This window comes from Corythoichthys intestinalis, chromosome 8, assembly GCF_030265065.1.
Source record: "Corythoichthys intestinalis isolate RoL2023-P3 chromosome 8, ASM3026506v1, whole genome shotgun sequence".
Lineage (NCBI taxonomy): Eukaryota > Metazoa > Chordata > Actinopteri > Syngnathiformes > Syngnathidae > Corythoichthys > Corythoichthys intestinalis.
This window is the reverse complement of record NC_080402.1, coordinates 23136852-23425209: the sequence shown is the minus strand read 5'-3', so window position 1 is coordinate 23425209 and position 288358 is coordinate 23136852. Positions and strand designations below refer to the sequence as shown.

Sequence of the window (288358 nt, the reverse complement as noted above, 5' to 3'; positions counted from 1 at the left end):
TACAGCATCCCACATACAGTTGGGAGTTGCAATGTTTACCTTCACTGTAGATTTCCTGCTTAACAAGGGCTCAAAGATTCTCGAAGTTCAAGCACATAATGTTGTTTTCCATCTTGAAGGCATTTACTTTCATCTTCAAGGCCTTTACTGGCTAGCCATGTAGTGGAGTACTTTAATGAATTTGATGGAGTGTTGGACAGTCAGGAGTGAGGATGGAGGATGAATCCTTGGAAACATATTTGTGCTAAATGGAGACTATGGCGTCAGATATTGCTTTAACAATGGCCTAATGTGCACTCCAGACCACTATGATGGATAACATACTTAACCGACAAATAACAAACAGAGTGAGCATGTGTGTGGGTGTAAAATTTTAAACTGACGGTGCTGGATTTTCCGCGGACGCTGACGAGGCTACTCCGTCACCTACTCCTCCAGCAGCAGTCTATTATAAAAATAATCTAAGAAAAAAATATTCTTTTTAAATCGGCAAAGGAAAAGATTAGATAGACCTTTTATTCACACAGGCTAAAGCCAAAATTAAAAGCTCAGCTTAAAAATGATTGGGTTTTTTTGCACCATGCTCAATTGTATGAATAACATCACAACTTATTTGTGTTTAAAGAGAAATCATTTGTCAGTCACAATTGTGACTAACTATGATACTGCAACAGGAAATACTGGTCCTGCAAAGTTCATCATAATTTTTTTAAGTGAAAATAAACATGATAGCAGATATCTCCTTTTTAATTAATAGCCACTGCAGCTTTAACTCTTGTCTGGCTGCATCATTTTCTCAAATTTCTTTTTTTAACGTTCACAAATTTTATTGCTCAAGATATCCTATCATCTTTATTCGCAACTATTGGCGTCAACAAGGAGTCCATTCTGAATTGTGACTTGGCTGCTGTTGGGCTATTTTCCTCACAGTCAACAGACTGACCAAGAGAACAGGTGGGCCAGATGATGTTAGTGAAATAAGACCACTTAAATGCTGTGAAGGGATGATTATCACAAAGATGAGCCAAGTCCATTGCGCTGCACTTCTTATTGATTGGAAATGAGAGGTAAGGTCGAAGATGTTCACGTTACTGAGGGTCTAACCAATGCTGCGCAACATCCAGCAGAGACTATTGCTCTTACACAACCAAAGGGAAAACTGGTAGAGCATGTGGATAAAATGAAATGCCATAATGCCACGGTAGGAGGTCCTAGACACTTTTAGTGACAGTTTTTACTGCAGTGGCCATCTATTCAAAAGTTATCATTAGTATGAAGTAACTCTTATTGTGGTAGTTAATAAAAGAAGGAATTTTGTATTGAAAACACTTATTGGCGGAAATAACCGTGCAATCCTTTTCAACTTGGAGGGGCTGGAAGCAATCGATTCCAGCATTTGATTCTGCTCTACAGAGCAGGCTTATAGTGATAACAAAGAAAACTTTTCATTTTAACAGCTTTTCAGCAGATTTTGAAGTTTAAGATTAGAAATAGGAATACCACTGTCATGCCTTGAGTTAAGTTAGGATTTTGCCCTAGTGGTTCTTGTCCATGTGATTACCTATTGATTTCACCTGTTGTGATCTGCTCCTTGTGTCTTGACCAATCCGCTGCCTCTTGTATCAACCACCTGTGTCTCATTGCTTCATTACCTCATGTCTGTATTTAAGTTCCCCATGTGCTGTCTGTCCTTGTTCGTTCATTCTGTCAGGGTGCGTGGACGAGGTGGACCCATATGCAGGGAAACAAAAGGCGGCAATAACGCAAAGGCAAGGCAGGGCGGTGAAAAACTCAAAAATACTGAAAAATAAGAAAACCACAAAGTACAAACAAAAGGGCGGGGTTCAAAAAGGCAAGGTTCAAACAGAAATCAGGAGTACTCACGAAAATTGTCGATCAAAACTTACCCAATCAAATCAAAGCAAAGGACCAGGTACGTGAGGGCTTGGACAGGATAGCGGCATAGGATAAACACTTGAATAGACACTTGGATTGACAACGACCGAACAAGAAAAGACCGCACATAAGGAACTTAAATACAGACATGGGGTAACGAGACAATGAGACACAGGTGGTTGATACAAGAGACAGCGGATTGGTCAAGACACAAGGAGCAGGCTACAACAGGTGAAATCAATGAGTAATCATATGGACAAGTAACATTACGGCAAAATTCTAACAAAACTCAACACATGACAGCCACACCCGATGGATTTTTTCGATTGCGGATTGTTGCCAGCCCCTCCCAGTTGAACAGTATTACCATCAATAGCAAGTAGGCTTTTTTTTTTTCAGCAAGCAGGTTAAAGTGCCTGTGACACAAAAAAGCATGTTCATCTCATAATACATGCGGTATTTTATGCTCCTGAACGAAACGGGCCTCTTGGATGTGTGTGGAATCGATCGCTATTTTTGTTTTTTGAATCCAGCGCCATGAAAATGAGTGACTTCCGGCAATAGTCTCGAGTTGAAAAAGAGGGCGCTGTGACATGTATGGAGGAAGGAGTCCTCTTCACTATACAGCTGTACTGTTTTATGAGAAGGACTAAGGATTCAGCTGATTTTGCGGATTAATACGTTTATTTTTCGCATCACGCCAGCCAAACGGCTGTAGAAAAATCTTGCTGTCTGAGATAGAGGCGAGTGCGCGTTTTTGGGGTTTCAAAAGGTTCCCATTCACCTGTGGATATTGGCCAAAACAAGCCCTACTACTGTGGGACCACTGGACTTACCAGGAAGTGAGTAAACATCGTGTTTTGTATTATGTCAAATACTGGGATAATTTTAATATGTAGGTGGCTTGCATTTTGTGGCTGACATGCTCCTTGCTCCCTCGGCTGATGACCGGCGGCTTGTCGCACATCCCCCCTGCCGGGAGAGCACTATACTCGGCTTTTTCCCCTCTTCATGTGCCTGGCGTTCTGTCAAATTTTCCGACCGATCAGAAAATGCAACTTTGAGTTAAAAATAGCCGCGAATACAGCGATTACAAAGTAAACATTACAAAATTTCTTTAAATAAAGACTACTTACGTCTGATCATGGATGGGCAAAAAGCTCTCCTCATACACATTAGCTGCACATGTTAGCTGCACAACAACTGCAGGCACTCGCCTATGACTCTCTCTAGCTGTTTACGACTTCGCAGTGTAGTAAAGCATTATTTTGCCATATTTGTGTTGACCATTTGACAGCTACACGCTCCTCCGACGTCGTCCGGTTTGTTCAGCGGTCATTGTCAAGCTGCTTCCCCGGCGAGCTCTCCTGTCCGTAGTAGCAGGAGAACGAGCTATAAATTGCTCTCCGCCGGGTGGTTTGCCGATCGGCGAAGACAATTGACAACCCAGTCGTCATGTGAAATTATATGGGCTAATTATGTGGGATTTTCCGCTTCGAAAACTTTGAAACATCACTCGGTTCGGGTTAGCATGTCGGCTAGCTGTCACGCCTCTTGGTTTGTTTACGTTCTCTGAAGCCGGGGAAGGGAAATGACATAAGCGGATTTAGGTGGTATAAAATATCGTTCGGGAGGTGCGACAGTAAAGGTGAAGTCGACAGTTTGGACCATTATGGAATAATTTTGCCATGTCGTCTTGAATAAATGCATTTTTATTATTTCGTATTCCATTTAGCACAAGACTGTTGTCATGACCTTGCCGTTTATTTAGCTATTGGGAAAAATGCTAGGATAAAAATAATATCCTGTAAAAATATTGGAGTAGAGAGACTGAAACAATGACATTTTGCAGCTCTCTTTGTCACGTTTTCCTCATTCTGAATAATTCCCCCTCAACGGGCTGACTGGTCCTTCTCAAACCATTTATTTAGCTATTGGGGAAAAATACTTGAATAAAATGAATATCCTGTAAAAATATTGGCGTAAAGAGACTGAAACAATGAAATTTTGCGGCTCTCTTCGTTGCGTTTTCCTGGTTGTGAATAATTTCCCCTCAATGGGCTGCATACTAAATCAGATGAAATCGTGACTCCGCTGACGTCATCCACCTGTTGGGGACGCTAGAGTCCTATAATGGCAGGCGTGGCTAACTGGCAAATTAAAAGACTAATTTGTCATCATCTGCGCTTTGCTAAATTGTTGTATATAGTCAAATCGTCTCAAAATATGATTCTAATTCACATAATGATCCATTTTAAGACTTTTTTTCTCCTGTCGTACGCACTTTAAGCTGTGATAAATAACAAAATATTTATTAAAACTAAGCAAAAACAAATAAAATTCCCAGAGCAACACTTATTCCCCTCCCCTAAAGCCCCTCCCAACGTCATTTGATTGACAGACCGTTTCTCTGCGCATTTGCCATTTACATTCCCAAAGAGGAAAGGCGATCGACAAATGACAATGACAATGTGAAAGCCAAACAGAAAAGGCAAAGGCAAAAAATACAATTGTCATTGTTTTTTCCGTTTGTGGTGTTCAATGACAGAAAGTAAAAGTCAATGAAAAATATTGTCATTGTTTTTTTCCGTTTGTGGTTGTTAATGACCAAAAGTAAATGTCAATGACAAAGTATACCGTTATATTTTTATTTATTTATATATTTATTTCTCTTTATATTTATTTATTCGTTTATTTATTTACGTATTCATTTATTTATTTATATATTTATTTCTCTTTATATTTATTTATTCATTCATTTATTTATTTATTTATTTATTTTTAATTTTGGCACTCCTGTGTCTCCATAGACAGATAGTGTCTCCTGCAGTTGAGAACACAAGTTCACTAGGTGTCTATGAAGCTTGAACGCATAAATAAGGGAAAGCGAGAAAAAGTTGCAAATATTACGTAGGGGTAAGGTAGCTGTGAGCCGCTACGCACTTTACATACATGAACCTTAGCTGGGAGCTACGGCGAAGCATTAGTATAAATCCTTCCATTGATTATGATTTGATATAGATGAGGCAAAATAATAAGGATTTCCTTATTTGTAAAACTCATTCTAAAACAAAAGATTTTTTTAATATTGTTGATTTTAATGGATGCGGCAACACGCTACGTAAAGTACGTAGCTGCTTAAATAGCTACATTAGGCCGATGTAATAATACGACTTATTGTCATACTATTCCATCGACCCATCCATCATCTACCGCTTAATACGGGGTCGGGTCCCTGGGGCAGCAGAAGACGGACGTAATTTATTGTTTTAGTTACCTGGATCTGACTGGTTAGAGGGCCGGCGCAGCGTGTCAAATACGCGGCACTCAGCTATGGACCACTCAGCACTTGTATTCCATGAAGCCGAAGGTGTTTAATCATATTGGTCGTGTAAAAAAATGGATAATTCTGGCATCAAAGGGTTAATTAAAACAACAACACACATTTGTGGATATCTGAGAATTTATGAAAATTACATCTTCCAACCGCATAGCACTCTTGTACATCACATACTTAAACAAAGTTAATTCCATCCACTCCCTTTCTATAGCTTTTTTTCTCACAAGCCAATCACAGCAGGGGAAGCGAATATTCAGACTCACATACCCACCTGTGGACATTCTCTAGTCCTTAACACACTGGTTGCTATTGACCGCGATCGACCTCTAATACATTCTGACTGGATGGGGTGGCAGTGAATGTGTTTTCTTCTCCATGATAATAAATGTTGGACATTATTCAAATGATTTGATCCATCTTTACAAGAGAAATGCACAATAAAAAAAACATTACTGCATTCATGAAGAGCTATAAAGTCGCGAGACTCACCTTTTGTGACAAAATAGAAAGCATCTGTGTATTATGATATCGAGGCTGTGGTCCTGCCGTGATCAAAGGTAATATCTGCGAGCGTGTATTACATTTTCTTAATGTGCTTCAGAGACATCAAACTTATGAATACTAATACCTTAATTTTTGAGATTCAGTACATCTCAGTGTTTTTGGACTTAAAAATCACAAGCATATTTGATTAAATTCTGAAAAACATAAACAGAAACAGATTTGTTAATTAATCCAAAGGAAATGTTTTACTTTTAAAATGGAGTGTGAGAAATTATATGTAAAATGTCAGCACAGTGGTGCATAAGGCAAGAGTTTAGGAAGAAAAGGTATATTTAGGAGAAACACAGTACAAGATTTCGTGCCACTTAAATGTCTGCAGAATTGACTTTCCCAGCCGGTTGCCAAGACGCTTTAGGCAATGTTAATTATTCTGTTTTTGCTGTTTTCTAAAGGTTGGCTGGTCCTGTGACTCATCATCAGGTATGAATTGTATACAGTGAGGAGCAGAAGTATTTTCACCCCTTGTGATTTTGCAAGTTCACCCACTTAGAAAATAGGTAGAGGTCTGAAATTTCAATCACACATGCATTTCCACTCATAGAGACATATTCTACAAAAAATCCAGATATCATATTGTATGATTTGTAAAAAAATATATATATTTTTTTGTAATTTACTAGGTTCATAAGTATTTGTACCCCTGAGAATCAGCAATAATTGTGACACGGAAAGAGCTGTCAGTCTATCTAAAAAAAAGTCCACCTTTACTCCATGAGTAACCACCCACCTACCACCCGTTTGAGCTCAATTTTGTCACCTGTGTACCCCACAGTCATTCATAATCCAACTGCTACCATAGGCAGGACATGGGTAGGAAAAAAATCGTTGAGCTCCACAAAGCTGGAAAAGGCTACGGGACAATTGGAAAGCAGCTTGGTGAGAATAAATCAACAGTTGCAGCAATTGTTTGAAAATGGAAAAGGCTAAACATGACTGATAATCTTCTTCGGACTGGGGCTCCATGTAAAATCTCTCCTCGTGGGGCATCACTCATGATGTGAAAAGTGAGGGCTCAGCCAAGAACTACACGGCAGGAGCTGGTCAATCACCTGAACAGAGCTGGATGCACAGTTTCAAAGGCTACTGTCAATAGAACACTATGGTGCAATGGTTTAAAATCATGCATTGCTCAGAAGGGTCTATTGAAGCCAGTACTAGTGAAGGCCCGTCTGAAGTTTACCAGGGACCGTATGAATGATGCAGAGGAGTCATGGGAGAAAGTCATGTCGTCAGATGAGACCAAAGTGGAACTTTTTGGTGCAAACTTTTCTCGTCGTGTGTGGAGGAAAAAGAAGGATGAGTACAAGATAAGAATGATTCATAATTTAAAAAATGAATCATTATAATTGAGACCTCTTACGTGACTTACGTTTACGTGACCCAAAATGTGATAGCCATGTGGGGGCCAGATCTTGATGGGGCAAAGTTTGTTGTCTACATCACCAAAAACAGAATTCAAAAAAAAAAAAAAAATCTTATTTTTTTTATTCATATTTTTTAACCAAAAATAGCTCCTCCACGAGTCGTCACATTATCATGGTGGAGGGGGTTTGTGTTTCCCAATGATCCTGAGAGCAATGTTGTCAGGGGCTCTGTGCCCCAGGGAGGGTCACCCAAGGCAAACAGGTTCTAGATGAGGGACAAGACCAAGCACTGTCTTTACGAATGAGGGAAGAATGGAGTCGGTGATCGATTGCGACTCTATGGGGTGTCTGCAGTGATGCGATCTCTGCGGTCTGTTGTGGTAAAGAAGGAGCTGAGTCAAAAGGTGAAGCTCTTTATTTCGGTCCATCTATACTCTAACCTATGGTCATGAGCTGTGGGCCGTGAGTCGTGACCGAAAGAACAAGATCCCGGATACAAGCGAACAAAATCAGTTAGGAATGCGCATAGGGAATGCCTCTGGATTCGCCTGAAAGAGCTGGATATAATGGCTTAGGAGAGGGAAGTCTGGGCTTCCTTGCTAAAGCTGCTGCCTCCGCAACTCGACCTTGAATAAGCAGGAGAAGGTGGATGGAATTACAAAATATTGTCACTTACTCTATATAGGGTTAACGTAGTGTGAAGTGTTATCTTTACCAATGATGGGATAATTATTAAGATGTTTATTATATATTTAATCAATTGCTGCTCGCATTGAATAGATGTTTTGCTTATTATTGCTCACAATGAAGAAATGTTTTGCCTTGTAACTTTGCCTGCTCGAGACAAAGACAGCAGGTCGAAGATGGCCTTGCTTTGCTGGAATGTGCTGACACTCATGTATTAATACCACCTACGTGCATACATTTAGCCAAACAAAGTCATTGAATTGTCACCAACTGGGCTCCCAATCCTTTTAAGGTTGAGACTCTCTTGTTGCTCGGGCCATCCCAAATAAAAAGAATGGGAAAGGAGGGCTTAGGTTCAGAACGATTGTGAGAGCTGTATTTTGTAGTCTACTATTGCATTGTATAGTTTCCCTCCTTCTCCTTGCGTGTTTTTCAACTAAATGAAGTGCCTTTTCTCATTATTTTTATAATGTTTATAAATGTCCCCCTGAGGGTTTGTATTTGAACTTGACAACTATGTTGCATTAAGTCCCCAGGTTACGAACGAATTCCGTTCCTATGCTGGTGACGTATCTGGAATTTCTGCGTAAATCGGAATTAACCCTAAAAAAAAAAATAAAAATAAAAAATAAAAAAGATCAAAAGTATGTATTTTACGTCATATTGATAAAGTAAAGTAAAAAAAAAAATATATATATATATATATATATACAGTTGGGCAAATAATATTTAGTCAACCACTAATTGTGCAAGTTCTCCCACTTGAAAAAATATTAGCGAGGCCTGTAATTGTCAACATGGGTAAACCTCAACCATGAGAGACAGAATGTGGGGGAATAAAAACAGAAAATCACATTGTTTGATTTTTGAAGAATTTATTTGCAAATCATGGTGGAAAATAAGTATTTGGTCAATACCAAAAGTTCATCTCAATACTTTGTTATGTACCCTTTGTTGGCAATAACGGAGGCCAAACGTTTTCTGTAAGTCTTCACAAGCTTTTCACACACTGTTGCTGGTATTTTGGCCCATTCCTCCATGCAGATCTCTTCTGGAGCAGTGATGTTTTGAGGCTGTCGTTGGGCAACACGGACTACAGGCCTCTCTAATATTTTCAAGTGGGAGAACTTGCACAATTAGTGGTTGACTAAATACTTATTTGCCCCACTCTCTCTCTCTCTCTCTCTCTCTCTCTCTCTCTCTCTCTCTCTCTCTCTCTCTCTCTCTCTCTATATATATATATATATATATATATATATATATATATGACGGAAAACACTCAGGTGACTTGAAGTTCCGCTCTGAGACCCTCGATTTGGCCAACTTTCAAAATTGTCTGAAATGCATGTGTGATACATTATTGGGAAGCTTAAAATCTCAATTTTCTGGGGGAACAAAAATGTTGAACAAGAAGGCATTTAAAAAATTTTTTTTTTTTAATTTTTAAACAGCAAAACCCTAATTGGAGGCAAGAACACGCGAGAGCAGAATTAAAGACGCCACGATTTTAACCAGATATTATCGTGTACTTGTTTCGCTCCAAAAACTCCATGTAGCATGTATCACCGAGTGTCAAGACACAGCAGTGAATGGCCACAGCTGGATTTTTTAAATTTTATTTTATGGGTGAAACATGGTGATATGACAAGGGTCGCGATGCAGAAATCGTAGACAACAAGGAGTGGTTGAGATTTTCTTTTTCATATAGTTACCCTTTTAAACGTTATTTTTCAAGTCTTTTTTTGTTTGGATCTATTATTTATCATCTAACATATCGGGGGAAATGCGACAGTAAAAAAAAAAAAATACAATTAAGCAATAGTTATGAGGTAGATATCCGTGACTTTTTTACACGACGCCAAATTTTTCATTGTGACGTAATTCGTTTAAAAGTTTAAAATATACGAGTGAATAATTTTTTAAAGTTGTTTTTTTTTTTTTAACTAAAATTTAGTCATCAATTAATGATTCTAAGGTAAAAATGGCAGATATTTTGAATAAAGAATGTAATTACTTACCTTCTTTTTATGGCTAGGTTGAAACAAAAGCGTTAGCGCGACGTCTGTAAACGGGGGGGTTTCAGAGTAAAACGGACAAAGTAAGTTTTTACTCAATAGGCTTTATTCTTACTAAAACAATCAAACAATAAAAACGCAAAAAAAAAAAAAAAAGAATGAAATAATGAAATAATGACCAAAAAAAAAATATCATGCAGACCCGTGGAAATATAGTACAGTCAATACAGACACACAGTAGGCCTTTGTGCCATATAAACATTTTTATAAATTACTATCACGACAATTGTCGTTGAGAAATTGTTATTCCCACTCAATTTTTGTTCTCATTCAATGTTCTAGATTGCACACCAACAATAACCAAAATAAACTGACAAACTATTCAACTAGCATGTTTCCAAACGCAGCAGTTCAAAACTATGTTTCCCATAATGCCTAGCGCGGCTTAGCTCACTGATAGCTACCCTATTGGCGAGTACCGTGAGACGAAGCAAAATCAAACTTTGCTATAAAAGTTTATAATCATCGGCAGCGCAACGATGTGACACCAAATGGGATTTTACAGATCACGCCAGTATAAAGCTCCGACAGATGTCAACAGTTGCCATTGTATACGTTTTTATCGTAAAACAAACTCAGGCGCTCCTACTTAGAATACAATACTAACATTCAACCAAATACATGAACGCAGAACAATTAATACAAGACTAATACAACACACTGCGTCTCTTTGTACACGTATAACCCAACATAAAACAGAAGACACATGAGCGACATTAACAGGAGATAAACTTACAGAAAGGTATACGGAGCACTATAAACGTCTCTTAGAACTACTCCTCATTGTAGTCTGTAACTGCCTGTTCTCTTGCCAAACCATCAACGAGACAGGGGTTAACTGTACTCTTCTCCCGCACCTACTAGTAGGAGCCACGTCAACGCAGGCAAGCGCTGCCCCCCAGCGGCCGGAGATATTCTCTTCAAATTGGTCCCGTGAAAAATCATAAAAACCGGACATTTTCATGAATTTATAAAACCCGGCCGGATGATGAGGACACGACGTGAAAGGTGGACATGTCCGGGCAAAAGAGGACGTTTGGTCACCCTACCTTAGTAAGACAACAGCTCCCCTTATTGGCGTAACAAATATTTACAGGGGAACTCGACAGCGGTTAACTGAGGAAAATACGGAGCTTAAACACACATTGTACATTGTTACGCGACTAAAAAAACAAAAAACAACTGGAGACAAAATGGCAGTCGCGACTCCGGTGTCTTAAAGTCAAAATGACGTAAGTCAGGTTTGTTGTAACCCAGTAACTACTTGTATTTCAAGATGCCTGTTTGTTCTTGGTCTCAGGCTTTTTCTACATCAGGCCATATCATGTGGTTTGGTAGGATTTTCGTCAGATAATCTGTGTATGCGCAAATCTATCAAACCACAAAGGTGGATATTTCTTTGTTTATCTGATGTGTGCCGTGGCAATGATATAGAGGAACTACAATATAGATTAAATGAATGCCTGAGAGAATTGTCACATAACTTGCCTGAGGTGGCAGTAAATTGACAGTGTGATATATACAGAACACAAACGCAGTATGAAAGGATGTACTGTCGGGGTCCCCAAACCAGTCCTCAAGGGCCGCTGTGGGTCCTGGTTTTTGTTCATACCGATCGAGCACACTAATGAGGTTTCTGCTGAAACAAGCAGCACCTGACTGCAATCAACTGATTACACTTGGAAGACACATGACTTTTTTTTCCCGTATTGTTCAGCTGCATGACATGGAGAAAGGGAGTCTGATTGTCTGATTGGTCTTAATAGTTTTTATGTAACACATACTCCCATTGTGATCATTCAACGTGCCTCGTATATTAGGAGAAAGCAGCGAACTGGAAGGGGGTTATGGGGGGGACAGAAAAAGGAGAATAGGAGAGGAAGACAGAAGAATCACAAGCAACAACAAGAAATGTATTGAACACCTACACTAACTATGAATATGTTGGTGTACAGTGCTGCTCAAAAGTTTGTGAACCCCCTCAACATTTTGGAATTTTCTATTATTTCAACCTGATTTCCTAATCAATCAATTCAGTAGTTTTTTTTTTGTTTTTTTAACAGTTGTGTTGTCGAGACTAAATTAAAAAGAGTATTCATCAACTGATGTAGGTGCAAAATTGAACTGTTTGGTCACAACCAAAACCGCCATGTCTGGCGAAAAGTCAACACTGCATACCACCAAAAGAACCTTCTCCCAACAGTGAAGCATGGAGGTGGGAATGTCAAGATCTGGGCTTGCTTTTCATCCTCAGGACCTGGACAACTCCACATAGTCCAGGGAATCATGAATTCTGAGGAATATTGTCAAATCCTAGAACATAACCTGACGCCATCTGTTTTGAAGTTAAAGCTTGGCAGAAGGTGGATCATGCAACATGATAATGATCCAAAGCATTCCAGCAATACAACCAAGGAATGGCTGAAAAAGAAGATTCGTGTTCTGGACTGGCCCAGTCAAAGTCCTGACCTAAATCCCATTGAAATGCTGTGGCGGGACCTGAAGCGAGCAGTTCATGCCAGACGCCCATCAAACCTCTCTCAACTGACTGCGTTCTGCAAGGAAGAATGGGCAAAAATCCCCCAAAGTAGATGTGAGAGGCTGATTAGTCACTACAGAAACCGTTTGGTTGAGGTAATCTCTGCAAAAGGAGGCGCAATATCCTATTAACTGAAGGGGTTCACATACTTTTGCACACATGATATCTGAGTTTTTCTTAAATCAACCACTTTTGTTAAATAAAGAATGACAATATAACTATTTCTTTTGTTTCAGTCCATTATTTGGAATGTCAGTATTGTGGATTTGGGTATAACTTAACATTTAATAAGGTTATTTTAGTTTTTTTTACAAAAAATCTGACCATCGCTGTGGGGTTCACAAACTTTCGAGCAGCACTGTATATTGTGTGCTAGTTGTATTTCCGTTTGACACCACGTGAGGGGCCTTATGACCAAGGAGAAAAAGGGGGAGTCAGAAAGATAAGTGATTGGGAGGGGTGAAGTGTACACAAATCAGCCATGTGAGGTGTAGAACCCAGTATTTGTGTGAATCCCTTTGGAGTACGGATATGTTGACATCCTATTCTATGCTGCCTGATTACCAATCCTGACACCGAGTTTCTTGACTTGAGAGTCTAATTGCACCTCGTCATGCGTGAATCCCATCAGACGTGATAGTCCTGCAGACGAGTGGAAATGCCGCGCGGGAGCCACCCCAGGGCCATCGCCCTTCCCTCGCCAATCGGGGCAGGCGAGCGAGCAAGACTCCTTGCTCCTCCCACAGCGCCAGCAAACCATCATCTTCCAGGGATCCAGGGTGGTCCCCTGAACCATCCACGCCCCCATCACCTGGCATTCAAGGATGGGATGGTGGATGCGGCACCGCCCCCAACGCCCATAAGCCGCCTGCCCACACGGCCCACGAGCCACCGCCACAGCCCCCCAATCGGCACAGCAGACCGACGGACCCCTACAGCCCGCTAAGCCCAGGGCAGCAAGTGAAATCCTGCACCCACTGTGGCCTTACAGTGCTGGCCAAAAGTATTGGCACCCTTGCAATTCTGTCAGATAATGCTCAATTTCTCCCAGAAAATGACTGCAATTACAAATGCTTTGGTTGTAATATCTTCATTTATTTTGCTTGCAATGAAAAAAAAACACAAAAGAGAATGGATGAAAATTAAATCATTATCATTATACACAAAACTCCAAAAACGGGCTGGAAAAAAGTATTGGCACCCTTTGAAAAATCATGTGATGCTTCTCTAATTTGTGTAATTAACAGCACCTGTTACTTACCTGTGGCACATAACAGGGGGTGGGAATAACTAAATCACACTTGCAACCAGTTAAAATGGATTAAAGTTGACTCCACCTCTGTCCTGTGTCCTTGTTTGTACCATATTGAGCATGGAGAAAAGAAATAAGACCAAAGAACTGTCTGAAGATTTGAGAAGCAAAATTGTGAGGTAGCATGGGCAATCTCAAGGCTACAAGTCCATCTCCAAAGACCTGAATGTTCCTGTGTCTACCATGCTCAGTGTCATCAATAAGGCAAGGCAAATTTACTTATATAGCACAATTCAACACAAGGCAATTCAAAGTGCTTTACATCACATGAAGATCATAAAAATCACATTTAAATCAATACAACGTAAAAACCAAGACAAAAGATCACATTTAATCACAAATAGAATAAAAATAAATAAATAAAAATAAAACAGAAATAAAAATAAAACAAAAACTACTACTAATAATAATAATTGAAATCAGCAATGGAGATAAGCACAAGAGGAATAGAAAGTAGGTAGATTGAAATATATAGCCAAATATGGATATGCAGTGCTAAACAAAAGCATTTTTAGCCCTGATTTAAAAGAGCTAACAGTTTGAGCATACTTCAGACGTTCAGGTAACTTGTTCCAGAGGTCAGGAGCATAATAACTAAATGCTGCCTCACCCTGCTTTGTTCTTGTTCTTGGAACATGCAGAAGACCGGTTCCAGACGACCTTAGGGGTCTAGATGTCTCATAGGAATCTAACAAGTCAAGCATGTATTTTGGTCCAAGGCCATTAAGTGTTTTGTAGACGAGCAGTAGAATTTTATAGTCTATCGTTTGACTCACTGGAAGCCAGTGTAGCGATTTCATAACCGGTGTAATGTGGTCCAGCTTCCTTGTATTTGTGAGGACTCTGGCTGCAGCATTCTGTACTAGCTGCAGCTTCCTGACTGATTTTTTTTATCAAGACCTGTAAATATACCGTTGCAATAGTCCAATCTGCTGAAAATGAATGCATGCATAAGTTTTTCCATGTCTTGTTGAGTCAGAAGCCCCTTAATTCTGGTTATATTTTTTAGGTGGTAATAAGCGGATTTAGTGACGGACTTTAGATGGCTATCAAATTTTAGGTCTGAATCAATAATTACGCCAAGGTTTCTGACTTGATTTGTAGCTGTAAGTGACATTGTGCTAAGTTGCCTGCTTATCTTTGACCTTTCCTTTTTTGGCCCAAAAATGATCACCTCTGTCTTCTCCACATTTAACTGGAGAAAATTCTGGCACATCCATTCATTGATTTGATGAATGCATTTACTCAGGGAGACTAAGGGACTATAATCATGTGGGGACACAGAAATGTACAGTTGTGTGTCATCTGCATAGGCGTGATAGGAGATGTCATACTGTTCCATTATCTGAGCTAACGGACGCATATAGATGTTAAATAAGAGTGGTCCAAGAATTGACCCTTGAGGGACTCCACACGTGAATTTGGTTCGTTCTGACTGATAGTTTCCGATTGACACAAAAAAATCCCTATCATGTGAACCACTGAAGAATAGTGTCAGTAAGCCCTACCCACTGTTCCAATCTGCTGAGTAGTATGTTGTGATCAACCGTGTCGAATGCGGCGCTGAGATCCAATAGTAACAGAACAGATGATTTGCCTGCATCGGTATTCCGACGAATATCATTTAGGACTTTGATAAGCACGGTCTCGGTGCTGTGTTGTGGCCGAAATCCAGACTGAAATGAGTTAAAAAGATTGTTTTGCATCATAAAAGTCTGCATCTGTTCGAACACAACCCTTTTGATAATTTTCCCCAGGAATGTCAGATTTGATATTGGCCTGTAATTGCTAATGGTTGAGGCATCCAGATTAGGTTTTTTTAGGAGAGGTTTTAAGTATATAAGTGTACAGCTCATGGCACTGTGGCTAACCTCCCTAGATGTGGACGGAAAAGACAAATTGACGAGAGATTTCAACGAAAGATTGTGGGGATGGCGGATAAAGAACCTTGACTAACGTTCAAACAAGTTCAAGCTGTCCTGCAGTCCGAGAGTACAACAGTGTCAACCCGTACTATCCGTCAGCGTCTGAATGAAAAAGGACTCTATGGTAAGATACCCAGGAAGACCCCAGTTCTGACCCAGAGACATAAAAGCCAGGCTGGAGGTTGCCAAAACCTACCTGAGAAAGCCAAAAACATTTTGGAAGAATGTTCTCTGGTCAGATGAAACAAAAGTATATCTTTTTGGGAAAAGGCATCAACAAAGAGTTTACAGGGAAAAAAACTAGGTCTTCAAAGAAAAGAACACGGTCCCCCAGTCAAACATGGTGGAGGTTCTCTGATGTTTTGGGGTTGCTTTGCTACCTCTGGCACGGGACTGCTTGACCGTGTGGATGGCATTATGAAGTCTGAAGACTACCAACAAATTTTGCAGCAAAATGTAGGGCCCACTGTGAGAAAGCTGGGTCTCCCTCAGAGGTCATTGGACTTCCAGCAGGACAATGACCCAAAACACACCTCAAAAAGCACTAGAAAATGGTTTGAGAGAAAGCACTGGAGACTTTTAATGTGGCCAGCAATGAGTCCAGACCTAAATTCCATAGAACACCCGTGGAGAGATCTGAAAGTGGCAGTTTGGAGAAGGCACCCTTTAAATCTCAAAGACCTGGAGCAGTTGGCCAAAGAAGAATGGCCTAAAATTCCAGCAGAGCATTGTGAGAAACGTATTGATGGATTCCTGAAACGATTGTTCGCACTTATTTTGTCTAAAGGTTGTACTACGAAGTATTAGGCTGAGGGTGCCGATATTTCTGTCCGGCCCATTTTTAGCGTTTTGTGTAAAATGATAATGATTCTTTTTTCATTCTCTTTTGCGTTTTTTTCATTACAAGCAAAATAGATGAAGATATTGCTATAAAAGCATTATTAATTGCAATCGTTTTCTGGGAGAAATTAAGCATTTTCTGACAGAATTGCACGGATGCCAATACTTTTGGCCAGCACTGTATGTGGAATAATTTGGAGACCACTGATTTACTATACTGAAGTAAAGTGCAATACATCTTACATGCCTATGTGTTCAGCAAATATGAATGGGCATATGACAAGATAAAATAAAACAATCCTTTACTTATTCGTCAAACCTTTTCTTTTATCCCAGGCAATAGTAGGTGGTTTTATTTACCTGACATGTTACCTGACAGGTAAATAAAACCACCTACCATTGAAGAAAAGGTTTTATTTACCTGACATGTTACCTGACAGGTAAATAAAACCACCTACTATTGGCTGGGATAAAAGAAAAGGTTTGACGAATTTATAAGTGTAGGCAAAATGAACTCTATACAACAATCCTTTATTTATCCCCCATTTGGGAAATCTAAGTATTGCAGCAGCATCAAAACAGCATACTGTCAAAAGTACAAAATATAAAAAACTAGAAAAGCTTACAAGTGGAATCTAAAGTGACTGAGGAGATATGGCGCTATGACAAAATAACAATGGAGTTCCACCATTGTGTCTGTGCAAGGGAGGGAAAAAGGTTTGTGAGAGAGTTACTGTCATTGTCCTTATGTTTCATAGATAATTGAATGTGAGTACAGTCCTCTGCTGCTGTTATGTCTGATGCCAGTGGGCACAAAGACATGCAAGCCTGTATGACTACCCTTAATTAATTTTTCAATCATTGGCGTAGCTAGGCCTATTTTAGGGAGGCTTCAGCGCGTCGTTATACAATCCATTCCACTTGTTCATATAGAGAACGCCCACATCACTGATAATCCAGTCCGCAGTTTCCCTGTGACCTTGCTTTGAGTCGGTACCAGCAGTGTGTGTGTGTGTACTTCTGACGTACACAGAGCAGAGCGTGAAAAGAGGGATGAAGGTTGGACAAAAGAAGGTTTTTCAAGAAAGTAAGTAATTATCACTGCTGGTAATAACAGTTAGTTAGCTCCAGCCCCAGCTAACAGCAGAAAGTCCTGTATAACCAATAAACCAAATGCTCTGTGTTTGACAAATAAATCCTGGCTTGCACACTGCAGACAATATCTGCACGTCTTATGGAGGTAGATTTGTGTCTTTATTATTCAATTTAAAAAAAACAACAACAAAAAAAGTCACTTCAATCAAAAAACAAAAATTCAATCAGAGAAAAAAAGTGTTCGAATGCAAAAATAAGCTTAAGACTTTAAAAATTGCAGTTTTTTTTTTTTTTAAATTAAAGTGAAAAAAAAGTGAAAAAAGTTTTGAACCTTTTTTTTTTGTTTTTTTGTTAAATTGAATCATTTTGACATCAAGCTGCGCTTCGCTATTGGTCAGGCATGTTTGACTGACAAGTCACTGACACCTAAGGCGTATTTCTGAAAAGGCCCAGAAAGGTGAAGCTGAAGCCCACAAGATAGTTTTGGTACGCAGAAGTGAGCATTGGTTTGAAATGCACAACTGGTTGGAATATTAGCTGTTTGTGAAGGGATGCCAATACTTTTGGCCAGGCAATAGTAGGTGGTTTTATTTACCTGACATGTTACCTGAAAGGTAAATAAAACCACCTCCCATTGCCTGGGATAAAAGAAAAGGTTTGACGAATTTATAAGTGCAGGCAAAATGAACTCTATACAACAATCCTTTATTTATCCCCCATTTGGGCAGTTTTGTGCTTGTACGCTTCGTTCACTTACATTAAGTGTATCTCTCGGGGGCTAAGCACATAAGCGGATTTTAAGGGGGGGCCAGGGGGCTAGCCCCCCCCTCCCCGGTGGCCGATAAGTGTCATTGCATGAAATTGACTTTCCTATATACACTATAAAAAAATGGCCGTAGAATTAACAGGGAAATACTGTGAATTCATGACATTAGAACAACGTAAATGGGAAAAATGTTTTTCATTGTCAAACTTACAGTTATATTCCGCAAAATACAGAACCAAGCACAACTGTTAATTCAAGGGTATTTATAGACCCCAATCACCAACGTCACACAATCACGTGATCACTGTATTGTGCCGCCATATTGTCCGTCATTGGGTGTCCGTATTGTCAATGATCGTAGCTTCTAAAGGTGGATTCACTTGCAAATTATGGAAGCCCCGGTGCTTTCAGACGCTGTAAACTCATTGGATAAGTTGCATAATAGCCGTTATTTGGAAAAGCTTCGGTCGATCCAGTCGCCAGATCCATATTTGATGCCCAAACCGATATTTCCTCCCGTCCGGTCACATCCCGTGCGCCAGAGCTCGTCCTGAGACCACAAAATTTCCAATCATACTCCAGTTTATGTCACGATGAGGAGTCGGGTACCCAAAATCGGCACCGGCCCGAATATAAACCGACATTTGGTCAGCTGAGCGTCACCGTTGTCACGATTGTAAAATGAAACTTGATCAGCGCTTATTTATAACGCTTTATTGAAGTGAAAACATCAAATGTTTTCATGGACGCATTACAGTAATGGATTTACGACTGTAAGATAAGTTTTAAATAATTAAATTACACAAAATATTAGTACTGTATTTTGGTAACAAATCGTGGACTGGGCCACTATACCATCTTTGAACAGAAATGTATTAGTTTACAGCACAGGTGTCAAACCGATTCCACAAAGGGCCTAGTGGGTGCAGATTTGCTTTCCAACCAATGAAGAGGACACCTTTTCCAATTAGATCTTTTACATGTGTAATCAGTTCAACTTTGTCAGGTGTTGCTTGTTTCAGCAGGAAGTTCATTGGTTAAACTCTCTGCGCGTTATCGGTTGGAACAAAATCCAGCACCCACTAGGCCCTTTCTGGAATCGGTTTGACACCTGTGGTCTACAGGTTTTCACGACCATATCCCAATGACAGTCACACAGGTATGACATTTATTAGTTCAAGCAGAGTAAAATATCACATATTCACGGTACAAGAAAGTCGTTTCCGTGTGGGCGCTCCCGTCAGGGGGGACATTTCACGCAGGGCGGCTATTTTTCGGCACAACACCTGTTGTTGCGCTCAACTTCTTGCTGCGCGACCGTGGCGACGAGCTTCGTAGTCTCCGTCTGATGACGTCTGCGATCGTGTTGGCATCATGTTGTTTTCGGCGCTGTCTGACGGCTGTCGACACAAACGCATCATGGACCGAGATAAACAAACTGTGCTGCTTTAGAGATTTGCCCTTTTAACAATGGGCACACAGCAACTACTAAAATGACCGTTTATCTTCTCTGTTACTGCAGCCAACCGCCACACATGCCTTCACCGTTTTGATTAATCAATGTTAACGATTGTCAGTAAGGTTTTTGGGTTCGTTTACTAGTCGGTGATTCCTTAGACAAGCAGAAAAACCCGCAGTAATAGGAGGAATGTACGTAGCGGTTTTATGTAAACACGATGAGCTGACGGACAATATGGCGGCACCAGTGAGGGGGGCGGAGTTGTGACGTCACGTGATTGGGGTCTTTGTATGTAAAAATAACTATACTTGTTTGTATAATGTACAGTGTACTGTAAATGAAAAGCAAAAAATAAACATAATAAAATAATCAATCCAATACAGTAAAATTTACAATGTAAAGGTGCTGAAAATGTTTTTTTTGGCATAGATATTTCCAATAGGCTTTCCAAAAGAAAAAAAAACCAAATCAATGTATTAGATTTAATAAATTCATATGTTGCAATTTACAGATGTGAATATACAGTGGGGCAAATAAGTATTTAGTCAACCACTAAAAGTTCTCCCACTTGAAAATATTGGAGAGGCCTGTAATTGTCAACATGGGTAAACCTCAACCATGAGAGACAGAATGTGGAAAAAAAACAGAAAATCACATTGTTTGATTTTTAAATAATTTATTTGCAAATCATGGTGGAAAATAAGTATTTGGCCAATACCAAAAGTTCATCTCAATACTTTGTTATGTACCCTTTGTTGGTAATAATGGACGCCAAACATTTTCTGTAACTCTTCACAAGCTTTTCACACACTGTTGCTGGTATTTTGGCCCATTCCTCCATGTAGATCTCCTCTAGAGTAGTGATGTTTTGGGGCTGTCGTTGGGCAACACGGACTGTGGTTTCGTCTGCTCTCGCGTAGTTATGACACGCCCTTCAGGATCGTATAATGACAGAAATGCATGATGGGAAGTTGAGGCAACCACGACTGTGAGTGGTGGCTGTGCATGTTATATGATGTGTGCCGTCTCAGTCAAGTGCGGCAATCCTTGGGCGCAAGCGCAGCAAGAATGAAGTAAAGGCAAATTGTGTGATATTCTTCCACACATCGTTTGATACATAAACTTAGCAAAGCAATGATGTTTCCAAACCCAGCAAGAATCATTTTGTTTTTTAAAGTTTTATAATGCTGGATTTACAGTCAATCACAATTTTTCAGTGAAATTAAATTAGATTTGATGTAAAATAAACATAAAATATATTTTATTTAGCTATTTTGTTTTAAAAGCAGCACGTTTATGCTGATTTAGCAGCAAAAAGCTGTTGGATTTATTGGTTAATTAAAAAAATTTTTTTTTTTTTTACAGATTTTAACTGTAAAATATACAGATTTTTCAGTAATTGTATTTACAGTGCAACTGTATTTTTTATTTTTTCCGTAAAATTTACGGGATTTTTTTGTTTTTTACAGTGTATATAAAAGTAAAGCAATAAAACTGCAACAAACATGAATGAAATGAACAAAAAAAAACATTTTTATAATGGCGTCAAAATTATTATTTTTTTAACAGATCATGTGATTAACACCTTAGACGGTCATTTACTTTGCATATAAAAAAAAAAAAAATAGGGAGGGCAATTTTATTTTTCAAATAATTTTTTTCTTTGATTGAAAATATATTTTTTTTGATTGAAGCAACTTTTTTGGGGATTGAATGATTTAGACACAAAAAGGATTGCTTCAAGCAAATAAAACTTTTTCAATGAAAAATTAAGTGTTCAAATGCAAATTTTTCAATCACAAATATTTTTTCGCATTCAAAAATGTTTTCTATGATTGAAATTTTTCTTTTTTTGATCGTAGTGATTTTTCTTTTTGAAAATATATATTTTTTAAAACAACTTATTTTTTGATTGAATAAGACAAAAACATCCTAGCCAAAATGTGGCCCAAACACAAATCAACAGTAATTCAATAAAAAAGTTACTTCAATACAAAAAAAAATTAAATCAAAGAAAAATAGCTTTCACATGCATTTTTTTTTTTAGTTTCAAATTTATTTTTGCATTCAAACAGTTTTTTGTTTTATGGAAGCGACTTTTTTTAATTGAAAATATATATTTTGATTGAAGCAACTTTTTTTTATTGAATAATAAAGACACAAATCTACCTCCATATGGCTCCGCCCAGGGGATACAATTTTTGACTGGGGTAACTACATTGGGACAACACCGGCGGGCGTACCATATTCAATGGTTGACGATCTTGGAAAAAAGTATTGCCTCAGCAGCCTGATTTAGAATTCCCCTCAAGAACAGAGGCGTAGCAGGGGTCCCCAGGGGCCCCAGGCAACAAGCAACATGGGGCCCTTCAAGTGTGTGAAAGTAAGAGGGACAGTTGGACTTGGCGCAATAGAAGAAAGAGTAGCAACACAAAAATACCACCATCGGATGCAGAGGTATATACTTTTGTGTGAAATCAGTAGTCAGACTGGCCCTACAACCCACCAAATTCAAATTATTCCGTAAAAACCACTGATTGGTGGACTACCGACCGAAATGAGTATTAAATTTGCAAATAAAATTGTTTAGGATTATTTTAGATGCATATATGTTATATTTTTCTTATTGAGTATTAGGCGAGGAATAAGATAGACCCATTACTAGACTTTTTGGGAAAAATCATTATTTTTTTAAGTAGTCACATGAGTAAGGAGGTGGCCTGTGAAACTCAACCTAATACAACTCGGCAAGGACTTTCCAGAGAGTACTTGGTGAGTCACTCTTTAAGTATTAACAGAAGATTGGACTTTCTTAAACATGTATAATCTACGTGACATGGTTAGTGCTGATTGGGATTGATAGCAGAATCAGTAGAGAATCTGCCAAATGATTCTATGGTACTGAAACACTCCCTACACTTGTCGCTGCAACAGTGCAGTAAAGCTGTGTGTGCTAAATCTGTTGGCCCTCTGGGGGCCCCTTCTGGCTGGGGGCCCTAGGCAATTGCTTGGTTTGTCTAATGGGATGCGACGCCTCTGCTCAAGAATGATGGGAAACAAAAAAAAACGCTCATTGTCAATTTATTATTATAAATATTGTTGTAAGTTCATTTTATTGCTGACACTGCGTTTCGAGGTCATCAATATGTTGTACCCCCCCCCCCCCCCCCCCAAAAAGTCAAACTCCGCCTATGCCCACCTGTTCTTAAAACCTAGTGACGCCCCTGATGACTATTAATAAAAAGTGGTTACTGCGCAAAGTCTTATAGTTTAATCCAATATGGGAAAAACTAACGAGATTGAATGCAATACACATGTGATGTACTGTATATAATATACACATTTATGCCCTATGTTGTGGCTAGAGCGAACGTGCGCATGCGGGGCGGGCGGGTATGCGCTACAGTAATGAAAAGCAGTGCAACTTGTTGCGTCGTCTTCACTAGAGAGAAGGGCTGCGCACAAATTTTTCCTCGCTTTGAGGAGTCAAAAACAAAGGGCTAGAAGTTGTTTGGTCACGATGAGGTTTTGGTGCATATGCTTAACCGCGATTGTGTCCTGCGTGGACGCAAACCCTACTGCAGCAGCGGGACTCAACAAAGTCAACGGAAGCTCCGCGGAGGAGAGCGGGATGCTTTCTTACTTGGAACTTGCTGCAAACACTTCGGGGAAGTTGGGGAACAGGACTTCGCCGTATTTGCTGCTGGACTTTAACGAAGCCGTGCTGGAGGACTGGCGCTCCCTGGCCAATGGCTACGTGAAGCGCAGCGGGGAGTCGAGCGTCAAGGTGCTGCTGGTGGCTGCCTACTCCGTCATCATTGTTATCTCCCTGTTCGGAAATACCATGGTGTGCCACGTGATTCTCAAAAACAAGCGCTCCCAGTCGGCCACCAGCGTGTTCATCATGAACCTGGCCGTGGCCGATGTTTTCATCACTGTACTGAATACGCCTTTTACGCTGGTAGGCGCGCACTCGATACATCTGCATTTACCCAAAATGTGACACTTTTACGTTTGTTTCGTTCTGTTCCTAACCTTATTGAGCCATGATATGAATTTCACATCATGAAAAAAAAACACCACCCCAAAAAAATGTCAAGAAAATGTAAAAGTGCTTACGTGTTAAATTTGCTGTGTGACGAAACTCGTAATTCAAATTCTAATTGAAATGATCATTTACATTTTCCCATGAAAATGAATTGAAATGATACTAATCCACCCCACACACAGAAAAACACAATTTTTTGCATCACAAAACTGCACTGTATTTGCATTTTTTTTATGTCAAAAGTGTAGAGACTGGTCTCAAAAAGTGCAATTACGCTAAATGACACAACAAGCACACACACTCCCTCCCACACATGCACACAACTGAATGACTTCACATGTAATTACTCTGGAATTTAGATCTCTTCCGAAATGTCAAATCTTCCAACCTTCATAACACCTTTCCTTAAAATGTGGAAAATGTCATTAGTATGCTATAGCATATTAAAAGTGCCTGTGAAAGTGTATAAAAAAATCTTGAATAGCAAAGTATTGTCACCCCTGCAATTCTGTCGGATAATGCTCAATTTCTCCCAGAAAATGATATCAATTACAAATGCTTTGGTAGTAATATCTTCATTTATTTTGCTTGCAATGAAAAAACACAAAAGAGAATGGGGGAAAAAATTAAATCATTATCATTTTACACAAAAGCCCAAAAATGGGCCGGACAAAAGTATTGCCACTCTTTGAAAAATCAAGTGATCCTTCTCTAATTTGTGTAATTAACAGCACTGGTGGCAGTAACTAACTGGCACTTGGAGCCAGTAAAAGTGGATTAAAGTTGACTCAACCTCGGTCCTGTGTCCTTGTGTGTACCACATTGAGCATGGAGAAAAGAAAAAAACCAAAGAACTGTCTGGGAAGCAAAATTGTGATGAAGCATGGGCAATCTCAAGGCTACAGGTCCATCTCCAAAGACCTGAATGCTCCTGTGTCTACCATGTTCAGTGTCATCGATAAGTGTAAAGCCCATAGCACTGTGGCTAACCTCCCTAGATGTGGACGGAAAAGAAAAGTTGACGAGAGATTTCAAAGATTGTGCTGATGGTGGATAAAGAACCTCGACTAACATCCAAACAAGTTCATGCTGTCCTGCAGTCCGAGGGTTCAACAGTGTCAACCCGTACTATACGTCGGCGTCTGAATGAAAAGGGACTCTATGGTAGAATACCCAGGAAGACCCCACTTCTGACCCAAAAACATAAAAAAGCCAGGCTGGAGTTTGCCAAAACTTACCTGAGAAAGCCCAAAACGTTTTGGAACAATGTTCTCTGGTCAGATGAGACAAAACTAGATCTTTTGGGGGAAAGGCAAGAACATAAAGTTTATAGGAAAAAAAAACGAGGCCTTCAAAGAAAAGAACAGGGTCCCCACAGTCAAACATGGTGGAGGTTCCCTGATGTTTTGGGGTTGCTTTGCTGCCTCTGGCACAGGACTGCTAGGCAATGTGCGTGGCTTTATGGATTTAGAAGACTACCAACAAATTTTGCAGCATAATGTAGGGCCTAGTGTGAGAAAACTGGGTCTCCCTCAGAGGTCATGGGTCTTCCAGCAGGACAATGTCCCAAAACACACTTCAAAAAGCACTAGAAAATGGTTTGAGAGAAAGCACTGGAGACTTCTAAGACTGGCCAGCAATGAGTCCAGACCTGAATCCCATAGAACACCTGTGGAGAGATCTGAAAATGGCAGTTTGGAGAAGCATTGGAGAGCATTGTAAGAAACTGATTGATTAATACCGGAAGCGATTGGCAAAATAAATGAAGATATTACGACCAAAGCATTTGTAATTGCAACAATTTTCTTGGAGAAATTGAGCATTATAAAACAGAATTGCAGGGCTGCCAGTACTTTTGGCCAGCACTGTATTTTAAGACGATTCGACTATATACGACAATTTGGCAAAGCGCAGCTGACGAGAAATTAGTCTTTTAATCTGCCGTTTAGACCCGCCTGTCACTATAGCGCTCTAGCGTCCCGAGCTGGATGATGACGTTGGCAGGGTCACGATTTAAACTGATTTAGAATTCAGCCCATTGAGGGGGAAGATTCATAAAATACGACATAGAGCAGCAAAATGTCATAATTGTTTCAATCTCTCTACTCCAATGTGTTTACAGGATATTATTTGTATCTAAATATGTCTCCCCAATTGCTAAATAAATGGTATGGTCATGACAAATAACAGTCTTGTGCTAAATGGAATATGAAATATTAAAAATGCATTTATTTAGTATGACAGGGCAATATTACAGCATAATGGTCAAAACTGCCGACTTCTTCCTCCCCCGAACGGTATTTTATGCCACCGGAGTTAGTCTGGCTTTTGTCATTTCCCTGCCCCAGCTTCTGAGACAAAGGAAAGACCGTAACCTGCCCCAGCTTCTGAGACGAAGGAAAGACCATAAAGAAAACAGGAGGCGTGACAGCTAGCCGACATGCTAACCCGAACCGAGCACCTTTTCCAAGTCTTATTCTCGCCTTTCAAAAACGAAAAATCACACAAAACTACCCCGACTCGTGTCGCACAGGCGGCAGGGTTGATTGTTTTCACCGATCGGACACCCCCCGGCGGCGAGCAAGTTACGTCTCATCGTTCTGCTGCGGCCACGGCGGGCTGGCAGTGCTCATTGACGGGAATTAACGCTGAAAATAACCCATTCTTGGTGGACAAAGCTGCCGACATTCGAGCGGGGGGCTGCTCGTGGAAATCGCATTCTCGGCGGGCACGCAAATAGGAACGAGGGAGTGGAAGTGACCATGATGTGTGACAAGCTGCCGGTTGTTGGCTGAATGGCCTTCTCGGTGGACAGGGAGCATTGTCACCCACAAAATGCAAGCCACCTCCTTATTGAAACATGTGCCATGATACCAGTATTTGACACCATATAAAAACACGTAGCTTACTCACTTCCTCATTGGTCCCACAGTTGTCGGACTTGTTTTGGCCATTAGCCTGCGTGAAAAGGAACTTTTTGAAACCCAAAAAGGCTCACACGCCTCTCCCTGGTGCAGCAACAAAAGCCTGCAGCACATTGGGCTGGCATGATGCAAAAAATAAGCAAAATAATCCGCAAAATCAGCTGAGTCCGCAGTCGTTCTGCATACTGTAGCATTGGCTGTATACTAGGGGTGTGCCATCTTAGGTACCCCACGATTCGATTCGATTACGATTCAGGGTGCTAGGATTCGAATACTGAATGGTGATTACAGTATTGACGATGATCACGATTATAGCCAAAAAAATGTATGTCCATTATTTATTTAAAATATCCTAATGATTCAATAGGAACTACGGAAAAATGCCCATGGAACAAAAATTTGTACAAGAAAGTGCAAAAACACTAACCATTTTAAAAGCAGTACTTATTTCTCAAAATGTCTACACAACACACAGGTGACCTTGAAATGCTCTTTCTCATAAGATGCAAAAATTAGGGCTGTCAAAATTATCGCGTTAACGCGCGGTAAGTAATTTTTTAAATTAATCACGTTAAAATATTTGACGCAATTAACGCACATGTCCCGCTCAGACAGTATTCTACCTTTTGGTAAGTTTTACAGCAAGGTTTTTTGTGCTGTCTAACAGCGAACTCTTGTGGTCGCTTTGCGACATGGTTTATTGCTTTCTTGCCAGTTCAATATGGCTGCACGACGTCTCGGGCTGATGCCTACGTTGTAATGTTGTGCTTATATGATCCTTGGACAAGATTTGTCCGTAAGTATGGTTGTTGTAAAGAATGTACATATTATGTTAGTAAGCGAAATGTTCTATTTTTTGTATGAGACGCTTTTTGTTTATGTTTAGTGAACCTGTATAGCGTGCTAAGGTAACGTTGTTGCTAATGCAATGCTTGTGTACTTTTTTTTTGTAGTTTCACTACGGTCTAAAGAGGACAGTGGTTTGAGGCCATTTTATTAATAAATCAGATGAAAAAGAAAGAAGTCTGATTATTAAGGCGTCGTTCACTAGCTGTCTAGCTTTGGAAAAAGTAGACGCTTCGGAGTGAGGACAGCATAGACAGATTTAAATGACAGTAGAGTGAAATGCCCAGTACAGTCCTTATGTACCGTATGTTGAATGTATATATCCATCTTGTGTCTTATCTTTCCATTCCAACAAATTATTTTACAGAATATATATATAATTTACAGAAAAATATGGCATATTTTATAGATGGTTTGAATTGCGATTAATTGCGATTAATTACGATTAATTAATTTTTAAGCTGTAATTAACTCGATTAAAAATTTGAATCGTTTGACAGCCCTAGCAAAAACATTAAATGTTTCAAACAGCAGATTGCTCTCAACAATACAACTAAATTACTTTATATATTTATAATAATATAACAAAATTATAAATTGGTGGAATGAATTCTGCATTTTCTCAAAACAAAGAAAGTGTCTTTTTAAATAAGACTTCTTTTAACCAATACAGTGGGGCAAATAAGTATTTAGTCAACCAACACTTGTGCAAGTTCTCCTACTTGAAAAGATTAGTGAGGCCTGTGATTGTCAACATGGATAAACCTCAACCACGAGAGACAGAATGTGGGGAGAAAAAAAACAGAAAATCAAATTGATTTTTAAAGAATTTATTTCCAAATTAGAGTGGAAAATAAGTATTTGGTCACCTACAAACAAGCAAGATTTCTGGCTTTCAAAGCGGTCTAACTTCTTCTAACGAGGTCTAACGAGGCTCCACTCGTTACCTGTATTAATGGCACCTGTTTTAACTCATTATCGGTATAAAAGACACCTGTCCACAATCTCAGTCAGTCACACTCCAAACTCCACTGTGGCCAAGACCAAAGAACCGTCGAAGGACACCAGAGACAAAATTGTAGACCTGCACCAGGCTGGGAAGACTGAATCTGAAATAGGTAAAACGCTTGGTGTAAAGAAATCAACTGTGGGAGCAATTATTAGAAAATGGAAGACATACAAGACCCCTGATAATCTCCCTCGATCTGGGGCTCCATGCAAGATCTCACCCCGTGGCGTCAAAATGATAACAAGAACGGTGAGCAAAAATCCCAGAACCACATGGGGGACCTAGTGAATGACCTACAGAGAGCTGGGACCACAGTAACAAAGGCTACTATCAGTAACACAATGCGCCGTCAGGGACTCAAATCCTGCACTGCTAGACGTGTCCCCCTGCTGAGGCAGTACACGTCCAGGCCCATCTGTGGTTCGCCAGAGAGCATTTGGATGATTCAGAAGAGGACTGGGAAAATCTGTTATGGTAAGATGAAACCAAAATAGAACTTTTTGATAGAAACATAGGTTGTCGTGTTTAGTGGAGAAAGAATACTGAATTCCATCCTAAGAACACCATATCCACTGTGAAGCATGGGGGTGGAAACATCATGCTTTGGGCTGTTTTCCTCCAAAGGGACCAGGACGACTGCTCTGTGTAAAGAAAAGAATGAATGGAGCCATATATCGAGAGATTTTGAGTGAAAATCTCCTTCCATCAGCAAGGGCAATACAAGATGAGACGTGGCTGGGTCTTTCAGCATGACAATGATCCCAAACACACAGCCAGGGCAACAAAGGAGTGGCTTCGTAAGAAGCATTTCAAGGTCCTGGAGTGGCCTAGCCAGTCTCCAGATCTCAACCCCATAGAAAATCTGTGGAGGGAGTTGAAAGTCCCAGCCCCAAAACATCACTGCTCTAGAGGAGATCTGCATGGAGAAATGGGCCAAAATACCAGCAACAGTGTGTGAAAAGCTTGTGAAGAGTTACAGAAAACGTTTGGCCTCCGTTATTGCCAACAAAGGGTACATAACAAAGTATTGAGATGAACTTTTGGTATCGACCAAATACTTATTTTCCACCATAATTTGCAAATAAATTCTTTAAAAATCAAACAATGAGATTTTCTGTTTTTTTTTTTCCACATTCTGTCTCTCATGGTTGAGGTTTACCCATGTTGACAATTACAGGCCTCTCTAATATTTTCAAGTGGGAGAACTTGCACAATTAATGGTTGACTAAATACTTATTTTCCCCACTGTATAATTTGTTTTGACAGATATCTGTAATATTTCACATGTTTGTAGTTTTACCGTTGTACTTCATCCTGGTTTTAAACGTTCTACTTTTGTACACCATCGAACAACGCACAACTTGACATGGAAATACATGTTAGCGAAGTCACTAATTAGCATAGTGCTCGGCGCTAAGTAGTAACATCTAAAAACAACAACAATAAAGGCTAAACAGTAAAAGAGAGTTCATGTACTCACCTCTGATAGACGCACATGGGACTTAGCAACACACTAGGGACATTTTCCAATTAACACGACTTGAACCCACTGCTGGACAACTCAAAGGCAAGGAGCAACGAACAATCTCCCTTCCCTTTTCGCTCTAAAAAATAATTTGTGCACAGAAGTGTGACCACCGGATCGCCTGTCTCGTACACAAATTTATTTTCTAGTCTTTTAAAAAAGGAGTAAATCTCTCGCTCAGTAACCAGCTGCATCTATCATAACGTTGTGCATGCGTGCGTGCATCCGTTAGAGGTGTGTCTTGAGATGTCTTTTGAATTTGGTTCCGCTACGAGCGGCTGCCATAAAGTTATTAGGGGAAATCATCGTTTTTTTAAACATTTATGAATCATAATCGAATCGTCACATGCCGAATCGCGATGCATCTAATAATTGGCACACCCTTACAGTATACTGAAGATGATTGGCCCACTGACGTCACATTCGCATTCTTTGTCAATCCAGGAAGTCACTCATTTTCATGGTGCGAGATTAAAAAAATTTAATAAATATATCGATCGCTTCCACACACATCCAAGCGGTCCATTTCATTCAGGAGCATAAAATATCGCGTGAAATATAAAATAAACATGCTTTTTGCTGTCATAGGCACTTTAAAGTAATTTTTCGAATTTGAACAAACCTCTCTTCATCCACATCATCTCACTCAACTGCAAAGTTCATAGCAGTGGTTCTCAACCTTTTTTGCACCACGGACCAGTGTGATGTGGGCATTTTTTTCACGGACCGGCAATGTGTGGCAGAAAATTACATTAAATATAAAATAACTAGGGCTGTCAAAATCATCGCGTTAACGAGCGGTAATTAATTTTTTAAATTAATCCCGTTAAAATATATGACGCAATTAACGCACAAATGCTCCGCTCAAACAGATTAAAATGACAGCACAGTGAAAGGTGTACTGGTTGTGTTTTTTGGAGTTTTGTCGCATTTTGCTAGCGCTTGGGTGCGACTGATTTTATAGGATTCAGCACCCATGAGCATTGTGAAAGTAATTATTGACATCAACAATGGCGGGCTACTAGTTTATTTTTTGATTGAAAATTTTACTAATTTTATTAAAACGAAAACATGAAGAGGGGTTTTGATATAAAATTTCTATAACTTGTACTAACATTTATCTTTTAAGAACTACAAGGCTTTCTATCCATGGATCCCTTTAACAGAATGTTAATAATGGTAATGCCATCTTGTTGATTTATTGTTATAATAAAGAAATACTAGTACTTATGTACCGTATGTTGAATGTATATATCCATTTTGTGTCTTATCTTTCCATTCCAACAATAATATACAGAAAAATATGGCATGTTTTATAGATGGTTTGAATTGCGATTAATTGCGATTAATTAATTTTTAAGCTGTAATTCACTCGATTAAAAATTTTAATCGTTTGACACCCCTAAAAATAACACAACTGGGCTAAAAATGAACATTGAATGCAGGGAAAATGTCACCCACCATACGCTGAATCAACCTTTTTTAACTTTAACTTTTTTCAAACTTGCCAAATATCCTTGGTCACGATTGTCACGAGATATCCTTGGTCATGATTTTTTCTCCAATCGTGAAATGTTTCTTGGATTTAGCAATACGATTCGCCATGAGGTATGATGCTCTGAGTGCATTCGCTTTCGTTGCCTCGTTTGCTAGCTTTTAGCCACATTTATGCAGAATGGACTTGGTTGTCGTCTCCTCTTCTGGTTCAGCTGGTGGCCTATTCCCTGAAATAAAAAACTAGCAGTCCAAAGACGTCGCCGACAGCAGCTCGCATCCAATAGCAGCTAACGTTACTGTTTACACTGACCGACGCTGGGATGCAAGAAGTGTGCAAACACCCCAGTAATAGCGGTCAAACACTAGAGGGTGACATACACAAATTTTTACTCGGATTAGTCAGGAAGCACTGGCCAGATTGCGCTCGTTTACAAATAATTGATAATTTCTTTGTGGTTGAGGATCACTGGTTAATAGGCTAAAACTATAGACACTGATAAGGCCCCGCTTATGTCAACTGTACTGCTACTTTGTTTGTATTTTACAGTGCATTGCTTGGTAAGTAAAGCTTCATGCTTATGCACTGAAATATATGTGCCACCAGAAATTTAATTTGAATCATTTAATTTTCAATCTCAATTGCAAAACAGCTGAAACAAAAATTAAATTTGAAATACACAATCTGAAATTGTTTTTTTTTTTTTGAACAAATAATAACATGAATAATATCATTTGAAACTGAAATTATTATTGTATTTTTCTGACTATAGGTCAGTTGTTGTTTTTTTTTCGTAGTTTGGCAGGGGATGTGATTTATGCTCAGGAGCGACCTATTCATTAATTCATTCATCTTCCATGTGCGAAATTATTAACACATCATTATATAATTTCTAGAGCTGTCAAACGGTTAAAATTTTTAATCGAGTTAATCACAGCTTCAAAATTAATTAATCGTAATTAATCGCAATTCAAACCATCTATAAAATATGCCATATTTTTCTGTAAATTAATGTTGGAATGGAAAGATGACACAAGACGGATATATACATTCAACATACTGTACATAAGAACTGTATTTGTTTATTATAACAATAAATCAACAAGATGGCATTAACATTAACATTCTGTTAAAGCGATCCATGGATAGAAAGACTTTTAGTTCTTAAAAGACAAATGTTAGTACAAGTTATAGAAATTTTATATTAAAACCCCTCTTAATGTTTTCGTTTTAATAAAATCTGTAAAATTTTCAATCAAAAAATAAACTAGTAGCTCGCCATTGTTGATGTCAATAATTACAAAATGCTTATGGTGCTTAAACCCATAAAATCGGTCGCCATCAAGCACCAGCAGAGGGCGACAAAACACCAAAAAACACAAGTAACAAGTGGCCATGGCACTGTGCTGTCATCTTAATCTGTTTGAGCAGGGCATGTGCGTTAATTGCGTCAAATATTTTAACGTGATTAATTTAAAAAATTTAATTTCCGCCCTTTAACGCGATAATTTTCTTATCTTATTTTCACACGAAACCTCAAGGGGGCGCTCAAGGCCTGTGTTTCAACATTGGCAGTGACTTATAACAACAAATAAAAACAGCTGAGAAGGGCCGAACAAAATGGCACCAAAGGAATAAAAATCATATTGTACAGATGACGAGCTGCAAGTAGTGAAATATGCAGCCGAAAACAGTAATCGAGCAGCAGAAAGAAACTTATTTATGTTACGTTAACCAGGCACGTTCTCAGTTCGTTTTTTATGCACCGTATAATGTTAGCATACTGTACAGTTATTCAGCCTGATGTTCTCTAGTCTATTTTTATTTCAAATTGAATTTCAAAATGTGACTTATACTCCGGTGCGACCCATAATTTTCACACTATAAAGCGCACCTCACTATAAGCCGCCACCCACCAAATTTAACACGAAAACGACATTTTCTTCATAAATAAGCCGCACTGGACTATAAGCCGCAGCTGTCCTCACTGTATTATGGGATATTTACACCAAAAGATATTAACCGCTAACACTTTATTTGACAGCGGCATCATAGGACTGTCATAAGACCAAATGAACCACCATGAAGCTTTGAACCAATTAGCTGCAAAGCTTAATTGCTTCAAGAAGCTTCATTTGGCCATCACTGCTCCCATGGGAGAGACAGTGAACCTCTGCTGCCACCTCCTGTCAGCACTCTTGTTGTCCAACATGCCTGCTAGCATGCATTGCAACGCTGCAGATGTAAATAACAATCCAAATTAATGTTCTGTGCTAATTATTTCTTCAGTTACTGTTCCAGTTGTTTAATTAATCGCTAGTTACCGTATTTGGTAACATTTTATTTGACAGTGGTGCCATAAGACTGCCATTAGACAATCATAATTATGAAATGACTGTCATGAGCATTAATGAATGCTTATAACAGATATAATTTAGTATAGCTCACTTTTGAATGGATGTTAAAGTTCCCTGCTGGACATAAACGGAGTTAGTGACATAATTTGCCGAATGACACCTAATGATATCCATCATAAGCCTTTAGTAATGCCCAAAAAAGTGTCATGTCACAATTATGACGGTCTTATGATGCCGCTGTCAAATAAAGTGTTACCTATTAACCCAAAATAAATCAACAAATAAGCCGCATTGGACTATAAGCCACAGGATTCAAAGTGAAGGAAAAAAGTAGCGGCTTATAGTCCGAAAATTACGGTATGTTTTTTAACTCTTCATTGCGCATTTTTTGGCTGGTGCAATTTATTGAAACCATATAAAATTATTGTTCACTTCTGTACTATATTCTCAGTGTTTAGGATTACCTTTTTTTGTCAAACTTTTGTTGTTGTCTCCTCTTTCTCCCCGAGATTTTCATGATTTACATGCTCTTCTGTTTATTACTATCTCAAGTAAGCTATGAGGTATAAATTCAGCAAGTTGTCTTATTACAGTGTTTGTTTACATGCACTTTGCAAATGCATTCATAATCGCAAAAATCAAACCCAGAAAAAATGTGCACAGGTAAAATTGTGAAAAAAGGTAAACAAGTGTAGACAACTTGACAACGTGGCGGCCATTTTGGCAGGAGGTTTGTTCCTATCATAGGCAATAGATTTTAGAAATAAAAAAAGGTAACATATTTATTTGAATTTAGTCAGTTAATTTTAAAATGGATTGGATGTCTGCTACTGTCAACAGTAGTGAATTACTTAATTGTGTATATTAATGCATGTATATTAATTGTGTATATTCTTGTTAAAAGCTTTATATGCACAGTAGATCAACCTGATATGCAAACACAGGGAGGTTAAAATACCCTGCCCTTGGAGGAATTCACCCAAGCACCATGCAGTTGACAACACATCTAGCTATTGTTGAAAGGCTTCCTAATTGCCACTTATAAGAAAAACAATGGCCCAAATCCCACGCCGCATTTTGGACAAACATGGCATGAATAGTTTAAACCTAGCTTAATGTACTTCACATCCACATGATCGAATGAAAATTTACTAGTGAATCAATGTGTGTGGGGGTGATTGGGCGTGCGTACGGTTGTGTGCGTGTGTTGTTGTGTCTATGTCTCCCTCTTTCACAGGTACGCTTTGTGAACAGTACATGGGTGTTTGGAAGAGCAATGTGTCACATCAGTCGATTTGTACAGTATTGCTCTCTGCACGTGTCCACTCTCACCCTCACGGCAATTGCAATGGACCGACGACAGGTTGGTGCGCACAGGCTGATCTCGTAGGCTTTAGCCAAGGGGCCTCAAACCAATTCCACAAAGGGAGGACAAACAAGAAGACACCATTTCACCAATTCAAAATTCAAATCTTTACTTGTCATTACATCATCTTTACTTGTCATTAAATCAAGTGCAACGAAATTCCATTACAGGTTCAGCCCGACCAAAACAATTACAAGACCACATTGTACATAGCACACATATGTATAGAGCTCCGGGAGATGTGAAATAGAGCAGTGTGTGTGGGTAAGGGTCGTATAAGTGCAATCAGTTGAATGCAGTCAGGTGCTGCTTGTTCAGTCGAAACCTCATTGGTTAAACTTGTTGAGTCTGTTGGGATGAAAACACGTACCCACTGTGACCCTTTGTGGAATCAGTTTGAGACCTTTAGCCAGTACAATGTTACATCAAAGTATTGTCATGTATCCAACATAATGCAAATTATGCGTAATACTTTACCTTAAAGGGAGCCACAGACAGAAAGACTTGCAGTTGTTAAAAGATAAATGTTATAATAATTTGATATTCAAACCCCTCTTAATGTTTTTATTTTTATAAAATTTGAAAAATTTGTTTAACTAATTGGTGGCCATTTTTGTTGACGACGCAATGCACTCTGGCCGGCCTGGGCGGTGTTTGACTTTTGGAGTAGTGGGGGGCACAACATGTTGATGACCCCGAAACATAGTGTCTGGAATAAAATTAACTTACAAGAATATTTATAATAATAAGTTGACAATGAGCGTATTTTGTTTCACATCATTCTTGAGGGGAATTCTAAATCAGGCTGCTTTGGCAATACTTTTCGCCAAAATCGTCATCCATTGAATTTGGTACGCCCGCTGGTGTCGTGCCAATGTAGTTACCCCAGTCAAAATTAATATCCCCTGGGCGGAGCCATATGGAGGTAGATTTGTGTCTTTATTATTCAATTAAAAAAAAAGTTGCTTCAATTAAAAAAAAAAAAAAAAAAAAGTTGCTTCAATCAAAATATATATTTTCAACCCAAAAAAAGTCGCTTCATTAAAAAAGAATGCTTGAATGCAAAAATACATTTGAAACTCAAAAAACTAAAAAAAAAAAAAAAAATACATGTGAAAGCTATTTTTCTTTAATATTTATTTATTTTTTTTTTTTTTGATTGAAGCAACTTTTTGATTGAAGTAATGTTGATTTGTGTTTGGGCCACATTTTGGTCAGGACATTTTTCTCTTTAATATTCAATCAAAAAATAAGTTGCTTCAAAATAACAGATTTTCAAAAAGAAAAATCACTTCAATCAAAAAAAGAAACATTTCAGTCGTAGAAAAAAGTTTCTGAATGTGAAAAAATTTGCATTTGAACACTTAATTTTTCATTGAAAAAGTTTTCTTTGATTGAAGCAATGTGTTTGGGTCATATTATGATTAGGACATTTGTGTCTACATCATTCAATCCCCCAAAAAACTTCAATCAAAAAAAAAAAAAAAAAAAAAATTTCAATCAAAGAAAATTTTTTTTATGTTAAATATTTCTATAAAATATTTTTTTTTCTAATATAATTCAATTCAATTTTATTTGTATAGCCCTGGATCACAACAACGTTGTCTTAAAGGGCTTTAATATATCTATATTAAATTATATGCAAAACAAATGACTGTCTAAGGTGATCGAAAAATAATTTCGACCCATTATAAAATGGTTTTTTTGGTCATTTAATTCATTTTTGTTGCTTTACAACTTATATATATATATACATATATACATATATATATATATATGTCAATTACATGCAATGACACTTTTCGGCCACCGGGCAGGGCTGGCCCACCTTAAAATCCGCTTATGCTAGGCGGTGATATCGCTGGGCAGCGCTGCCGTACTTCCACAGTGTCACTCGTTAGCTACATAAACATGTTGTCGGTTCTGCCCTTCCATTTTGAACCCGAGCAGAAAAGTGATGAGCAGGACAACACTGTCGATATTTCACAAAATGAGCAGCAAAAGCAATTAAATGAAGGTCTCAAGCAGGATTCAAACCTGTGTTTTCCGTACGACAGACGAGATCATAAACCACAGGACTATACTTCCACGTGACGTTGGACTCATAATTTTCCTTATAAAGCAATAGTGACCACCGAATTAGGAAACGCGGCTCACTTCAGACAGCAACCTGACAATAACAACATAGGGATTGCATAAAAGGGTTCATTGACCACTCAAAAAAAAAAACGCAATCGCGAAAAGGGAGACACAAAAAGTGTCCGTGACAGTAGGTCGGGATCAATTTTAGAAAAAACAACTGAGGGAAAACCGCGGCTAAAGGGAGACAAACGAAAAAAACTAAGCAAAGATGCAACCAGCAATGAAGGGATATACAAACCGCCAAAAAGTAGCGAAATCAATATCTCGGCAAGCCGCCTTGGATCGCTTTAAAGACACTGCTGATGAGCTGGAATTGGATGCAGGTACGACGTTGGGAATGCATCCCCCAGCTCTGTAACAAAACAATCTGACCAGCAGCAGAATGTGACAAACTCATGCCAGTTGTCATTCTAGCTTCACTTGCTAGCTAGCACAGCTATTCTCCCAGTCCAGTTAAACCGCGTCATCACCCCCAGCCTGCATTGCACATGTAAAACCTGGCATCTCCGTAGGTGAAAACATGTATTAAATATTATAGATTTTAAATCAATGGCAATAATATATGTGTTTCTAATAACATATTTTTGTAAAAGAGAACAATTGTGGCTTTTCAGAGCCTACAAGTATTTAAGTCCGAGGTTCCCTTTAAGATTTTAATTAAGATTGATGATTGTTCATCAAAGACTAAGCAGCCTTAGGTCCGTTAATGCTGCTACCTTTAAAGTACTTTGTAATATAATTATTTTCAGAAAAATCTCTTTCTCAATGATTTTTTTTAAAAACTTTTTTTTTAATGGTCTTTTTCATCTTTTGGAATCTGAAAAAGTACCTTCAGAACACACTTAGATTTAGTGCTAATAATATTTCTACTGTTCATCAAATAAGTCTAAGGCATTAGATATAATTTAAAGTGTTTAATTGTGTGTAAAATTGTATTTTTAATTGCAACTAGCCAGGATGCCTCCAAAATGTAGCAAACCTATACACCATGGAAAATATCCATGCCAGACTATATCGTTTTTGTTGGCAATGCACCTGCATTCCTGCATAAAAAGGTTTGATTTTCATGTCATGTCACGAATCTCTGCACCTGTTTGGCAGACCATGCAAACAAATTGGTTAAGCCTCCTCTGAGCGGCTCTAAATTTCAGCGCAAGGTGGACGGCCGTTCTAATGCTGTACGTCTTTGGTTTTGGTTGCTTTTCTATATCTGAAGTGAATTCTGGACCAGAACTTAATCACATGTAGAATCTGATGAGAGCCATCTAACCCTTGACTGTTAAAAGGAAGTCAGCAGGAGAAAGTCGTGATATGCCACTGCAGAATGTATATTTAATCAATTTAGGATTCATATATGAGAAAATCAGCATAAGATGCATTTAATGACTTGATCTGTCTGCCTGTGAATCCCGTCAGTTGATCTTACATCCTTTAAGACCCCGCATGTCGCCGACTCAGGGCAGTGTCTGGGTGGCTGTCATCTGGATAATGGCCAGCTGCTTCTCCCTTCCACATGCCATCTACCAGAAACTGTTGACTTTCAGGTTCAGGTAAAAACATACCCTGGCAAAGACACATAGACCTAAGTGTGGTTACACTTTACCATTTTTTTACTTGGCTACAATACAGCATGGATCTGACATTTTGGTCACCATGACAAAAAACTGATTGTCCAGAATATGTAAAAGTCGGTATTTTTTTGCCCACTTCTTCTAAGAGAGCACATCCCATGACCTATATAAAGATTAACTCAAGATTTAATTTTCTTATTAACAGATAGTACAAATGAGATATGATTGACTGACTGCAATTCAGGGATATGGCTAGACTTGAATGTAGCGCCACTTCACTTTAATTGCTTGATTGACACCTTACTCGGTCATGCCTTCTGTCTCTGCAGTCTCAAGAGCCTTTTATGTGGTGACGCTGCGACACCAAAACGCAATGATTGTGTTACGGAACGGCCTCACCTTTACATGGAAACGTCGAAAGTGGAAGGCGAAGCCTAAAACTCTTGATTACGGCCTCCAAAGCGGAATGATTTGATTGCAGGGATTTCTCTAGTGTCGATGACATCAGCACTCGCTTACGTTACTTTGGGCATGCGCAGTTGCTGCGACGAAGCATTCAAGACAGCAAACATGGTGGAATGTCGGCTTTAATTACTGTTATATATGGCGGAAAAGTCTCTTTTCCGCCATATATAACAGTAATTAACGGCTTTTTCAGCCTTGTCTGACAAGGCGTTTCTGCTCTTGCACCCCTCTTTAAAATAAACTGCTGTATTTTAAGCCAAAAGAGCTGTTGTGTTTGATAGAACAATATGCCTAAATGCAGCCATAGCATATTCATGGTGCATTAAGCCCCCGAACTATTTTTAATTTGTCTGTTTTACCCTGGAGAACCCCATTTACAGACACCACACAACCGGTTTTGTTTAAACCCATCCATAAAAAGAATGTAGGTAATTGTATTTATTATTAGAAATGTCTACCTTTTTTTCAGCTTAGAATCATTAATTGTTGTTTAATATCTAGTTTTGTAAATGGCTTTATAAATTATTCACTCGCATATTTTACACTTTTAATTACATCACAATGAAAAAAATAGTGTCTGTAAATAGGTCACGGACATCTACCTCATAACTATCGCTTAATTGTATTTTTTTGTTACTGTTGCATTTTCCCCGATATTTTAGATGATAAATAATTGATCCAAACAAATAAAAATTTGGAAAAAAAAAACGTATCAAATGGTAAATATTTGAAAAAGAAAATCTCGACCACTCCAATGATGTACCACACATGCGTATAGGACAATTTTTAAATGTGGCCAAAGTGGGGGTCTCAGTTCGGAACTTCAAGTCACTTTGAGTGTTTTCTGCCATATAAATTTAAATCAATATTTTATGTTTGCATTTCTGTGCCTTTTGAAGCAAAAGAAAAAACGCTTGGACGTCATTGTTTCGAGTGGGTGGGTTTGTTGTCTTCCAGGCTGAGGGGTTGTTTTCAAGGAAGTGCATCATTGGCTGTCACCTTGTAAAACTGCACTGCCCCTAGGGTCTGGCATGAATACTACATCATTTTCACGCGGAATTGCGACATTGTTCGAATGGAGACGGAACCAAGACAGACCAATGTAAATGCAAACATGATATGTCTCCTATTCTTATTCACTGGTTGGTTTCACCATACCGCATTTTCTGGACTATAAGTCACTTTTTTAAATAATTGGCTGGTCCTGTGACTAAGGGGCCGTTTACATGGTGACTCTCTGAGAAGACGAAAAATTTCACGTTTGCATCTATATGGGACCGTCTCCATTCGACCAGTGTCACAATTCCGCAACAAAATGATGTAGTATTCATGCCAGGCCCTAGGGGGCAGTGCAGATTTAAGGGTGACAGTGAATGATGCACTTTGACCCCAACAACCTCGTCAGCCCGGATGACAATATGCCACCCCACTCCAAGCAATGGCATTTTTCTTTTGCTCCAAAAGGCACAAAAATTGAAACATTCAACATATTTAAATTCAAATTATTATTAAAACAGTAAATTAAAGCCGACGTTCCGCCATTTGCTGTTTTTAATGTTTAGTGGCACCGCTACGCACGCCCAATGTGACGTGTGCGAGTGCTGACGTTATCGCTATTCACCAACCCCTCCCCCCCTCCCCCCAAGCCCAAACAATCGAATCCTTCCACTTTGGAGGCAGGATTCCAAGTTTTGCGTCTTTGCCTTCTGTCTTTGCCGACACAATATGAACGCGATGCCACTCCCTAACACAGTCATTGCGTCTTGGTGTCACAGAGTCGCTATTGTAACCTGCCTCTTATACCCAGGTGTGATTCATTTCTGTGTTTTTTTTTTTTCCATTCCTGACAGCAAAAGGGTGCTCTAGGTGTGCTCTCTATTTCCAGAGTTTACAGAGTTGTTCAGAAGTGATACTTAAGATGAAGACTTCAATGGATTTGGTAGTGATTTGGAGTGAGATCAAGAGTTTGGTGAACAAGTTAGAGCAGGGGTGCCCAAACTATTCCACATTGGGCCGCAGTGGGTGCAGGATTTTTGCCCAACAAAACAGGACGACACCTTTGTACCAACCTGGTGTCTTACAAGTGTAATCAGTTGATTGTAGTCAGGTGCTGCTTGTTTTAGCAGAAACCTCCTTAGAGCCGGGTGGTTTACCGAAAATGTACCGTTACAGAAATGTTTCATGATGACCGGCGTAATTTTGACCATGTCGGTAAATTTGGTGTTTCAATGAAACGATAAAATTACGTTTTTTTCAGCCCGCTTTAACTTATGTGTCGTTTGGCTAAGTACAGCCAGTGTCCTTACGTGTGACCTCACGTGACTATCAAACAAACAAGCCCGTTGCTATCATCTGGTACGCTAACGCTACAAGTGAACGTGAATTACAGAACGTGATTGAGTCGGATAATAGTAAAACAGCTACCGGTAGCCAGGCCACAGGCATTTCGGGTATAGCATTAGTCGATTCACATAGTGTGGTGTTGGTGCCAAAAAAGAAATTAAAGTCAGTTATATTTTGTATTCGAGAAGGGCGACAAACCATGGAGCCCAACATGAGTTTGATGGTAATTTCATAGACAACAAGTGGGAGCTGCGCACCCCGGGTGCTGGATACAGCCTATATTTCTCGGACAACCACACGGGTGAAATGACCGCTCAGGCCCTGAAACAAATGCTCTCGACGTTGGACTAGAAGTCACCACCACCAACAGCGGCGCTAACCTTGTCAAAGTGGCTGAACTTTAACTTAATGAGTGGATTGGGCACGGACTGCATCTAGCAATCAGTATGTCGCATTATTTTGTATTTCTGTTCAGCATTAAGTATAATACAACAATGTAGCCTCTAATATGACCGTTTATTGGCCAGAGCTATTTTTGTGTATGTGCTTGCTTTATTCTGTGTCATTACTGCCATCATAATACCTTAAATGTTTCATTGGCATTAGAGCAGTATAGTATAGCTCAATGTGTATGAGGGGTGGGGAGGGGGGTTTGTGGTGTGTGCATGTGCGCGTACGTGTATTTCAGTAAATGCTCTGAGAAAAAAAACTTGAAACCTTGAAGTAAACACTTCTCTTGAGTAATCTGAAGTTCAAGACCCTCTTGATGTAAATCATTTGTGTTAAAACAAAACTTTTGGACAGTGGCCATAGCAATATTTACAATGTTGCACAATGTTCAAGTCATACAAGCTGCTATAAATCTTCATACTTTAATGCTTGTTTCCAAGATATTTTTATATACTTAATGTGTACAATGCATGTCCAATTGTTAAATATGTGAAATTGACAGCTGGTAAATAAAACAACGAGAAACTGTTCGTTAGCATTTCATGCATTGATTCAGATTTTCAAACTATATAACAGTCCACTTAGGCGAATTTATCGTCATTTATCTTTATCGAGGTAAATCTGCTCAATTTTCCATGACAAGTACTTAAGGCCATATCGCCCAGCCCTAAACCTCATTGGTTAAACAGTCTGTGCCCGATCGGTAGGAACAAAAACCAGGACCAACAGCGGCCCTTGAGGACCAGTTTGGACACCCCTGAGTTATAGTGTCTTGTTTAGACCAGGGATCTCCAACCTATTCCACAAAGTCCCATTGTGGGTGCAGAATTTCATTCCAACCAAACAAGATGATACATTTTCAACAATCTAGTCTGCTTGTTTTAGTAGAAACCTCATTGGCTCAACTTTCTGTGCTGGATCAGTTGGAACAAAAACCAGGACCTATAGCGGGCCTTGAGGACAGGTTTGAAGACCCCTGGTTTAGGCTATTGTTGTCTGCATAACTGTTAATGTGTTACGTTGACTAATTTAGCTTGCTGTTATCTATCTTATACAGGTAGTCCTCGTGTTACGGCGCACCCAACTTACGTATTTCGACTTTATGCCGGAGTCTCGTCCGCCATTTTGCCTCCAGTCGTTTTTTTGTTTTGTTTTGTTTCGGGAAAAGATTACAGCTTAGCTCGCTATCTAGCTAGGACTTAGCTCCAACGTCTTGGGGAGGACAGCACACTGAGCTATAATACATGTTTTTGGATAGTTATTTTAAAATTTAGAGGTAATTTAGGTGTACTTAAAGGGTTAATTCCAGCTTAACACGGAAATTTGGATTACATCGCGAACGTAGGAACGGAACTCGTTCGTAACTCGGGGACTACCTGTATTATTAGAATGTTTTTCTTGGTATCTGACAAAATATTCATAATAATAATAAAAAAAAAAAAAATTTGACTTATATCCCGGTGCAACATAGGTTTTTTTTCTCTCTTACTCTCTCTCTCATTGTGCTACTTTGGGCTAGTGTAATTTATATTCAGGTGCGATTTATATTCCAACAAATTAGGTAAAAATCCAAATAAATTAAGGGGCATAAAACAGGGATTAGATGGCTGATTTTCCCCAAACATCATTGTAATAATGTTCCACTGTCAGGTCGTATACTGTAAATTTCTCACTATTAGGCGCAGCTGACTATAAACCGCCACCCACCAAATTCAACACGAAAACGACATTTGTTTATTGATAAACCGCACTGGACTAAACCGTAGCTGTCCTCACCGTATTATGGGATATTTACACCAAAATATATTAACCAGTCACACTTTATTTGACAGCGGCATCATACGACAATCATAAGACCAAATGAACCACCATGAAGCTTTGAACCAATCGACTGCAAAGCTCCACTGCTCCCTTGGGGGAGACAGTCAACCTCTGCTGCCACCTGCTGTCAACACTGTTGTTGTCCAACATGCCTTCTAGCATGTATTGCAGCACTACAGATGTAAATAACAATCAAAATTCATGTTCTGTGCTAATTATTTCTTCAGTTACTGTTCCAGTTGTTTCATTAATTGCTACTTATGGTATTTGGTAACACTTTGACAGTGGCGCCATAAGACTGTCATTAGACAATCATAATTATGAAACTGTCATGAGCATTAATAAATGCTTATAACAGATGTCATTTAGTGTTATCCTGCAATGAATGACACTTAAAGACATCTGTCATAAGCATTCAGTAATGCCCATGATAGTGTCATGTCATAATTCTGACGATCTTCTGACGACGCTTTCAAATAAAGTTTTCCCTATTAACCCAAATAAATCAACAAATAAACCGCAGGATTAAAAGAAATGAAGTAAAAATAGTAGTGGCTTAGAGTCCGAAAATTACGGTAGACAGGGTTAACATTGATGATAAAAAGCGATTTTTGGGTGGTCTTTTTCTAAGGCCTGAATGGCTCACATTGGCTCACAACTGGCTTCATGTCTGGAATAACAATAAACTATCTGTAAATAATAATCTGTTGTAGCCCCGGCACAGAGCTGCCGTGTATTAAGAAGCACCTTCAAAAGCTTTACAATCTATGATGTCCTGCGGAGTTACATTTTATCGGAGATATTTTTTAGTTTTGAGAGAATAATTGAGGATTTTATTTTAGCAGAAGACTGACTTTTGCAAGTGATATATGACATGTTGCTATTTGTACTAACTGTTTTGAGACATGCATTCACTGTTTTGAAAATGTTGATGATTCAAGAATTGTACTAAAGCTCAATACAAAACAGTTTTTAATTTCAAGCTTTTTGTCTTTTCTCCTCACAAGTCAGGAAAAGGAGCGCAGCCTGTGTGTCCCAAACTTCCCTGAGCCATCGGACGTCTACTGGAAGTACACTGACCTCCTTACCTTCTTCCTCCTTTATATGCTGCCCCTTGTCATCATCACAGCATCTTACACCACTGTGGCCCACCGATTGTGGCACCACAAGGCCATTGGCGACGCCACAACAGTTCAGCATGCCAACCAGAGGAAGAAGCGACGCCGCACTCTGGCCATGTTGCTGATCGTGGTGGCCGTTTTTGCTATCTGCTGGTTCCCACTCAATTGTTATGTGGTGCTTCTGTCTAGTGAGGCCATCCACTCGTCAAATGTTCTTTACTTCTGCTTTCACTGGCTGGCCATGAGCTCCACCTGCTATAATCCTTTTATTTACTGTTGTCTCAACCCCATCTTCCGCCAAGAGTTACGCCATCTTCTGAGAATGTGCAGAAGGAGACGGAGCGTGGCGGTGGAGCTAGAGCTGGAGGATCAACCCGCCGCCGTGTGCCCTCCGTGTCGCAGGACAGCCTGGCCCGACAATGACGAGTCGCCAAGGCAGGGGCAGGCTTTGCCGCAGCCCAGCCAACCCCCATCACAGAAGTGCCACACTGTATCCGAGAACTCGCGACATTTTAAGGATGCGCATGCCCTCTGCCCTGCCAGACAGGTTCTCACAGGGCGAAGTGATATCCTTTCAGTTGAGCCCATTGTGCCTGTGAGTTGAATAATTGCATATAAGAAAGTGCAAATGGAGCCCCATCAATCACTTCTTCACTTAAAGGATGACAAGAACCCACGTGGCAGTCATTTGGAGGGGAAAAAAGCAGCAGCATATCAGCTGACCTTTTTCATAAAAGACTTAAATGAAGAGAATGAAACATTCTGACAAATTATGGAGCCTGGAACACCACGCCAAGCCTCTTAGGAGAATAGTGTTATTTCGCAACATACACCAAACAACAATAGTCAGACCTTTTCTCTCATCTATTTATATAAATACACCTGAATAAATACCGGCCTTCATAGATTTTGACTGACACTGTGAGAGAAGAATACTGTACATACAGTATTATGGTCAGTCCGGTGGTAGGATGTTCTTCATCTCTGTGCTCTAAATGAGGGGTCGGGAACCTTTTTGGCTAAGAGAGAGTCATGAACACCACATATTTTTAAATGTAATTCCGTGAGAGCCATGCAATATGTTTAAAACTAAAAATACAAGTAATGTGTGCATTATATGTAATTTCAACACTTTTAAAGTACAATAAGTCTCTGAATTCTTATAACATATAATCAGAGGGGAAAGTGGGCCAGAACGGTCAGGAACGCAGTTCCGGTATAAGATTCAGAGCGGGAATGCTGTTCCGGTACACGGTGCTTTGATTCCGAAAATATGACAGCAACTGTCAAAACACTATGTAAAAAAAAAAAAAAAATGCTAAGATACCACACATGCATTTCATCTCCAAGAAGAGAACAATCTACCAACATCAGATTTACATATGCAGGTTTTAACAACAAGCATAATAAAGTGCTTGTGTAGCGTAATCCGTTTCCACCAATATTTATTATTAATTTTATTCCACGGACGGCATGGAGGTTTCCCCAGCTGCTGCAGTTATCTGAGTCTGACAATGATGAGTCACGTCAATGTGCGAATGCAAGCAAAACGCCTGGGCTCATTTATCCGTTCAATTGGCTGACATACTGACATGTGCTCAGCAGAGATAGTTAGCTCTGATTGGTTCAAATGTGCATGTTTTCTGAAACAGCAAAAAAAATAGAAGGTTGTTGAACTGATGTGACAAAAAATGGCAATGCAACATAAAATGGATCAAATCTTTAAGAGCAACGAAAGGGTTGAGGAGGCTTATTTATCATAATTAGTTTTATTTGCTCTGATGGGGAGGTTCAGAACATCTTATCTATCAAATGTGCACTTTGGACTTATATTTGTTCATTTATGTTAGGCTACTTATTCATTTCCTTATGATTTAAAAAAGTCAATGTTTGCGCAATCTTCAAAATATATTCCATTTCACTCTGCATGATATAATTCATTTGTACTTATTTTTCTGAATGTATGTTACTTATATATTTATTAAAAGGGGAAAAAAAAGTAAATGTTTACATCAATTTACATTACTTCAATTTTAATATACATCCTATGTTCTTAAGTAGTTAAAATTGAGATTTGGCATTTAGTATGTGAGGAAATGAGGGAAAATAAAAATTAGGAGATGGAGGTTGGGGTTATTGCTGTTTTTGTTTACTTTTATTTTGCAAATCACTGAAAACATACAATTTTGAATGAAAATCAGTTTTTGTGTGTGTTATTGAAATAACTGTGCTAAAACAGTTTTCTTTGCATCTCAGTAGGTTAAGAGGTTTGACCCGACCCCCCAAAAATGAAAATAAATAAATAAATAAATAAATAGATAAAATAATGAAATAAAATTTCTGGCTCTGTGGCCACCTTCACGTCGGGGAGTTCCAGCAAGGAATTCTAGCCACTTTCACCCCTGCATATAACAGTAACAGTGTTATGCTGTTGCTAATCAATGATGAGTATTTCTTACCATTAAAACGACTTCTGGTGCTGCAAGGTTTTACTGATGGGTTTGTAGTCTGGTAGATACTTGGTGGGGTTAAGCTTCATGCAGGCGTTGAGAAACTTTGGATGTGTCTCTTTTCATGTCAACGAGGGGCTACGAATCCGCTCACCGAAACAAGTTTATCCATCGATAGTAGGGGTGTAACAGTACACAAAAATCTCGGTTCAGTACGTACCTCGGTTTTGAGGTCACGGTTCGGTTCATTTTCGGTACAGTAAGAAAACAAAATGCAAAATATAAATGTGCTAGTTGTTTATTACACACATTTGTGCTTTCAACAATAGGAACATTAGCCTATACAAAGCTAGAATTCTGCTCAAAGAGAAGCGGGTATTTAAAGATAATAATAATAAATACAAACAATTTGCCTTTCAGACCCCGCGTATTGGTCAGCTTTCTTTCTGAAAGAAAGAAAAGAAAAAAGAAGTCCTGTGCTAAAGAGAAAAGCAATCCAAATGACAAAGATTTTAACATGTACAGTATTTTACAAATGAAATGCCTCAATGAATCATTTTTTTTTCTTATGAACGGTTTTCAAAAGCTTTATTGGTGGATTTTCTCAAGTTAAAGCGCCACACAGAAATTAATAAATTTAATTGTGTAAGCAGGATCTGTGTATTATTCTTATAATTTAATTACAGGTGTTTTAGCTCATTCAATTTATTTTATTTAAATGGGCCATCATTTATTTTATTATGTGTTTATATTTCACAAATGTGATGTAGTATTCATTTATATTGTATATTTTATGTTGTATAACTTTAGTTCCTATGTGAATGTTAGTTCCTACTTGTTTTGTTGTGGTAAGAGGGTTTTGTATTGAACACGGGGCTGTGTTGGTTATTATTATAGCTGAGAAGACAGCAGTAAATCAATAAAGACAAGTCAACTGTGGCCCGATCTACCACTCAAGAGATCTGATGGACTCAAAAAGTGGGTTACGATTGCATATTAGTTTGAAAATCGACCGGATCCACCGTATTTTTACACGAGTGACTTCCTGTCTGCCCGATCCTAGCTACCGGTAGTAGTATTGACGCAGGAGGGTCGCGTCTCGCGTCAAATAATAAACTCTGCCGTTCTTTCCACGTGCGTCGCGTTGAGCCGCTTCTGGGACTACACGCGGCCGCACTGCGACTGGTGTGCATTGGCTGATTGACTTTAACGCGCGCGTTTCACTGCGTTTTCGCGGCAGCCACGTTGTCACGCCATTGACGTTTCTGGGTTATATACTGTCCTACCGTGTTGGTCCTCATTATAGTAGAGAAGACGGAGTAAATATAATCTACACAAAGAAACTGTAACACGATCGACTCACAGCCTCGAAAAGTAAGGGTTACGTTACGTCAGAAACTCGTTCGGTACGCCACTGTTCCGAACTGAGCACCACGTACCGAAACGCTTCAATACAAATACATGTACCTTTACACCCTTAATCGATAGATTTAGTTGTTTAGCGAACTCAGTGAAGGATCTGCATAAACCCTCCCCTCTTGTTGTTACTTTAATAGTCAAAACCTTGCAACCACGCTAAACTGAGATAAATTCCCGTCTGTTGACTCATCTAAAGCTAGAGAAAAAACGGTGCCGCATTTACGTCCTTCACTTGCATTGCCTCAATTAGATTATACATCATGATGGTACGATTGTGAACAGTCTTTTAACTGTTTAATTATCTTGTCTTTATCCGAAAGTCGTCAAGAACTCTTCACGAAGGCAAATTCCTCTGTCCAGTCCTGCTGAAAAATATGATACGCCTCGTCATTTTTTCTTTTATTGCCATCTTCTCTAAAGGGTTTCCAAAATTAGCTGACAAACGTGGAAAACAAAACTAAAAACGAGGGAAGTTTGCTTCACGCACATGCGCACATCGGCCGCTAGTTTTGACAGCAAAATACAACGACATCACTTGAACAGTGTCTCTGCCTCATCTGCGTTGCCAATGCAATTAATAGAAAAATAGATAGATAGACACAACAACAGGTATGTTTGCCACTTTCCCACTAAAATTACTGTGGACCGGCTTTCTTCTAGCCGGTTGTAGTATAAGGACTATGTGTCCCATGATCACCCTGAGCTCACGCAGACAATGGGATGGGACTTGGGGTATCTAACGTAGCACATCTAGGTTGTTATTTTATAATATCTAGTGCAAAGTGCACAAGCGTTGTTGGAGCATTTAAAAAGTTAACATACGCCGCCAAAGTCACGTCTGCTCATTACTGCACAACACCAGCATATGACCGGTGAGCGTTGCCGTTTCAAGCAATGCGCAAAGATGTATAACGAAACTTTTTTAATAATTCAAGATTTGGTTGCGAGCCAATCAAAAGAGCCAGATCTGGTCATAGGTTCCCGACCCCTGCTCTAAATAAACTATTTGATGTAACTAAATTACGACAAACATCTCACGTTTTCTTTGGCGATTGTGCTTGGGTGAGCCTTTGGGTAAGAGGCCCAGTTCAACCTGCCCAATTACGACATACAGACCAGCAAAGCAAGGGGTTCACAGGGTAGAAACAGAAAAACTGTGACAAAAAGAGGATACACTAGAAAGTCTACATTTCAGACGTGGATTCTCTCCGGTATTTAACCCAAAGGAGAGCCCAAGGGCCAGTAGGCTTTTGGATACTATCCTACAAACTGGATTCCAGAAAAATGTTATACGCTATTCATATTGTGAATAAAAACTGAATACAATGTCGTGCAGCTGCCAAATTTCTTTTGGCAAAGTTTTATTCACAATATAACATAAATGTCAGATCAAAAGTTGGAACTGAGAAAATATGTTGATTTTAAATTTTATTGTGATAATAAATCTAAAAACAATTGGGTCAGGTAGCAATACAAAGCTGGAAAAGTCAATTGCATCTTTCGGCAACATGATTGTGTATATAAAAGAGTGGGCTTAGCAGTACTTCCAGAAGCCGTTGTCGGTGAACACAATCCACCAGCCATGCAAAGAAGAAGCGATTGCGGAACAGGGCACAGAAACGTAGGCGGTTTTCTCTGGGTCACTGGTCATTTCAAATGGAGTATGGAAAAATGGAAAATGGTTCTGTGGTCAGACGAATCACTATTCAAAGTTCTTTATGGAAAACGTGGACAAGGACAAACCAATTATCAGCGCTCAGTCAAAAGACTGCGTCTGTGATGGTATGGGGTTGCATGAGTGCGTGTAGCATTGTCAGCTTGCACATCTGGAAAGGCACCGTCAATGCAAAAAGGAATAATAAGGTTCTAAAACAAAATATCTTTCCATCCAGACATCGTCTCTTTAAGAGATGATCTTGCTTTTTTCAATATGATCATGCCAGTCCGCATGCAGCGTTAATTACAACATCATGGCTGCTTCGTGAAAGGAACCAAGTATCTATCTGGTGTGTGTGTATACGTGTTGAAGCATTCCTCAGAGAGTTTGGTCCATATTGACATGATGGCATCACACAGTTGGTGCAGATTTGTCGGCTGCACATCCATGATGCGAATCTCCCGTTCCACCACATCCCAAAGATGCTCTACTGGATTGAGATCTGGTGACTGTGGAGGCCATTTGAGTACAGTGAACTCATTGTCATGTTCAAGAAACCAGTCTGAGATGAGTCCAGCTTTATGACATGGCGCATTATCCTGCTGAAAGTAGCCATCAGAAGTTGGGTACATTGTGGTCATAAAGGGATGGACATGGTCAGCAACAATACTTAGGTAGGCTGTGGCGTTCCAGCGATGCTCAATTGGTACCAAAGAGTGCCAAGAAAATATTCCCCACAACATTAACCCACCACCACCAGCCTGAACCGTTGATACAAGGCAGGATGGATCCATGGTTTCATGTTGTTGACGCCAAATTCTGACCCTAGCATCCGAATGTCGCAGCAAAAATCGAGACTCATCAGACCAGGCAACATTTTTCCAATCTTCTATTGTCCAATTTCGATGAGCTTGTGCAAATTGTAGCCTCAGTTTCCTGTTCTTAGCTGAAAGGAGTGGCACCCAGCGTGGTCTTCTGCTGCTGTAGCCCATCTGCCTCAAAGTTCGATGTACTGTGCTTTCAGAGATGCTCTTCTGCCTACCTTGGTTGTAACGGGTGGTTATTTGAGTCACTCTTGCCTTTCTATCAGCTCGAACCAGTCTGGCCATTCTCCTCTGACCTCTGGCATCAACAAGGCATTTCCGCCCACAGAACTGCCGCTCACTGGATATTTTTTCTTTTTCGGACCATTCTCTGTAAACCCTAGAGATGGTTGTGCGTGAAAATCCCAGTAGATCAGCAGTTTCTCAGACCAGCCCTTCTGGCACCAACAACCAGGCCACGTTCAAAGTCACTCAAATCACCTTTCTTCCCCCTACTGATTCTTGGTTTGAACTGCAGGAGATTGTCTTAAACCATGTCTACATGCCTAAATGCACTGAGTTGCCGCCATGTGATTGGCTGATTAGAAATTAAGTGTTAATGAGCATTTGGACAGGTGTACCTAATAAAGTGGCCGGTGAGTGTAAATTTCCACTTATTCACGCAAATACATATCTGCTCATTTCACATGGTTGTACATGATACTTTTGAAGCTGTATGTTTTATCTACAGTACAAGGACTGAATTCTTTTTGTTTTTTCTAGCTATGGGCGGCACTAGACAGCAATATAAATGGTATGCGCGCCGCGATTAGGACTCATCTTGTGTTTCCTGGCCGGTTTCTCTCTTGTCTTGTCTCTGTCTAAGTTTAAACTCTTGTTCTTTTTGTTCCTGAATTGTGTGTCTTCATCTCCTGTTAATTAAGAGGATTAAAGAACCTGTAAAGAGGAAAAATTGACTTTCTTTTCCTTCACTGGCTACCCTGCAGTCCAGATCTTTCACCTATAGAGAACGTGAGGCGTATCATAAAGAGGACGATGTGACAAAGAAAGCCAAGGACAGTTGAACAGTAAAGCTCGTATTCGACAAGAATGGGACAGCATTCCTATTTCTAAACGTGAGAAACTATTCTTCTCATTCCCCAGACATTAGAATACAGATGAAAGAAGAAAGGCGGATGCTTCATAGTTGTGCAAACGGCCTTGTCACAGCTTTTGAAATTTGTTGACACAATTGAATTTAAATATCAACATAATTTGGCCTTAAGATGTTACATTTTCTCAGTTTAAACTTTTTACCTGCCATCTATGCTCTATTCTGATTGAATATTGAAATGTGGCATTCCTCGTCATTGCTTTCAGATTGCATTCAGATTGCATTCACTGTGTGTTTAGTGTCCCAACCTTTTTGGAATCCGTTTTGCAGTATTTTATTTCAAGGTATTTGTCCTATTCTTTGATTAATATTGGTTGTTAACTGCGTTACTGTGGTGAAGCGATTAGGAGTTGAACGTTAAATGAAAGATAAAACAGTTCAATTGTTTTCCTCACCTGGGACGGTGGCAAACACTAATTGTGCATCGATCCAACATCACAAATCGGTGTTCAAATTTGAGCATTTTTAGGGTTGTTTGACTTTCAAAGGGGATGATGTCATTGATGTTAGTCTTTAACCGTTTCACAACAGGACACCAGGTCATGGACTCCTTTTGAGCAATGTTGTGCATTAGATGGTGGTGGGGAAGAAAAGATTTCTGAAGTAGACCGTTGAGCATGAAAAGGTCAGCAACCCACACAAGTTGCCATCCATTCGTCTTTCTTTTACACTCCTTCTGTTCAAGGTTGTGTTGATTTGGGAGAACTTTTACATCCATATCACTGAGCAAGAAATGAACATAGTGCATATCTGTCTTTCTCTTTGTGAGTTCATCTAAAATCTATTCGTGTAACAACTATCCATCCATCATATACGGTCCCTGACAAAAGTCTTGTCGCTTATCCATTTTGTAGAAACAATTGCTAATAACCTGAGGTTTAATTATTCAATTGGTTTCAGAAATGGCTCATGTGAAAGCTAAGACCCTCCCAAATGATGAATGTACAAAAATATATTTGTTTCACTGAAATTTTTTTTATCATTTAACCCTTGAGAGTCGAAGGACGCGCCGGCGCGTCCTCAGCGCACGTCGTCTTTGAAGCGCCCTCACGTTTTAATTACGTCACCCACATGCCGTTGGTTGGTCTCGTTTTAAAGTGCGGAAGTTGCGGTTAGGGTCAATCGACCAACTAGAACGTGAGATATTGTCATTTAAGTTTTATAGTTTTATTGTCCTCTCAAAAAAACATTAAAACGCTGCATGGATCATTTGTTTATGTCTATATTTCCATCATTTCTAGTCCTTTTTCAAAACGGAAGCTCCATGAAAAAAACACAAATCAAACGAACCCTTTCGAAGTCACAGTGGAAGCACAAAATGCGTTTTTTTTTTTTTTTTTTTATAAATATAACTGCGGTGCGAGGTTCAACCGAACGAGAGGGAGGAGTTCTGAAGCAGCGAGGTGGCGAGCGACGGCCAGTTGGATACTGCTGGATCGAGCAGCGACTTTGTGTGACTTTGACAATGAACGGAAAACTAAATTTAGCGCAAGCAATTGTGCTTCTGATCAACTTGAGGAAGAGGATGGTCCAAATTCGTCATCATCGTCTTCTTCGGAAGAGTCCTCGAGTGAAGATAGTGATGGATTTGAACACGTGGGTGACGCCATCGACGAGCAGAGGTAAACCAACTCACTCTTTTTTTTTCATGCTGAAAACGTTTCTTTTGAAAGTTTCTTTTGATATTGCAAGACAAAGTTAATTTTGATGCAATATAAGTGTGTGTTTGTGTATATAATAATAAAATGTGCATATCAGATCAAAGTCGTACGTGCACTGTGGGTATCCCAGGCAGGAATTTATAATTTGTGGTGTTCTTCTTTCTATATGAAGATTAGGGATGTAGCACATATTCAGCTATGGTATCCTTTCTATTGTCATACATATAGATTTCCATTATTATTTATTGCTGTATATATTTTTATTTTATACTTTATTATTTTCATAAACACTGACTTATTTTCATGTACATTTATAGTGACAATGAAAGTAAAGTGAAATGAAAATGGAAGGGTGGAAAGAGGACCGACACCCCATGGAAGTGTGAGCTGTGTGATGTAGCCGTGTCTAATTCCAGGACGAAACTGCTTTTCGGAGTGGCATGACTGAAAAAAATTTAACTTGTTTATTGTAAATATTTTTTAAAATGCTTTTTTTCCCCCAATGTTATATATATATTTTTTTTTCCCACATCAATCTTCTCAATTTGTGTATATAAATGTGTGTTCAAGAAGCTTGATTGTGTGTACATAGTTTTCATCAGGCGATGGGCCGCAATACCTAAACTCATAAAGAGATGGCCTCTAAACACTTTTTGTGTTAGATGGTATATATTTTTTCACTGTTCTTCACTGTTAGGTCTGCTGTATATAACCTGTTTTGACTGGAGCATGTATAAAGGCAAAAAACGCCTATGGCTATACCTGTTGTTTATGTTGAATTGTCAAATATAAGACTATTTATTCTAAATTTTTTTGGTTGAATGTTCATCCTAACATGTTGAATAAATATTACAAAGTTTCAAAACGGTTCGTTACGCATGTTTGGTTGTCAATTGGACATCAATATTAAAAATTTTGACAAAACGATTTTGGAATTTTTGGTCTTTTTGGGCCCAAAATGATGATTTATAATTGATCAGTGAAGGAAACAACAATTTGGACATGAAGTTCAAGGTGTCACAAAAAAAGGGACCAAACCAGGCCATCGTAAACAATTCTTTCTTTGAAATATAAAGGCAACTTCAAAGGCATGCAAAATCAGACAAAATAGGCCCAGACCTTAAAGGGTTAATGAAGACATAAAGGTCAAACTTTGGCAAGACAAAAGTTTTGTTGCCTACAGAAAGTAGTGTGAAAATTGAAGGCAAGGCAAGGCAAATTTATTTATATAGCACAATTCAACACAAGGCAATTCAAAGTGCTTTACATCACATGAAGATCATAAAAATCACATTTAAATCAACACAACGTAAAAACCAAGACAAAAGATCGCATTTAATCACAGAATAAAAATAAATAAATAAATTAAAAAAACAAAAACTACTACTAATAATAATAATTGAAATCAGCAATGGAGATAAGCACAAGAGGAATAGAAAGCAGGTAGATTGAAATATATAGACAGTTATGGATATGCAGTGCTAAACAAACGTTTTTAGCCCTGATTTAAAAGAGCTAACAGTTCTTGGAACATGCAGAAGCCCGGTTCCAGACGACCTTAAGGGTCTAGATGTCTCATAGGAATCTAACAAGTCAAGCATGTATTTTGGTCCAAGGCCATTAAGTGTTTTGTAGACGAGCAGTAGTATTTTATAGTCTATGCTTTGACTCACTGGAAGCCAGTGTAGCAATTTCAAAACCGGTGTAATGTGGTCCAGCTTCCTTGTATTTGTGAGGACTCTGGCTGCAGCATTCTGTACTAATTGCAGCTTCCTGACTGATTTTTTATCAAGACCTGTAAATATACCGTTGCAATAGTCCAATCTGCTGAAAATGAATGCATGCATAAGTTTTTGCATGTCTTGTTGAGTCAGAAAGCCCCTTAATTCTGTTTATATTTTTTAGGTGGTAATAAGCGGATTTAGTGACGGACTTTAGATGGCTATCAAATTTTAGGTCTGAGTCAATATTTACGCCAAGGTTTCTGATTTGATTTGTAGCTGTAAGTGACATTGTGCGAAGTTGGCTGCTTATCTTTGACCTTTCCTTTTTTGGCCCAAAAATGATCACCTCTGTCTTCTCCACATTTAACTGGAGAAAATTCTGGCACATCCATTCATTGATTTGATGAATGCATTTACTCAGGGAGACTAAGGGACTATAATCATGTCAGGACACAGAAATGTACAGTTGTGTGTCATCTGCATAGGCGTGATAGGAGATGTCATACTGTTCCATTATCTGAGCTAACGGAAGCATATAGATGTTAAATAAGAGTGGTCCAAGAATTGACCCTTGAGGGACTCCACACGTTGCCCTGTGACAATTTGGTTCGTTCTGACTGATAGTTTCCGATTGACACAAAGAAATCCCTATCATGTAAATAGGATATGAACCACTGAAGAATAGTGTCAGTAAGCCCTACCCACTGTTCCAATCTGCTGAGTAGTATGTCGTGATCAACCGTGTCAAATGCGGCGCTGAGATCCAATAGTAGCAGAACAGATGATTTGCCTGCATCGGTATTCCGACGAATATCATTTAGGACTTTAATAAGCACGGTCTCGGTGCTGTGTTGTGGCCGAAATCCAGATTGAAATGAGTTAAAAAGATTGTTTTGCATCATAAAAGTCTGGATCTGTTCGAACACAACCCTTTCGATAATTTTCCCCAGGAATGTCAGATTTGACATTGGCCTGTAATTACTAATGGTTGAGGCATCCAGATTAGGGTTTTTAGGAGAGATTTTATTACTGCAGGTTTTAAAGTCTGTGGAAACTCTCCTGTTTGGAGAGAAGTATTTATAATCTGAAGTATGTCTGGGGCTACGCAATGAAAAACAGTTTTGAAAAAGTTCGAAGGAAGAATGTCAAGGCAGCATGTTGTGGGCTTTAATTTTGACACAATTTCTGTTAAAGTGGCATAGTCCAAGAGGCTAAACTGTCTAAGATTGACGTGGGGGACATTTTGGGAGGCATTTAGTGTAACATTTGTTAATCTGGAGTTGCACACAGTCTGTCTAATCTTTAGTACTTTGTGTGTAAAGAATGCTGCGAAATGAACAAAAAGTGTACTTCAAATACAAAATATGTTACATAACATAAGTGAATTAAGTAGTGGTGCTGTGAGATCCAAATTTAATATTTTTTATGACTTCCATGGGCTTCGGCAAGGATTCATACAATTTTTTGATGAAGTCATCAGGAACATCAAAGAAAGCAGTCTTGCATGCCTCCCAGGGTTCATCAACATTCTTGGGTTTCGTCTTCCATGCTTCCCCTTTCTTCCTACCCATGTCTGGTAACTGGGCTGGCCAGTCCTGGAGGATCTTGATCTTGTTTGCTTTGAGGAACTTTGAGGAAGAGATTGACGTATGCGATGGAGCACCATCCTGCTGCAGAATTTGTCCCTTTTTATTGTTAGGAATGTAAGAGGCAGCTAAGATTTGTTGATATTTCAGACTATTAATGTTGCCTTCCACCCTGCAGATCTCTCGCACACCCCCATACTGGATGTAACCCCAGACCATGATTTTGTCACCACCAAACTTCCCTGTTTTCTGAGTGAATCTCGGATCCATGCGGGCTCCAGTAGGTCTCCTGCAATATTTGCGGTGATTGTGGTGTAATTCAATGGAAGATTCATCTGAAAAATCCACCTTTTGCCACTTTTCCAGCATCCATCCTTTTGACAGGCTGTGGGCTTTGGCAAATGCCACATGGTTTTAATTGTCTTTTGTTTAATGCTGGTTTCTGGGCACTCATTCGACCATGGAGGCCATTTCTAGACAGAATTTAACAGAGGGTTCTGGTTGACACAGGGACTTCTGGTGACCAGGTCTCGTGGAGCTCTGCTACAGTGGAAAAAGATCAAGATCCTCCAGGACTGGCCAGCCAAATCACCAGACATGAACATCATTGAGCATTTCTGGGGTAGGATGAAGAGAAAGCATGGAAGATGAAACCCAAGAATGTTGGTGAACCCTGGGAGGCATGCAAGACTGCTTTCTTTGATGTTTCTGATGACTTCATCAATAAATTGTATGAATCCTTGCCGAAGCCCATGGAAGTCATACAAAATATTACATTTGGATCTCACAGCATCACTACTTAATTCGCTTATGTTATGTAACATATTTTTGTAATTGTTTCTACAAAATGGATTAGCGACAATACTTTTGTCAGGGACTGTATAAGTGGATATCTTGTGCCATACGTTTTCTAACATAATAATGTTGCTGTATACACAATATTGTTATGTACATGCCACAACAGAGTTGTGAGAATTTTCAGTTGAAAGTCAATGTAATATGATCAGTTGTTTGTTTGTTCTAAAAATTGACAATGCAGGTTAATCCAAACAATACAGAGGCGGGCTCAAATGGCCGTCAATTACCGTAATTTTCTAACTATAAGCTACTACTTTTTCTCCTTTGTGGTAAACCCTGCAACTTATTGCCCATTGTAGCGTCTACAGAATATAAAGAAGTAGTTTTCTTGTGAAATTTGGTGGTTCCCATGCGCTGTTCATCTGTTTTCGCCCAGTTTGAGCAAGTTTCTTCTTCTTTTGTCGAAAACATTGTTAGTAATATAAAGCCCTCCGGTTCCCCCTCCGATGTAATTCCCCCTCGCTTATTTAAAGAGGTTTTTGACATCATTGCTCCACACGTCTTAAAAATTATTAACTGTAGTCTCCTTACTGGCACATTGCCATGTGACTTTAAGCATGCAGTAGTAGAACCTTTGTTGAAGAAGAGAGGCCTAGACTCCACCCTCTGTTCAAATTTTAGGCCCATTTCTCATCTTCCATACATCTCTAAAATACTAGAAAAGGTTATCTATAGTCAGCTGCTACCATTCCTTGAAGAAAACCAGATTTCGGAACCATTTCAGTCTGGTTTTAAATCCCTCCACAGCACTGAGTCGGCACTTTTAAGAGTATCAAATGATATACTTCTGGCAACAGACTCTGGCAAGTTTGTTGTTTTAGTTCTTTTGGATTTATCTGCAGCATTTGATACCGTAGACCATCAGATTTTAATTTCTCGTCTTGAACACAGTGTGGGTATTCAAGGTGTCGCTCTTGAATGGTTTAAGTCTTACCTAAATGAACGGAGTTTTTGTGTGAAAATGGGCAATTTCATGTCCAAAAAGGCATCGCTTCCACATGGGGTTCCCCAGGGATCTGTTCTCGGCCCTCTTTTATTTTCACTTTATTTATTGCCTCTTGGTTCTGTTTTTAGAAAACATGGTGTTTCATTTCATTTGTATGCTGATGACTGTCAGATCTATTTTCCATTGGCGCAGAATGGCACTTTCTGTCAACTTATTGAATGCCTCAACGATATAAAGTCGTGGCTCTCATGTAATTTTTTAAGTTTGAATGACAGTAAGTCTGAAGTCATGGTGTTCAAACCGAGTAGCCAGGCCTCCCTGAATGTTGACCTCGGTTCATTGTCTCCGTTTCTTAAGAATTATGTCAAAAATCTAGGGGTCCAATTTGATGCTGATTTTAAATTGGAGAAGCAGATTTCTTGTGTTGTTCGGGACTGTTTTTATCAGCTTCGCCAGATTGCTAAGGTGAAATCTATTGTTTCACGCTCTGATATGGAAAAATTGATTCATGCTTTTGTCACAACTCGGCTGGATTACGGTAATTCTTTGTATGCAGGTGTCGGTCAGGCGGCACTGGCCCGTCTGCAACTTGTACAAAACTCTGCTGCTCGACTCCTAACTAGAACCCGCAGGCGTGAACATATCACCCCAATTTTAGCATCTCTTCACTGGCTCCCGGTACATTACCGAATACATTTTAAGATATTATTATTTGTTTTTAAATGTTTGAATAATCTTGCGCCGCCATATTTGTCAGAACTGCTTCAGCCTTACAGTCCAACCAGAACCCTCAGATCAGCTGACCACCTGCTTCTAGTAGTCCCAAGATCAAGGCTGAAGCTTAGGGGTGACCGTGCATTTGCGGTGATGGCGCCCAGGCTGTGGAACCAATTACCACTTACTATTAGACAGGCCCCCTCACTTACGGATTTTAAATCACGTCTTAAAACATTTTATTTTTCGTCAGCTTTTAATGTGCAATGACAGTTTATGACCTCGTCTTTTATTTATTTTATTTTATGTGTTTGTTTTATCTTTCAAAGTTGACTTATTTTGCTGTGTTTTGCTATGTAAAGCACTTTGGTCTCCTTGGCGGATTTTTAAATGTGCTATACAAATAAAGTTGATTGATTGATTGATTGATTGCAGCTTCATTCATGCATTCATTCATCTTCTGTGCCACTTATCCTCACCAGAGCCATGGGGGTGCTGGAGCCTATCCCCGCTAACTATGGACAGGACGTAGGGTATACCCCGAACTGGTTGCCAGCCAATTATGGGGCGCATTGAAACAAACAACCACTCACGTTTACACGCATTCCTAGGGACAGTTTTGGGGCGTTCAGTCAGCCCACTATACGTTATTGGGATGTTAGAGAAAACCGGAGTACCTAGAGAAAACCCACGCAGGAAATAGGAGAACATGCTAACTCTACACAGGATAGCCGGTGCCCGGGATTGAGCCCGTGGTCTCAGAACTGAGCAACGGATGGCCTAACCACTCAGTGGGTGCAGTTTATATTCCGAAAATTACACAGTAACCACAGAACACCTGCCACCTACTGACAAACAACCATTCACACTTACTATTACACTTGACTAGAGCAAGGGTGCACAATACATCGATCGCGATTGACCAGTCGATCTCAACGCTAGTGTGTGTAGCTCACGGCATCAAAATTAACTACAGGTAGTCCCCAGGTTACGACATATGTGATTTCGACTCTACGACGCCTGTCTTGTCGTCTTTTTAAATTTTTTTTTTTTTTTATGCTGACTTTTGTTTTGTGATGCATGCATTTATTTTGGCGCAGGAAGCGTAGAACAGGTTTTACTTCTGCACGCGACAGCATTTACACATCGCCCATCCCACACACGCACAAAGGAGGAAGAGCGCAGCCGAGTGAAGAGGTGACAGCCTGCGCGCACATTTGTTGCTTGTGAAGCATCCAGAGACGACAACTATATATAACTCCTTTGGTACTGTTTATTGTGCGTTTTCAGTTGTGGTTGAATACTTGGGTCGAGTTGATGTGATTGTTCTTGATGATGCGCGGAAGCTAACTGATACATGCTAATCGTTTTTTATGGCTGTATTAGCTGCTACTTATAAACACACATTTGAATTGCTTTTACTGAAGATGAGACTGATTTAATTTTATTATATTTTAGTTTCATTCTGCAAGTGTTGATGTCATGAGCAGCTGAATAATGTAAAAAAAAAAAAACACGGATGTCTAACATCGTCATTTCAGAGCTTAGTTCGCTGTCTAGCTAGGACTTAGCACAAATGTCTTGGCGAGGACAGTACAAAGACGTATAATACATGTTTTTGGATATATATTTTTTTTTTATTCAGACGGTGTTTAGAGGTATTTAAAGGGTTAATTCCAGCGGAATTCCGGGTTACATCGCCAACGCTGGAATGGAGCTCGTTCGTAAACCGGGTACTACCTGTATGTACAGTTATGGTAAATGGACAGTACTTATATAGCACATTTAGGCACTTTACATTAGCACACATTTACCCGTTCATGCACACATTCAGACACCAATGGGGCTGCTGCCATGCAAGGCGCTGTCAACCCATTGGAGTCAAATCAGGGTTCAGTGCCTTGCCCAAGGGCACTTTGACAGTGGGCAGTCGTAGCCGGGAATCGAACCACTGACCCTTCGGTCCAAGGACAACTCCAGCTACCAACTGCGCCACGGCCGCCCAGTTCTGTACATAACCTCATATGTTGCTCACACAACGTACAGTAACTCACTATGGACGTTGTTGAAATTCGACTCCCCAGACAAGCGCTCAGAAACAGCGACAGCTGAACAAAGTGCCGCCCTGCCGATGCTGCCTCCGCGCGCGCCAACCAGGAAGGCGGAATCTCGCGCGTTCACCTCTGTTCCAAAAGTTTGAAAAAGACTCGCCGAAAGCAGGTTGACAATTTATTCGTCGACAATGGTCAAAAACAAGGCAAAAACAGATGACGGAGGAACAATTCTGGATCCAAAACAAGGCTACATGTTTCCGAGCAGCAAAATCTGTCTTATCTCAGTGTCCAGTGTTTTTTATGTCCGTGGGCCGGCCGAAGGTGTGTCCAGGCGTTGCTTTGGGATCATCCCTCTCTGGCCGGTTTCGGGCTGTTTAGGTTTGTGCGTGGATGGGATGTGGTTGCCACAGCGACCGGCGCTGGTCTTGACGTTACAAGCGCCTGCTATCAACTTTGTTATCCGGGCTGGCACTATTTATTTTAGGACAAATCGCGCTGGTCTTTGTCCTTGTTCGTTTGTCGGGAGGACTGATTGCCAGAGTTTGGTGCGTCAATCTTGCTCGTGGCGCACACGTTTTGGGCTTCTGTGATAAGATGGCGTTGTGTATCTATTCTGTTTCTTTAAACTACATTAGGTGTGTTAGAGTAGTGCAGTCCTACAGTGAATATGAGAAATGATACTATTCCCTGATTGATTATATTACGTGTGTTCGAGTAATGCAAACAGTTAGACGGTACCTACGGTACCATTTTTCCTTTTCCCCCTCATGAGCGCCGATAAGGCAAAAAACATTGTTTTTTGTTGGAGACTTCCATCTCCGCTGTTAAGATTGATTGTGGGAGGTTGTCTCCTTGAAAAGTAGATCTTGGAGCAAAAAAGAATTAGCACCCCTGCACTAGAGCCTTCAACCAATCTAGCATTCATCAGGCCTCAAAGATAATCACCTCCCACAACCACATTGGTGAAGTGGCTTAAGGTTGCTCAAATTAATAGTCTTGCCCATGTTAAACTGAGCACACCCATTCTCCCAAATGGTTTAGTTTAGTCAAGCATGGCTTCAGCCCTAGACTTCATGAAATATTATACTGTATAATATAAATATGAAGTCTATGCTTCAGCATGTATACCTACTAAAAAATGAGACTGTTTAGCATTTTAAAAGTCTCATGCAAGGGTATATCATATGGGATGCAATTAAACATTCCCTGACAGTCAATCAAGATGGCGTATTAACATTTTTTACATTTGTATGCTGTTGTTATTCCAGGGCACATGTCATGTCATGAGATTATCACCAAGTCAAATTTAAATTTATCTTACTGAATTTGCTTCACATTTTTAATTGATGGTGTTAGGTTCCACCTGAACCTTTTCTGGTTCTTTTATCTAAAATGCTTCTGCACTGAAAAAAAAATAACTGGTGGATTAACTTGATAAAATCAATGTAACAATTTGCACTTACTTTTATTAAATAAATTGAACTGCTTGTAATATTAAGTTCAGTTCACAAGCAGTAAAAATGCACTGAAAAAATAACTGGTGGATTTACTTCATAAAATCAAAGTAGCAATTTGCACTTACTTTTATTAAGTAAATTTAACTGCTTGTAATATTAAGTTCAGTTCACAAGCAGTCAGTGTTTAACAGATTTAATACCGAAAGATTGGTACACAAACCTCTGGAGAGTGCTCTCCCGCCTGTGGTCAAGAGGCAACCTAATTTTTCAAAATGGCTACTTTACTATAGACCCCAATCACCAAAGTCACACAATCACGTGATTGCTGTATTGTGCCGCCATATTGTCCGTCATTGTGTGTCCGTATTGTCAATGCTCGTAGTTTCTAAAGGGGGGATTCACTTGCAAATTATGGAAGCCCCGGTGCTTTCAGACGCTGTAAACCCATTGGATGAGTTGCATAAAAGCCGTTATTTGGAAAAGCTTCGCTCGATCGAGTCACCAGATCCATATTTGATGCCCAAACCGATATTTCCTCCAGTCCCGTGCGCCAGAGCTCGTCCTGAGACCACAAAATTTCCAATCATACTCCAGTTTATGTCACGATGAGGAGTCGGGTACCCAAAATCGACATCGGCCCGAATATAAACCAACATTTGGTCAGCTGAGCGTCACCGTTGTAACGATTGTAAAATGAAACTTAGTTGACATCAGGCCGGTGTGTGCCGAAAAATAGCTGCCCCGCTTGAAATGTCCCCCCTGACGGGAGTGCTTATTTATAACGTTTTATTGACGTCAAAAATCAAATGTTTTCATGGACGCATTACAGTAATGGATTTATGACTGTAAGATCATTTTTAAATAATTATATTACACAAATCATTACTACTGTATTTTAGTGACAAATCGTGGACTGGGCCACATAACCATCTTTGAACAGAAATGTATTAGTCTACAGGTTTTCACGACCATATCCCAATGACAATCACACAGGTATGACATTTATTAGTTCAAGCAGAGTAAAATAATACATATTCACGGTACAAGAAAGTCGTTTCCGTGTGGGCGCTCCCGTCAGGGGGGACATTTCACGCAGGGTGGCTATTTTTCGGCACAGCACCTGTTGTTGCGCTCACCTTCTTGCTGCGCGACCGTGGCGATGAGCTTCGTAGTCTCCGTCTGATGATGTCTACGATCGTGTTGGCATCATGTTGATGTTTTCGCCACTGTCTGACGGCTGTCGACACAAACGCATCATGGATCGAGATAAACAAACCGTGCCGCTTTAGAGATTTGCGCTTTTAACAATGGGCACACAGCAACTACTAAAATGACCGCTTATCTTCTCTGTTACTGCAACCAACCGCCACACATGCCTTCACCATTTTGATTAATCAATGTTAACGATTGTCAGTAAGGTTTTTGGGTTCGTTTACGAGGCGGTGATTCCTTAGACAAGCAGAAAAACATGCAGTAATAGGAGGAATGTACGTAGCGGTAATATGTAAACACGATGAGCTGACGGACAATATGGCGGCACCAGTCAGGGGGGCGGAGTTGTGACGGCACGTGATTGGGGTCTGTATGCCCTTTCTACCCAACACAGTGGGTGTGACCATAACTACTTATTGTGTTGCTGTGTTTTGACCAGTTGGTCCTTTAGTGATCTCTCATTGGGGTTCAGTAGATACAAGAATGCGAGACAGGAAACAATGTCCTTCTTTGTTTACATTGTAGAAAAAGAAGGACGTTGTTAAAAAGTTCTATTCTAACAATGGCATACCTGAAGAGACCCTTTTAGTTGCATAGGCGATAGGGACACTATAAGTCTCTAAATACCTTTAATACTGTATAGTTAAGGAATTATAGTAAAATGAAGCTGAAGCTGATTTGTAATATATTTAGTTCACAATAAGTTTGAGACACAAATAGTTTTTTGTTTTACATTAACAATAGATTCTATGCGATAGCAGTTGAAGTTATTTCTTCATCACATACACACACACACCATAAGACCATACCAGTAAATGCACTTCGCATCCCTCAATGATTTCCAGACAATTTACTTGAGACTTGCTTATTTAATTGTCTTCACGTATCTATTTAAAGCTTGATCAAGTTTTGTTTATATTTATGGTTAATTCCTCGTCTTAACTTCCGGAAATTTATTGGAAAATGTTCAAGAAATTGATTGGAAATTTTCCATCCTTTTTGCATTATACGTCCATGATCTTCAAAATTACATCGCTAATATTGTACAATGTCACAGGATGCTGGAAATTATCCGAGGCGGCATTCGGCAAACTGCAGACTACTCTCTAAACTGGTTGCCAGTCACTGGGAGAAAATCCACTTGCACTCACATTCACATTGTCACTAAGTGAGATCTGAATTCACTGTGCCTGCATCAAAGTGAGACCAATATACCACTGCACCATAAGGGACACTTGAGCAACATTATTTTTGTAAATAACACAAAACAATGTATAGAATGTTTTGCTCTCATTGTATAGAATCTTTTCACGACTTGCCTCGTTCCTATTGTCAAATGAAAATGTGCTTTGTTGAATTCAAATGTACTATATGTTGTTCTAATCTTCACTGTGTTCTGTGTACATTTATACAGTATGTGTGTGTGTTTCTAATACTGATACACAAGAATATGACAAAGAGAGTCAAATTTCAAATGAGTTATAAAATTGTGGCGAGCACAACTTTGATTTTAAGGGCAATGTGAGAAAAATACTTATTTTTAAATAGTTTTCAATTCAAGACAAATAAAGTGGTACCTCTACATACAAAGATCATTCGTTCCAGGGACGTGAGTCGAAATGGTCGTATGTTGAGCAGAATTTTCTCATAAGAATACATCATCATTCCATTAATTCGTTCCACAGCCCGAAAACCTACACTAAATCTTTAATAAATACTGCTGGTACAATTGCAAATAGCAATTACCGTAATTTTCGGACTATAAGGCGCACCTGACTATAAGCCGCTACCCACCAAATTTGGCACGAAAATGGCATTTGTTCATAGATAAGCCGCACGGGACTATAAACCGCAGCTGTTCTCAATGTATTATGAGATATTTACACCATAAGATATTAAGCGGTAACACTTTTTTTGACAGCGGAATCATACGACTGTATAAGACCAAATTAACAACCATTTTCGAACCAATTTGCCGCAAAGCCTCATTGCTTCAAGAAGCTTCATTAGGCCATCACCAATCATAATTATGACATGACACCAGGGGTCGCGTTAACCGAATATTTTCCGTCGTTGACCGGTTTTTTAAAACGGTGACGGAAAAAACTGAAGTCCATCCGTCATTTTGACAGGTTGCAATTCACACCCCAGACCACAGGGTGGCGAGTGAGCATATTAATTAGCTATTGTCTCTCTTGATGCATGACGTCGTTGGCCTTGCTCGGAAAAATGTCAAGGCAACTGAGTGTTTGCCTGGCACGGCCAGACTGTTCTCCCTGTATTTTTCAAACACTGAGAGAAAAGTCTGGGACACAGCCTCTCGAGTAGGTACAAAATCAATCGACAAATCAGATTTGTTTATTTGCGTGACGTGTTCTTCACGAGCAACGTCACTCTTGTGCGCCGAAAGTTGTCTCTACAACAACACGGATGGCTAACGGGACAGCCGAGAATATGTTCCAATCCGCGGTAAATTCAGTTTTAAATGAGCTAAAACACATTGACACGAGACATTGACAACAGTCTGTCTCGCGCTAGCCATGTTGAATAAACTCCGTTCTCCTCGTATGTTTACTTCCGCGCGCAAGTCCCTCGTCCTGCCCTCGTCGCTTTGCTAACGGCACGTCTGCCCGTCACTGACTGGTGCACTCCGCTGTCTGTTTGCCTCTTGTTAAGCTTGTTCGGACAGAATATTAATTAAAAATGAATGAAAACGAAATACTATTGAATATGTCTTTGTTATCATTTTAAAAATGTAAGTGATGGGTAAAAATAGATTATGACCTGATTTTTATGACACTGTCAGTCAAAATGACAGACAACGAAAAAGTCTAGCGCAACCTCTGCATGACACTGTCATGAGCATTTATGAATGCTTATAATAGATGTCATTAAGTGTTATCTGGCAAATTATAACACTTTTGAATAGACGTAAAAGAGCCAAGCTGGACATAAATTGAATTAGTGACATAATTTGCCGGATGACACTTAATGACATCTGTCATAAGCATTCAGTAATGCCCATGATAGTGTCATGTCATAATTATGACAGTCTTATGACAGTGTTATGACGCCGCTGTCAAATAAAGTGTTACTTATTAACACAAATATATCAACAAATAAGCCGCACTGGACTATTAGCCGCAGAATTCAAAATTAAGGAAAAAAGTTGCGGCTTATAGTCCAAAAATTACGGTACACAGAGTAAAACAAATCAATTATAAGTAAAAATCAAAATAATGATATGTTACAGTGGTACCTCTACATACGAAGCTAATTCGTTCCAGGACCTTGTTTGTAAGTCGAAATGGTCATATGTCGAGCAGGATTTTCCCATATGAATAGAATCGGAGTAATAATATAATAATAGTATTAATAATATTACCTGTAATAATGTAATGAATCGGGTTCTAATGTGGCGGATGTGTTTTGTGTTGTGTACCTGAACGCACCGCGTGGCTGACATGACAGAGGCGCATTAACGTTTTTATTTTCACTTTTCATGTTCTTTTGTTTGTGTCAGCTGCAGCGGACAGGAGGTGTGTCGTGTTGCACAAGTTCTAAAATAAATGATTAAAAACCTAACAAAGCTGGCTATTTCTTTGGCGATGTTACAATAAGTGAACAGAGGTCAGAGGAGGATCGTCGAGATCGTAGACACGCTAATTGTCGAGCCAGTTCACGGACGCCAGACCACACTCATATTTTTCTATCATTTACATCTTCATTTCAATTGTCAGCGTCACATTTTTTCACCGCCTGCACTAACATTCTTGGAACACATATTATTTACTCTCACAAGAAAAATCCGCCGTGCGTTCGTCTTGCGGAAAAACAAAGTAACTGTGGCTTTGTCATTAATCGTATTTCGAGCATGTCGTCAGATGTAGAAACAAATGGCGAGTCAAATTTTAGGTCGAATGTCGAAAAAAGCAATCGTATGTCGAGGTACCACTTTACACCATTAACAGATTTTTTTGTTTTGGCACTACTTTAAATTAGTCTTTTTGATTTTCAGAAATAATGTATTTTCATGGAAATTGATGCTATGGGGGACACCAACTAGGCTTGTAAAAAGCACTAAGGGTATGGAGCTTTAATCGTTCATTCTATGGGCCTGATGACCTTGATAATGGATGTCATGTCATTTGACACCAAGCATAACATCTGTTTATGAGGATGGAATTACATGTTTTTTGGCATGAAAGTGGTGAATGTTTTCGGGACAAATTATCTATGTCAAATTTTTGGTGTCTAAACTAGCGCACAAACAATTGAAATAGATCTGGATTTTTCTTATGTGTGTCTGGTATTAATATACATCCTCAGGAAAAAAATATTTTAAATATTTCTAAATATTTTGAGTGCAGTAAATGAAAAAAAATAAAAGAATAATAATTGTCTTTGCTTGTGTGAGGTCTGCAAACAAGTATTTTGGTATCATATCTACACTTCTTTAATGTGATTCAACACAACCTGAATTTAATCTCATCCATCTGTTAAAGTGTCTGCGTACTAACTCTGTCCTGCTCTCCCATCTTTGGTCCTGTCAGTTAGTTGCTGCATCTGTTCAATGTGTCCTTTTTATCCACAAATAATGGTTAGATGCAAACTGTGTTTTGTTGCGCTGTACCGGTATCTGTGCAACAACAATAAAGTTGAATCTGAAATGAAAATAAGACTCTATTGAAACATAACTTGTTATCAAATTGCATGTACTGTCTATTCAAATATGCGACTGGTCTACATTACGTTACTTCTGCATTACAAGTCATTCAGATCAAACCATTCTGCATAAAAAAGAAACAAGAGGAGGGCTGTTGAATTCCATCTTCTTTTACAACCAAGTTGTGTGAAGCTATTATAGATTAAAAAAAAGGAGAGGTGTGACCAGATAAGGTACCAAATGCATAGCCTGCCACTGTACTGCACGCACATTATATGAAAGTAATTTATCCCTTTATCATGTCATGAAGTCCTGTGGACATGTCTTGCATTAATAGGAAAAGAAGACCATACCTGCAATTGACTCACAGTCACTTCAGGGTCTTCCTTTCATATAGCCCAAAAATCAGCTGTTTTAAGCTCCAGCACAACTTCAACACTAATGAGGCAGAGAATGGAGATACTGGGCCCGATTTTTTTGTCAGCAATCTATATCTAACATGGCACGAACTGCGGCAAGGTGTATTTTAGACCAGATGGTTTGATAATAATTAGCAGTTGTCTTTCCTTTTCATCTAATTACAGCAGATTTGTTGGTGTGGCTCAACAAAATATCTACTTGCACCAGGTGTGTCTCTGGAGATGCAACCATGCTGTGCCACTGTACCAATATTGGCGCAACCTTGCCTCCCAAATTCCAAAACTAGCGCATTGTGGGCACCGCTGGCACGAAAATATTGGTTAACGTTTCACACCTGAGCACATGAGCGCAGTCTACGAAAGGGCCTGATATTTATGACATTTTCAATTCTGTTCCACACAAAATAGGAACAGGTTGCAGATAAGACTGCAACTACTTTAAATGCAAGACATTCTTCCTCTAGCAACATCCCAGGTGATGTCATATTGACTGTTACAGGGAATATATAAGATGGTATATCTATATGGTAGGTTGGTTCTCAAGTACACTAAAGGGGAATAGGGTTAATGCCGCAAACGAACTCCATACAGACGCTTTTCTATGTAAAGCAGTTAGTATCAAATTAATTATGAAATGAAAGAGGCTTTTAATTAACGGGAGAGAATGGAGGGCTGATAAGAATACTGTATACAAGGTTTCAATTCATATGCATAATACTTTGCATGTTATTGTACGTGATGAAAAATGCATTGCTGAATGATTGTACGTGATGATAAATGCGTTGCTGCATAAAGAAAGTTGTGTGCATTTGCATTTCTTGTAAAAGAAAATGATTAGACTTACTGTGTTTGTTTTAGAATTGGTAAAAAAAAAAAAACAAGACGCACACGTTCTGTAACTAAAAAGAATATGACTTTATCTATCCATCGATTTTCAACACCGTTTATCCTAGTCAGGGTCATGGAGGCTATACAAGCTGATTTCGAGCAAAAGGCGGACTACACAACTAGAAAATCTTTTTTACTTGAAGATTTATTTTTGTCAATATGTAATATACATACTCTGTGTTTTTAAGTCAATTTGGGGCTCTGATCGCAATACTAATGCAGACTACATCAGCTTGCTTGCTAATTTAATGGAATGAAGAAAGCCATTCATTATTTGGCGCACTATAATATGCCAACATTCCTTCCATCCATTATCTACCACTTAATGCAGGATCGGGTCACGGGGGCAGCAGTTTTAGCAGGGAAGCCCAGACTTCCCTCTCCCCAGCCACTTCAACCAGCTCTTCCAGTGGGATCCCAAGGGATTTCCAGGCCAGCCAAAAGACATAGTCTCTCCAGCGTGTCCTGGGTCGTCCCCGGGCCTCCCGTCGGTGGGACATGACCGGAACACCTCTCCAGGGAGGCGTCCAGGACGCATTCGAACCAAACACCCAAGCCACCTCAGCTGGCTCCTCTGACATGGAGGAGTAGCGGTGATGTGGGAAAATATTACATTATGCTTTTGTGATGTATGATTGCTTCTGTGACATAGATTGTAACAACTTCTATTGTCTCTCACCTTGTTCCCATAGTTAGGAGACGCGCTTGAGAATCTCACGAGATAACTTGTTTTGTACCATAGTATTGTTTTACTACACGCCTGGGTCTCATAGTTACACGCCTGGGTCCCATAGAGATAACTTGTTTTGCACCCATAATATTTACCATTTGTTGGCATCTGTTGCAGCACAGCTCATTTGTCCCATGTGAAAAGCCCTTTTTCAAGGGGGCTGAACCAAAAAGTAGCTTAAATGTTTGTGACTGGACGGGGCCGCACCGCTCGGGGGCGGAAGTTGGCCTCTCCGCCTCCGAGGGGTGCGTCCCTACAAAAACCGAACATTTCCGGGCGACCAGTGAGGTCCACCAGCGGGTCACGTACGGATCGCCTGGCTTTTGTCTTTTTGACGCTTTACTGGAGTGTTGTTGGCTTTCCGCTCGTTTGTCACGGTAAGCGATTTTCATTTCTAAGGGACAACTAGTTGTGCTGTAACGTAACGCGGGGATTCTGAGATTGACAAACTCAAATCTAGCATCACGTTACCATTTGTTTGCTTGTTTTTGATATCTGTTTGCTTGCTTTTGTGGGATTGTAATCAATAAATCTGATGTATTCTGCGTTTTCTCATCAATAAACATCGTCTATTGAGCAAAAGTGTGCCTGTTACTGGTTCACCGCGAACCTGGAAATTTCGGAAAACAAGCGGCTCGACCCTAAGTCCCTCCCGGATGACCGAGCTTCTCACCCTGTCTCTAAGAGAGAGCCCGGACACCCTGTGGAGGAAACTTATTTTGGGCCGCTTGTATCCGGGATCTTGTTCATTAGGTCACGACCCAGGACTGGTACAGAGTCTGCATCACTGCAGACACTGGACCAATCCGCTTGTCGATCTCCCTCTTCTTCCTGCCCTCACTCATGACCCAACAAGACCCCAAGATACTTGAACTTCTCCACTTGGGGCAGGATCTATCTCCAACCCGGAGAGGGCACGCCACACTTTTCCGACTGAGGACCATGGTCTCGGATTTGGAAGAGCTGATCTTCATCCCAACCGCTTCACGCAGCTGCAAACCGCTCCAGTGAGAATTGGAGATCATGGCTTGATGAAGCCAACAGCACCCCATTATCTGCAAAAAAGCATAGATGCAATGCTGAACCCACCAAACTGGACCCCATAAACCAGACATGTCCAAAGTCCGGCCCGTGGTCAAATTTCATCTGGCCCCCAGCCTCTGTCATAAAATCAATAACGTCTGGCCCGCACAGACTTGATAAATTGGTCAGCAGTACTGCTACCAGCATATGAAGTAGCTTACACACTAAATGCTGCTCCTCATTAACCCACTAAAAGGCAGCAGCACTCTGAGCAACATCACCCCGTGTGACCCTTCACTTCTAATTTTCTAAAATGGCGACAATCAACAAAAAAAAAGAAAGTTGACTGCGATGGCTGACGCTACATGGATTGGTGGAAATTGGACTATTTCTTCACTAAAATACTCATCAACTGTGTCTGCCTCATTTGCAAAAAAGGCAGTCGCTGTTTTTAAAGAGTTCAATGTGAGGCGATATTACCAAACAAGACACGCTGGCATGTACGACAAGATTACAGGGACGATACGCAACGAGATATTGAAGCAACTTAAAGCTAGTTTAACTTCCCAACAGCAGTATTTTGCAAGAGCCCGAGAGTCGAAAGAGAACACCACAAAGGCTAGTAGCGAGATTGTTGAAATTATTAATTTAAAAAATAAAAAATAAAGCAAATTTAGCACCCAGAATGGCTTGCTAAAATTTGCTTAAATATATTGTTCTACGTAAAGGACGTCAGCCAAGGTCGGCCCCCCCACATTTTTCCCCACACCAAATCTGGCCCCCTTTGCAAAACGTTTGGACACCCCTGCCATAAATGGCTGTGCCTAGAAATTCTGTCCATAAAAGTTATGAACAGAATCGGTGACAAAGGGCAACATTGGCAGAGTCCAACCCTCACTAGGAATGAATTTGACTTACTGCCGGCAATGCGGACCAAACTCCGCCACCGGTCATACAGGGACCGAACAGCCCTTACCAGGGGACTCGGTACCCCGTACTCCCGAAACACACCCCAACGGACACGGTCGAACGCCTCCTCCAAATCCACAAACATATGTAGATTGGTTGGGTGAACTCCCATGCACCTTCAAGGACCCTGCCGAGGGTGTAGAGCTGGTCCGCTGTTCCAGGACGAAAACCACACTGCTCCTCCTGAATGTGAGTTTCAACTTCCCGAAGTGCCCTCCTCTCTAGCAACCCTGAAGAAATGTTTTCAGGGAGGTTGAGGTATGTGATCCTTCTATAGTTGGAACCCACCAGAGGCACTGTCCCAGATGACCACGCGATGATATAGAGGCGTGTCAGCCAAGAAAGCCCCACGACATACAGAGCCTTAAGGAACTCTGGGCGGATCTCATCCACCCCCAGGGCCCTGCCACCGAGGAGCTTTTCCAACCACCTCAGTGACTTCAATCCCAGAAATGCAACATTTTATGAGAAAACATACACTATTGAAGAGTTACTGGTGACCACTATTTTTATTGAGCCTCCTGTTTGTAGATAGTACAGACCTAATCAGAAATGCCCACACCTCTCAATGCAGTGGCTCCGCTCAACTGTGACAGCACAAACAGGTTGTCACATAGCTGTATGATTCCAACAGGTAATCATTTGGCAAGTGCAGCTCTTCAATGGTATTTTGCTCATCTGGTGGCTGAGCAGGAAAAATCTTTGCGTGCAAGGAAAAAAACTAGGGCTGTCAAAATTATAGCGTTAACGCGCGGTAATTAATTTTTTTAATTAATCACGTTAAAATATTTGACGCAATTAACGCACATGTCCCGCTCAGACAGTATTCTGCCTTTTAGTAAGTTTTACAGCAAGGCTTTTTGTGCTGTCCAACAGCGAACTCTTGTGGTCGCTTTGCGACATGGTTTATTGTTTTTCTTGTCAGTTCAATATGGCTGCACTACGTCTCGGGCTGACGCCTACGTTGTAATGTTGTGCTTATATGATCCTTGGACAAGATTTGTCCGTAAGTATGGTTGTTGTAAAGAATGTACATTTTATGTTAGTAAGCGAAATGTTATATTTTTTGTATGAGACGCTTTTTGTTTATGTTTAGTGAACCTGTATAGCGTGCTAAGCTAACGTTGTTGCTAATGCAATGCTTGTGTACTTTTTTTTTTTGTAGTTTTACGACGGTCTAAAGAGGACAATGGTTTGAGGCCATTTTATTAATAAATCAGATGAAAAAGGAAGAAGTCTGATTATTAAGGCGTCGTTCACTAGCTGTCTAGCTTTGGAAAAAGTAGACGCTTCGGAGTGAGGACAGCATAGACAGATTTAAATAACAGTAGAGTGAAATGCCCACTACAAGTCCTTATGTACCGTATGTTGAATGTATATATCCATCTTGTGTCTTATCTTTCCATTCCAACAATTTATTTTACAGAATATATACAGTACTGTGCAAAAGTTTTAGGGAGGACACCTGCCTAAAATTTTGCACAGTACTGTAGATTTTTTTTTTAATTATTACATTTGTTAGGATCATGGAAGCTTCCACTTGGGGAAAATATATGCATACAGTATATCCTGTATATACATAATATAATAAAAATATACAGTACTGTGCAAAAGTTTTAGGCAGGTGTCCTGCCTAAAACCTTTGCACAGTACTGTATATAATTTACAGAAAAATATGGCATATTTTTTAGATGGTTTGAATTGCGATTAATTGCGATTAATTACGATTAATTAATTTTAAAGCTGTAATTAACTCGATTAAAAATTTTAATCGTTTGACAGCCCTAAAAAAAATTGCCATACTGACTTTAGCTTAAATTGCCATGAAAATCTAACTCAACACAATTTTATTTTCAAATTGTGCCACAGTGAATTATTGATCTACATGTCATGTGTCGATCAAAGGTTTGAGTTGATATTTTGGTGGGCATTTCAAAGTTGGACTTGGCACTTAAGTACTGGAATAACTAGCTTAATCATCATCAGAAACTGATGAAAAAAAACTTTTTAAAACACATTTTTTGCCCCAGTTTAAAAAAAAAATTAAAATCAAAATTAATATTTAAAGTATGCATTCGAAGATTCCTGTCAAAACAAGCGTGCTTGCACATGAACTGCATCCTAAAATGCTTGTTTACAAATTGCGGCGACTCAATATTTGATTGACACTGCCAACGAAAATGTTTAATCGTGAACCATTGGGCTGCCTGCAGTATGAGCCTTTGGATGCAAAGCTTAATTTTAGTTTTATATTCATGCACAGTAATACTTGAGTTTTCAAGGTTGGATGGAATACTAAACAACTCTAATTCAAATGAAGTTGGGACGTTGTGTAAGACATAAATAAAAACAGAATCCAATGATTTGCAAACCATGTTCAACCTATATTTAATTCAATAAACTAAAAGACAAGATAATTAATGTTCAAATTGATAAACTTGTTGTTTTTTAATTGGAGTTGCATGTACAATAAAGTCATTATTTCATGACTGAAATGAAATAAGGTTCCACAGTGTATCCTTAATATTTGTTTGCCAGATTTGGTGGTTGTCCAGCCTATTTAACATGCTTGTTGCTGAGAACAAGTGAAGGGTTGTAAATATTTTCTGGGTCTGTTTTCTCCTAATTGTTGAAACCCAAGATGCACAGACCACCCAACATCATATCATAATTTCTCACCCCAATCAGAGCTAAATGGTTAATATGTCATTGGAACCCCAAGACTGTTCTCATTTGGATTATGTCAAATCCATAATTGAAACATAACATTAGATGGTGATAGTACAGTGGTATGAAAAAGTATCTGAATCTTTTGGAATTACTCACATTTCTGCAAAAAATCACCATCAAATATGATCAGATCGTTGTCAAAATCACACAGATGAAAGAACAGCGTCTGCTTTAACTAAAAGCACCCAAACATTTATAGGTTTTCATATTTTAATGTGGATAGTGTGCAAATAATGACAGAAGGAGGAAAAATAAGTAAGTGAACCATCACATTTAATATTTGTGCCCAACGCAGCGATAACTTCAACCAGACACTTACTGTAGCTGCAGATCAGTCTGGCACATCAATCGGGACTAATCTTGGCCCATTCTTCTCTACAAAACTGCTGTAGTTCAGTCAGATTCCTGGGATGTCTGGCATGAATCACTGTCTTTAGGTCATGCCACAGCATCTCAATAGGGTTCAAGTCTGGACTTTGACTTGGCCACTCCAGAATGTATATTATTTTCTTCTGAAACCAGTCTGAAGTGGATTTACTTCTATGTTTTGGATCATTGTATTGTTGCAGCATCCATCCTCTTTTTAGCTTCAACTGTCTGACAGACGGCCTCAGGTTTTCCTGCAAAACATCTTCATAAACTTTTGAATTCATTCTTCCATTAAGGATTGCAAGTTGTCCAGGCCCTGAGGCAGAAAAACAGCCCCAAATCTTGATGCTCCCTCCATCATGCTTCACGGTGGGGATGAGGTGTTGATGTTGGTGAGCTGTTCCATTTTCCGGCCACACATGACAAAGTATGTTACTCCCAACTAATTCAACTTTGGTTTCATCAGTCCACAAAATAATTTGCCAAAACCTCCGTGGAGTGTCCAAGTGCCTTTTTGCGAACATTAAATGAGCAACAATGTTTTTTATACAGCAGTGGCTTCCTCTTTGAAGAACACCATTCTTGGCCATAGTTTTACATATAGTTGATGTCTGCACAGAGATAATGGACTGTACCAGTGATTTCTGTAAGTCTTTAGCAGACACGAAGGTTCTTTTTTATTTACCTCTCTTAGTATTCTGTGCTTGACTCTTGGCGTCATCTTTGGTGGACGGCCACTCCATGGGAGAGGAGCAACAGTGCAAAACTCTCTCCATTTGTAGAAAACTTCTCTGACTGTTGATTTATGAACATTGCGACTTTTAGAAATGGTTTTGTATCCTTTACCAGCTTTACACAAATCAGCAATCCTTGATCGTAGGTCTTCAGACAGCTCTTTTGACCAAGTCATGATGCAAATCAGACAATGCTTCTCATCAAGACATTTCTTACCAGGTGTGTGTTTTATAGTGGGCAGGGCAGCTTTAAACCACTCATCAGTGATTGGGCACACACCTGACTTAAAATGTTTGGTAAAAATGGGTTTCAGCTGCTTTTTAAATCTCCTTTGGCAGAGGGTTCACTTATTTATTTTCCCCCCTTTTGTAACTGTTTGCATGCTATCATTAAAATATGAAAACCCATATATGTTTGGGTGATTTTAGTTAAAGTAGACCCTGTATTTTCATCTGTGTGATTTTGAGAAAGATTCGATCACATTTGATGGTGATTTTATGCAGAACTATGAGAGATTCCAAAAGGTTCAGATACTTTTTCATACCACTGTATGTGGTTTGAGATACATTTTAGTGCAAGATTCTTGTTCAGAGATTTGCCTCTCTCACAATTAACGTCTCAATGACTGAAATGTGATAAACTGTTTTAGTTGGCTCTGTGACTGACGGGCAACTAGTTCAGGGTGTGCCCCGCCTCTTGCCCATAGTTTGCAGGGCTATGCTCCAGAACCCCCGTAACCTTCGAGAATAAGTAGTAGTACAGAGGATGAATGAATAATCTGATTTGGCTCTAAAAAAAAAAATGTTTAGCAGACAAACCGCAGGTGCCATTTGGGTCATTTGCAACTTCATTCAATAGTAGACTTTTTTTAGAGCCTCTCTATTGGTGAATTTATTGGCCAATAATGTGACTTGAAAATTAAATTTGAAAAAAAAAAAAAAAAAAACCAACAACAATAACAAAAAACACTTACGCCTGCACAATGCGCATGCGCACTCCATCCTTTACTCACAGGAAGGAAGAGCCCTCGCCTCCCACAGAGGATATTAAATCTACTTTAAAAGGTACTTAACGAACATAACGTTAGAACTATTGAGCAGTTTTCAGTTGGCATGTATGTAGTTAGCAACTCTGTGTTCACCCGAAGTTTCTCTATTTGTCAAGCAGGTTCATCGCCGCTTTTTAAATTTCTTGTCACATTGTTGTGCTAACCGGCGAAAGCGAGCTACATTAGCATTGGATCTCCCTGTTAAGCTAAAGCTAGCTTTTGTTTCATTCAGACGCCTCTAGACACAAATCCAGTTTGCTTACAGGCTTGTCACCTTCACCACGCAAATACGCTGTAGTTGATTCAAAAGAAAAATCAACCTAATAAAACCGCTCAGACGTTGGGTTTCTAACCGCTTCTGAATGAGATGAGTCGTTCCGTTGTTCAAGTCAAACATACTGAGAGGCCATTTCATTAGGTACACTGGCATAATCTGATAACAACAAAGGATCTTTTATCATGATGTTAGGATCAAATTGTATTTTCGAGGGTTACATGATAGGCACCAAACATCTCACCAAACATCAGCCATGTTAACACATACTAGTACGATTTTGGTTTTAAATAGGGATGATCTGATCACTTGATTGGAAATCGGGCCAATTGCGCCATTTGTCAGAGGATCTGAATTCTGAATGGAGTGAAAAGGATCAGGTTTTTAATTTTAAAAAATGTTTTTCTGCTTCATGCTCATCCAGCCTTTCACTCTCCCTCCTGCTGCTTTTCTTGCTCAGCAGTGCCCTGAGTTTGCTATTTAAAGTTAACAATGATTGACAGGGGTGTAGCTTTGAGCTTTCCAGAGAAGCTAAGGCGCACATGTGTCAATCATCATTTAGCTTGTTAAACACGAGCGGTAGTGTGCTGTGGCAACTCATTGTGTAAGTGAGAGGCTGTTCTCAGCAGCGTGAGCGGATTTGAGTGGACTAACTCAATGAAGCGTTTAATAAAGACAAGCACTTTTCTACATTATTCTTTTAAAAAAATCACATTATGAAGGTGTCACGGTGGGACAATAACATTTTTAAAACTTTTTTTTAACAATACTTTTTTTGGTATTGGATTGGGGCTCTGTATCAGCAGTAGAGGTTAGATTTTGTGCCCAAACCCGAACCCGACCCGACATTCTCGGGTCGGGTCCACAATTTAAGCATTCACGTTCGGGTCAGGTCGGGTCGGGCCGCCATGCCGGACTAATAAATTATTTTAAAAAAAAAAAAAAAAAAAAAAAATGGAGAGCATGCTCTCTGTATTGCGCTTTTGCTTGTGCGTGTGCACGAACGCCGTGGCACCGGCCGCTTTTTCTTCTTGTCCTCCCGCTGCACGGCCGAGGCGCCGCCCTCTCCTGTTCCCTCTCCTTGTCAAAGAGGCGCGTCCATGTGAGAACAATATCCCACACACTCAGAAATATGTTTAACAAACTTTCCCAGCGTTATTTCGTTGTGTGAATGCTTTGATAATTCTCAAAAAAATATGTAGATTATTTAAACATTAAGAAAACTTGCGTTTTTTTCTGCCAACTCGAAGAAATGAAAATAAATTGCTGCTGCTGCGTTTTTTCCGCGTCACTCAAAAAAATAAATAAATAAATAAATTTAAAAAATGGAGAGCAGGCTCTCTGTATTGCGCTTTTGCTTGTGCGTGTGCACGAACGCCGTGGCGCCGGCCGCTTTTTCTTCTTGTCCTCCCGCTGCACGGCCGAGGCGCCGCCCTCTCCTGTTCCCTCTCCGTGTCAGAGAGGCGCGTCCATGTGAGAACAATGTCCCACACACTCAGAAATATGTTTAACAAACTTTCCCAGCGTTATTTCGTTGTGTGAATGCTTTGATAATTCTCAAAAAAATATGTAGATTATTTAAACATTAAGAAAACTTGCGTTTTTTTCTGCCAACTCGAAGAAATGAAAATAAATTGCTGCTGCTGCGTTTTTTCCGCGTCACTCAAAAAAAAAAAAAAAAAAAAAAAAAAAAGGGGTTTTCGGGCTCGGGCCTGCAAATCTAGTTAAGTGATCGAGCTCGGGCCGGGTCGGGCCTCAATACCAGCGGGCCGTGTCGGGTCGGGCTGGATTTTTTAGGCCCGAACTAGGCTCTAATCAGCAGATTAACAAAATCAGGTGACTCAGACTTGGGTGAAAAAATATGCGATCGGGATATCCCTATTTCTAATTGATCTGTTGGAAATGTCATTTCTTGACGAATTATGAATTACATTTGATTTATAAGGTGGGCCTTGCTAAACACAGACTTGTAGGTGAAAGTGGGTTTAGTAAAATTTGTTAATGATAAAGCACAGTACACATATGCTAGCCTGGCAAACCAGACTGACTTTCACCATGTGCAAGATACACGTATGGCAAGTAGGCATGTGCTGGTATGAGATTCTGACGGTATGATAGCCTCAAGCCAAAATTTCCTGGTATCACGGTATTGCAATTGCAACTCTAAAATGTGTTTTTATTTGAGATATCTGGGTTAAAAAAAAAAAAAAACTTGTTTCCATTGAACAGGATTTTTATTTTTCAAAAAATATTAGCAAATTGGAACATAAGTGTAATGTTAAGTTCAAATAAATTAAAAAGATAACAAAATAATAACAGAAAATATTCTAAATAAAATTAAAATAAATGCAGTCCTTTAGGTGAACCTAAACCCAGAGCCACAGCTCAACATTATTACCATCAGAACAAAAATATTTTCCATAAAAAGCACGTGTGTGTAACTTGTATCATGTTTACATTCTACACGTTACCAGAATTTCTGGGTTCGCGGTGAGTCAGTAACAGGCACACTTTTGCTCAATAGACAATGTTTGATTATGACAATTGAAGAATTAATTATGTTTATTGATTACAATCCCACATAAAAGCAAGCAATGCAGACATCAAAACAAGCATAACAAGTGGTAACGGTAACGCTAGATCTAGATTGTCACTTCTAATATCCCTGCGCTACCGTCTAAGCACAAATATTCCTCTAAGAATAAAAACTCTTACCGTGACAAAAGGGCGGAGAGCCAACGCCCCGATCAGAGTCAGAAGAGGAATAAAGCCAAGCGATTCATACGTCATCCGTTGGCGGACTCTGACGGGGTGGAGAATGCTCCTGGCTTTATAACAGTACATCTCATGAGCATGAAGGTGGCCGGCCTCTAAGCTCAGAAGATGAACCATTTTGCCCATATTCCCTTCCCGCTATTGTATGAGATTCCCTCCCAGTTGAGGTTTGTTGTGTTACAGGGGCGCCAGTATGTCGTGAGTGCAAAACACGTTATCTCGTGAGATTCCCTCCCAACTGTGGAACCCAAGCGCCCGAATGGCGTGAAAAACAATAACAGAAGTTGTTACAATCAAGGTCACAGAGGCAATCATACATCACAAAGGCATAATGTGCTAATGTTAAGGCATAATGTGCTAATTCACTTCGGGTCACATAATATTTTCCCCCATCAACACACTATTTCTCAACACAGACAGTTGCCATAGAGGAAAAAAAACTGCATGTTTTACCACCGCTAAACACACTAAACACGCTGGATTTAACTCTCATAGCTAGTGGGAAACATTCATGACAGTGTTTACTAACCTTTAATTTTGTATAAATGCGAAATCATATTGGAGGTATTGCCTCCTCGAAAGCCACCCTCCGCTTACATATTTTACATGACGGTTGGCCCTCCTCTAAGCGGCGGCCGTCTGTACCTTTTCTGTACACCGAATTTCGTTTTCTTTGATTGGGAAAAAAGTTCAGGAGTTTCACCTCCTGCAGCCATCATGTAGCACAGCTGACTCACTGACACTGGGCAACAACCGGTGGGTGAAGGTTGAGCCTTGTAGCTGTAAGCAAGGGATTTCTCCCTGCATTTTTCGGGACATAAAAAATGGCCAATACTGTAGGGACGGTATGGCAGAAAATTTTTGCTGTTTTGAAACCGTGATGTTTTCATACCACCTTGAAACCGGTATTCGGCACATGACTAATGGCAAGTGATCTTCATTTGGTTGGGCTGGATTTCAAAATCGATGTTAGAAGCTCTAACATCCAGATCCATCCAAATAAAGCTTCACGAAGCCATTAATATGGCTCTTTCATAGAAGACAGAAGTTGCTGACAGTCTGAATCAGCTGTTGGCTTGCAATTTTGGTCGTGCTGCAAATGCATGTCAGTAGACTGGACTGGTTTGACCATACTTCTCTGATTTTAATGAACATGAAAACTGCATTTTAAGAGGATTTCGTTAATGACGATAGCTCTGGTGATCTTTAAAGTAACGCTAGCGATGGTGTAATCAATGAGAAATACAAACACGGCTAAGGTTTGCACATTATTCAAGCAATCAATAAATGTCCTTGTTTTTTTTTGATGAGGTTCAATGATAATGTTTCATAATGAATTTTATAAGTTAAATTATTAAATCCATTCAAGTTTAAGTATTATTTCATAGATGAAATGTACAATATACTGATCCTCAGTATGTCCTTTCTTTTTGATTATACCAAAACGTTTGTTTTGAAAAATGGGTCACTATGACTGATTTTACTGCCGCATAAGATTTTACTCTGGCTGATTAAATCAATAGGGAGGGTTACACATGGTCTTATGATTGCATAGGTTCCTACTTGATGCTGATCTAATAGGAAGCCTAGGTACTGTACTTGACTACTGGATGAAAGCAAACAAGTAAAGGCAAACAATTTAATGTTTTTCTTGTGTTCAGCTCTTAGGAGCTCACCTCCAAGAGTAAAACTGTATAAGCACCGGAACGAAGGAAGTGGCGCGACGTACGGGGAGCTTCCAGTGGACATCGTCATGAGTTACAAACCCATTGCTCCAGCGCCGTCAGGCTCTAACCACACGCCACCTGGTTAGTTTGAATACAATTCCCTTAATATTGTCCTGGTAACTTTTTAAAAGATGACTTGGTGTAGATTTTTTTTCTTTACCTCTGACATTGTTTGTTTTCAGGCTCCTCTGTGCCCTCTCCCTCTCTCCCGTCATCATCCAATTTTCGGCCCGCTTTCAGTGACTTTGGCCCACCCTCCATGGGCTTTGTTCAGGTATGCTAAAAGCACTCCTGTGTTTTTGTGGTGATACGCACAGGTGAAAGGGAAGCCCGCTGAGTTTATTTGTAGTCGGAGATGTTACAAAATTTTGTGTGAAAGGCGTATTTCAACAAATATTTGACATTTGTGGATTGCCACATGGTGGCTGACCATTTACACGAACAGTGGTGTCTTGATATTCCAAGTGCAACCAAACTGGGGACGTTATTGACTTACAGGCTGTCATATGTTCCATTTCTTTTTCGTTGTTTTGTAAGCCAAATTTTGTTTTACTGACCCTTTCCAAAAACCTGAGAAGTCCTTAAAGTTATTTACAACAAAGCAAAATATAGTACATAATTAAAAAAAAGGTAGGAAGTTAAAAGACAAGACAATTGAGGGTGGGAAAATGCATGCATGTATGATTCAAGGAAATAAATGAAATGGTCACAGTTGTCATCTGTTTATTAGGCAGTGCAGACAGTAAAACATGCAATTTTAAGAACACTGAAGGCCAAATTATACCGGACACGTGTGCAGTACAGATCCGCCAAACTCCGTGTTGACTGCGTGCTCCGCAGTACATCAAAAATAGGACAAAACATGCGCACAACTGCGGTCCGTAATGTGGCATTAAAAACCACGACAAACACTCGGAGTCTTTACGCAACAGAGAAGCAGAGAGAGACGTAGACTTGATTTGACTGAACATTTTTTCCCGAATTTTTTTTTTTTTTGCTTTTACCATGGATTTGTGACACCCCGACCACGTCAACAACCCGTTCTCTAATATTTAATTACTGTTTTAAATTACATACCGTAACTTGCATAATTCACCGTCCGTCCCTCATAGCTTCTTCGATGGCGTTCCATGCAGATTCCTTTTTGAAGTTGTCCTTATAAAAATGTTCTGCTTTGTTGTAAATCACTTTGTGACTTTCCACCACCATAATGAATCGTTCATCGTCCACGTTCGCTGGTGTTTAAACCGTGAAAAAGCACCTGGCCTGCTGACTCCAGGCCTGGCTCCACCCATTTTAATGGATGCATCTCTGGCAAAATAGAAAATAGCCCAAACCACCCGGCGGGCTCTGGCACTTCCACAGTCATTCAAATAATGAATACCTTAGTCCCAGTGTTGTTTTTGGCAGCTCATTTCAAAATGTCTTCGTCTAGTTTCAGTCGACGAAATCTCATACAAATTTCATGTAGTTCTAGTCGACAGTAACTCAAAATAAATTTCGTCTGTAAATTTCAAAAGTTTTAGTCCAAAAATAAAGGTTTCCATCAATTTGGTATAGACAGAGGAGCACATACTGTAGTGTCTACACGGACAATGATAATACACACTTAGCAGGAAAAGCAGTACGCTATTTTCAAATCAGCTTACCTAGAAGGCTAAACTGCACTATCAGTTGACGGGAAAAAGGGCCGCTCTGTAAGGGGCCTATTTTCAAAAACTTTAAATTCTAATATTTTCAAAACCAAAGCCGCTGGCGACCTAAAACCAAAACAAGCACCTCCCATAGGCATATATGAGTCTACATGAGCAGCAGCATTGAAAAATTCAAAGTGGTTCCCCAATAAAATCCGGATTTTTTTTTTCTTATATAAGTATAACAAAACTTCAAAATGGCTATAAAATTCTCAGATTTTACGCTAGATGCACAAAAATCACAAATTGCAGAGATCATCACCTATATTTTCAGGATCAATAGCAATATTTAACATTTCAAATAAATTTTTGCCCAAAATAGCGACTTAATTCATGTTTATTTAGTGCAATGTTGACATGTTTTCAACAGCTAATAAATCACTTAATTTTCACATCAGAAATGTAATACTTGAGGAAAGCATTCAGACTCGTCTTAATTTTACTCAACCAGAGCAAATTATGCATTTTTCTATATACAATCACAACTTCTTTAGGTTGAATTCCGATGTCACCATTGCCTCAGCACGTCTTGCCGACTATCTGGCCCCCGTTGTTTTTAAATTGAAGTGTTACATAAAATAAAACACGTAAAAGCCCATTTTTTGTATGAACACAGAAATGTCTTTAGGTTGAATTCCGATGTCACCATTGCCTCAGCACGTCTTGCCGACTATCTGGCCCCCGTTGTTTTTAAATTGAAGTGTTACATAAAATAAAACACGTAAAAGCCCATTTTTTGTATGAACACAGAAATGTCTAAATTATTAGTTTTTTTGCCAAAAAATGGTTACCTGATTATTTGAATGTAAAGTTACGCTATTGTGTATGGATACAAAATCTAACATGGTGGCCATCACAAAACAAAGAGCTTTTTAAGTTGAAAATTCTTTTCACTAAATACGTAAATCCCAGAACTTCTATTGATGTGAACGTAAAGAAGTCTAGATTCTTGGTTAAAAGCAAAAAAAACGGGCAGTTATCATTCATTTTACGTAAATATTTCAAGCTAAAGTTAGGCTAATTTTTTCCATTTTCATTCACAACGTGGTGCTATTTTATAGAATAATTACTTGGAATCCTCGATCAAATCACTCAGGACACTCCTGCCTGCTTGTATGCACAAAAACCTTCGTCCCGTTTCCACTTAAATCCGGCGTTAGAAGTGGATTGAGTTTATCGCAGTGAAAGCTTCCACAGCATTCTGCCTGGCCAGGCCCCCTAGGGGAAGCCGTGGCGCAATGTCTCTAGGAGCTGTCCCATCAGCTAATAATGAAATCTATGCCTAACTGTATGTAAAAAAAAAAAAAATTGTCCAAGCGTTTATCAGGCTGCTCGTCACGCTAAACGGAATGCTAACGCAAATGCTATGCTAACACAATGAGTTACATTTAGTATGTGATGCTTTCTCATCACAGTCCTTTAAAGCAACAATGCATATTTTCTCTTGCCAAGATAAGAAAACAAATCTTACCATGTTTCCAAATGTGAAGCCTAGCATGAAACACATCCTAAACTTTGGTTAGGAGAGTGAGGGAGAGGCGCAGCACATCTCACATGAGTGACGCGACTCAAACACTGCTACGATGCAACCTGACGTAAATCTACGTACAATATGAAAATGTCACGCGTTGTGAATTTATGACAGACTAGGAGTGGGAACCTCTTGGTACCTCACGATAAGATACGATTTACGATACAAAGCTCACGATAACGATGTTCTGGCCATACAACGATTATCGATACATTGGTCAGGAAATCATTCTAGGATATTCTACAAACAATTAAAAAACAGAAAAACAAGCCTCTGCTGTGAAATGGAATGAGTTTATCATTAGTAGACGTTCAATCCGTTTAAAGTTGGAGAGATGGCAGCGAATGAACGAATGTTCATTCTTCACCCTTCAGTTCTGCTACCAAATCTTACACCATAATAGTGTCTCAGTTAACTCTAAGGCTGCCATTGACGGTGCTTGACGCCCAATCTATTTAGACTGGGAACGTTCGTTCATTCAAAACCAGAGCATTCACAGCCATTCGGTCCCATTTTCTGGCCATTTACAGGTCACTTGCTGTTCATTTTAGGGCATTTACAGGTAATTTCCTTTTGAGTTTGAGTCACTGCCTATTCATTTGGGTGATTCCCAGGTCATTTCCTGTTCTGTAACTCAAAATAAACAGGAAGAGACCTATAAAATACCCCAAAATCAACAGGAAGTAACTGAAAATGAACATGTAAATGACCCAAAATGACCTCATTGCCTGGCATTGGCTGCCACTGACGGCCATAGATGTTCAATCCGTTTGAAGTGGGAGGGATGGCAGCAAATGAACGAATGTTCATTCGCTGCCACCCTCCCAGTTCAGACGGATTGGACGTCTACTAGTAATAAACTCATTCCAATTCACAGCAGAAACTTGTTTTTCTGTTTATTATTTGTTTGTAGAATGATTTCCTGACCAGTGTATCGATAATCGTTGTATCGCCATATCGTCAGATCATCGTTATCGTGAGCTTTGTATCGCAAACCGTATCGTATCGTGAGGTACCAAGAGGTTCCCACTCCTCCTCCCAAGACATGTTTTTAGCTTGTCATCGTCAGGTCCGTCGACAAAATCTTTTCGTTATCGTTAGAGGCGTGCAAAATTTCCGATTCTTAGATTATTCGCGATTCGCCCGTGGAAGATTCGAGAACGATTCACAAATATCCTAATTCCGATTATTGAATTATACCAGGTAAAGCGGAAGTACAACACAGTCAGCGCGGTCTTTGGGACGCAATGAGGAACGGACCGAGAGTAAATATCATGTTCAACTCATGCCGCTAGATAAAAAAAAAAACAATCATACCTGACTGCGGCTGACAGCCGCTACAAACAACGCCCAGTTGCTAGTTGCTACAAACATACGGCTACAGTAGATATCATATATATGTAGAACTTAATGCAAAATTACAGATGACGTCAGTGTTAGAACATGTATTATTGAACAGAGATGCGAAATGACAGACTTTCCGGTGTAAGTAAACAGCCGCCATCTTAAAGCAGTAGACCTCTCTAGAAGGCTCTGTTGTAGCGAACCTAATTAACTTTTTATCTAAAATACTAAATCGGCAGAATTTGTCTTGAATCTATCTTTAAATGATGAAATAGTTTTAAAACTTTGACAAATGTAGACAGAAGGGAAATTATGGAATAACGGGAGCAATTTTTACAACTGTAACAGTTGATTCACAACATTAAATTAATTGAATGTAGTTTAAAGCTGCTGATACAGAATGGGGACTGGAGTTTTTTATTTACTGTTATTTTTGTATATTTGTTTACTGTTTGTTTAATTTTAACTTGATACTGAAATAGTAGTTTGGTTTAGCCTGAGTGGATTTTTGAACAATTTTGGAACTAATGTACAAAACATTTAAAAAAAAAAAAAGGAGGGGGGTGCATCAATAATCATTTTATAATCGAATCAGAGCCCCTGAATCGTGATTGTAATCGAATCGTTAGGTGCCCAAAGATTCCCAGCTCTAGTTATCGTCATCGTTGACAAAAACCACACTGCTCAATAAAGACTATTCTTTCATGAAGTTCTACAATGTGGATTTAGCATTATTGGCTTTGTCGGGGAGGTCGACAATAAATTCATGGCGTTTTAATTCAATGAGTGAGCTTGGTTACAAAGTCTTTCAAGCTACTGCCACTTATGTCAGCCAAAGATTTTAAGTCACCCAAGGATAACTGTATGTTTTTGTTTTTTTTTACCCCCCTCGCTTGCTGTAAATCTTGACCAGCCCGTCAAAGTCACTCAAGGATCTACCTACAGTGAACTTCTGTCGGTCATTGAGGAAATGAGCCGTGAAATCCGGCCCACATACGCTGGAAGCAAAAGTGCTATGGAGAGGCTAAAGAGAGGTACTGTTGCCAATTTGACAAGAAAGCAAAACAGTCCATTATTCACCACTTTATGCAGATGACTTTCAATTTGTGATGGTGAGGACACCAAGATGAAGACTTGATTGTCTGAGTGAAATTTAAGTCACGCCTTTTCTATTAGCTTTATCCATCTGCATGTTTTCGGATAATAGATGTCTTTAACAGCTAGCTGTTTGCATTTCACATGAGGGCAGACTTAGCCGGCATACAAATCAGATTACTAAAAAGTTAAGACGCTATACAAATTGTGTATAAAAACTGAATGCAGATGTTGAAGTGACAGATTTCAATATTTTATTCAAAAATACAACATAGATGATAGGTGAAATTTTAAAACTGAGAAAATGTATCATTTGCAGTGAAAACTATGTTGATTTGAAAGTTCATGGTGTCAACAAATCTAAAAAAAAAAAAAAAAATTGGCCAGGTAGCAATAAGAGGCTGGAAAAGTTTCATATACATATACATTTCACATACAACGAAAAGCTGAAACTGCAAGTGTTGTCCAGACCACATACGGTGGGGCAAATAAGTATTTAGTCAACCACTAATTGTGCAAGTTCTCCCACTTGAAAATATTAGAGAGGCCTGTCATTGTCAACATGGGTAAACCTCAACCATAAGAGACAGAATGTGGAAAAACAAAACAAAACAGAAAATCACACTGTTTGATTTTTAAAGAATTTATTTGCAAATCATGGTGGAAAATAAGTATTTGGTCAATACCAAAAGTTCATCTCAATATTTTGTTATGTATCCTTTGTTGGCAATAACGAAGGCCAAACGTTTTCTGTAACTCTTCACAAGCTTTTCACACACTGTTGCTGGTATTTTGGTCCATTCCTCCATGCAGATCTCCTCTAGTCGCAGTGATGTTTTCGGGCTGCCGTTGGGCAACACGGACTTTCAACTCCCTCCTCACCCCGTGGCGTCAAAATGATAACAAGAACGGGGAGCAAAAATCCCAGAACCACACGGGGGGACCTAGTGAATGACCTACAGAGAGCTGGGACCGCAGTAACAAAGGCTACTATCAGTAACACAGTACGCCGCCAGGGACTCAAATCCTGCACTGCCAAACTTGTCCCCCTGCTGAAGAAAGTACACGTCCAGGCCTGTCTGCAGTTCGCTAGAGAGCATTTGGATGATCCAGAAGGGACTGGGAGAATGTGTTATTCAATTAAATTCAATTCCTTTATTGTCATTGCAAGCCAAGCAAACAACGAAATTGGAAAGCTACTCTGTGGGACCATAAAACACAAGACAGTAAAATAACACACAACTTAAACATACTACTGAATAAAAGACAAAGAATAAATTATTGTGCAAAAGTCGCTACGTAGGAGCATCATGAACAATTAGTGCTGTTCAGTGTTGAGAACACGGATGGCCCTGGGGAAAAAAACTGTCTCTGAGTCTAGTTGTATGTGATCTCAACGCCCTGTATCTCCTGCCAGAGGGCAACAGTTCAAACAGGTGATGAGCAGGATGGGAAGAGTCTTTAATAATGTTCTTAGCTCTTTTATGTGTTATGGTCAGATGCAACCCAAATAGAACTTTTTGGTAGAAACACAGCTTCTCTTGTTTGGAGGAAAAATAATACTGAATTGCACCATACCCACTGTGAAGCATTGGGGTGAAAACAGCTTTGGGGCTGTTTTACTGTAAAGGGACCAGGACGACTGATCTGTGTAAAGGAAAGAATGAATGGGGCCATGTATCGAGAGATTTTGAGTGAAGATATCGTTCCATCATCAAGGGCATTGAAAATGAGACGTGGCTGGGTCTTTCAGCATGACAATGATCCCAAACACACAGCCAGGGCAACAAAGGAGTGGCTTCGGAAGAAGCATTTCAAGGTCCTGGAGTGGCCTAGCCGGTCTCCAGGTCTCAACCCCATAGAAAATCTGTGGAGGGAGTTGAAAGTCCGTGTTGCCCAACGACAGCCCCAAAACATCACTGCTCTAGAGGAGATCTGCATGGAGGAATGGGCCAAAATACCAGCAACAGTGTGTGAAAAGCTTGTGAAGAGTTACAGAAAACGTTTGGCCTCCGTTATTGCCAACCAAGGGTACATAACAAAGTATTGAGATGAACTTTTGGTATTGACCAAATACTTATTTTCCAACATGATTTGCAAATAAATTATTTAAAAATCAAACAATGTGATTTTCTGTTTTTTTTCCCACACTCTGTCTCTCATGTTTGAGGTTTACCCACGTTGACGATTACAGGCCTCTCTAATATTTTCAAGTGGGAAAACTTGCACAATTATTGGTTGACTAAATACTTATTTGCCCCACTGTATTTTTGCACTCAAGGTTGAGTCAGAGTCTGCTGATTTTGAGGCTCTGCCGATACAGAGTATCAAGCCAATACATCAGCAGCTCATTAATGACTTAATTCACAAGAAATAGATTTCCCAGTTTTGTTTTGTTCCTTTTACATCTTATTTTATTGCTTTGTAGAATAATTCAGGTTCTAGGACGACATACTGTGAGCTCCCATTCAGATATTGTATCTTTCAGAGAAGACCTTGCATTTCACAACATGACGCCAGACCACATCCAGCATTAATTAGCACATCATGGCTGATTAAATCTTTCACCTATGGAGAACAGTTTACACACATCATGAAGAAGGTGGGACAAAGAAGGCTTAAGACATTTGAACAGTTGGCTTGTATTCTTTAAAATATTCTCTCACTGTCAAACTACCAGCGTTTTAGACTGTAAGGGGGTGTGTCCCAAACTAGCCAGCAGTCACAATATTCGTACACATTGTCAATACTTCAAGGGTGCAACACTCTGTTTATCCCCCACCCCGAGCCCACCTATGCGCCGACACTCACACATCCAATTAAAATTAGATGTTTATATCATCAAAATAAAATGTGTAGAAAAGTTGTTGTTTTTTACCATCAAGTTCACATACTTTTCAGTGCCTCAACATTTAACGTCAAGCTATTTCATGCCATTCATTGCCAGAATTTTGACAAAATCTAATTACTTTCTATACTTTTTAATGACCCGCAGAAGCCCAATTTTAAACTTGGGAAACTTCTTGGTCCACAGACGTTTGCACACTGTTGTAAGAAGAGGGGATGCCACACAGTGGTGAAAATCGCGTTATTACAATTTTTTATTTTTTAATTTGTTGACACGGTGAAATTTAAAATCTTATTTTCCACTTAAAATTATACATTATCTGAAACTTTTGACTTGTCATCTGTGCTACATTGAATTTTTTTTTGTTCACGGTTTGTATAATTTCCTTACTTGTTTGGAGTCCTCTTTGTACTTTTTTGAAAATAAATCCGTTATTCCACACTAAAATATCTTCTCCCTTTTCCAGGTATCATCCATGCACGTGCACTTGTCAGGGAATGTCTAGCAGAGACAGAAAGAAGCGCCCGTACATAACATTTTCTCATCCCCAGCTATTCCCTCTTATCCATTCTCTATTTTTAAACTTTAATTTTTTTTATCCTTCTTGGTTGGCTTTATACAATTGCATTGTTTCCTTGTCATTCCACCTGGCCCTTCTTTTTAAACTTCAAGTTTTAATTTTTTTCCTCCCCAGATGTGGCGATTCAAGGTGAGCCATGCATTAAACACATATCAAATTTTATGTGGTCAACACAGCCAAAATGACCAGGTAACCCCCCCTCCTTCAACCTTGGTTTTAATTTTGAATAGAGCCAGTTTATTTCTTGCTTTGGTCCTTTTTTTCTGGTCAATCAACAAAGACTATGTACTGTACATCTCAAGTCAATTTGTTATGTGGGAATTTTGTAAACCAAACTTTTGCAGTTCAGTATGTATATCTTAATTAAAAGATACAAAACAAGTCAGCACTTGTAATGTCTTGTCTTAGACTTTCGATCTACTTATGCTGAAAATACTTTGTCGAACCACACGGGAAATATGAAAAGATGCCATCCCATGAATAAACATGTTTATTTATTTTTTTACATAAGTGTTGCTTCAGTGACATTTGATCAGGGTGAAACCCATCCACAGCTTCACCGTCATCTGTTTTCCTCAGACTACAGATGATGCTTAGACAAGTGCACAAAAGCTTTTTTACATGACAAATAAGAAAGAGATACATACAGAAATGTTGAAGTGTGTTGTTTTATGATTAGCAACGTCTCCATCTGTCCAATGTTAATCCTGAGACTAATGAGGACCGGAAGGACAGGGGGAGCTGTGACTATGAGTAATGTTCTCAATTTAGCTTTGATTAAAAGTATATATCTATCTATATATAAAGCATGGGCTGAAAAAATTGTGTGACAATTATTTACACAATGAAGCTCAATGTGAGGGAGCAAAAGGGCTTATAAACAGACTAAAAGACGTTTGAGACTTTGAATTGCTGTTGCAGGAAAAAAATGGGAGCAAAGCAGACTTTGGGAGCATCACGTGTCTCAACGGAGGACAGTTTGTTTTGAGTGTGGATCAAACAAACACCAGCATGTGTTTTATATGCCCTCTCCTTGAAATTCACAGGCCTCTTCTCATTTCATATGTCTTCAACCCTGACAAGAAAAAATAACAAGAACTTGGAGAATAGCCGAGAGAAAGCAGCACTTGAGGTCAATGTGAACTGACCGTGGTGGCAGTTGGTGGCGGTGAATTATAAGTGAACAGGCCTTTGTAGCGCCCCTTTTCCTCTTTCTCCTTGGAGCGTATTCGTTCCTCCATGGCTCGCAGCTCCTTGGCCACAGATGGTCCGAGAGATGGGTCCAACTCCAGTACCTTTGCGAAGTCCGCTCTGGCCTCGGTCTCGTTCCACACTGCAGCATGGGCCTTCGCTCGCTTGTAGAAGGCCTTTACGTTGTCTGGTACGAAGGATAGTAATAATATGTCACAATCAAATTTGATGGTTGCCATTGACGATAATAGATGTCACATCCATGTCATTGGATGGCTGCCAGCCCCATCCAGTCAAAATGGCTAGGCCGTCTAGCGTCCTTAATGGCACCAAGGAAGGTTGTCAATATGCTGATATTAGTTAGGGGTGTAACGGTACACAAAAATCTCGGTTTGGTACGTACCTCGGTTTTGAGGCCACGGTTCGGTTCGTTTTCGGTACAGTAAAAAAAAAAAATATATATATATATATATATATATATAAATGTGCTAGTTGTTTATTAAGCACTTTTGTGCTTTCAACAATAGGAACATTAGCCTATACGAAGCTAGAATTCTGCTCAAAAAGTAGCGGGTATTTAAAGATAATCCAACAACAATTTGCCTTTCAGACCACGCGTATTGGTCAGAAGAAAAAAAGTCCTGTGCTAAAGAGAAAAGCGATCCCAATGACAAAGATTTTAACATGTATTTTACAAATGAAATGCCTCAGTCATTTTTTTTTCTTATGAACGGTTTTCAAAAGCTTAATTGGTGGATTTTCTCAAGTGAAAGCGCCACACAGAAATTAATAAATTTAATTGTGTAAGCAGGATGTGTGTATTAATATGTGATTATATTTTACAAATGTGATGTAGTATTCATTTATATTGTATATTTTATGTTGTATAACTTTACTTCCTATGTGAATATTAGTTCCTACTTATTTTGTTGTGGTAGGAAGGTTTTGTATTGAACACGGGGCCGTCTTGGTTATTATTATAGCAGAGAAGACAGCAGTAAATCAACAAAAACAAGTCAACTGTGCCCCGATATACCACTCAAGAGATCTGATGGAGTTAAAATGTAGGTTACGATTGCATATTAGTTTGAAAATTGACCGGATCCACCGTATTATTACACGAGTGACTTCCGGCCCGATCCTAGCTAGTAGTATTCACGCAGGAGAGCCGCGTCTTGCGTCAAATAATAAACTCTGCCGTTCTTTTCGCGTGCGTCGCGTTGAGCCGTTTCCGGGACGCATCTGACAAGCGGCCGCACTGTGACTGGTGTGCATTGGCTGATTCTAACGCCCGCGTTTCACTGCGTTCTCGCGGCGGCCACATTGTCGCGCCGTTGACATTTCTGGACTGTCCTACCGTGTTGGTCCTCATTATAGTAGAGAAGGCAGAGTAAGTATAATCTACACAAAGAAACGGTAACCCGATCGACTCACAGCCTCGAAAAGTAAGGGTTATATTACGTCAGAAACTCGTTCGGTACGCATCCGTTCCGAACCGACCACCAAGTACCGAAACTGTTCAATACGAATGCATGTACCGTTACACCCTTAGCTGATATTACAGTCATGTCTTATTGACTCGCATCTCCCTTCAAAATCAGCTTCAAATGGCAGAAATATAATGAATAGGTGAGCCTTACTCTCATATTTGAATGTGAGTGATGAGCAGTGTTCGATGACTTCGTAGTAGTGGCCTTGGAGCAACTTGCATTGGCAGTAGTTGAGGAGGAGAGGTGTGATCATGTGGTCCAACTTGAGCCACGCTTCATCTCCTGGATGCTCCTAAAATGTGAAAATGAGCACGTATCAGAGCTATTGTAAATTTGTTTATGGGGAAACAAGGAACAGATTTGAAGCAGAACTCATTGACCTTCATCTGTAGATTTTTCAGGCAAGCGATGCCATTGTAATATTTGTCGGTGGCCTCCTGTATTCGGCCTTGCTTGTACAGCAGGTTGCCCTCCTCATGGACGTGAGGGACAGAAGCCAGCTTCTCCTCGTCCGTCATGGCCCAGGCATCAAGCTGGAACGACCCCGGAGGAAGAACCTGCGTGCACACTTGACCTCAACTGCAGTTTTCTCAGTTTCTCCTTCTTTATATATTAATTTTTTAAAAGGGAATCTCTAACTTAAAGACTTATCGGCTCTAATGAGCCACAATTGTTCTCTTTTACTAAAATATGTTATTAGAAACACATAAAATATTGCCATTGATTTAAAAATCTATAATATTTATTTAGCACATGTTTTGACCTACCGAGGGCGCCATGTTTGATGCGCACAACAGAGGCTCGGGGTGATGAGTTAGATTGTCACGGTCACTAGACAAACACTACCGGGTTACAAACACTACCGGGTTACTCCAATTCCCTCTACGGGGTGAGACGTCCAACATATCCGCACATGGGTTCAAAGCGGCGAGTACTTACTATTTGTGTTTTTATTGAGTCATTTATTACCTTTTCATTCCCAAAATACTTTTTGCATGTTTTTTCTTGTGGTAGCTTGAAAGCAGATTGTTGATTTATTGAACACATTAGTCACATTGCGTATGAAAACCACCCTTATTTGATAATACTGCGTTCAAGTATTTTTTAAGGCATCTTTAGCAGGTTCTGTCTGTATTCATCTAAACAAAAGAAGCTGAAAGCGTACGGTAATACTTTATATGTCAAATTCGCCTCTTGTAGGTGTTTCGCCGGTGTAGCACATTTTGGCAGAACCCCGTTTTTTCCCCTACTCTCGTCTCATCCCGTCTTTCCTGTTCATTTTGCTTTTGCTGTTCGTGTCATGAAATATCGACAGTGCTGTCATGCTCATTAATGTTTCTCTCGGGTTCAAATTGAAAGGGTTGAACAGATGACACGTTTATGTCGCTAGAGTCATACTCTGGAAGCCCGACAGCATAACCATGTGACATCACCGCCCTGTGACGTCAACAATGGTGACCTACTAGTTCAACGAGTTTTACAAATGGTATAAAAATGAAAACATCAAAAGGGGGTTCAAAATCAAATTATTTTTTAACTCATAATAACGTTTATCTTTTAAGTACTACAAGCCTTTCAGTGTATCCCTTTACGGAAAGACTTGGTTTTGTACCAGTTGCTTTAAACCAACCGATGTTTCACAGATCACACACCTTCATGAGCTCAATGGTGAAAACAAGAGGCTGTGGATTAGCCTGAAGGTCATCCAGGTCCTTGTGGCCTAGCGAGTGGTGGGAGTGAATCTGAGCAATGCCACAGCAATGCCTCTGGCCTTCCAGAGGGTCTTTACCGATGCTGATGTTCCTAAGTGACTGGGACACCAGAGGGTAGAGTGCGGTGTGCTGGGAACAAAAACAGACCATCTTGAGTATGACAGTATACTACACACTTCTGACATCCTATTTAGGGAGCTCACTCACTTTGGTGTCACATGTAAATTCTGCAATTTCTCCCTCTCTCATAGAGATGACTATTTGTTCCCACACAGCCAGTTTAAACTTTTTCCCCAAGATGAGCTCCATTGGTTTGCTGCAACCCCCCATGTTCCTGGAGTCATCCAGCACAGTGCCATCACACAGGCTAGTCCGGTAGTGGAAGACCACCTGAAAAAACAGACAGTGGTTTATCTACATGTTGATTAAATACATTTGCGATAGTATTACAAAACATCTATTCATTATTCATACGGCCTTTCCTCATAAGGGGTCAAGGGGGTGCGGGAGCCTATGCCAGCACTATAGGAATGCAATTAATGTTTATTTTTATAATTGATTAATCGGACGATTAATTAAACGATTATTCGATTAATCTGATAAATGTCACGTTTTTTTCAATTACCTTCACAATTTATCTTGAAGTTGTAAGTAACAATGAAGACAAAATGGATGACTATTTCCTTAAAAAATAATAGAGCTTCCTGACTTAACTGTACTATAGTCTAAAACTGTACTGTTTAAAGACATAAAATGTGTTAAAGTTTTTAATAAAGGTTCTGAGTATAAAACGTAAAAAGACGTTTTTTTCTTGTGGGCAAAGCGCTGATATTCAAAGCACACTCTCTTGTATGACAATTTACAGATTGAGTTTATGTTAAAAGGAGACTAAACTGTTATATGAATGGTGTTATGTGTGTGGATTCTTTATTAAAAGAAATGAGACAACTTTACTATCTAACAAGTGCTAATATGCAGGGGTGAAAGTGGGCCAGAACGGTCAGGAACGCAGTTCCGGTATGAGATTCGGGGCCAGAACGCAGCTCCAGTATAAGATTCAGGACCAAAATGCTGTTCCAGTACACGGTGCTTTGATTCCGAAAATATGACAGCAACTGTCAAAACGCTATGTTAAAAAAAAAAAAAAAAATGCTAAGCTGCCACACATGCATTTCAGCACCAAGAAGAAAACAATCAACCAACATCAGATTTACATACAAAAGTGTTAACAACAAGCATAAACAACAAGCATAATAAAGTGCTTGTGTAGCGTAATCCGTTTCCACCGATCTTTATTGCTGTTTTTTTTTTCACGTACGGCATGGAGGTCAAATCTTTAAGAGCAACGAAAGAGTTGAGGAGGCTTATTTATCATATTTAGTTTTAGAAAATGAATGAATGAATGAGTTTTATTTGCTCTGATGGGGAGGTTCGGAACATCTTAGCTGTCAATGTGCACTTTGGACTTATATTTGTTCATTTATGTTAGGCTTAGAGATGTCCCGATCCGATATCTGGATCGGATCGGACGCTGTTATGGGCAAAAAAATGCGTATCGGTATCGGATCGGCCGACACGGAAAAATTCCGATCCAGACTTCCGATCCAGTTTTTTGGGAAATCCGGTCCGGGTTTTCCAGTGCACCGACTTACATAATCCATTCCAGTTTTTGCTTCGGTTTCCCTTAAATCCGGTCCGCATTTTACGCACACCTTCAACACACTACATTACAGTCTCCCAATTGACTGAGAGTCTATCGGTAAAAATGTCAGCTGTGTGGGATTATTTCACTTTAAAGGACGACAAAGACGAAGAGGCAGAGTGCAACATATGCCACAATAAAGTCAAGCGTGGCGGTAAAGCTGTAAGAAGTGTTAATACAACCAAACTAAGCATTTATTGAAATACCACCACAAACAATACAAGGAGTATGAGGAGTATAAGGAGAAAACCGAAGACAGAAAAAAAAAGGTCATACGCAACGAACACTGGCAGAATCTTTTGCTATGCGTGACAAACTGGCACTTGACAGTCCCAAAGCCCAGGGAAGAGTCATTGCCGAAGGAATCATTCTGGATGACGAGCCATTATCTCTCGTGAGTAAAGTGGGATTTAGATGCATCGGGCAGACTTTTTTCAAAAAATATATATTGATATATTTATACTAAAACGATGTATGTATGTATGTATGTACTTTTCCAGCGTTATTTTTCTGTGTAAATGCATTTATAATGATAAAAATATGTAGAGTATTTAAACATTGAGAAAACTTGCGTTTTTTTTCTGCCAACTCGAGGAGATTAAAATAAATGTCAAATCCACTATCCACCTGTTAGAACACACATGCAAATATAAAATATATAAATGTTTATTGAATATCCATCTTACAGTCTTGTTTAACTGGGAGAATTTGTTACAAAAGACAGGCTATAAATTGTTATCATTATGCATATATGCACTGGCGTCAGCAAACGTGATCACACAAAACATAACCACGCATCGCTCATGAGTCCTCACAAATAAAGCATAAAATTTTGTTTTTTTCGGGGTCGTGCCTACAAATAAAACATAAAATTTTGGGTTTTATCGGGCTGGGCAAGCAAATCAAAGGGAGTGTGTAATAGTTAATAGTTTGAGGTTGTTTGTGTGTTTTGCTTTTTTAAGACAGTTTACAATATTATTAGCATGTTTTACTGTCTGAATATGTCATTTCTGTTTGTTATTTATAATGTTTTCTGTTTATCATTTAATAAACAGGTCAGTTTCTTGTTACCAACCATTATGTGTTATTCCAACTCACCTAATTCAGCTGGCAAGATGTTATCAAGACTACTAAAACTCTTTTCAACATGAGTCTGACAACTAAATAAGGAGGCTAAATAACTTCAAACTTTAATACATGCTCAGAGAGGCCGGTATCGGTATCGGCCAGTATCGGTATCAGATCGGAAGTGCAAAACAATATCGGTATTGGATCGGAAGTGCAAAAACCTGGATCGGGACATCCCTAGTTAGGCTACTTATTAATTTCCTTATGATTTAAAAAAGTCAATGTTTGCGCGATCTTCAAAATATATTCCATTTCATTCTGCATAATATAAGTCATTTGTACTTATTTTTCTGAACGTATGTTACTTACGATATATCTTTTTTATAAAAAAATAAAAAAGTAAATGTTTACATTAACTTGAATTTTAATATATATCCTATGTTCTTTAGTTAAAATTGAGATTTGGAATTTAGTATGTGAGGAAATGAGGGAAAATAAAAATTAGGAGATGGAGGTTGGGGTTATTGCTGTTTTTGTTAACTTTTATTTTGCAAATCATTGAAAAAAATGCTATTTTAAATGAAAATCAGTATTTGTATGTGTTATAGAAATAACTGTGCCTAAACAGTTTTCTTTGCATTCCAGTAGTTTAAGAGCTACTAAGCTATTTTCATCCTTCAACTGTGAATTTAGAAACAGTTTATCACTAGATGGCGAATTGTATGCTGCCACCCTCCCACTTCAAACGGACTGGACATCTATGCCCGTTGGTGGCAGCCAATGAGTTCATTTTGGGGCATTTCATGTCATTTCCTGTTGATTTTCAGTCACTTCCATTTCCTTTTGGGGCAATTATGGGTCACTTCATGTTGATTTTGCGTTTCTGAAAAGCAAGTGACTCAAGAATCATAGCATGTAAATGCCTAAAAATGAACAGGAAGTGACCTATTAATGCCCATAAAACACTGACTGTGAATGCGCTGGTTTCAGTATCATTGACTGCGCTAGACGTCCAATCCAGTCAATATAAATTGGATGTCTAGAACCGTCAATGGCAGCGATCGTCATCAAATTGCATTTAGCTGGCTCACCAAATAAGCAAAAACAAACCTTAAATATTGATACCGGCATTCAAAAGGCTGCCAACTTGCCTGAAAATATTTTTTTTCTGCTGTGATTATAGAACTTGAACTTTTCAGTCAAAAATGTCTGCTGTCAAAGTCAGCCTGCATGTACACTATTTGCGCTTTTTCCCTAAATCCTTCATTTTATTTTACATTTGTTAGTTGCAGGGGTGAAAGTGAGCCAGAATAGTCAGGAACGCAGTTCTGGTATAAGATTCAGGGCCAGAACACAGTTCCGGTATAAGATTCAGGGCCGAAATGCTGTTCCGGTACACGGTGATTTGACTCCGAAAATATGACGGTAACTGTCAAAACACTATGTAAAAAAAAAAATGCTAAACTGCCACACATGCATTTCATCTCCAAGAAGAAAACAATCTACCAACATCAGATATACATACACAAGTGTTAACAACAAGCATGATAAAGTATTTGTGTAACGTAATCAATTTCCACCAGTATTTATTATCTATTTTATTCCACGGACGGCAGGGAAGTTTCCCCAGCTGGTGCAGTTATCGGAGTCTGACGATGATGAGTCACGTCAGTGTGCGAATGCACGCAGCAAAGCAAAACGCCTGGACCCATTTATACGTTCAATTAGCTGACATACTGACATTTGACCAGCAGAGATAGTTAGCTCTGATTGGTTCAAATGTGCATGTTTTCTGGAACAGCAAAAAAAAAAAAAAAAAGGTTGTTTAATTGATGCGACAATAAAGGGGCAATGCAACATAAAATGGATCAAATCTTTAAGAGCAACGAAAGAGTTGAGGAGGCTTATTTATCATATTTAGTTTTACTTGCTCTGATGCGGAGGTTCAGAACATCTTAGCTGTCAATGTGCACTTTGGACTTATATTTGTTCATTTATGTTAGGCTACTTATTCATTTCCTTATGATTTAAAAAAAGTCAATGTTTGCGCGATTTTCAAAATATATTCCATTTCACTCTGCATAATATAAGTCATTTGTACTTATTTTTCTGAATGTATGTTACTTATGTCTTTATTATGGAAAAACAAAACAAAAAGTGAATGTTTACATTAATTTCAATTTAAATATACATCCTATGTTCTTAAGTAGTTAAAATTATTTGGCATTTAGTATGTGAGGAAATGAGGGAAAATAAAAATTAGGAGATGGAGGTTGGGGTTATTGCTGTTTTTGTTAACTTTTATTTTGCAAATCATTGAAAAAATACAATTTTGAATGAAAATCAGTTTTTGTAGAAATAACGGTGCTAAAACAGTTTTCTTTGCATTTCAGTAGTTTAAGAGGTTTGCCCCCCCCCAAAAAAAAATAAATAAATGAAAGAATAAATAAATAAATAAAATTTCTGGCTCCGTGGCGACCTTCACGTCGGGGAGTTCCGGCAAGAAATTCTAGCCACTTTCACCCCTGGTTAGTTGTCGATGAACTGTAAAATTTTACTGCAATCAGACATTTCGCACATCGTTTTTAAAACAACGCAAAGCCGATGTGATCACAATGCAGTAAGGAAGAGCGAAGTTGTTTTTTTCTGTGTTGTAACTCACCACCAGAGGGCGGTGTTGCGCAATATCAGTATCGAAATAATCAGAAATGCACTAATAGAAAATCTACATTGTCTTTACTGTAGTGTCACGTCACTTTGAGGTAATATAGGAATTTTTTTAAAAGACCAATTTCAAAATGTAATGTCTTCACTATTTTTTATGAGCTTTTACCAGATAGTTGCCATTAAAAAGTATCATTCTCCAGCTCCCAGTTGAATTAGCTTATCTTTTAGCCAAATAACAAGTTAAGGTTGGAGGTCACATTATCCATCCACAGTTATTTAGGATTGTTTTGATAAATGCAATTATGGCCCATCAAGCGAAAACATATTCGTGTGTCAGCTTTGAAATACTGTAAGTGAACAACCCAGAGAGAAAACAATTCTAAGATGTGGTTCTTGATCAGTAATAAATTAAAAGCAGTAAAAAAATTATTTTAATACTTGAACCCAAAAGTTACAGTGGTTTTTAAGTGCAAAACACGATGGCAAATCAAAAAACACAACAGCAAATTCAAAAACACAATGGCAAATAACATAACAACAAAAAATAAAAAACAAAACGCCAAATCACCTAACAAAAAACAAATTAAAAAACAACGGCACATTCAAAAACACAATGGCAAATAACTAGGGCTGTCAAACGATTAAAATTTTTAATCGAGTTAATTACAGCTGAAAAATTAATCGTAATTAATCGCAATTAATTGCAATTCAAACCATCTATAAAATATGCCATATTTTTCTGTAAATTATATATATATTCTGTTAAATAAATTGTTGGAATGGAAAGATAAAACACAAGATGGATATATACATTCAACATACGGTACATAAGGACTGTAGTGGGCATTTCACTCTACTGTCATTTAAATCTGTCTATGCTGTCCTCACTCCGAAGCGTCTACTTTTTCCAAAGCTAGACAGCTAGTGAACGACGCTTTAATAATCAGACTTCTTCCTTTTTCATCTGATTTATTAATAAAATGGCCTCAAACCATTGTCCTCTTTAGACCGTCGTAAAACTACAAAAAAAAAGTACACAAGCATTGCATTAGCAACAACGTTAGCTTAGCACGCTATACAGGTTCACTAAACATAAACAAAAAGCGTCTCATATAAAAAATGTAACATTTCGCTTACTAACATAATATGTACATTCTTTACAACAACCATACTTACGGACAAATCTTGTCCAAGGATTAAATAAGCACAACAGAGACGTCGTGCAGCCATATAGAACTGGCAAGAAAAAAATAAACCATGTCGCAAAGCGACCACAAGAGTTCGCTGTTAGACAGCATAAAAAGCCTTGCTGTAAAACTTACCAAAAGGCAGAATACTGTCTGAATGGGACATGTGCGTTAATTGCGTCAAATATTTTGACGTGATTAATTTAAAAAATTAATTACCGCGCGTTAACGCGTTAATTTTGACAGCCCTACAAATAACATAACAAAAAACAAAACAAAAGACAAAATGCCAAATCACATAACAAAAAAAACAAATTCCACGTTCGCATCTTTGGTAATGCTCATTTCCAAATACTACACCAGACGTGGATGAGTTCCTAGTTTATCAGTACCTACCGTTGACGGTAGATTCGTTCAATCAGCGATGAGTGTACTTTTTGACTTGGACCTACCTCTTTCGGTTTCTTAATGTAATTTCATTTTTGGATTTGAATTTGTTTTCTTGTTTTGTGATTTGGCGTTGTTTTCTTTCTTTTTTTTTTTTTTTTTTTTGCTATGCGAGTTAGCGTTGTTTTTGAATTTGTTTTTTGTTATGTGATTTGGCATTTAGTTTTTAAATTTGTTTTGTTAAGTGATTTGGCATTTTGGCCTTGAATGTTTTTTTGTTATGTGATTTGGCATTATGTTTTTCAATTTGTATTTTTGTTGTTATTTGCTGTTGTGTTTTTGAATTTGCCGCAGTTTTTTTTTTTATTTGCCGCTGTTTTGCACTTCAGGGCCACTGTAAAAAGCAGATCGTCATCATTATTTCCTAAAGGCTTAATGAAGAAATAAGGTGAAATATGCAGATTCTTCTTAATTTTGGTCACACATTTTTAACTTAATAGTCCAAAAACACAGCACAAGTAACTCTATACTTATTTATAAACGGAATTAAATTAATCTTGGAATCATTTTGAAGATTTTGATTTATCGGTGCTGTTTGTTTTGAACTTTTTCAGGCACGAATTATGCATTTTGCTTTTTTACCCTTACTGGCACAAATTTTACCCACTGACTGCCATTGACAGCGCTAGACGTCCAATCCATTTTATCTGAGCAGGGCGAATGACGATCGTTCATTAGGCCTTCCCAGTCCAAATGGATTGGACAGCGATAGATGTGTGTCTATCTAATGGCACTAAAAGATGAGCATTCGCAGCCATTCCTCCCAGCTTAAATGAATTGGAAATCTATCGCTGTCAATAGAATACAATGAGCTAAATACTATGGGGAAAAAAATTAAAATCTAAGTGCTACTAGGGTAGTGAGCAAGGTGCGTTTGTTTTTTTCCTTTTAATTCTTTTAATTTAGCTTTTATAAAAATTGTATTAATTTACTTTTTTTTTATGAAAATGATTTAATAATATATAAAAAAATAAAATTATGAATAATAATTTAAAAAAACATAATAATGTAATTGCCGATATTCAAGTTATTTTTAATGACCAATAAAAGTCACTTGCCCAAGTGAAAGGTCTTAAGTCTTAGCTTTATAATAACTATAACATAATACAATAACTTTGAAATTCTTGAGCCCCATACCTGCAACTAGTGAAGCTCAAACTATATTCTTGTTTAATCACATATGAAAGCATTTTTCAGCAGACCAGTTCCTACTTATAAGTCGCAAAGTAAAATCGTTGAAAACGAAATATATTACCGTGCAACGGTAGTCCTTGAGTTTCACGATTTCCACTAGATTACAATTAATTGACATTAAAAATATATTGAAATTATCTCCATAAAATCGACGTGTCTATCCTGACCAATCACAACCATTGGAAATTGATTGCCACAACTCGCCGACCAACCAGCAGTGATAAACACACGCCTTCCTGTCTGCTCATGTACACCCGTGAGGTTAAAAAAAATGGAAGAAAAAGCTTGAAAGGGGTTTTAAACTGGCCTAACAATTTTAGAACACCACCTATTTCGACGGTTCTCTAGAAAATCGAAATGTGGTATTAGGCGTCAGATGCGTTAGCTCAGATACGACAACAGACACGACAAGTTAGCATTAGCAAAAGCGCTGTATGCCTTTGCCAAGCATTTTACAACCTCCAATTTGGACGCAGTGAGCCAAAAACTAGTTGCATTCTACCTTTGTTCCATCGGTGAAGGTCGAAACCTGTCCTTTACCCGGACTAATCAATTTTTTCCTGATCCCTTCTTCGAGAAGCCTTCGTGCCTCTTCCTCCATCCTGACCGAGTCGAAACCGACGATGTTTGCCGAAAATAGCCGATCCTCTTTTGCAACGTCTTGTTCGAGCAGCGACATCTACAGGTAGGCGGTGTCACAGTTACATTTTACTCATACAGTGAACGCTTTACCCAAGTGAGCATTTGAAGATTGTGCAATTTAGATATTAAATAACCATAAGCGGAGTTTAAGGGGGGGGGGGGGGGGGCTGTGGGGGGGGGCAGCCCCCCGGTGGCCGAATAGTGTCATTGCATATAATTGACTTTCCTATATATGTATAAAAGTTGTAAAGCATTAAAGCAAACAACAAAAAATGAATGAAATGAACCCCCCCAAAAAAAGATTTTTATAATGGGTCAAAATATTTTTCGAACAGATCATGTGACTAGCACATTAGACGGTCATTTGCTTTGCATATTATTTATTTATTTATTTTTAATTAGGGAAGGGCAATTTTATTTTTCAAATGATTTTTTTTCTTTGTTTGAAAATATTTTGGGGGGATTGAATGATTTAGACACAAATGTCCTACCCATAATATGGCCCAAAAACAAAAGGGATTGCTAAAATCAAAGAAAACTTTTAAAATTAAAAATTAAGTGTTCAAATGCAAATATTTGAGTCTCAAATATTTTTTCGCATTCAAAAACTTTTTTTCTATGATTGAAATTTTTCTTTTTTTGATTGAAGTGAATTTTCGTTTGAAAATGTATATTTTTTGTTTGAAGCAACTTATTTTTGATTGAATAATAAAGACACAAATGTCCTTGCCAAAATGTGGCCCAAATGCAAAACAACATTACTTCAATTTAAAAAGTTGCTTCAATCAATCAAAAAAATTTTTTGACTTCAATCAAAACAAAAATTCAAAGAAAAATAGCTTTCAAATGCATTTTTTGGAGTTGCAAATATATTTTTGCATTCACTTTTTTGGGGGGATTGAATAATGAAGACACAAATCTACCTCCATATGGTTCCACCCAGTGGATACAATTTTTGACTAGGGTAACTACATTGGCACGACACCGGCAGGCGTACCATATTCAATGGATGACGATCTTGGCGAAAAGTATAGCTTTCCCAAGCAGCCTGATTTAGAATTCCCCTCAAGAATGATGAGAAACAAAAAACGCTCGTTTTCAACTTATTATTATACATATTCTTGTAAGTTAATTTTATTGCTGACACTGCGTTTTGGGGTCATCGACATGTTGTGCCCCCCTGGCCCAAAAGTCAAACTCCGCATATGTAGATAACTATTGTAAACTGCTTCAATTAATGCACGTAGCACAGCTGTTCACATACTGTTCTACTGTATATGTGTTTGGTATTAAATATTTATATTAAATTATCATCAGAAGTGGGTAGTAATGCGTTACATATACTATGTTACATTTACTTGAGTAACTTTTTTATTTAAAAAAATTACTTCTAAGAGTAATTTTACTAAGCCATACTTTTTACTTGCGTTATGCTACTTTGGGCTACACAAGAGTTGTTCCATTTCTCCTCCTTTATTCTACAGATTAGATTTTTAAATTTTTTTTTTTTTTTTTTTTACCAGCAAGAGTACCTTTACTAATTTCACTAATGAGACGTCGCCACAATAAGCACGACTCCATTACATCAATCAGACGCAAGCTTGCCGTTCTATGATCACACCAGCCTGTTTAATCACGTGGTGTCTTTAAAGCACCGTAAAAAATGAAGTATTTGACATAGAGCACTGCTCTCAACAAAACTTGAAAGAGCAGATTTAAACCTCTCTCTCAGTTTTTATTTGGCACCGATTGACCATGGAAAACCGGAGATATGATCCTTTTAATTTCATAATAGTAACTGAAGGAACTATTCACTTTTCAAACTAGGAACTATTTTCTCCACTAGATGGCACTCTGCTCTTTGGACAAATTTGTTTCTATCTACCGCCGGAATTCAAAAAATTTTTTTGGGTACTTCTTTCACTTAATGTGGTTATGTAATTGGTTATTGTACAGTATCATAATAACAGCAGTTCATCTAGATAAGTTTGCGCTGAGACAAAAAAAAAAAAAAAAAAAAAAAAGCAGTTACAAAGTTACTCATTACTCTTTTCACTGGATACTTTTTTTAAATTTGTACATGAATACATTTTTGGATGACTAATTTTACTTTTGTAATATTATTTTGAAGTAACGCTACTCTTACTTGAATAAAAATTTTTGGCTACTCTACCCACCTCTGATTTTCATGGAATTGGTCCTATTGAGAAGTGGATGAATTCAGGTAAGTAAGCCTGAGTGCCCAGAAGCAACCAAATTGGAACAGAAAAAATATGCAAATTCCACTCAGAATAGGACAAGATTTGAAATCAATCATCAAAAATGCGAGACGGACAAGATAAGCATTATCCTATCTTGTTGCCGTTACTGTATGTATTGATGCTTTTTTATTCACAGTAACGTATGCATAAAGAGGAAAACATAACAAATGTTTTTATTATTTCACAGTCAGTAGGCATATTCACATACTCCACAATATGTCCATGAACGTACAAAGATACTTTAATGTAGTGGAACAAGTAAACAAAATGAACGATTTGAATTTTCAGTGGTCATCACAACAAGAAAAACAACACAATGTGTTAAGTTGCCAATGTACTGGCGGCAGAACAAAGCCAAAGTGGTTCATGTAGTGTTTGGTGAGAGGTCATTTTTCAAAATAAGGCAAGTAGAACAACTTGAAGCCTCGTCTTCCGCGAACAGCACAGCTGATGTATATCACATGATACACTGAAGAGAGTTCAAAGAATAATGATATTATTATCATTACAACAATTTAAGAATGAAAAGGAATCCTATAAAGGGGGATTTCTTTACCTCCAGGGATGAAGAGCAGGAATCCAGGAACAAAGAAGATAGCACTTGAAACGCCTGTGAGAACACACACACAAAAAAATGTTTTAAAATTAAATATGTTCAGTTCTAGCTTTAGTTTTTTTTTGTGATGCTTTGAGTAGAATTCAAAAAGATTGTTCTTATCTAGTGCACAAGGTAAAAAATTCACAGTGACGTTGAATGAACATGTGATAAAATCTGTATAAACTAGGGCTGTCAAACGATTAAAATTTTTAATCGAGTTAATTACAGCTTAAAAATTAATTAATAGTAATTAATCGCAATTCAAACCATCTATAAAATATGCCATATTTTTCTGTAAATTATACATATATTCTGTAAAATAAATTGTTGGAATGGAAAGATAAGACACAAGATGGATATATTCAGTGGGGAGAACAAGTATTTGATACACTGCCAATAGGAAAACCCATTGGCAGTGTATCAAATACTTGTTCTCCCCACTGTACATTCAAAATACGGTATATAAAGACTGTACTGGGCATTTCACTCTACTGTCATTTAAATCTGTCTATGCTGTCCTCACTCCGAAGCGTCTACTTTTTCCAAAGCTAGACAGCTAGTGAACGACGCCTTAATAATCAGACTTCTCCCTTTTTCATCTGATTTATTAATAAAATAGCCTCAAACCATTGTCCTCTTTAGACCGTCGTAAAACTACAACAACAAAAAATTCCACAAGCATTGCATTAGCAACAACGTTAGCTCAGCACACTATACAGGTTCACTAAACATAAACAAAAAGCGTCTCATACAAAAAATAGAACATTTCGCTTACTAACATAATATGTACATTCTTTTTACAACAACCATACTTACGGACAAATCTTGTCCAAGGATAATATAAGCACAACATTACAACGTAGGCGTCAGCCCGAGACGTCGTGCAGCCATATTAAACTGGCAAGAAAAAAATATAAACCATGTCGCAAAGCGACCACAAGAGTTCGCTGTTAGACAGCACAAAAAGCCTGCTGTAAAACTTACCAAAAGGCAGAATACTGCCTGAGCGGGACATGTGTGTTAATTGCGTTAAATATTTTAACGTGATTAATTAAAAAAATTAATTACCGCGCGTTAACGCAATCATTTTGACAGCCCTAGTATAAACCTGATTCGTTTTTACTCTGAGTTCTCCTTGACAACACAGTCAGCTGATTGTACATCACATTGGTGCACTGCTGCATACCGAGGGACATTATTTTCAAAATCTTCACCTTTAATTATTTTGAGGGAATACACAGTGCATTTACACTGTTGTAGAAGCTGTCCACTGACGACATGACATGATAGGAAACTAATTTCTTTTGTGTAGTCCTTTAAAAATGATAAGGGAGTACTCATGTTTAAGAGATACCGTAAATCCTTAGCTGGACTTTAGCTTTGCATTAACATAAAACAATGGGTTACAGTGAATTCTGGGGTTGCTGAGGAACTAATGTCTCATGAACTAAAAGTGGTACGAAAGGGACAGCAGCACCATCAAGTGTTGACAGTACAAAGTACAATTCAATCAAATGTGAGCTTTTTTTGCAACACCAGTTTGCTTAGAACACCCCTATTTACATCAGACAACATTTGATGTTTTAATTAATAATAACATTATTGTAATTACTGTTTCAACACCCCTGAATCTTGCTTTCTGAGTTTTTGTCTACTCATTAGTCATGTGATTAAAGAAAAAAAATCCAAAGCACTTATACAGAAGAAAAGGGAAACGGTCATTTTAACAGAACACAAACGCGCTTTGAAAGTTTTGCAGATGGCTATCAGGAACATTTTATCTGATAAAGCAAACAGTCAAATCAGCAGTGCTTTTCTTGGGAATACCATTAACCCAAGTATGTCTGAACTCTTAAAGGGTGATTAAAGGAAATGTGTGTGTATGTAGTTTTTCTTAAGGAAGTATAACTTTGTTTGGTCCTGATAGGCTTTATTCCAACTTTCTCTGGTATTGCTCTTGTCCCCTATACAATTAATGGAGGAAAAAAACATTAATACTTCCAAACATTTTTCTTACCTGCATTTGGATTCAGCTGTATGACAACCCCAGTGAAAATAAGGGCTGCAAAAAAGAACATTGGATAATTACTTGGATGGCAGGGAGGAAAGTCATCAAAAGGCAATTATAAAAAGGCTGGTTGGTAAAGTGGATGAGGTGCTGACAAGGAATGTTTAAAAATAAATAAATAAATAAATAAAGTGAGGGATTTTTTTCCCCCAGTAGTTGGAGATCCTCTTGTACTTTCAGCAAACAAGCCACTATTAAAATTTTAGGACACACACTTCTTCAGTACAGAGCACCACTGAGCAATGTCAGGATACCTAGTAATGTGGAAACACCACAGATGAAAAACAACTGTGCAAATAATGCTTTTAATTGTTCAGACCCTAGTAATAAACATCATCGTTATACAGTTTTAAGTTGTCTGACACACACACAAACACACTGAGTACCGTATTTTTTGACTATAAGTCGCACCTGAGTATAACTCGCGCCAGCCAAAAAATGCGCAATGAAAAGGAAAAAAACATATCCTGTAAGTCGCACCGGAGTATACGTCACATTTTTGGGGGGAAATTTATTTGATAGAATCCAGCACCAAGAACAGACATTTCATCTTGAAAGGCAATTTAAAATAAAAATACAATAGCGAACAACAGGCTGAATAGGTGTACGGTATGCTAACATTACATGACGCATAAACAACGAACTGAGAACGTGCACGGTTTGTTGATGTAACATTGCTATTAAGAGTTATTCAGATAACTATAGCATAAAGAACATGCTATCAAGTGGTATAATGATATAATAATGTGTTAAGAAATTCACACATAAGTTAAGTCGCTCCAGAGTAGAGCAGGGCGGTAAACCGAAAATTTACCGTTACCGAAATTCTTCACGATGACCGACGTAATTTTGACCATGTCGGTAAATTCGGTAATTTAATAAAAGAAGAAAATATAGTCTTTTCATCCCGCTTTGACTCTGTGTTGTTCGGCTATGTTCATTCCCCTTTAAGAAAACAGACAGTGTGCTTACGTTTGGAGTCACATGGTTTTCAGGAAGCCAATCAAACAGAAGCCCGGTAGGCTAACGCTAGCGGCTAACGCTAGCGGCTAACGCTACAAGTAAACGGGATGAAGTCGGGCTTAAGTTAGCTTTGCCAAACTTTCACCCGACATTAAGTAAACTCTTGACGGGTTCCAGATAGGGATGGAAAAACAGAGGCTTTCTGAAACAATGAACCACTTTTAAGACAATTGCTCTAAATTGAATCACTGTTTGACACACTGCAAGAGCCCCATCTACTGGATAAACAGTGCACGTTTCTTTTTAAAAGTAAAGTTGACAAATTGCCTCAGCATTACATATCTTCAATAGAATTAAGTGGATGTCGTCTATTTCAACCAGGAGATCGTGTCGTCATTAAGTGTGATTTACACAATTAAAGTTGACCTCTTTAAGCCTGTGTCATTGCTTTTGTCTGTGAAGATGTGTTCAAAGCAGTATTTGTAATACAGAACAGTGGTAGTCTTGTAAGTGGCTCGTCCTAGATGACGGGGAGTAACTATGTATTTATTTTTTGTAAAAATTACAGTACAGTAAGCACAGTGCTTGGGAACAGGAATATTATTTATTGCATACTGTAAGGATTTCCAAAATCATAAGATGTAAATAATTGAGCCGAATAAAAGAAAGGAAAGGTTTGTGAAACATTTTATTTTTTAATTAAGTATAATTTCTGGGGGACGGGTGGATGTGTCGTATTTGTATCTATTCTAAATATCCAAACGTATGCCACTATCTAGTGTATAACAATGCGGAATGAATTTAATGAAACTCAAGTGATGATATTTTTCAAGTCATACAAGCTGTTATAAATATTCACACAAGAATTCTTATTGTTTACAAGATTTTTTTTTAATACTTAATTTTTAGACTGCATGTGCAGTTGTTAAATTGAAAGCTGGTAAATTTAACGAGAAACTGTTAATTTGTATTCCATGCATTGATTCAAATTTTCAAACTATATAACAGTTTGCTTGGGAGAATTTATCGTCATTTATCGTTATCGAGGTAAATCTGCTCAATTTATCGTGATATGTACTTAAGGCCATATCGCCCAGCCCTACTCCAGAGTATAAGACGCATCCTCTGCCAAACTATGAAAAAAAACTGACTTATAGTCCGAAAAATACAGTATGATTAGTTTGAAGAAGCTGTATTTTAAATCCATCCATTTTGTACAGCGCTTCTCCTCTTTTAGGTGAACATGCTACCATCTCATCTGACTTTGGGCAAGATAGGTTAAAGCCTGGACTGGTAGCAAAACAATCGCAGGTCACATCTAGAGACACCTTCATTTTCACACCAATTGAGTGTCTTCCATTAATGTAACATGCATGTTTCTGGATTGGATTACCAGTGTCTAAATCTTTTGGATGAAAATACTTATTAGCCTCAGTCATACTTTAGTCACTTCAAAATGTGTTCGTCTTTGTCTGGTTTTAGTCAACAAATACAAATTCTGTCTGGTTGTAGTGAAAAATGATTCAAAATGTTTTTGTTTGAATATTCAAAAGTTTTAGTCCAAAAATAAAAGTTACCAACAATTTCGATCAGACATAGACAGAGGAGCACATATTGTAGCGTCTACAAGGACAACGCCAACTTGGTGATGATCAGAGGTGGGTACATGTACTCAGTTACATTCACTTGAGTAACTTTTTGAGAAAATTGTACTTCTAAGAATAGTTTTAGTAAGCCATACTTTTCACTTTTACTTGAGTAGATTCGTGAAGAAAAAAACGCCACTCTTATTCCGCTACTTTGGGCTACACAAGGATAGTTACATTTTTCCTCTTTATTCCACATATTAGATTTCTTATTGTTTTGCCAGCGATACTAAGACTAGCTCTACCAATTTCACCAATGAGTCGTCACAAAAATAATCACATGACTCCGTTAAACCAATCTGACACAAGCTTGCCCATCTATAATCACGTCAGCCTGTTTAATCACTTGTTCTCTTTAAAGCACTGTCAAAAATGAACTATTTAACATAAAGCACCGGCGATACGATCCGTATAATTCCATGATAGTAACTACAAAAGCAATTTTCACTATTCAAACTAGGAACTATTTTTTCCAATAGAGGGCACTCATGCTCTTTGGTCTAATACTGCTTAAATTCTTTTCTTTCTCTCACCGGAATTCAATGATTTTTTTTTGTCGTTGTTGTATTTCTCTGACTTAATCTGGTTATGTAATGCTTATTGGAATGTTATTGCACAGTATCATTATAACAACAGTTCATACAGATAAGATTGTGCTGAGAGAAAAAAAATACCAATGTTTAATTTTTTTTTTTTTTTTTTTAAATAAGCAGTAACAATGTTACTCATTACTTGAGTATTCACTTCACTGGATACTTTTCACTTGTACTTGAGTACATTTTTTTGGATGACTAATTTCACTTTCACTTGAGTAGTATTATTTTGAAGTAACACTACTCTTGCTTGAATAAAATTTTTGGCTACTCTACCCACCTCTGGTAATGATAATACACTCAGCAGGAAAAGCAGTACATTATTATTAATTCATCCCAACAAAAAGCCACGAACAGTATGTAAATTAAAAAATTGTCCGATCGTTTATGAGGAAGCTCGCCACGCTAAAGTTGATGCTAATGCTAATGTTAATGCGAAAGCTATGCTAACATGAGTTACATTTAGTGTGTGATGATTACTCAGCACAGACCTTTAAAGGCTCAAGCAACATTGCATGTTTTCTCTTGCCAAGGAAAACAAATCTTACCATGTGTTTCCGAACAAGCAAGATGGAGCACAGCCTAACATGAAACCTCCTAAACTCCCGTGAGGAGAGTGAGGGTGAGGCGCAGCATATCTCACATGAGTGACACGACCTAAACACTGCTACGATGCAAGCTGACGTACTCCACGTACAACATGAAAATGTCACACAGTGAACATATGACAAAACTGTGTCGCATTTTCGTCTCGACAGACAAAAACTGGCATTCGTTTCGTTATGTTCTAGTCTCCCAAGCCACATTTTTAACGTGTCATTATCATAAAAACGTATTAGTCGACAAAATATTTTCGTTATCGTCACTGTTGGGGAAACAAAACTGTGGGGTATATTCATAAAACTGACTATCAAGAGCTGTTTCCGTTTTTTTTTTCCCCCTTAAGAAAATGCTAATTGCCATACCGCAATCTCAAAAAATGCATAGACTGGACAAATACAGTAGTGGTTAATATCCATATTAAGTTAATTTGGGGTTTAAAAGAAAAAACTGTTTTTCAGACGTTTTGATTGCATTTCTATTTTGGAATAACACTCCAGCTACACTTAAAATGGTTTGTATATGGTCCACATGTCATAGGTTCTCCATCAAACTTACCAACTCCAGTGAAGAGGAGTAGAAAGGAAGCAAGGACAACTCTTCTGTTTTTCTTCACCAGCGGATGTGACACCCACCTGCCCAACAAATTTATGTAAGTATAATAGGGGGCCATCTTTTGATTTTTGTGTGTGCATATGTTGCAACCTTACCCACAACAATGCGCTGAAAGTTGCGTAACAGAACTCAAGGTGCTGAAGGACCACTGAGAGCTGCAGTAAGACAGAGTGGCGGGGTCACTGAAAAAAAAAAAACATTAACATAAAGTCACTTCAATTTCATGAAGCCTTTTTGGATCCTTTGATTGTTGTTTAGGTTTGGGTGAAGAACAAGCACTATGAAAAATGAATGGGTGGTTTACTCTTACTATATTCTTTATAGACAAGTTTCCTGAGCAAAACATGGGCGGCGCCATCTTTGATAATTTCAGCTCCGAACTTCCGGTTTAGCCAGAACAACATAAAGTGCGGTTGAAGTAAGAACTGTGTTGACAAAGTTAAAACTGCAAAATCAAACCAAAGGAATCCACGGAATCTCCCGACGTAGATGAGGGCTCTGAGACTTTCTGTGCTGTGCGTGAACTTCTGGAAGCGCCTATATATATGGTTGGAAGTCGAATGTTTTGATCAGCGACCATCTAGTTGCTACAATGCGCCAGTTTGAATCTACTTCACCATACGCCTTAAATCGAAACCAGCTGCAGACAATAAGGATGTGCTTTAAACCTAAGGATCTACCTAAAAGATTGTATGTTTGTTCTTATCACTTCGTTGATCATTCGTGGACAAATTTATAACATGTACAGCCTGTGTTAACGTGAGGTGTAGATTGATCCACCGGCCACTTGAGTGACCAAAATGAGGTGTAATTACAAGTAATATTACAGTTGCCGAATGTAGAAGGGCTGACACGGATTTTGTTGTTACAAGGAAATACTACAAGGTATGTACTAGTACATATCAGGTATGAAAATGGGTCAGGGGTAAAAAAGGTGAGAAGGGTGTGGACGAAATATGTTCCAGTACACTGTACAACTAGGGCTGTCCCAAACGACTAATTTTCTCCCGCTTAGTCAGCCGACTGTTTTTACGATTAATCGACTGATCTATCAATCCCCATTTTTTAATTTTTTTATTTTTTAAATTAATTTAGCAATGAAATTTTTGATGACACTTATTAATCACAAAAACATTTTGGAACACTTAAATCCTTTATTAAAGTACAAATAAACAGGTAAATAACAACAGTAAATCGTAAATAAACAATGAGGTCAAATGCTCATAACATTAACTAGTGAAAAGAATGGAATGTAAACAGATTCAGAACACTGACTTTGCCTTTCCAACATGATTCAAAACAATTCTTAAAAAATATCTAGCATTAATATTATAGTAAACTACTATACTAAGATATAATAGTAGTATAATAATTATTCATTGCCAATCAGATTTTTCATAAAGGGTGCCATTTTAAAGCTACTTTTGGTGGAGAATCTGAATTCTGAAGTACATGGGATTAACTCCAGAAATCGTATTTATATGACAAACATGACGTGTTTTTATTTTGAAATGTTCACTGGAAGTACGTTCCCTAAACCACTGGAAGGAAGCTTTGCACTCGGCAAAAAAAACTTTTTGTCATTGCATGTGGTGTCAGTAATCATTCCCCCCCCACCATTTTTTTCTTTTGCAAATGCTGTTAAGCAGCGATTTTTCATGTTTGAAGTGTCATCTTTTAACCGCAAGTTTACGTTTTGGAGAAGACTGCCAATGTTTAATAGCAGGCTAAAGTAGGTTGTCTTTTTCACCCATTAGCCTCAATGTAGCAATGTTAACATTTACAGTGTTTAATATAGATGTGTTTCCTTATTTTGTATGTCTGAACTTTAATTCTTCAGCATGTTGATGACCAATAAACATCTGTGAAAAGAACTGGAGTCTCATATGCCATCAACACGCACGTGTACACGCATGCACAAATGTATACACGCACGCGACGATAAAACGCAGCCGTGAAAATTACCGCCCTCATTTTTATTTACTGGGCGATAAATGGATTCATTGCATATCGCGACAGGCTTAGCAACTTCAATAAAACATGTAGTTAGTTAGATGAACTTACAATCTGCCAGCTTGTAATTGTCTCCTGTCGTCTTCCAAAATTAAAACTGGGTGACGGCGCTTTAGGTGTTCATTCACGGCCGATGTGCAGCCAAGCATGGAATTGAAGAGACAGGAAACAACCGTGTACTCATTTGTTTCCATGAAATAAGTCAATGTTTTGGCCATTGTAGTGTGCTTTTTTGGCTTTGTGCCGCTTTCCCCGCTTGCATACCAAGCGTCCGACATTAAAAAAAAAATCTCCCGATCCCGAACCCCCTCCCTTAAAAATTTTCTCCTCGAATCTACACAATTCACGCCGGTCACCCTTTTTGACTTCAAAACGGCCAATTTTGCTTACTAAGGTGAGAGATTTTCATGCCTGACATATAAACAAAAATAGTATGTCATTCTTTTTTATTGCAGATATTGATCGCAATAAAACATTTGGACAACATGATTCCATTTCTTGTTTTATTTAAAAACGATTGGTGCAGGTGCAAAAAACGACAATAAATCACAATTTATAAAATTATTAGAAAAATATTAGCGAATGTGGAGCATAACTCGAGCCTTCCATCATCAAATTAGAACGCACGTAGTCTCGATAAATGTCCATCGACGCACAGTAAGTGTTGTGAGGTGCATCAAGTGGTCTTCCCTTGCCTAACAGCTTTTTCCACCTGTAAAAAAATGAACAAAAAAACTTAAAACACTTGCATTTATGCGTTTACATAATTGTGCCATCCTACACGTACTGATTAGCAACTGGCTAGCAGCAGATAGCATGTGTTGCAGTAGTTTTAATAAATAATATTAAAGCTCATCATAATTACAGTCATCATTGTAATAACAATATCAAAGGCGACAAGTCGTTTCATGCGCAAAGATTTTAGCTTTAGTATTTTTTGAGCACCGGACACATGAAAATGCAGGGATAGGAAGAACATACCTTCCATAACACCAGTGGCAACATGGCTACATAAACAACCGGTCATTGTGGTGGCATGGGCTTGGTTCCACATCTGCCTTCATGAACATGTTGTCCTCCCATGTTGTAATGATAGCAGATGGATGCGGTATTTCCAAATTGTCTTTTTTGAGGGATTATGATGAGTGATGCCACTCCAGTTTCACTGTTGTTTTGGATCGAGAAAGTGTAAAACAGAAGTCGCAAGCAGAAATGCAGAAGTAAAGCAGAAGTACCTCGGAAACTTGTCTATACCAATAAAAACTTCAAATATTAATAAAAAATGACGTATCAATTTGAAGAAAGTCCCTGAAAAGATTGTGTTCAGTCCTGAAGGTTTACTATCAATCTAACCACACTAAATACAGATTGATTGTGCCAACCTGATTTTAAAGAAGTTGTTAAAAGAGGAATTGCCATTGTTGTTAAGCGGGTCTTCATTTTCCAGATTCTAGAAGCAAACAGAAAAAGGTGAAGGTGTGTCTTTGTCCAAGAATGCAGATTCGTGCAGTTGACACGTCTTAGTACCTGATACTTGAGGTTACTGTGCTCGGGTGAGGCAAGCAAAGCGGGTGAGGGATGAGGCTGAGGCTTTGAAAAAGTCAGAGGGCCAAACGTCAGCTCCGCTTCTCTGTCCTTGTCCCGAGACGGCCATCCTTCGGCGTCCACCCCAGACAAGGATCCTTCCTCATCCACCTCCAACACGAAGGCGTCGTCAATATTGAACTGTGTTGCCATGGTGATTGCCTCTTACGCACTGATGGCTTTTGGTTTGAAGTTCACTATGGATGAGGAAAAACAACAAGATTATAGATACATACATAGTTAAGAGTGGGCACACAAATAGAGAACACAATGATGAAACAAATTCATCACAATGTACTTTTTGGACTAATTTGTCAAACACAAACAAATAACAGAAATCAAAGTTAACTCTTATTTTCAGTTTAATCTATTAATACCCATTAAATCGTCTCATACGAGCGTCAGAAAACATGTTACAGTCAACAGGAAGGCTGAACTGCTCTCATCCTAGCCTTTGTTTCCGCTAGTCGATCAGATGACCAAGAGGAAAACTTACTTTCTTTACGGTTTTCTTCGCCGATGTTCTGCTAGACTCCAACACAGTTTACACAAGGCTCACATATCTCTTAAATATCGAGTAATGCCAGCGGAAGCTGTTCATAACGAGATGAACTTTTTGGAAAGCGTCAATCGCGGTCCCAAAACTTTCAACGCTCGCTCTTTTCCTTTCCCCCCACCGCTTAACTAACCGGCTATCTGTTGCATATGCCTGATTACGCCCAGTGGCAGTGGCAGTGGAAGTCAGGTAGGGCTCTAAATCGAGCGTCGATTGATTGATTGGGCTAATCGTTTTGCTCTTAACAGTTTTTGTCTTTCTGCCGAATTGATTAAAAGATACAACGCATTAGTAGGTAAGGTAGCAACATTTTTAAAGGTATATGTTAAGATGACGTGTTATATAGTCTGAGAAACATGAAATAAACTTACCAATAGAAACTGCAAACCAATACAATTTTCATCCCATAAAATCCATTAGCTTCTCCAATGTTATTCATATTCAAATGAAACTTTCAGATACGTATTGCAGCGTCACCTGCCTGTTTAATGGATATTTGGCAATATATAGTTCCCTGATAAGTCGAATATATTTGTAATTTATTGGACACTTGCACAACATTGCCTAATGTTTAAACTTAGGGGTGCACAATATCCATTTTTTGTAACCGACGCATATATTAATAACTTCCTGCTCCCCAAGGCCGATACCGATACGATAACCGGTAATATATATAGAATTTTAAAATGTATAATAACCCGAGTTTTTGAACACCTGTAGGTCAAAAATACTAGTGGTGGATTCAGCATAGATTTGCCTTTGACCCCACCAGAATTTTCATGTTGACATGAACATTATTATAATGAACAAAACAAAGACATGTTTTGACTTCAAATAAAGTGCCCATATTTACTCTTTCAAATAGGTATAATTTGAGTCAATCACAGTCAATCAGTCAATATCTTAGACAATGTGTTCCCCTGAAAAATGAGCACCGAACTAAAACATAAACCCAACAGGTATTGTACTTTGTCAGGAGATAAAACATTTGGTGTAACAGGAGCGGGGCCGGATGTATGGGGGGGCCGGGGTGGGCACGGCCCACCCAGACGTGAGTCGTGCCCACCCAATCAAAATGTTGGTGTTCTGTTATGCATAAAAGATTGATGGGTTTTGTGATTGAATACATGAGTTTTATTGCTTTTACGTCTAATTGGCATCATCTAGTGGACGCCTTAATTTACTGCATCTCATGCGCACTTTATTTGAAAGAAACTGCAACACGGAAGTGACGTTGTTCGGTAGACTCAGGCAGGGGTTTTCAACCCAGTCCTCAAGGCACACTGTGGGTCCTGGTTTTTGTTCCAGCCGATCCAGCAGAGACAGCTGAACCAATGAGGCTTCTGCTAAAACAAGCCACACCTGACTGCAATCAACTGATTGCACTTGTAAAACACCAGATTGGGGAAAAAGTGTTGTCATCTTGTTTGGTAAGAATGAAATCCTGCACCCACAGTGTGCCTTAGTGGAATAGGTTGGGAACCCCTGCGGTAGAGAACCACACGACGACGGCCGCAGTCAGTTCGCGCCGTCTCTGTGACCACTTTGCCTTAAATTTGAGGTTGCATCGCCGGTATGTATTGTTTAAATGTGTTTAAAACCATAAATATGTGAACTGTGTTTACTTCAGTGCAAAAACGTTAGACAGATTCACTTAGCATGAAACTTGTGATATGTTAATTACCCACGAATTAGAAGGTCGGCAAAATGGCGTTTCGGGCGCTCTTCCAATTGTTTATTCATATTTTCATATGCAGTTTGCTACAGATGGGGCAGTACATATGCGATTTCATTTATTGTGCATATTTTGATTGAGTTGTTTTGTCTGTTTTCTTTTGTTTCACCCTTTTGAGTGTTAAAGGGTATGAAAACAAAAAGGGGGTGTGAGACATCAATAGAACTGTTATGTGCCAAGATAACAAATATTGATAAAGTTAACAAAAAAATCAATCACATTAATGAGCAATTATCGAAAATAGATCAAAAATGACGAACATTTCCGAAAGTGTTCCGGAAACAGCTGAATGGGGCGGAGACGTCATAACAAGGAAACAAAAGGTCGAGGCAGGTGCCATCGTTGTTTATCGACGAGAGAGTTGCGTTTGTGTTTTATCAAAAAATCGCTAAAATGGTTCAAACCTGTCGTGCTATGTGGTTTACAAATAGCCATTTGTCGCAATGTAGTACCCATGAGTTCCCGAACGCGAGAAAAAGAGCTGGACTACGCAGACAATGAGTAAAGTTCGTCCACTCCACTGCAGGCAATTCCTTTGGATTGTTTATCCAGCTATCAGCTGAGACTTTGTATGGGCAGATTTGCAGGCCAATACACACAAATTTTAAGTCGTATCGCCTCCTCGCATCTTTCGGCAGTGACTCGTGATAATGATAAGTCATGTTTAAGACGTTTTTATGAAAAAAAGATGCAAAACACAGCTGAAATATATGAATTTCAGACGTTTGTCTACGGAAGTTTACATGTGCGTGCCTCCATCTCAAAATGGCGACACGTTGCTATGCAAGATGACGTCATCGTGACATCACGCCGAGTGCGAGAATAAGTAGATAGACGAATGGGGAAAAAAAACAAAAAACAGACCCCCCAAAAATTAATGCAGCCTCAACGGGAGACAAGCCAGTGTCCTACTTGCGCCGGTCCCAAGCCCGGAGAGGGTAAAAAAAAGCCTGCATTGGGGGTGCCCCCTCAAGTTTTCTTGGTGCCCACTCTGGTGGGTAAACCTAGATCCGGGCCTGAACAGGAGAGGAGGCTTTTGTCGTCTTGGTCCATGAAACAACTTTCTTAACCTGGCAATTATTGGACAGCAAGCCTATCAATAACCAAAAGGTCTCTCAACAACCTGTAAACATAACACCGTAAAATGCAAACATTTGTTAATTACCATAGTAAGGTTTATTACTCAGTGAAGGAAAAATACGGCCTCTAGAACTGTAACAAAACTTTGCATACTGGCAATACAGGAGAGGAAACAAACGCACGCCTCCCAATCCACCGACATCGTCCCAAAAATATATATTATCGGGCCAATAAATAATGTTATCAAATTTATTGGGATGACGTCATAATTTCTATTATTGGACCGATAATTATTGGAATGATAATTATTGTGCACCTCTAGTTTAAACCATGGACTTCATTATATATTGACATGACACTGGGCGCAGGCAGGGCCGATCCGTAGGGGGCCTACTTTCAAAAACTTCAAATTCAAATATTTTCAAAACCAAAGCTGCTACCAACCTAAATCCAAAACAGGTACCTACCTTAGCCATATATGAGTCTCCATGAGCAATGGCATGAAAAAATTCAAAGTCGTTCCCTTATAGAATCCCGATTAATTATTTTTTTATAAGTATAACAAAATTTAAAATGGTTATAAAATTCTCCGATTTTACACTAGATACACAAAAATCACCAAATGCAGAGGTAATCACCTATATTTTCAGGATCAATAGAAATATTTAACATATCATAAGTTTTTGCCCGAAATAGCAACTTAAATTTTTTTTAACAGCTAATAAATCACTCAATTTTAATACTTGAGCCAAACATGCATAATCAATTATAAATATAAATAGATTATTAATAAATTCTATATGCAATCACAACTTATTATAGAATAGAATAGCCCTTTATTGTCATTATACAGTTGTAAAGTTAGTTATATACCATAATTTTCGGATTATAAGGCGCTACTTTTTTCCCCTCATTTTGAAACCTGTGGCTTATAGTCCAGTGCATCTTATTTGTTAATTTATTTGGGTTAATAGGTAACACTTAATTTGACAGTGGCGCTAAAAGACTGTCATAAGACCATCTTAATTATGACATGACACTGCCATAAGCATTAATTGATGCTTATGACAGATGTCATTTTGTCTCATCCGCCAAATCATCTCACTAACTCCATTTATGTCCAGCTCAGAACTTTTACATCCATTCAAAAGGGAGATAATTTGCTGGATGACACAAAATTACATCTGTCATAAACATTCATTAAAACTCATGGCAGTGTCATGTCACAACTATGATGGCAGTCTTATGGCGCCACTGTCAAATAAAGTGTTACCAAATACCATAGCTAGAAATTAATGAAACAACTAGAACAGTAACTAAAGAAATAATTAGCACAGAACATGAATTTTGATTGTTATTTACATCAGTAGCGCTGCAATGCATGCGAGGAGCCATGTTGGACGACAACAGTGTTGACAGCAGGTGGCAGCAGAGGTTGACTGTCTCTCCCAAGGGAGCAGTGATGGCCAAATGAAATTTCTTGATGCAATGAAACTTAGCAGCCATTTGGTTCAAAGCTTCATGGTGATTCATTTGGTCTTGTGACAGTTTTATGATGCTGCTGTCATACAAAGTGTTACCAGTTAATATCTTTTGGTGTAAATATCCCATAACACAGTTAGGACAGCTGCGGCTTATAGTTCAGTGCGGCTTATCTATGAACAAATACTGTTTTCGTGTGAAATTTGGTGGGTGGCGGCGTATAGTCAGGTGCGCCTTATGGTCCGAAAATTATGGTAGTTGTAGTGAATAAGGCTAATGGCCGCCTGACATAAACAGAGCTTTTCTGGTGAAAATTCTTGTGAATAAATGCTTAAATCCCCCAATTCTTCATTGATATGGACGTAAAACATTCTCGATTCTTGGTTAAGAGCAAAATAAAACGTGCAGTTAGTGTTTATTTTACGTAAATATGACGAACTATGATGTCAATGCAGTAGTGGCTGATTTCTCCCATTGATTTTTTTTCATGTTTAAAAATGCATGCATGGTACGAAAAATATAATTACCTTGAATCCTCGAACAAATCACTCCTGAGACAATCATTTCTGTTTGTATGCAGTACAGCTTTCGTACTTCTTCAAAAATCCAAGCTTAAATCCGGCTTGGACATGAGCGTGTGCTGTCTTCGAATGACTATTACTAAATGAAGCTCAGCCCTCTATAGTAAGGCGTGACGCAAAGAATGACAAAGTGTCAGGTCAATAGAGTTTTGAAGTCTATGGTTTAAACAGCAGAGTTTGACCAATAAATAATGACTGTTAAAAATAATGTGAGACCTTGTGTTATTTGCTGATGATACTAATATTTTCACTCGCGGGATGCATATTACAATTGCAGGAGGAAATAATAATAGAAATGAACAAATTAAAAATATGGTTCCGTAACAATAAATTATCATTTAATTTAGAGAAGACAAAAACAATATTATTTGGGAACTGTAAAAAGAATGCACAGTTGAAAATAATAGTAGATGGGATAGAGATTGAGAGAGTTCATGAAATCAGGATTTTGAGGGTAATTATTGATGAAAAACTTAACTGGAAACAACATATCAAATATATACAATCAGAGGTTGCGCTAGACATTTTTGTTGTCTGTCATTTTGACTGACAGGGTCATAAAAATCCGGTCATAATCTAATTTTACCAGTCACTGAAATTTTTAAAATGATAATGAAGACATATTCAATAGTATTTAGTTTTCATTCATTTTTAATTTTGTAACGCTTGCTTGGCGGCGAAAAATTAGACACTGAAGTTGTATTATACTCCCTCTTTTTACTCTGCTTAACGCCAACAACACCAACAAAACAACTCCACTCCCAAAGAAAAAGAGGCAACTATATAGACCCCAATCACCAACGTCACACAATGATCTTAATTGTGGTTGTCAGCCCAAAATCTTCTAAATATATATTAAATGACTACTACATAGTCTGTGGTGATCGTTTGGTGCCCAGATTTCTTGTCGAATTACAGCAGTTCATCTCGCTCTCCTCTTCGGGTCTCTCAGAATACGGTAGAACTTCAAGTCTCTCCGTCTATCTTCTCTGTTACTGCAACCGACCGCCACACACGCCTTCGCCATTTTGATTATTATTGTTAACGAGCAGAAAAACACGCCGTAATAGGAGGCATGTACGTAGCGGTAATGTGTAAACACGACGAGCTGACGGACAATATGGCTGCTCCAGTCAGGGGGCGGAGTTGTGACGTCATGTGATTGGGGTCTATAGACAAGTTTCCTGAGCGAAATATGGGCACCGCCATCTTGGAAAATGTCTGCTTCGCACTTCCGGTCCGGTTGAGTAGCAGTGTATTGACGACGATAAAACTACGAAATCAAGCCAGAGCAACTCATGGAATCTTCAAAAATTGATTTAGCACGACCTAGATGACACGTAGATGAGATTGGATAGCAGTTCGTGTCACTTCGTTGATCATTCGTGGACAAAATTATTAACAACGGTCAGCCTGTGTTAACGTGAGGAATGGATAGATACTACGGCCATTAGTGACCAAAATGTGGTGAAATTACAAGTTATATTACATTTGCCGACTGCAGAAGGGCTGACATGGATTGTTTTGTTACAAGGAAATGCTACAAGGTTATGTACATATGATGTTAAAAGAATGACATACTATTTGTGTTTTTTTTTTACTGCAGGCATTGATCGCAATAAAACATTTAGACATGATTCCATTTCTTGTTTTTTTTAAAACGATTGGTGCACTCCAAAACAGGTCAATAAATCACATTTATAAAAGTATTGCAAAAATAGCATACGAGAATGTGATATCCGACCGCAGAGCTCCGGAGCCTCGTGAACAAATAGCGACATCACGGAGGCCCTCGGCGGCATTTAGATGTGCTTTTTTCCCCGTCCTCGGTAATTCCAGCTCCAATAGCATATATTTAAAGATGCTGCCGTTCACAAGTTCGTAGTTGGATCACGGCGATCTCGGCGAACCACAGTGTCACAATTCCTGCCTCTCTCTCGGCCTCTCCCGGGAGTCAAGCTGTCATCATCATTGTGGAACGCAAACGATATATGTCCATCAACGTACAAGTCAAGTTGTCTTCCCTTTTATAACAGCGTTTCCCAGCTGTAAACAAACGAATAAAAACTTGTAACACTTGAATTTATGCGGTGCATTCAAACACGATTAGCAACAGGCGGATAGCAGCAGTAGCTAGTTGTTGTAAAAACAATTAAACTTCGTAATTACAATCATCATCGTAATATCAATAGCAAAGGCAACAAGTCGTTTCATGCGCCAGATTTTCGGTTTCGTATTTTTAGAGCACATTACCTTCCATAACAGCGGGGGCATGACTGCAGGAGCTGTCAGTTTTGTACATCTCCTTCCCTCCCTCCTGTATGACGAGTACGAGCACCCATGGTTTGGAAATCGACATGGTACGAAGCATGGAGGCCTTGGCTTGGTTCTCCACCCGCCTACATCAAAATAACATTCCCGGGATCTTGTATAAAGACCTTCCAACTTCGATTTCACCGCCATTGACTTCAATGGTAAACAGGCGGAAACGGAAGGGGAAGGAAGACATAAGGAAGTAAACCGGTACCTCGAAAACTTGTCTATACACAGGCGGCCATCTAGTCCACCAATTGGATCACGCGCTGGCACACCGGGTGCACCAGTAAGAACCTCGCGTTGATGTGTCAATCACGGTGCTGCCGCCAGACCCCGGTGACGCTACAATATTCTGACAGAATAGCCAACGACGTCATGCATTAAGAGAGACAATAGCTAATTAATATGCTAACCCGCCACCCTGTGGTCTGGGGTGTGAATTGCAACCTGTCAAAATGACGGACGGACTTCAGTCTTTTCCGTCACCGTTTTAAAAAAACTGTCAACGACGGAAAATATCCGGTTAACGCGACCCCTGTATACAATATATATTAACAGGGCAAAATCTCACAAAACATTGCAATAATAAATAAAGCAAAGAGGGTATTAGATTGCAAATCATTCCACACTCTATACAGTTCACTAGTCTCTACTTACTTGCAGTACATTGCCGAGGTTTGGGGCAACAATTACAAAACTTCGCTATATTCAGAAAATGTATTGCAAAAAAGGCCATTCAGATCATTCACAAAGCTTACAAATGCTTACGCATTTTTTAAAAAATTTCAAAAATGGTCAAAAAACACTTTTGGGCCTAGGGGCACCGGGAAACATTCCAAAAAAAGTTTAATTTTGAGAAAAGTATTTTTGACTTTTTTGTAAGGGGGGGTACTTACGCATTTTTTCAAAATATCAAAAACTGTCAAATAACACTTTGGGGCCAAGGAGCGCCGGGAAACGTTCCAAAAACATGTCAGGACTCTTGGCACAGCCCAAATATGCCAAAAAAGTTGACTTTTGAGAATAGTCCATTTTTGACTTTTTTGTAAGGGGGGTTAGTTACTCGTTTTTTAAAAATATCAAAAGCGGTCAAAAAAATCATTTTGGGCCAAGGAGCGCCGGGAAACGTTCCAAAAACATGTCAGGACTCTCGGCACAGCCCAAATATGCCAAAAAAGGTTGACTTTTGAGAATAGTCCATTTTTGACTTTTTTGTAAGGGGGGGGTGGTTACGCATTTTTTCAAAATATCAGAAACGGTCAAATAACACTTTTGGGCCAAGGAGCGCCGGGAAACGTTCCAAAAACATGTCAGGACTCTCGGCACAGCCCAAATATGCCAAAAAAAAAAAAAAAAAAAAAAAAAGACTTGAGAAAAGTCCATTTTTGACATTTTTTGTAAGGGGGGTTAGTTACTCGTTTTTTAAAAATATCAAAAGCGGTCAAAAAAATCTTTTGGGCCAAGGAGCGCCGGGAAACGTTCCAAAAACATGTCAGGACTCTCGGCACAGTCCAAATATGCCAAAAAAAAAAAAAAAAAAAAAAAAAAGACTTGAGAAAAGTCCATTTTTGACTTTTTTGTAAGGGTATGTATCAGGATTTTACAAACACACTTTTTTTTTTAAGTCAAAATGACTCAAGTTTCCCGATATCTTACAATACCAAACAGCACAAATAATGTTCAAAGCTAGGAAAAAAATATTTCATCAGCATATTCAGCAGTTGTTTACAAACTATGAAAAAAGTTAAAATTTACGGGGATATTGGGACTTCAAAGAACCCAGATCAGACAACAAGGAAAAGTTTTTGCTTATCAGTATGTGGGGTGAGACTACTGAAGAAATTTAGTGTGGATTGAAAAGAACCTACAAATATGGGACAATCTAAGAAACTATAAAGGTATGATTTTTAAGAAATATAAGGGAGATTTGGATAACAACTAGGGTGTTGTGATAATTGCGTCACATATTGTGATATGGGATATTCGGGTTATTTATTTATGTTTTCTGGGCTGATTTATGGACTGGGCTTTTGCGACATGTGTGTATAGGTAACATGTATATGGTGGTATTGTATATGTGTTGAATAAGAATGTATATGTTTAAATGTATGGACTGTAACTGATATGTCCGAACTTAAGGACAAGGGGTGGGAGTAAATAAGTTATAGTTCTTCTCACTCCTTTTCGAATACTCATTTTGTTCTTCTTTTCTTTTGTTTATTGTCACTGATTATTGGTACTTATGTTTTGAATATTGAAAATAAACATGTTCAATCAATCAATCAAACCTTGCAATGATGTTGAAAGAAGTCATCATTCATTTGGTTACAGCAGTGCTTCTCAATTACTAGCATTTTCTGTTACGCCCCGCAACCGCGTGGCTTTGTCTGGCTAACCCCCCATCCCACCCGAACTTGTTACCGCTAAAGAGTCAGTTTGAGGGGGAGGGGTGGGGTTTCACGCCAGCGAGTGAAAGCCGGGCCAATGTTTATTCATCTCAAGGAGCACTGTGCAAGCCATCATATTGAAATGGAAGGAGCATCAGACCACTGCAAATCTACCAAGACCCGGCCGTCCTTCCAAACTTTCTTCTCAAACAAGGAGAAAACTGATCAGAGATGCAGCCAAGAGGCCCATGATCACTCTGGATGAACTGCAGAGATCTACAGCTGAGGTAGGAGAGTCTGTCCAGAGGACAACCATCAGTCGTACACTGCACAAATCTGGCCTTTATGGAAGAGTGGCAAGAAGAAAGCCATTTCTCAAAGATATCCATAAAAAGTCTCGTTTAAAGTTTGCCACAAGCCACCTGGGAGACACACCAAACATGTGGAAGAAGGTGCTCTGGTCAGATGAAACCAAAATTGAACTTTTTGGCCACAATGCAAAACGATATGTTTGCCGTAAAAGCAACACAGCTCATCACCCTGAACACACCTTCCCCACTGTCAAACATGGTGGTGGCAGCATCATGGTTTGGGCCTGCTTTTCTTCAGCAGGGACAGGGAAGATGGTTAAAATTGACGGGAAGATGGATGCAGCCAAATACAGTAACATTCTGGAAGAAAACCTGTTGGTATCTGGACAAGACCTGAGACTGGGACGAAGATTTATCTTCCAACAGGACAATGATCCAAAACATAAAGCCAAATCTACAATGGAATGGTTAAAAAATAAACGTATCCAGGTGTTAGAATGGCCAAGTCAAAGTCCAGACCTGAATCCAATCGAGAATCTGTGGAAAGAGCTGAAGACTGCTGTTCACAAACATTCTCCATCCAACCTCACTGAGCTCGAGCTGTTTTGCAAGGAAGAATGGGCAAGAATGTCAGTCTCTCGATGTGCAAAACTGATAGAAACATACCCCAAGCGACTTGCAGCTGTAATTGGAGCAAAAGGTGGCGCTACAAAGTATTAACGCAAGGGGGCCGAATAATATTGCACGCCCCACTTTTCAGTTTTTTATTTGTTAAAAAAGTTTAAATTATCCAATAAATTTTGTTCGACTTCATAACTGTGTCCCACTTGTTGTTGATTCTTGACAAAAAATTAAAATTTTATATCTTTATGTTTGAAGCCTGAAATGTGGCGAAAGGTTGCAAGGTTGGGGGCCGAATACTTTTGCAAGGCACTGTATGTAGAGTTGTAGACCCTCACGATTACATAAAATCAGGTAACATTTTTCATACTGATACCTCAGAATACAAACTCACACTCTTATGGCCAAATTATACCGGACACGTCTGCGGTATGGATCCGCCAAGCTCCATGTGGACAGCGTGCTCCGCATGGAGTCTGTACTCAACAGAGAAGCAGAGACAGAGGTGGACTTGATTTGACAGAACATTTTTCCCCCAAATGTTTTTTGCTTTTACCATGGGTTTGTGACAGCCCGACCACGTCAACAACCCGTTCTCTACTATTTCATTACTGTTTTAAATTACATAACTTGCTTAACTCACCGTCCGTCCTAATAGCTTCTGCTTTGGCATTCCATGCAGATTCCTTTTTAAATTTTGTGACTTTCCACCTCCATAATGAAACGTTCATCGTCCATGTTCGTTGATTTTTAAACTGTGAATAAGCAACTGGCCTGTTGACTCCAGGCCTGGCTCTGCCCATTTTGACGGATGAGTCTCCTGCAAAAATAGAAAATAGCCCAAACCATCCCTCCAAAAAAAACTGGACAGAAATTTTATATCATCAATGTGAAATGGAAACTGATCTCAGGCTTCTGCCAATAATATTCAAACTGGGATTACAGGAATTCCTTCAGGCATCACTATGCGTAATGATGTTGGACGGGGTATCCCTAGTTCTTGAACGGAGACTAGGAACCAATATGGTGGATCTTAGAAAATTGATCTTGGGCATATTATTAGGGACTTTTTTATGAAATGCAGTGCAACAACACGTGAAACACATGAACAGATAATTGTGAATACTTTGAATATTAATATACAGCTGAATGGAAAGGGCTTTAAGGGGTACCCAGGCGAACTGCTGAAGGCGGTTGATTTTGGCGGCATTGAAAAAAAAAAAGCTGCTAGATAAAAACAAGCAACATGATGAAAGCTCGTACTGAATTTTACAAGCTTAACTATTTCATTGAAATGCCTGTTCAATTTAATCGTCTTCCCTTAGAAGTTATATAATTTATGTTTGGAAAAAAAAAAAACATGCTCAAAATGCACCACAGTCTAAGTGGTACTCACCAACAAACTAACACAAGTGTGTTAATCTTCAAAGTGCTGATATGAAATAGTGATGGTATATCAGACTACAGTGATCCCTCGTTTTTCGCTATTAATGGGGACCAGAGCCCGCAGCGATAAGTGAAAAACCGTGTAATACCCCCAAAACAACATTTTGTGTGTGTGTTCAATGTATTTTATTCAGTTTTAGCATTGGAAAGACAAATATAAGACATGTTTTTTCACTTTTTTCCCCCAAAGTATAATTAAAGAAAAAAAAAATATATATATAGGGTGGAAAACACAGACAAGACTGAAAAAGTTTCTGCTCTTGCACTGCTCTTTGGAATAAACTGCTGTATTTTAAGCCAAAAGAACTGTTGTGTTTGATAGAACAATATGCCTATATGCTGCCACAGCAGATTCATGGCGCATTAAGCCCCCAAACCATTTTTAATTTGTCCGTTTTACCCTGGAAACCCCCGTTTACAGACACCGCGCAACTGCTTTTGTTGTAACCCAACCATAAAACGAAGGAAATTAATTATATTTATTATTCAAAATATCTGTCATTTTTAGCTTAGAATCCTTAATTGTTGTCTGATATTTCTTAAAAAAAAAAAAACTACTTAAAAAAATTATTCACTTGCATATTTTAAACAAATTACGTCACAATGAAAAAAATGGTGTCTAAAAAAAGTCACGATATCTACCTCATAACTATCGTTAATTGTTTTGTTTTTCTTTACTGTCACATTTTGTCCGATATGTTAGACGATAAATAATCGATCCAAACAAAGAAAAATAGAAAAAAAAAAGGATACCTCAACCACTCTGATGTCTGCGATTTCTGCATCGCGACCCTTGTTATATTACCATTTTAAGCCAAAAGAACTGTTGTGTTTGATAGAACAATATGCCTATATGCTGCCACAGCAGATTCATGGCGCATTAAGCCCCCAAACCATTTTTAATTTGTCCGTTTTACCCTGGAAACCCCCGTTTACAGACACCGCGCAACTGCTTTTGTTGTAACCCAACCATAAAACGAAGGTAATTAATTATATTATTCAAAATATCTGTCATTTTTAGCTTAGAATCATTGATGTCTGATATTTCTTAAAAAAAAAAAAAAAACGACTTAAAAAAATTATTCACTCGCATATTTTAAACTTTTAAACAAATTACGTCACAATGAAAAAAAATGGTGACTAAAAAAAGTCACGGATATCTACCTCATAACTATCGTTAAATTTTTTTTTTTTCTTTACTGTCACATTTTGTCCGATATGTTAGACGATAAATAATCGAGCCAAACAAAGAAATATTGGGGGAAAAAATTAAAATACCTCGACCACTCTTTGATGTCTGCAAGTTCTGCATCGCAACCCTTGTTATATTACCATGTTTCACCCATAAAATCCCCCCAAAATCCAGCTGTAGCCATTCACAGCTGTGTCTTGACACTCAGTGATACATGCTACATGAAGTTTTTGGATCAAAACAAGGTAAATCACTCGATAATATCTCGTTAAAGTCACGGCGTCTTTAATTCTGCTCTTTCATGCTCTCACCTCCAGATAGGGTTTCGCTGTTTATTTATTTTTTCTTAAATGCCTTCCTGTACAAATTGTTTCTTCCCCCAGAAAATTGAGATTTTAAGCTTTCCAATGATGTATCACACATGCATATAGGACAATTTCAAAATTTGGCCAAAATGGTAGCGGAACTTCAAGTCACCTGAGTGTTTTCCGCCATATAGACATTTTTTTAAATTGAAAAAAAAAAAACACCGTGATGGACTGAGGTTACGAAGTTTGAAGCGCGAAATAGCAAGGGATCACCGTTTTTAGAAATGTTACCCTGCAGATTGAATAAACAAACATAAAAAAGGGAGTTGTACCACTTGTAATCTGCAGCTGACTAATAACTTGTTATCGAGTGCATTTAACAAATAAAAAGCCCCAAATCAATGACGATACATTGGTGTAAGTTGCTTTAACTTTAGGGGATCAGAAAGTCAATGGCACAAGGAGAGTGGAGGTCAACAGCTGTGTATCGTGGTAAGTGAGAAAAACAGACTGAGGCCATCTGGCCACAACAGTGGATTGCCAAGGTGTGAGGTATGTTCGTAACCAAAGTAGAGGTATTATTTTCCATTTACAAATATATATTTTAAAGACCCAATTATTGAACCCTCTTGAAAACAGAAAATATTCCCTTCCTTATTCAGTTCAGCTGTTTTTTTCATAAGTGAAAAATGGATGGATGGGAAGCTTGCCTCTAAACCTGCTCCATATGTTACGCGCCTTGAGATAACCTCTGTTGTAAATTGGTATTCCATTTGGTAAATAAAATTTACTTGACTTGACATATTGACCTCTCGCTGACTATTTTAATGTTGCAATCTTGTCGTCACCTCCGTGTTCTCGGCACTGTGAGACATCCACTCATTATCTTTCGCCACTGGCTAATGCTGTATTAGGAAGTTTGAGTGCTGCAGTACAGCTTCTATTATAGCATTAAAAGCATCATCTTGTCAGTTATTTAAAATGGTGTCCTGATTTTCACTCTCTCTTCAGCAATTGCTTCTTTCATCTATTCATTTTTGAGCGTGCTTGTCCTAATGAAGATTACGGCTGATGAAAACAGTCAATTCATACACTTAATTAAAAATCAGTATAGAATAAGAATGAGCATTACTATATTATACAAAACCAAAACTGAATTAAAATGGGAAAGAGTTGAAATAGTGTGTCCTTTAGCTTCACCAAAGTGATGGAAGGAGCCCCTATTGAAGTACGTCACTGACCACCTTCCAGCCAAATGTCAGCCAATACGATGTGCTCGAAAGAGCATGTAGGAAAGGCTTCAGCAGGTGACCATGCCTGACTAGAGCGGCTTTATGCACTTGACCATGACCAACAGTTTTCTATTCAGAGGTGCCCTCTTGGAGGATGCTAAATGTGAATTGCATAAGGAAGAGTTTCTCAGCTGTCTGTCAGGTTGGCAATTTCCATCTGTTCATATTCAAAATGTCAACGTAAAGTAGATGATGCAAAAGGTTGCACAAATCAATCTTGAGTAAAAATATGTCAACCCTCTTTGGCAGTTTAAAAAGTTGTCAAGGCTCAAAGGGAACCACGGTCTGAGTACATATGGTTACATAAAAATGTCTTTCACAACCCTAATTATATTTGGCCAATTCGTCTTTACTTGATTTTAAATGGAACAATAAAGTTAAACCTGTTGAGAAATTCATTGCTGACTGTAAACTCCCTACTGTAAACTGCACCTGTGGTGATGTGAGAAATAAATATGCATTACCCTGAATAATTTTAGATTGTTGTCATCAAAATGTGCTATGGAGATTATCTGAAATTGAGGCTATTGAATTTCAGCACAATCTAGTATTTGTGTTCCGGGATTTATGTCCTATTCATCATCGCTGGGCTATCATATACTTTGCATTTTGGCACTTAATGATTTACACATTAAGAACTGCCTGCATCATTTGGTCCACATTTCAGTTTTAACCAGGGGTGAAAGTGGTTAGAATTTCTTGCCGGAACTCCCCGACGTGAAGGTCGCCACTGAGCCAGGAATTTTATTTTTTATCTTATTTTTATTTATTTATTTTTTTTGGGGGGGGGGGGGGGACTACTGAAATGCAAAGAAAACTGTTTGGTCAGTTATTTCTATAACACTACAAAAAAATGATTTTCATTCAAAATTTTTGCTAAATAAATGTTAACAGCTTGAACCCCAACTTCCATCTCCGAATTTTTATTTTCCCTCATTTCCTCACATACTTACTACACATAATGCCAAATCTCAATTTTAATTACTTAAGAACATAGGATGTACAGTATGTTAAAATTGAAGATAATGTAAACATGTATTTTTGTTGTTTTTTTAATAAGATAAGTAACCTACACTCAGGAAAAATAAGTACAAATGACATATTATGCAGAGTGAAATGGAATATATTTTGAAGATCGCGCAAACATTGACTTTTTTTAAATCATAAGGAAATGAATAAGTAGCCTAACATAAATGAACAAATATACCCAAAGTGCACATTAACAGCTAAGATGTTCTGAACCTCCCCATCAGAGCAAATAAAGCTAAATATGATAAGCCACCTTAAGTCTTTCGTTGCCCTTAAAGATTTGATCCATTTTCTGTTGCATTGCAAATTTTTTTTTTTTTTTTTTTTTTTTGGGGGGGGGCTGTTTAAGAAAAACATGCACATTTGAACTAATGAGAGCTAATTATCTGGTGATCACATGTCAGTATGTCAGCCAATTGAACGGATAAATGAGTCCAGGTGTTTTGCTTTGCTGCATGCATTCGCACATTGACGTGACACGTCATCGTCAGACTCATAACTGCAGCAGCTGGGGAAACCTCCATGCCGTCCGTGGAATAAAGTAAATGATAAATATCGAAATAAATATCGGTGGAAACATTACGCTACATAAGCACTTTGTTATGCTTGTTTTTAACGATTTTGAATGTAAATATGATGTTGGTACATAGTTTTCTCGGAGATTAAATGCATGTGTGGCAGTTTATTATTATTTTTTTTTATTATTATTTTTTTTAAGATTGCATTTTGACAGTTGCCGTCATATTTTCGGAATCAAAGCACCGTATACCGGAACAGCGTTCCGGCCCTGAATCTTATACCGGAACTGCGTTCCTGACCGTTCCCGCCCACTTTCACCCCTGGTTCTAACACAAAAAAGTGAAATACTGTAGTAGTAGCAGCATTATAGGCATGCTAGGATGTTTCGTTACATTATTTACTGCAGTCCTCAAAATACTCAAGTATATTTACAGACTATAACCACAATAATGAACAGACAAGAGAGTCACTCAAAACAGCATAGTGTTAAAATATAAAAATCTATAATACCGCCAAGGGCGTACGTTTTAGAGCTGAAACGAATACTCGAGCAACTCGAGTTTAAAAACTGATCAGAGTAATTTTATTCACCTCGAGGAATCGTTTAATTTTGCCAGCTCTAAGCATCACGTTTTGCCCCGGCTACTTTTAATGCGGGACAACGCGCTGATGTCACGTGCATAGAGGAAGAAGCAATTAAAAAAAATATATATATATATATATATATTTTTTTTTTTTTTAAACTTACTGCAGATAACAGCCGCTACAAACTACATCGACGTTGCTAAAAACTAGCCCGAATGATGCTACTGTGGTAGCAGGAGGTAGCGTCTGATGGCACTGATGCGTCTCGTAGATATCACATGTATGTTGAACTAGATGCTAAATGAGAGAGAGTCATCGGCGTTAATAAACAGCCGCCATCTTAAAGCACTAGCTCAAGTAACGTTAGCCCTGCAGAGGGCTAAGTTTCTATACATTATGACAACTGTCGATGCGTTGCTAACGTGTCTTACATACAGACTATTTAATCTGTGAAAGCATAGCGTTGTAGAATGATGAGGGTGTAAAATGAAAATATAATAAAGCTAACTGTCAATTTTAGCTAAGTAGTCATTGCTGGATAAAACACCAAGTAGCACTGGTCCCTAATGTGCTCCAATGCAGCAGGTATCATACTGTAACTTTGACAAAGAGTCACCCGCTTCGTTAGGTTGCAATATTTCTTTTATGGGAACTTGTGGAACAAACAACGCACAACTGCTGTCTGCCAAAGCCGACACACAGGCACCCGCCAGAACCACAAGAGGAAGGCACGTCACTCGCTCTCCTGCACCTCCCTCACCCCCGCACGTCATGCGGCGCATTCAGGAACGCATGAAAATATCCCCGCCATATTATAACTTGATATGTTACAATACATCTATTTTGAACACTGCAAAAACTCAAAATCCTATCAGGACTTACAGTTTAGACCAACTTAAAATAGCTTGGAACAAATGGAAATTTAATTGAAACACGTGGGGAAAACTCCTAACTTTTAAGTGATGTGTGTTATCAAGCGTAATGGCATTTTTAGGTAAGAATATATTTTTTATAAGATCTAAAAGTTTTTTTGAGTGAAATGTAACAAGTATGAGCCGTGTTCAGGGCACCACTGAGGTGACAAATTAGTGGACAAATCAGGAAGATCTAGTTCGGCAATGAATAAAGACAGAGTTGGTTTGAGTGAAATATGTATTTTACAAAAAGTGACACAAAAAATATTTACAAAATACCAGTGTGTACACAATTTACAGTTAACAGGTAGACAAAACCCCAACTTTCCCCACCCCGACGTTCGTAAGTTATGAACAGTCAAGAGATGAATGGCTTCAGTTTACTGTGATACAAGGTGACTGTCCATTAGCGCTGCTTGATTAGTCACAGGTTGAATGGGTATTGGAAATGCTTGACCCGAGTAGTGGGGAGAGAAAAACAGGCTGATAAGCCTCCTACCAGACCCTGACTTGTTTTGAAGACAAGGAAAAAAGGACCGTCAGGCTCCTGGCTCAAGTTCTAGCTCGCCATCCGTTTGTTGGAGTGGTCCCAAGGCAGGGTAGGACCACCTGGCCTGTATGGACCAACCAACCCAATTAAACAATTGAAATGACTAAAAATGCAATACTATGTTAGCAATAGCACATTAGCACCAGAATGCTAACTTACAAAATACAATCACAAAGCACCAACAGAAATGAAAATGCAAAAGTATTCACATGCTAGCTTGTTAGCATTAGCATGTTAGCATTAGCATGCTAACATATAGAAATACACAAATAAAGCACCTAAGGGCAGAGAAAATCACATGAACACATAAATTAGCCTAAATTAGCATGTGGCTAATTCGCTAACAACAGATGGAAAAAATTCAGACTCACCAGTTCACGTGGATGTAGTTGAGCACTCACACTAACAGGTCCCCAACACAACTAAAAGGTCTGTTTCTATAAGTTATAAAACAGCCTTTAACAAGTTTGAAACACAATTGGTTGGATGCATCAAAAAGTGTTTGCGACTGACCTGCAGCTGCTGCTCCTTGGGTTCTCTCCCACACGACTGAAGGGAGAGGAGTAAGGAAGCTTATATAGTGCCTAGGTGACTGGTGATTGGATAATTGGTGTAATGTGACTTGTCATGTGCTGTGGTGCATTCAAGGAGTGTGGGGAAAAACAAGTACTGGCTAAAATCAGGGAATCTTAACCCATGTTACAGAAAGCAGTGAATGTCTTTTTTTTTTTTATTCTAGTCACATCTGAGATGCAATTGTTGGCTGTTTTCAACAATGTACATCGAAAATAAAGACATTGATTGACTGAAAATGGTTCAATATTAGATGAAATGTCTTGTTTTATCATGTATATTTATAATTGCTCTTTACCTAAAAAAAATTTGTTTTATCCGATTACTCGATAGAATTTTCAGTCGATTACTCGATTACTAAAATATTCGATCGCTGCAGCACTAGTAGGTTTTGTCTCAACATTGGTAGGGATGATTTAACAGCATAACCTGCATGTACACTTTTTTCTGGGGACGGGATATTAATAAAACCAAAGTGATTTTCGAAAAAAAAAAGAAATCTGAGCTATTCAAGGACCGATCTACATCTGAGGCACCCTCCAAGACTCGAACCAAAGTACTCACATGAAATTCTCATGCGTGATTTAATTTCACAGATTTTTTCCCCCCATGTCAGTTCATGTTCATGTCAGTGTCCCTCTGAAGTCGAGCCATTCTTGGGACTTGCCCTCTGGGGCCACCGCGTTGTATTACAGTAATGCACATAATCCAAAAAATTATCCAAATGAGGCACGGCTAGCTTGACTTCATTGTTCCTTGTGGAGGCTAGCCTAACCGAGTAGTTTTGCAAGTTAGCCAACTCTGAGTCAGATTGCACTTTTAGTAGCAAAATTAGTGGTGTTTCCCCCACCTCCACAACATTGACGTCTTTTTACATTACTTACAGTGGCTTCTGCTGGCCAAAAAAAACCTTATAATATCCCTCCTCTTCGAAGGGATGGAGAAGGCATAATGTTGTATTTCTCTCGGCAGGGTTGTGTGAGCGTGCGTCTGCGTCTGTGTGGCGGGAGGAGGGGGCGGGGGGTCAAGTCATCAGCCAATCAAACGTGCATTTGAGGGGAAAGAAATAGACTGGCACATTCAGGAAGTGAAAAGGGATAAATGTAAGTCTGAACATAACGAAAATAATTCACTTAACTCATTCACTCCCAGCCATTTTCACCGGTGCAACCCCCTTCGCTCCCGGCTGTTTTACTGGATTTTGACTGATTTTGCAAGGCCCACAGAAAGTTCTGGTCTATTGCTATATAAACATGGAACCCACCAAAAGAAAGATGAGACTCTCTCCTTTCAGCAGGAAAAAAAGTTGTCCGTGAAGTCAATATATACTGCAAATAAGGTGGTTTAAAAGTTGGTGGGGACAATATGAGCATCCTGAAAGGTTGGTAGTGTTATGTCCCTGCCGTCCTTATGCAAACCTACGCCATTCAATCAATGCATGTAAAGATATCCCTTATTCTGTGAGTTGATCTGACCTGTGAGCAGGGGTGGATCCACCAGGCTGGCTTGGGGTGGCAACTGCCACCCTAAAAGACAGGCTTGCCATCCCAGTTCTCACCCAAGTCATCACTAGGGTTGGGCATCGGGCATCGATGTGATCTAACACTCCGGTTCTCCTGGAACTGCTCAATTTTTTTTAAAATTTCGATTCCCAGTTTTGATGCCCTGATAGATGACTGGATAAAATAGTTGCTGAATACCACAAAGATGAAGCCACATGAAGACTCGCTCTGTTAAGAGCTAATCAAATGAAGTAGCTAATTCAGCCTAGCACAAAAACGTGTTGCTTCGCTTCACATAAATGACAGCAAAGTAACAGAATAAACACACCGAAATGATATCAGACCCTCTGTTAAAACATGCAAACTTACAGATTTTTCTTTATTAAGGGTTCCCAACAATGTGTAGTGCAGAGGAAGTGTGTAGCTTCTGTACACCTCAAGGATTCTTTCCCAACTAAAGTAGTAAGTTCTTTTTGCCTGCTGCTTCTAGTAAGTCACCACTAGGGGAAGCCGAGTTACAATTGATGGATAATGGAGTTAAAATAGTGACATCTTGTGGACGGATGAACAATATAGCCTATCAGTTTAGAAAGAAATCAAACTTAAAAAGTAGTCAACTTTAAGAGCAAGGGACAGAACACTCCTCGCTCTTAACTAATTTGTAGAAATACCACCTAAAACAAACAATGCAATAAATGCCTGCAGCATAAGACACTCTAAAACATAGGCAAAAAAAATTATCTGTAAATGTTTTCTCTGTGAGCTTTTAAAAAATAAACATCTTTGTGAAAGTGCAATCCTGTGGATAGAAACGTCATCATATTCAAGTTCAAAGACTGATATTTATTCGTTTGGTCTATAGACCCTACCCATGTGACGTCACAACTCCTTCCTCCTGACTGGTGCCGCCCAATTGTCCGTCAACACATCATGTTTACCTGTTACGGCTACGTACATTCCTCCTATTTATGACGTGTTTTTCTGCTCGTTAACATTAATAATCAAAATGGTGAAGGCGTGTGTGGCGGTCGGTTGCAATAACAGAGAAGATAGACGGAGAAGACGGAGAGACTTGAAGTTCTACCGGATTCCGAGAGACCCGGAGAGAAGAGAGCGAGATGGGCTGCTGCAATTCGACGAGAAAACTGGGCTCCAAACGATTACCACAGATTATGTAGTAGTCATTTTATATCTGGTAAGATGCATTTAATATATATTTAGAGGGTTTTGGGCTGACAACCACAATTAAGATCATTGCTAGGCTAATCGCCGACAACATACATGTATGTATGTAGTGAGAGTGCTATCGCTAAACCATATAAACATTAAAAGCCCTAACTCCATTGACAAACGACATGAAATACATTAGACTTGACAGTGGATGTTAGCAATAACAAAAGATTTTGAATTGAAAATTTCGTAACTCACCTTTCCAAGCACAAGATAGATTCCTGCCGAATTTTCGTGGACGAGGACCTGTTTCTCCCAACCAGCAACGAAGTATTTATAAGCCTCCAAGCTCTTAAAGTTTTTCAAACTTTCGTGAGAATAGGCTGATTTTGTGTGGACAAGATAGTTGTACATATCAGGCTAGCTAGCAGATGTCAGGCAAATACGGCGGAGACAGAGGGTCGAAAAACATCGATTTAGGCATCAAATATGGATCTGGCGAATGGATAAACTGAAGCTTTTCCACATAACGCCTTTTATGCAACGCATCAAGTGAGTTTACGGCATCCGAAAGCACCGGGTCTTCCATGAAATGCATTATAAATTGCTCGATCAATTGAGACCATTGATAATACAGACACAAAATGACGGACAAGGGGGCGGAACCATACAGCGAGCACGTGATTTTGTGACGTCGGTGGGTAGGGTCTATTGGGGGCCCTATAATGGTAGGCGCGGCTAACCAGCAGATTAAAAGACTAATTGCTCGTCATTTGCGCTTTGCTAAATTGTTGTATATAGTCGAATCGTCTCAAAATATGATTCTAATTCACATAAGACTGCGTTTCCCATGAGGACCAGCGCTGCATTTCCCATGAGTGCCAACGCACACCTAGTGACGTAAAATCATGATGGTCGCTTGTAGATGGATTAAACATTTCTGTTCTAGCGGCTGTGTGAAAGATGAAAAGTAATAAGGTAATGAATCCAGTTGTGGCTAAACAATTGCATATAATGGTTAGCAACCGTGTGGCTAAACCCTCCACCCAACCCAAACTCATCAGCACTGACGAGTTCGGTTTATGTCACGCCAGCGAGTGAAAGCCGGGCCAATGCTAATTCTGTATATCTTGGTGGCCGCCCTTTCTTTTTCCTCTTCAGACTAAACTTTGACTTCCATTTTTATAATGAAGAGGGAAAGGGGGAAATGACGTATGCCGTAAAGCAGTCACCAGATTTGTAGGTTTTTTTGTGTGTGTGGCAGGGTTCCTGCCACCCTCCCCAAAGTTAATTAGTGCCGGTCATTCAGCTAGTTGTCAGTCGACATATCATCACAAATGTTATGAAAATTTTATAAAGGTTGAAAAGTTACCTAGTATTGCTCTAATAATTTTGTATTAAATCCATCAAAGGCCCTTGAATCGAATCGTCGCAAAATATCACATCATTGTCCAAAGAATCAGTGATGTATTATACTAACATGATATATTTGCCACGCTCAAAAAGTTTCTGCCCTCCTCTGGCCACCCCTTAAATATTTTTTCTAGATCTGCGCCTATATTTGAGCAAACAATAAGGGGCCGTTTAGATGGTGACTCTCCGAGAATACGAAAAATTTCAAATTCGCATTTAAATGGGCCCGTCTCAATTCGAACAATGTCGAAATTCCGCATGAAAACAATGTAGTATTCATGCTAGGCCTTAGGGGGCAGTGCAGATTTACAAGGCGACAGCGAATGATGCACTTTGACCGCAACAAGCTCCTCAGCCCGGAGAAAAATATGCCCGCCCACTCGAAGAAATGGCATTTTTCTTTTGTTCAAAAAGGCACAAAAATGGAAACATTCAACATATTTAATTTAAAAATATTATTAAAACAGTAAATTAAAGCCGAAATTCCGCCATATTTGCCGTTTTTAATGTTTAGTAGCACCGCTGCGCACGCCCAATGTGACGTGTACGAGTGCTGACGTTATCGGCGCAGTCTCGTGCCGCGGGAGCTTTTGATATTCATACGGAGTAAGCCCCACTCAATCCCCCGCAATCGAATTCTTCCACTTTGAAGGCAGGATTCTGGATTTTTCGTCTTCGCCGACACCATATGCATGTGAGGCGATTTCGCTACTCAGTCATTTCGCCTTTGTGTCGCAGAGTCGCCATGTAAACTGCCCCAATAAAACGTTTCATGTGCTGTAGTCAATGAATATCCTACCCAAATAAAACTGCATGTATTATTTGAGGTTCAGGAAAAACAAGCAGTCAAACGACTTGTTTATTTGGAGATGTAGTGACAAAACATGATCACATGATGCCATTCAGTCACACTGTGATTGTGACAGTAAATAAACAACACACTTGTCACCCCACTTTCATTTTCTTTGCATTATTACCACGTGAAGCCTTAAAGGGAGGCAAGTGTCAAAATTGTAGAATGCAAGCACCCTGAATGACAACCTGCACAAACAAGCACCCTGATGGCAGGACGGACGACTTGAACTGTCAACACATCAGCACGCGCCGCAGTACAAACTGAGGATTATTGCTAAACATGCAGCTACATTGCGGATCAAATGAAGGCAAAGCATGCAAGAGGGTGGAATTGCTGACAAAATATGATCACAATCGTTTTCATTTGTTAAAGCCATCAAAGGTCTGACTGTGGTGTTGTCTGTCTCTATATGTACCATGAGACTGACTGGCGACCGTTTCTGAGCTAGACTCCAGGATCTTCATAGCTTTAGTTTGAAACCCGAGTCCTTTCTCCACTTCGGAACACTCTTCTTTTCTCCACATCCAGAGATATTCACAAGGTTGTCGAAGGACTTAATGGATCGATTGGACTAATGGCTCCAACAGGGCTCTGCCTTACTGTGTGTGTGCTTTAGTGGACCAGAGCCTGGTTAGAGCTGTGTTGATAAATGATAGCTACTAAGCCTAAGTCATGCAGAGATTCAGCGGCGGGGGCTTTTGTTTATGACCATGACATGTTTTTTACAGACACTTTGTCTTATCTTTCCCATTCAGTGAAGAAAAATAAACTTGATATTCAGTAAACAGTGATCCCAGAATTCGTAATTAAGTCCTTATGTCATGAGTGTCCAAGGACGGACCGTATAAAGATGTATTCGATGAGCTGTAAGCAACGCTACTCCCATAAATCAAGTGACAACATTCACAAATAGATAAATTGCTAGCGTTATATCGGCCTGCAGGAAATAAAAGTTGCATCATTTATTGATTGATATTGCACACTTGAAGTAACAATAAAAAGCTTACCTCCCAGACATCAATCTTTCTGCATATCTGTGAGCATGCAGCTAAGTCAATGTACGAAGGCATAAACACTCATTGAACACTTCATTAAGCACACAATCAAAAGAGAACCTATACAGAAGCTGCTCATTTTGTATGATTTTGTTAGAACAGTGCAAACACCTCTGAGTGCGAGGTCGCCGCTAATTCATAAATATAATAAAGCCTTCGCTGACACCATCACTCAAAAGTGAGCTTCCTTGTCTTTTTAAAGGACAGTTTTTGTATTGGATCTCATTGAATTGTGCATGTGCCTCAAAAGTTTTTCTGACTGAGATATGAGATGACGTAATTATCACTGCAACCACTGGAGGCAGCAAAAGGTTTCTCTGGAGTGTGCCGCTTTCTTGTCCTTGTGTCTTTCTGTCACACACTCATGCAAACACTGTGCTTCTTGAAGTTCAGTTGTGATCGGGGCACGATGTGAAAAGAGATGCTGCACAGACAGAAAATTGAGGCACTGAAATTCTCCAAGCCTGCTTCACACGCACATGCACACAGACTACAGAGTCACAAAGACAATGAAAGACAAACAGTTAAAAAGACTGACATGTTAAAGGAACAAATCCACTGACTGGATCAACTTTGTGCTTCATATCATAGAGTAACAATGCTGTGTTACAATACAAGCCACAATAGCGATGCATTGACACTGTGGGCCTGATCTACTAAAGGTTTGTGTGTGCAAAAATGGCTTACAAACAGATGAGGGAGCTGAACTACTAACCCAGGATTGCCGCACAATTCTTTATGAGGAGGAGCACATGCATTACTACGCTCAATGTGATTTAATAAACCTGAGACAAATTTTAAAGGCTAGTTTTGTGTCTTTTAAAAGCACCTCAGAAAGGCAGGTGCAAACCGGAACGCAAACTCATAACGCTGGCAGGAGAACTTGTCCGCTGTGTAAACATTGACATTTCACAGACTAAAATCATTGTGACATGTTGTCAATTCACCAATGCAATTTTGGGAGTTTGAAGAGCTGTCTTTGAGATAGTCACATGAAGGAGTTATGCCATATCACATTAAAGAATTCAATTCAGCTCTGCATTTGCGGACTGTGACATCCATTTGTCACGCACTTGGGACAAGTTCAATCAACGAAAACATGACTTTTATGCAGCTCCCCAAACGACATGTATCAAAATCATTGATTTATTTTCGACAACTCAATTGTAAGGCTTCGCTTCCACTTCTATTACTTCTTAAATATTCCACGGTCCAAACCATCTTTTGATTACACCACTCTTAAACCTGTTTTCAACAATCTGTTTCAGTAAGTTCACAAGGATCTTCAATAAAAAGTGGCAACCTCGGTTGATCACCACCTTCAGCGTTGGCAATATTTTAGAGTGTACAATCAAGTTAGTGCTATCTATTTAAGATCTTAGTAAATCAGGCCCAAAGAGTCACACGGGTTCACGCATCTGCTGGCCTCAAGTGAATTCTAATCACCTCATCATTATTTGTACATTCCAACAAGGACATAAGAGTGACTTCCACAAGGTCTAAATGACAAAGTAGTGTGTATCACTTTGTTACACTCATGAGGACAATTTGGTTTACCTTAAAAAAATAAACACCACACCTTATTAACATCACTGATGTCAGAATGAAGATCATTTACAAATAATCGGTGCTGTTGTCATTAAATGATAGATTTCATTTTCATCGCTATCACATTACTATTATTGCATGTTGTTTATGTTTCTTTAGATATCTTTCATGGGGCTGTTCTTGTGTGTTTATTGTGCCTCTGCTCTGCTGTGATTTAGTCCGTTTTGTCGCTGCTCGGGGCCCCTTGCTGTGTGAGCGTATGCCAATACTCCACTTTCTTCCCTTTGTTTTTGAGACACTCGAACCAGTGTCTGAGTCTCTGTCCGCTTGCGTTGATTCCCAGCTCCACACCACCTGGAGGCAAAGGTCCAAACAGACGACAGAGTAAGGGTGCAAATTGGATGAAAGCCGGATGGAATGAAAGATGTTTGGCTCGGGAATCAGTAGAAAGGGAGACGCCATTGAGCATGATGGGTGGGAGGTGACAAATGTGCAGGAAATGAGCCAGGTGATGGAGCAACAGACTGCAAGAGAGGCACAGTCATTTGCGACACCGGGGGTTATGATACAGCCTTTCCCTTGGCTGCCATTGCACAGTTAAAGGAGCATGAAATGTCATAAAATAGTATTATGGCGATGCTGCCTTTTAACAGCGCGCTACAAAATGACAGCCGCAAGCAAGCAAGCACTGTTTGTTGATGTGCAACTCGTCTCAGCTCGGAAATGAACTCTGCCTGCAACGATGCTGCTGGGAACAGGGGAAAAGCTGTTTATTTCCCGCATTCTCTTTCTGTGTCCCTTTCTGCTCACATCGGAGAGACAACGTCTGCATCTGTTAAGGGAGGTTCTGTAGAACTACGACCCCAAAACACTCCTGCAGACTTTGATAAGAAATAGACAGATGTTCCCTGAGCCCCGGGGCCGCTCGGGACAACCCAGCCGTCGCTCTGATTCGCGATGGGAGAGGAACTGGTTGATGACAAAGTTAGGTTTGACAACCTGGTAGGAGAGGAGCAGGTGTACAGCCAGCTCTCGCAGCTTTTTGGCCCGTGCAAAACCTCCTGTTTACTCCCTCTGCTCCAGTGGCAGAAACCTCAAGAGCGCCAAGTGTACACAACAGATGAGTAATTATCTGCCTTTCAAATGAGTCGTTAATCAATCATTGATTGGTGTATGGGCACAGCGGTATACTAATGGATAGCATTTCTGTCCCTCAGTTTTAAATAGGGTTGGGCATCGTTTGAATTTGAACGATTCCGATTCCACGTTTCGATTCCAGTTCCAAACGATTCTCAATTACGATTCTTTCAATAGGTAGGGTCAAAAAAATTGCATAGTTTATATTAATTTCTTAACTTCTTGATTATTATTATTTTAATTATATTAACTTTCAATTAACTTTGGTATGAATTTCTCACAAGGCTATTTTTAACTTGTATATAAATATCAGTAGGGGTGTAACGGTACACAAAAATCTCGGTTCGATACGTATCTCGGTTTTTAGGTCACGGTTCGGTTCATTTTCGGTACAGTAAGAAAACAAAATGCAAAATAATAAAGGTGCTAGTGGTTTATTACACACTTTTGTGCTTTCAACAATAGGAACATTAGCCTATACAAAGCTAGAATTCTGCTCAAAAAGTAGCGGGTATTTAAAGATAATAATCCAACAACAATTTGCCTTTCAGACCCCGCGTATAGGTCAGCTTTCTTTCTGAAAGAAAGATGAAAAGTCCTGTGCTAAAGAGAAAAGCAATCCCAATGACAGAGATTTTAACATGTATTTTACAAATGAAATGCCTCAATGAATCTTTTTTTTTCTTTTTCTTATGAATGGTTTTCAAAAGCTTTATTGATGGATTTTCTCAAGTTAAAGCGCCACACAGAAATTAATAAATTTAATTGCGTAAGCAGGATCTGTGTATTATTCTTATTATTTAATTACAGGTGTTTTAGCTCATTTCAATTTATTTTATTTAAATGGGCTATTATTTATTTTATTATGTGTTTATATTTTACAAATATGATGTAGTATTCATTTATATTGTATATTTTATGTTGTATAACTTTAGTTCCTATGTGAATATTAGTTCCTACTTATTTTGTTGTGGTAGGAGGGTTTTGTATTGAACATGGGGCTGTGTTAGTTATTATAATAGCAGAAAAGACAGCAGTTAATTAACAAAGACAAGTCAACTGTTCCCCGATCTACCACTCAAGAGATCTGATGGACTCAAAAAGTGGGTTACGGTTGCATATTAGTTTGAAAATCGACCAGATCCACCGTATTTTTACACGAGTGACTTCCGGTCTGCCCGATCGAAGCTAGTAGTATTGACGCAGGTGGGCCGCGTCTCGCGTCAAATAATAAACTCGCGTTGAGCCGCTTCTGGGACTACACGCGGCCGCACTGCGACTGGTGTGCATTCGCTGATTAACTATAACGCCCGCGTTTCACTGCGTTCTCGCGGCGGCCACGTTCTCGCGCCGTTGACGTTTCTGGGACATATACTGTCCTACCGTGTTGGTCCTCATTATGGTAGAGAAGACGGAGTAAATATAATCTAGACAAAGAAACTGTAACCCGATCGACTCACGGCCTCGAAAAGTAAGGGTTACATTACGTCAGAAACTCGTTCGGTACGCCTCCGTTCCGAACCGAGCACCCCGTACCGAAACGGTTCGATACAAATACATGTACCGTTACACCCTTAAATATCAGTCTTTGACCTTGAATATGATTAAGTTTCTTTCCACAGGAGTGCACCTTCACAAAGATGTTTATTTTTCAAAAGCTCACGGAGAAAACGTTTACACATATTCTTTTGCCTATGTTTTACAGTGTCTTATGTTGCAGGTATTTATTGTATTGCATGTTTTTTTTTAAAGGTGGTATTTCTACAAGTTAGTTAAGGCTGACAGATGTCAGGCGGGGAGTGTTCTGTCCCTTGATCTTAAGTTGACTACCTTTTAAGTTTGATTTCTTTTTAAATTGATATATTGTTCATCCGTCTACTAGATTTCACTATTGTAACTCCGGAATCGACAGTTTTTCTTTGGTTTTGCTATGTTAGCTTGGTTTCCCCTAGTGGTGACTTGCTGGAAGCAGCAGGCAAAAAGAACATTACTTTAGTTGAAAAAGAATCCTTGAGGTGTACAGATGCTACACACCTCCTCTGCACTACACATCGTTGGGAACCCTTGATCAAACAAAATGTGTAAATTTGTTTTAACAGAGGGCCTGATATGATTTCAGTGTGTTTATTCTGTTACTTGTTTCATTTATGTGAAGCAAAGCAACCTGTTTTTGTGCTAAGCTAAGTTAGCCACTTCATTTGATTTGCTCTTAACGGAGCTAGTCTTCATGTGGCTTCTTCTTAGTGGTGTTCGGCAGCTATTTTTTTCCAGTCGGCAGTCAGGGCATCGAAACTTGGAATCGAAAAAGAAGAATTCGAACAGTTACGGGAGAATCTGAGTGTTAGTCCCGGAGCCCATCGATGCTCGATGCCCAACCCTAGTTCTAAAGCTCCTTGTTTGAATCTCTTTCCAGTTTAAACTTCACAAGTTAATCCCATATATTATATTAATTAGGGGGAATTTAAAAAATTCAAAGGATTTTAATCACAGCTTGCGTTAGTGCAATGCATGATTTCTTGGTCCGCTAACGGCTACCAAAAAGTATGTATTTTTAGAGTCATATGAAATGTTCATGAACTTTAGCTACTTTCTAATTTTCAAAAGTAGAAAGGTGGCAGGTAGGCTTGCTTTACACAGTATTCCGGCAATTTTAATTACAAAGGACAGTTTTAAAGGCAGTTAAAATCCAAGATGTCTTTCAATGTTTTTATCAGCGCTCCTGACAATACATTGTTACAGGCAGGTGTTGATGCTCTGTTTGAGAGAAACCATTGTGATACACATTCGTTACGATCAGTCTTCAAACTCCCAGGAAGAGAACTACTACCATAAAAACAGCTTTAGGGTTGGGGCTAATCCCAAGAATGCATTTAATGGACCACCCAAATCTATACAGGCATAGGAAAACTAAACTAAGGGGCCGTTTACATGGTGACTCTCTGAGAATACGAAAAATTTCAAATTTGCATTTATATGGGCCCGTCTCCATTCGAACAATGTCGAAATTCCGCAAGAAAACGATGTAGTATTCATGCCAGCCCGTAGGGGGCAGTGCACATTTACAAGGCGACAGCGAATGATGCACTTTGATTACCCCAACAAGCTCCTCAGCCCGGAAAAAAATATGCCCGCCCATTCGAAGCAATGGCATTTTTTTTGTTGTTCAAAAAGGCACAAAAATGGAAACATTCAATATATTTAATTTAAAAATATTATTAAAACAGTAAATTAAAGCCGACATTCCGCCATATTTGCTGTTTTTAATGTTTAGTAGCACCGCTGCGCACACCCAACGTGACGAGTACGAGTGCTGACGTTATCGGCGCGGTCTCGCGCCGCGGGAGCTTTTGATATTCATCCGGAGAAAGCCCCCCTCAATCCCCCGCAGTCGAAATCTTCCACTTTGGAGGCAGGATTCAGAATTTTTCGTCTTCGCCGACACCATTTGCACGCGAGGCGAGTCCGCTACTCAGTCTTTGTGTCGCAGAGTCGCCATGTAAACTGCCCCTAAGACTAATTCTCACTATTTGTTGAACTAACTTTCACTATTGCAATGACCTGAAAAAAGTTACTTACAACCATTCTGCATGATATAAGAGAGATGATGATGATGATGTTGATGATCATGATGATGGTGAAGAAGAAGAAGAAGAAGAAAATCTGAGCCCTTCTTTTGCCTGACATGACACAAACATTTTTTCTCCCAAGTCAAAACCTTGAAAATAACATCTAAATCAAAAAATCACCTCTTCAAAAGGCCTTGCTTGTCGTTCAAATCATCTCTTTCACAGTTTGGTTAACTCAAGTGAGAGGAGTTGACATCACATGCATCAATAGCTTGTCTCAGGACAGTACAACATGATAAACAACACACAATGGCATGTAATTTTTAGTGGTGTCGAATACGTTTACTGCACATCTTTAATAGCAAGCGGCTGCCATTGACGACACTAGACGTCCAGTTAATTTGGACTGGGAGTGGCTGGCTGCCAGTTAATGATCACTGCCAACCCCGCTAGTTAAAATAGAATGGATGTCTACACTGTCAATGGCAGTGAATGAGTAAAGGAAAGATTTATTGGATCCCCTATATCAGCCCAGTTAAACCACTATTAACAGTTATTGCTCTCATTCGAACTCCCCGCGAGGCTTGTTCATCTACATTCTAGTTTTCTTCCCAGAGAACCCTCTCCTCAGCACCAACACCAATTAACCTAAATGGCAGGCTGCTGTCACGAAATCTGCAATGATGGTGGTCTCGGGAATGTTTGTGTTATGGGGCTGCTAAACTTATGGTCTTTGGTTCCCAGCGGGGATAATACCTCACCGTGCTATCTCAACAGCAAGTCCCTATGACCAACCAGTGTGCTCAATACATCTGACATGGTTTAAGGCTCTGATCTGAACACATCGGGGAAGAGGAGGATGGGTAATATTTTTCCACTCTACTACCCTGCTGCTTTCCAATCACTCCTGAATCCCCGATGTTCTTCATCCATAGGATGTACACAGCAGGCCATTCGAAAAGTGTTTAGTAGAATTGATTCTACAAGCTGAATGCATGAACACCGCAGCGCTGACAAAAAATATTTCTTAAGCCTCTTATTTCCTTTGCTAGCTCAATCAGACTCCCTGTGCATGATAATTAACTCTCGTCTCCCAGCACTTTTTATGGATCCTTTTTTATGTATCTTTTACTTCCCTCTCCTTCCACCCACGCTTGGCCTGCTTTTGATATTCCCTCAAATCGGTGCCTTTTTCATTCACTCTTGCACACTTATCTTCCTAAGTGTTTCATTTTCCTATTTCCTGTCTCACAATCCTCAAGATACACTATATTGTCAAAAGTTTACGGTCACTTGCTTTATCAGGACATGCCAATGTTGGACGAGAAGCTCTTTTAACATTCAGTAACTTGACTGGATAAGTGTCAGTTCATTGAGAAGGCAGTTTCATTTTATTTGATATTCAAGTCAAAGCATGTGAAGCTAATAATTTTGGCAATATCGTGTGGTTTGCTATCTCACCTATGAAGTCATTGCTCATTCCCAAATCGTAGTCCCACACTGAGATCTCAAGGGTTTTCTTTGCCAGTAAGTCCAGAGTCACCTCATAGGAAAACTCCTGAATGAAATAGAGACAAACACAATTCCCTCATCAAGGAAAGTGACGCGGAAAGTGGGTTGCTGAGTGTGCTGCAGCACCCCCTGGTGTTGGGGAGAAAAAAACAGATTAGTGTTTATTATTTTTGTTTGTTAAAGATAAATCAATAGCATATTTAACTTTGGGGATTAAATATATACAGTCCCTGACAAAAGTCTTGTCGCTTATCCATTTTGTAGAAACAATTGCTAATAACCTGACTTTTAATCATTCAGTTGGTTTCAGAAATAGCTCATATGAAAGCTGAGACCCTTCCAAATGATGTTGAATGTACAAAAATATATTTGTTTCAGTGAAAAAAGATTTATCATTTAGTGAAGACATCAAGGTCAAATTTTGGCAAGACACAGTTTTTGGGGCAAAAACTGTTTTGTGGCAAAGGTAGATTTTCCAGATGAATCTTCCATTGAATTACACCACAGTCGCCGCAAATATTGCAGGAGACCTACTGGAGCCCGCATGGATCCGAGATTCAGAAGACAGTAAAGTTTGGTGGTGGCAAAATCATGGTCTGGGGTTACATCCAGTATGGGGGTGTGCGAGACAGCTGCAGGGTGGAAGGCAACATCAATAGTCTGAATAGTCAACAAATCTTAGCTGCCTCTTACATTCCTAACCATAAAAAGGGACAAATTCTGCAGTAGGATGGTGCTCCATCGCATATTTCAATCTGTACCTCAAAGTTCCTAAAGGCAAAGAAGATCAAGATCCTCCAGGCCTGGCCAGCCCAGTCACCAGACATGAACAGGATGAAAGAGGAAGCATGGAAGATGAAACTCAAAATGTTGAACTCTGGGAGGCATGCAAGACTGCTTTCTTTGATGTTCCTGATGACTTTATCAATAAATTGTATGAATCCTTGCCGAACCGCATGGGTGCAGTCCTTCAAGCCCATGGAAGTCATAAAAAATATTAAATTTGGATCTCACAGCACCGCTACTTCATTCGCTTATGTTATGTAACATATTTTTGTATTTGAAATAGATTTGTTCAATTTTCACACTACTTTCTGTAGGCGACAAAACTTTTGTCTTTACAAAATTTGACTTTTATGTCTTCATTAAATTATCAATCTTTTTTTCAGTAAAACAAATATATTTTTGTACATTCAACATCATATGGGAGGGTCTTAGCTTTCATATGAGCCATTTCTGAAACTAATTGAATAATTAAAAGTCACGTTATTAGCTGTTTCGACAATAGCAACTGACTTTTGTCAGGGACTGTATGTTGAAAAAGTTTTTTTTTAATAACATGGTCACCACTTGACACCTTGCTTGCTACCAGGTCACGTTGGAAAAGGCGCTATTGGAAGGAAAAGTTAACTTTTAACAGAGGAGGCATTAACATGGCCCAAAAATGAATGTTATTTTTTCTTTATAAAAAAAGCAACATTTTCTAAAATTCAATTCAAGGTTTAAAATGAAGATGATTATGGTAGTTTGTAATAATGCCCTGCGAGGAAAAGGTAGCTGCAGATTTAGATTGTGGAGAACTTCAAATAGTTTGCATTTTAGCCATATTATTGTTTGTTGTTGTTGTTAAGCTGCCGCCATGCAGTGCGCTGTTGGATATTTGTGTGCAATTTATCTGAGTGTTGTGAAAAGTGGGTATTAAACCGTGGCTTATTGGACCACTTACAGTGGTACCTCGACATACGATCGCTTCGACACATGATCTTTTCGACATCCGACGTCAAATTTGACTCGCCATTTGTTTCTACATCCGACGACATGCTCGAAATACGACGACATGAAAGTACTGCAGACGAACGCACAGAGGATTTTCTTGTGTAAGAAATCAACACAGGTTTCAAAAAGGTTGGTACAGGTGGTGAAAAGAAAAAAGGTGATGATTACCTTTGAAATGAAGATGAAAAATATGAGCGTGGGGTGCGCATCCGTGAACTGGCCCAACAATACATTTCCACGGTCCCTCTCCGACCACCGTTCACCAGTCTTTATTAGTTAAGGTGACAATTATTTTTGTGGTAACATCGCCAAAGAAATCGCCAGCTTCGTCAGGTTTTTATCATTTATTTCAGAACTCATCCAACACAAAACGCCTACTATCCGCCACAGTTGACGGTATTCTCAAGAAAACATTGAAAGTAAACTCTAAACCTCACCACTCCCTCTCTCTGTCCCGTCAGTCACGTGGTGCGTTCAGGTACAGCAAAAAAACATCCGCCACATTAGAACCCTATTTGTTACATTATTACAGGAATTATTATTATGATATTATTATTCCAATTTGTATTTATAATTTATTTGTTTTGCTATATGTAATTGCCATTTGTAATTGTACCAGCAGTATTTATTAAGGATTTAGTGTAGGTTTTTGGGCTGTGGAACAAATTAATGGAACGATCATGTATTTTTATGGGAAAATCCTGCTCGACATACAACAATTTCAACTTACAAACTAGGTCCTGGAACGAATTAACTTCGTATGTAGAGGTACCACTGTAGTTTTCAAATGTGTTTGTGTGTCATAGCGCCGTCTAGCTGCAGGGATTGACATTATATAAAACACGGGCCTTTTATTTCCAATACAAAAACTCCAACACACACTGTGGGTGAAATAGAACACTGTCTTTGTAGTAGCCTAGTAGTAGTACGTAAACTATCCAGGATGCGTGTGTGCCATTGTGCACGCTTTGTATGGAGAAAAAGCACAAGCATGACAAATTTGGACTGAAACGGCTGTATTTGGATGGGAAAAACAAAATAAGATCCTCAGCACCCCCTGCTGTGAGTGACTTCAAAATCAAAGTTTTTATGTTTCATGATTTTTATTTATTAAATTTGCTTATTTTGAGCCTTGTCACCACATTTTTGCAACTCTTGTTTTGCCCACTTTCCATGCTTTTCAATGTGGCCTCATTCAGTTCATGCTTGTTTTGGAGTTTACACAAAGTTTAATGTATTATCAAAGAACTGCTAAAGAAGACTAAAGAGCGTAACCCTTAAAAGCAAGCAACTATTCTTCTTTACTTACTGTACACACTTTTACTCACTTAAAATATGAAGTTTTGCAATGTCAATCAGCTCTAGATGATAAATATCCGCTAATAAACACTGAAATGTTAATGTCTTGTTACATCACAGCACAGTGGGCACTAATGATACGAGCATCATCATAAGAGAAAATCAGTCTCATTATTAGAGCAAATTTTCACTAAACGACTGAAGAGCGAAATCTAGAAAAGCTTCTCTCTCGCTTGACATTCCGAGTGCTTTTGCATCCCGCCAGGTGCCATACGAGCTCTCTCTTTTACTTTGTCACACCAAGTGTCTCAGCATCCCGCTAGGTGGCTTATGAGCATCTCGCACCAACAAACCAGAACAGCCGCTGACAACGAAGGCAATAAAGGATATGTTTGTGTATTGGGAGGCGGTAAAAACATTTGGAAATGATGCATACTGGCTATGTTATAGTTTTCCTCAATCAATGACACCTGCCTCGCATATTTCAGCAAAATCTTAAAGACAAGGATAAGGCAGAAGTCCTTGGACATGTATTTTAACTGGTCAGGGGGGGAAATCCTAGTGTCGAAGATAAACATGTGGCGATTACCACTTTCAAAGTACACTGTGGTATGAAAACATCAAGGTTTCAAAACCGCAAAAATTTTCCGTCATACCGTCCCTAAGGTATTAGCCATTATTATTCCAAAAATGCATGGAGAAATCCCTCGCTTGCAGTTGCAAGGCTCAACACTCCCACACTGGTTGTTGCCCGGAGTCAGTGAGTCAGCTTTGCTACACTGTGGCCGGAGGAGGTGAAAGTCCTGAACTTTTTTCCCCCATCCAAGAAACAAATCGCTGGTATAGGAATACTTCAGTTAGAGAAAAGTTACAGACGGCCACAGCTTAGAGGAGGAGGGCCAACCGATATGTAAAACATGATTTCGGAGGGTGGCTGCAAAGGAGGCAATACCTCCAATATGACTTCATATTTATACAAAATTAAAGGTTATTAACCACTGTCATGAACATTTCCCACCCACTATGAGAGTTAACTCCAGCGTGTTTAGTGTGTCTAGCGGTGGTAAAACGTGGTATTTTTCTAACGTGGCTTAGTAGTAAAGTTGCCCCCCCACCCAGAGGTTGTGGGTTCAAATCTCTCCCTTGATGAACTTGTCTAAGTATCCTTGAGCAAGATACTGCACCCCAGTTGCTCCTAGGGCTGCGTCACCAGTTGGTGGATGGCGCTTTGAAAGGTGGAAAGGCGCTATACAAGTTTAACACCATTTACCATCTGAGTCATACACACGTGCTTTTTATGACAAATAATTCAATTATTTTTGTTCTGATGATAATAATGTTGAGCTGTGGCTGTGGATTTAGGTGCACCTAAAGGACTGCATTTATTTTAATTCTATTTAGAATATTCATTTATTAATTTTTATTTTAACTTAACATTATACTTATGTTCCACTTTGCTAATGTTTTAAAAAATAGAATCCTGTTCAATTGATTTAATTGTTTTTTTTTTGTTTTTTAACCCAGGATCTCAAATTGACTAATTTTAGAGCTGTAATTACAATACTGTGAAACGGTGGTATTTTGTCTTCATGTTATCATACCATCAGAATATCATACCGGCACATTCCTAGTTGAAGAAAGTTGGTCTGATACTGAAGAAAATTCCTTAAATCAAGAATTTTGTTTTATTAATGCTACGCTATTGTTTCCTTTATTGTTACAGTGTATATATGGCTGTCCGTTCACTCTCTCCTGCTTGGCTGGCTCGCATTTCCGTTACGTTGCTAGAGGACTTCAGCCTAAGTAAGTGCTTGTATATCAACAACCTTGTTTTTATACTTTTAATTTATTTCTCAAATTATTTCATTTTAAAATTATGCCTTGAATTATTATTCCGTTGTAATATGGGCGGAGGTCATGGGGAGTGTTGCACGCATTAACTGGAATTCAGTTAGGCTACGTTCATACTACAGGTCTTAATGCATGAATCCGATTTTTTCGTGTTTTTCCGACTAGAGTGAGGCATTAACTTAACAGTCTGAACGTGACAAGTCGCATAGAACTCGACCATTTAAAATCCGATCTGGGTCACTTTCGTATGTGGTTCAAATCCGATCTGGGCCACATTTTTCCAGACTGTCGCGGCGGTCTGTACTGTCCAGTCTCTCAAATCGGAATTCATGCAGCAATTACGTCATCAAAAAGCGAGAGAGACGCCACGGTAGAGGTGCAGCTGTGTGTTATTAGCGCCTAGCTTGCCTTGAACACGGCTTTTTAGGAAGGGTCGGACTTGACAACAGTCATTAAAAAAAATAAAAATGGGTTGAAGATAAGCCTGAGAATGATCGGTTTTCTGTCTGCTCCATATAAGCAATATTTCAACATTGCTTACACGGCCGAGAGTCGGGGCAAACTGCGCGTATGTGTGTGTGACATGCACGGACAGTGCGTGCATGCTATCGATCCATATACTTTGAATATAAACCTAAACTGGGATTATTTATGTCTGTTATTTGTGTCCTGTTTTGAAAAAGCAAAATATGATATCCCTGGAATGATGGATGACAGCCAGCATGTGTGGTCATTTGTTTTGATGCTTCTGCACATGCGGATCGTCTTGCTCAGCGCTTGTCGGACTGCGAATTAGTGCGCATGCGTAATACTTGAATGGTCTCAATGGACAAAGGCAGACAAAAAATCGGATTCGTGCATTAAGACCTGTAGTATGAATGTAGCCTTATTTCGTATGGAGAAAATACATTCATTATTAGAGCACTATCACATTACGAGCTAGGTCGTGAACAGATTGTGCATGCATTGTAAGGTTCCACCGTCTTCAAAAATTTTAAACCCAAATGTTTTTAAGTTCAAATAAAATTTGAAGAGATAGGCTTCAGAGTCCCAATACTTTGGAATGGAGACGTACCTCATTGAATTCAGGGTTGAGAGTCTTTTTCTTCACTGATGTCTTGTACTTGGACTTTTTCCCCATGTCTGGCTGTAAGATGCTAAAAGGACAAGAAAGATTGTCAAACATTACGAAAAATAAAGAAAAAGAAGTACAAATAATGTGTGGCATTAAGTTCAGATGTTGAATTTATAAAGTTATTGACAAAGTATAACCCTTCACCAATAAGCGAATTGATAACCGCATAAAATGATCTAATAACTAAATGCAAAATTCCAGCAAGTATATGAGAAAAAACAGTCCAGATCCCAAATTGAGATTGGACCCTTTCAATTACATTGCACAGTTTTACCACCTGTCCACAGAGGGTGATTTTGCCTTCAATTAGCTGGAGTTATTCGGTAACTTCTGTCAATTTTGGAAAAGGCCAGCCATGTACTTTCTCCCCATCTAATATTCAGAACTCAGCGAGCTCGCTGACCTTCATCCTCACATCTCAAATTTCAATCAGGTCAACTTTCACAATGAATCAAACATTTTATTGTGCTGAATTAAATGTTGCATTTAAATAATTTGTTGCCACACTTTTCTGTAACGGAAAGCATTAATCCATCCACATTTTATCTTTTGCCCCTTTTTGACAATAAACCTTGCTGAACGGAGCTGAATACAGACAAAAGTTTATCATAAGTTTTTTGAAGATAGTTGTGACCTCAAAGTCCTTTAGACAAAGAAACGCAAAATACAGCAGATCACAGCGAGATTCTCATCATGGCACAATTGGAGGAGTGTATACGCTCCGGTAAAGAGGGACCAGACGGCTTGCCAGAGGGCAATGAGTGTCATTTGGTAAATTCTGTGTCAGGTTTTTCAGGTGGTGCTGTATATACACTAAAAAAATGTACATGCACTATTTTAACTTTTAAATAGGTGTTTTTCATTGTATATACACATTACCCTTTTGTTTTTACACATTACTGAATCCATTGTTGTATTTATCATGTAAAAGAGTCAATTAAAACACTTATGAATAACCATTGCTTTATACAGTGGGGCAAATAAGTATTTAGTCAACTGCTAATTGTGCAAGTTCTCCCACTTGAAAACATTAGAGAGGCCTATAATTGTCAGCATGGGTAAACCTCAACCATGAGAGACAGAATGTGGACAAAAAACACAGAAAATCACATTGTTTGATTTTTAAAGAATTTATTTGCAAATTATGGTGCAAAATAAGTATTTGATCAATTCCAAAAGTTCATCTCAATACTTTGTTATGTACCCTTTGTTGGCAATAACGGAGGCCAAACGTTTTCTGTAAGTCTTCACAAGCTACTCACACACTGTTGCTGGTATTTTGGCCCATTCCTCCATGCAGATCTCCTCTAGAGCAGTGATGTTTTGGGATTGTCGTTGGGCAACACAGACTTTTAACTCCCTCCATAGATTTTCTATGGGGTTGAGATCTGGAGACTGGCTAGGCCACTCCAGGACCTTGAAATGCTTCTTATGAAGTCACTCCTTTGTTGCCCTGGCTGTGTGTTTGGGATTAATGTCATTAAAGACCCAGCCACGTCTCATCTTCAACGCCCTTGCTGATGGAAGGAGATTTTCACTAAAAATCTCTCGATATATGGCCACGTTCATTCTTTCCTTTACACAGATCAGTCGTCCTGGTCCCTTTGCAGAAAAACAGCCCAAAGCGTGATGTTTCCACCCCCATGCTTTACAGTGGGTATGGTGTTCTTCGGATGCAATTCAGTATTCTTTCTCCTCCAAACACGAGAACCTGTGTTTCTACCAAAAAGTTCTATTTTGGTTTCATCTGACCATAACACATTCTCCCAGTCCTCTTCTGGATCATCCAAATGCTCTCTAGCGAACCGCAGACGGGTCTGGACGTGTACTGGCTTCAGCAGGGGGACATGTCTGGCAGTGCAGGATTTGAGTTCCTGGCATTGTGTTACTGATAGTAGCCTTTGTTACTGTGGTCCCAGTTCTCTGTAGGTCATTTACTAGGTCCCCCCGTGTGGTTCTGGGATTTTTGCTCACCGTTGTTGTTATCATTTTGACGCCACGGGGTGAGATTTTGCATTGAGCCCCAGATCGAGGGAGATTATCAGTGGTCTTGTATGTCTTTCATTTTCTAATAATTGCTCCCACACTTGACTTCCCGTTGATTTCTTTACACCAAGCGTTTTACCTATTGCAGATTCAGTCTTCCCAGCCTGGTGCAGGTCTACAATTTTGTCTCTGGTGTCCTTCGACAGCTCTTTGGTCTTGGCCATAGTGGAGTTTGGTGTGTGACTGACTGAGTTTGTGGACAGGTGTCTTTTATACCGATAATTAGCTAAAACAGGTGCCATTAATACATGTAACGAGTGGAGCCTAGTTAGACCTCGTTAGAAGAAATTAGACCTCTTTGACAGCCAGAAATCTTGCTTGTTTGTAGGTGACCAAATACTTATTTTTCACTCCAATTTGGAAATAAATTGTTTAAAAATCAAACAATGTGATTTTCTGTTTTTTTTTTCCACATTCTGTCTCTCATGGTTGAGGTTTACCCATGTTGACAATTACAGGCGTCTCTAATCTTTTTAAGTAGGAGAACTTGTACAATTGGTGGTTGACTAAATACTTATTTGCCTCACTGTATATACAGTGAGGAGCAGAAGTATTTGCAGCCCTTGTGATTTTGCAAATTAACCCACGTAGAAAATAGGTAGAGGTCTGAAATTTCCATCATAGATGCATTTCCACTTATAGAGACATATTCTAAAAAGAAATCTAAAAATCACATTGTATGATGTGTTGATTAATGTATTTGTAATTTACTGGGGTTCAAAGGTATTTGTACCCATTAGAATCAGCAATAATTCTGACACTCAAAGAGTTGTCAGTCTACCTTAAAAAAAGTCCACCTTTACCCCATGAGTCCCACTCACCTACCACCCTTTTGAGCTCATTATTGTCCCACCCTACAGTCAGTCAGAATCCAACTGCTACCATGGGCAACACTAGAGAGCTTTCGAAAGACACCAGAGAAAATGTTGTTGAGCTCCACAAAGCTGGAAAAGGCTATGGGACAATTGGAAAGCAGCTTGGTGAGAATAAATCAACAGTTGCAGCAATTATTAGAAAATGGAAAAGGCTAAACATGATTGATAATCTACCACGGACTGGGGCTGCATGTAAAATCTCTCCTCGTGGGGCATCACTCATGAAGAGAAAAGTGAGGGCTCAACCTAGGACTACCCGACAGGAGCTGGTCAATGACCTGAAAATAGCTGCATGCACGGTTTCAGAAGAACGCTACGGTGTAATGGTTTAAAATCATGCATGGCTCAGAAGGATCCCCTGTTGAAGCCAGTACATATGAAGGCCCGTCTGAAGTTTGCCAGGGACCATCTGAATGATGGAGTGGATCATGGGAAAAAGTCATGTGGTTGTCATGTGTGGAGGAAAACGAAGGATGAGTACAATACCAAGAACACCATCCCAACTGTGAAGAATGGGGGTGGAAACCTCATGCTTTGGGGCTGCTTTTCGGCAAAGGGGACAGGGTGACTGTCCTGTATAAAGCAGAGGATGAATGGTGAAATGTATCGTCAGATTTTGAGCCACAACGTCCTTTTCTCAGTCAGAGACTTGAAGATGAGTCATGGCTGGCTCTTCCAACATGACAATGATCCGAAGCACACAGCCAAGCTGACTGAGGAGTGGCTGCGTAAAATGTATTTCAAGGTTCTAGAGTGGCCTAGCTAGTCTTCAGACCTCAATCCAATAGAAAATCTTTGGATGAAGCTGAAACTTTGGGTTTCTCAACGACAGCCCGGAAACCTGACAGATTTAGAGAAGATTTGTGTGGAGGATGGGCCAAAATCCCTGTTTCCATATGTGAAAACCTGGTGAGGAACTACAGAAAGTGTCTGACCTCTGTAATTGCAAACAAAGGCTTCTGCACTAAATATTACCACTGATTTTCTCAGGGGTACAAATACTGATGAACTCCAGTGAATTACAAATAAATGATTAAAAAAATCATACAATGTGCTTTTTTTAGATTATGTCTCTATAAGTAGAAATGCATCTGTGATTGAAATTTCAGACCTCTACCTATATTCTAAGTGGGTGAACTTGCAAAATCACAAAGGGTGCAAATACCTCTGCTCCTCACGGTACATAATGTGATTTTTGATCTATTTGATTTGATTGATTTCAGAGGTTAGAATAATTCACACACAAAAAAACATTATTTGAAATAATAACACAAACATCTGAAAAGGAGTGAGAAGAAGCATGGCTTATAAGGTCCCCACCCCTACACATTCAAAATATAATAAATTTTATACCTAAGACGCACCTCCATATAATTCAAAACTATACATGTTGTACATGCATATCAATATCACAAAATAAACCATTAAGCAAATAAACACAAAAGGATAAATAAAAACTTCAATAACAATCATTGCACAGGTTTACACATGTAACACTGAAATATTGTCTTTTTAAACATTCTCTTGAATTGACAAATACTTTGACATTCTTTTAGCTCGACATTCAGAGAAGTCCACATACTTACACCACAGACGGAGATATTGAAACCTCTCATTGTTGTTCTGTACCTAATCTTTTTTTAAATTAAATGTCCTTCTTAGATTATAATGCACTTCTTCTAAATTAAACAGTTTCCAGGCAATTTATTATTTTTTGCCTTGAACATACTTTGTACTGTTTGGTAACGAACCAAATCAACAAATTTTAAAATGTTTGAATCCAAAAAAAGGGAATGAGTATGGTCCACATATCCTTTCTTATGAAAAATACGTATTACTCTTTTTTGAAGAACAGTTAGAGTTTGCAATGAGTTTTTGTAATTATTTTGTCCAGACTTCAATGCAGTAAGTTAAATAAGGAAGAACTAAAGAACAGTACAGAATATAGAGAAAATCAAAATTTGCTTTATTTATTACTGAAATACTCCTTGATATTTTATTTTGCAAATATTTTATATGTGGTTTCCAATAGATTTTTTCGTCAATAATGACTCCAAGAAATTTTATTTCAGAGACTCTCTCAATGTCCACACCTTCAATCGAAATAAATGCTTGTGAATTCCTTTTATTACCAAACAACATACATTTTGTTTTTATTAAGTTTAAAGATAATTTATTATATTCAAACCAAATTTTCAATTTAGCCATTTCATTCATAATGTCTTCCTGTAATTCCTTCAAATTCTCTCCTGAACAAAAAATATTTGTGTCATCGGCAAAACGAACCAGTTTCAATAACTTAGACACACAGCAAATATCATTAATAAACAAAATAAACAATTTCGGCCCCAACACTGACCCTTGTGGTACCCCACACACAATATCCAGGTGAGAAGAACAAAAATCCCCTAGTTTAACAAATTGTCTCCTCTTAAATAAATAGCTCCTAACCCAATCTAACACTACTCCTCTAATGCCATATTTATCTAATTTGCTGATTAATAATTGATGATTAATGGTATCAAATGCTTTCTTTAAGTCAATAAATATTCCTATAGCATGTTGTTTCTCATCTATGGATTTTGTAATTTCTTCTATTGTCTCTGTCAGTGCCATTGTTGTTGATCCATCTGAACGAAAACCATATTTGTTATGTTACATTATGGATCCAAACACAGACTTTGAAATTAGAAGTATTTATTACAAAAACGAGAACAAAGGGAGCACGCCAAAACACGCGAGAGAAAAATGCAACGCAAAAAGGGCACGAACCTAGTCGGCGAGAGAACTAAGAGGAAGGCAACAATGGCCAGAAAAAGCTGATTCAAATAACAGCAAAGTCCAACGAAAAATACTAACAGCAATGTGATAACAAAAAGATACAACCGTAACAGGCAAGAGATCTCCAGAAGACGCACACAGCGGTAAGCAAGCAAGTAGAATGTAATAGTCCGACACTCGTACACTGTGACAGCTGTCTTTAAATAATGAGTGCTCCAAATGTGTCACAGGTGTGTAGCACAGCCCCGCCCATCCAGCTGCATAATGTGCTGGAAAGGAAAGAAAAGAACTGAGAAGGCATATAAACATGACAGAACCCCCCCCTCAACGGACGCCCCCTGGCGGACCACCTGGTTTCAACAGATGGAGGGAGTGGAAATCCCGCAGAAGTGACGGGTCGAGAATCCAGGAGCGGGGTACCCAGGAACGTTCCTCAGGGCCGTAACCTTCCCAGTCGACCAGGTACTGCACCCCCCTACCCCTCTTCCTGGAATCGAGAATGACACGCACCGTGTACACTGGTCCACCGTCGACTATGCGAGGAGCAGGAGGAGGCACTGGCGGAGGGTTCAGAGGACAGGTGGAGACAGGCTTGAGCAGCGAGACATGGAAAACGGGGTGAATCTTCATCGAGCTGGGAAGCTTCAGCCTGACTGCGACAGGGTTCACCACAGAGTCCACTGCGAAAGGGCCCACGAATCTAGGGCCTAGCTTCTTAGAAGTCCCAGCAAGGCTTAAATCCCGCGCCGACAGCCAGACCATCTGGCCCGGACGATAAGCTGGAGCGGGTCTCCTATGGCGATCAGCAATCAGACGGTTGCGGGCTGCCGTGCGGACAAGTGCCGCCCTAGTGTCTCTCCAGACCCTATGGGCTCTCCGCAGGTGCACCTGGACAGATGGCACAACGACCTCGGCCTCCTGGGAAGGGAATAGCGGCGGCTGGAACCCATATGCGGTCATGAATGGTGACCTCCCGGTGGCTGAGCAAACGAGGGTGTTGTGAGCGTACTCCACCCAAGGGAGGTGTGAAGACCAGGAAGCTGGGTGCAGGTGACAGACGCAACGGAGGGCGGCCTCCAGCTCCTGGTTGACCCGTTCTGTCTGCCCGTTGGACTGAGGGTGGTAACCAGAAGACAAACTTGACGTGGCCCCCAAGGCCTTGCAGAACGCTGCCCAAACCCGGCAGACAAACTGGGGGCCCCTGTCGGAGACGAGGTCACACGGGATGCCATGAGTCCGAAATACGTGCGTTACCAGCAGGTCAGCGGTTTCCAGAGCCGAAGGCAACTTGGGGAGAGCGACGAAGTGTACCATCTTGGAGAATCTGTCCACCACTGTCAAGATGACGGAATGACCCCTGGAGCGTGGAAGGCCAGTGATGAAGTCAAGTGCAACATGGGACCAAGGGCGTGATGGAACAGGCAAGGGACGCAAGAGTCCTGCTGGAGCACGGTGGACTGCCTTGCCCCGAGCGCAGACGGAGCAAGCAGAAACATAGTCCATGACGTCCTTTCGCATACCTGGCCACCAAAACTTTTGGGAAAGTAGGAAGAACGTGCGGGACACACCCGGGTGGCAGGCGAACTTTGAAGTGTGACTCCACTTCAGCACTGCTGCACGCTGAGCAACTGGAACAAATAGCCTGCCAGCAGGACAGCCTCCAGGCACCTTAACGCCTTGCAGGGCCTCTTCCACAAGCCGTTCGACCTCCCAGCGTAGCGCGCCAACTATCAGGTTTCCAGGAACAACAGGCTCCTCCGAAGGCTCCTCCGAAAGCTCCTCCCCCGCTGGCTCATGAAGCCTTGAAAGTGCATCGGGCTTCCCGTTTCTTGAACCTGGACGGTAAGTGATCACGTAGTTGAATCGCGTCAGGAGTAACGCCCAACGGGCCTGGCGTGAGTTGAGGCGCTTGGCGGCCCGAAGGTATTGCAGGTTCTTGTGGTCGGTAAGTATTTGGAACGGTACCTCTGTGCCCTCCAACCAGTGCCTCCATTCCTGCAAAGCCTGGACTATAGCGAGCAGCTCCCTGTTGCCCACATCATAATTCGCCTCGGCAGGGGTGAGGCGGCGGGAGTAGAAGGCACAGGGGTGCAGTTTCTGGTCGACTGAAGACCTCTGGGACAGGGTTGCCCCCACTCCGGAACTCGACGCGTCAACCTCGACCACAAAAGGATGATCTGGGTCAGCATGGACAAGGACGGGAGAGCTCGTGAATGACCGTTTAAGACTTACGAATGCAGCCTCTGCCACTGGAGACCATACAAAGGGGCGTTTGTTAGAGGTCAGCCTGGTTAGGGGCTCAGCCCTCATACTATAATTTCGGATAAAATGCCTATAAAAATTGGCAAACCCAAGGAATCTTTGTAATTGCTTACGTGAAGTGGGAGTCGGCCATTCTGCTACTGCCTTAATTTTAGCTGGGTCAGGTCGTAGCTGCCCTTTTTCCACAATAAAACCAAGAAACTGGATTGACCCTTGGTGGAACTCACACTTTTCAGCTTTGACAAACAATCTATTTTCTAGTAGTCTTTGCAGAACCATGCGGACATGTTGGTGATGTTCCTGCAGGCTTCTAGAAAATATCAGAAGGTCATCTAAATAAACAAAACAGAACACATTTAGCATGTCACGCAATACATCATTTATGAGGCTCTGAAAAACAGCAGGTGCGTTAGTTAGGCCGAAAGGCATGACCAGGTACTCGAAATGCCCGAGCGGGGTTTTGAAAGCGGTTTTCCACTCGTCTCCCTCACGAATCCTGACTAAGTGGTAAGCGCTGCGCAAGTCTAATTTGGTGAATACTGTGGCTGATTTCAACGGAGCAAAAGCCGAATCCAACAACGGCAGCGGATATTTATTTTTGATGGTGATCTCGTTGAGACCCTGATAGTCGATACACGGCCTAAGACCCCCATCTTTTTTGCTGACGAAGAAAAACCCCGCCCCCAAAGGAGAAGATGACGGGCGAATCAGGCCAGAAGCCAAGGAAGAGGAGATGTATTCCCTCATTGCCTCTTGCGCCGGTTTAGAGACCTGGTATAATCTAGAGCTAGGTAGCGCGGCATTAGGCAATAATTCAATTGCACAGTCGTACGGACGGTGCGGTGGCAGGGTCTTGGCACGCTCTTCGCTAAAAACGTGCTGGAGGTCATGATATTCGGTCGGAACATTCTCCAAATTAACCGGCTCGATGGCCGTCTGCGTTTGACCAGGAAGTAAACATGCAGAACGTAAGCAGTGCGCATAACAAAATGTACTCCACGTCACTACTTGCGTCTTGGCCCAATCAATATTAGGGTTATGCACTTTTAACCAGGAGAGCCCCAGTACAACTGGAGCCGATTTGCACGGCATCACTAAAAAACTATGGATCTCAAAATGATTACCGGACAGCTTTGTTTTGAGTGGAGGCGTAATAAATCTCACGTCCGCCAGGGGTCGCCCATCGAGATCTAAAACCTTTTTAGGCCGAGCTAGTTTTACCAACGGACATTTAAGAGCGTCAACAACACTTCCGTCTATAAAGCAGTCATCCGCCCCCGAATCAACTAAAGCAGTAAACCTAAAATTAATCCCACTATATGACACCTCTCCCGGCAGTTGCAGTCTCAAATCACCTCGAGGGTGTATTGGTTCATTTAATTTGTCGCGAGGCAACTCGTTCGATGGACTGCGGTCATGCCCGAATCTCGTTCCCCCTCGGGCGAGGGGAGCCCCAGCGGCCGAAGATCCTAGGCGACCTGAAGGGATCGCGTCACAGGCGGCGACATGGTGCCCAGGCAAGCCGCAGTACAGACACAAGCCCGTTGTCATCAGTCTCCGTCGCTCCGCTGCAGAAAGACGACCGCCACCGAGTCACATAGGCTCCACTCCTGTCGAGCCTGGACCCCGCGTCGGCGTGGAGACAAACGACGGCTCGACGAAGCCATCTGCACTGTCCGCTGTCGGGCCGCCCCGCGGTGAAGGCCAACGACGTCCCCGAGTCTCCATGGCTCGTTCCCTCTCACGCTCCTTCAGACGATTGTCCAAAAGCACGGACAGAGAAATCAGGTGCTCCAGACCCGATGAATCATCCCGGGCCGCCAACTCATCTTTGACTGCAGGCGACAGCCCCCGCCGAAAAATACCACACAGAGCCGCTTCACCATAACCGCACTCCGCGGCCAAAATGCGGAACTGAATGGAGTAGTCTGCCACGGACAGATCGCCTTGAAAAAAATCCAGCAGGCGGCTGCCTGCCTCCTTGCCTTTAACCGGATGGTCAAAAACCCTCATAAACTCAGTCTTAAAAGTCTCGTATGACTGACGGATCCTGGGTCTAGAGTTGCTTACCGCCATGGCCCACGTAGCAGCTTTACCGGCGAGGAGACTCATGGCATATGCTACACGGGAGCTATCACTCGCAAATGTGTATGGCTGTTGGTCAAAAACAAGGGAGCACTGGTGCAAAAATTGTCAGCAAGCACCGGGTTCTCCCTCATATCGATGGGGGTGTGGCAACATCGGCTCCCGAAAGGACGCCGGCGGGCCCATCGAAGAGGGAGGGAGCTGATCGGGCGCCACCACAGCGTCAACTACGCCACAAGACTGTGAAGGTGACGTCATCTTTTCTACTCGTGTAATTAGCGAGCCGATCGCGTTTGCTAGTTCACGCAGTGACTGTTCGTGCTGGCTGATCATGTGACCGTGACAGGCGATTACACGGGGAGTACTTTCAGAATCTGCGGGATCCATGGTCGGACTATTCTGTTATGTTACAATATGGATCCAAACACAGACTTTGAAATTAGAAGTATTTATTACAAAAACGAGAACAAAGGGAGCACGCCAAAACACGCGAGAGAAAAATGCAACGCAAAAAGGGCACGAACCTAGTCGGCGAGAGAACTAAGAGGAAGACAACAATGGCCAGAAAAAGCTGATTCAAATAACAGCAAAGTCCAACGAAAAATACTAACAACAATGTGATAACAAAAAGATACAACCGTAACAGGCAAGAGATCTCCAGAAAACGCACACAGCGGTAAGCAAGCAAGTAGAATGTAATAGTCCGACACTCGTACACTGTGACAGCTGTCTTTAAATAATGAGTGCTCCAAATGTGCCACAGGTGTGTAGCACAGCCCCGCCCATCCAGCTGCATAATGTGCTGGAAAGGAAAGAAAAGAACTGAGAAGGCACATAAACATGACAATATTGACTTTCAGCAAGAATATTGTATTTATCCATTATTTTAACTTTTAAATAGGTGTTTTTCATTGTATATACACATTAGCTTTGTTTTTGCACATTCCTGAATCCATTGTTGTATTAATTATGAAAGAGTCCATTAAAACACTTATGAAAAAGCAATGCTAAGTATATATGTAACGTCATTAAATAAAATCTAATTTTAAATAGGTGTTTTTCGTTGTATATTATACATATTAGCTTTGTGTTTTCAGAAATTACTGAACCTATTGTAATTATCATGTAAGAGAGTCAATCAAAATACTTATGAAAAAGCATTACTTTAATATATATGTAACTTGATTGCGCAAATTTTCTGACTTTTGTTTGCCGTACACAGCTAAATCTGTGGAGTTGATTTTTTTTTGTGTAAACTAGTTTGACTTGATTGGTGTTGATTTGGGTGTTGTTTTTAACACTAACACTAAGATCGCTCTTGGCGCAGTTTCAATTAAGTGAGTTGAAAACAGACACCCCTGGCAGACTTAAATGTACTAGCAGAGTTAATCAGTCAAACCCAGTTTATGTACACGTGTCAGAAAACAAAGCAGGTGCAAAGACTTGTGGGTGTAGTGACACCATGTCTGTAACTAGTCTTGTCTGTAAATTGGTGGACTGTGTTCGGTTGAAAAACATAATAGTTAGTCTGACTTCTGTGCTTACTTAAAGTACCTGTGACACGAAAAAGCATGTTTATTTCATAATACACGTGGTATTTTATGCTCCTGAATGAAATGGACCGCTTGGATGTGTGTGGAAGCGATCGCTATATTTATTTAGTATTTTGAATCCCACGCCATGAAAATGAGTGACTTCCGGCAACAATCTGGAGTTGAGAAAGAGGGCGCTGTGACGTATTCGGAGGAAGGAGTCCTCTTCACTATGCAGCCGTACTGTTGTATGAGAAGGACTAAGGATTCAGCTGATTTTGCGGATTAATACGTTTATTTTTCGCATCATTCCAGCCAAACGGCTGCAGAAAAATCTTGCTGTACGAGGGAGAGGCGTGTGCACCTTTTTGGGGTTTCAAAAGGTTCCCATTCACCGGTGAATATTGGCCAAAACAAGCCCGACTACTGTGGGACCATGGGACTTACGAGGAAGTGAGTAAACATCGTGTTTTGTATTATGTCAAATACTGGGATCATTTTAATATGTAGGTGGCTTGCATTTTGTAGCTGACATGCTCCTTGTCCCCTCGGCCAACGACCAGCGGCTTGTTGCGCATTCCCCAGCCGGGAGAGAACTATGTCACGTTATGCTCCTGGTCAGATTTTGTATTGTTGCAGAGCAGGCTGTGGGGGCGTTCCCGACGTCGCACCTGCAGCTCATCAACAACAGTATAAAGACGCAGGCAATCCACTGGAAGGACGCCGAGATATTTATTCTTGCTGGTCGCCATTTGACATCCTTGCATTTCGAGTAACTTGCTATTTTGGTAATTTCGCACCCTCCGTTGGTTTTAGTCGCCAGTCACTTTGGTTTTGTATGCCTCTACCTTGTGCAGGTATGTGAGTGTATTTTAGTTGTTTTTATTGGCTCTGCCTAGCACCTTGGTTTACCCTCGCGTTTGTATATTGATCCCCGTCGACCTCCTGTCACGGACCCGTTTTGTTATTTCCCCTTTTTGCCACGATTGCGTGTTTTTTGTTTCGTATTTAATAAACCCTTGTACGCTTCCTTCAGTCGGTTGTTGTCTGTTGTGAGGTCCAACCTTGTTTCCGCGTTCGCGGACCCTAACAAACTATACTCGGCTTATTCCCCTCTTCATGTGCCCGATTTTCCGACCGATCAGAAATTGCAACTTTGAGTTAAAAAAAGCCGCGAATACAGTGATTACAAAGTAAACACTACAAACTTTCTTTAAATAAAGGACTACTTACGTTTTATCATGGATGGGCATGTAAAAAGCTCTCCTCATACACATTTGCTGCACATATTAGCTGCACAACGACTGCAGCCGCCCTCCTCCACTGAGTCTCTCGCTGTTTACGACTTCGCCGTGTAGTAAAGCATTATTTTGCCATATTCGTGTTGACCATTTGGCAGCTACACGCTCCTCCGATGTCAGCCAGTTTGTTCGGCGGTCATTGTCCAGCTGCTTCCCCGGCGAGCTCTCTTGTCCATAGTAGCAGGGGAACAAGCTGTAAATTGCTCTCCGCCGGGCGGTTTGCAGATCGGCGAAAACAATCGACAACCCAGTCGTCCTGTGAAATTTTCCGGGCTAGTTATGTGTGATTTTCCGCTTTGAAGACTTTGAAACATCATTCGGTTCGGGTTAGCAGGTCAGCTAGCTGTCACGCCTCTTGGTTTGTTTACATCCTCCAAAGCCAGGGAAGGGAAATGACATAAGCCCGAGTTAGGTGGCATAAAATATCATTCGGGAGGTGCGACAGTAAAGGTGAAGTCAACACTTTTGATCATTATGGAGTAATTTTGCCATGTCGTCTTGAATAAATGCATTTTTATTCTTTCATATTCCATTTAGCACAAAACTTATTTGTCATGACCATGCCATTTATTTTGCTATTGTGGAAAAATACTTAAAATAAATAATAAATAATAATAAAAAGAATATCGTGTAAAAATATTGGAGTAGAGAGAATGAAACAATGACATTTTGCGGCTCTCTTCGTGACGTTTTCCTCGTTCTGAATAATTCCCCTTCAACGGGCTGACTGGTCCTTCTAAAGCCATTTATTTAGCTATTGGGGAAAAATACTTGGATAAAAAGAATATCCTGTAAAAATATTGGAGTAGAAAGACTGAAACAATGACATTTTGCGGCTCCCTCCATCGCATTTTCCTCGTTGTGAATAATTCCCCCTCAATGGGCTGCATTCTAAATCAGATGAAATCGTGACTCCGCTGATGTTATCCATCTTTTGGGGACGCGAGCGCCCTATAATGGTAGGCGTGGCTAACCGGCAGATTAAAAGACTAATTTCTCGTCATCTGAGCTTTGCTAAATTGTTGTATATAGTCGAATCGTCTCAAAATATGATTCTAATTCACATAATAATCCTATTTAAGACTTTTTTTCTCCTGTCGTACGCTTTGTAAGGGAAAGTTCCTCTGTTAACCCTCGCGAGCGCAACAGTATGGTACTATTGCCGGTCAGGCCCAAGTTCTGCACAGGTGTCCCCCACTCATCAAGAATATGAACAACAGCACAATGAATATTTATAATTAACACTCATATTGTAAGAAAACAAAAGGTGATTACATATTCTGCATTTAAAAGGTTTGAATAATAATTGCTTAATTTGTTGAAGTGGTTTAATAAGTCTTACTTAAATCATTTAGGCATTTTTCATTTAATGACGTAACTTAATAGTTACTTAAATACCATGTTTCATTTTTTTAAGTGTACTCTCATACTTGCCCCACCAGTGACAGACAGATGACAGTAACGGAATCAGAAATTGAGAGAAAGCAATGTGGCGCAACAAAATGCTATTCACCATATGTTTGTGTCAGCAATGAAAAAGAATGCAGGTATCAAAGACAATTTCCTTTTCAATCCTTCTGCCTGATGAGCGAGAGGCATACTAATCAAAGTTCCCTCAATACAAGTAAACTGTCCTTTCAAAACCAAAACTTGGTTTACAAGGAAGATAATGTGAAAAGTAATTTGAGAAAGTAGCTAAATACCAGCAGCAATTATCAAAGTAGGGCCTGGGTAGCGTGGTAGATGGAGAGTGGGCTTACTCCGAGCTGTGCCCAATTTCATTTTGCATTGCCTCCAATACAGTGCAGATGGAGGAATTCCAATTTCCAGTTTTCCCAAAATAAATGAAAGAAACATGGACAATAGCTACACCATTTGTAAAACCATTCTATACAGCCGAAAATCAACTATACTTGGATTCAATGTGCATGACAATTCAGAACACGGGAAGCTGGTCCATAGAGATAGGAAGGATTATTCCCTCAATTTTGAAAAAGATGTTTAGTAGACCAATACAAGGATCTCCTGTAACTAACAAGACATTTCCACACTCCACTGAGAGAAAAGCTTAACTGTGACTCACTGATTTTTTTTTTCCAAATACGCATCATCATTGAAAGGCAAATGAGATTCACTGGGTTACAAAAAAAATTATTTTCAGTTTTTTCTACATGATCTGAGCTATTTTACGTCACTGAATCCTGAAATGAGATCATTTTTTCTACTCAGATAGGTTAAAAACAAAAAACAAAACTTATTCTTGCTAAATCAATCACTAAAAAAAAAAAAAAATCTTAGACTGTAACTTTTTCACCAATGAGGTGTGAGCAAATACAAAAGTATTGCGTTATTTTTTCTATTCAGTATTACCGTAACTTTTGGACTATAAGGCACACCTGACTATAAGCCGCCACCCACCAAATATGACAGGAAAACAGCATTTGTCCACAAATAAGCCGCACCGGACTATAAGCTACAGCTGTCCTCACTGCATTATGGGATATTTACCCCAAAAAGATATTAACCGGTAACATGTTATTTGACAGCGGCATCATAAGGGGGTGGCGTGACTCAGTGGTAGAGTAGTTGTCCCCCAACCCAGAGGTTGTGGGTTCAATTCTCCGCTCTGATGAACTCGCCTAAGTGTCCTTGAGCAAGATACTGAACCCCATGTTGCTCCTGGTGCTGTGTTACCAGTAGGTGGATGGCGAGATAGTGTAAAGCGCTTTGAGTGCCTTGAAAGGTGGAAAAGCGCTATATAAGTTTACCACCATTTACCATAAGACTGTCATAAGACCAAATGAATCACCATGGAGCTTTGAACCAATTGGCTGCAAAGCCTCATTTTTTCAAGAAGCTTCATTTGGCCATCACTGCTCCCTTGGGGAGACAGTTAACATCTGCTGCCAACTGCTGTTAACACTGTTGTTGTCCAACATGCTTCCTACCATGCATTGCAGCGCTACAGCTGTAAATAACAATCAAAATTCATGTTCTGTGCTAATTATTTCTTCAATTACTGTTCCAGTTGTTTCATTAATTGCTAATTATGGTATTTGGTAACACTTTATTTGACAGTGACGCCATAAGACTGTCATAAAACAATCATAATTATGACATGACACTGTCATGAGCAGTGTTGTTAATCTTACTGAAAAAAAGTAATTAATTATAGTTACAAATTACTTCTCCCAAAAAGTAATTGCGTTAGTAACTCAATTACCTGAATGTAAGAGTAATTAATTACTTGGCAAAGTAATTGGTGATAATTACTTTTTTTTTTTCCTCAAAAAAAAAAAAAAAAAAAAAAAACATTGGCCACACTATGTAAAGTTTTTTTGTGAAGGTTTTTGGTACAATTGGCCAGAGCCCAATACTTTACCCTAATTTACCCTTTACCCTGAATCAACTGTTAAAAGTTGTTAAAATTGCTCCCATTATTGCATTAGTTCCCTTCTCTCTACTTTCGACATATGAAAGTTTTAAAACTGTGTCATCATTTAAAGATAGATTCAAGTCAAGATTTTGCCGATTTAGAAGTATTTTAGATAAAAAGTTACTTAGGTTCGCTAGGAAGGTTCTCTACAACAGAGCCGTAATAAAAGGTCTACTGCTTTAAGATGGCGGCTGTTTAATAACGCATCTAGTGCCGTGTCTGTCATTTTGCATCTAGTTATATCTATATACAGTACATGTGATATCTACCATGTCTACCATATCTACCCTAACATGCGGGCGTAGTTTGTAGGCTATCGGCTACAACAGGTATTATTGGAGCTACCTAGCATCGCGTTTGCTCGGCGTCACAACTTTCTTGCCTCCTCCCCACTCCTGCTCTGCTCTGTCGTCTCAGTGAGTCCGTCTCCCTCAGACTTTTCGACCAATATAATAACGCAGAGTAACGCATGCCTTTCCGTCTTCAGTAACGGTAACGGCGTTGCCAAGATGAGAAAAGTAATTAGATTACCCACTACTGAAAAAAATAACGCCGTTAGTAACGCCGTTATATTGTAACGCCGTTATTAACAACACTGGTCATGAGCATTCATGAATGCTTATAACAGATGTCATGTAGTGTTATCCTGCAAATTATCTCATTTTTGAATCGTTGTAAAAGATCCGAGCTGGACATAAATGGAGTTAGTGACATAATTTGCCGGATGACACTTAATGACATCTGTCATAAGCATTCAGTAATGCCCATGATAATGTTATAATGACGGTCTTATGACAGTCTTATAACGCCGCTGTCAAATAAAGTGTTACCTATTAACCCAAATAAATCAACAAATTTGCCGCACTGGACTATAAGCTGCAGGATTCAAAATGAGGGGAAAAAGTAGCAGCTTATAGTCCGAAAATTACGGTAACTTGCATTGATCTTATGTAAATAAATGAGTCCATTCTGCTACCACATTGCTTTATCCAAAAAATTGATTTATTAGACATACAAACACACAATCTCCATGCTTATAATAACCTACTAGTTTTGTATCACACATTCCTCATCCAGTTATAAAATGCACTTTAATTTCCGGTAATTGCAAACCACTGAGGTAATAAGCTAACAAAAGTGACAAATGCATGAGTCAACTGCGATTTTGCCATTGTTATACAACATACCCTGATGTAAAACAAAGAAAAACCATCACAAGTTAACAAATGTAAGTGCGATGCACTACCAAAACTAATCTCTTTTGTATGACATATTGTAATAAAATTGTCATATTCCAGACCATTAAACGCTTTTGATTGCAAGTCAGCATGTCGTAAACTGGAAGCCATTTTAAAGTAAACTTAATCAATTCATCCTCGCACGAGTACAAAACACTCAAGCATGCGCACACACATACAGTACCACTGACACAGGTGGTGGTAAATAAAATTTAAAAAGGCAGATTTAAAAGAGTTTGTTTTGATGGTGAAATAAAATGCTTGAAACAAGATTAAATAGTGTACTAGGAAAGGTACTATATGCCTACCAGTTAATTAAAGAACATTACTGAACGGAAAGAGAAGCACAAATACAAGTTTCAGTGCAAATCAGCAGGATGAAACAGAATGTTATGCACTGTAATAAATCAATGCCTCAAGGCAAAATAAAAAGATGTGCATTTCAGTGAAAATGTGTGCATCTGTATCCTCTTTCCAACTCTTTTCCTAATGGCATCATTCAGCTTATACCAGACGAAAACACACTCCAGCTCACCTCCATCCACTGCCTTTGATCAAGTAACACAAAATGAAAACCCTTCATTGTGTGCTTCTTCAGTGACTCATGCTCCATCCAGGATATTTACAGCCAGTGCTCCACTAATGGTCAACACTTCAACTTCAGTGAGAGAAAACAGAAGCCTGTCTAGTATTCACTGAACAAAGTGTGAAATGTTATCCACATTCTCTACCTTGCTTTGGTCCCCCTCGAGAGAACCGGTCTGTAAAAGTTTAAACTTTGTCCATTTGATGTGTGATTTCACAGAAAAAAAAAACTTTTCTGTTGTACCAAAGTAGGCAAAACAGGATGTTGTTTTTTGTCACAATGCTGTATAAGAATAACAATACCAGTGCACTTTTATGCGTCAACGTCTCCAATACACATCTAGAATGAGGGTGGTTAAAAAAAAAAAAAAAACTCAAAAGTGCAATCACATAGAAACTCAATTCAATGACATCCAGTAGCCTAAAACACAAAACCACCACAGCTTATCATTATTTATTTTTTACTGGCCATTTGTAATCCAGTGAAATACTCTATGCTTCATGAAGGATGATGCATGAAATAACCGAAACTGAAGCATTTGAGAATAAAAGGTTAAACAATGCAATTCTAATGTAGTTTATGTCACTGTATAGCCCCTTGGTACAACTGTGGTTGTTGTGAATGCGCTTCTTTTCATTCATGTCAGATGGGCTATCCTCAAATGTCATAGTGTGTCATATTGCTGCCAACAAACGAAAAGAGACGCGAAACAGTAAGTTTATTATTGTGATTGTAGCATGCAGCGATGTACAACTGCATTATATCAATATATCCCCATTTTTATTTACCTAGACTGAAAAATTTAAAAAGCCAAATCCAGACCAAAAGCAATGATTTTACATGAATGGCAATTCCTTTGAAATTGATTTCCTGTCACATGACATTTGCCATTACCTAAAATAATGTCCATCCAAACTTAAATATGAATTGAACTTTGTGTGTGTGTGTGTATTACCGTATTGGCCCGAATATAAAACGGCCCGGATTATAAGACGACCCCCTCCTTTCAAGACTCGAGTTTGAAAAAAGACTTTTTGAACACCAAATTAATTTTTATACAGAAAATAATGACAGTACATCCGAAAAAAATGATTATAACAATAAGCATGTTATTTTGCCTCATTCAAATCTTAATATCTGAACATTTAAATATGTAAACTAAAGTGCAATCACATTCGTAAATGAATGGCTTCTGGTTTTTGAAATGTAAATAAACCAATCTATCGTGATAAAACAACAAAATTGCAATAACTGCATTAACCATCAAAGTGATGTCTAACTGTAACTGTAGTCTTGAAACAAATCTGAATAAGGAAAAACATTACAATAAAATGAGAGTAGCTGAGATCATGATAGAACATCGCTTCAATGATATCTGGTGCCATCTAGTGTCGTGAATGGGGAGAGTAGCTGAGATCTGTCATGACAGAACATCGCTTCAATGATATCTGGCGCCGTCTAGCGTCGTGAATGGGTATACTGTCTCGACTGTGAATAAAAGGAGACCCCCTCTTTTTCAGGCTGATTTCAATGCAAAAAACGTCTTTTATTCGGGCAATGCAGTAGTTCCCCAATGGACTGATTACTTGACCGATTTTCTTGAAAATTTACACATTTGTACTTTTGGCATCTGCGAGTGTTCTTAGCAGACCTGTCTGCAGAAAGAAATTACAAAACCGATATATTCCGATTGCTTCCTAACCGTATGTTGGATTTTAATGAAAATTGGCATATTCGTTGTTTGGGTCATTGACAGTCACCATGGAAATTTTCATACCGGCGTACCTCAATAGAGCGACAAATTGATAATCGAACCGTTAATAGACTTTCAAAAGTGGTGCTTTTGGAATGTAGGTCGGTAAGTGGTAATTGTGGAACCACTGTATTGGCGGCCAAAAATTATAGGGAAGCCCTGATTTTGAGGTTTCTAAGGGGTCGATTTAACAAACCTTGGCCCCAACAACCCAACACAAGTAGTATAACCGGCAATGCTATGCTGCCTGTAGTTTGATCAAACTGTGTTGAAAAATAGTTTTGTGGTGGTGCTTCATAATACTCTAATTCACCACAATTTATCTGGATGTCTGTAAGGGATATCTGTCTGAAATTCTTACCATACATAGTTGTTGGCAGCGGAAGAAGAGTTGAGATTTTTTAAGCAATTCGTCAACGAATCGACTCAAAATCAGTGCAAATATGATATTAATCTGCTACAAATACAGTAATTGTTTCCGTCTCGACCACCAGGCGTGGCCATCGCCACATTATTCTGAATCGGTGAAATGATGGCTAACCAAGGATAAGCAACAGAGTACTAAGAGTACACAAGTTTTGATTCCTCTCCACACGGATTTGTTCTTCTTTGGACAGATGTAAACTAGATGTTTGCAAAATGTAGGTGTTTCTTTATCTTTAGTTATTCAAATGTTTGCAAACATGTTGCCCAATTATTCTTCGTCCATAGTGTCAATGGCTTCTACCTAGCAATCAGCAAGGTTTCTTAATTCATAACGTTCACTCCTGTTCATTAATTTTTTATGTTTTTGTTAATGAGCCGAATGTCATGTTAATGTTCATTGCTTGTCTGGCGCACGCGTGCCATTCAGGTAATGACTTATTGTTCAATCTGTGAAGTTTCAAATTGTGTTCACTAGGGGTGTAACGGTACACAAAAATCTTGGTTCGGTACGTACCTCGGTTTTGAGTTCACGGTTCGGTTCATTTTCGGTACAGTAAGAAAACAAAATGCAAAATATAAATGTGCTAGTTGTTTATTACACACCTTTGTGCTTCCAACAATAGGAACATTAGCCTATACAAAGCAAGAATTCTGCTCAAAAAGTAGCGGGTATTTAAAGATAACCCAACAACAATTTGCCTTTCAGACCCCGCGTATTGGTCAGCTTTCTTTCTGAAAGAAAGAGGAAAAAAGAAGTCCTGTGCTTAAAGGGAAAAGCAATCCCAATGACAAAGATTTTAACATGTATTTTACAAATGAAATGCCTCAATTAATCATTTTTATTTCTTCTGAACTGTTTTCAAAAGCTTTATTGGTGGATTTTCTCAAGTTAAAGCGCCACACAGAAATTAATAAATTTAATTGTGTAAGCAGGATCTGTGTATTATTCTTATAATTTAATTACAGGTGTTTTAGCTCATTTCATTTATTTTATTTAAATGGGCTATTATTTATTTTATTATGTGTCTATATTTTACAAATTTGATGTACTATTAATTTTTGTTGTATATTTTATGTTGTATAACTTTAGTTCCTATGTGAATATTAGTTCCTACTTGTTTTGTTGTGATAGGAGGGTTTTGTATTGAACACGGGGCCGTGTTGGTTATTATGATAGCAGAGAAGACAGCAGTAAATCAACAAAGACAAGTCAACTGTGCCCCGATCTACCACTCAAGAGATCTGATGGACTCAAAAAGTGGGTTACGATTACATATTAGTTTGAACATCGACCGGATCCACCGTATTTTTACACGAGTGACTTCCAGTCTGCCCGAGCCTAGTTACCGGTAGTAGTATTGACGCAGGAGGGCCGTGTCTTGCGTCAAATAATAAACTCTGCCGTTCTTTTCGCGTGCGTCGTGTTGAGGCGCTTCTGGGACGCGTCTAACACGCGGCTGCACTGCAACTGGTGTGCATTGGCTGATTGACTTTAACGTCCGCGTTTCACTGCGTTCTCGCCCACGTTGTCGCGCCGTTGACGTTTCTTACTGTCCTACCGTGTTGGTCCTCATTATAGTAGAGAACACGGAGTAAATATAATCTACACAAAGAAACTGTAACCCGATCGTCTCACAGCCTCGAAAAGTAAGGGCTACATTACGTGAGAAACTCGTTCGGTATGCCTCCGTTCCGAACCGAGCACCACGTACCAAAACGGTTCAATACAAATTAGTGCTGCAACTATTAATCGATTAACTCGAGAATTCAATTAGAATAAAAATATTCGAATTAGATATTGCTGCTTTGAGTATTCGTTTAAAGTGGCGTAATGGTTTATTTTCAAAGTGTTTGCATTTAGTTTTATTGATTTGGGTGGATACACTGCCTTCTAGTCTGCCTCAATACACATGGCTGAAACCAGGTGCTCCCTGTTAAGACCAACATAAGCAAAATTTTGTTTGAGCTAATGTTTTTTTAATGCATTCGTAATTTAGTTTATAGGTATATTTAGCCTATTATTTATTTTTTTATACCGTTTGAGGCTCAGCTCAGGTAATTCAATTTTTCATGTTCCTTATCTGATTACTCAATTATTCGAACTAATGGTTTATCGATTCATCGACTACTGAAATAATTGATTGCTGCAGCCCTAATACAAAATACATGTACTGTTACACCCTTAGTGTTCACATGCAGTTGTTCAAAACTAGCAATACATGAAATGTTACGTAATCCACAGGTGTCTGGGTTGTAAAGATGATCTGTGTGTGGCCAAGATGTTGAGGGGGCAGGCCTGAGGGCACAGCTGGAGGTAGGTGCGCTTGTTACAGGATAATTACCGGAGGGATTTTGACCATATAATGTGTTGCATTTGCTTCTAGAGCAACATTTACTCCAATTTTAATGTTTTCAAATGCAAATAAAGAGAGCAACCCAGGTTTGTTCATAAAAGGTGATGTGACTCACATTTTGACGAAGGGGTCAGAGTAGCCGTTGGAGTCCATGGCGGCCAGATGGGCGCAGCGTATGATCCCAACCAGCAGGCAGCCCTTTTCTGTGTTATAGCACAACGACACCAGGATGCGTCCGCGCTGCCCACAGAGAACACACACTGTTTACAAAGTAGAACACACACAGCAGGGGCACACTGGAAAGTACTAGTATAGAATTTACCCAGAAACGATCATAATTGCAGTGTCCTGTGTAAGCGTAACGCATGTGCTGTATGATAGTGTACACTGTAGTTAAGAGCTATGTCTGGGCTCAGGAACATGACACTGCTTTATTCCCCTGTGAGACCAAAAGCTATTAACTTCTGTCTCGAAAATCACGAGAAGGCTCTCGATAACCGCCAGAGGAGAACCACACCGGACTGACAAATAGCAGCTTGTCCTATATGAAGTTCCCATTGTTTATCTGTCATGCATTTTTCCTATGGGATATTGCAGAGTGAAAGATAAGAGACTGCTGTAGATAGAGAGGAAATTATTGTTGATAAAAAGATAAAGCTGGTACCTCCTCTTCAGCCACCAGCGATCCCGGCTCTACCGCTTGATTGTTTGATTCTTTGTTCTGAAACGAAATCATGGAGTGATGCCATAGCGAATACAAGGAAAGCATGTACAACACAATAAAGGCAAAATGAAATAGTGCCTTGTAGCTAATAAATCAATGAAATCTCTTTTGGATCTATTGACTTAGGACAAATAATAGTGTGACCAAAGAGACCAAAATAGTCTTCTTGCACTCTTAGGTTTTATTGCTAAACATATTGTTTCTTTATTGACTTTTGTAGCAAACCAACAGATCTACAGTACAATCACTTAAACTGAAATTCTGCTTTATAAAGATAATACTGAAGAATCTTGCTATTTAGATACACACTAACAACATGAGCCTAAATCTGTCTATGTACCTGTGCAATTCTCTCCAAGCCCATATTGTAACGCTTGTTCTCGCCCTCTCTGAGCTTCTTCAGGGCAACTCTCACCTCACCGATGAATTCATTTCGTCCAAGTCTGTCCATGTCACATACACACAGCCTACAAGACATTAAAACAAGGCATGACGTGTTAGCGCAAAAAAACAAAGTTGACCTTTAGTCAAGATGTTACAATCAATTTAGTCGACAGTGGTGTTACTAGGATGGCAGGTGTGGGTGGGCATTAGTCCTATCTGGGGGGGTGGGGGAAAAAAAAAAAAAAAAAGCTACAATGCTCAAGTAGGTCGAAATCCAGTGTAGGGCTACTGCACCTTAAAACATGTTTTGTTTTCTCCTTGAGATAACTGTTGTTGTGATTTGGTCTAAACAAATAAAAGTTGATTTGATTTTATTTGACTTAGAACACATTCATAACTAAACAGTATGGACATGCAGGTGATAATTTTTTTTTAGATAACCTATTGTGGTTCCTCGGTTTTATTATTATTATAATAATTATTCTTTGTCCCGCATCCCCTTTGAGCTCAATTTGACCCCCTTAAAATGCTTCAAAATGCCCCAAAATCGGCAGGCAGGTAAAAACAGGTGCAATCTTTGATACCGTGTAAAGACAAATTCCAAATACACAATGTAGCGCTCCCTAGAAGTCATTCTTTGTCCCGCCGACGCTTTGGGCCCTACTTTGACCCCCTTAGAATGCTTCAAAACTCACCAACCTCAACAGCCAGGTGAACACTGGTGAAAACTTTGATAAAATGTAAACAAAATAAAATAAACAATAAAAATATGCGTAAATGTGTGTAGCGCCCCCTAGGAACAAAACCTACATTTCATTTTTTTTTTTTTTTTTTTTTTTTTTTTTTAAGGTGAAAGAGGAGATAACAGCGCACAGGTTAAAACTTAGAACACATCAGTACTATATGAATGGGATACCATCTGCGGTGCCCAGTTTTCTTTGGGTGGGCAGAGCATGTCCGTGGGTGGACCCCTGCACCCCCCCCCCCCCCCCCCCCCGGTAACGCCCCTGTTAGTCAATACTTTGATTGAGGTGCAAACCAAGACAATGCTCTGGCCTTGGTAAGTAAATGAATCTAGGAATTTTTGTGAGAAAGCTCCACTGTTGCAAATTTAATGGTGATTGATCAATGGAGCAGAGGGGATTTGACAGCGCTATATTAGCCCTGACTGCTTCTGGTATCGCTTGAGGGCTTTTGGTTGTAACTACTGAGGGGAAAGCTAAGTCTAAAAACAATTGATGTCCATCCGCTTATCCCGATTTAAAACAAACCGTCAATTCAACCAGGGTTCACAGCACTATGCATTAATAGGTTCACTTGAGCTCAGCACACTACTACATTATGGAACAGGTAAAATCAATGTCACACGGTAAATAAAGAACAATATAGGAAATACAGCAATCGGTCATTAATGATTAGAATAGCATTGTTTGAGCGAAGATAACGTCTTCATCCTCCCTTTCCCATTGTCACGGGGGATTGACAATCCTGTCGATTAATCAATGGTAGTGTACCATACCAATGCTGTTAGTAACCCGATGAGAGAGTGTGAAGTGTTAAACAATACGTGAAACACTGTTCTGATTGACTGACTGTAATTGACTGGGCTCTGGTTTTCACATGTATGTACAGTGGGGCAAATAAGTATTTAGTCAACCACCAATTGTGCAAGTTCTCCTACTTGAAAAGACTAGAGAGGCCTGTAATTGCCAACATGGGTAAACCTCAACCATGAGAGACAGAATGTGAAAAAAACAGAAAATCACATTGTTTGATTTTTAGAGAATTTATTTCCAAATTAGAGTGGAAAATAAGTATTTGGTCACCTACAAACAAGCAAGATTTCTGGCTGTCAAAGAGGTCTACCTTCTTATAACGAGGTCTAACGAGGCTCCACTCATTACCTGTATTAATGGCACCTGTTTTAACTGATTATCGGTACAAAAGACACCTGTCCACAACTTTAGTCAGTTACACTCCAAACTCCACTATGACCAAGACCAAAGAGCTGTCGAAGGACACCCCAGACAAAATTGTAGACCTGCACCTGGCTGGGAAGACTGAATCTGCAATAGGTAAAACGCTTGGTGTAAAGAAATCAACTGTGGGAGCAATTATTAGAAAATGGAAGACATACAAGATCACTGATAATCTCGCTTTATCTGGGGGTCCATGCAAGATCTCACCCCGTGGCGTCAAATGATAACAAGAACGGTGAGCAAAAATCCCAGAACCACACGGGGGGACCTAGTGAATGACCGACAGAGAGCTGGGACCACAGTAACAAAGGCTACTATCAGTAACACAATGCGCCGCCAGGGACTCAAATCCTGCACTGTCAGACGTGTACCCCTGCTGAAGAAAGTACACGTCCAGGCCTGTCTGCAGTTCGCTAGAGAGCATTTGGATGATCCAGAAGAGCACTGGGAGAATGTGTTATGGTCAGATGAAAGTAAAATAGAACTTTTTGGTAGATACACGGGTTCTCGTGTTTGGAGGAGAAAGAATACTGAATTGCATCCGAAGAACACCATACCCACTGTGAAGCATGGGGGTGGAAACATCACGCTTTGGGGCTGTTTTTCTGCAAAGGGACCAGGACGACTGATCTATGTAAAGGAAAGAATGAATGGGGCCATGTATCGAGAGATTTTGAGTGAAAATCCCCTTCCATCAGCAAGGGCATTGAAGATGAGACAAGGCTGGGTCTTTCAGCATGACAATGATCCCAAACACACAGCCAGGGCAACAAAGGAGTGGCTTCATAAGAAGCATTTCAAGGTCCTGGAGGGGCCTAGCCAGTCTCCAGATCTCAACCCCATAGATAATCTGTGGAGGGAGTTGAAAGTCCGTGTTGCCGAGCGACAGCCCCAAAACATCACTGCTCTAGAGGAGATCTGCATGGAGGAATGGGCCAAAATACCAGCACCAGTGTGTGAAAAGCTTCTGAAGAGTTACAGAAAACGTTTGGCTTCTGTTATTGCCAACAAAGGGTACATAACAAAGTATTGAGATGAACTTTTGGTATTGACCAAATACTTATTTTCCACCAGGATTTGCAAATAAATTCTTTAAAAATCAAACAATGTGATTTTCTGTTTGTTTTCCACATTCTGTCTCTCATGGTTGACGTTTACCCATGTTGACAATTACAGGTCTTTCTAATATTTTCAAGTGGGAGAACTTGCACAATTAGTGGTTGACTAAATACTTATTTGCCCCACTGTATCCATTTATTCATAAAACAAACACACACCAAAAAAAACAAAAAAACAACAACCTTCATGATACTGTAGCCAACTGAGGTTAATGTCAGGCTAACATCCATGTCCGTTCAGAATGAACAGTAAAATCTTTGCTATTCAAGTAAGCCTTTAATTCACCAAACATTCCTTTCCATGCAGCTGGTGGTGACTCTTTCAAATTTTTTTCAGATCACATAAACAAACACAACCTTCCCCCTTCAACTCTTCCTGTCCCCTTTTTGGCAGTGTAACTCCATAAGCCCCAGAATAACTCTGACTCATTATCCCGGCTGTCTGGTGATGTATATGCCCTCCATCACATGTGTGTAGTATGGGACGGTGATAAGATGAAGGTTGTGGTGAAATGTCACACTTGTTCCGGGCAAAAAGCCTCCATGAAAAACCTCGCCTCCTCGCGCCCACATTTTCCTTCTAAAAGCCAAACAGATGCTCCATGAAAATCTAATAAAGTCCATTTTTATCATTTAAAATTGCAGAATTTGCATATCTGCTCAAACACAAATAGGCTACAAGGGTGAAATAGAAAGTGTGGCGAGTAGCCAGCCTCAACACAGACTGTGCGATGTTCCGAAAAAAGAAAAAAAGAAGGTAGCACAGTTAACTTACGCCAATCAACGCTAAAATTACTGCATTACAACAGAGGGTGCAAGTAGCAACAGCATACGAACAAAGATAATCCCTATCATTAAAAAAGCTTTAAAACGTTCGTTCGGCGTACGATTGATGAAGGTAGACTTTCTGAAAGTAATTTCTACTAAGAGAAACTCAAACCTGAAAGGAGAAAAGTAAAAGATTGCTGTTTAAAGGGCATCTGAAGAGCTTTTTGGATTTCGTTCTTGAGCCTTTTACCCGGTTAAATTGTATTACAATGTATCACAAAAGTGAGTACACCCCTCACATTTCTGCAGATATTTAAGTATATCTTTTCCTGAGACAACACTGACAAAATGACACTTTGAAACAATGAAAAGTAGTCTGTGTGCAGCTTATATAATAGAGTTAATTTATTTCCCCCTCAAAATAACTCAAAATATAGCCATTAATATTAAATGGCAACAAAAGTGAGTACACCGCAGGGGAACTACGTACATCCCTAAATATCCAAATTGAGTACTGCTTGTCATTTTCCCTCCAAAATGTCATGTGACTCGTTACAGGAGTGCTGTCAGCAAAGCTGCAGAGATTGAAGAGGTGGGGGGTCAGCCTGTTAGTGCTCATACCATACGCCACACTCATCATCAAATTGGTGTGCATGGCTGTCACCCCAGGAGGAAGCCTCTTCTGAAGACGGTACACAAGAAAGCCAGCAAACAGTTTGCTGAAGACATGTCAACAGCACATGGATTACTGGAACCATGTCCTATGGTCTGATGAGATGGGCGGGCTTTCTTGTTGAGCTGTCAATCGGCCTCATCACCAACGTCTGCTATGCCGAGTAAATCGTCATCTGACGCCTCAGGTTCAAACATGCAGGGATGAATTGTAGATCATCTTTCCTGGGAGCCCTTGCCATCGTTAGCGTCGCGAAAGAGCAATCCTGAATGGCTACTTTCGGTGGAAATAGCACTGATATCGCTGCTGCTGCTGCTATGCTTGCTGTTGATAAAGTCCGCCATGTCTTCTGTTCCCTTCTGGTAGTTACATCACACTTCCGGGTTTAGGAAGGGACTATTAACGGAGTGAAAAAAAACTAAAAGAACGCAAATTATACTCGCAGTTACGCCTTAAAAATGACATCGTTGTTTTGACGAACTCGTTCAAAGTTTATATTCATAAAATTAAACTGAAATCCAAAAAGCTCTTCAGCTGATCTTTAATACATAGTTATCAAATATCAATGCAGTGGTACCTCTACATACGAAGTAAATTTGTTTCAGGACCTTGTTTGTAAGTCGAAATGGCCATATGTCGAGCAGGTTTTTTCCATAAGAATACATTATAATTCCGTTAATTCATTCCACAGCCCGAAAACATACACAATAACAATAAATATTGACGTTACGATTGCAAATACAGTGGTACCTCTACATACGAAGTTAATCCGTTCCAGGAGCTTGTTTGTAAGTCGAAATGGTCGTATGTCGAGCAGGATTTTCCCATAGGAATACATTATAATTCCATTAATTCGTTCCACAGCCCAAAAACCTGCACTAAATCCTTAAAAAATACTGCTGGTACTATTACAAATGGCAATTACATATAGCAAAACAAATAAATAATAAATAAAAATCGGATTAATAATATAATAATAATAATAATTCCTGTAATAGTGTAACGAAACGGGTTCTAATAAGGCGGACGTTTTTTTCTGTACCTGAAGGCACCGCGGCGCTGACGTGACAAAGAGGGAGGGGAGCGGGTGAAAGTTTACTTTCGCTTTCAATGCTTTCTTGAGAACATCGTCAATTGCGGCAGACAGCAGGCGTTTTGTGTTGAATAAGTTGTGAAAGAAATGATGAAAACGTGGCGAAGCTGGCGATTTCTCTGGAGATGTTACCACAATAAGAATTGTCAGCTTAACTTATAAAGACTGGCGAACGATGGTCGGAGGAGGACCGTGGAGATGTATTGTTGAGCCATTTCACAGATGCCCACCCTACGCTCATATTTTTCTGTCATTTGCATCTTCATTTAGAAGGTAAGCGTCAACTTTTTCCTTGTTTCACCACCTGTACCAACCTTTTCTGAAACCTGTGTTGATTTGTCACACAAGAAAATCCGCCATGCATTCGTCTGCGGTGCTGCCATTGTCGTCGTATTTCGAGCATGTCGTCGGATGTAGAAACAAATGGCGAGTCAAATTTTACATCGGATGTCGAAAAGTTCGTGTGTCGAAGCGATCGTATGTAGAGGTACCACTGTATCAATTAAAAAGAGCAAAACAAATACTTCATGAATAAAAATCAGAATAATAATAGCAATAATAATAATAACACCTGTAATAATGTAACAAACCGGATTCTAAATTGGCGAATGTGTTTGCGTGGTTTACCTGAATGCATCGCGTGGCTGTCTTGATAGAGTGAGCCTTTTTAGTTTCAGTTTCACCTTGTCACCTTGTTTACTTGCTGTGCGAGTTGATGGAATAAATGATTAGAAACCTGACGAAGCTGGCGATTTCTTTGGCGATGTTACCACAATAATAATTGCGACCTTAACTTGTAAAGACTGGCGAACTGAGGAGGACCGCTATAGACTGTCTACGGCTGTACTGTTGAGCGAGCCATATCACGGATGTGCACCCAACGCTCATATTTTTCTATCTTATCTATCTTCATGTCATTGTTAACGGTAAGCATTAACTTTTTTTCACCACTTGCACCAGCATTGATGGAACCCATGTTGATTCCTCTCGCAAAAAAATCTGCCATGCGTCCGTCTTGCGAGAAAACAAAGAAACTGCGGTGCTGTCATAGATCGTCGTATATAGAGCATGTCATCGAATGTAGAAACAAATGGCGAGTCAAATTTTACGTCGGATGTCGAAAAGACGTCGAAGCGATCGTATGTCGAGGTACTACTGTACAACATTTTTCCTTGAAACTAAAATGAAATCCAACTATGAAGCAAATATTACAGAATTCAAATTAAAAACATTTTAAACTAGAATGGTTGTCATTCTTGCGTTGAATGTTTTTGTGTTTAAAATATTGAAGTATGTAAATGAATACATCACTTCACTACACTTAGGACTTAAATGAGTCGCCTTTTAAAATATAAATAAATTTTAATGGCTAATACTCTTCCTTTGAAAATAACATTGCTTATGTTCCAGTATGTGTGTGAAGCGTATGCGGATATAAACTGTTATATTTGTACAGTAAATCTGTCTGAAATAGCTATGCCTCATCCGATATGAACCTAACCGCAAGTCACTGTTGGGAACATTAACTTCGGGAACTTTAACTTTCTGCAACTGGAAATGGTGCCAAAAGTAAAGTAGAGTAGTCCTACAGGGAAACATTAGTGGAATCCTACTGTAGCTTGTTTCTGTGAAAAGGACAACTCTGAGGCAGCAGTAGTAGTTGTAGTTTCAGGCTTTGCCAATAAATTAAAATAGTCAAAATCTGATTTCTATTCCTTTTCCCTTTGCATCTGTCTTTCAAGGCTTGGAAAGAGCCAATCAACAATTATGCGGTCCCTCAGCAACATCCTCAACACGCCAAGGAATCCAAAGCTTTAAACTTGCCAAAAATGTCAAGAATCTAACTTCTGATGATGAAAAAAGAAACAAATCCCCCAGACCCCATCTGCACCTGACTGCATGTCTCACCTAAGGCATCTAGCAGCCAATTTCATCCTTGGTCTGCATCCAGTACTAAATCATGTATTACATTTGTCTTTATCTCACCATGGCAGAGGACTGTACAAGTCTATTAAAAAGTCTGACGTAGAGATAGAAAGATAGAAGACACTGAGGAAAGACAGCAAGGGAAACACACACACACCCACACTCAAAACACGTGTGATGTCTTCATCAAAGCAAATTCACATCTCTTCTCTGTTAAACGGCAGCCTGATGGCCATTTTAGAGATGAAATCCCCCCCAAAAAAGAGCCCCATAATTCACCAGCAGTATGCATGAATGTGCATTTCACAGCCATTTTCTTGCGCAATGAGATGCAAAGAAATGGCTGTGAGGGGAACTATTTCAACTCTACATTATGACTGTCACAGCTGTCGAAGTCATTTCATAGATGCCTCAGTGCAGAGGCAAACAGCAGTGAGTGATGGGGATTGACTAGCGTTTGGATCTGATTTGGAAATTATGTTTTCACAAAAATACCTTCATAAAAATGTCACTGTGTGTAATCTTAAATGCCAAAGCAGAACATTAAAACAAAAATCACATTTGAACTGAGTTACTTTAATGGGAAATAAACACAAACATGTTGATGATGTCTTCAGGTCCTAAAAACAGACTCGCAGTCATTGGGGGGGAGATTAATTCCATCTCTGTCACTCGGTCTGACTTTTCAATCAAGACCTGAGCACCTCAGGCAGCCCTCCTGCATCAATTAAAGGATTAAAACTGGTAGGAGGCCAGCCGTGAAGTCTTCACTGAGGACATTAATTAGTTTATTCTGCTTGTTCATGCTTAAAACCACTGGGAAATTTCATTTTATATCATTGTAATGCTGGGCTTGTTAAAGCAGATACTGCACATATGGAAACTTATATTTAATTTTCAGTTGAATGAATTTTGACATTGCATGCAGGACAGTATATGAATGCCAAGAAAATCATTTCCTACAATTCTCTTTGGAAATCAGCATTAATTTTCCTGTATTAACAAAAATCAGCAGGACCTGAAGTTGTGAGCAGCATAAATATAATCGTATACATTTTCTCACATGCCAGGGGAAATAAAATACTCCATTGATTCTTGTTGACAAATATGGGCAAGCAGCCTAATATTAACAACCCATTAGGGGAGTATCGTTAACTTCTCAAGCCTGGAAAACCTCACTCCACTCACTTAGTACCAATCTGGGCAATATACAAGCTCTCTTCCTGTTTTATTTTCTCCTTTGCTGTGACAATGTGTTTAAGCAGCAATTGGCCCTGAATTAATTGCATCCTTGCTGGTTTCTGTCAGGTAATGAAATAAACTACGCTACCTTTGTTTCATTCATAGCAACAAAACTGTCCATAAATAACTTTGTAATGTGCAACTCAAACTAACAAAATTCAACAGTTCCAGCCTTCCTTTGTGGAGTTTGCATGTTGTCACTCTGGTTGTTGAGGTTTTCCGCAGGTGTTTGCACTCACGTTATAAAAACACACCCAAGATATTCTGGTAAAGTTTATGTGCTTAAAGTTAGGGATGTGACAAAATATCGAAATGGTGATATATTGTGATACTTTGTATCACAATAGGTTATCAATATGCTCCTGTCGAGAATCAATATATAGTTTGAAAAGGTGTCAATGTTTGTTTTTAAAAAAGAAAAAAGGAACCATCAAGTTCCTACCAAAATCTTACACCATATTGGGTGTCTCAGTTAACTCTAAGGCTGCCATTGACGGTGCTTGACACCCAATCCATTTAGACTGGGACAGTCATTCGGTCCGATTTTCTGGGCATTTACAGGTCACTTGCTGTTCATTTTAGGGCATTTACAGGTCATTTCCTGTTGAGTTTGACTCACTGCATATTCATTTGGGTGATTCCCAGGTCATGTCCTGTTCTGTAACTCAAAATAAACTGGAAGTGACCAATAAAATACCCCAAAATCAACAGGAACTAACTGAAAATCAATAGGTAAATGATCTTAAATGGCCCAAGATTATCTCATTGCCTGGCATTGGCTGCCACTAACGGCCAAAGACGTTCAATCGGTTTGAAGTGGGAGGGATGGCAGCGAATGAACGAATGTTCATTCGCTGCCACCTTCCCAGTTCAAATGGATTGGACATCTACTAGTGGTAAACTCATTCCAATTCACAGCAGAACCTTGTTTTTCAGAAAATCCTAGAATGATTTCCTGACCAATGTATCGATAATCGTTGTATTGCCATACCGTCAGATCATAGTTATCGTGAGCTTTGTATGGCAAATCGTATCGTATCGTGAGGTACCAAGAGGTTCCCACTCCTATTTAAAGTACTGCACTGGCAAACAAAAGACGATGCTTGTGACATGCATTTGTGGAAGGCTGTGCAAGAACCAACATGGCCTGAAAATCCTTTTGGCCCAAATTAAATGTTTGGAGCGAGAGAATGAGGCACAGGTCCAGCACCTGGTGAGACGCAGGAGGAGCCCAGCCAGGTGGCAACCCCCAGAGCCGAGTCCCTCCATCTGCCTCAGACTCCCAATCCCAACAGAGTAAAACCACAGCAGCGGATCAAGTGGCCTCGAGCCAACAAGCAGAATTAGTGGATGCAGTTTGATGAGGACATGTCCAACATAATCCAAACAACAGCAAAAGGAGATGCTGACAGTCGACTCCAGACAATGATCACCATCATCCTCAGCTATGCCTCCAACCGATTCGGGCAGGTAGAAAAAGGACAGACCAGGCTCACTTCCTACACAATGAATCGTAGAGCCACCGGGATACATCAGCTGAGTCAAGAGCTTCGCCCCTCAGGAAGCAATACAAAACTGCTACTGATGAGGAGACGCAACCTTTAGCAGAGCTGACAAACACCCTGCGGAAGAAGCTTATGACCCTTTGCAGAGCAGAGTGGAACAGGAGAAGGGGACGAGAGGGAGCAAGGAAGAAAGCAGTCTTCATTCCCAATCCCTTCGGTTTTACAATGCAACTCATCGAGGACAAGCGCAGTGACCGGCTCCAGTGCTCCGTAGAAGAAGTTAACCTTTTCCTTTTGAACACAGTGAGTGATCTCTGTTATTCTCTTCACTTTAGCCATGAACATGGTGGTTAAGTCAGCTGAGGTGGAATGCAGAGGGCCTCTGACCAAGTCAGATGTAAGACAGCCACCCTTAAGAGCCCATACGGTTGACCTGACTGTCACAACAACATCGGTTCCAGGGTGCAGGTGGAACATACAAGGGCTGTAGAAACTCATGACCTGGGCAAGAATGAGTTTCAAGCCCACAAAGTCAAAATACATGCTGCTGAGGAGGGGGAAAGTGATCCACCAGTTCTGGTTTGCAATCTCAGGAACTGTCATTCCAAGCCCTACAGTACAGGGACTCCAGGGACTGCAAGGTGTCGTCAGCCGGCATCAATGTGAGGACAGGGAGGAAGTGGAAGGCTGGGACAGCAGTGGAGGTGGCAGAGTCACGTCTGAGACAAAGCAGCAGGGAGAGACACCAAACTGAGGAAGAAGTCAGGCAGGCGTGGAGGAAGTGCAAGCGAGCAGGGCAGTGGGACTGCGTCAGCAGGGAGCATGGACAAAATCGGAGAGCGCACTACAGCGCAAGATTTCCTGGTCGAGCATTCTCCAGGAAGACTTCCATTGGGTGCGTTTGCTGGTGCAAGCGACGCCCTGCCAAGCCCAGCGAAGCTCCATGTCTGTGGAAAGAGTGAAACACCCTCCTGCCTGCTTTGCTCTGTTGGAGGCTCATTGGAACATCTACTCAGCTGCTGTCCATAGGCCCTGGCTGAAGGTCGTTATCAGTAGTGCCATGACCAGGTCCTCAGGGCTATTGCAGAGAGTGTAGTCACAGCCATCAGCTCCAACAAGCACCAGCATATACCAAAGAAGGCAGTTTCCTTCATTTAAACTGGAGAGAAACCCCATGCATGCCAGTGTGTAACAATGTGTACACACGGCATCTGACTGGCAGCTGCAGGTCGACCTAGGAAAGCAGCTGAGATTCCACTAATACATCACAACAACATCTCTTTGCCCAGACATGATCATCCCCTCTGAGACGACAAAACACCTAATCATTCTGGTGTTAACGGTGCCGTGGGATTGAGGAAGCCAACGAGAGAAAACGGGCGAAGTACCAGGAACTGGTGGAGGAATGTAGGGAGAGAGGCTGGAGGACCTTCTATGAGCCCATAGAAGTCAGCTGTAGAGGCTTTGCAGGACTCTCGCTGTGCATGTCCTGAGCTGCTTGGGAATCATAGGAGTGGCAAAGAAGAGGGCCATTAGATCCGCAAGTGAGGCCGCAGAAAAGGCCGCCCGGTGACTCTGATTAAAGAGCGCTGACCTGTGGACTGCCGCTGGGACGCAAGTCGGTGCTTGATCAACCCCGGCTAGGTAGCCTTGGCATGGGTGTATGATACTGCGAGACACAAAACACCCAGTGACCCCAGGATACATCACTGATGATGCGTCCCAGTGCATCCTTGAGCTGTTTCTTGCACAACAAAAGAAAATTGGACTTAAAAGTGATATTTTGGCTGTGGAACTTTGACCACTGTGGGTTGTCAATGTCACTGGCTGACAAACCCGGTGTGGGGTTGATGATTTTGTTAATAATCCCCAGTTTTGGAACACTGAAACAGAAGTGCATAAAGGCTCACTCACAGACACATTCTCAGAAACAACCACATAATGAAAGATTTACTTGGTTATTTAATTTCACCCTTGGGTGGGCAGGCATGCTAGAGACCAAGCTATTACACTTATGTACTACTAAAATACACAATAAATTAAAAAATCAATTTTCTATAACCTGCTCCTACTTTGTGGAACAACATCACTGTATTCAACAGAGGTATACAGAGTAATTTATTGAGGTGAAGAAATGGCCATTAAGTAAACTTCTGATTGTGAAAATATAATAAAACTACTTTAGTTTTATGTGTCCACATGTCATATCGATAGTCATTGGTTCCAATCGGGCTTGTTCTCTGCAGTTAGATTCATTAATACTTGTGAGGGTTCCACATCAGCAGGACGTTCCCTGGAGAGTGTTTGGCTCATGTAGCGTGTGGATCAAACAGCACAGCATTCCCCTTGTCGCGTGCTCAGCCAAGTAGAATTCAGCAGAGCACAAGCCAGTGAGCAAACATTTTATGGATAACTCTGTTTTGCCATTCCTTGACACTGCTTTGCTTGGTGTGGAATGAGAACAAAGTCTCTTCATTGGCTGAGGTCTGGTGGCTGGCATTCAAACTCAGCCAGCCAGAGTTTGATTAAGGGCCTCTGTTCTCTTTAGCTCTCATTTTTTTCCCATCTTTTTGCTCACCTCTCTTCTTTATCCATGAACGCTTTTCACTGTCTGTCAGTGTCCTCATTGTTTTATGCGTTGGATCTCCATTCCATTTCTAATTCCACAGTTTAATCAATCCTACTACTTTCCAAGAGTCAGATTCCCTCCATTGACCTGTCATCTTCCTTTAGTTTAGCATCCTTAGTTTCTTCTTCCACAAGCCCTTATCTGTCACTTATCGTCAGTCACACTGCACCCCGCCCTGCGTGCTCACTTTGTTCATCTCTGGAGCCACCCTTCTCTCTCTCCTCACCCCTCGCATGACAGTGGACATGCGCCTCCTCCTCCCCCTCTCTTTGGCTAGCCAGCACCACCATGCTGTTTGTGTCTGTGTCCTTGGACAGAGGTCAGATGGGATTTCTCTCGTTTGTGGGATCTCCATTCATGCTGTTATTGGTGTGTGTGCTTCATGTGGCTGTATGGTGATGCACTTGAGGAAGCCAGATAAATTGTGACTTTGACTGTAGGAGATAAGCTTTGTTTGGGTGTGTGTGCTTTTGTCTAGATCAGAGGAAGAGCCATACATGGGCACTCCTTCTACTGATTGCCCTTGACGTACAAACAGAAGGACACACACATGAAACACCTGACTGGCTGCATTTGTGTGTTCAGTGGAGACGAATGCATGAAGCGTGTGTGTGGAATGGTCTTATATTTCCTCAGGATAAACAAAGTCATCCAACACTATTACAAATCCACTGAGACACTCATTTCAAGCAGAGTATACATTCCCTGGCGCAAGGTCTCTGAATCAGCTTGCAGGACAACACAAGCGGGTTGTAGTTTTTGGGTCAAGATTACAACGTTTGACCTCAGCCTCGTCGTATGGAGACAATTTCCACACAGCTGACACCTGACGAATAGCGAAAGTGGGGCAGTCGGCTGCAATAATAAAGTACCTAGAAAAGCCCATAGGATGCACTCTGGGCTCCTGGCAGTTTGCAGGTAATCTGTATTAGGTTGGCCATATGTAGTGGCGCACCTACATGTTGAGCAGCGAATTTGCCGCATATGTGCGAGCCGACAGGGGGTGCCGTCACAACGAATCCCCTGTCAAAATTACTCCCACGCCAATTTTTTTTTAACTTACACCTTTAAATTGTTACCAGGAAAGTTGTTGCCAACAAATTTGATTATCAATTTATGCCGGCAGCTATGAGCATTATGAGCATTATTTGTGTATAATGTGAGGCTGCATGCGTGCCAGTGATTAGAGCAAGAGAGAGAGAGTTCACTGCTCCAATCAGGTGTAGTTGCTGAATCAATAATATTTACATGAGAGTTAGATTGTCTTGAGTCGTGTGTGGTGTTAGATCCACTATGTCTCCATCAGAGGTGAATAAATGAAACCTCTTTTAGGGGCAGTTTACATGGCGACTCTGCGACACAAAGACGCAATGACTGAGTAGCGGACTCGCCTCGCGTGCATATGATGTCGGCAAAGACTGAAGGCGAAGACGAAAAATTATGAATCCTGCCTCCAAAGTGGAAGAGTCTGATTGCGGGGGATTGAGGGGGGCTTCCTCGGCATGCATATCAAAGGCTTCCGCGGCGCGAGACCGCGCCGTTAACGTCAGCACTCGTACACATCACATTGGGCGTGCGCAGCGGTGCTACTAAACATTAAAAACAGCAAATATGGCGGAATGTCGGCTTTAATTTACTGTTTTAATAATATTTTTAAATAAAATATTTTGAATGTGTCAATTTTTGTGCCTTTTTGAACTAAATAAAAATGCCATTGCTTCGAGTGGGCGGGAATATTTTTTTCCGGGCTGAGGGAGCTTGGTGGGGTCAAAGTGCATCATTCTCTGTCGCCCTGTAAATCTGCACTGCCCCCTAGGGCCTTCCATGAATACTACATCGTTTTCATGCGGATATGCGACATTTTTCGAATGGAGACGCAAATGCAAATTTGAAATTTTTCGTATTCCCGGAGAGTCGCCATGTAAACGGCCCCTTGTATTGTTTGTATTCTTTGTTGATGAGATGTTACTACTTAGCACGGCGCGTTAAGTTAGTTAGCGATTATGCTAATCAGTGTCTTAAGTGTCTGTTTGGATTGTGTTTTGGAGAAGCTTATTAGCACGTGAGTTATTGTTAGATCGTAAAGTTGTCTCATTTGTTTTTATAAAGAAACCACACACATAACAATTCATATGACAACTCAAAGTCACTCAAAGTCCCATTCAAACTGTAAATTGTCAAACGAGAGTGTGCTTTGAAATTGGATTTGGATTGTATTTATGAACAACTTAACAGTTGTTCATAAATCCATATATATAATTTATATCAGTGCTTTGCAAACAAGAAAAAAAATGTCAATCAGCTGCACTTTTTTTTTTTTTTTTTTTTTTTGAATGAGCAGGACCTTTGTCTAACTTTTGTACTGAGAAATTCTGTTTATGTTTTATACCCAGAACCTTTATTAAAAAAACTTGTTAAAAAAAGTTGTAAAACAGTACAGATGTAAACTACAGTTAAGTTAGGAGCTGTAATAAAATATTATATATTTTTAAAGGAGCTAAACATCCATTCTGTCTTCATTGTTACTTACGAACAACATGTCTAAGTCAACTTCAAGTGAGATTGTTAAGGTAATTGAAAAAAGCGACATTTATCAGACTAATTGATTAAGCTATACATATATACGTATACAGTATATATATACAGTATATATGGCAGCAAAACCCTATCTGGAGATGAGAGCACGCGAGAGCAGAATTACAGACGCCATGACTTTAACGAGATATTATCGCGTTTTTAACTTGTTTCGATCCAAAAACTCCATGTAGCATGTATCATTGAGTGTCAAGATACAGCTGTGAATGGCCACAGCTGGATTTTTGGGGGGGATTTTATGGGTGAAACTTGATAATATAACAAGGGGCGCGATGCAGAAATAGCAGACATCAAAGAGTGGTCAAGATTTTCTTTTTCATATATTTACCTTTTTAAACGTTTTTTTTTTTTTCAATTTTTCTTTGCTTGGATCGATTATTTTTCATCTAACATGTCGGAAAAAATGCGACAGAAACATAAAAAATTCAATTAAGCGATAGTTATAAGGTAAATTATCTGTGCCTTTTACAGACGCCATTTTTTTCATTGTGACATAATTTGTTTAAAATTTTAAAATATGTGAGTGAATCATTTTTTAAAGTTTTTTTTTTTTTTTAAACAAAATATGAGACTAATTATGTGGAGATCAATTAATGACTCTAAGCTAAAAACGACAGACATTTTGAATTATAAATATAATTAATGACTTTCATTTTATGGCTGGGTTGATACAAAAGCGGTTGCGCGACGTCTGTAAACGGGGGTTTTCAGGGTAAAACAGACAAATTCAAAATAGTTCGGGGGCTTAATGCGCCATGATTCTGCTATGGCAGCATATAGACATATTGTTCTATCAAACAAAACAGTTCTTTTGGCTTAAAGTACAGCAGTTTATTTTAAAGAGGGGTGCAAGAGCAGAAACTGCTTTTTCAGTCTTGTCTGTGTTTTCCACCATATATATATATATATATATATATATATATATATATTTTTTTTTTTTTTTACTGTCATAAAGATTTTATTTTGCCCATTTAACTCCTTTTTTTTCCTTTTTTTTTACACATTGGCGGACATCGCGATATTGTATATCATAGATAAATTGTCTTGTGATGAAAATCTACTACGTTAAAACTGCAGGGTGTGATGCTGGATTCAGTTTTTTTTGTTTTGTTAATTTCCTTCTGTTTTTGGGGGGTGTTTGTGTAACCATTCATATTGCAAAAACATACGCAACTTTTAATCTGAAGACCCAGCCACCCATGATGGACACTCATGAGCAGAGGCGTCGCGTCCCATTAGGCAAACCAGGCAATTGCCTAGGGCCCCTAGCCAGAAGGTGCCCCCAGAGAGCCAACAGATTAGGCACACGCATCTTTACTGCACTGTTGCAGTGACAAGTGTAGGGAGTGTTTCAGTCCCATGGAATCATTTGGTAGATTATCTAATGATTCTGTTATCAATCCTAATCAGCACTAACCATGTCACGTAGATCATACATGTTTAAAAAAGTCCAATCAGCTATTGATACCACATGATTGTTTATCAAGTGACTCACCAAGTACTCTCTGAAAGGTTCTTGCCAAGTTGTTTTACGTTGAGTTTCATAGGCCATCTCATTATTCATGTGACTACTTAAAGAAATGGTGATTTTTCCAAAAAAAGTCTATTAATGCGTCTATCGTATTCCTCGTCGAATACTCTATATGAAAAATATAACATATATGCATCTAAAATGATCCTAAATGATTTTTATTAGCAATTTTAATACTCCTTTTAGCAAGGTTCCTTGGGTATACGTACGTTCCCATAGCAACCAGTCCTGTTACTGTCCTACGTCCCAATAATGCAATGGGGGGGGGGGGGGGGGGGGGGGCACTTTGAGTGTCCTAAAAAGCGCTCTATGAGAGCGAGCCGTTATTAGACTTTTATTAAATATGCTATTGCTCCAAGTCCAACTGTCCCCCTTACTAGCACACGCTCGAAGGGCCCCATGTTGCTTGTTGCCTGGGGCCCCGGGGGACCCTTGCTACGCCTCTGCTCATGAGCACTGTAACATGTCACGCAGTGTTTATAGAAGTAGAGATTTCGGCAATCACTCTTTTGATTCAAATTTGGGGGATTTTATGTTTAAAAAAAAACAATCGTTTCAGTATCTAGAAGAAAAATGTATTTTCTGCACTTTCATCTGCCTTCACTCATTTGCATCTGTTGTTTGTTTTGTTGAACGAAGTGATGTACTGTGTATCACTTGTTGATAACGTACGAGTTGCATTCATGTAGATGTGCGTTCATACAGCAGAGGCGTTGGATCGACATTCAATTCTTATCTGCATACAAATGAACCCAGGTCGGGTATTAAAAATGTGGAATTGGGCTATTCATACTGCATGAAAATATGGGCAACAAAAACAAAAAAAATCTGAATTACCTGCAGTGTGAACATAACCTTAGCCTCACTGTATTATGATGCCATTGTTATGGAAAAAAATGTATTGTTGTGGGGAGTATGCCGGCACTGGATATTGAGATTTTTCTTTCCTCACTAAATGAAACAAAGTGCCCTCTTTTTTTAGTGTTTTGGAAATGGCGACTCTACTCTGTATACATTACTACATTTCAAGCTGAGAGTCCTACCTGAGTGTTTTGGTGGTCATGTCAGCCGCTGTTATTCCATGATACACCAGTTCCTCATTCCACACTGGGTTTAGTGTGTTCTTCAGAGTCTTTGTGCGAAGTTTGTTCGCCTGTCAAGAGGAAGAAATGTGAGCAGCATTCATGTGCTGGGGGTACAAGAGGACTGTGCAAAGAGTAAGTTAGCAAATTCATCAGATCAAAGGAAAAAAAGGACAAGAGACTGAAAAATAATGTTCGCGAGGGAATAATTTATCTCAGCCCCCGAGGAGATTTCGGACATCTGTTGAGTGAGCGTGAGAGGCCACGAGGTCTCCCTCTCCTCACCTGTCCATCTGTCTCCCTCACAATATAATGAGGCAGCGCATCAGCACCAGTCTCAAGCACGGCAGACTTTTAAAATGTGCAACACAATAAGAATGAAAATTTAAAGCTTTCTGTGAAATGAACTGCATGCAGGCTCCTAATGGTTGCCGCATCTCCTCACTTGCTGCCTCATTTCCTACGGTTGCCTTCGGGATGTTTTCATCCTGCTGAGGATTTGGCCATGGAGTTTATGTCAATAACACCGGAAAATATGTTTTCAGACTAGCTGTGCTCTTCTGCCATTTTCTCACTAATTATGCAAAACAAAAAGTATCTACAGAATCATTGGCTTGGAATATCATGGGATTGAATCATTAAAAAAATAAAAACAATCACAGTTTAAATTTGACCAGCTTCAGTTTTTTCACCTCAAACGTTAAAAGAGTTAATCACTTTTACACAGCGGTGAAGGTGGGCTGGAACGAAAATTTTTTGTCTGGGTTGTGCATTACATTCTATTATTCTATGTATGATCTTATAGATTCTTTAGGCTGAGATTCCACTGTACATCTTGGATTTTTCGACCAGATTGTATAGTTCCATGAGATACCAGAAAAAGAATTGTAACTGTGATCGGTACCTTGCTATCAAAACCGAATCTATATCACGTATTATTATATCACTTATTATTATTACTTATGTAGTTCATTAAAAAAAAAAAAAAAAAAAAAAAGACTATCAGTTTTTAAAAAAGGTTTATCGGTCAGTATAATGTTAAGCAGAGGGATATCACATTAACTAGCTAACATATGAAATATGCAATAAACACGCAGAATAAAACTCAAACGACTGAAATTCCCATTTCCAGTTTATACAGGTAGTCCCCGGGTTACGAACAAGTTCCATTCCTAGGCTGGCGATGTAACCCGAAATTTCCGTGTAAGTCTGAATTAACCCTATAAGTACCTCTAAATACAAGATAAGTGTCCAAAAACTAAGATCAAGTAAAAAATACTTATTACGTTATATTAAATGACTATTCAGGCTTTAAAAAAAAAAAAAAATTTTGCGAGTGAGTCACTTTGCTGAGAAAAAAGTGTGCTGTGGAAAGAGTAGGGAGGCGAGAGAGTGTGAATATCATGTCCGCGCAGGTTGCCTTTCTTAACGCGAGCCCGCCGTCCAAACTAAAAAAAAAATGGATCAGGACTCGCAAGAGGAGTCTGCGCCGGGGGAGAAGCAGCAGCATGGGAACAAGGAAGTGAGAAGTCCGAAAAAGGCGCATTGTCAGTGGCCAGGGAAGAACCAGAAATTGGGGCGGGTTTCATGACTCTCCCAATCCGAAAAGGGCACTTCACGGGCAGATACATGAGAACCGGAGACCGGTGGGACCTGATGCCGTCAGGAACAGCAGAATGGCAGCGACGCTGCTGGGGGAAGAGGGATGGCAAGAACTAGGTACTGTTCACGCAATAACAACAACAAAAAAACAGGACTGGAGACAGAATGGCGGACGAGACTTCACCATTGTATAGTCGAAATTACGTAAGTCGTAACCCGGCGACTAGCTCTAACATCTAAAACAAAAGGACCTCAGCTTAATGTGTAGAATATAGTGAAACCCTGTAAATAGAACTAAGTATATAAAATAATTTATTTGGCTTCTGAATGATTTCCTAATAATTTTGAAGGAATATTCTACAGATTAACAACATAATATTTGAACATTCTAGAAGGTGTGCGTCTCATCATGTAGTGTACAGTAAATGCAATAGCATTTCAGGGGGGGAAAATAGCATTCCAACAATCAGATGTGGTGGTAGTGTGATGGTTGGGGCAGCTTTGTGACTTCAGGACCTGGACTACTTGTTTTGATGGATGGCACCGTTAATTTTACGCTTTACCAGAAAATCTTGTAAGAGAATTTTTGCTCATCAGTTTATCACTTTAAAATGAAGGACATTTTATGAACTACGAAGGAGGGCAATGCTTTTTCAGTGCTCTCATTCAGTTATCTCTCTAAGTAAAAACTGTGCCATATAAATCTACAGTATAAAGGCTAAAATCCATCTTGCTGCCCTGTATTGTGGCGATAAATCCATTTCTAAAGGGTAAATATCAATACATTCCGGTCAGTACAATTGTGTCTTATATTTCATCAGTCGTGTTGTACATGTCTAAAAATTGCTTGACCTATGACCACTCTCCAACTGTTTCAAAGAGTAAAATTGCTCTTCCATCACATTTTCCCGCTCATGTTCGCGGCTCTAAAGATAAACACCCCATCTTTCATGCCATCGTCCTCTTAGGCTGTGGGGAGAGCCTCGGGATCCTAAGCACTTTTCTCTTCTTTGTCTTTGTCTCTTTTTGTCTCCACATCCACAAAATCCCACATTGCTGTCCTATCATTATTCATGTTTTGTTTTTTTGGTTGAAAGAAGATAAGCCATATTTATTAAAAGAAAATATAGACCACATCAACATCGTCTTTAATCCTTTTGGCTTATTGTTTCAGAGATGCCAGCATCTACAGTGAATCACAAAATTGAGCACACCCCTCGTATTTCTTCAGATATTTACCTATATCTTTTCATGGGACAACACTGACAAAATGACACTTTGACACAATGAAAAGTAGTCTATGTGCAGCTTATATGATAGAGTTAATTTATTTTCCCCTCAAAAATAACTCAAAATATGGCATTAGTATCTAAACCCCTGGCAACAAAAGTGAGTACACCCCTTAGTAAATACATACACTGGGGCAAATAAGTATTTAGTCAACCACCAATTGTGCAAGTTCTCCCACTTGAAAATATTAGAGAGGCCTGTAATTGTCAACATGGGTAAACCTCAACCATGAGAGACAGAATGTGGAAAAAAAAAACAGAAAATCACATTGTTTGATTTTTAAAGAATTTATTTGCAAATCATGGTGGAAAATAAGTATTTGGTCAATACCAAAAGTTTATCTCAATACTTTGTTATGTACCCTTTGTTGTCAATAACGGAGGCCAAACGTTTTCTGTAACTCTTCACAAGCTTTCCCATTCCTCCATGCAGATCTCCTCTACAGCAGTGATGTTTTGGGGCTGTCGTTGGGCAACACGGACATTCAACTCCCTCCAATGATTTTCTATGGGATTGAGATCTGGAGACTGGCTAGGCCACTCCAGGACCTTGAAATGCTTCTTACAAAGCCACTCCTTTGTTGCCCTGGCTGTGTGTTTGGGATCATTGTCATGCTGAAAAACCCAGCCACGTTTCATCTTAAATGCCCTTGCTGATGGAAGGAGATTTTCACTCAAAATCTCTCGATACATGGCCCCATTCATTCTTTCCTTTACACAGATCAGTCGTCCTGGTCCCTTTGCAGAAAAACAGCCCCAAAGCATGATGTTTCCACCCCCATGCTTCACAGTGGGTATGATGTTCTTCGGATACAATTCAGTATTCTTTCTTCTCCAAACATGAGAACCGGTGTTTCTACCAAAAAGTTCTATTTTGGTTTCATCTGACCATAACACATTCTCCCAGTCCTTTTCTGGATCATCCAAATGCTCTCTAGCGAACCGCAGATGGGCCTGTATGTGTACTTCCTTTAGCAGGGGGACACGTCTGGAAGTGCAGGATTTGAGTCCCTGGCGACGCATTGTTTCCAATAACTACTAATAAATAATAATAATAAATTTCCAATAACAATAATAAAAACTGATAGTATCCTTTGTTACTGTGGTCCTAGCTCTCTGTAGGTCATTCACTAGGTCCCCCCGTGTGGTTCTGGGATTTTTGCTCACCGTTCTTGTTATCCATTTTGACGCCACGGTGTGAGATCCTGCATGGAGCCCCAGGTCGAGGGAGATTATCAGTGGTCTTGTATGTCTTCCATTTTCTAATAATTGCTCCCGCAGTTGATTTCATTACAGCAAGTGTTTTACCTATTGCAGATTTAGTCTTCCCAGCCTGGTGCAGGTCTACAATTTTGTCTCTGGTGTCCTTCGACAGCTCTTTGGTCTTGGCCATAGTGGAGTTTTGAGTGTGACTGACTGAGGTTGTAGACAGGTGTCTTTTATACCGATAATGAGTTAAAACAGGTGCCATTAATACTGGTAACGAGTGGAGCCTCGTTAGACCTCGTTAGAAGAAGTTATATCTCTTTGACAGCCAGAAATGTTCTTGTTTGTAGGTGACAGAATATTTATTTTCCACTCTAATTTGGAAATATATTCTTTAAAAATCAAACAATGTGATTTTCTGAGTTTTTTTCCCACATTTTGTCTCTCATGGTTGAGGTTTACCCATGTTGACAATTACAGGCCTCTCTAATCTTTTCAAGTAGGAGAACTTGCACAATTGGTGGTTGACTAAATACTTATTTGCACCACTGTACTACAAGCAGGAATCCCCTCTATTTTGTGTCTGTGCCTTTTTCATCAGCATTGTTTCAAAACTTTGTTTCTAAATGTTTATCTTATCCACCATCTGCCCATTTCAGTCGTATTCAGTTCCCTCCATCTGTCTGCATGCATCCATTGTCTACTTATTCCACTTTTCTCCTTGGTTTACTCTTTCCTAGAAATGTGGATAAAGATGGACTGGCTAGGGTTTTGACACATTGTCGATAGGATTTCTGGATGTGAAAGGGTATGGTGAAGAAGAAAAAAAGATATTTAAAGACTCAGGTCACATGATGGCGCCGAGCTTAACTGTACTGCCTGGTGAAAAACACCTACCTACCTGCGGGTCGACCTTGCTTCTCTCAGTGTGCAGTACATCTTTTTCTTTACTTTGAGGATAAATACATGAGGTCTGCTGACATACATATTTAAGTCGCCAGCGGTTATCACTCGCTCATTAAATGATGTTACTCGTATTGTCGTTTCCCAAGAGACGTGATTAGAGCAGATCCCGCGGTGCATGTTTTCCACAGAGATGTGTGAATGTGCCAATTTGAAAGGGGAAGAGAGGAGCAGCTTTGCTTGGCTAGGTTCACGGCCACAAAAGTGGACTTGCCCTAGTCATGGAAATATAGCCCATTATCTACAATTTAGAACTACATAGTGAATTTCTCAGCCTTTTCACATTTTGAGGGACTATTGAAAAACATGAATATACAGTATTTGTATTGGCTCCAGCATCCCCGCGAGCCTTTTGAGGATAAGCAGCACGGAAGGTGAATAAATGAATGAATGATCTTTTCCCTACTCTATCATTTTAATTTTAGATTGCAGTTATATGGAAGTACTGATAGATTTATTTATTTTTTTTTTTTTTTGTCCAATTAGATTTCAACTATCCTGTGAAGCCATGTCAATGTAATCGGCCAATGGCCTAGCAAAAAAAAAAAAAAAGTACAATATTTTTAAACATTAAAGATTTGAGTTACAAAGCCATGACTCGATTCAATTCAAGGGCCTTTGATTAGTGATTTTAATTTAATGGTATTATGTGGAGTACACATTTATGAACACAGTCAGTTACAATTCACCAGAAGCAATCAAAAAATACAATGTAATAAGGATATTTTTGACAATTTTGATGTTAAAATATTTGAATTACTGAATTTGATTGGAGTGTTGTTAAACCAGTGTATTGTGACGGGCCTACTAAATATGCAGGGTTGAAAGTGACTAAATTTCCCCGACATAAAGGTCACTACGGAGCCAGAATTTTTTTTTTTTTTTCCGGTGGGGTTTGGGGTTGTCAAACCTCCTAAAACCACAGAAATGCAAAAAAAAACAGCTTTTGCCAGTTATACGTATAACACAAAATAAAACACAACAGGTTTTACACATGCATTAGGCTGCCGCATTACACTTACGGTACAGTAACTGCACTGTAAGGCGCACTTGAGAAACTGATTTTCATAAAAAAAAAAAAAAAAAAAAAAAATTTCAGTGATGTACAAAAAAAGTAACATACATTAACAAAAATAAGTACAAATGACTTACATTATGCACAGTGAAATGGAATATATTTTGAAGATAACGCAAACATTGATTTAAAAAAATATATATATATTATAGGGAAATAAAGAAATAGCCTAACATAGGTTAATGAACAACAATAACAAAAGTCCAAAGTGCACATTAACTATATTGACAAATGTATAACATTTGAGACAAGCATTTCTGGGCCTCAGTGCAGTAAAAATTTTCACTTTACAGTGCTCTCACGTCCAGTTAGGGTTTTGCTGTTTAAAAAAAAATATTTGTTTTTTTTTTTTAAATGCCCTCCTGTTCAATTTTTTTGCCCCCCCAGAAAATTGACATTTTAAGGTTTCCAATGATGTATCACACGTGCAAATCGGACAATTTTAAAATTTGGAAAAATTGGGGGTCTGATCCCTTGCTACTTCGCGCTTCGAATTTCGCGGTTTCAGTCTCGCGGATTTTTTTTTCAGTCAAAAAAATGTATATATATAAATGCATAAAAAATTAAAATAATGGCAAAAATATGATGTAAAATCTGCCCGTTCCCTAACAGAAGGCAAGGAGAGCCCGCCCAACTCATATTCCACCGCTCTGATTCGCTGGCAAGCATCACTCGGGAATATCGCAAGCTGATTGGCCGAGATGTTTAACCTTGCTGCTAGCGAAGGAAAACGGCTCCAAACCGTCCTCCGCCCGCTCAATCCTCTATCGAACCCAAGAAGAAAAGAAAAATGATGACAGTGCAAGAGAAAGTGCAATTACAGGACATGCTTAAAGTTGGCCACAGCTACGTGTCTGTTGCACGCCATTACGGACTAAACGGATCAACCGTTCCTTACATAAAAAAAGACGAGGCGAAAATCCGAAAGACCGCCTCAATGTCGTATTCCAGGGACACTAAGCGAGTCGTGACTCCTCGCAACAAGACGATTGTAAAAATGGAAAATGCACTAACAGTGTGGGTATCGAACTGTCGGGAAAAGAAGGTCAGTCTCGACACAAACATGAAAGCCAAAGCGCTGTATGATAGCCTCATTCCTGAAGGAGAGTTGAATGAAGGTGGCGGTGATGCCGACTACAACGAAGATGAACCACAGCCTAGTACCAGTGCTTCAAGTGAAGAAAATTGTGGTTTTGTTGCCAGCAAGGGCTGGTTCGAAAAATTCAAAAAGAGGTTTGGACTTCGCAGTGTTACGATGCACGGGGAGGCCTCCTCGGCGGACCATGACGCAGCTGTTCGTTACGTTGAGGACCAATTTCCCAAATTAATTGAAGAGGGTGGCTATCTCCAGGTGTTTAACATGGACGAGACTGGCCTTTTTTGGAAGAGGATGCCATCCAGGACGTTCCTTTTCAAGGAAGAAGTGAAGAGGCGAGACTTTAAGGCCCACAAAGATCTCATGACACTCAAGCTTCTCAATAAATCATCTTTACCTTCATATCCATTGTTCGGAGTTTTTTCTTCATTTATGACAGGGGTGTCCAAACTTTTTGCAAAAGGGGGCCATATTTGGTGTGGTAAGAATGTGGGGGGCCGACCTTGGCTGACGTCCTTTATGTAGAACAATATATTTAAGCAAATTTTAGCAAGCCATTCTGTGTGTCACATTTGCTTTATTATTATTATTTTCATTTAATAATTTCAAGAATCTCCCAACTAGCCTTTGTGGCATTCGACTCTCAGGATAATGCTGCTGTGAAATAAACTAGCTTCAAGTTGCATCAGTTTCTCGCTGCGTATCTTCCCTGTAATCTTGTCGTACATGTCAGCGTGTCTTGTTTGGTAATATCGCCTCACATTGAACTCTTTAGAAACAGCGACTGTCTCTTTGCAAATGAGGCAGACACAGTTGTTGTGTATTTTAGTGAATAGTCCAATTTCCACCTATCCTTGAAGTGTCGGCTGTCGCAGTCAACTTTTTGTTGTTGTTGATTGTTGCCATTTTAGAAAATTGGAAGTCAAGCGTCAAACGGGGTAACGTTGCTTAGAGTGCTGCTGCCTTTTAGTGGGTAAATGAGGAGCAGCATTTAATGTGTAAGCTACTTCATATACTGGTAGCAGTACTGCTGACCAATTTATTAAGTCTGTGTGCGGGCCAGACGTTATTGATCCTATGACAGAGGCTGGGGGCCGGATGAAATTTGACCACGGGCCGCATTTGGCCCCCGGGCCGCACTTTGGACATGACTGATTTATGAAGATCATCAGTGTGGTGAATACATTTTATTCATCTTATGCATGTTATTGTATATTATGTTATTGCATTTACTTTTCTAACTAATGTACTGTATACACTAGGGGTGTGACAAAACATCTAAATGGTGATATATCGTGATACTTTGTTTCCCAAAAGGTTATCGATATGCGCCTGCCAAGAATCGAGATATCGTTATAAAAAGGGGTCAATGTCTAAAAAAAATTAAATAAAATGGAACCAACAAGTTGCTACCAAAATCTTCCACCATAAAAGTGTCTCTTAACTCTAAGGCTGCATTGACGGTGCTCGACGCCCAATCCATTTAGACTGGGAACGTTCGTTCATTCGAAACCAGAGCATTCACAGTCATTCTGTCTGATTTTCAGGGCATTAACAGGTCATTTCTTGTTGAGTTTGAGTCCCTGCCAATTCATTTGGGTGATTCCCAGGTGACTTCCTGTTCTGTAACTCAAAATAAACAGGAAGTGACCCATAAAATACCCCAAAGTCAACAGGAAGTAACTGAAAATCAACAGGTAAATGACCTTAAATGGCCTAAAATTACCTCATTGCCTGGCATTGGCTGGCACTGACGGCCATAGACGTTCAATCCGTTTAAAGTGGGAGGGATGGCAGCGAATTAACCAATGTTCATTCGCTGCCACCCTCCCAGTTCACATGGATTGGACGTCTACTAGTGATAAACTCATTCCAATTTGCAGCAGAAGCTTGTTTTCCTGTTTATTAGTTGTTTGTAGGGTATCCTAGAATGATTTTATGACCAATGCATCGATAATTGTTGTATCACCATATCGTCAGATCATCGTTATCGTGAGCTTTGTATCGCAAATCGTATCATATGGTGAGGAACCAAGAGGTTCCCAGTCTTAGTATACACAAAAAAATACATAAAGAATGTAATACACATTAAATAAAATTTTCCTGTATCCAAGCCGATGAACAGGACAGGTTTTTTTTTTTTTAAAAAAAGGTTGGGGTTTTTTTGTGTGTGTGTGTGGGGGGGGGGGGGTCGCTACTTTGCGGTTTTTCACTTATCGCGGTGGGTTCTGGTCCCCATTAACTGCAAAAAATGAGGGATCACTGTATATTAATGGAGGAAGACGATAATTTTGAAGACAAATTGCACATTGCAAAGAATGATCCGGCAATAAAGTTGCTGACTGGCTGACAAAACGGAAAAGGATTTGTTCTGGTTTTTCAGAGTAGCATGAAGGAGTGCAACAGCAACCACACAGGCAACAGCAAAAAAAAAAGGAAAATGGATTTCATGTGCTATAAATCACAATCTCTGATGAGTACAATGTATTTTACTCCAACATTTCACGTTTTTGTCATGTAAGCAACATATTGATGCATTATGAACTACTCTGCACGAGCTTGGATAGTGTTGCAGGTTATAAGGTAATTATGTGTATGGCATAACAGCAAATCAAGTATCAAGTAAATCCTTGTGTGCAGAGGTCATATTGAGAGGATGCTGCGTTAGCCTTGAGAGCGTATCCTGAATGGCGAAAGCAAAGTAAACTGAGACGGGGAACGCGCAACTCTGTTCTCGCTAAACTCCATATTTCACATGCATGGACTGGAAAGACAGGCACGAGTAGGCGTGAGTGTCCGTCATAGTCACTTCAGCGTGTGTGCGCTCCCACTTGTCAAGTGACGTGGTCCCCGTCTGGTGGATGTTTAACTAATGACGGGCCGCGGGTACTTACCTCCTCATTGACGCATTCTCCGCGTCCCGCCCACCCACCGCTCTACTCCCATCAACACCCGACTGTTGACGTGAGCCGTGTAACAATCCTCCTTGTTTCCATGACAACCACCTGCTGCTGCCCTCCCCTTATGTACCCCTCCCCACCCCCCCATCTCTTCTCTTACTCTCCCGCTTTCCTCCCCCTCCCTTTTCGCCTCACAGAGTTGGTATTTCAAGGTCAAAGAAGGTCACAGCAGTAAAGTGGGACGTAGATAGCACCGAGACTAAGAAATATGCGCGAGCAGATGCGGGAGAGGGCCAGGGGACAAAGATGCCCCAGACCTTGTGATGGTTGACACTCCAGATCACCAGAGTTGCCTCATTCGACCTACGTATCATGGCTCAGCAAGCTTTCTCTCGCTTATCGTAGCCTCACTTCATTTCCACCTACAGCTAAAATGGCCAACAACAGGTTGCCAAAAGCATGGTGCTGCAGTTGTGGCATGCCTTATCTTCTCACCAGCTTGAGCAGCAGACAAAACAAGAGCGGTGCAGCCAAGTGGAACATGTTTGTGCTCGATAAAGCGGCGTATTGAACAGAGCGCAATAAGAACGAGCCCACCGCCAGCTCCCTGCTCGGCGCTCGAGACGACACGCTAATTTAGCCCGCTTGGTAAAAGCATTTTCACAGTCAAGACGAAACCCCTTTGTAATTGTCAAATAACACTCTTGTGTCATGTGTTTTGTTTGTGTTGCGTAGTATGTCATGTCAAGAAGCCACTGAAATGAGGTTGGTAAAGTGACCTTGCTCGCCCCAGGCAGAAGATGAAGCTTGACGTATGGATCGGCAAGCCCATTGGAGTCCATGGCTTTCAGTCCCTGTGAACACACACAAAATACTGTTCCATACTGTAGAGTTGAATGTGATGTCATCGTACCCTCAAACACTCCGCACCAACAACAGGGTCAGAAAAAGACAGCAAACATCACAATAGTGCTGCCGGGTGTTTCCATTCCGTGCCACTGTTTCTGACTCCCCTCCATTCAATTGTACAGTATTGTCCTCTAGGGACTTTTTCAAAGAGATTTACATAATTAAACTCATGTGACAGTTCACTATATATGGGGTTGATGTCCTTGTACTAAAGGCTGCAGTGCTACGGAGTGTTTTTTTGTACTTTTTACGGAGGGTGATGAGAGTGTTCCAACCATGAAAAGAACTCAAAGTTGTGGTTACCTTTGCCTTGTGAACGGTGCAGTGGAGGCAGTTATTCTCCTGATCAAACAGCAGGGTGAACTCCAATGTCCCCAAGTATGCTAGGAACAAAATGAAAGACACCATTACTGACTGGACTTGGTATATGCGAAGCCGAAGTAACGCGACTACAGTCCCTGACAAAAGTCTTGTCGCTTATCCATTTTGTAGAAACAATTGCTAATAACTAGGGGTGTAACGATACACAAAAATCTTGGTTCGTTACGTACCTCGGTTTTGAGGTCACGATTCGGTTCATTTTCGGTACGGGAAGAAAACAAAATGCAAAATATAAATGTGCTAGTTGTTTATTACACACCTTTCAACAATAGGAACATTAGCCTATACAAAGCTAGAATTGTGATCAAAAAGTCACGGGTATTTAAAGATAATCCAACAACAATTTGCCTTTCAGACCCCTGGTATTGGTCAGCTTTCTTTCTGAAGAAAGAAGAAAAAAGAAGTCCTGTGCTAAAGAGAAAAGCAATCCCAATGACAAAGATTTAAACATGTATTTTACAAATGAAATGCCTCAATGAATCATTTGTTTTTCTTATGAACGGTTTTCAATAGCTTTATTGGTGGATTTTCTCAAGTTAAAGCGCCACACAGAAATCAATACATTTAATTGTGTAAGCAGGATCTGTGTAATATTCTTATTATTTAATTACAGGTGTTTTAGCTCATTTAATGTTTTTTTTTTTTAATGGGCTATTATTTATTTTATTATATGTTTTTATTTTACGAATGTGATGTAGTATTCATTTATAATGTATATTTTATGTTGTATAACTTGCAGATAACCTCTAGAGCAATGATGTTTTGGGGCTGTCGTTGGGCAACACGGACTTTCAACTCCCCCCGCAGATTTTTCTATGGCGTTGAGACCTGGAGACTGGCTTGGCCACTCCAGGACCTTGAAATGCTTCTTACGAAGCCACTCCTTTGTTGCCCTGGCTGTGTGTTTGGGATCATTGTCATGCTGAAAGACCCAGCCACACCTCATGTTCAATGCCCTTGCTGATGGAAGGAGATTTTCACTCAAAATCCCTCGATACATGGCCCCATTCATTCTTTCCTTTATACAGATCAGTCGTCCTGGTCCCTATGCAGAAAAACAGCCCCAAAGCATGATGTTTCCACCTCCATGCTTCACAATGGGTATGGTGCAATTCAGTATTCTTTCTCCTCCAAACAAGAGAACCTGTGTTTCTACCAAAAAGTTCCATTTTGGATTCATCTGACCAAAACACAGTCTCCCAGTCCTCTTCTGGATCATCCAAATGCTCTCTAGCGAACCACAGACGGGCCTGGACGTGTACTTTCTTCCGCAGGGGGACACGTCTGGCAGTGCAGGATTTGAGTCCCTGGTGGCGCATTGTGTTACTGATAGTAGCCTTTGTTACTGTGGTCCGAGCTCTCTGTAGGTCATTCACTAGGTCCCCCCGTGTGGTTCTGGGTTTTTTGCTCCCCGTTCTTGTTATCATTTTGACGCCATGGGGTGAGGAGGGAGTTGAAAGTCCGTGTTGCCCAACGACAGCCCCAAAACATCACTGCTCTAGAGGAGATCTGCATGGAGGAATGGGCCAAAATACCAGCAACAGTGTGTGAAAAGCTTGTGAAGAGTTACAGAAAACGTTTGGCCTCCGTTATTGCCGACAAAGGGTACATAACAAAGTATTGAGATGGACTTTTGGTATTGACCAAATACTAATTTTCCACCATGATTTGCAAATAAATTCTTTAAAAATCAAACAATGTGATTTTCTGTTTTTTTTCCCTACATTCTGTCTCTCATGGTTGAGGTTCACGCATGTTGACAATTACAATCCTCTGTAATATTTTCAAGTGGGAGAACCTGCACAATTAGTGGTTGACTAAATACTTATTTGCCCCATTGTATATAAATCGGTGTATAAGCAGGCCTAGCCAAACTATGAAAAAAGTGCGATTTATACTCCGGAAAATATTGAGGTTGAGCCATCAGGGTGTTTACTGTTGCGGGACGTATGGTGAGCTGGGCATACACTCATTATTTTCCCCAGATGAAAAACTGGCCTTGAGTAGAAAAAGATGACTCTGTGTTTTCGAGTTTTAAAGCTGGTTGCGTTCTTTTTTTGTTGTTGATGCAATGCTTTTTAATTTCCATACAAATGAAGAAAACACCAAGTTTTAAACTCACTGTCATCATCATCAGAGTCAGCTACTTCCTCCCTATCCCCACTGTTGTCCCCCCGCCTCTCGCCATCTTTGAAGCCTCCACCCATCTCCCCGTTGAAGGTCTCCTCTTTCAGGATCTTCTTCTCCCGCGGGGGAGGCGGTGTGCAGGGGTAGTCGTGGAAACGGGGGAAGAAGTCTGAGATTTGCGGGATAGGGAGGATGGGCCCCGGGCACACGTTGATGGCAAAGTGCTCCTGCATAGAAATCTTGACCGGTGAGGGAGGAGGCGGGGCCGATGGGGAGGAGGCGGATGAGGAGGGCGTGCAAGTAGAGGAAGGAGGGATGGCAAGGTGGGTGGCGGAAGGGGGCGGCGGTGGTTTGGAGACGCTCATGTGGGCTGCTGAACGGGACTGGAATAAATAGGAAAAGAAGAGAAATGAGTAGACCGCAACTAAAGGCTTCTTCCTCAACTTTTCACGGTGACCGACTTTGTTGGGCCCTGTTTAAATTCACATCACATCTACACTCATGAGAGGGGGGAAAAAAAAGAAAAATGCTCAGGTTTTCATCTGTCAATGCCATTCGGAGCTATCAAATGCCAAAATAGAACACGCCAATATGTTTGCCACTTCATGTGTGATTCACACTTTGTGTCGGCGCTTAGAAGAAATTTTCCAATGTAAGCCTGAATATGTCATTTGACTCGGCCGCACTTCTTCCCGTGCTGAATTCCCCCTTCAGCAATATTTACATAATACGACTCAGAGTCTAACTGAGTCATTAACATGTTTACCTCTAAATGAAGCGTGAGAACTGTTAACAAACTCATTTACCAAAGGCCATCATTTCCTAGTTTCCCAAGAGCGATTAAAGTGTTTTCTAAATTTTTATTCCTGCTTGTTTTCATGCTTTAATCCTCTTGCATTTCTGTTTTGCTCTTAGGTCTGTGATTAACTTATTAGCTTTCATTGATGCTGATAGAATGGCAGAGATCATTCACAAATTGACCTACTGAAAACAAGTCGGGTAATTACATTTTTTTGTTATTATTAACTCATTGGCTGCCATTGACTTCAATGGACATTCAAGCAACTTTGATCAGAAGTGCTGGCAGAGATTATTCACAAATTGAGCTACTGAAAACAAGGATGGGCTGATTCCATTTGGTCATTTTTAGGGCTGCAGCTATCCAATATTTTTTTAGTCGATTAATCGATGGACTAGTTAGTTCGAATAATCGAGTAATCGGATAAGGAACATGAAAAATTAAAATACCTGAGCTGAGGCTCAAACGGTATAAAGACATTTTTTAAAAAATGAGGATCTATGTACAAAAAAAGAACAATTGGCTAACTTGCATAGAAAAAGTCCGCTAGCTTAAATGCTATAAAATGCTAAAGTATTTTTCACAATGGTCTTAACAAATGGTTCAGACACATGATCGCATAAAAAACGGCTAAATATACCCATAAACTAAATTATGAATGCATTTAAAAACATTAGCTCAAACAAAAACTTAGCTTACGTTGGTCTTAACAGGGAGCAGTTGGATTCAGCCATGTGAAAAGAGGTAGCCCAGAGGGCAGTGTATCCACCCTAATCAATTAAACTAAATGCAAACTCTTTCAAAATAAACCATTAAAACGCCATTTTAATTAAACGAATACTCAAAGCAACAAAATTTAATTCTAATATTTTTTTCTAATCGAATACTCGAGTTAATCGATTAATCGTTGCAGCACTAGTCATTTTTAACTCATTGGCTGCGAGTGATGCTGATAAACATCCAATCCATTTTGACTGTGATGACTGATAGAGATCAATCAAAAATTGAGCAGATGAAAATAAGGTAGGTTCATACCGCAGGTCTTAATGCACAATTCGGATTTTTTGTCATATCTGTTTTTTTGGCGTGCCCATTCAGACTGCCTTTGTCCATTTAGCCCATTCAAGTATCACGCATGCGCACTAATTCACGGTCCAAGATGTGCTGTGCAAACTGACCCCAATGCGCAGGAGCGTCAAAACAAATGCTGGCTCAACGTCATTCTAGGGTGATCATATTTGGATTTCCAAAAAGAACACAAATAACAGACATAAATAATCCCGGTTTAGTTTTATAGTCCGAGTTTATATGGATTGATAGCATGCATGCACTGTGCGTGCATGAAGCACACATGCAGTATACGGACATTTTGTCCTGACTCTCGGCTGTGTAAGCAATCCTGAAATATTGCTCATTTGGCACAGAAAGAACCCCCCACTTTAATTTTTTTATGACTGTTGTCAAGTTCACCTCATCCCTAAAAGCTGCGTTCAACCTAGGCACTAACGTTAATGCACAGCTCCATCACTAACATAGCGCCCTGTCGCTCTCACACTTTGCTGACTTAATTGCTGCATGAATTCCGATTTGGGGGACTTGACAGTTCAGAGCGCAGCAACATTCTGGAAAAATGTGGCCCAGATCGGATTTTAACCACTCTAAAATCCATGTGTCTTTTACGCAACAGGTTACAGGTTATTCAATAGGCTTTATTCTTCCTAAATACCGTATTGGCCCGAATATAAGACGGCCCTGATTATAAGACAACCCTCTCTTTTTCAAGACTCAAGTTTGAAAAAAGACTTTTCGAACACCAATTTAATTTTTATACAGAAAATAATTACAGTACATCCGAAACAAATGATTATAACAATATATTTGAGGGAAAAAGCATTATATTTTGCCTCATTCAAATCTTAATATCTGAACATTTCAATATCTAAACTGAAGTGCAATCACATTCGTTTTGGAAATGTAAATAAACCAATCTATTGTGATAAAACAACAAAATTGCAATAACTGCATTAACCATTAAATTGAAGTCTAACTGTAACTGTAGTCTTGAAACAAATCTGAATAAGGAAAAACAGTGCAATAAAATAATGCAAACTGGTTAAACTAAAAAGAGTAGCTGAGATTTGTCATGACAGAACATCGCTTCAATGATATCTGGCGCCATCTAGCGTTGTGAATGGGTATAATGTCCAGACCGCGAATATAAGACGTCCCCCTCTTTTTCAGTGTTATTTCAATGCAAAAAACACCGCCTTATATTCGGGCAAATACGGTAATAAGCAAACAATTAAAAAAAATTTTTTTTTAAATTAAATAATGACAAAAAAATATATATAATGCAGACCCATGGAAATGTAGCTTTATTACAATGCCCAAAGCGCCTTACATTAGCACACATTTACCCTTTCACGCCCACATTCACAGTCTGTAACTGCCTGATCTCTTGCCAAAATGTCAGCCCAGTAGATGGCGGTAATGCCCCATGATACAAGGGGTAAACTGCCAAAAAAAACAAGAAGAATAACTACTCCTTCTCCCCCTACTACTAGGAGCCACGTCAACGCAGTCAGGCGCCGCCCCCCAGCAGCCGGAGGGATTCTCTCCAAATTGATCCCGTGAAAAATCATGAAAACCAGACATTTTGATGAATTTATAAAACCAGGCCGGACGCTACAGAGAGGACGTGAAAAGTGGACTTGTCGGGCAATACAGGACGTATGGTCACCCTACCTAAATTGGATTTGAAACGGTCCACTTTTATGCGACCTGTCCCGTTGAGACCGTCAAGTTAATGCCTGACTCGAGTGGGAAAAACACGAAAAAATCCGATTTGTGCATTAAGACCTGCGTTATGAACCTAGCCTTAGAGTGGGCTGTTTACATTATTTTGGTCATTTTTAACTCATTTACGGCGCTAGACGTCCAATCAATTTTGACTGGAAGTGCTGGCATTAGTCATTCACAAATTCACCTAGTAAGAGCAAAAGTGGGCTCACTCATTTTTGTCATTTTTAACTCATTAGCTGCCATGAACAAATTTGACAGCAATTAATGCCCAATTCATTTTGACTGAGAGGTTGGCAGTGGTCATTCACAGAATAAGCCACTGGGAGCAAGATTAGTCTAACTCTGTTTTGGTCATTTTTTACTCATTAGCATCGACACATTAAGAAAAGTGGTATCTATTCCTATTTTTGGTGACATGCTCGAAATTTGGCACTTACACCAACCCATCTGGCCCTGAGCAGATTGCCTGATTAAATGGTGTGATAGGGGCTTAATAATGATCAATAAGTCACCTCTTATTAGTATAATAGCTCCTTGATAAAGTAACAGTAATCCAGCCAATAGATAATTAGGCATTTTCTGGCATTCTTTAAAAGAGGCGTATCAACAGCCAACACATTTTGTTTACAAAGACGAGCAGTTCGTGTTCACTTCACTGTGCAGACGTTTAAATCAACACATATGTAAAGCAGCAATGTCCCCCTTCCCCCTCTATACCACAGCAGCAGTGTAAAAGTCGAGGTACTGTATTTTCATTGTCCTAAATGTACATCTCACTTTTGGGAAAGAAATTGCTTTTCTGCTCTTATGATTTGTTTCTTTCTGCTATGCAGCCGGCACTTTCATTTTAAATAGATTACATATCTACAGAGGTGGGTAGTAACGCGTTACACGTACACCGTTACTTTTACTTGATTAACTTTTCAAGAAAAATGTACTTTTAAGAGTAGTTTTACTAAGCTATACTTTTACTTGAGTAGATTTGTGGGCTACACAAGAGTCATTACATTTTTCCTCTTTATTCTACATATTAGATTTATTATTTTTGGGGCTAGTGATGCCAAGAGTAGTGAGGTGGCTGGTGTTTTACCGTGGTAGCTCTACCAATTTCACCAATGAGACATCGCAACAATAATCACATGACTCCATTATTCCAAACAGACGCAAGCTGCTGTTCTATCTTCACGCCAGCCTGTTCAATCATGTGGTGTCTTTAAAGCACTGCAATAAATTAATTTGATATAGAGCGCTGCCCTCAACATGACTCGAAAGCGCAGATTTTAACCTCCCTCCCAGGTTTTATTTGGCACCGATTGACCACGGAAAACCGGAGATGCGATCCTTTAATTTCAAAGTAATAATTATAAAGGAACTCTTCACTATTCAAACTCGGAACTATTTTCTACATTAGAGGGCAGTCATGCTTTCTGGATGAATAATGCCTCATTTGTATGTTGTTGTTTTTTTTCTCTCGTCGGAATTCAATTATTTTTATTTTTTATTTTTTTGTATTTCTTTGGCTTAATGTGGTTTTCTAATGGGTAATTGTACAGTATCATTATAACAACAGTCCATATAGATTTTTGTATTTCTTTGGCTTAATGTGGTTTTCTAATGGGTTACTGTACAGTATCATTATAACAACAGTCCACATAGATAACTTTTTTGCTCAGAAAAAAATACCATTGTTTAAAAAATAAAAAAAATCCAACAAAAGTATAAGCAGTTACTCACAATGTCACTCCTTACTTCAGTATTCTTTTTACCAAATACTTTTTTACTTGTACTTGAGTACATTTTTTGGACGACTATTTTTACTTTTACTCGAGTAATATTATTTTGAAGTAACGCTTTTCTTACTTGAGTGAATTTTTTGGCTACTCTACCCACCTGTGCATATCTATCTCAATCAATAACAGTCAGTTAGTTAAAATGTAGCATGTTTGTCAAGATTTCCCATTCTAATTTCTATACTAAATCATTAACATATAGACTGCAAAGCAATTGGACTTGCACGTTTCTTCATAAAATGAAGATGTCAAAAATCCTACTCTTATCAACATCTGAAGAAAACATCTGTATGACAGTCCGTGGGACGTACAAATGACTATAAACCCAACATAGCTTGATCGGTACAATTAGTTTTTCTGTCTCATTGACCAATTATGCTTGCAAATAACTCACTGCAACAATATTAATCAACTAACTTTGTCCATCTATTCTGTGTTTAGCACTTACTTAGCTTTCTGTATCAAACTGACACTGTTTAAAAAATCGGTGCTTGACATCTTTAATCACACTGATAAATGTTTAAGCTTCCTGTTCACAAGCAAACACGAAGCCACAACTTAGTTGTAAACTCACATTTTACACATCATGCCTCTCACATGAACTAATTCAAACACATATTCCGTCCAAAACACTCACCAAGGTTGGGACCCCATGCTCCAATTTCTATCACTCAGTCATTTCCTGCTGCATTTATGTAACGACAGCCCTACATCACTGCCTGCTTATTACAATGACATCAACGAGCTCTTGGAAGCATGCATGGTGCGCACAAACTCATTCGCTCGGATCCTCAGACATACTCAGAGGCACGTGCACGGACGCAGACAGCCACCAAATACATACCCAGGGCAGTCTTCATCTGTGCCAGCACTCCATCTTAACTGCTCTCACGCCTGCTTCTCTCACACACATACTGAGTAGCATGAAGACCAGCTTTGAGTTAATATATCCCCCCTCTCTCTAGGCTCTCTACAAGGCTTGCTCTCTCCTCTTCTGCTCAGTCCCTCCCTCTCTCGCGTTCCCTTATTTGTGATGTATCCACTTCAATTTCTCAACAGTCGAGTACAGATTGTGTATGTCATACACTGTACCTTCACTTTGTCAGACGGTTTGAGTTAACCTGGAGAAATGGTGTGTTGGAAATGAGAGAGAGAGAGAACTAGTGTGTGTGTTTGAGAGAGATGGACCAACAAGAAGAGCGACATACAGGAGTAGATATAGTGCCAAACACTCAATAGTGAGAAAAATAGGCTATATGGGGTGGATGGAAAGGGACACGCCTACAGCACGCAACATGGAGGAATTCAGCTGCTGAAGGAACGGAAATTAAATTCAACATGTTGGACACAATATACTTGGGTATGTGTGTGTCGATATCTGTTGTTATATTTTAAAGGGAACCAAAGAAAGAATGACTAATAGTTCTTAAAAGATAAATGTTATTATGAGTAAGGGTGTGACAAAATATCGAAATGGTGATATATCGTGATACTTTGTAACGCAAAAGGTTATCGATATGCTCCTGCCAAGAATGGACATAACGTTTTTAAAAGGTGTCAATGTGGAAAAAAATTAAAATGAACCAACAAGTTGCTACCAAAATCTTCCACCATGCCACACTGTGAAACTAAAATGTATACAAACAATTAATATTTCACAGTGGACAAATATACAATTGCAAACACAAATACAGTGGGGAGAACAAGTATTTGATACACTGCCGATTTTGCTGGTTTTCCCACTTGCAAAGCATGTAGAGGTCTGTAATTTGTATCATAAATTCTCTTCAACTGTGAGGGACGGAATCTAATACAAAAAAACAGAAAATCACGGTGTATGATTTTTAAATAATAAATTTGCATTTAATTGCATGAAATAAGTATTTGATACATCATAAGAATCAAACTTAATATTTGGTACAGAAACCTTTGTTTGCTATTACAGATACCAAACGTTTCCTGTAGTCCTTGGCAAGGTTTGCACACACTGGGGATGGCGTGGCTCAGTGGTACAGTAGTTGTCCCCTAACCCAGAGGTTGTGGGTTCAAGTCTCCGCCCTGATGAACTCGTCTGAGTGTCCTTGAGCAAGACACTGAACCCCACATTGCTCCTGGTGCTGCATCACCAGTAGGTGGATGGCGAGATAGTGTAGAGCGCCTTGAAAGGTGGAAAAGCGCTATATAAGTATAAAACCATTTACCACCACCACTGCAGCAGGGATTTTGGCCCACTTCTCCATGCAGATCTTCTCCAGAGCCTTCAGGTTTCGGGGCTGCTGCCGGGCAACACAGACTTTCAGCTCCCTCCATACATTTTCTATCGGGTTCAGATCTGGTGACTGGCTAAGCCACTCCAGGACCTTAAGATGCTTCTTACGGAGCCACTCTTTAGTTGCCTTGGCTGTGTGCTTTGGGTCGTTGTCATGCTGCAAGACCCAGCCACGACCCATCTTCAGGGCTGTCACTGAAGGAAGGAGGTTGTCAGCTAAGATCTGGCAATACATAGGTACGATACATCCATCCTCCCCTCAATACGGTGCAGTCGTCCTGTACCCTTGGCAGAGAAGCAGCCCCAAAAAATGATGTTTCCTCCTCCATGTTTCACGGTTGGGATGGTGTTCTTGGGGTTGTACTCATCCTTCTTTTTCCTCCAAACACGACGAGCCGAGTTTAGACCAAAAAGTTCAATTTTGGTCTCATCCGACCACATGACCTTCTCCCATTAGTCCTCTGTATCATCCAGATGGTCAGTGGCCAACTTCAGACGTGTCTGGACACGCACTGGCTTCAGCAGCGGGACCTTGCGTGCGCTGTAGGATTTTAATCCATGACGGCGTAATGTGTTTCCGATGGTTTTCTTCGAGACTGTGGTTCCAGCTCTCTTCAGGTCATTGACCAGGTCCTGCCATGTAGTTCTGGGCTGATCCCTCACCTTCCTCATGATCAGTGATGCCCCACGAGGTGAGATCTTGCATGGAGCCCCAGAACGAGGCAGATTGACCGTCAACTTGAACTTCTTCCATTTTCTAATAATCGCTCCAACAGTTGTTACCTTTTCACCAAGCTGCTTGCTTATTTTCCTGTAGCCCATCCCATCCTTGTGCAGGTCTATTATTTTATCCCTGATGTCCTTACACAGCTCTTTGGTCTTGGCCATTGTGGAGAGGTTGGAGTTTGTTTGTTTGAGCATGTGAACAGGTGTCTTTTATACAGGTAACAAGTTCAAACAGGTGCAGTTACTTCCGGTAATGAGTGGAGAACAGGAGGGGTTCTTAAAAAAGAACTAAGAGCCGAAATATTTACTAGTTGGTAATGTATCAAGTACTTATTTCATGCAGTTAAATACAAATGTATAATTTGAAAATTATACAATGTGATTTTCTGGATTTTTGTATTAGATTCCGTCCTTCACAGTTGAAGAGAACTTATGATACAAATTACAGACCTCTACATGGCTTGCAAGTGGGAAAACCAGCAAAATCTGCAGTGTATCAAATATTTGTTCTCCCCACTGTAAGTTACCTCGCTGCGCTCTCCTAGGCGTGCAAACCAACCCTATCACGAAAGAGCCGCTCCAAGACAACTCAGGCAGACATCAGCTGGCCAAATTAAATTAAAAACAGGTCGCATTTTTTTAGATGTTAAAGAAGCGAAGGATACACCTCGTAACTAAACAAGGAAGCGATCTTACCGGCTCCTGCGTTGACAAGACGCAGCTGTCTGCTGATTGACAACCAGATGTTACGTTGTGTAACGCGCAGCATAGGTTCAAAATCCATTAACAATTTATTATAATAGAAACCATCATTCACAAAATAATTAAATAAAACATGCACATACCGTATTTTTCGGACTATAAGTCGCGTTTTTTTTTTTTTTTTTCATATTTTGGCTGGGGGTGCGACTTATACTCAGGAGTGACTTATGTGTGAAATTATTAACACATTATGATATCATTTCACATGTTATTTTGGTGTTTTGGAATGACACTGATGGTTTGGTAAACTTGTTAGCATGTTCTTTATGCTATAGTTATCTGAATAACTCTTAATAGCTATGGCCACGTTCGCGTTCTGCCTTTGGCAATGTGTGTTCAATTGTATGATTGACTTTTTTATATTGAAATGCACGTGGGCGCTTTCATGCCCCCGTGGGGGCACACTCGCACTTGTTTACGAGAAGAAGAGCGCTCACACGCCAGAAGAAGACGGACAGCTACGTAGCTGTGAGTGAGTGGGCAAGTTAGCGAGAGAGAAACGCGGCTGCGAACCTACGTTCATTGTTTATGCTTTTAAAATATCTCTACAGAGTGTGTATCATCTTTTCTGTTGTTGTTATGTGTTTTCCACCCACGATCGGACACTTACAGCCAGTTGTGTGGTTATTTGAATGATGTGCTAATGCTAGCGAACGCATGATAACCGTTCATGTCATTGCTGTAAGAGCACCTATTTATCACTTATTTACGTTGATACGAATCTGTTTGGTTCGAGGACCAAATTGATTCAGCAAATTATACGGATGTCCAGTATCGTCATTTGGGAGTTCGCTGTATAGCCAGGACCGAGCCGTAGCGTCCTGGTGAGGACAGTATATTCACATTTTGTTGTTCATGCACTGTACACTGTACATTTATTCACCATGTTGTTCTCTGTTGTATTTTTATAGTAAATTGCCTTTCAAGATGACATATGTGTTGTATTTGTTGGATTTTATCAAGTAAATTTCCCCCACAAGTGCGACTTATACTTCGGTGCGACTTATATACAGTAGGGCGAATAAGTATTTAGTCAACCACTAATTGTGCAAGTTCTGCCACTTGAAAATATTAGCGAGGCCTGTAATTGTCAACATGGGTAAACCTCAACCATGAGAGAATGTGGGGGGAAAAAAAAACAGAAAATCACATTGTTTGCAAAACATGGTGGAAAATAAGTATTTGGTCAATACCAAAAGTTCATCTCAATACTTTGTTATGTACCCTTTGTTGGCAATAACGGAGGCCAAACGTTTTTTGTAACTCTTCACAAGCTTTTCACACACTGTTGCTGGTATTTTGGCCCATTCATCCATGCAGATCTCCTCTAGAGCAGTGATGTTTTGGGGCTGTCGTTGGGCAACACGGACTTTCAACTCCCTCCTCACCCCGTGGCGTCAAAATGATAACAAGAACAGGGAGCAAAAATCCCAGAACCACACGGGGGGACCTAGTGAATGGCCTACAGAGAGCTGGGACCACAGTAACAAAGGCTACTATCAGTAACACAATGCGCCGCCAGGGACTCAAATCCTGCACTGCCAGACGTGTCCCCCTGCTGTAGCCAGTACACGTCCAGGCCCGTCTGCGGTTCGCTAGAGAGCATTTGGATGATCCAGAAGAGGACTGGGAGAATGTGTTATGGTCAGATGAAACCAAAAAAGGTAGAAACACAGGTTCTCCTGTTTGGAGGAAAAAGAATACTGAATTGCGCCATACCCACTGCGAAGCATGGTGGTGGAAACATCATGCTTTGGGGCTGTTTTTCTGCAAAGGGACCAGGACGACTGATCTGTGTAAAGGAAAGAATGAATGGGGCCATGTATGGAGAGATTTTGAGTGAAAATCTCCTTCCATCAGCAAGGGCATTGAAGATGAGACGTGGCTGGGTCTTTCAGCATGACAATGATCCCAAACACACAGCCAGGGCAACAAAGGAGTGGCTTCGTAAGAAGCATTTCAAGGTCCTGGAGTGGCCTAGCCAGTCTCTAGGTCTCAACCCCAAAGAAAATCTGCGGAGGGAGTTGAAAGTCCGTGTTGCCCAATGACAGCCCCACAACATCACTGCTGTAGAGGATATCTGCATTGAGGAATGGGCCAAAATACCAGCAACAGTGTGTGAAAAGCTTGTGAAGAGTTACAGAAAACGTTTGGCTTCAGTTATTGCCAACAAAAGGTACATAACAAAGTATTGAGATGAACTTTGGTATTGACCAAATACTTCTTTTCCACCATGATTTGCTAATAAATTCTTTAAAAATCAAACTATGTGATTTTCTGTTTTTCCCCCACATTATGTCTTTCATGGTTGAGGTTAACCCATGTTGACAATTACAGGCCTCTCTAATATTTTCAAGTGGGAGAACTTGCACAATTAGTGGTTGACTAAATACTTATTTGCCCCACTGTATGCATTCAGTGCTGCCATGTCAATCATATTGTAGAACACGCCGACTGGCCATCTCCGTGTTCCTCCGTGTTTGACAAAGCCATGATGGATTTGCAAATATTCAAGATATTAATTGCAGCTAACCAGAGTAAAACCCACCCCTCCACACCTAGGCTGCTTAATTCCTTGTTTGAGCGGTCAATTGTTTGACAAAGGCAAGTAGTTAGTTTGGTATCGGGATCGTTGACGCCTCTCTGGTATTTCTTTATAGCCCAAAAAAAACGGGACTTCCAGTGTTAATGACTACGTGAAATGCAACTGCTTGTGTTAAATTTGTACATAATCATTTAAGCGCGCTTGAATTTAATCAAATCAGACTTTGCTGCACAAACAATCAATATTGCATCTTATTGTCATGCCATCGGGTGACTAAGACCACCAGTACTCACATCTTAGCTAATTAAATTTTATTTATGTATTTGATTTATTTGATAGGGACAGTGCACATTGGTGAACATCTATTAGACGGATCTAAAAGACGTAAAAAATGCCGGATGATAGCAAAAATGCTCATTTCCATCCGTATTCCCCAGTCAGGTAACGGAACAGAAAGACACAAAAAGACAAAAAAAGAACAAGAGGTTACAATAAAACAGCACAGTAAAGTAGGTTACTAAGAATTTAAAACTTACTGGTTTACTTTCAACCACTGCTTGAATGGTTTGGTAAAAATAATGGTATTTCTTAGAGAACCTTAATAAAATACAAATTACTTTTCTATCCAACCATCCATCTAATCTAGAGCATGATGAACCATTGGTTAGCTACAGGGAGAACCAGTCTAAGTAATAAAGTGAACATAAAACCCAAGGCTTCCATCAAGAAGAATACGCCAGAACAGAAAGGACAGAATGACGCACTTTGTAATTAAGGTTTAAGAAATGTCAAGAATTTTAAAGCACAAACATCAGAGAAAAAAATATCAGACCGTTTGGAATCCACCTCTTGATCACATCTCTCCCCTCTGGGATTTTTGCATACAGTGTAAGAGAAAAAATATTCACCTGTATAGCTCTCTCTATAGGAGGATCTTATGTGATGTCATTATTTATTATTCTCGTGTTGCGTCATGTTCGCGTGCGGCATGAAAGAGTGTATTCTACAAGTAATTAAATTGTTTTTCACATTTAGAGAGGGATTTTGTGAGGCAGATCAACTCGTGTGTGTATGATTAATGGAAAAAGTTTAAAGATAGTTATTTTATTATTTTTTGTTTTTGTTTTTCCCCAGGATTTAGGGTTTCCACAGAAAAGGACCATAAGCAGCCCAGCGTTTGAGTTTTTTTTTTTTTCACAATCGGCATCTATAGGTTCCCATCTATCTCAGATAGAATGCACAAAGCTCAAAACCCATTTTAAAGCAATAAAACTGGCCACTGGAGGGCAGTAGTGCATTTGGTAAAACCCGCAACCCTATTTAATTGCAACCAACGGCTAAGCCGCAAAGCCGGGGAGAGGGCGGAAGATGACCGAATGGATGACAGGCGGCAGACGACCGAGCAGAACAACCGGTAGAACGCCCGGGATGCCAGGCGGTGGACGACAGAGCAAAACGACCGGGACCACTAGATGCCGTACAGTCAGTGCTGCTCGCGAGCAGAGCCCGCAGAGACTCAAAAAAATTCATCTTTTTGAACCAGACGGCGATTAGGGAAAAGTTTAACCCGCTGTCGCGGCCAACACGACATCATCTTTCAGTTAGTTATGTCTAAATAAATTGTTACTTTGCTATCAAAAGCTCTATTTGTCTTGTTGTTTCTGTTTTGTTTTGTTTTTTGTAAAATGAAAACATTATTCAGATGTTTGGGATGTAACTAAAGCAAAAAATAGCTGTGTTAAAGTCAAAGTTATGTTTGAAATGTATGCGTTCACAAAAAGCTCAATTTCTCCGTCAGAAATTGGAAAAATGCTCAAACTAAGCTATTTTCTAATGCTGATTTCTAAAGAATGGAAAAAGATATTAACTTCTAGAGAGTCTAATCTTTCTTTTGGTGGGTTCCATGTTTATATAGCAATAGAACAGAATTTTCTGTGGGCCTTGCGAAATCAGTCAAAATCCAGTAAAACGGCCGGGAACGAAGGGCCTTGCTCCGGTGAAAATGGCTGTGAGTGAATGAGTTACACCAAACAGATTGGGTGAACAGGGCTATATTTCTCACCTAATTAACTGATCGGCTAAATCACGGGTGCTTATTAAGTCGATCACGATCGACCAGTCGATCGCAACTCTAGTGTGGGTACCGCGCGGCATCCAAAAAAAAACATTTTTATAAAATAATGTACTTAGTCAATTATGATTATGTTGTCTGTATGTTGTGTTGTGTGAGCAACATATTAGGTTATGCAGCACCCGTCTCTCTCTAAGCAGCTTCATGCTCACGTTTTTCTGGTTCTATAGTTTCCGGCAGAGTTCACTACATTTCTCACAGTTTAACGTTAACATTAGAAAACACAAAGAGAAGTAAACTTCTCTCTTAGCAGCTTCCTTTTGCAGGTTAGCACGTTTACACAGTTTAATGTTATGATAACACTGATGCAAGTCGGACTTTCAGTAGCAAAATAAGTGGTGTGTTTCCCACCTCCACAACAATGGCGTCTTTTTAAATTACTTACAGTGGCTGCTGCTGGCCGAAAAAACTTCTAATAGCCCTCGTCTTTGAAGGGGGCGGAGGAAGCGGCATGTTGTCGACATGTATTTCTGTCAGGGCTGCGTGAATGTGAGCATGCGTGTGTGTCAAAGATAGGTCAAGTCATCAGCAGTGTTGTTAATCTTACTTGAAAAAAGGAATTAATTACAGTTACAAATTACTTTTCCCAAAAAGTAATTGCGTTAGTAACTCAGTTACCTGAATGTAAGAGTAATTAGATACTTGGCAAAGTAACTGGTGATCATTTTCTTTTTTTTTTCTCCCAAAAAAAAAAAAAAAAACAGGTCACACAATGTGAAGTCTAAAGTAGAGATGTCCCGATCGATCGGCAGTCCGATCACGTCATTTTCGAAGTATCGGAATCGGCAAAAAACTATCGGACATGCCTTTTTTAATATATATATATATATATATATATATTTTTTTTTTTTTTTTTTTTTTTTTATTAAATCGTTTTCTAATTGTATTTAACGTTACAGACAAAATGTCTTACACTCATCCAGAGTCTTTAGTGTTGGCTTAAAGTGGGGTTGTCAAATTTATCGCGTCAACGGCGGTAATAACATTAAAATATTTAACGCAATTCACGCATGCGCTGCACTACCCACTCACGCATTGTTGCGTTCAATTCATAATGGCACTGTATTAGGTATACATAGAACTAAAAGGCAATGTAAAATGAGTAGAGAGAATTTTGGCAGCCTTTGAAGCCTTTTTTTAATTGGGCTAAAGCCTTACAATCCGAACGATCAGAAATATTGTGGGAAGCAATATGGGGAAGAAAGGTAGTAGTTGATCTTTTTCTTAACACCCTATTTTATTTCCAACGCTGAGAAGATATATCAATTGGTACCATTACGCACAGTCATGGTTGCACTTCCCATCATGCATTTGGGCAGAAGTTAAATGGCTGAATTATCATTTACTGAAAGCTCAACAAATACACTAGATGGCAATATTTAGTCACAATATACAAATTCACATTTATCCTTTAAGAATTACAAGTCTTTCTATCCGTGGATCCCTCTCACAGAAAGAATGTTAATAATGTGAATGCCATCTTGAGGATTTATTGTCATAATAAACAAATACAGTACTTATGTACTGTATGTTGAATGTATATATTCGTCCGAGTTTTATTCATTTTTTTCTTAATGCATTGCCAAAATGTATATGATCGGGAATGATTGGAATTGAATCGGGAGCAAAAAAAAAGCAATCGGATCGGGAAATATCGGGATCGGCAGATACTCAAACTAAAACGATCGGGATTGGATCGGGAGCAAAAAAAACATGATCGGAACAACCCTAGTTTAAAGGGTTTTTGGGACAATTGGCCCCAGCCCAATTCTTTACCCTAAACATAACTCGACACAGGGGTATTGCGGATATTACAATAACTAGATAACTATAACGATAACTAGAACCTTTGCTATGTGTGGAAGTCATTTAATGTTGTGAATCAACCGTTAAAGTTGTTAAAATTGCACCTGTTATTGCATTAGTTCCCTTCTGTCTATTTTCGACAGTAAGTTTTTTGTGTCAGTTTTAAAACTGTTTCGTCATTTAAAGATTAAGTTAAGTTTTGCCGATTTAGGAGCATTTTAGATAAAAAGTTACTCAGGTTCGCTAGAAAGGTTCTCTACAACAGAGCCTTCCAGAGAGGTCTACTGCTTTAAGATGGCGGCTGTTTACTAACGCATCTAGTTCTTTATTATACGTGTTGCTAATGCCGCCGTGCCTGTCATTTGCATCTAGTTCTATATCTATGTGACGTCTAACATATCTACCATATCATGTGGGCGTAGTTTGTAGGCTATCGGCTACAGTCAGGTGTTATTGAAGCCACCTAGAATAGTAGCATCGCGTTTGCTGCGGTGTCACACTCCCTTGCCTCCTCCCCACTCCTGCTCTGCTCTCTCGTCTCCGTGAGTCCGTCTTTTTCAGAGTTTTCTCGCGTCAGTCAACCAACATTGTAAAGCATAGTAACGCACGGCTTTCCCGCCTCAGTAACAGTAATGGCGTTGCCAAGATAAGAAAAGTAATTAATTAGATTACTCAATACTGAAGAAAATAACGCCGTTATATTCTAACGCCGTTATTAACAACACTGGTCATCAGCTAATCAAACGTGCGTTTGAGGGAGAAAATGGACCGGCGCATTCAGCAAGTGAAAAGGGGTAAATGTAAGTTTGAACATAATGAAAATAATTCACTTAATAATGGTAGGGTCAGTTCTTTCCTAATACCAAATGGGTAGACAATCTAAATTACCCGTATAACTGAACTCATCATATAATGCAAATAAGGTTGCTTAATAGTTGGTAGGGACAATTTGAGCCTCCTCAAAAGTTGGTAGTGTTATGTCCCTACCGTCCATATGCAAACCTACGCCCTTGGTGCTACTTGTACTTAAGAACATCTCTACAAGCAGAATTTTCAGGTTAAGACTCAACGGGAAAATAATGCCTTTTGTTAAGAAAGAAATTTCAGGATACAAAAGGCGGAGGAGTACAGTATGGCTGGTACTCGCAGCTCCCAGAGTTTACTGAACGTAACATTGCCATTGGCTATTGCCTAGCATCAAATTGGCTAAGAGGGACCTCTACTAGATGTGTATGTGTGAATCCCAGCATCCTCTTCATTTGCCCTTCATGTTCCGACAGCTGTGCTTTCAACCCCTTCACGATTAATTTACAAACATGAAATCTAAAGTAAAAAAAAAAGTAAAAATAAATGTTCAACCAATCTCCAGATCCAAATTTACAGCACTGACCAGTGAGTGATTTTTCATTTTCTTCAAATGAATGGAAAAGCATATCTAATATTGACCTTGCTAGACTTCCTTGGATTCCCAAGGGTTTGAAACGAGTATATAGATAACACAATCCTCTCAGGGTTTTTACCCTCCGTTACCACGCCGAAATAAAAAGGTGAGCACTTCCTCTGCACGCTGCATTGACAAAGTGCTTGCAGCTGACCTGCTGACCACTCAAATCTCTGCTCTTCGCATTTGTGGAAATTCTGTACTTTACAGTGCTGCTAAAAGCCACTTTTATTGAATAAGCAACCAATGTTCTCATTCAATTTAAGAGAATCATATACTGTTTTTTCCAGACTATAAGTTTTTTTTTTTATACTTTGGCTAAGCCTGCGATTTATACTTAGTTGCGCGTAAAATGTTTTTGTTTTTTTTTCCCACACTGACAGTTGCTCAAGGCAAGCCCGCTACTTCCAGAGTTAGCGGAGTTTTTCAGAAGTGGTACTGAAGATGAAGTCTTTAACGCAGGGCCGCGCACCGGTACCGGTCCGTGGTGAATTTGCTACCGGTCCGCACAGAAATGATTAATAATTTATTAACGACTGCATTGTGGCCGAAATAACTTTGGCCTGTGCCCCTTAACACACCAATATCCCTGTCTACTATAGATATAATACTACAACTGGATAGAATGTCATCATAGAAATCCATTGGACTCCTAGCAGTACATTTTTTTTTTTATATCTATGTGCGCTTGTCCCCAATAATAACGTATGACGTAGGCCGTAGGGCGGGCGCATCACATTTGTTCCCGGAAATAATTAGCCCCCACACTAGCGAAGATGACTACAAAAACAGACGTCTTTGGACAGATTTTTTACGGGGAAAGGGGCACCTGACTAGCCAGAAGATGAGCCTACAATCTCGAAGAAAATAAAATCTTCTTTTAACAGACAATATCAAGAATCCTACCTGAAATATGGGTTTGTCACAACAGGTGACTGTCACGAACCAAATCCGCTCTGCATACATTGTACAGTGCCCTCCATAATTATTGGCACCCCTGAAAAAGATGTGTTTTTTAGCTTCTAATATTTTTTTTTAATTCAAATAATATGGGACCTTAATGGAAAAAAAGAGAAAAATCCAACCTTCAATACAAGTGCATTCATTCAGTGGGGAAAAAATCCCACATAGAGAAAAAATTATTTGACATCAAATAATGTGTGTCACAATTATTAGCACCCCTGGTGTTAATACTTTGTACAACCCCCTTTTGCCAACAAAACAAGGTCTGGGAACTGAGATGGCCATGGGAGGAGCTTGATTTTGTGTCTGGGAACCATTTCTGTGTAGATTTGGCCATATGTTTAGGGTCATTGTCTTGCTGAAAGACCCAGTGACGACCCATCTTCAGCTTTTGGGCAGAGGGCAACAGATTTTGATTTAAAATGTCCTGGCATTTCAAAGCATTCATGATGCCATGCACCCTAACAAGGTTCCCAGGGCCTTTGGAAGCGAAACAGCCCCACAGCATCACTGACCCACCCCCATTCTTCACTGTGGGTATGAGGTGCTTCTTTATTATTAATGCGTTGATTATTAAATAAATAAATAAGCACTTTTTCCCACATGGTATCAAATTGTATTGTTTCCCTACATCGTAGTATGTACGTATGTTTCCCTCCACTGGCTTCCAGTTCTGTTAAGGGTGTGCGAGCAGGAGGGAACCCAAAGCAGACAAGCCGGGTCGTGATGAGCAATAGTTTATTGGCGGACACAAAAAGGGATGTGAAATATCCTGAGAGTCAAGGCAGAGGGGGGCGTCGATCGTTCAGCTCGGAGTAGTGAGCTGGCGGGAGATGAGGCTCGGAAGGAGACAGGCGTAGGATCCGACAAAAGGAGCGCATAAAACAGGTCCCGGGGCGAGAGCAAAAAGAAGTCATAAACCGGTAATCAATTCGAGGTATCATATTCGAGGCTGATTGTTATTGCCCGCACCTGTGGCCACTCCACCCATCAGATGTCCCAACCTGTAATCAGATAAAAAATCAGATAAAAACATGTCCACCTGCCCAAGGTGGGTCGGGTCTCAGGAGGGAGGGGCAGAGGCCCTAACAAGTTCATTTTAGAGTTGATTTCAAACTTTTACTGTTTGTTTTTCATTCTATTAATGGCCAGGCTCCTTCTTATTTATCGGAGATTTTTACCCTCCGTACCTCTGGCAGGGCTTTTCGTTCTACCGGCCAGCTTCTATTGCAAGTTCCTGAAAGAATCTGACCTTATAGCCAGACAGTCGGAATCGCGCCAGCTGAACCGGCCGTACCCGCAGTGGCACAACTCCAACGACCCGGGCTGGCGGGAGTCCGACATCCCGGCCAAAAGGCCAAACTCCGCATGTTCACCTTAGTCTTAACCCTCTGTACTGACTCCATTCTGAAAGCAGGAAAAAGGCTCACCGACAACAAGTTGACAATTTATTTGGGTCGACAGCAATCAAACAGCAAGGCGAAACAGACACAGACTCAGGCAAGGAGGCAAGGTCACCATATCATGATTAGTTAAACATTCAGTCTTTTGAAGGCTCTCACAGGGCAGGCCGTGGGCAGGAAGAAGGGTGCGTTTTGGATTATTGCCTGTTTGTGGATTGGACAGGAGGATTCGGGAGTTACTGTTGTCCGGGCAACGAGGTTTGTGGATTTTGCCACCTCAGCGTCAAAGGGGCTCGTGGAGTCTTATCAGTCGTGTTATCAGTTGGATATCGGGCGTTCTCCGATGTTCCTTGTGTCGGGACAGAACGTCCCGCCATTTGTTTTGGACTGCCCGGGAGAACTGATTGCGAGAGTTGGTGGTGCAAACGTGTGCTTGTCAGCATCAATTTTGCTCAGCCAGTTGCATGATGCACATGTTGGGCTTCCGTGATAAGAAGGCGTCATGTCCTATAGGCGTTATGTCCTATATTTTGCTTGTTTTCCCTAAACTATGGTATAAGTGCTTATATTGGGTGTGTTAGAGTAATACAAGTAATAATACCAGTAATACCAGGTTGTGGTTTAGCCTGCTCCCTGAAATCCACACCGTTACGAATGTAGGCCTTTTTAAATCATGGTTAAAGACCCATTTTTATAGACTCGCTTTTTCTCCAGACTAAGGTAGTCTGGTTTTATTTCGTGTGGGTTTTAATGTTTTCGGATTTGATCTGTTTTATTGTTTTATTTGCTCTTTTGACTTTTATTGCGATGCGTTTTTTCATTTTTTTTTCTTACTGTCATTGTATAGTAGTTTCGTGCCAATTATTTATAATGAACTACGGTATATTTGTCGTTATTGTAAAGCACTTTGAGGACCTTTCCAGTTTTTGTAAAGGGCTATTGAAATAAATTTGATTTAATTTGATTAGAGTCGTATCACTTCCAAACTTGAGCCGAATTGCACTTGAACTGATACGACGTTAAAGACAGGGGTTAATTTGTGCCGGATCCTGATCCGGCAGGATCCGGCAACTCTTGACTCTGGCCTCCCTGTGTTCCGGGACTTATATGGGCAGATCCGGCACCTCTCATGTACAGAAAATAATATAAAAACATTTTTTTAAAATGTATAAAATAAAATAATAATGTGCATAAATTCATTTACAAAACGAACCCCAAGAATTGTATGTTGTTTATAAAAGTTTAACGTCATTTGAAAGAGTCGGATACAACCGGCGATGAGGTTAGCTGCAGCGAACATGCTAACGAGCATGACCGGGTGCAGCAGGAGGCTAGCACTGCAGCAGCTAGCCAGATTCTCGGATGGCTGGTCAAGCCGGGTCAGGAGGCTGCTACCATGGCAGCAGCTGGTCAGGTTCAGCGCCACCCGGAGTGGGGGCCAGCGACTCCGCCAGCAGTCAGCCAGGTGGATAATAATAATAATAATAATAATACATTTTATTTATAACGCACTTTACATTTGAAAAACAAGTCTCAAAGTGCACATTACCATGTAATAAAATAAAAAGACTAAGAATAAAAGAGTAAAAGCAAAAATAGACAGAAACATAGATAAAATCAGATAGAAATCAGATCAAATAAGATGGATAAAATTAGCCAGGGTAAGCTTTTTTAAAAAGGTAGGTTTTTAGTCCTTTTTTAAAGGCATCCACTGTCTGCGGGGCTCTGAGGTGGTCTGTGAGGGCGTTCCATAGACGTGGAGCAGCAGCTGCAAAGGCCCTGTCGCCCATAGTCTTGAGCCGAGTCCTGGGCGGGAGTAGACGGCAGATGACCAACAGCCGGAGCAACTGGCCAGTACGCTTATGGGAAATTCGTGTTTGGGCTGCACAATTTGTAAGGCGGTGGGAACTTTGGGGCCAGAGAAGACAGAGGGGGTGACACTCGCAAAAGAATGGGTTTATGTTATTTATTGTAATCTCTGATTTTTTTTTTTTTTTTTATGTTTTACAAGTTAGACCTGTTGAGAACCTAATTGCTGACTGTGTACTGTAAGTCCCACCTGTGGTTATGTGGGCAATTGCCCGTGCTGTGTAGAGTATAGCCTAAATAATTGTAAATTGTTGTCATAACATATATTATACCAAGGATATTATCTGAAATTGAGGCTTGTAAGTCCCACAGCATGGCAAGTGGGCACTTGCGTATTGTTTTCAGCACCATTTTCTGCGTATGTTCCGATACCTGTGCCCGTCTCGTCATCCCTGCGCTGTCATATGTACTTTGCGTTCCGGCACCTTATGATTTACAAATTAAGCGCTAGTTAAAGATATCATTTTTGTATCAAATCGCAAGCCGTGCATCTAGATACATATTGCCAACGATTCCCAACTGTACTTTTCAGGTTTCTTTACATTTCTCCTGAGAACTTGTGCCTTTAAGAGGCAAATAATTACTGATGACGTCTAACACATGACTCAGTTTTTACTCATACCATAATTATTTGTGGGACAGAACACGAAAACCTGTATGGATCAACATGTTCAGACCCAGACTGAGGGGGGGGGAAAATCAATCAATCACACCCAACAAATGAAAGGCTGTACAATAACCCTGAAATATTGATTTCATCCCAGTGGCAAACAAACACATATTATCCACAGTTGCATTATGTTTAAAATCATCCACGAAGAATACAGGTGTCATTAAAACCAGAAGCGTTTGAGGGTGAAGTGTAACAAACGTAGTGAGTCCACACCATTAGAAAATAGCGATAAACCTACTTGAATGAGCAATGACCAAACTGTGAATGCTTTGCAAAATTAAAGTCTTCACCCACCTCAAGATTTCCATCTAAATAATAAACATTTGGATTCTGCATCGAAACAGAGGCAAGGAGAGGATACAATCAATTTATGGAGAAGCATTCATGGCGTCCCTCTGCACGGCAAGATAAACTCCTCCCATTACCGAGGCACAATGCAGTGAAGGTTTTCCATTAAGACTCCGACCGCAGCCTCCCCTGCCTCTTTGCAAGCCATTAACTCAGAGATTAAGTAACCCACATTTGCGGACTGCTGCTCACCGCAACCCGAATTCTTAGCATTTTGTGTTCATACTGGGAGAGAATTTGAATACATTTTATGATAAAGATCAAAATCCCGCTCATGTACTACACTCTGAGGGAAACACATTCCTCTTCTTTTCCAAATTGAAAGTGTCATTTCCAAAGCAGTTGCAATTCTCTTTGGTACACACGGATTCATCGCCCTATTATATTAAAACTAGAAAGACTTTCCAAATGTTTATCACAGGCACTCTTCAGTAACTGTCATTTGTGCTCCTGACTGAGGCCGGTAATGGAATTGGTGTTGCTATTTAATGACATGCTGAGCAGTAAAAGTGTCTGTAACTAGAGTGAGCATGATTTTGCCAGTGGTTCATAAATTATGCTGCCTTGCAAATGCACATTTTTCAAACACATGCGAAAAAAAGTATTATTATGTACGACTGTTTTTAGTAGCCTCTAGCAAACGTGTGTAGGGTTCAAATTCAGAGTAACAGGACAAAGGGTCAATTAACTTGGAAGTGGAGTGAGTTTGATCCATGGTTGTTTTCGTCAACGATGACGGTAACGAAAATATTTCGCCAACAAGATAAGAACATTGTTTGGGAGACTAAAACATAACAAGATGAATGCCAGTTTAAAACTGACGAGACGACAACGAGATGGGAAAATGCGACAGTTTCTGTCAAAATGCAGGACATTTTCATATTATAGATGGAGTATGTAGGATGTGTCACTCATATGAAAGATGCTGTTATGTTAGGATGTGCTTCAAGTATGGTAAGATTTTTTTTTTCGTCTTGGCATGAGAGAATATGCAATTTTGCTTCTCCCCCTAAATGTTACTCAAAGCGTTAGCACAGCATTCACATTCCCAGTAGCATTAACATTAAGCATGGCAAATATCTTCTTTTTTTACATACAGCTTGTGGCGTCCAAGTGTCTATATTTAATTGAAAACAATGTATGTTTTTCCTGCTGAGTGTGTATTATCACAAAGTTGCCATTGTCCTTGTAGACCAGGGTTCACTAAATCCGGACCTCAGTGCCACTTTTCCTATCGTGTTTTCCACGTCTCTCTCCCCTAACACACCTGAATCAAATAATTATGTCATCAGCAACCTCTCCAGAAGCCTGATAATGATCCTGATTATTTTGATTCAGGTGTGTTGGAGGAGGGAGACATGGAAAACACGACAGGAAAAATGGCACCGAGGTCCGGATTTAGTGAACCCTGTTGTAGACGCTACAATATGTGCTCGTCTGTCAAAGTTCATTTGAAATAGTTGGAAAGATTTATTTATTTTTGGACCAAAAGTTTTTAATTTTACAGAGGAAAACATTTTGAGGAGTTGTCGACTAAAACTAGACAAAGACGAACACATTTTGAGATGGCTAAAATATGACTGAGAGGGCTGTTTACATGGTGAGGCTTTGAGAATACGAAAAATTTCATGTTTGCATTTACAGTGGTATGAAAACGTATCTGAACCTTTTGGAATTTCTCACATTTCTGCATAAAATCACCATCAAATGTGATTTGATCTTTGTTAAAATCACACAGATGAAAAAACAGTATCTAAAACCACCCAAACATTTATAGTTTTTCATTAGGGCTGTCAAAATTATCGCGTTAACGGGCGTTAATTAATTTTTTAAAATTAATCACGTTAAAATATTTGACGCAATTAACGCAGATGTCCCGCTCAGACAGATTTAAATGACTGTTCAGTGAAAAGCTCACTTGTTGTTATGGAGTTTTGCCGCCCTCTACTGGCCCTTGGGTGAATGACCATCTCGCATATTGCCTCAAACAGATTATACAATGAGGCCGTTTATGGACATTAAGAGTGAAGAGAATGACACCGGCCGCTTGGGGGCAGCGCCGTTCCATACTCATGTTATTTCTTCAAAACGTGGGAGAATTAGTAGTTGTGAGACATTTATGCTGTATTCACAATGCAACGCAAATTGCTATTTGTGCTCCACACATATTTCGGTAAGTTTTCTTTCTTTTAGTGGCAATTATGTGTCTCTTGTTGTATTTTGGGTAAGATATGTACAGATATATTTAATACAGTAAAGGCGAGTGGACACAGGCGTTCTTTGGACCGCGCCGTTTATTGGCAACTCCTTCACAACAAACATACAGTGGGGAGAACAAGTATTTGATACACTGCCGATGGGAAAACCCATTGGCAGTGTATCAAATACTTGTTCTCCTCACTGTAAGTATCGTTTAGTGAAAGCACAACAAAAATAATATTCCTATCTCTCCAAAAAAAAATAATGTTCACAAAAAGAAAAGCACTTCAGTCTATAGTAATGAGGCCCTATTCTTAAACAACAATGCAAAATGAACTGGCATTCCATATCAAAATCGCTATGCAAAATACACGTAAAACTTTGGTCACTCTATTTTTATTATTGTTATTTTTATTCTTCTTATTATATTAACTCTACTTTTGATTGAAAATTTTACAAATTTTATTAAAACGAAAACATGAAGAGGGGTTTTAATATAAAATTACTATAACTTGTAACTATAACATTTATCGTTTAAGAGCTACAAGTCTTTCTATCCGTGGATCACTTTAACAGAAAAAATGTTAATGCCATTTGTGGATTTATTGTTACAATAAACAAATACAGTACTTATGTACAGTATGTTGTATGTATATATTCGTCGTGTGTCTTATCTTTCCATTCCAACAATAATTTACATAAAAATATGGCATATTTTAGAGATGGTTTGAATTGCGATTAATTGCGATTAATTACGATTAATTAATTTTTAAGCTGTAATTAACTCGATTAAAATTTTTAATCGTTTGACAGCCCTATTTTTCATATTTGAATGAGGATAGCACACAAACAATGACAAAAAGGGGAAAAATGAGTAAGTGAACCCTCTGTCTAAGGAGACTTAAAGAGCAATTGAAAAAAAAAATTACCAAACAATTTAAGTCAGGTGTGTGCCCAGTTACTGATGAGTGGTTTAAAGTTGCCCTGCCCACTATAAACCACACACCTAGTAAGAATGGTCTTGATGAGAAGCATTGTCTGATGTGCATCATGCCTCAGTCAAAAGACCTGTGATCAAGGATTGTTGATTTGTATAAAGCTGGGAAAGGATACAAAACCATCTCTAAAAATCTGGATGTTCATCAATCGACAGTCAGAAAAGTTGTCTACAAATAGAGAGAGTTTGGCACTGTTGCTTCTCTCCGAAGGAGTGGCCATCCACCAAAGATGACATCAAAAGTTCAGCGCAGAATAACCAGGAAGGTAAAAAAAAAAAAACCTCTAGAGTGTCTGCTATAGACTCACTGGCACAGTCCAATATCTCTGTGCACACATCAGCTATATGTAAAACTATTGTCAAGAATGGTGTTCATGGGAGGACTCCACAGAGGAAGCCACTGCTGTCTAAAAAAAAAACCATTGTTGCTCGTTTAATGTTCAGAAAAATGCACTTGAACATGCCAGAGACCTTTTGGCAAAATCTTTTGTGGACTGATGAAACCAAAGTTAAATTGTTTGTGAGTAACACACAACGTCACGTGTGGAGGAAAAATGGAACAGCTCACCAACATCGACACCTCATTCCCACTGTAAAGCATGCTGGAGGGAGCATCAGGATTTGGGGCTGTTATGCTGCCTCAGGGCCTGGACAACTTGCAATGATTAATGGAAGAATGAATTCAAAGGTTTATCAGGATGTTTTTCAGGAAAACCTGAGGCTGTGTGTCAGACAGTTGAAGCTAAAAAGAGGATGGATGCTGCAACATGACAATTATCCAAAACACAGAAGTAAATCCATTTCAGAAGGGTTTCAGAAGAACAAAATACACGTTCTGGAGTGGCCAAGTCAAAGCCCAGACTTGAACCCCGTTGAGATGCTGTGGCATGACCTAAAGACAGCGATTCATGCCAGACATCCCAGGAATCTGACTGAACTACAGCAGTTTTGTAGAGAAGAATGGGCCGAGATTAGTCCTGATCGATGTGCCAGACTAATCTGCAGCTACAGGAAGCGTCTGGTTGAAGTTATTGCTGTCAAACGGGGGGCCACAAAATATTAAATGTGACGGGTCACTGACTTATTTTTTCTCCCTTCTGTCATTGTTTGCATACTATCCTCATTAAAATATGAAAACCTATAAATGTTTGTGTGGTTTTAGTTAAAGCAGACACTGTTTTTTCATCTCTGTGATTTTGACAAAGATCAGATTACATTTGTTGGTGATTTTATGAAGAAATGTGAGAAATTCCAAAAGGTTCAGATACTTTTTCATGCCATTGTATGTGAAAAGGGCTTATGTAAACGGCCCATAAGAGTAAGTATTTTCGTCCAAAAGACTTAGACGAAAATTAAAAGTGTTGTCAAAAACATCACTGGTCACTATGATCGAATGGCACCTGTGAAAGGAGATGATAAAGAAGAGAAGAAACTGATAGAAACTCAATTAGTCTTGGACATATTGGGCTGTAAAAAAAAAACAAACAAAAAAACTCATATTCAGGCTAAACAAGAGAAATTGTACTTTATGTTGTTTTCTTCAGGGGCAAAAATAATAGCTGTTTTTATAGGAAGAACACGGCTTAATCCTGTATGGATATATTGAGAAAATAATAATAATAATATTCTGCTCAATATATTACCATATGTCTAAATTCAATTTCTGCAATGCCAGTGCACGGTCAACAATGTAGGCTGGTGCTATTATTTTTTATCAGCGGTAAAACTGACATTGTGTTGAGTTTGCAGGATTTCCCCAGAGACATTTGGAGAAATAGACTGACCAATTTTTAACAGCCCAATCTGCAACACAGCATTGACATATTTTGCTCCCTTCTATATAGAAAATGGCGTCATTGGAACAGCTGGATCAGGAAAAAAATATGACAAAGAACATAGTTTGGTAATATATGGCGTAAGGGAAAATGTATGTGCAATTTGGGGTTGTGCTTAGGGAACAGAAAAATAATTTGCAATAAATTTTTATGTTGTATCATTTAAGTAAAGTGCCTACAGATGGAAATTGCATGGCTAGCCACTAAAGCAAACATTAATGCAGTGGCTCTTCACCTTCTGAACTAAATGCATGTAGCATTTCCAGTTTATAGTCTTTTCTCATGTAGCAGCGAGTCAAGGTGACCTGTTTAATATATTAGGAACCACGAATCTCAGGTCAAAGGTTTTTGGACAATATGGTATTAATTAGTAATTATATAGTAATTACTATATTCATTTCTCATTATATTATTCACTGACCAAGATCTGACCATACAACGATTATCGATATATTGGTCACGAAATCATTCTAGGATATTCTCCAAACAACTAATAAACAGAAAAACAAGGCTCTGCTGTGAATTGGAATGAGTTTATCATTAGTAGATGTCCAATCCATTTGAACTGGGAGGGTGGCAGCGAATGAACGAATGTTCATTCGCTGCCATCCCTCCCACTTCAAATGGATTGAACGTCTATGGCCGTCAGTGAAAGCCAATGCCAGGCAATGAGTAATTTTGGGCCATTGAAGGTTATTTAACTGTTGATTTTCAGTTACTTCCTGTTGATTTTGGGGTATTTTTGGGTCACTTCCTGTTTATTTTGAGTTAAGAAACAGGAAGAGACCTGGGAATCACTCATATGAATAGGCAGTGACTCAAACTCAACAGGAAATGACCCTTAAATGCCCTGAAAATCGGGCAGAATGACTGTGAATGCTCTGGTTTCGAACGAACGCTCCCAGTCTACGTAAATGGATTGGGCGTCGAGCACCGTCAATGCAGCCTTAGAGTTAACAGACACTAGCCAGATAGCAGACCGACGTTGAAACGATGTTGGATCGACATCCCGCTGTTGATCTTATATCATTGAATCAACGTCACTTTTGCACCCTCAATTAGTGTTGTTTCAATGTTAAAATCCTTACAAAACCTAAACGTCATTTCGATTATTAATAATATTGGAACAACGCTGAATAAATGTTATGTTTTTGACCAAAACGCCCGCTCATCCATAATTCGATGACTTTTTATTCATATTTCCCGTGCAATCATAAATCAACTATTTGTCAACATTAGTTCATCAACAGAGGCGTTGCGTCCCATTAGGCAAACCAGGCAAATGCCTAGGGCCCCCAGCCAGCAGGGGCCCCCAGAGGGCCAACAGATTTAGCACACGCAGCTTTACTGCACTGTCGCAGCAACAACTGTGACAGTGCCAGTGAAAGCTTTGTGTCTGAGTTCCCTGAAAGGGCCCCTTCACTCGCTCTACACTCCCCTCCACCCCCTTACGTGACTCAGAGTGAGAGTGAGCGGCGATTTGGCTTCTTTTTAATTGGCGTATATCCAAAATGAAGAGAAGTCATCCGTCTGGAAGCAACAAATGAAAGAGAAAAAAAAGCAGAAGAGAAGAAAAGGAAGCAAGACAGCGGTGAGTGTACTATGTTACTGTAGTTTTATGTCCTAATGTAGTAGAAGCAGGGCACTTTGAGTGTCCTAAAAAGCGCTCTATGTGACCGAGGCGTTATTATACTTTTATTAAAATATGCTATCGCTCCAAGTCCAACTGTCCCCTGTACTTGCACACACTCGAAGGGCCCCATGTTGCCTGGGGCCTCTGGAGACCCTTGCTACGCCTCTCTTCATCACCTATATAAAACAATGTTAACCCAACCATCGCCTAATATACTATATATATATACTAAATTTTGATGTCAACCATACGGATGATTTTGATGGAAAATCAACGTTTGTTCAATGTCGGTCTGCTATCTGGGTATTATGGGAGAATATTTTGGTAGCAACTTGTTGGTTCCGTTTTATTTTATTGTTTTTTAGACATTGACACTTTTTTAAACTGACATCTCGATTCTTGGCAGGAGCATATCGATAACCTTTTCGGATGCAAAGTATCATGATATATCACCATTTCGATATTTTGTCACACCCCTACTAAGAACGGTGGGACGGTTGTTATTCTATTTCCTTAGTTTGAGTGCTGTAATGTTCTAATATGCCAATGTTACTGCGTGGTCAGTGTGAAAACAGTTCATTAACTCTGCCAGTAGTGACGGAAGGCTGAGGTTATGAATTATGTTCCATAGGGCTGTTTGCTTTTCTGTATGTTTGTGTTCAAGATAACTCAGGATTGAAAAAAGGGATTATTATCCATCGTGCAGGATTTGTAATATAAATTGGCCAAGGTGATTGTATTTTGGGTAATGAGGTCAAAGGTCACAGAGGTCAGGAAAATAATTTCGCCATAAATTGATAACGGATTATCCAATTTAACCTAAATTTGTAAGGTTAGTGATATGATGAAAATAGAACGATTGTTGACAATTTGGGGCTAGAGGTCATAAATGTACAAAACAGTTTGATGGCATAAAGATTGATTTTTAGAGTAAATCTGTTTTGTTAATGTCAGTGGTAGCCAGTGTTCATTCACTGCCATCCCTCTCACTTCAAACCGATTGAACATATAAGGCCGTCAGTGGCAGCCAATGCCAGGCAATGAGGAAATTTTGGGCCATTTAAGGTCATTTACCTGTTGATGTTCAGTTACTTCCTGTTGATTTTGGGGTATTTTATGGGTCACTTCCTGTTTATTTTGAGTTACAGAACAGGGAGTGACCTTGGAACCACCCAAATGAATAGGCAGTGACTCAAACTCAACAGGAAATTACCTGTAAATGCCCTAAAATCATAGGTGGAGTTTGAATTTTGGGGCAGGCATGTTGATGACCCCGAAACGCAGTGTCAGCAATAAAATTAACTTACAAGAATATAAACTGACAGTAAGCGTTTTTTGTTTCCCATCATTCTTGAGGGGAATTCTAAATCAGGCTGCTTAGGCAATACTTTTTGCCAAGATCGTCATCCATTGAATATGGTACGCCCGCAGGTGTCGTGCCAAGGTCGTTACCCCAGTCAAAAATCGTATCCCCTGGGCGGAGCCATATGGAGGTAGATTTGTGTGTCTATTATTCAATCAAAAAAAAGTTTCTTCAATAAAAAAAAAAGTTGTTTCAATCAAAACATATATTTTCAATTTTAAAAAAGTCGCTTCAATTAAAAAAAAAAAAAAAAAAAGATGTTTGAATGCAAAAATAAATTTGAAACTATTTTTCTTTGATTTAATTATTTTTTTGATTGTAGTCGTGTTTTTTTAAGCCATTTTTTTGATTGAAGTAATGTTGATTTGTGTCCGAGTCACATTTTGGCTAGGACGTTTTTGTCTTTATTATTCAATCAAAAATTAAGTCGCTTCCAAAAATATGTATTTTCAAAAAGAAAAATCACTTAAATCAGAAGAAAATTTTCAATCATAGAAAACATTTTTGAATGCGAAAAAAATATTCGAGAAAAATTTGCATTTGAACACCTAATTTTTCATTGACAAAGTTTTCTTTGATTGAGGCAATCCTTTTTGTGTTTGAGCCGTATTATGGGTAGGACATTTGTGTCTGAATCATTCAATCCCAAAAAAGGTGCTTCAATTAAAAAATATATATATATTTTCAATCAAAGAAAAAAATAATTTGAAAAATATAATTGCCCTCCCCTAATTTATTTTTTTAATTATATGCAAAGCAAATGACCATCTAAGGTGCTAGTCACATGATCTGTTCGAAAAATTATTTTGACCCATTATAAAACTTTTTTTTTTTTTCATTCATTTTTGTTGCAGTTTTATTGCTTTACATCTTTTATATAGTGGTATAGACCCCAATCACCAACGTCACACAATCACGTGATCGCTGTATTGTGCCGCCATATTGTCCATCATTGTGTGTCCGTATTGTCAATGATCGTAGTTTCTAAAGGTGGATTCTTTTGCAAATTATGGAAGCCCCGGTGCTTTCAGACGCTCTAAACTCAATGGATGAGTTGCATAAAAGCCGTCATTTGGAAAAGTTTTGGTCGATCAAGTCGCCGGATCCATATTTGATGCCCAAATCGATGTTTCCTCCCGTCCAGTCCCGTCCCGTGCAACAACCTCCAGTCATACTCCAGTTGATGTTACGATGAGGCGTCGGGCACCCAAAATCGGCACCGGCCCGAATATAAACCGACATTTGGGCAGCTGAGCGTCACCATTGTCACGATTGTCAAATGAAACTTGATTGGCGGTTCGACAACGGGCACGCTTATTTACAACGCTTTATTGAAGTGAAAACATCAAATGTTTTCATGGACGCATTACAGTTTTGGATTTACAACTGTAAAATCAGTTTTAAATAAATAATTAAATCACACAAAATATTAGTACTGTATTTTAGTAACAAATCGTGGTCGTGGACTGGGCCACATAAACATCTTTGAACAGATATGTATTAGTCTACAGGTTTTCACGACCATATCCCATTGACAATCACACAGGTGTGACATTTATTAGTTCAAGCAGAGTAAAATAATACATATTGACGGTACAAGAAAGTCATTTCCATGTGGGCGCTCCCGTCAGGGGGGACATTTCACGCAGGGCGGCTATTTTTCGGCACAACACCTGTTGTAGCGTTCACCTTCTTGCTGTGCGACCGTGGCGACGAGCTTCGTAGTCTCCGTCTGATGATGTCTGCGATCGTGTTGGCATCACGACTATTAATGTTTTCGCTGCTGTCTGACGGCTGTCGACACAAACGCATCATGGACTGAGATAAACAAACCGTGCTGCTTTAGAGATTTGCCCTTTTAACAATGGGCACACAGTAACTACTAAAATGACTCTTTATCTTCTCTGTTACTGCAACCAGCCGCCACACATGCCTTCACCATTTTGATTAATCAATGTTAACGATTGTCAGGAAGGTTTTTGGGTTCGTTAACTAGGCGGTGATTCCTTAGACAAGCAGAAAAACACGCAGTAATAGGAGGAATGTATGTAGCGGTAATATGTAAACACGATGAGCTGACGGACAATATGGCGGCTCAAGTCAGGGGGGCGGAGTTGTGACTTTACGTGAATGGGGTCTATATAGACCCCACTCACCAACGTCACACAATGACGTGTCGCTGTATCCGGCCGCCATATCGTCCGTCATTGTTTATCCTTATTCTCAATGGTTTCAATTTGTCGTGCAATTTATAGTGCAATTCATGGAAGCCCCGGTGCTTTCAGACGCTGTAAACTCATTGGATGCGTTGCATAAAAGGCGTTATGTGGAAAAGCTTCGGTCGATCCAGTCGCCAGATCCATATTTGATGCCTAAATCGATATTTTTCGACCCGCTGTCTTCGCCGTCTCTGCCTGACATCTGTTACCCTGATGTCCACAGAAACTCAGCCTATTCTCACGAAACTTTGAAAAACTTTAAGAGCAGCACTCTAAGCAACATTACCCCGTGTGACCCTTTACTTCCAATTTTCTAAAATGGCGACAATCAATAAAAAAAAGTTGACCGCGATGGCCGACGCTTCAAGGATAGGTGGATATTGGATTATTTCTTCAATAAAATACGCAACAACTGTGTCTGCCTCATTTGCAAAGAGACAGTCGCTGTTTTCAAAGAGTTCGATGTCACGCGATATTACCAAACAAGACACGCTGACATGTACGACAACATTACAGGGAAGATACGCAGCGAGAAATGAAAGCAACTTGAAGCTAGTTTAATTTCACAGCAGCAGTATTTCGCAAGAGCCCGAGTGTCGAAAGAGAACGCCACAAAGGCGAGATTGTTGAAATTATGAATTTTAAAAAAATAATAATAAAACAAATGTGACACACAGAAGGGCTTGCTAAAATTTGTTTAAAAATATTGTTCTACGTAAATCAGCCAAGGTAGCCCCCCACATTTTTACCACACCAAATCTGGCCCCATTTGCAAAAAATTTTGGACACCCCTGTTTAACTGATGATCAGTAGACGAGGCCAGCTTTTTTCATTTGGTACCAGCTAAATATAATGATAGTGGAAGAAATAAACATCTTGAATTTGAAACTATGTTGTCGGCGATTAGCCTCGCAATGATCTTAATTGTGGTTGTCAGCCCAAAACTCTCTAAATATATATTAAATGCATCTTACGAGATATAAAATGACTACTACATAGTCTGTGGTGATCGTTTGGTGCCCAGTATTCTCGTCGAATTGCAGCAGTCCATCTCGCTCTCCTCTTCGGGTCTATCGGAATACGGTAGAACTTCTGTCTATCTTCTCTGTTACTGCAACCAACCGCCACACACGCCTTCACCATTTTGATTATTAATGTTAACGAGCAGAAAAACACGCCATAATAGGAGGAATTTACGTAGCGGTAATGCGTCAACACGACGAGTTGACGGACAATATGGCGCGAAGGCGTGGTTGTGACGTCATGTGAGTGGGGTTTATAGGAAAGTCAATTTCATACAATGGCACTTTTCGGCCACCAGGGGGGCCTGGCCTAAAATGAACCGCAAGTGACCTGTAAATGCCCTGAAAATCGGATAGAATGACTGTGAATGCTCTGGTTTCGAATGAACGAACATTCCCCAGTCTAAATGGATTGGGCGTCGAGCACCGTCAATGCAGCCTAAGAGTTAACTGAGACACTATTATGGTGGAAGATTTTGGTAGCAGCTTGTTGGTTCCTTTTTATTTATTTATTTTTTTAGAAATTGACTCCTTTTTAAAATGATATCTCGATTCTTGGCAGGCGCATATATGGATAACCTTTTGGGATACAAAGTATCACAATAGATCACCATTTCGATAATTTGTCACACCCCTACTGTCAATGGCAGTGAATTATTTAATCTGGGGCGAAAAAATAGAGTTCTATACTATAGCAACAGTATCCACTTGAAAACCCATTTCAAGTAAGCATTGCATTCACATCGATATAACAGATGAACTGAAGTGAATGAAAAAAAAAGAATTTGAAAAAGTGGTGTGATGCTATTCCGTGCATTTTTAACAGGTGGCTAGTTGTTGAAGCTCCCGCAGGGTGGCAGTTGGTGTCTCAGGTGCTGCTTGCGCTACACATCACTCAGCTTTTGAGAGCATCATTGGCCGAGTTGGCAGAGGAACACCGCTCTGTCAAGGTGCATTACTCTTTTCACCATGTGTCACATTCCCCAAATTTAGCCCCGCTTGCCCTCTGGCCTATCACGCCAAAAAGGAAGCTTCTCCTCTCTCACATGCCTCAACTCGTCCTTCCGTCATTGCTCTCATCTACTACCAAGCACCTCACCTTCCACTCTCACCTTTCTCCAATTTTAACAGTCCTTCTTCGTCTCTCTCTCTTCCTCTCTTTCTCTCTCTCTCACTCTCTCTTTCGTGTTGCCAGGCTGCCCTGACACAGACAGATCCCATTAACCCCACCTGTGATTCGTCCTTAACTCTGACAAGCAGGGGGCAACGTGCAAAATGATTTCTTTTTCCGTCTTCCGAATTCCAACTCAATGTCACGGTACAAATTTTCCCTTTTTTAATGCTTTGTGACAGGCTTGGCACAAGGAATAAACAACACCTGTCAAATGAAATGACTGACTGAAATTGATATTCTCTTAAAGAGAACCACGAATAGAAATACTTGTTATTCCTAAAAGGAAAACGTTATTATATGATATTAAAACTAGGGTTGTTCCGATCATGTTTTTTTGCTCCCGATCCGATCCCGATCGTTTTAGTTTGAATATCAGGCGATCCCGATATTTCCCGTTTAGATTGCTTTTTTTTTTTTGCTCCTGATTCAATTCCAGTCATTCCCGATAACTTTCCCCGATCATATACATTTTGGCAATGCATTAAGAAAAAAATGAATAATACTCGGACGAATATATACATTCAACATACAGTAAATAAGTACTGTATTTGTTTATTATGACAAGAAATCCTCAAGATGGTATTTACATTATTAACATTCTTTCTGTGAAAGGGATTCACGGATAGAAAGACTTGTGACTTTGTATATTGTGACTAAATTTTGCCATCTAGTGTATTTGTTGAGCTTTCAGTAAATTATACTGTAGCCATCCCCAAATGCATGATGGGAAGTGGAACCATGACTGTGCGTAGTGCTACCAATTGATATATCTTCTCTGCGTTGGGAAATAACATAAGGTGTTAAGAAATGATCAATTGCTACCTTGCTTCCCCTCATTGCTTCCCATGATATTTCTAATTGTAGGGAGAGGGATTGTAAGGCTTTAGCCAATTAAAAAAAGGCTCCAAAGGCTGCCAAAATTCACTCTACTCATTTTACGCTGCCTTTTATCGCTCTCTGTGTAGGTAAAAAGGCGCCATTACAGATTGAGCGCAACAATGCATGAGTGGGTCGTGCAGCGCATGCATTAATTGCGTTAAATATTTTAACGTGATACATTTTTTTAAAAATTAATTACTGCCGTTATTGGGATAAATTTGATAACCCTACCTTAAGCCTAAACTAAAGACTCTGGATGAGTGTAACATATTATGTCTATAACAGTGAATACAATTATAAAACGATTTAATTAAAAAATATATATATATATTAAAGAAGGCATGGCCGATATTTTTTTGCCGATTCTGATACTTTGAAAATGACGTGATCGGACCCGATCGATCAGGATCGATCGGGACATCTCTAATTAAAACCCCTCTTGATGTTTTCGTTTTTATACAGTTTGTAAAATTACTTTAACTAGTAAGTCGGCGTTGTTGTTGATAGCAACATAAACATGTCATCTGTTCAGCCCTTTAGAGAATAGGACAAAACTGGTTTTCTGTCAAAATGTGCTACACCGGCAAAAAGGTAAACGTTATTATGAGTTAAAATAATTTGATATTAAACCCCTCTTGATTTTTTTCGTTTTTATACGTAAAATTACTTTAACTAGTAGGTCACCATTGTTGTTGATAGCAACATAAACATGTCATCTGTTCAGCCCTTTCAATTTGAGCCCGAGAGGAACATAAATGAGCATTAAAGCACTGTCGATAGTTCACAAAACGAGCAGCAAAAGCAAAATGAAAAGGAAAGACTGGATGAGACGAGACGAGAGTAGGACAAAATTGGTTTTCTGCCAAAATGTGCTACACCGGCGAAAGCAGCAGGCGAGTTTGATACCCAAAGTACTACAGTGCGCTTTCAGCTTGTTTTGTTCAGATGCATACGGACAGATGATACTAAAAATTCCTTGAGAAAATACTTAAACGTAGTTATATCTAATAAGGGTGGTTTAAATTCGCAACGTGACTAAATGTGGTCAACAATCTGCTTTAAAGCTACCACAAGAAAACACAATGCCTCAAAGTATAAGAGGGAAACACATGCAAAAAGTATTTGGAGGCAATGAAAAGGTAATAAAAGACTCAATAAAAACACAAAGAGTAATTACTCGCCTCTTTTAACCAATGTGTGCATGTGTTGGACGTCTCGCTGCAACGAAGGAATTGCAGGACACAGGTAGTGTTCGTTTAGTGACAGTGACAAACTGCGTCATCACACAGAGCGTCCATTGCGCACATAAAACATGACCATAGGTCAAAACATGTACTAAATATCATGGATTTTTTAAAATCAAAATGGCAATATTTTATGTGTTTCTAATAACATACAGTATTTTAGTAAAAGAGAACATGGAATGGAATAAAGCCAAACTTCACACATATTAACTGTGTACAGTAAACTACACTATGCCGCACAATGCACACGCCTTGACCAATTCACACCCTTCTAACTCAAATTTGATTGCTCCCAAAAAAAAGACACGGTTTGCCCTAAAAGACGACCCCCCCCCCCACCCCAAATAAACAACAAACAAGAAAATGAATGTATCTACCATATTTTCATACTATAGAACACACCAGATTATAAAGTGCATCAATGTACTGCACTTGCCGTTAGTTCTTTATCTTCTAAAATTGTCCTAATTGTTTTATTTATTAATTTTATTTCTGTGTGTCTTGAAGACTTTACTGGAGCAGTAATACAATTATACTCCAACAAAATAGATTTGAGATCATTAAGCTTAAGAATTAAGAATTCAATTTAATCAGGTGCACTAGATAATAAGAAAAACTTGCATTTTTTATGGAAAAATAAAGAATTATAAGTGCACTTTATAGTCTGAAAAACAATCACGAAATCAGTACGAACCAAGATTATATTAAAATATTTACCAAAATCCTACATACCCACCAAAATTTCTTAAATATCATCCGTTTCATTTCCAAAGCAGTACATTCAACACTCGCATAATTTTTTTCTATTCATTTCTATGTATTTCGAACTCACAACCTACAAAAAAAAAATCCCTATTTGCGGACCCACAAAAATATCCCAAATGTGGTCACTGTTTATGATGAGCAAAAAAATGGAAAGACCATAGACTTCACTATCATTTGAAGGGAAATGGGGCGCATGGCTGCTCTGTAGAGGACCAATTTTCAATAACTTACGCTAGCGACCTAAAACCAAAACGGGCACCTCCCTTAGAAATATATGAGTCTCCATGAGCAGCGGCATCAAAAAAATTCAAAGTGGTTCCCAAATAAAATCCCGTTGAATTATTTTTTATATAAGTATAACAAAACTTCAAATGGCTATAAAATTCTCAGGTTTTACGCAAGATGCACAAAAATCCCCAAATGCAGAGATAATCACCTATATTTTCAGGATCAATAGCAATATTTAACATATCATACTTATCTAAGTTTTTGCCCGAAATAGCGAGTCATTTTTTATTTTTTATTTTTTTTTGTGTGCAATTTTTTTTGTGCAAAGTTTTCAACAGCTAATAAATCACTCAATTTTCACATCAGAAAATTAATATGTGAGGAACGCCTACAGAATCATCTTAATTGAACTCAACAAAAGAAAATTATAAATTTTTCGATATACAATCACAACTTATTCTCGAATTCTGATATCGCTATTGCCTCAGCACGTCTTGCTGGCTGTCTGGCCTTCGTCGTTTTTAGATTGAAATGTTACCTGTGCTCCAGGCACTTCACTGGCTTCCAGTCGAGTTTAGAATTAAATTTAAAATACTCCTTCTTACATTTAAGACCATTAATGGGTTGGGGCCATCTTATCTCACCGATGCTCTCGTCCCATACCGCCCCAACAGAACACTCCGATCTCAGAATGCAGGTCTACTGGTAGTTCCCACGGTTTATAAAAGTACTGTCGGAGCTAGAGCCTTTAGCCACCAAGCCCCTGTTTTATGGAATCAGCTTCCAGCTAGTATTAAAGAAGCCGAGACAGTTTGCACATTTAAGATTAGATTAAAAACGTTCCTATTCGACAAAGCTTATGGTTAGGTTAGTTGAAGTCGGAGTAGACTCACAGTTTAGTTTAAGCTGCACTAGAAGCTATAATGCTGGGGGCAGTACAGCCGCTGAGTTCTATCTCCTTTTCTTACTCTACCTACTATTTGTCTTACTTTATTTCTATTTTCCATTGTTAATATCTAGTTGTCTAGTCTCTTCATCACTAGTCACCCGGTGTCCCCTTTCCCCCCTCCCCTCTGGGGAGGGGCTATTTTTCAGCTGCAGCCTCCTGACTATCCGGACCCCTGGCTGGATTGACGTCCTCGCTGCTACCCCCGTCTCATCTGACCAGAGGGACCTCTTCTTGCTCCTTTACTCCACTGTATTTTTACGGACTACAATTTTGCTTGCTAATTCCCATTAGCCGTTCTGGGGTTCCTGTCTATCCGTCCTGGGAGTGGATCTCTCCTGACTGTGGTACTCCCCAAGGTTTCTCATTTTTCTCCCAATTGACTCTGGAGTTTTGGGAGTTTTTCCTTGCCGGCATGGAGGGTCTTAGGATAGGGGATACCCAGGACTTGAACTGTATCTATTCATCTTTGTTGCTTCATTTCTAATTGTGTATCATATTGCCTCTGTAAAGCCCTTTGAGACCTCTGTTGTGATTGTGGGCTATACAAATAAAATTGAATTGAATTGAATTGAATTGCATAAAATAAAACACATAAAAGCCGATTCATTTTTTTGTATGGACGCATTAATGTCTAAATTACTAGTTGTTTTGCCCAAAAAACGGGCAGTTGGCCGAAAATAACCTGATTATTTGAATGAAAAGTTACGTTGTTAATCCAACATGGCGGCCATCACAAAACAAAGAGCTTTTTAAGTTGAATATTCTTCTAAATAAATGCGTAAATCCCGGAATTTCTATAGATATAAATGTAAAACAGTCTAGATCAGGCATGTCCAAAGTCCGGCCCGGGGGCCAAATGTGGCCCTTGGTCAAATTTCATCCGGCCCTCAGCCTCTGTCATAAAATCAGTAATGTCTGGCCCGCACACAGACTTAATAAATTAGTGAGCAGTACTGCTACCAGCATATGAAGTAGCTTACACACTAAATGCTGCCCCTCATTTACCCGCTAAAAGGCAGCAGCACTCTAAGGAACATTCCCTCGTGTGACCCTTTACTCCCAATTTTCTAAAATGGTAACAATCAACAAAAAAAAAAAAAAAAAGTTGACTGCGACGGCCGACGTTTAAGGGTAGGTAGAAATTGGACTATTTCTTCACTAAAATACGCAACAACTGTGTTTGCCTCATTTGCAAAGAGACAGTTGCTGTTTTTAAGAGCTCAATGTGAGGCGATATTACTAAACAAGACACGGTGACATGTACGACAAGATTACAGGGTATATACGCAGCGAGAAATTGAAGCAACTTAAAGCTACTTTAATTTCACAGCAGCCGTATTTTGCAAGAGCCCGAGAGTCAAAAGAGAACAAAGGCTAGTTGCGAGACTGTTGAAATGTATTAATTGAAAAAAAAAAAATATATATATATATATATATATATATATATATATGTATATAAACATATAAAGCAAATGTGACACACAGAATGGCTTGCTAAAATTTGCTTAAATATATTGTTCTACTTAAAGGACGTCAGCCAAGGTCGGCCCCCTACATTTTTACCGCACCAAATCTGGCCCCCTTTGCAAAAAGTTTGGACACCCCTGGTCTAGATTATTGGTTAAAAGCAAAAAAAAAAAAAAAAAAAAAATGGGCTTATCATTTACAGAAATATTTCAAGTTAAAGTTACGTTAATTTTTTCCATTCATTTCATTTTTTTCACAACATTTCAAAGTGCATGCATGGTGTTATTTTATATAATAATTACCTTGAATCCTCGACCAAATTACTCTTGATACACTCCTGCCTACTTGTATGTGCTGAAACTTTCGACCTTTTCCCACCTTAATCCGGTATTAGAACGCAGCATGTGTTTGAGTTTATCACAGTGAAAGCTACCACGACGCTCTGCCTGGCACGGCCCCCTACGGTAAGCTGTGGCGTAATGTCTGTAGGAGCTGTCTTGTCAACTGATAGTGAAGTCTATGGACAAACACTAACCCGAAAGTCCCCTAAATCAACATGAAGTGACCCAGGAATCCCCCCCTTCAAAATCACTAAAATCAAAATGAATTGACCTAAAATCACCAAGAAGGGACGTAGAATTGCCTCAAAATGATCAAGAAATTACCCATAAACCATGGTAGTTTACCGACCATTAAAAACATTTCCAATCAATTTCCCCGAAAAAAGCATTTTCTATTTGTCTTCCTCTTATTATTTCCATCATAACCAAGCAATCTCTCATTGAATTTTGAAAATCTGATCTCCAATCATTCTTTGTTCCAACAGCAAAGTCATCTGCAGAACCAACACCATTCTGTTTGCTTCTGACCCTCCTAAGTACACACAACAATAACTCCCTTTAAACCTCCAGTAGCTTATAAATAACAAACAATATTTAACATCGTCACGCATCTAAGCTCCTGGGCATCTCTGTTGAGGCTTTAAATATATTATGCTAATGTGCTACAATGTCATAAAATATTTTAAAATAGACACCAACACCTGCACAGTGCTTTTGTTTTGCGTCCGCTCTGATTAATTGTGCACACAGTTTTTTGACCTGTTTTTCCATTTCCCTTTTAGTTCTTCACCCCGCAATGATAAATAATCTATCTTTAACTCGCTTTGCCCCATCAGCATATTCCCAGTGTGGCCCAGAGGAAAGTCAGTGGAGAGGAAGAAAGATGGAGAGCGAAGGGCAGGGATGAGCCACCTGCTCTAAAGGTGACTGCAGAATTGAAACAGATCAAACGCAGAAGTAGTTCCACAAAAATGTAAAAATCCAGGGAATAAAGATGAAGAGATTTGAGTTTAAGAGACTAAGGCATGAATTAACAATGCTGGAGAGTGAAAATGGACCGCTGGTTTGTAGGTGCATGTCAGAACATTCTGAATAGCAAGGAAGTACATCCATAAAAAGCAGTTAAAAGCCACTCTTATCATTATATGAACTGAAATACGCCCCGCAATCAAATAATTACAGGAGTGTAAAATGAGTTTCAGTGTTTGGCGCAAGGAGGGATTGACTCAGCAGCGATTGCAGGGAATTGTGCAGTCAACATGGCGGTGACACCATGTCAGCCTGTGCTTAATGAAGTAGCAAGGCATGCAATTAGTTCCTGATATGACATTATCAGTCACAAATAAGTGAACACATCATTAACCATAAGATCCTTCCAAAAGTCTCTTTTTCGACGCTTTGTCTTGACTTTGTTGTCATGCAAACAAGACACAATGGACCTGGTTTACTTCTACTTAAAAGATTGCGATTCAATGTCTGAAATGTTCTGAATCTGTGCTTCGTTCATATATTTGGAAATCCCAATATATTATAACTAGGCATGTGGCGGTGTGAGATTTTGACGGTACAGTATGTTAACCCCTTAACGCCGTATGTGGCGATTCGGCATCATACCGTTCCCGCTTTGAAAGCGGCCAAAATATCGTCTGGCTTTGTTCACTGCCGGTAGATTAATTGCAAACACATGCCTGGGAACCTTTTTCAAGCATTAGTTTCAGTCAGGTCCGACCAGAAACGACACCACTTCCTTTTCCACACCGCGACATTCAACTTGAAAGTCACGTCGAACTCCTGCGCACCAACTTGACTGATTCGTCCAATTCAAGGTAAGTCAGCTGAAATAAAAAAATATGTACCGTCTTATTGTGTACTTGTGTTGCTAACACGATGAGATAGAGTTTCTTTGATGAGTATTTTTGAAGCTCTATGACGATTTTGGTTTGTTGCGTTTTCGCCACAGCCGGCATCATAGGAAAAGCACCCCCCCTCCCCCGCCACCCCGCAAACGTAAATGAGTTGTTTGTCGCCGGTCTGCAACACTCGCACGCGTTTTATCTATAAACTATCACTCTCGTTATCATCTGTAAACATTACAAAAGTAACTTGTTGCATAAAAAAGGGCATTTGTAGTGATTATTTTTCTTCAGAACAAAAAAATGAACGCATCCTTTGTATGCAACGGTGCACACGTCACGTGTGCCTCCATGTCGTTCCGCTTTTAGACACGTTTTATTTCACGTTTTATATCATCTGTAGACATAACAAACATAACGTGGTGCATAAACAATGTAATTGCTATTGATTTATTTCTCTAATGGAAAATGAACACAGCATGTGCTGCTAACTATCAAACAGAAGTATATGTATGTTGATGGTTTTCAACACATTTTATTTTGAAATTATAACCGTAATTTCTGTTCCTTATTGTTCTGCAGAAATACAAATGGATGCAGCGGCTTTTTACGCTACGCAAGCACATCTGACCAAAACTCCTCCTGTGGAGAGTGATGAGAGGGCTCTCAGTGAAAGTGAGGGCAGATGCTGACGGGCCGCCTCATCCACCTCCAACCACCAGTGCTGCACCTGCAAGACCTACTACATCGAAAAGAAACAGGATACCTCGGAGAACTGTAAAACAGCAGAACTCTGCAAAACATGTTCATGCTGTACTGGTCCAGTGTAACTCGAATTCCGATAGTAGCAGATGCCATGACCCGAGACAGATGGTAAGAAATAAAACACTTCATTTAGGTGACAACATGGCCCCCAACAAAGATTTACAAAATTAGATTACTAATCGACACACTTCTCCCCAAATTTCAAGCTCTCCCTTAGGACCAAATGTTGTGTGTAGATGAGCAAATGGTTCCTTTCAAGGTCAGATTGAGCCTAAAACAATACATCCCCTAAAAGCCATACAAATGGGGATACAAATTTTTTGTGCTTTGCGACACAAGAGGTCTGGTGCACTCATTGATGTATTCACAGGGAAAATAGATCCGATACCGAGCCAACCAGACATAGGAGCCAGTGGTAACATTGTGCCGAATGCCCAAAATGTGCAACGACGTTGCAAACTCCCAAATTGTAAGGGGCAGAGCGTTTTCAAATGTGAAAAGTGCAATGTACATCTGTGCTTAAACAGAAACAATAATTGTTTTTCTGAATTTCACAAGCAGTGAAAAAAGATGTATCAATAAAAGTGTGTTCAGACCTGAGATGGGAACATGTGCCTTTTTTGCCATTTGTTTTACTTAATTGCCTGTTGTCGCTAATCGGCATCATACCTAAATGTATGCCTATTTTATGGGCTATATTCAAATTATGACTTTCAACTTAATTTAGCATCTATTTGAAGGTAAAAACACACCCAAAACATTTTTTTTATTATTGGAAATAAATTTAGGCATTAAGGGGTTAAACTTCAGCAAAAATACCCCGGTTTTATGGTAGCACGGTATTGCAATTATAGCTCTAAAATGTGTTATTTTGAGATGTATGGGTTAAAAAAAAACAGGATTTTAAAAAAATTTTCACAACATATTTACAAATTGGAACATCAACCCGAATATAATGTTAAAATAAACAAAATTAAGAAATACATTTTAAATAAAATTGAAATAAACAGAACTTATAGACCAGAGGTCACGGAACCGCGGACCCCCAAGCCGTCTGGACCGGATCTCAAGCTGTCCGGACTAATATACGTTGCAACAACAAAAATCTTTTTTTTCTGCGGGTTTACAGAGCGCAGGGTGGCAACAAACAAAAACCTTAGCGGTGACGCGCGTGAGCCAGCCAATGGGAGTGAAGCATTTGAAAGTTATTTTTAGAACAGCATGTCTTACACTCGCTTTCCAGACTCCGCGGAGTAATATGGGGTTATATTGCTGACACTATTCTGAGCGAGCAATAATGGAAGTTGAGTGAGCAATAATGGAAATCGAGCAAAAATAACCTAGATTTCGAGCACAAAAAAATATATTGAGCGAGCAGTTAAAGATTTTAAGCGAGCAATCGTAGATTTCGAGCACAGAAAATAATATTGAGCAAAAAAAAAACTACTCTGTGCCGCTCAATTCCCCCTCCTGCTCTCGCTACGTATGTCGACTCCGCTCAATTCCCCCCTCCTGCTCTCGCTACGTATCTCAACGCCAACGATAATCAGAGAGCTGGCGGTATTTCCGCCAACCAATCAGAGAGCTGGCGGTATTTCCGCCAGCTCTCTGATTGGTTGGCTTCGTGACACGTTGGTGACGCATGTGCTCAACTCAGCGCGCAGAGAAAAGAAAGGACGAGCAGAGGAGTCGAGATTAGAGATGGGCGATACCAGTGATTTTGGTTTCGATCCGACACCAAGTAATACCAAGGCTAAATATTGCGATCCCAATCCGATATCGAAACCGGAAGTTCATAATATGTAAAAAAAAATATATATATATATATATATATATATATATATATATATATACAGTATTTAAATATATATAGACAACCCTGCAGTGTTCTCAGCCATTCTGATGATATCTAATGTACAACTACATCAAGCACTCAAAAACTATTTAGTCTCTTTGTGTCAAATATGCTTTGCAATGGAAAACTGCAGCTTTTAATAACGAGCAAAGCAGTTTCCCTCAAACTCACAAACCAATCCATCAACAACAAACTCTGATTAGTCAGTCTCACTCTTTAACCATGACCCTTAAATTCATATGCACAGAACATTTCCCTGCTACACGTTGTATTTGATCAAATTTTAATCTACCTAAATAAATATTTTTGATCTAATTAAAGAACAAATTAATAGTAGCATGTTACCGCCCTCAAATGGTAGATCACTAAAAACAAATCCAATAATCAATAGTCACTTTCCGTTTATGAATTTTATTTTACTAACACAATTTTCAAATAGATTTTGAAAAAATATATATAATAAAAATAAATAAATTTAAAAAATACAGATCTTGAAATAATTGAAACAGACCTTTAACAGAATAAAAATAAGTAGCAACAAAACATAAGAAATGAAGCATTTAATTGTTTGTAACATAAAAAAATATGGAAAAACATTTCATGAAAAAATAAAATTATGAAACATAAATTCACAAGAAATAATAATAAATGAATAAGAAATAATAAAAAGGTTGAGTAAAAAATTAGGCGTGAGAGGGGCGGAGGAAAAGCATGCTGTTGGACACAGGATAGGGACGTGAATGGGAGCGGGAGCACACGCCGGTGCACTGCTTATGTGTGTGCACTGATTACGTGCGTGTAGAATGCGAAAGGGAAAAGTAGTACAAAAAGTGTGCACAAAAATACACCCAAAAATTGATAATATGTTATAATATGTTAATTCCAGATATCGATACTTTTGCTTAGGGATCGATACCTAAAATTTAATACACTATATCGAAATATCGATATTTTGGTATCGATCCGTCCATCCCTACAACTCAGCGCGGCGAGCGCGCAGAGAAAAGAAACCGACAAGCAGAGCAGGGGGAATTGAGCGGAGTCGAGATACGTAGCGAGAGCAGGAGGGGGGAATTGAGCGGCACAGAGTAGATTTTTTTTGCTCAATATTATTTTCTGTGCTCAAAATCAACGATTGCTCGCTTAAAATCTTTAACTGCTCGCTCAATATAGTTTTTTTGTGCTCGAAATCTAGGTTATTTTTGCTCAATTTCCATTATTGCTCGCTCAGAATAGTGTCAGCAATATAACCCCATAGAGTAACAGCCAAAAACTGAGCCGAATGAAGTTGGAGAAAAGGCGAAAAGGTACGGCAAATGGCGTGCTGAAAAACGATGCGAGGTTGATGCAGAAAACAGAGTGTTTAAGGAGGAGTAGACCAACACATTTTTGTTCATTTTACCTGGCGGCAGCACATGCCTCATCTGTTCAGAGACGCTGTTCTGCCAAAATCTGCTACATCGGCGAAACATTCTACATTACTCGAATTTGACACTCAAAGTACTACTGTGCGCGCTTGTAAACTTGTTTTGTTTGGATGCATACAGGCAGAACGTACTAAAAATACCTTAAGAAAATACTTAAATGCAGTTATACCAAATAAGGACGGTTTAAATACGCTACGTGACTAATGTGATCAACTGCTTCAAAGCTAAAACATAAAAACACAATGGTTAAAAGTATGAGAGGGTAATACATGCAAAAAGTATTTTTGAGGCAATGAAAAGGTTCTAAAAAACAAAATAAAAACAAAAATAGTGAGTACTCGCCGCTTCTGACCGATGTGCGCATGCGTTCGGATGCTTGCGCAAGCGCGCTGACCGTTGTGTAGACGTTTCGCCGCGTAGTAAGGAATGGCCGAACAACGGTAGAGCTTGTAAAAAGCAGCAGTTTGAAAAGGCACTATGAGACTAAGCACGTAGCTTTTTCGCAAAGTTTCCCTATGAACTCTGCCATCCGTTCTCAAAAAATAGCGGAATTAAGGACTCAGTATGATCTTTATTATTTATTACTAATTAATTATGATTAAATATTATTTATTACTCACTATAAATTTATTTTTTATATTTTATTTACATTTTTGAATTTGTAATTATCAGCACGGCCACGTATACGTTTGTATTTTTTGTAAAAAAAAAAGCATTAAAAATATTTCCGGACCCGAGATTGTTGTAATTTTTTAATTTCGGACCCAGAGGATTTTTAATTCATGACCCCTGTTATAGACTAAACCAACGGCCACACCCACAACTCAAGTTGCTAAAAAGAACAAAAATGATTATTTTCCATAAAAAAGTAAAAACACTTCTAAATAAAATGTAGTCAATTCAATCCAGTCACCTCCTGTACATGGATGATATCAAGCTGTATGCCAAGAACGAGCGTGACATCGACTCCCTGATTCACCTCACGAGAATGTACAGCAATGACATCGGGATGTCATTCGGACTAGATAAGTGTGGGCCAATGGTATCCAGAAGAGGGAATGTGATCTCAACTGAAGGGGCTGAACTACCTGAAGTTAACATAACAGATGTACAGGACAGCTACAAATACCTGGGGATCCCACAGGCAAATGGGAACCATGAGGAAGCAACTAGGAGGTCTGCCACAACCAAATACTTACAGAGGGTGAGGCAGGTCCTCAAGAGTCAGCTGAATGGCAAGATTAACAGCTATTCCTTACCAGTAATCAGATACCCTGCTGGCATCGTATCCATCAAGACAAGAAAGCACCTTACGATGCACAGAGTGTTTCACCCAAGTCCAGCATCCTGAGGCTCTACACAAAGCGGAAAGAGGGAGGCTGAGGACTAGTGAGCATCAGAGCCACTATCCAGGAGGAAACTACATCCCTCCAAGAGTACATCATGAAAATGGCCCCCAGTGATGACCTGCTCGGTGAATGCCTCAGGCAACAGAAGCCCAGTAAGGAGGAGGACCCTGAGGAGCTATTATGGAAGGACAAGCCCCTGCATGGTATGCACCACCGACAAATTGAGGGGGTAGCTGACATGGCAAAAACATACCAGTGGCTGGAAAAAGCCGGACTGAAAGACAGCACAGAGGCACTGATCATGGGAGCACAAGAACAGGCCCTAAACACAAGATCAATAGAGGCCGGGGTCTATCACACCAGACAGGACCCCAGGTGCAGGCTATGCAAAGAGGCCCCTGAGACAGTCCAGCACATCACCGCAGGGTGCAAGATGCTGGCAGGCAAGGCATACATGGAACGACATAACCAGGTAGCAGGCATAGTGTACAGGAACATCTGTGCCGAGTACGGACTGGAGATCCAAGAGTCAAGGTGGGCGACACCTCCAAAGGTGGTCGAGAACAACCGAGCCAAGATCCTGTGGGACTTCCATATCCAGACAGACAAACTGGTGATGGCTAACCAGCCTGACATAGTGGTATAAACATCAGAAGACAGCAGTAGTGATAGATGTAGCAATCCCGAGCGATAGCAACATCAGGAGAAAAGAACATGAAAAGCTGGAGAAATATCAAGGGTTGAAGGAAGAGTTACAGAAAATGTGAGGAGTGAAGACAGCAGTGGTGCCAGTAGTGATCGGAAGACTAGGGGCAGTAACAATGAACAATGTCCGACGTCTCCGTTCAGAAGAGTGCAATCCTGGGGACAGCTAAGATCCTACGCAGAACCCTCAAGCTCCCAGGCCTCTGGTAGAGGACCTGAGCTTGAAAGGAGAGACCATACCGCCCGGGTGGGCGAGACGACGATTTATATGTATATTTTGTTATATAGCACTTCACTGACTTTAAAGCTCCATCTCAACTTTTTTTTAAGGTGTTCATTTTCGACATATTTCTCTCTCATTACAAGTTATGATGTAGGAATGGGAGTATGTTCACCTTTTCTGGGTTAATATACCACTACTACAACCCCTAGCAAAAAGTATGGAATCACCAGTCTTGGATGAGCACTCACTCAGACATTTTATTATGTAGACCAAACTCAGACAAAAATCCTGAAAAAAATAATGAACTGCTTCAAAAGTGCAACTCCTTGGCATTCAGAAACACTAAAAGAAATGAATAAAAACATTGTGGTAGTCAGTAAATGTTACTTTTATAGAGAAAGTGCAGGAAAGTAAATATAAAATCACTCCATTCTAAAGACAAAAAAATTAAATCACTCCATTTTGAGTAGAAAATACAGACAGACCTAGTCAATTTCCTTTACTTAATTGAGCCCCAGCCTCAGATTAGATCTGCTCGTTAGTTAGCACTTCAAAACAGTGCAGTTATCACACCTTGGAGGGCTGCTGGACCAAGTGGATTCACTAGAATCATGGCTCCAACAAGATGTCTCTTGAGACCAAGGAGAGGATTATCAAACTTCTTGAAGAAGGTAATGCTACGCGTATGGTTGCCAAAGATGTGGGCTGTTCACAGTCAGCTGTATCAAAAATCAGGACCAAGTACAAACAGCATGGCAAGGTTGTTAAAGTTAAGCGTAGTGGTATACGTCATGACAAACAACTAAATGTGTCTTGAAAACAGAAGATGTACAACAAGACAAGTGAAGAAGAAATGTGAGGAAGCTGGAGTCAAGGTATGTGACAGAACTGTGCAAAATCGCCAAAAGAAAATGGGATTTTCATACAGGAAAGCTAAAAAGAAACCATCATTCACACATAAACAGAAAAGAACAAGACCACAGTGGGCTAAGGAGAGGCAATAATGGACTGTGAATGACTGGATGAAGGTTATTTTCAGTGATAAGTCAAGAATCTGCATTGGACAAGGTGATGATGCTGGAACTTTTGTTTGGTGCCGCTCCAGTGAGATTTACAAAGATGACTGCCAGAAGAAAACCTCAAAATTCTCTCAGTCCTTGATGATATGGGGCTGCATGTCAGGCAAATGCTCTGTGGTTAAATCTTCAAGACATACACAAGTTTACATTGAAATTTTAGACAGCTGTCTTATCCCTTCAATTGAAAATATGTTTGGGGAAAATGAAATCATTTTCCAAGATGACAATGCATCATGCCACAGAGCTAAAACTACTAAAGCATTCCTTGGAGAATGTTATCCGGTCAATGTCATGGCCTGCAAATAGCCCAGATCTCAACCCTATTAAAAACCTGTGGTGGAAATTGAACAAAATGGTCCACAGCAAGGCTCTGACCTGCAAGGATGATCTGGCAACTGCAATCAAAGAGGGTTGGCACCAAATTCATGAAGAATACAGTTTGTCACTCATCAAGTTCATGCCTCAGAGACTGCAGGCTGTCATAAAAGCCAGAAGTGGTGAAAATAAATACTAGAGATATGTTTTGATTGTTATTTCTTTGTTTGTTTCTCATTATTCCATATATTTTTCCTCAGAATGGAGTGATTCTATATTTATTTCCCCGCACTTGCCTTATAAAAGTAACATTTACTGACCACCACAATGTTTTTGATTCAATTCTTTTAGTGTTTCTGAATGCTAAAGGATTGTACTTTTGAACTAATTCAGTATTTTTTCAAGCATTTTATCTGAGTTTGTTCTACAAAATAAAATGCCCGACTGAGTGCTCTTCCGAGACTGGTGATTCCAAACTTTTTGCTAGGGGTTGTACTATTAATATTATTTAGTTGAATATGAATGGAGAGCGATAGCAAGAGACAGAGCATGCGTGTATGACTCGTATCATTATTTACACATTATACACACAGACACACACACTCTCAACACAGAAAGTCGCCAGAGAGAAAAAAAACACCACACTGTGTATGATAAAAATGTTATTTTGAACAGATGCTTACAATAGTAGGAGATTTTACAAAAGCACGCTAATAAAGACAAAACTAGTTAGCTGTCTTGGCATGCTAATTAGCCACGTTAGCCTTGTTAACAAGCTTACGTTATACTATTTGTTTTACCATCGCTAGACACACGAAACACGCTGGAGTAGCTTGTAGCTGGTGGGAAACGTTCATGACACCGTTTACTTACCTCGAATTTTGTGTAAAGGGACAGACGATGGTCACGTAAATGTGAAATCATGTTGGAGGTATTGCCTGCACGTTGGCTGTCCATCCTCCTCTAATCCGAGGCCTTCTGTTTCTTTTCAGTAGCTACACATTTTTTGAGTGGGTTTTGAAAAAGCTCAGGTGTAGTGTTGACAGCGACAGCAGTGTCACCGACACTCAAGACAGAGCAACAACCGGAAGGGGAGGGGTGAGCGCTGCCGCTCCAAGCCATTTCTCACTGCATTTTTGGGACATAAAAAGTAGCTAATACCGTACAACGGTATGACAGAAAATTTTGGTGGTTTTGAAACCGTGAGGTTTTCATACCACAGTAAACCTTGAAACCGGTAACCGGCACATGCCTAATTTTAACTAATTGTCTTTTGCCCTCATTCTGTATAAATCTCACCCTTATTAGCTGATAAACAGACTTAACTTCATATATCAAAATGATATTATTGAGAAGGATTAACTGTCCAAGAACAGGGCCTTAAAAAATAAAAGAAGAAATTTCATGAAGGCTGAAATTCAAGTTATCCTGTACGAGGTTGAGGCAAGAAAAATGACAGTGTTACATTGTATTTCCGCCAGTGGAAGCTAACAAAATATAGACCTAAAAAAGACTCATTGGATTCTTTCACAGAGAGTCAGTTCTGTTAATACAGTGTGACCTGAGGTCCGCACTGTGGCTCAGGTGAAGAAAAGAACGGTTTGACATGGAGTCGGATGCGAAGAAAAAGAAGAAAACAATGGCAAAACAAGGACAACCTGATACAATGCCACAAGTTGAAAGGACAGGGGAGTAAATGATTTTTTGGGTGGGTCCGTCGATGAAGATTTTTTTGTGGGTCCAAGTTGAAAATCAATAGGAGTGAATGGAGAATTATTTTGTGTGTTTATCAATGGCAATGTAATTTGAAGAAGCAATATCAGTGTATTCGGTTGAATGCTCTAGTGGAAATTAATGAGTTTTTTTTTGTTTATTTTGTGAGTTGGGTCTTTTTTGGGTTAATTAAAATGTGTTGCATGATTTTTTGAACATTATGGAGTTGGAACAGTGTGAAATGAGGTTGAAAGGTGGGAGGAGATTGTCCCAAAGTTTTTGCGACAATAGAAAAAAGACCGAATGATCGCTCGCAGCCCTCACACACAGGATGAGGTAATCCCTCATCCTGTGGCATTATATCAGGTGGTCCTTGTTTTACCATTGTCTTTTCCTTCGCATCCAACTCCATGTCGAACTGTTCTTTTCGTCATTCATTTCCAGTAAGGCAGGGGTGCTCAAGTCCAGTCCTCGAGAGCCCCTATCTAGCTTGTTTTCCATTTCTCCCTCCTCTGCAGGAGCCTGATAATGATCCTGATTATTTGAGTCAGGTTTGTTGGAGGAGGGAGAAATGGAAAACAAGCTGGATAGGGGCTCTCGAGGACCGGACTTGGGCACCCCTGCAGTAAGGGAATTCAACCGAATACATTTATATTGCTTGTTCAAAATACATTGCCAGTGATAAACACACAAAATAATTCTCTATTCATTCTTACTGACTTTCAACTTGGCACACAAAAAAAATCATCACTGACGGACCCACCAAAAAATCTCCTTTGACCTTTCAACTAGGACCAAAAAAAGCATCTTTGACTAATTTCAAACCTTCCGATGTTTTGCTCACACCTCTTGAAATAACTTTTTGGAAAATTCCATCAAAAAAAATAAATAAAAAAGAGCCAACAAAAAACTCCCCATTGGATCGCAAAGACTCTCACCTCAGACCCACCATAGAATTCACTATCATTTGACGAGACAGCTTTTGCAAACATTGCGCCACGGCTTCCCATAGGAGAGCATCATGGAAGCTTTCACTTCGATAAACTCAAACACACACTGTGTTCTAACGCCGGATTTAGGTGGAAACAGGACGAAGATTTTTGTGCATACAAGCAGGCAGGAGTGTCTCAAGACTGATTTGGATTCAAGGAAATTATTATATAAGATAGCACCATGCATGCACTTTGAAACGTTGTGAAAAAATGAAATGAATTGAAAAAATTAAGCAGCACTTTAGCATGAAATATTTACGTAATATGAATGATAACTGCCCTGTTTTTTTTTTTGTTTTTTTTTAACCAAGAATCTAAACTGTTTTACGTTGATATTTTGAAATTCCGGGATTTACGCATTTATTTGCAAGAATTTTCAACTTTTGTTTTGTGATGGCCCTCATGTTGGATTTTGTATCCATACACAAGAGCGTAATTTTACGTTCAAATAATCAGGTCATATTGGGCCAACTGCCTGTTTCTTGGCAAAAAAAAAAAAAGGTAATTTAGACATTTCTGCGTCCATACCATAGGCAGAGTTGGGGGCCCATGACCATGCTCGTACATACAGGCATCCCAGCTGTGTGTGTGTGAGCGCGTGTGTTTTTCTATCTTAACTAGTGGAGAAGTAGATCTGTTTTGAATATTCCAACCTGGAACATTTATAATAATACGTTGAAAATGAGCGTTATTTTTTTGTTTCGCACCATTTTTTAGGGTTAACGTCTTTAGTAGAGCAAACTGAAACTCCGCTCACTATCCAGCGTTTCATGGTCCACATTTTCAATCCTTAGTTCTTGCTCTGTAGTTGTTGTCGCTTTTGAAAGCTTCGGTTTGAAAAATTGCGCATCTCCATCTTGCCTCTACTGTTTTTTTGGAGAGCTAAGCAAAGCAAATGACCGTCCCTAAGGTGCTAGTCACATGATCTCTTTGAAAAATAATTTCGACCCTTTGTTAAATTTTTGTTGTTGTTGTTGTTGTTGTTTGTTTTATTGCTTTACTTTTATAGACAACAGTTTACCAACAGTCTTAATTTTAAATTCGTATATTGGAAAGTCAATCATTTGTAATGACATTTTAGGCAACCAGGGAGGGCTATGCCTCCCGGTCCCCCCTTAATCTCCGCGTATGGCTACGCATTTTATTTTATGAAACATTTCAATCTGAAACATTTCAATCTAAAAACGACGTGGGCCAGATAGCTGGCAAGACGTGCTGAGGTAATAGTGACTTTAATTAGAATTTAACCTAAATAAGTTATGATTGTATTTAAAAAAAATAAGATGTTTCTTCATGCTTTCCCCAGGTATTAAGTTTCTGATGTGAAAATTGAGTGATTAGCTGTTGAAAACTTATGTCAAAATTGCGTTAATTTTTTTTTTTTTTGTCTAATTAAAAAGTCACTATTTTGGGCAGAAACATATGATATGTTAAATATTGTTCTTGATCCTGAAAATATAGGTGGTTATCTCTGCATTTGATGATTTTTGTGCATCTAGCGGAAAATCTGAGAATTTTATAGCCATTTTAATTTTTGTTCATACTTCTATAGAAAATAATTATATACGGCCCCGAGCCCTGTTTCCCGTCAACTCATAGTGAAGTCTATGGACCCACAAAAAAATCCCCATTGGCGAACACAACACACAAAACTAAAATCTATCCATACAACTTGTGCTGAATTGTAGCTATAACAGACTTCATCAATTACTGGCAAATATAGTATTTGGTGTAAAAAAGGAAGAGGGAACAAGATATTTTCAAACTCTTCACTTTGAATTGCCATTTGATCGAAACTGCCTCCAGCCAATCTAATCCAAATATCAAACGCTGCTTTTCTCTCCAAGTCAGTAATCCAAAGGTTGGCACTCCATTGGGAGCTGACTGGTGCATGAAATTCGACAATATAATTGTGCTACTTTTGGAGAGAAGACTGAAATAGGTTTCCACCCCTTCCAAAAAAGTGCTAAATAACAACTTCAGTTGTATGCACTAAGCAGATTTGGGCCTGGCGGGGCTCTGATTGCAAAGAGCAGCAGCTTCTTCAAAACGTCCCCACTGTAGGACTCGCCTCACTGGGCAAAGCACAAGGACACAGGAGGAAGAGGATGGACGGTGTTGGGAGAAACTGATAAAAATATAATAAGGATGAAGCCTAAAAATAGCATTAAAGTTGTGTTTAACTGTACTTGCACAAAAACAATAATACCTAGACTATCTTGTCCTTTTCCCAATTACAACAAAGATTGGTAATGCTCTCAAAAGTAGGGGCGTAGAAAATGTTAAGAAAGCTCGTTTTCTACATGAACTAGTTCAAAGGTAAAAAATTGAATGAACGACTTTAGTTCGTAGTTCACTATTGAAAATTTCAAACTAAACTTATTAGTCCAAAAATGAACAAGTTCATACTTTTGCATCTTTTTTTCCCACCAGTTTGTTGCTTTCTTACTTTTTGTCAATCTTTATAACTCATTTGAGTATGGATTTCGGCCACAACACAGCACAGAGACCGTGCTTAACAAAGTCCTAAATGATATTCGTCGGATTACTAATGCAGGCAAACCATCTGTTCTGCTACTATTGGATCTCAGTGCCACATTCGACACAGTTCATCACAACATACTACTCAGATTGGAACAGTGGGTAGGGCTACTGACACTGTTCTTCAGTGGTTCACATCTCAGGATTTAGGATAGGCATTTCTTTGTATCAATCGGAAACCATCAGTCAAAACGAACCAAATTCACGTGTGGAGTCCCTCAAGGGTCTATTTTTGGACCACTGTTATTAACATCTATATGCTTCCCTTAGCTCAGATCATGGAACAGTATGACATCTCCTATCACACCTATGCAGATGACACACAACTCTACATTTCTGTGTCCCCACAGGATTATAGTCCCTTCGTCTCCCTGAGTAAATGCATTCATCAAATCAATGAATGGATTTGCCAAAATTTTCTCCAGCTAAATGTTGAGAAGACAGAAGTGATCATTTTTGAGCCAAAAAAGGAAGGGTCAAAGATAAGCACAATGTCACTATCAATCAAGTCGGAAATCTTGGCGTAATCATTGACTCAGACCTAAAATTTGATAGCCATCTGAAGTCCATCACTAAATCTGCTTATTACCACCTAAAAAATATAGCCAGAATTAAGGGGCTTCTGACTCGACAAGACATGGAAAAACTTATGCATGCATTCATATTAAGTAGATTGGACTATTGCAACAGTATATTTACAGGTCTTGATAAAAAATCAGTCAGGAAGCTGCAGCCAGTACAGAATGTTACTGCCAGAGTCCTTACAAGCACAAGAAAATTGGACATTACACCGGTTATGAAATTGTTACACTGGCTTCCAGTGAATCAAGGGATAGACTGTAAAATACTACTGCTCGTCTACAAAACACTTAATGGCCTTGGACCAAAATACATGCTTGTTTTGTTGGATCCCAATGACACATCTAGACCCCTAAGGTCGTCTGGAACCGGTCCCCTGTATGTTCCAAGAACAAGAACCAAGCATTGTGAGGCAGCATCTAGTTATAATGCTCCTCACCTCTGGAACAAACAGTGACGTGCGGTCAGGGGAGGCAGGTGAGGCAGAGCCTCACCTGTCATCATGACAAAAAAATAATTATAGCATCAAATTTATATTAATATTTGTCCATTGCTCTTAATGTATGACTCATTTCAAACATTTTTTATAGTCAAAATCGCTGAATTTGCCCATTTCCTGTTCAAATAACGAAATGAAACGAGAGGTGCGGCAGCAACGAGTAAAGCCTCACCTCTGATTGCGCAATCCATAACAAACTGGGTTGATACATGGAATTGGAGCGTGCTGGTTGCCGTACATCTGCATGTCGCCATTATAATGTTTCCAGATACGTTTATTTGACCTGATTTTCCACAGTCTGACTAATGTCTTTAACCCTTAAAGTTTAATGTTTGTTAGCGACATATTTAGTTTTGCTGATGGGAAATAAAACCGCAGTGAAAAGGCACAGGTTGCGGCAGATAGTACGCTGCCGCACAGAAAGGGGGCGAACGTGAGCCAACAGGTAATTGCGCCAGGCGAGTCAAGTGCACTGTGGCGAGCCGTTTTGTATTGTTTATTACGTCGACATCGGACTCCCAAAATGGAAGAGGATTATATATCCAAACTTTAAAAATTCTCAAAACTGGACTTTCAGTCAAAAGTGGACCTGATTAACAGAGGAAGACCAACGGCGGTGTTCGGCCATTCCTTACTACGCGGCGAAACGTCCTACACAATGCTCAGGGCGCTTGCGCATGCATCCACACGCATGCGCACATCGGTTAGAAGCGGCGAGTACTCACTATTTTTGTTTTTATTTAGTTATTTAGAACCTTTTCACTGCCTCAAAGATACTTTTTGCATGTATTACTCTCTCATACTTTTAACCATTGTGTTTTTTTGTGTTAGCTTGGAAGCAATTGACCACATTAGTCATGTAGCGTATTTAAACCGTCCTTATTTGATATAACTACATTTAAGTATTTTCTGCAGGCATTTTTTTAGTACGTTATTCCTGTATGCATCTAAACAAAACAAGTTTAGAGCGCACAGTAGTACTTTAGGTGTCAAATTCGACGAATGTAGGACGTTTCGCCGATGTAAGATATTTTGGCAGAACACCGGAGCTAAAAGGTTTGCTTCAAACTACGGGACAGTCTAAGATAACTCGCTCTTTTCAAACGGAGTGGTACACCCGAAAAGACTGGCTGTGTGGCTGTCCTTCGAAAAACCGCCTTTACTGCTTCCCATGCCTTTTGTTCTCAACTTGTGCCAATGTCTGGACTAACACGGGATATTGTGACATGAAAAATTTACCACGAAGTCTCAGCAAACATGAGAGATCGTACACTCACATTCAAAGCCAGACTGCTTTAAAAAATTTTGGAAGCTCAAGGATCGATTTGGCTTTGAACGAACAGCGGCGGCTCAACGTTAGCACCCACAAGCTAAGGTGAAGGAGAACCGCGAGATTTTGAAAGACCTCATTAATGCAACCTGCTTCTTAGCTAAGCAGGAGTTAGCATTTCGTGGTAACGATGAGAGGGCAAGCTCTACTAATCGTGGCAATTATGTCGAACTTTTATACGCTTTTGCTGAGAAAGATGAGAGGTTAGCTAGACATTTGGACACATCCACTGTGTTTTCTGGCTTGTCAAATAGAATACAGAACGATCTAATTGAAGCAATCGGTGATGTGATACAGTAGGAATAGGACCGATTCAGGACAACTTTCCTCCCTGGCGATCATCTCCATTGAGGCGGAGAGACTTTTAAAACTAAAGGAAAATAAGGAGGACTTTTACAACAAAGTAACTGAGGTTTTTGTGGCGAAGGGCAGGCGCATGGACTTTATCTACAAATAAAGGTAAGACCACAGTTTTCATTTCAATCTTAATATTTTAAAACTAAATTTTGGCCTTAAATAAAATATACTTTTTCTTTTCATGCTTTTTTTTGAGCAATCTGTATTAAATTGATTTAAGTATCAGATTCAAGTTTTAAAAACAACTGAATATTTCACAAAAGGTCAAAATTGAAATCTGTGGTTTTGTACACCACTCTGTACTCATTTATGTTGTATGAACTAAAGACTTGCGATGGAAATTCCAACACATGGAGAGTGTAGCGCAAATGCACGTTATTTTCTACCTTTACGTATCTGTAATATGTACCGTGTGTGTGTGTTTCGTGAAGAATGCTGATGAGATGTGAAATAACCAGTAGTTAATTGAATAAGCTACCCTTTTTGGTTTATATATTTGTAAATCTGACACTTAAGGAGTCAGTGCCTCACCATCCACGAACCTCACCGCACGTCACTGGGAACAAATTACCTGAAGGTCTGATGTGTGATCAAAACGGTTAGCTCCTTTAAATCAGGACTGAAAACACTTTTATCACAGCATATCCATAACTGTCTACATATTTCAAACTTCAAGCTGTTTGCTTTTTATTTCTTTTCTGCTTAATTTCCATTTCTGATTTCAATTTAATGCAATTTGTATGTATAATTTTATTTCCTGTTTCGATTGCCTTTGTTTTAAACTGCGAACGACTTCAGAAAAAGTCTTAAATAGGATTATTATGTGAATTACAATCATATTTTGAGACGATCTGACTATATACAACAATTTAGCAAAGCGCAGATGACGAGAAATTAGTCTTTTAACCTGCCGGTTAGCCACGCCTACCATTATAGGGCTCTAGCGTCCCCAACAGGTGGATGACGTCAGCGGAGTCACAATTTCATCTGATTTAGTATGCAGCCCATTGAGGGGGAATTACTCACAACGAGGAAAACACAACGAAGAGAGCCGCAAAATGTCTTGTCTCAGTCTCTCTACTCCAATATTTTTACAGGATATTATTTTTTTATCCAAGTATTTTTCCCCAATAGCTAAATAAATGGCATGGCCATGACAAATAACAGTCTTGTGCTAAATGGAATATGAAATAATAAAAATCCATTTATTCAAGACGACATGGCAAAATTACTCCATAATGGTCAAAACTGTCGACTTCACCTTTACTGTCGCACCTCCCGAATGATATTTTATGCCACCTAAATCGGGCCTATGTCATTTCCCTTCCACGGCTTCGGAGAATGTAAACAAACCAAGAGGCATGACAGCTAGCCGACATGCTAACCCGAACCGAGTGATGTTTCAAAGTCTTCGAAGCGGAAAATCACACATAACTAGCCCGTAAAATTTCACATGACGACTGGGTTGTCGATTGGCTTCGCCGATCAGCAAACCGCCTGACGGAGAGCAATGTACAGCTAGTTCCTAGCTACTACGGACAGGGGAGCCCGCCGGGGAAGCAGCTGGACAAAATGACCGCAGCCAATCAATGACAATGACATGCCAATCCATGATCAAACGTAAGTAGTCCTTTATTTAAAGAAAGTTTGTACTGTTTACTTTGTAATTGCTGTATTCGCGGCTATTTTTTAACTCAAAGTTGCAATTTCTGATTGGTCAGAAAATTTGACAGAACGCCGGGCACATGAAGAGGGGAAAAAGCCGAGTGTAGTGCTCTCCCGGCGGGAGGATGTGCGACAAGCCGCCGGTCGTCGGCCGCGGGGCAAGAAGAATGTCAGCCACAAAATGCAAGCCACCTACATATTAAAATGATCCCAGTATTTGACATAATACAAAACACGATGTTTACTCACTTCCTCGTAAGTCCCATGGTCCCACAGTAGTAGGGCTTGTTTTGGCCAATATGCACCGGTAAATGGGAACCTTTTGAAACCCCAAAAAGGCGCACACGCCTATCCCTCCTACAGCAAGATTTTTCTGCAGCCGTTTACCTGGTGTGATACGAAAAATAAACATATTGATCCACAAAATCAGCTGAATCCTTAGTCCTTCTCATACAACAGTACGGCTGTATAGTGAAGAGGACTCCTTCCTCCGTACACGTCACAGCGTCCTCTTTCTCAACTCGAGACTGTTGCCGGAAGTCACTCATTTTCATGGCGCGGGATTCAAAAAACTAAATAAATATAGCGATCGCTTCCACACATGCCCAAGCGGTCCATTTCATTCATTCAGGAGCATCAGATACCGCATGTATTATGAAATCAACATGCTTTTTCGTGTCACAGACATTTTAACGTTCTTTTGATTTAATGTGATTTTTATGACCTTCATGTGATGTAAAGCACTTTGAATTGCCTTGTGTTGAATTGTGCTATACAAATAAAAATTTGCCTAGCCTTGTCTTGCTGTGAGGTTGGTAACTGCAAATTTTTGTAAATCTATTCATATTTCCTAACTTGTTTGGCCAAAGAAACACAAAACTTTCAGGAATTGGGTCATAAACGTGTCATATTAGTTAGGGGAGAAAAAAAAAACAACTAAAACTCAATACAAGTCAGTCAGAGTCAAAGCCCTAGGCCATTAACAATGCTTCTACTTTTTCCCAAGTGATAAAAAGTCCAAAAGTGTGCCTGGTTAAGGCTGTCAGAGTTAGGTTCTTAACAAATGATTGTTTAAATAAATAAACATATAGGACTGTAAAGTGGTTCAAGTGCCTCTAATGTTTTGTTTTTTACAGGCTTCTTTATAACCTTGGATAACATTTTACCAGGTTTGCATAACAATTGGCAAAAAAGGTGCCCAAGCCATTTTTGTTGGTCCTTTTGGGGCTACTCTGCATTAATATGCAGCTGATTGGATCACATTTGAATATTTAAATTTGAACGTTTTCCTCTGATTAAAAGAAGACAATTTAGAGAATTTAGAAGAAGAAAAGTGTGGAGAAGCTCGCAGGTGTTGGCAATGCATGTGTGGTGATTTAGACACATAATGGCAATGCGGTTACAATTGTTCTTCAATGACACACAGCTACGCTATTTTACAATTATTCAAAAAGTAAAATATTAATTTACTTACCACCCATACTTCAGCAGAGTTTCGTGTGCGTTTGTGCACAGAGAGGTATATTTCAGTCCGGAGGCAAGATTTCGCTCGAACTGCCTGGTTTCAAAAATGTTAAATATTCCTTCAATATTTCGACATAAAGAAAACATTCACTCTCTTAGTGCACACTCACTTACATTGTGTGTCAAAACTGGAGGTCATCATCTTCTTGCAGGCGTTTGGAGACATTGCACAGGAGGTTAGGGGGAAAAAAGTTAATCGAGGACTAGGCGAGGAGGCCGACTTTTGCCATCGTGCAAACTTAGAAAAGTTCATTGTAGTAGATGGTGGACAGTGGTGAGGAGGTGGAACACAAAGACAGGAGATGGTCATGCGACAAAAGTATTGTACTAAACCACCGCAAATGCACATGTACTATATATATAAAGTGGTATGAAAAAGTATCTGAACCTTTTTCAATTTCTCACATTTCTGCATAAAATCACCATCAAATGTAATCTGTCTTTGTCAAAATCACAAAAATAAAAAGTGTCTGCTTTGACTAAAACCACCCAAACATTTATAGGTTTTCATATTTCAATGAGGATAGTATGCAAACAATGACAGAAGGGGGACAAATAAGTAACATCTCATTTGATATTTTGTGCCCCCCGCCAGCAATAACTTCAACCAGATGCTTCCTGCAGATGCAGATCAGTCTGGCACATCAATCAGGACTAATCTTGGCCCATTCTTCTCACAAAACTGCTGTAGTTCAGTCAGATTCCTGGGATGTCTGGCATGAATCGCTGTCTTTAGGTCATGCCACCGCATCTCAATGGGGTTCAAGTCTGGAATTTGACATGGCCACTCCAGAACGTATATTTTGTTTCCTGAAACCATTGTGAAGTTGATTTACTTCTCTGTTTTGGATCATTGTCTTATTGCAGCATCAATCCTCTTTTTAGTTTCAACTGTCTGACACAAGTTTTTATATTATTACACTCTTCTTTCAGTATTTTTTTTTTTAATGAAAAAATCAGTTCAGTTCAATCAGTTATAAATAGAGATGTCCCGATCGATCGGGTCCGATCACGTCATTTTCAAAGTATCGAAATTGGCAAAATAATATCAGCCATGCCTTTTTTTAATATATGAATATTTTAATTAAATCGTTTTCTAATAGTTACGGACAATATGTTACACTCATCCAGAGTCTTTAGTCTTTAAGGTAGGGTTATCAGAAATATCCCGACACCGGCGGCAATTAATTTATTAAAAAATGTGTCACGTAAACATATTTAACGCTATTAATATATGCGCTGCACGACCCTCTCACTCAATGTCGCGCTCAATCTGTAATGACGCCGTTTTACCTATATAGAGAGATAAAGGGCAGCGCAAAATGAGTAGAGTGAATTTTGGCAGCCTTTGGAGCCTTTCTTCAATTGGCTAAAACCTTGCAATCCCTCTCCTTATGATTAGAAATATCATGGGAAGCAATGTGGGGAAGCAAGGTGGCAATTGATCTTTGTCTTAACACCTTAAGTTATTTCCCAAAGCAAAGAAGATATATCCATTGGTAGCACGACGCACGGTCATGGTTTTACTTCCCATCATGGTTCCACTTCCCATCATGCATTGGGCATGGCTGCAGTATCATTTACTGAAAGCTCAACAAATACACTAGATGGCAATATTTAGTCGCAATATACAAAGTCACAAGTCTTTCTATCCGTGCATCCCTCTCACAGAAAGAATGTTAATAACGTAAATGCCATCTTGAGGATTTATTGTCATAATAAACAAATACAGTGCTTATGTACTGTATGTTGAAGGTATATATTCGTCCGAGTTTTATTCATTTTTTTCTTAATGCATTGCCAAAATGTATATGATCGGGAAAATTTATCAGGAATGATTGGAATTGAATCGAAGCAAAAAAAAGCAATCGGATCGGGAAATATCGGGATCGGCAGATACTCAAACTAAAACAATCGGGATCGGATCGGGAGCAAAAAAACATGATCGGAGCAACCCTAGTTATAAACATCTTTTTTGTGAAAGATGTTATAAAATGAATAATGTAATGACGTGCATAACATGAAAACTAACGTCAATTAGTTTGCTGAGTAACTCATTACTCTTACATTGAGGTAACTGAATTACTATTACTTTTTGGGAGAAGCAATTTGTAACTAATTAATTACTTTTTTTAAAGTAAGATTTACAACACTGATAATAAGGCGCTGTGTGGCATCACACTGAAAATTTTAAAAACAAACCATTTGCAGAGTGATTTACTTGCAAATGTGATACCAATCCAATAAAAAACTACATAGAAAACACATTTCAATCAGGATACACTCCCATTTTGACCTCGTGCATGAAACAGTTTTAAACATTTTAAAATTACTTTATTGCCTCTTTCATGAATATGGAATTTTATAAATGCAAAATAGATGAAATACTGGTCCTTCTAAAAAATTTAGCATATTGCGATAAAATTCATTATTTTCTGTACTGTACTGATAAACATTAGACTTTCATATATTTTAAATCCATTACATACAACTGAAGTAGTTAAAGCCTTTATGGTTTTAATATTGATCATTTTGGCAAAAAAAAAATTTTTTTTTAAAGTAAAAAAAACAAACAAAAACAATCTTTTGAGATAGGGATTTTTGTTTTTTCTGGACTTTTTTGCCAAAATCATCCATATTAAAACAATAAAAGGCTTGAACTACTTTAGTTGTGTGTAATGAATCTAAAATATATGAAAGTCTAATGTTTATCAGTACTTTACAGAAAATAATAAACTTTATCACAATATTATATTTCTAGTTGTTATAATGTCAAGTAGCCTACATACAACCAGTTAGTAATTGCCCTAAATAACTAGTTCATGAACTTTGACTCATTAAACTGGTGCAGGAACAAAAACTGCCAACCAATGCTTGGAAAACACATGTCACCAGATGTATTACGTTTGTAACAGCTAAGTACCATTGGTTTGAAATTCTGCATTGATGATGTACAGTCAATATCATTGATTGAAACCTGACAATTTAGACCATGTTCTTCCTACACTGTCTTCACAGTGAGATTAGAGTGGAATGGAGAATTCAATAGGTAATTGCCCAGGGACAAAAGAGCCTCGAAGGGCTTCTCCTGCCTAACCATAGCTGCATTCATGTCATTACATTGCACTTTTTACCATCAAGCATCATTACATGGACTTTAATGGAGTCGACATGTGGAAGCTTTCAGTTCATTAACCTTTTGAACTTTAGAATTTTCACCTCATTATTTTGTGTTAGTGGCTTAACTCACCCTTTTCCGCCCTCGTGGCAGTACATTACCTTTGTCTGCTTGTTGCCATGCTGCCACGTCAATTACAATTAGCATCCCATGGGCCTGGTTTTGATGCCTCTTATGAACACTGTTCTCCCATTCCAGCATGAAAAAAGTCCGCCCAGTAAATTACAATAGCTATAAGCTACAAACTTCAAGTATAGGATTTAATACTGCTTGAAGAAATTAAATGCAATCATTAAAAACAAGTTGCATTTAAAAAACGAAAAATACAGTGCCTTGCAAAAGTATTCGGCCCCCTTGAATCTTGCAACCTTTCGCCACATTTCAAGCTTCAAACATAAAGATATGATATTTAATTTTTTTGTCAAGAATCAACAACAAGTGGGACACAATCGTGAAGTGGAACAACATTTATTGGATAATTTAAACTTTTTTAACAAATAAAAAACTGAAAAGTGGGGCGTGCAATATTATTTGGCCCCTTTACTTTCAGTGCAGCAAACTCACTCCAGAAGTTCAGTGAGGATCTCTGAATGATCCAATGTTGTCCTAAATGACCGATGATGATAAATAGAATCCACCTGTGTGTAATCAAGTCTCCGTATAAATGCACCTGCTCTGTGATAGTCTCAGGGTTCTGTTTAAAGTGCAGAGAGCATTATGAAAACCAAGGAACACACCAGGCAGGTCCGAGATACTGTTGTGGAGAAGTTTAATGCCGGATTTGGATACAAAAAGATTTCCCAAGCTTTAAACATCTCAAGGAGCACTGTGCAAGCCATCATATTGAAATGGAAGGAGCATCAGACCACTGCAAATCTACCAAGACCCGGCCGTCCTTCCAAACTTTTTTCTCAAACAAGGAGAAAACTGATCAGAGATGCAGCCAAGAGGCCCATGATCACTCTGGATGAACTGCAGAGATCTACAGCTGAGGTGGGAGAGTCTGTCCATAGGACAACAATCAGTCGTACACTGCCCAAATCTGGCCTTTATGGAAAAGTGGCAAGAAGAAAGCCATTTCTCAAAGATATCCATAAAAAGTCTCGTTGAAAGTTTGCCACAAGCCACCTGGGAGACACACCAAACATGTGGAAGAAGGTGCTCTGGTCAGATGAAACCAAAATTGAACTTTTTGGCCACAATGCAAAATGATATGTTTGGCGTAAAAGCAACACAGCTCATCACCCTGAACACACCATCCCCACTGTCAAACATGGTGGTGGCAGCATCATGGTTTGGGCCTGCTTTTCTTCAGCAGGGACAGGGAAGATGGTTAAAATTGACTGGAAGATGGATGCAGTCAAATACAGGAACATTCTGGAAGAAAACCTGTTGGTATCTGCACAAGACCTGAGATTGGGACGGAGATTTATCTTCCAACAGGACAATGATCCAAAACATAAAGCCAAATCTACCATGGAATGGTTCAAAAATAAACGTATCCAGGTGTTAGAATGGCCAAGTCAAAGTCCAGACCTGAATCCAATCGAGAATCTGTGGAAAGAGCTGAAGACTGCTGTTCACACTCTCCATTCAACCTCACTGAGCTCGAGCTGTTTTGCAAGGAAGAATGGGCAAGAATGTCACTCTCGATGTACAAAACTGATAGAAACATACCCCAAGCGACTTGCAGCTGTAATTGGAGCAAAAGGTGGCGCTACAAAGTATTAACGCAAGGGGGCTGAATAATATTGCACGCCCCACTTTTCAGTTTTTTAAGTTTAAATTATCCAATAAATTTTGTTCCACTTCAGGATTGTGTCCCACTTGTTGTTGATTCTTGACAAAAAATTAAAATTTTATATCTTTATGGTTGAAGCCTGAAATGTGGCGAAAGGTTGCAAGGTTCAAGGGGGCCGAATACTTTTGCAAGGCACTGTAGATGTAGCGGAAAACACACACAAGGCTGAAAAAGCAGTTTCTGCTCTTGCACCCCTCTTTAAAGGGCCACTGAAGAGCTTTTCAGATTTCGCTCTTGTGTTTTACTCAATTGAATTGTATTAAATGCATCATTCGCTCTCTCAAAAAGGCACATTAAAAAAATAATAATAATAATTGACCGCGTAGTTTTTGAGTTATGGCCATAACAACACCATAGCAACGAGGGACGCGCCGTCCTGCCGACCGCTACCTCACGACGTAACTTCCAGGAGGCCTCGCCACCACTCTGAACACGGAAATATCGCACCACACTATCCTCGCCATATATTGCAAACATTTTCTGGGTTTTACTCGCGGGATTCGTCATGCCATCTCGATGTGTAGCGATGAATTACTCACAGGAAGACTTGAGACTCTAGGAGTGGTCTAAAAAAAACTTCTCCTGCAAAGGTTTGGACCGTTTTTGTTAGCATGCATACAGGTCCCCAATCGGCTCATTGTTTTCATCATTTCAGCCACGACAGCTTTGAAAACCTACAACAATGCAACCTTGGTTTTACAAAGACGTAAGTAGAACATTAATGGCTTTTTTTGATAAAGGAGGGGGACTCCTACTGCCTGTTTGTTGAAGTGCGACATTTTTTTGTTGTTGTTGCTGTTGGCCTGTCATAAGTAGATAGGTTGGCTGACATGTCGTCTACTCATGTGATTTTATTACTATATCAATAGGTATTATGTAAATTCAAATGTCCCCAGCACCAAATAGGTCCTTGGCTCGTTGTTTTTTGGCCTGTCACAGGGTAGATATAAAGTCTATAACAACAAAACAATCCACCTGTCAGGCCCTAATGTATCAAATACATCTCAATAAAACAATAACTTGTTATACTTCAACATCAAGGTCTGCCTATTTGAAGAGGGAACAATAGCATCAAATAGATGCTGACTGGGGCATTATTATTTGATCACCAAGAAATTATTATTAAATTAAAATTAGGATTCATCCAATATTTTCATGCTGCTGTGATTTTTTTTTTTTTCTCCAGGAAGCCAAACATAAAAAATTAAGTGGCGGAAACCCTCAACACGATGAAAAAAGCGTTGCAAGTCAGTCGCCACCCAGTTTCCCAAAATCAAGAGAGAGTGGGTCGAGTCATATGTGATGCGGTGTCCAGTGATGACGACTGAAGAGATCCTATGAGGCCTGCCAGATGCTGAACTTCTTCCGTCTGCGACATCAGATGACGATGACTTAGGAGAAATAAATGTAGCAAATTTTGATGACATGAAATCATAAACTAGTCATATATACAGTACACATTTTTTAAAAGAAAAATCTAGTTACCTTCATATATAATACATATTTATCATATAAATACATATTTCCCACTGCCATTATCATTTTTCAATGTTGCGCTAGTCCGTTGCTATCCTAACTTTGTTTTGCTTACTAAATTTATGTTCTTTGATGTGTGCCATTGTGTGCTTGGTATAACTTAGCTCATATGTTGTGTCACAATCTGACAGCGAAAGCTGATGCTGATTCAACATAAATCTGGTATCATTTATTATTGTGGCCTATTGAATATTTTTTTCAGAATGTAATATAATTACAATATATTATATACCAATAGAATACATTAAACAGTCAACAAAATGTGTCAATGTTGTTAACAATTTATGGTTTTATAATTCATGCCCCTGTCAGTGCTTCAGCCTCCTCAAGTTTGGCTCTCACGTCTGGGATCTCCTGACGACACAGGCATAATGTTGGAAGGATAATTACTTGACGGTTTACAGCAACACCTGGAAAATAAAATTGTTTTGTCATTTATTTTGAAAAATCAATAACATATCATTCATTTAGCCACATTTGGGCTAGCTTTACCATATTTAGATCAGTAGGAGCTGTCCCATTACCTAATATCCAGTTTTAGCTATGTGGAGAGCATGGAAAAATATACAACCATGTAATCGCATTCTCTCTAATAAAAAAATCACGATGCTGGATTTAGGCTTACCACTCACTCTCCCGTTCGTGAAGTGTCGAGTTGTCAAATGGCGTCATGACGCCATCTGCTAAGTAAATTGCCGTCATCTGACGCCTCAGGTTCAAACATGTAGGGATTAATTGGAGTTCATCTTTCCTGGGAGCCTTTGCCATCGGTAGCATCACGAAAGAGCGATCCTGAATGGTTACCTTTGGTGGAAATAACACTGACATCGTTGTTGCTGCTATGCTAGCTGTGGATAGTCTTCTCTGTTGCGTCGGGGAATCTACGTCACACTTCTGGGTTTGCGAAGGGACCATTAACGGAGTGCAAAAAAACTAAAAAAACGCAAATTATCCTTACAATTACGTGTTGATAATGTCATGGTTGTTTTGACGAACTCGTCCAAAGTTTATATTCATAAAATTACACCAAAATCCGGAAAGGTCTTCAGTTGCCCTTTAAAATAAACTGCTGTATTTTAAGCTGAAAGAACTGTTGTGTTTGATATAACAATATAACTATATGCTGCCATAGCAGTTTCATGGCCCATTATGCCCCCAAACTATTTTTAATTTTTCCGTTTTACCCTGGAGGCCGTTTACAGATACTGCGCAACCACTTTTGTTTCAACCCAGCCATAAAAAGAAGGTAAGTAATTATATTTATTATTCCAAATGTCTATCATTTTTAGCTCCGAATCGTTAATTTATGTCTAATATTTAGTTTAAAAAAAAAAAAAAAACTTAAAAAAATTATTCACTTGCATATTTTAAAGTTTTGTTTGTAAACTGTCGCATTTTCCCGATATTTTAGATGGTAAATAATCGATCCAAACAAGGAAAATTTGGAAAAAAAAAAAATTTTTAAAGGGTAAATATTTGAAAAAGAAAATCTCGACTACTCCTTTTTGTCTGTGACTTCTGCATCGCGACCCTTGTTACATTACAGTGTTTCATCCATAAAATCCCCACAAAGTCCGGCTGTGGCCATTCACAGCTGTGTCTTGACGCTCGGTGATACATGCTACACGGAGTTTATGGATCGAAACAAGGTAACTACGTGATAATATCTCGTTAAAATCATCATGTCTTTAATGGTGCTCGCTCATGCTCGTACTTCGAGTTACCAGAAAGCCACAAAAAGACATACATTGCAGTCAAACGCTAGCGCAAGAATTATGGACACAGCAGGCTAACTGACTAGCTTGCTATCCATTATCTTTTTGACCCTTGTTGCCGTTTGGACTACTTATAATGGGATGATATCGATGTATTGGATAAATGAGATGCCTAAATCATAAAGCCTAGGTAGGGGGTCGGCAACCCGTGTTTTGAGAGCCACATGCGGCTCTTTAGCGCTGCCCTGGTGGCTCCCTGCAGAATTTTCAAAAATGTTTGAAAATGGACAAAGATGGTTCATGGAAAAATATTTTTTATTTTGATATGGTTTCTGTAGGAGGACAAACATGGCATAAATATTCTTAATGTTTTCCAATGCTTCAATCTGGATTCCGTGCACACCATAGTACTGAAACAGCTCTCATCAAAGTAACCAATGATCTTCTCCTTGCCGCTGACTCTGGTTCCATCTCCATCCTCCTCCTCCTCGACCTTTCTGCTGCATTTGACACCATTGACCACAACATCCTCCTCCACCGTCTTCAGTCAATAGGGATATCTGGCACTGCACTCCTCTGGTTCACCTCCTATCTCTCCGATCGTCACCACTTCGTCTCCATCAATAACCATAAATCCCACACCTCTACAGTCACCCATGGTGTCCCCCAAGGTTCGGTCCTCGGCCCCCTCCTCTTCATAATCTATATGCTTCCCCTCGGTCAAATCATTCGCCACCATGGACTCAATTTCCACTGTTATGCAGATGACACTCAACTGTACATTTCAGCTAAATCCCCTGTCATTCTCTCTACAATCTCAAACTGCCTGTCCGACATAAAAACCTGGATGGACGATAACTTTCTCAAACTCAACAGTAACAAAACGGAACTTCTTATCACCGGACCCATAGCTCTCCTCCCCTCTGTACAGAACCTCACTCTCCTCATTGATGGTCACCCTGTCACCCCCTCCACCTCCGTAAGCAATCTTGGCATCATAATTGACTCAACACTGTCATACCAATCACACATCAGCCACCACACTAAAACCTCCTTCTTTCATCCCCGCAACATCGCCCGCATCCGTCCCTCCCTCTCCCAAGCCACAGCTGAAATACTCATTCACGCCTTCATCACATCCAGACTCGACTACTGCAATAGCCTCCTCTGTGGTCTTCCATCTTCTCATCTCCAAAAGCTGCAACACATCCAGAATTCTGCCACCCGCCTCCTCACCCACACCCGCTCCAGAGAACACATCACCCCCATCCTCCAACAGCTTCACCGGCTTCCAATCTCATACCGGATTCAGTACAAACTCCTCCTCACCTACAAGTCCCTCCATAACCTGGCCCCTTCCTACCTCACTGACCTTCTACAACAGCACTGTCCCTCCCGCCGCCTACGTTCTGCCGACTCCAATCTCCTCACACCCATCACTCGCACTAAGCACCGAACCTTGGGGGACCGAGCCTTCGCCGCTGCTGCCCCCTCACTCTGGAACTCACTCCCAAAACCCATCAGGAACTCGGACTCATTACAAAACTTCAAATCACTTCTAAAAACCCACCTGTTCAAACTAGCTTTTCCCACCTCTTAATTCTGTTTATGTGTTATGTTATGTAAAGCATCTTTGAGTGTCTAAAAAAGCGCTATACAAATTTCATGTATTATTATTATTATTATTATTTAAAAATGTGTAGAATAAATACTAAATTTCAACATTTCTGTCAACCAAGATTTGCGTCATAGCCTCCGACACATGTTTCTATCAGCAGGGCGGGATGCTACGGCGTTATATTGCTGCCTCTATTCTGAGCGAGCAATAATGGATTTTGAGCACACCTCCTGCTCTCGCTCAATTTCTCTTCTCCTGCGCTCGTCAGTTTTTTTTTTTTTTTCTCTGCGCGCTCAGTTGAGCACACGCTACCAACGTGTGACGAAGCCAACCAATCAGAGAGCTAGTGGAAGTACACTGGTTGGCTGTTTGCCCTCCAAATAGATGACTTGTTACATTCGCCCGGAAAAAGCAAGGGAGACAAACGACTTCACGGGAGAAGGGTGACTCCATTGAAACAACGTACAACAGTATTTATTATCATAATTATTATCATCACTAAAGTACATGAGACAATAATACATGAGAGGTTCAGTTTTGTTGTTTTTTTCGAAACCTCAAAATAAAAACTACATCAAAAATTGGATTTCTTTATTGCATATTGTAATGAAGTTAAACTTGAGGTGGCATCATACAACAGAGTAGTCACGTGGTGCGTTGGATGCACTGCAGGGAAAATAAAAATTAAATCATGAAGGCTCATTATGTATTTTTAGCTGACTTAGTCATTTTGATAGTAGGCTAATATACTGTAGCTAATACAAATACATGCAGCATGTGTTGCCTTCATTATTAGGTTTATTTAAGGCTTTTAATTTTTTGCAGCTCCAGACATTTCTGTTTTTTTTTGGTCCAGTATGGCTCTTTCAACATTTTGGGTTGCCGACCCCAGGCCTCGGTCTGAGGCTTCAAGGCTAAATACAATAAATAGATCCTGTTATGTACTCACATTTATATGTTCCTTTATGCATATGGAGCCTTTTTTTCTCCATATCTCGAAGTCACATTCTTTAATCATAATTGGAAAAAAACATTTTAAAAGCCCATTGCCAAAATTAAAATATTACGGTATTGGAATTTAACCCCTAAAATTACCCTGGAAATGTTTTGGGGGTTTTTTGCACGGATTAAAATCAAGCTAAATCAAAAAAATATATACAGTGAAGTTATCAATAACTATACAGCTAACTCACCGTTTAGCAATATTTATTTACAAAATCAAACACAGGGCCAAATTAAATCTACGTTTACTCACACATCAATTTCTTTAATTACTGTACATCCACCCACATGACTTAGTGCATGCATATTGATTATTATATGTTCGTTATTTATTATGTACCATGATGGGTGTCCAAAACCTTTTCTTAAATGAGAAACTTAAACAAAATTTCAAAGATCTACAATATGTCTATTTTTCACTCACATGATTTGACCTACTTTTAAGGTGTCAATGATGCCCTCCTGTTCAAAAATGTTCTTTCCCCAGAAAATAGAGATTCTAAGCTTGCCAATGCTATCACACATGCATACAAGACAATACTGAAATCTGGCCAAATAGGAGGTCCTTGGACTGAAGGGTCAGCGGTCGATTCCCGGCTACGACTGCCCACTGTCGAAGTGCCCTTGGGCAAGGCACTGAACCCTAATTTGCCCCCAATGGGTTGGCAGCGCCTTGCATGGCAACAGCACCATTGGTGTGTGAATGTGTGCGTGAAAAGGTAAATGTGTGCTAATGTAAAGCGCTTTGGGCATGGTTACCATGTAGATAAATGCTCTATATAAGTACTGTCCATTTACCATTTACCAAGCATATAGGACAATTTTGAAATCTGGCCAAACTGGGGTCTCAGAGCAGAACTTCAAGTCACCTGAGTGTTTTCCGCCATTTACATAGCTCGAAGCTAAGCTTACAGATCAATGGTAACATTTTTATTACATTGGCTTAACCACAATCACAGGGTTGCAGGTAACGGGTGGAAATTCATTCTCATGTTATCTTTTGCTAAAGGCTAGCTAGCTGATAATTTAGCTCTGACTGCTGACCAAGAAGATAAACCCATTTATGTAATTAATAAAATGGACCGTGTTACGTGCATGTCTTCGGACACACATTCGATGAATGATAATTGATATTTGAAATAATGTGTTTATTTAAAATATATATATACAGTGCCCTCCATAATTATTGGCACCCCTGAAAAAGATGTGTTTTTTAGCTTCTAATATATATTTTTTTGTTCAAATAATATGGGACCTTAATGGAAAAGAAGAGAAAAATCCAACCATCAACACAAGTGCATTCATTCAGTGGGGAAAAAATCCCACATAAAGAAAAAAATATTTGACATCAAATAAGGTGTGTCGCACTTATTAGCACCCCTGGTGTTAATACTTTGTACAACCCCCTTTTGCCAACAAAACAAGGTCTGGGGACTGAGATGGCCATGGGAGGAGCTTGATTTTGTGTCTGGTGAACCATTTCTGTGTAGATTTAGCCATATGTTTAGGGTCATTGTCTTGCTGAAAGACCCAGTGACGACCCACCTTCAGCTTTCGGGCAGAGGGCAACAGATTTTGATTTAAAATGTCCTGGTGTTTCAAAGCATTCATGATGCCATGCACCCTAACAAGGTTCCCAGGGCCTTTGGAAGGGAAACAGCCCCACAGCATCACTGACCCACCCCCATACTTCACAGTGGGTATGAGGTGCTTTTCAGCATTATTATGTATTGAAGGTTGGATTTTTCTCTTTTTTTCCTTTAAGGTCCCATAATATTTGAATTAAAATATATATATATTAGAAGCTAAAAAACACATCTTTTTCAGGGGTGCCAATAATTATGGAGGGCACTGTAAATATTAGAGCTGTCCCGACTAGTCGACATAGTCGACGTCATCGATGATGTATATCCATCGACGAGCACAACATCCCGTCGACGGTTAATGAAGGGTTAAAAAATTATATGCGTGGAAAGTTCAGAATGTCGGACGCTCTGTATGCAAGCGGGGAAAGCGGCACCAAGCCAAAAAAGCGCACCAGGGTGTCCAAAACATTGACTTATTTCAAAGAAACAAAGGAGGGTACACTCTTGTGTCCTGTCTCTTCAATGCCAAGCTTGGCTGCACGTCGGCCGTGAATGATAACGACAGGAGATTGTAAGTCCATCTAACTAACTAATGACATGTTTTATTGAAGTTGCTAAGCCTGTCGCGATATGCAATGAGTCCATTTATTGCATGGTAAATAAAAATGAGGGCGGTCATTTTCACGGCTGCGTTTTATCGCTGCGCGTGCGTGCGTGCGTACATTGGTGCGTGCGTGCTGATGGCATATGAGACTCCAGTTCTTTTTTCTCATCAACACGCTGTAGAATTAAAATTCAGACATACAAAATAAGAAAACACTTCTATATTAAACACTATATACTAGGGCTGTCAAAATTATCGCATTAACGCGCGGTAATTATTTTTTTTAATTAATCACGTTAAAATATTTGACGCAATTAACGCACATGTCCCGCACTGTCCCATGTCAGACAGTATTCTGCCTTTTGGTAAGTTTTACAGCAAGGTTTTTTG

The 288358-nt window shown here is 39.6% G+C and overlaps 5 protein-coding genes across 7 annotated transcripts; 2 read left to right on the top strand and 3 right to left on the bottom strand.

The window, feature by feature from the left end:
* The first annotated feature begins 23382 nt into the window (after positions 1 to 23382).
* gpr83 (G protein-coupled receptor 83) lies at positions 23383 to 46841 on the top strand. Its single transcript, XM_057843437.1, has 5 exons — positions 23383 to 23823; positions 35304 to 35429; positions 38991 to 39124; positions 45232 to 45825; positions 45889 to 46841. Exons 1-5 carry the CDS (start codon positions 23383 to 23385, stop codon positions 45947 to 45949), a joined length of 1356 nt encoding a protein of 451 aa, XP_057699420.1. The 3' UTR covers positions 45950 to 46841.
* Positions 46842 to 78592: 31751 nt separating this feature from the next.
* On the top strand, positions 78593 to 92990 carry cdk2ap2 (cyclin dependent kinase 2 associated protein 2). Its single transcript, XM_057843879.1, has 5 exons — positions 78593 to 78653; positions 83348 to 83494; positions 83596 to 83687; positions 88896 to 89016; positions 92392 to 92990. The coding sequence occupies exons 2-5, from the start codon at positions 83440 to 83442 to the stop codon at positions 92457 to 92459; spliced, it is 336 nt and encodes a 111-aa protein (XP_057699862.1). The 5' UTR covers positions 78593 to 78653; positions 83348 to 83439; the 3' UTR covers positions 92460 to 92990.
* aip (aryl hydrocarbon receptor interacting protein) lies at positions 92426 to 105825 on the bottom strand. Its single transcript, XM_057843877.1, has 7 exons — positions 105666 to 105825; positions 97106 to 97288; positions 96839 to 97027; positions 95567 to 95743; positions 95337 to 95478; positions 93654 to 93883; positions 92426 to 93580 (listed from the first exon to the last, which is right to left on the bottom strand). The coding sequence occupies exons 1-7, from the start codon at positions 105762 to 105764 to the stop codon at positions 93575 to 93577; spliced, it is 1026 nt and encodes a 341-aa protein (XP_057699860.1). The 5' UTR covers positions 105765 to 105825; the 3' UTR covers positions 92426 to 93574.
* A 2352-nt stretch (positions 105826 to 108177) lies between these two features.
* Positions 108178 to 119467, bottom strand: tmem134 (transmembrane protein 134). Its single transcript, XM_057843878.1, has 8 exons — positions 119243 to 119467; positions 118690 to 118943; positions 118545 to 118612; positions 115245 to 115331; positions 115093 to 115169; positions 110682 to 110726; positions 108623 to 108676; positions 108178 to 108535 (listed from the first exon to the last, which is right to left on the bottom strand). Exons 2-8 carry the CDS (start codon positions 118897 to 118899, stop codon positions 108453 to 108455), a joined length of 624 nt encoding a protein of 207 aa, XP_057699861.1. The 5' UTR covers positions 118900 to 118943; positions 119243 to 119467; the 3' UTR covers positions 108178 to 108452.
* A 23679-nt stretch (positions 119468 to 143146) lies between these two features.
* On the bottom strand, positions 143147 to 275062 carry doc2g (double C2-like domains, gamma). Of its 3 annotated transcripts, XM_057844585.1 has the most exons (12): positions 275043 to 275062; positions 274879 to 274962; positions 213511 to 213898; positions 211311 to 211390; positions 210878 to 210952; positions 199929 to 200038; positions 181783 to 181909; positions 181383 to 181439; positions 180834 to 180958; positions 157984 to 158065; positions 151932 to 152028; positions 143147 to 146121 (listed from the first exon to the last, which is right to left on the bottom strand). In XM_057844585.1, the coding sequence occupies exons 3-12, from the start codon at positions 213878 to 213880 to the stop codon at positions 145982 to 145984; spliced, it is 1263 nt and encodes a 420-aa protein (XP_057700568.1). In that variant the 5' UTR covers positions 213881 to 213898; positions 274879 to 274962; positions 275043 to 275062; the 3' UTR covers positions 143147 to 145981. The 3 variants fall into 3 exon arrangements, with proteins under 3 accessions (XP_057700568.1, XP_057700565.1, XP_057700567.1); XM_057844582.1 differs by lacking the exons at positions 274879 to 274962; positions 275043 to 275062 and adding an exon at positions 219751 to 219923; XM_057844584.1 differs by lacking the exons at positions 274879 to 274962; positions 275043 to 275062 and adding an exon at positions 219544 to 219744.
* Positions 275063 to 288358: the final 13296 nt, after the last annotated feature.

Bases quoted from the DNA above. Each gene is read 5' to 3' on its own strand.
- doc2g (XM_057844585.1), bottom strand. From the start codon at position 213,880: ATGAGCGTCTCCAAACCACCGCCGCCCCCTTCCGCCACCCACCTTGCC. The intron at 211,391-213,510 runs GTGAGTTTAAAA...TTTTGTTCCTAG, and splicing joins TGACTCTGATGATGATGACA to CATACTTGGGGACATTGGAG. The intron at 158,066-180,833 runs GTGAGTCACATC...TTGTCCTTTTAG, and splicing joins TCTGACCCCTTCGTCAAAAT to CATCTTACAGCCAGACATGG.
- cdk2ap2 (XM_057843879.1), top strand. From the start codon at position 83,440: ATGAGTTACAAACCCATTGCTCCAGCGCCGTCAGGCTCTAACCACACG. The intron at 83,688-88,895 runs GTATGCTAAAAG...AATCTTGACCAG, and splicing joins CCTCCATGGGCTTTGTTCAG to CCCGTCAAAGTCACTCAAGG. The intron at 89,017-92,391 runs GTACTGTTGCCA...TCCCTTTTCCAG, and splicing joins TATGGAGAGGCTAAAGAGAG to GTATCATCCATGCACGTGCA.
- tmem134 (XM_057843878.1), bottom strand. From the start codon at position 118,899: ATGGCAACACAGTTCAATATTGACGACGCCTTCGTGTTGGAGGTGGAT. The intron at 115,332-118,544 runs GTTGGCACAATC...TTTTTTTTTCAG, and splicing joins AACAACTTCTTTAAAATCAG to TGACCCCGCCACTCTGTCTT. The intron at 108,677-110,681 runs GTAAGAAAAATG...GTGTTCTCACAG, and splicing joins ACAGCTGAATCCAAATGCAG to GCGTTTCAAGTGCTATCTTC.
- gpr83 (XM_057843437.1), top strand. From the start codon at position 23,383: ATGAGGTTTTGGTGCATATGCTTAACCGCGATTGTGTCCTGCGTGGAC. The intron at 39,125-45,231 runs GTAAAAACATAC...TCTCCTCACAAG, and splicing joins CTGTTGACTTTCAGGTTCAG to TCAGGAAAAGGAGCGCAGCC. The intron at 45,826-45,888 runs GTGCCACACTGT...CTGCCCTGCCAG, and splicing joins AGCCAACCCCCATCACAGAA to ACAGGTTCTCACAGGGCGAA.
- aip (XM_057843877.1), bottom strand. From the start codon at position 105,764: ATGGAGGAAGAGGCACGAAGGCTTCTCGAAGAAGGGATCAGGAAAAAA. The intron at 95,479-95,566 runs GTCAATGAGTTC...TTCACATTTTAG, and splicing joins TGAAAAATCTACAGATGAAG to GAGCATCCAGGAGATGAAGC. The intron at 93,884-95,336 runs GTAAGGCTCACC...CCTTCGTACCAG, and splicing joins ACTCACATTCAAATATGAGA to ACAACGTAAAGGCCTTCTAC.